Source organism: Syngnathus acus, chromosome 1, assembly GCF_901709675.1.
Source record: "Syngnathus acus chromosome 1, fSynAcu1.2, whole genome shotgun sequence".
NCBI lineage: Eukaryota > Metazoa > Chordata > Actinopteri > Syngnathiformes > Syngnathidae > Syngnathus > Syngnathus acus.
In genome coordinates this window covers 6,762,187-7,008,660 of record NC_051087.1, presented here as the reverse complement: position 1 = coordinate 7,008,660, position 246,474 = coordinate 6,762,187, and the positions used below count along the sequence as shown (strand labels likewise).

General features: G+C 40.8%; 12 protein-coding genes and 2 non-coding genes across 23 annotated transcripts; 9 read left to right on the top strand and 5 right to left on the bottom strand.

Moving 5' to 3' along the window:
* Positions 1–37,224: 37,224 nt before the first annotated feature.
* On the bottom strand, positions 37,225–49,776 carry ugt8 (UDP glycosyltransferase 8). Its single transcript, XM_037252049.1, has 6 exons — positions 49,533–49,776; positions 46,566–47,398; positions 44,876–45,018; positions 42,315–42,391; positions 41,705–41,924; positions 37,225–40,793 (listed from the first exon to the last, which is right to left on the bottom strand). The coding sequence occupies exons 2-6, from the start codon at positions 47,394–47,396 to the stop codon at positions 40,418–40,420; spliced, it is 1,647 nt and encodes a 548-aa protein (XP_037107944.1). The 5' UTR covers positions 47,397–47,398; positions 49,533–49,776; the 3' UTR covers positions 37,225–40,417.
* Positions 49,777–58,202: 8,426 nt separating this feature from the next.
* On the top strand, positions 58,203–71,263 carry spock3 (SPARC (osteonectin), cwcv and kazal like domains proteoglycan 3). Of its 2 annotated transcripts, XM_037252056.1 has the most exons (12): positions 58,203–58,336; positions 58,457–58,579; positions 63,188–63,196; positions 63,304–63,343; positions 65,189–65,297; positions 65,857–65,965; positions 66,845–66,953; positions 67,154–67,255; positions 67,342–67,563; positions 67,823–67,885; positions 67,970–68,107; positions 68,702–71,263. In XM_037252056.1, the coding sequence occupies exons 2-12, from the start codon at positions 58,457–58,459 to the stop codon at positions 68,845–68,847; spliced, it is 1,170 nt and encodes a 389-aa protein (XP_037107951.1). In that variant the 5' UTR covers positions 58,203–58,336; the 3' UTR covers positions 68,848–71,263. The 2 variants fall into 2 exon arrangements, with proteins under 2 accessions (XP_037107951.1, XP_037107961.1); XM_037252066.1 differs by lacking the exon at positions 63,188–63,196.
* Positions 71,264–74,783: 3,520 nt separating this feature from the next.
* On the bottom strand, positions 74,784–80,963 carry LOC119126073 (choline transporter-like protein 1). Of its 2 annotated transcripts, XM_037257112.1 has the most exons (17): positions 80,700–80,963; positions 80,369–80,455; positions 79,782–79,924; positions 78,843–78,979; positions 78,589–78,682; positions 78,341–78,510; positions 78,095–78,184; positions 77,861–78,003; positions 77,543–77,729; positions 76,946–77,114; positions 76,429–76,585; positions 76,267–76,350; positions 76,056–76,193; positions 75,457–75,693; positions 75,297–75,371; positions 75,176–75,220; positions 74,784–75,053 (listed from the first exon to the last, which is right to left on the bottom strand). In XM_037257112.1, the coding sequence occupies exons 1-16, from the start codon at positions 80,721–80,723 to the stop codon at positions 75,215–75,217; spliced, it is 1,941 nt and encodes a 646-aa protein (XP_037113007.1). In that variant the 5' UTR covers positions 80,724–80,963; the 3' UTR covers positions 74,784–75,053; positions 75,176–75,214. The 2 variants fall into 2 exon arrangements, with proteins under 2 accessions (XP_037113007.1, XP_037112999.1); XM_037257104.1 differs by having other exon boundaries at positions 74,784–75,220; positions 80,700–80,962.
* Positions 80,964–87,016: 6,053 nt separating this feature from the next.
* On the top strand, positions 87,017–147,895 carry dlc1 (DLC1 Rho GTPase activating protein). 3 transcript variants are annotated; one of them, XM_037247741.1, is made up of 18 exons: positions 87,017–87,539; positions 87,901–89,678; positions 93,726–93,860; positions 93,940–94,029; positions 103,770–103,800; positions 132,292–132,363; positions 133,660–133,741; positions 134,759–134,822; positions 136,415–138,039; positions 138,656–138,835; positions 140,409–140,568; positions 141,269–141,476; positions 142,103–142,319; positions 142,649–142,763; positions 144,161–144,370; positions 145,317–145,534; positions 145,608–145,781; positions 146,645–147,895. In XM_037247741.1, exons 2-18 carry the CDS (start codon positions 87,939–87,941, stop codon positions 146,742–146,744), a joined length of 5,421 nt encoding a protein of 1,806 aa, XP_037103636.1. In that variant the 5' UTR covers positions 87,017–87,539; positions 87,901–87,938; the 3' UTR covers positions 146,745–147,895. The 3 variants fall into 3 exon arrangements, with proteins under 3 accessions (XP_037103636.1, XP_037103644.1, XP_037103654.1); XM_037247749.1 differs by lacking the exons at positions 87,017–87,539; positions 87,901–89,678; positions 93,726–93,860; positions 93,940–94,029; positions 103,770–103,800 and adding an exon at positions 108,892–109,272; XM_037247759.1 differs by lacking the exons at positions 87,017–87,539; positions 87,901–89,678; positions 93,726–93,860; positions 93,940–94,029; positions 103,770–103,800 and adding an exon at positions 126,425–126,808.
* Positions 147,896–151,597: 3,702 nt separating this feature from the next.
* trnad-guc lies at positions 151,598–151,669 on the top strand. Its single transcript has one exon. It is a non-coding gene; the product is annotated as a tRNA-Asp (tRNA).
* A 662-nt stretch (positions 151,670–152,331) lies between these two features.
* trnad-guc lies at positions 152,332–152,403 on the top strand. Its single transcript has one exon. It is a non-coding gene; the product is annotated as a tRNA-Asp (tRNA).
* A 277-nt stretch (positions 152,404–152,680) lies between these two features.
* On the top strand, positions 152,681–163,247 carry lonrf1l (LON peptidase N-terminal domain and ring finger 1, like). Of its 2 annotated transcripts, none has more exons than XR_005098153.1 (12): positions 152,681–153,420; positions 154,636–154,754; positions 155,181–155,303; positions 157,399–157,596; positions 158,181–158,394; positions 158,518–158,608; positions 158,964–159,078; positions 159,156–159,277; positions 159,358–159,516; positions 159,689–159,851; positions 159,966–160,388; positions 160,766–161,825. XR_005098153.1 is itself a non-coding variant. In XM_037253411.1 (12 exons), exons 1-12 carry the CDS (start codon positions 152,808–152,810, stop codon positions 162,059–162,061), a joined length of 2,229 nt encoding a protein of 742 aa, XP_037109306.1. In that variant the 5' UTR covers positions 152,685–152,807; the 3' UTR covers positions 162,062–163,247. The 2 variants fall into 2 exon arrangements, 1 of the variants encoding a protein (XP_037109306.1); XM_037253411.1 differs by lacking the exon at positions 160,766–161,825 and adding an exon at positions 161,903–163,247 and having other exon boundaries at positions 152,685–153,420; positions 159,966–160,118.
* Positions 163,248–163,951: 704 nt separating this feature from the next.
* cabp4 (calcium binding protein 4) lies at positions 163,952–176,267 on the bottom strand. The gene is made up of 8 exons (XM_037260054.1): positions 176,212–176,267; positions 175,940–176,041; positions 175,466–175,604; positions 171,486–171,516; positions 170,779–170,922; positions 168,388–168,497; positions 166,619–166,766; positions 163,952–164,406 (listed from the first exon to the last, which is right to left on the bottom strand). Exons 1-8 carry the CDS (start codon positions 176,265–176,267, stop codon positions 164,378–164,380), a joined length of 759 nt encoding a protein of 252 aa, XP_037115949.1. The 3' UTR covers positions 163,952–164,377.
* Positions 176,268–187,227: 10,960 nt separating this feature from the next.
* On the top strand, positions 187,228–209,522 carry doc2d (double C2-like domains, delta). Of its 3 annotated transcripts, none has more exons than XM_037257565.1 (11): positions 187,228–187,508; positions 190,563–190,950; positions 191,305–191,384; positions 191,725–191,799; positions 195,047–195,156; positions 198,904–199,030; positions 199,108–199,164; positions 199,614–199,738; positions 203,532–203,613; positions 203,978–204,074; positions 205,312–206,860. In XM_037257565.1, the coding sequence occupies exons 2-11, from the start codon at positions 190,581–190,583 to the stop codon at positions 205,317–205,319; spliced, it is 1,131 nt and encodes a 376-aa protein (XP_037113460.1). In that variant the 5' UTR covers positions 187,228–187,508; positions 190,563–190,580; the 3' UTR covers positions 205,320–206,860. The 3 variants fall into 3 exon arrangements, with proteins under 3 accessions (XP_037113460.1, XP_037113451.1, XP_037113444.1); XM_037257556.1 differs by having other exon boundaries at positions 205,306–206,860; XM_037257549.1 differs by lacking the exon at positions 205,312–206,860 and adding an exon at positions 206,888–209,522 and having other exon boundaries at positions 187,229–187,508.
* A 605-nt stretch (positions 209,523–210,127) lies between these two features.
* On the top strand, positions 210,128–212,372 carry tmem134 (transmembrane protein 134). The gene is made up of 8 exons (XM_037259826.1): positions 210,128–210,335; positions 210,639–210,892; positions 210,955–211,022; positions 211,302–211,388; positions 211,472–211,548; positions 211,634–211,678; positions 211,927–211,980; positions 212,083–212,372. Exons 2-8 carry the CDS (start codon positions 210,683–210,685, stop codon positions 212,163–212,165), a joined length of 624 nt encoding a protein of 207 aa, XP_037115721.1. The 5' UTR covers positions 210,128–210,335; positions 210,639–210,682; the 3' UTR covers positions 212,166–212,372.
* A 3,456-nt stretch (positions 212,373–215,828) lies between these two features.
* Positions 215,829–218,790, top strand: LOC119124167 (aryl hydrocarbon receptor interacting protein). The gene is made up of 7 exons (XM_037253856.1): positions 215,829–215,983; positions 216,678–216,860; positions 216,943–217,131; positions 217,271–217,447; positions 217,527–217,668; positions 217,905–218,134; positions 218,211–218,790. The coding sequence occupies exons 1-7, from the start codon at positions 215,885–215,887 to the stop codon at positions 218,214–218,216; spliced, it is 1,026 nt and encodes a 341-aa protein (XP_037109751.1). The 5' UTR covers positions 215,829–215,884; the 3' UTR covers positions 218,217–218,790.
* Positions 218,791–218,881: 91 nt separating this feature from the next.
* On the bottom strand, positions 218,882–221,959 carry cdk2ap2 (cyclin-dependent kinase 2 associated protein 2). 3 transcript variants are annotated; one of them, XM_037253869.1, is made up of 6 exons: positions 221,884–221,959; positions 221,479–221,549; positions 220,641–220,784; positions 220,370–220,461; positions 219,774–219,894; positions 218,882–219,423 (listed from the first exon to the last, which is right to left on the bottom strand). In XM_037253869.1, the coding sequence occupies exons 2-6, from the start codon at positions 221,501–221,503 to the stop codon at positions 219,356–219,358; spliced, it is 450 nt and encodes a 149-aa protein (XP_037109764.1). In that variant the 5' UTR covers positions 221,504–221,549; positions 221,884–221,959; the 3' UTR covers positions 218,882–219,355. The 3 variants fall into 3 exon arrangements, with proteins under 3 accessions (XP_037109764.1, XP_037109772.1, XP_037109779.1); XM_037253877.1 differs by having other exon boundaries at positions 221,479–221,529; XM_037253884.1 differs by lacking the exon at positions 221,479–221,549.
* A 6,222-nt stretch (positions 221,960–228,181) lies between these two features.
* On the bottom strand, positions 228,182–234,915 carry gpr83 (G protein-coupled receptor 83). Its single transcript, XM_037253266.1, has 5 exons — positions 234,676–234,915; positions 233,339–233,464; positions 230,281–230,414; positions 228,661–229,248; positions 228,182–228,591 (listed from the first exon to the last, which is right to left on the bottom strand). The coding sequence occupies exons 1-5, from the start codon at positions 234,913–234,915 to the stop codon at positions 228,531–228,533; spliced, it is 1,149 nt and encodes a 382-aa protein (XP_037109161.1). The 3' UTR covers positions 228,182–228,530.
* Positions 234,916–241,300: 6,385 nt separating this feature from the next.
* Positions 241,301–244,155, top strand: ankrd49 (ankyrin repeat domain 49). The gene is made up of 3 exons (XM_037259641.1): positions 241,301–241,492; positions 242,181–242,408; positions 243,095–244,155. Exons 2-3 carry the CDS (start codon positions 242,193–242,195, stop codon positions 243,569–243,571), a joined length of 693 nt encoding a protein of 230 aa, XP_037115536.1. The 5' UTR covers positions 241,301–241,492; positions 242,181–242,192; the 3' UTR covers positions 243,572–244,155.
* The last annotated feature ends 2,319 nt before the right edge of the window (positions 244,156–246,474 follow it).

Below are 246,474 nucleotides of genomic sequence, written 5' to 3'. Positions count from 1 at the left end.
ACAAAAGACTTCAAAATCTGCATGGCCAATCGGGGCTGAATTCTTTTTTTTTTTTTTTGCGGAGATCAGGAAAAGAGAAAAAGTGAGTTTTTAAGCAACATTATACGCCAAATGGTATGTTTGGAAATGTGCTTTTGTTGTATTTGTGGAATATAAAATAGGTTGAAGACTAGGGAGAGTTTTTCCTCTCCTGACATTTGGACTAAGGAAAAGCTTCCTGTACCACCAGTAGGGTGATAAATTGCATGGCTAAAAAGAAGCGACACCTGTCAGCTACCCCCTACCTGGTGCAAACCGGACCGGATAAAAAAAATGCACTCACTCAAAACATCATCCAAACACCACAAAGCACAAAACTGGATAGATTGGAGCCAGGTGTCACCTTGAACTGTCATTTCTCTCATCAGGAAATGCACCAAGCTGTCAGTGTACAAATGAAGTGTGCGTTTAACACACGACACCACTCAACAATGTACTGTGTGCACTTGCGTGGCACATTGTGTTTATTGGCGTGTGTACCCAAACCACTTTCCACTCAGCTAGTGTGAAGCCACCACAAGCAGGGAAGTGCAGAAACGGATGCCAGGTGACAGCAAGTTAATCATGTGATTCACTTTGAAGAGCAGATATGGTGTGCAAACGCACACAAATTATATTATGGGATATTTAGTGTGTTCAAATTGTCATTTGCAGAGGTGGGCATTTTAGTACAAATAGGTGGAAATTAAGATTTAGTCTCTTGTTAATAACTAAAAATGATTCTGATTGTTTTTGTATTGTTAATTTAAGTGCACATATTAGGGAAGTGTTGAAATAGCTTTTTGTGGCCTCTACAGAAAGCTTGTTCTTCCACAATTTAAGGACACGGGCAGATTGTAAAGCCATATGGTGATAAGGTCACCAGTAATTCACTTTAAGTCTTCTTTAGCTCTCCTCCATGTGTTGTTTTATTTTCCCCAAGCTTGCAGCTGGCTAACGTACACTCACATCATCTCACTTAATTTAAGCTTGTTGTTTTGTGACTGTTTGGCCTGCTTAGAGATTTCACCAGTTATTATCTGGCAAAGTGTAACACACATGAAGCAAATGTGTTACTTTGGACTGACTTGAGCAGGTGGACTTTCTTGAAGGATTTACATCTGATTTATATTGCATTCAAACCATCGTGTCATGCTAAAAAAATCACATCCAAATTTAGTTATTCTGAATTAAAGACAGAGAACTATACATTTTTATTCACTTCATAAAATTCATCGTAACATTCTGTATTATTTATGATCTTGGCCTAATGATGTAAAATACCTTCCAGGAATCAACATCACAGCTTATGGTGCATGACAGATGAGTTCCTCTCATTTGCATACTGTGCAGGAATCCCCCCAGATTTCTTATTAAACATTTCCGCATGGTGCATTCTGCTTTATTCCACAAATCCAAGCTTTAGCATTAAAAAGGGTGAAGGGCTAAAAAATATGCATTTGAAATTATAACTTGGAAAACACCAAGTAGCAAAAGCCACATAAACATGACAAAATGAATTAGATCAATGTAGATTCAGAGCCTGCGAATATACGGCTCAAAAAGTGGTCAAGTTATACATATTTATGTTGTTCTGCTTTTACTTGAAATTAATCAGGATCATATTTCTGCATTTCCTATTGCTTTGCTTACATTAACTGTCTTATTTTGTCTTATTTAACTTGCCACGATACACAAATTTTTATCAAAGCTTTTCAGCTCCATACCCAAATTAGATGAGTCCCCAGGACCCAAACTAACAAACCACTATACACCACCTTGAAACATCCACAAGCTTAGTAATGCCAACTACTAGCATTGCTCAGGAACATTAGTTTACAATATTGACAGGTGCATCTTTTCAATTAATATTAAAGTTCTCTTCAATAACTCTATCACTGTATGTTTTTAAAGTGTAGTATTATAAAGTTTTCTTCCTAAAAACACATTATAAATATCTTTGTTGATGATTTGGTGAAGGCTGGAATGACTTACCGTATTTTGCGGACTATAAGGCGCACCAAACTATAAGGCGCACTGCCGGCTTTTGAGAAAATTTTTGGTTTTTAGGTGCGCCTTATAGTGCGGAAAATACGGTAATAGCAATCCCATTCATTTAATGAGAAAATATGTTTTGAGATAAGAGTGATACGAGTTATGAGCATGTCCACAAACCAAATTAAATTTCCTCTGTTTTTCCACAATATTTTCTTCTCACTGAATTGCTGCGCAGCAGGAAGTGGCTGACAAATTGAGAGCCAAGTGACTGACACACTGACTTTGTGGCCATTACATCATCATTGTTGTTTCTGGAAGAGAGGGTATGGAGGACCTGTGCAAGCTGCAAATTAATCATGCGTCATTATGTTCACATTTCGTGTTCAAGTGTTTCATAATGTGAGAAAATGGAACAGATTTCATCGTGCTAATTGTTGGCCAGGTGCTGAAGTTCAATGAGAACATTTGGTTTCAAAAGTCTTGTTGCTCTGTGAACCTGTTGTAAGGTCATTAGGCTGCCTCGTTTACAGTCAGTTTGCGTCATAGTTTAAGCATTTGAATTCAAGTGGGAATAAAGGTGACGTCAAAGTAAAATATAGCCTTGTCACATTGTCTGATACGAACACCGATTAAAAGACCCTTATGATGTTGATAGTGCCAGAATTTGAAAATTAAAATCTATATAAATCTTAATTTAATATCAGATCTCACAAAAAATAAAACATTGTGTATTGGGCTGCCTATGAGGAGAGAATATCACATGATTGAAAAACACTCCTGCAAGATTTGGCCAACTAACAAAAGGAAAATTGACACAGTGTGACGGTTCAAAATGGACAAAAATTACACCCTGCTCACAAAAGACTCAAAGACCATTTATCAGTCAAAATAAACAAAAGTGTCAGCATGTTCATTTTATGGTCCCTACAAAAACAGGACTGTACCATTTTCCTGGATTATTTTATTTATTTATTTTTTTTGCTTCAATTATTTCTGTCAGTCTGTTAGTGTTTGGCTTATCAGTACCGGCACTAAAATACTGATGCCGCTATACTAGATACCCACAACAGCCAAGCCAAAATATCAGCATTCCATTTTTAACACTAATTTGGAGTGACAAACAAACACTGTGAGCATCTACCACACTAGAGTGACAATAAAAATGATAAAAGTTGACAAGCTACCGGTATTCCTCTGTGAGTAAAAGTAACTTCTCATATTGGGAAGATGTCAGTGTGTTTTAGCTGTACAAACAATAACCTTTTTTGACACTGCTGAAATATTAAAGCAAATCATTATTATTTTGTTAGTAGAGTTCTGCAGTTCTGCACCAATGTAGCTATTTACCCCCGCTCTATTTTTACTTTAAATAAAGTCTGTGTTAATTATTAATAAACTAGTCCAAAATGGTATATAGGTTATATCAAACATTATTTCCTAAATAACTATAGCTCAGTGAAATGTTATCTATCGATTTATTCATTCATTTCAGGTTGGCTTGGCTTCCATTTCCTTCCATCCATTTTCTATGGCTCTTCTCCTCATTGGGGTTCCTCCCAGCTGATTATCCCCTGGTTTGATAGATGCTCAAATATAGGTAGGGCGCAGGGTTAAAACACACAGCATTAAAACTATTTGATTGAAATGTATTTTCTGGAAGCAGCAAAAAAAAAAGAGTCAATGTGATTTTTTTCAATTTTGTTAATCCATCCATCTTCAATACTGCTTACTCTCACAAGCGCTAGGGTTGAGCTGGAACCTATCCAAGCTGACCTCCAGAGGTGAGGGTACACCCTGGACTGGTTACCAGCCAATCACTGGGAACAGATAAACACTGGTTCACTCTTTTATTCCCATTTATGGTCGATATAGATGTGCACGTTTCGTAATGCATCCCATTGCTGGTGTCATGCTGTGCTACACAAGTTGTGACTTAAATGTTTTATTTCACAGCCAATGGCAGCAGAAGCAACATTGAACAATGAAAAAAAAACGAGGAAAGTGTTCTAAGGTCTATTTCTATGACACTGTGATAACCGTTAATAGCTCTGTCAGGCTATAAACTGAAAGCTTTGATTGGGTAATTGCCCTAATTAAGAAATAATAGACAGATGAAATAACATTAGCACAACTTCCCTCGATTCTACTCTCATATTCCTGAGCGACACCACACATTACGATAATCCAATGCAGCAGACCCTGTAATGTCAAAGAACGTACGTCGTACATTATCTGCACCTCAGAATTCATCCAAAATTGCAACATGAGGTAACTCAAAAGAAACAAAACTTCAATATGGTGTGACTCAAAAGATTAACTTTAGAGGTATGTTTTGCATTTTCTTTGGCTTATCTAACCTCAATTGATTCATTTATGTTGTTGTTGTTGTTATTACCGCATATTCCGCACTATAAGGCGCACCGGATTATAAGGTGCACCTTCAATGAATGGCCCATTTTAAAACTTTGTCCATATATAAGATATAGTATATATTTGGCCCGCGGGCCGGACTTTGGACACGCCTGCTGTAGTGGCTCAATATTGGTCCATATATAAGGCTCAGCGGATTATAAGGCGCACTGTCGGCTTTTGAGAAAATTGGAGGGTTTTAGGTGCGCCTTGTAGTGCGGAAATTACGGTACTCTATTTTTGGATAAGTGACTTTTGCCTCTTCCCTATTGAGGGTCGCCCCAGCGAGTCACTTGTATAGGTTTGATAGCCTTTCTGAAGAAGCCTGTCTGTCAAACCCCAGACATAGAGTTGGCCATTGACCACACGCCGACATCTTTTGTAGTCATATGTGGACTTACATTTTAAAATTTTAATTAGAGGAATACGAGCATTCAAGTTGTTGCTCTTGTCAGTTTTTTTTTTTTGTGATAGTCTCTCAGTATCCTTGCTCATCCGTGGTCTCCCTCGTCCAGTGTTTATTCTTGTGCCTCTAGCTGGCTTCCTCCCTATGCCTCCCCTGCAAGGCTGTTTACGTTACTGAATCATTAGCCACACAACAATATCACACTCCTCGCAGACCTTTTGACTTTGGAGAAAAAGTAGCTGAGGGCAAAACTGTCAGCCGGGCAGAACATCCGCTTTATGACCGTTGTCTTGGCAACAAAGAGAACGAAAACTCTGTGCAAGTAGTAATATACAATTGTTTGAAAAGTTTCTTTTCACTAAGTTATGCAGGATGTGTATTTGTTTGCATGTACATTGCAGCCACACACTTGGTAACGTGCAACATAAAAAACGTGTTTGTCACTTGACATATAAAGTTCCTTTGCAGTTAGGTGAAGAATTTTTCTTCAGGAAATCTCATCAGAAATGCAGAACCACAATAACTTCCCTTTCTTTCCCCATGTATCCAGCTCTCTCCTTGTCTATCTCTCACACAATGAGGAGCCCCTTGATTTCCTTTCTGGCCTGACCCATTTTAAAGAGCTAACAGTTGAGGAGGAGCTGATGTCATTTGAAACCAGAGCACTATCAGTCTGAACAACCACATGACAGCAAACATACAGAACCTAATGAGATCAAGAGTTGCATCCAAAATAATAATTTTGGAAAGATTATAAAGGTCTCAATGGTTATTATTGTAGTCGTTAGCAATGGTATACAACTGAGGCGCATCATACTTGGAAATTCCCAATAAATGAATGAATGAATGAATGAATGAATGAATGAATGAATGAATGAATGAATGAACCAACAAACGAACAAATGACAATCAATACCCACACGTACTATATCTCTATGTCTTTCAGTGTATTCATGATACCATGCAAGCTTGCCGTGGCTTATTACCTTGCTTGTAGGTCACAATTAAGTATTCAGTGCGTGTGGGGGGGGGGGGGGGGGGGGTTCTGGCTGTTTGTGTGTGTGTGTGTGTGTGTGTGTGTGTGTGTGTGTGTGTGCGTGTGTGTGTGTGTTTGCTTTGTATCTGTACTAGACAGGCACAATGTTGCATTAACAGTGCAGCACAATGAGGAATTAGATGTTATTGTTGTTGGAATTTAATTTAATTCCATTAATAATTCAGATGAAAATATGCCAAGTTTACCTCTTCTTCTGTGCAGCATATTCCATTTTCTTTATTCTCATATTAGTTCTGTCATGCTCTCATTAAAAGTCTATATCGCATTGTGGCATAGGCAAAAAGATTGATGTGAATGAGATGGGAAATGCAAAGATACAGTGGAAAATAGCAGCCGCATTCTGCAGCCACGTCGCAGCTTTGTCTGCAGTTTCACTCTTCTCGCTGTTTTTCTAACGCCTTATTGGCCAAAGACATTGCACGAACATTATGCGCCAACGGGGGTGTTCAGGTCAAACAAAATCTGACTTTTGCTAAATATGTGAGGAATTTTCTGTTAAAAGATTCAACGACTGAAAAATGATTTCAACTCAAAAGCTTTACAACGATATATCCGTTGATTATCGCTACCTTAATAAAAAACTATCTTGACAAGTAGATTTTCATGAGGTTCAACCATTCAAGGTTCATTTCAAATTGCGGTGAGTAAAGGTCATGAACATGGCCTGATTTGGAATAATTTGACCTTTTTCCTCTTTTGGGAGACGTCTACAATTAATAGTTGTCTTGCCCTGGCACTGAAAAATAATGTTTGGTGTAGCTTGTCAACAGCTCATGAAATTAGACAGAAAATGCTGTATCATCTTATTATATTTATGAATACCACCCACACACGTGACACAAAGTGCATTTCCTACAATCTTCCTCTGCTAAGATCAAGATGATCAACTCAACTTCAACACACAACTTCAACAAAAGCAAGCTTGAGTTGTCGAATCGCTCAGTCCTGTCTCCCTCTCAAGGCGAACCCCCCCACATTCCCCACGAGTCACGTCGTCATGCCAACCAGACACGATAAGATTGCACCTCAACTTCACTGAGGCACAGGCGCATTTAGAGTCACCGTCGTTGCTTGCAGCGATTCCACCAAATCTTACGGCTATCCTCAGTAGGAGGAGGGCTTGTTTGGTTTCTGCAATGTTGAAAGCTTTCTAAGGAAGTAGCAGGTCGACCTTTGGACTAGCTGCTGCACTTTCCAAAGTTTGATAGAAAAAAAGAAAAAAAAGAGTTTGGGGTTATTTGAACACTCAGCCGCAATACAATCCACAATAAAATGTGTATCTTATAAAGTTAAATCTCATGAGTCAGCGGATTTTTCAAAAACAAAACGTAAACACCCTAAGAGAAATGCCATTTAGTGCCATTCCCAGATCAAGTCATGGGCCCGGGCGTGAAAAACATGCCATTATTCCAAGGCCAGCCTGCCCATTCATGATTCATATCCGCTAGGTCCTTGCTGTGTGTGCGTGTTTATGACGTTGAGGCCTGATTGATTTGATCAAAATGAAAGCCATTGATTCTGTCATGAATTAACAGCAGCAAATTAACATAAATTCAAATGGCCGAGTTGCAGTTTAGCTGAGACTTTAATGGAGTGCACACACACACAAACACACACACATGAACCCACGCACAAACACACACACACACGTGTGATCCCACGCACAAACACACAAAACCAACTGTCAGCGTGCTTTCTGTCATAAGTGCTTACCAAACAGTGAGATGCAAGTATGCAAATTGCACGTGAGACCTTGCAAACACACTTGTGTTTGATACTCTCAGCACAAACGCAAAACAATGCAGATCAGTAAAAGTGCTACTTTCAAATTCTTTTTACGGAACATCAGCAACGTTTTCAACAAATGACTATCGGTAAGTAACTGTCGACGAGTTTATCCCTGATGGACGACAATTGTTCTTGGTGAAGATAATTGACCTTTTGCTCTGTTTACAGTTATTAAAAATCAATAGGACTCATTTCAACCAGGGGCACGTCGCTATCTTTATTAGTTTAGGAACACGCGTACATATTTGAAAAACCTGAAAAAACTTTAAATGAGAAACCCTGCACATGATAAGCGGGAAAAAAAAGTCAAGCCTGTGCTTATCGTACATGGCCACATTTTCCAGTCATTTTTAAGTAGCTGTACTTGACCTTTTTTCATTATATATATATATATTTGTCTCTATATGGATTAGCATTTAAACAAATGATCAAATACATAATTCACCATATGATAATTGCAGTTGATGTAATTAGTAGGAGACTGTAGTACACTTTACACGCTTGTCTTTTAATGCTAGCCGGCACCATGTTTGAAGCAAAGTCGCTCCCCGCAGTTATCGAGTCAAGTCAAATTTATTTATCCAGCCCTTAATCACAAAAGAGTGCCAAAGGTCTTTCACGAGTACACCAACTCACAGCTGTCGATGAGCATCGGAAAAGAGACACGATTGCCAATACTCTTTGCCAATAAATATCATGGCAAAAGACAACCCACAGCACCTCTTGGGATCAATGCAACACCATTCCTTCAGTCTCTCTGTGCAGCCTTGGTGGTTGGGGACCACTGATCTAGATTATTTAAACAAATTAACTTAGTATGATATGCAGATCATTGGTCTGGCCAGAAAGCTGATCCTTCCAGTCAATGTACAAAAGTAGACAGGTGTATGACGATGTTGACATACTCGAGAAAAAAAATAAATAAATATAAATACAGATTAGGCACTATTAGTAGTTGTGTGTAAAAGAAATAACAAAAAAATAATTGATAGCTCCCTTTGGCTTGAAGCTATTTCAAACCTCTCTTCTATGCTGTCATTTGCAGTTCTGAGTTTTTATTGCTTTGTTTTTCTTGTGGACAATAAAACTGAATTTATAACATTTTGGATATACGCTCCTTTAACTTGTTATAGACGATGCTCATTATTTCTCTGAACTATTTTTAAACATCTTTTTGAGATGTTTATGATATAGATTGTTCCATGCTGCAAGCAGCTTTGAGAAAAAGATGGGAAATCTTTCACTTTGTCAGTTGGAACACAAGTGTGTTCATCTTGCCAAAATACTGAGTCACACTTACATCTGTTTCTTCGGTCTTATTCATGTAGCAATGTATTACTGAGTTTGTCCAGTCGAAATACTTTTCGAACCTGATTTGTTTTTTCTTCATGCCACATCACATCACAGCCTGAGGTCATTTTGTGCTACAGTGGAACTTCTACAGCTGAATGAACCTGTGGCTCGAACCCTCTGGAATTCAATCAAAATGTTGACGGAAAATAAGATACTCTCAGAGTCTTAACACCCAATCGTATCTTGGGAAACTCACATTTATGTGTCACTTTGGCAAGATCCAGTTCCTGAGGTATAAGGTGGTAAAATTTAACTGTTCACTTGCATGGTGATTATGAAATGTTAGGATATTATTTGAAAATTTCATGAAAAGGTTTTCTCGAGTCTTTTCTATTTGCAGGAACCAGTTGACATTTTAGGTAATATGATATTCTTCTGTTTCATAGTATCACAACCGCCATTTTTTTTACAATGCCAAAAGAAACCACGAGCACGTTAGCATCATCACTAATGTCGATAATCCTTTTCGACAACCAGTAGTACAACATAAACGGCACAGTTAATTCCCTTTAACAGCTTTAAACCCGTTGTCATGCTATTTATGGATTCCTAGGTGCCACACTTATGTTTAAACGGTTTTGCTGGATTTGTAAGCAATCTTAGACTGCAATTATGGCACTCGATGCATTCAGCTAATCATTGACATCCGAACAGGGGGTTTGACGCACACCATTGCAAGCTGATGATTGGTAGGGCAAAGAAAAGATGCAGAATGGGAGATTAAATGGAAAAGGGAGAGAGATGAAACAAGGTGCTCACCCACCCAGATGCCATCCACTCATTTGCAAGCGTGAGAGTGAGAGGCAGATAAGAAGGAAGAGGATGAGTGGCAGATGAATGAATGATGCCACGGAGCACTTACGGCTGCCTTAATTGGATTTGAATAGGTTGTCATTGTGTGCAAAAGCACTGCGGAGGGAAGAGACAATTGAAGATGCACGCCACGTGCATCCAGAAAAACAGGCAAAGAGGCTGTAGGTAAAAAAGTTAAAAATAGGATGCCTTGGATCCATTTTACTTCAATCATTTGTTTTGCAGTTAGAGGAAAACAAGCCTCTGATGGAAAGTCCTTTAGTAATATACTTGAGTTTGATGGAATAACAACATTTGTCCTCATAAAACACAACTAATTAGTGGCTCTATAACAATGATGACCAGTATTATAGCCTCGGTGTTTAGGGGATTGAAGGATTAGGCTGATGAATGCTTCCTTCTTTGTGGCTGTTGGACTCCAACAATTAAACAACAATATAAAGCTCATTTACATTCACTCAATCTCTTTCGGGGTGTTTGTCGACCTCATCTAAATTGTCTTGGCAAATATAATATAGCAAAAATAAATTCGATACAATAAAATATAACTCAAATGCCCAAGTGATGCATGTGTGTAGAATGAGAGACACAGAGTCGTTTTTTTCTGAATTAAAATTAAATTTGCAAGTGGTCGTGCCTCATTCGTGTGTGTTTTTCTACACACACACACACACTTAATTCCTGGACTTGTAGTGTAATTTTTACCCCTCATTGGAAGATAACATGCAAGATGGTTGCCTCAGTCTATTATTTTTGTCATCAGAATGTGAAAGAGTTCAGTATGTGTGCAAACAGTGTGTTCTTTATGAACAGCTGTTGTCTGTGTCCCTCAACACAAATCAATGTACGATACTGCTTTGCATGAAAATGGCTGAACAAAGTCATGTAGCTCGGGGCCTTGTTGATGCTTCACACTCAACCGCATCACATAGAATGTTTCGCTGCGCATGAAAATGCGGGTGAGACGGGAGCGAAACAGACAACGAATGTTTGTCATGTTAGCATCATATCAAAGCATGAGTCAGACTGTAGGATCATCCCTCATCGAGCAGACATGTTGTCTTAACATCTGCGATAAAAAGACGCTATACGAGGATGTGTATGAGAGGAGGTGAGGGAGAACGAAAATGAGTCAGTAAAGGAGATGAAGCAACAGAAAAGCAGACAGGGATAGCGATAAAACTGAAAATTGCCAATGGAGTTGATTAGAGCACACGGAGACAGGTTCAAAGGAGAGGAGACGATCTAAAGGAAATACAGTAAAGGAATGAGGTAGTGCGGTCATTCCGAGAATGAAGTCATTTTCTCCAGACGCGGAGAACGTTACGGGGCTCTGGCGAGCATCTTGGGAGAGAGCTGACAGAGTAATGGATCACCACCAAGTGCACGTGTACGCACACATGTGCACACATGTACACACACAGACACGCACACACAAAAGGTATTATTAGAGTGGGCAAGAGCATTTAATCGTAGGTGCCCCGAAGCCCCGCCTTCCACTCATTGGGTTTTGTGCATAGGAGACTCTCACTTCTTCCATGGGATTGGAGAGATAAAACACAGGATTAAAAGCCCATCAGCAAGTAGTCATTGACTGTGTGAGAATCTAAACTTCACAGCAACTCTGTGACAACCCCCCGAAGCGCACCCTGAGGGGGAGCAGCCAGCCAGTCCACGTCAACTACGGCCTCGATTGCCTCCTGCCACAGGCCACCTCCTCCTATTAGGTGCCCTTAACCCCGTCACGTAAAAAAAAGTCTGTCAAAAAAATTGATGGAGCAATTGGGCTATACTTCCAGCACATTAAAAAGTCATTAATAAAAAATCCATCCAACCATCAATTTTCATGAGGACTTGCCCTTAGTAGGGTCACAGCATGCAGCTGAGAGTCAAACCCCAAATTTCAGATCCATGAGGGGGTCCACAGTGCTGCCTATTTTCATAAAAAAAATACAAATGTATTTTACGATTCTAAAACAAAAAGCAATAGCTTTGAAATGGATATATTTTTTCTGTATAAAAATCATTTGAAATCTTGTAAAAACAGCCAACAGCAGGATATAAATGTTAACTTGCAGATTAACTCACTCAGTAAACCAAACTACTGTATATACGAATTTACACCACTGCATAGTACAATTATAGTCATAAACACTCAGTGGGGTTATTGTGATTCGTCAAAACAGCTCATAAAGGCAAACTTTCTTTAATGTGTATTCTTGTATTGTTAGAGTGTGGAATTGTTGTAAAATCTGCACCACGTTAAAACCCCACATGATAAATATTGGGGGAAATAACTCGTTTCTCTGTTGCTGTAAACTGTAAACAGTCAAAGTAATCAATGCACATTTCTCCTCAGCACCTTTCCAGTGCCAGTCAGATATTTTCTTCAAAATGTTATGGCAACTTTTTTTCAGGATGACTGAATCGCTCATCACTTGCTGTTCAAACACAAACTGTCACACTGCATCAAGTCTTTTAAGTGTCTTTTGATTGTAGTCAATAAAAAACGCATTGACGTGTAGATGTTTTTACTTCTTTTTTTTCCCATTTTATTTATATTTTTTCAAATCACATTAATGATCGCTGGCCAACACAAAGGAAAATGAGTGACAGACAGCGTTGAAATGTGCCAAGTGTTTTAAGACAACCAATTGAGGAATCCTTGAATAGAAACCAGCGTAGCCAACATGTCAGAAGATCTGACGACTTTGACAACTTTGCTTTGCATAACAGCCAAGTGATACCACCCAAGTTTGCGTTGCTTTAGAGCCCAATAAATGTCTTTCTTTTTCTTCTGCTGTGCGCAAGTCAGTGGGAGAACAGCAGCGTGAGTGCACATTAAAAAAATAAAAAAAAGTGTGGGGGAGTGATAATTGTATCACCACTCCTTCTGGCCATGACGAGATGTGTGCCTCGGATTTTAACTTTCACTCATTAGGCACAACTCTGTTTACATGCAGTCAATGACCCTTTTAAAATCTGAATATTGCTAGTGGTCGGGTTTTTAAAGGCCGTGTAAACAAATATCGGAATAAGAAAAAACGCAACGTGGTTTTACAAGTTCAGACAGAAATAACAGAGTATATTTGGTATTTATTCGGTATGTAAGCATAGATTGTACCTCATGTCAGGTCACGAGTGTTTTTCCTCTTCTTACTGCAAGTAAATAATAAAAATCAGTCACTTTGAAATTCATCTCATGTCTGGCCACATGTGTAACCACTGCCTTGCTCCATTTGATTAGATTTGAATGTTGCTAGTGGTTATGGGGATTGGCCAAACAGAGACGTGACAATGCTCAAGGCAGAAGTCATTCAAACCAAAACAAAGGATTGGATAAGCCACAATAGATGCACAAAAGAAAGAAAGAAAGGTTGTGTTTCTTCTTAGCAAAAATACTCAAGTCAAATTTATGCTGCACTAAAACTACTGAAGAGCACAATTTATCCAAGACGTTTAGTAGATATAATATCATAAATCTACAGTAGTGCATTAATTCCCAACTCTGATTCGGCCTGCACTGTTGCAATATCCTAAAAACAGCGCTGGGCTATTTACATCCATCACACAAAAATGCTGATAAACATCTGGACAGACATCCATATTGACAGATGGCTCTTGTATTAGGACAAGCATGCTTTTTGTGAGTGAGACAAATTACCAGACTGACTAAATCTACTGGGATACACTGGAAAAGGACACATGAGGAAGGAAGGAAGCAAAGGTGGGACTCAGTGACAAGCATACGCACATCTTTTAAGTGTGTATGCAGATGTGTGAGTGTGTTAATGTGTGTAGCCTCGGTTTGTATGTGTGTGTGCATGGACGGACGTCTGTGTGTCATACCACTCCGGCCATTAGAGAGGCACTCAATGAAAGCAGTAACATGGTGCCAAAACAAGGTGCTAAAAGTCTAAATGTACTGATGGAGGAGGGCTAACATGCACTGACACACACACACACACATTCGCACACGTAAGGAGAAGAGGGACAAGAGCTGTACAGTCAACTTATACTGTAGCTAAGTATTCCACATGCGCACAGTAATATATGACGAGTGGTGCATGTCCCCTTAATTCAAATCTGTAGAAAATGCCAGCCATTCCCCTAAGCCTAGTCTAAATGACAAATTTAATTCATTGAGTTAATGAATGCAGCAAAGGAGTAGAGTACAATATGAAATAGTTACGGTGAAGCAATAAGAGAGTTCTTTCTTTTCGACCTTGATGTGCAATTTTGCGGCCTGTTCACCTTAAGGAAAGCATAAACATCCATTTGAAAGCTTAATAGGAAGTCATGAAACTGCTGCTTGTGTGCTGTATGTGTGTACCAAAGCCCCCCCACAGGCCCTTAAGTGGTGTGTATTTATAGAGTGTGTGTCTCTCAGGCCCACCGGCTGGTTATATGAGCCTCTTCTAATGGCCGGGAGGATAGGAAACATCTATAGTCATGTTTCCTAAAAACACACACTCGATTAGAGACATGCACAGGCTTTTAATGTGGCTGGCTTAAACTGACCTTTTATACATGACTCGAAAGCAAGCACATAGAACGGCTTTGGAGTTCGGCAGCATGCTGATAAGAGGTCGAACCGAAACTCAATTTTAGAGTTAAAAGAAAAAGGGATGCATGCTTCTTAAGGCCAATTGACGGTCCCATTTTTATTTATTTCATCCTGCCTTTGTGGAATGTCCCTCTAGCTTAGGTATCATCCTTTCCCTTGTCCTTCATCTGAACCAGCCATACACAATGTTCACATCTGTACACACCCTCTGTGTGTGTGTGAGTGTGTGAGGCCAGGTGGCACTGCAACAGCAGCAATTTAACTGATGCTCCCACCATATGGTTGGAGTGATAGCATTAGAAAACCTGCGCTGAACCTGAAAACGAGATGAAGGAGACAGATCGGAGGGGCGGGCCACAACGCCCTACACAGTGCATTGTGCTGAAGTGAATATAGAAATTACACAAACATATGTTGTGCGCTCAGGCCAGAACGCATACAAATCTCCTCTAGAAAACATCTCCAGGTGGGCGTGCAAGCACGTAGAAGCAAGATGTTTGCAGGCAATGCTCAGAAGTGTGCACGAGCGCAAGCATATGCACACACGGACAAGTGTAGACATAAGCTTGGATGGTTTTGGTGTTTTCGCAATCCGGGTGATTTATGCCTTAAAACTGATTGAATTTGTCTAGGTGGAATCTCAACCATATGCCCTCATTAACATCCCTCTGTCCTACTCTAAGCTTTGTGTAGATACTATTTTAATCTTAAGTGGGAACTTAAATGTGCTGCTGATGAAACTGTAAACAAAAAGGGACCCAACAATTGCGGTGTTTTCTTTTATGTCTTACACAATATTGGAAAGGCCTTTGATAACCTTATCTTTAAAACAAGTTATTTTTATTATTCATCAGTTCAGTAGGACAACTGTGACATTGTGGTTAGCACATCTGCCTCACAGTTCTTGGGGTAATTTCTTATTTCAAAATATAATACACCAAACAAATGAGAAAAAGTATTACAATTAATAAAAAAATTACAGGTAATGTAAAATAGTAATGTCAAAATGTTTCAATATTTTTTCTAAAATCAATTCAACTATGGATATAATCATCTGTTACTATAAGGCTTTGTAAATACTTTGTGGAAATTGTAAATGTTGTGAGATGGTTCCAAAACAAAATGACAGGTGTTTTATTTTCATATTGCATGTACAATTCCGTTTCCCCTTTAAATTTAACTAGATGAGTTGGGTAAATGCTTTTTGGAAACTGTGATGAAACTCAATTAAAAGCTTGAAATACATACTTGATGACTTCAGCTGCCTCTCAGCTCATTAGTGGGTTTTTTTTCAGATTTTAATAAAGCTGCTACGCTGGCTTCTCAAATGTAAATAAAACATGAAAACTGTCTGAAAACAAACACAAATATGTGCATAATGGTGCATGAAAATCTTTTCAGGAAGTCACCTTGACTCGCATTGCACAATCCAAACAACATTTGCACTTCTGAAAGTGAGGAGCAACCCTCGCAGGAATGTTGACTCACAACATGTTCATGTAAACGTGTGACCCACGCAGAGGCTACATAGAGTCATCTCCAGCTGTCCGAGAAGGATGAGCCTCCACTTTAACCCATCCTGGAGAAAAAAAAACCAAACTGACAGCGACGATCCCTCGGAGAGTCACAGAGGAAGGGACGCGAGGACTAATTGTGTACTGTATTTGAAATGTTAACCCATCTAAATTGTATCCACTTTCTGAGAGATGTCAAGTTGGATTTTCTTCTGTTATACACGCCGCTCCCGTGTGTCTCTCTGAGGAGAGCTGACATGCTTGGATGGCGTGGACATAAGATCATTTTGTGAGAAAGTGAAGGAGTGGCTGTGATGAAAATGAAAATTTAAGGAGAGACAAAGCAGAGAGGAAGAAAGGGGACGTAAAAAATGATGCAGCACCTTAGAAAGAGCATAAAGCAGCAAACTACTGTACTATCTTTTACTGTCCCATGTGCCGTTTTATGTTCAATTTCTCCCCCAATGAACTCCAATGAACTGAACTGCACATACACCAAATAGTCGGTGTTATTTATTGTACAACGGTGCCCTACCAGCCATCACAACAAGCAGATGGTGCCATTTTTATTTCTAATGGGTTTTTTATATTCAATACAAAGGAGTGGTTAAAAGCACGAGGGGTGCTGGGGTTGCAATTCCCAAAATCTATTTTATATTTAATACAGAACGGTGATTCCATATGCAAATCTAATGTCTTTAAATAAACCCGTGTCTTGCAGTTGGTTGCCCACAGTGCACTTTTGTGTCTAAGGTCCAATGAACGTGTGTATCGAATGTAAATGTCTAATCATTGGCCACAGTTGATTTTTTACGCACGAGTCTTGCTCGGGCTCCTCCCAGCCTCGCATGGTCCATTTCTTCTTTTTTAATCTCGGAGGGGACTCGCTCGCAAGGCCTGATTTATTTAACACCTCCACCCCAGCTGGTTCACTTGTCATTAATTTAGTGGGTGTCGCATTTGCATGAGCAGTCAGACGCCCCTACACGCAACATACATGGACTTCTTCTCATCCATAAACATGCAATCTCTTATTAGTACTCCCCACAGAGCTGAGGCATTTGGTGTGAACCACTAATGAGCCCACAATTTGACCTAAATATTCCAGTCAAAGATGCGCCGCCTATCACCCTGAGTTTGTTATCTGGAATCTGTCTTGTCTGTTGTTGTTCATCACTTCACGAGATAAATGTGTGTTTTTCTGTTTGTTTCACTAATAGGAGGGACCACACCATGAACATGAAACGTGTTAATGTCCTCACGCGAGCAAGGTGATGGGTATGAATAAATGATCACAAGACAAAGGCAGCCGCCGTCTACGATAACAAATACTGCGTGTGTACGTGTGAAAGAAATTGTACGTATATTTGGCACGTTTGAGCCTGTTCTGTCATTCACGGCTCACTTACCCACTTAATATTGAGACAAAGCATAACATTGATTTCCGCATGACTCCATTAACATTGCCGCCATATTGCACACACACATTTACAAAGGAAGATGATATTCAATTCTTGATAGACATTTTCATTAAATGCCACGATGAAGCCAGGATGTTACAGTCGTCCTGATACGTGTCGAAAGAAGTTAATTAATGGATCCATAATCATCCAAAGTTATACACCCTGAAAAAAAACAATTGGTCTGTTTTTTTGGAGTTGCGGTGGAAGCATGTTAAGCCTAATGGAGAGGAGGGAAAGGCAGAGAGGACCAAATGAGGCCGTAAAAATGTCATCAACAGGCGTTAAGGAGATGAAAGTGGAGCCGCGTGTTAGTTGTACGCTGCATGTTTGGGAACTTCCCTGTGGACATTTGACTGTAATCTGACATTCAGGGCAATGAAGTTCTTGATGCCACACTTTTATGCCATCCTGCTGTACGATAGAACTACTTTTATATTGACCACACATTGTGACAGAAAGGGAATAAAACAAAACAAACAACTACGAAAAAAAATAAGTAGGGTCACGCAATGAATAATGATTTTCACAAAAATCTTCTACCCTATGTGTAGATGATTAACGAATAATCCTTTACAATACAATACAGATCAATTTTTCATTGGCCGTTCACGATTATGGGTAATTTCTTCAATTAACACAAAAAAAAAAAAAAAAAAAAGATTTATGGGTGTGTGAGGAAACTAGTGGGAAAAAAAAACCTCATTCCAAAAATATGCACGTAAGACTCATTCAAGACTCCAAAATCCAAGTTAAGATTACATTGACCTCTCACTGTTACACAGCAGCACTTTAATCAATGAAAATTATTATAATTATGACGCTATTGTAACTCCTTTGACCACATAATTCTCTGGAGGTACTCATTGGCAAGATTTTCCAGTGCACGTGTCGGTTCCCAGAACAAATTGGATGCATGTGAAAGAGGAGGTCAATGGTCGGCAGTTAATACCCGTCACATGTAGACGTTTTTATCACATACTATATGCTAACGAAGGACACCCTGTGGACTCAAACCAGCGACCTCGACACCCTGAAGCCTACGATCGCCACATTTAAATACAAGCAGTACAACAATGAGTGGTTGCCCTGCAATAAACGTACAACAGTAATATAATCATATACCGTATTTTCTGCACTATAAGGCGCACCTTCAATGAATGGCCCATTTTAAAACTTTGTCCATATATAAGATATATACATTTGGCCCGTGGGACTTTGGACACGCCTGCTGTAGTGGCTCAATATTGGTCCATATATAAGGCGCACCTTATTATAAGAAGCACTGTCAGCTTTTGAGAAAATTTGAGGTTTATAGGTGCGCCTTATAGTGCGGAAAATACGGTACATGAGGAAAATGTATGAGTGTGCAGAGCCAATTTTTGGCCAATACACTTTCTGCTGTATGCATTCTTCCTTTTACAGTAATATTTCTGATTCCTTATGACTAGTCTGAAAGTAGCACTGAGACGATCCTCCGGGCTGCCGTGTAACATTTACTGCAAGTTTTTATGTTCAGGGACATGCATTTGACTGATGGCTAATCATTACATTTTGGACTTGGACGATACTGAATTTTGCTTTAATATTCCAATTGTGTCCTCATGAATGCTTTAATGCTTTCTAGTGCCGTTTTTTTCCATTTTTAATATCGCTCTTCAAAAAAAGCCTCTAATAACATAACAGTTGTATTGAGTTGATGGATTCATGGTATCACTGTAACCATTATGAGTTGCCAAACACTATTATTGAAATTCGGCCCACTCAGTTGCCTCGGGCTTTTTAAGTAAGACACTCGATACTTTTGAGTGAGTGTTTGCAGGTCAAAGAGGTGAAAATCTACATTTATAGCGGAGAGGAGTTCTTTACTGATGGTGGAGAGGTGCCAAATGCACTTGTTATACATGCACACCATAATATGCACACACACTGATGTACACACTTTTTTTTACCGTGGAGAAACGCTTCACATATACAACATGCAGTCTTGTACAAGTTGGCTGCATTTGAGTAATATTGTCTGCTGCCATTAAAGGTCTAAAGATGGATACAAATGGGACTTTTCCAGCATTGCCGTGTGTGCATCTGTGTAACTTTTCAACGTGACTGGGGAATAATTTGGGTATATTAGTGGAGGGCATTTAAAGAAAGTGTCCCACTGTTGCTCCCAGTAGTTTTCCGAGTCGTCGTAAAAGCATCACCATCTTGTTAGGAAATGTGTGAACTATGACATGTTTCTTCTCACTACTTCTTTTCCTTGAGCCTTGATTGCAGAGAGAGAGAAAAAATAACTGCATATTGTTCAGGCTTTTGCAAGGGCTTTATTGTTCTCTTCGGATTTGATTATAACTGGTCATCTCATTGAAAGAGGAGGAATTGTAATTACATCAAGATTTAGAATTAAGCAGGCAAGAAAATGACTTCCAACGAGGAGATCCTTATTTTTCTTTTGGCTGTGAAGGTCAGGCCACTTAAATCCTAACTTTTAATTATGTAGAATAGGTTTAGGGTTGTCAGTTAAAGTAGGTGAGTTTCACATTTATTTATGTATATGTGAAATGTAATAAATAATAAAATATTTACTTATTATATTACTTATATATTATTTATTTATTGTATATTTATTTATTTATTTATTTATTTAAGCTTAAAAGATGTACACGTGCGCACATGCTGTGCAGAGAAGCCGTGTTGATGTCACGGCAGCCGGCGGGCACGAAAGTCTTGATTAATGATTTGGCATTTTGACAGTTATAAAGGACATTTGAGGCCCTTGGTAGAATGAACGCACAATAGCAGCTGATGTATTACAGTCCAAAATATGTCACCTACATAATGAAAATACACTCACGCTCACTCACAAAATTAGGAACACCAGCGACATCCAATTATTGCAGATCCAACAGAGCTCCCAATTCACCCCTTATAAGGATTAACATCCTTGCCGATGATGACAAAACATTATAATTCGACATGCATGTCATCATGTCTGCCTCATAGTTACGGGGAGTTACATTTCAGCTCTGGTATTCCTTTGCAAAGTTTTCATGGAATTCCACATTCCTAAAATATAGAGCTTTTTCTCTTGTGACAAGTCTGGGGTGTAACTGGCTGTTCTCCCAAAGCCTGCTTGGATGGATTCCATCTTACTCATAACCTGAGGGGGATGTCTTCCCCTCAGATAATGCTCAGTTTTGATGGAAACTATACACCAATACTCTTTATTAAAGCTGATTTTTGATGCAACCTTCATAGTCAATAACATATATGCCAAGTGTATCTAACAAAAGTGGACAGTAAATGTTCAGTTTGAAACAAACCAACTTTTTACAACAAAGTACAGCTCTTTGGATTTTTGACAGGAGGAAGAAATGGATAAAGAAGCGCATTACATTCACATTCTCTTATCCTCAAATGCACACGCACGTAAACACACAGGCAAAATCTGGCTTTCACGCAGTACATCGGTACAGTTCCGATTCTGTGACGGTGTGAATGTGAGTGTGAATGTCTGTCTGTCTCTTTATGTGCCCTGAGATTGACGGGCAACCAGTCCAGAGTGCAGTCCTGAACAGGTTAATGGGTTTACTAATGGATGGATGAATATTATAGCATGAATAATAATTTCTTCCTATAGGCAAAACAAAACAACAAAAGTGAGTTCCTTGAATGTCTAAAGATGGATACAAATGGAGCTTTTTCAGCATTGGCATGTGTGTGCGTGCGTCTGTGTGCGTATCGAGGAGTCGCTGTGAGCAAAAGACGGAATTAAAGTCACCGTGGATCTTCAAAGCTTTTGACAGAGTGTAGAGTAGCACGCCAGGATGAAAGTGACACTGATGACAAGTGCACCACAAGGCACACAAACACATTCGCTCCCCCTCGGGCGCACGCTGATATTATCCATGCAACCTGCTGCATACAATGGGAACATACTGACAGATGTTTACGCGAAGGGAGGAAATGTTCATAAAAAATAAACTCGGTGGGGAAATGTGAGTGAGCGTAGAAAAGCGAGTTGTGTTGTTCAAGGGCGCATGCAGCTTAAGGGATTGAAGAAAGTGGGAAGGTCCTCGTACATCATCCTCAGAATAATTGGCATTCTCATGTTTTCTTCATCTCATAATGACTTGGGATAAGTTGCCCACTTGTCACGGTGTTTTAAGTAGCGGTCGACGGACCTCATGACAGCCATGCACTTTTTTATTAAGCCTTTTTGTGAAGGTTTTGTCATCCAACTTTCATTTGAAGGCTTTGCGACTGTGCTCACAACCCATGTTGATTGTGCTCCCACACCAACTCTTATCTGATTGGATCCTCCGAGCGCCCAAAGGGATGGTCCGCAAATAGGTCTATGATCTGATTGGATTGCAGGCCCCCTGGAGGAAGGTTACGAGGGAGGTCAAAAGGAAAACCGATGCTAGCTTTGGGATAGCGCAGACGAGCTTGCTGGGGCAAGCGACACACACCAAACAGGCCAAGGTCTCTCAGGAGGTTTGAGTGAAGTATTTTGCGACAGTGGAGAGAGCGTGGCAAAGACTAGATGTGCGGTCATGACTCAAATACAGACACACACAAAAAGGCCATTTCGGATTTGAATTTAAAGGTGACATGGAGTAGCTGAATCCAATCCCCATATTCAGAGAATTGTAAACTGAGAATGTTCTTGAGGAGCTTTAATGTGATAAATTTACAGATCAGACCGTAAAATGTTTGTTTCTTAAATTCTATTGTTTTGACTCTCCACAGAAACCGTGCTACTATTCAAATTGACTTGTCTCTGCACACGAGATTTTTATTTCTAAATTCAATAAACGTCATTGCATGGCCCTTTCCATGTAGAGCAGATCTCAAACCATGTAAGAAAAAACACCCTCTGAAGAATATACTCCCTTTTGTTGGAACATGAAACTCAAAATCACCTCGCAAGTTGTTGTCACATGCACTTCGTCTAAAAGAGTTACCAGAGAAGTTTACTCTCAGCAAAGCACTCATTTGCGAGCCACCATAAATATGTAAACTCACTTACCGGCAGAGTTAAAAGGCACGATCAATAAGTGCATTACAGTACGTGTGGCACCACAGACCTAACTGGTAAAAGGGAACAACATTGAAACTAATTAAGAAGTTTTAAGATATTTATAAACATGTAATAATGTGTGCCCATTTCAGGGTGTAGTCTGCCTCTTTAGCAAAGCCAGCTGGGATCGGCTCCAGCTCACCCTGAACGGCACACTCGGTATGATTTTTATACATTTGGAAATATTGACGAAAGAGAATATTGTTTGTGACCTAACTTGCAGAGTTCATTGCAATGAATACCTTGTATAACAAAGCCATTTGTTTTGTTGAGCCACTGTTTTTAAACAATTCCCTGACATCAGCTCATCCATATTAATGTTGTTATCTGCTTGTTAATAGGCATCCCATCAGGTGCTATGAGGGAGGAGGCCGTTAATGATGCACAGGATTGTTTTATAGCATGTTCTTATCCTACATTTAATCTGATGGATATGTTGGCACAATTGAAGAAGGTAGATTAAAGTCGATGAGCAAAAACTGAACTGAACTTGAAAACTGAAGCGAGCAGGAATCTTCTGATTCATGTCACATTCTTGGGAAGTATAGTTGCAATGTTTTAAACATATCGAAGCATCTTGAATTTAGTTTCCCTTCAAGAGTGTCTACATGAGTCATTTTGATCAATGAGAGTAAACAAAAAATATGTTTTACTTTTAAATACCATGGCTTCAGATGGGTAAATATTGCCCGTACCGAAACAGCCGTGCTTCGAGTCCTATTTTCAAAAGCTTGTTGATGATGTAGAGGAAAGGGCCGAGATTCTTTTTGACACAACAAATGGTGGTGGCCCACCTACATATGTTTTTATACATGTCTTGTTACCATAGGCCAATCAGTTCCTTATTTCCTTCAACTATCTTGGTCAGATGACTCGGATTTTGTAATTAGTCTGTCTATTTAGCTCCCTTGTCGCTGTTCAGTTCTTGTCGCGTCATTGATTTTCTTTGCTGATACAACAACATTCAGGTTTTATGGGAAATGTTGTGGCTGGTGCTTCTTTGGTTTTTACCCTCTGCTCAGGTTTTGGGTTTTTCTCCAGTGTTGTTTCGTTGTTTCTTTCTTTGTTTTACCCTTTCCGCAAAATGTCTGATCCAATTACGTTTCACAGACATGTCACACACTGCATTGAACAATTTGCCATGAATCTGTTTTATGCAAAAGAATAAACAGAGGAGATTTCAAATCACAATTTTCCAATCCAATTATGGTCGCTGCATTTGTATTCAAACCCAGCAGTTAAAAAAAAAAAAAGATATGTTTGCCAATAAGTTAATATTGAAATTGAATAAATAAAATATACATGTATTTGACTAATTACAGTGAATGGCTTAAGTTTTTAATTCCCAGAAGAGAAGCTTGTGATTTGGTTGATGGCGGGCAAAGAAGTGCACATTCACTACCAACTTGTGCATGCCCTCTCAATTTCACAAGTCCACAAGCACACATGTGACACCCATCTGAGAAGAGATAGAAATAGATCACGCCCAGGCCTGTCATTGCAGGAGATAGTCATAATTAGAGAGGCAATGGAGACAGGAGATATGGAAGACAAGAGAATGAAAGCAGGGGAGGGAGTAGAGAGTAAAAAAAAATACCCAAGGATGAGGAGGGAGAAGGTGATGGAGCGTGTGGGAGGAGAGTAGAGAGAAATGGAATCAAAATGGGGGAGAGAACAGGTTGCATGACGTCTTCTTGGTTGGCTTTCTAAGTAAGAAATCGAAAAGAACAGCTTGTACAAGGAAGGGGAGAAGATGTTTGAAACGGTTGCAGTCCTACATGTTTCATTATGTGTAAACGAAAGCCTCAATTGTCTGAGATCTCTTCAATGGATTATATTAAGATTTCATACCCAGCTTGACAAGGGAATTTGCTGTCTGAAATTGCATGAAAATTTGATGCCAAAACGTGATGATCTTAATTTGATATACCGAGTATCAGGATTTTGAAATTTTCAATGCTGTCTGAACTGTAGTCATTTTCATTTAAAGTGATAATCCTGAATTATCAACACTGCTTCACCACAATTTCTGATACTCTTGTCAATTTTTCTTCCAAACTATTATTTCATTAGAAAGTTCCATACTACGGCACTTTAAAGAGCAACAGACATGTGAATATTCAAACCGACTCAAAACAGCCAAGTTATCAGAAGACTAAAGCCTGAATTCAATATTGGATGAATCAAGTGTCACTACTTAGTACTTAGGGGAAAAAAAACGGTGCAGCCAAGTAAGCTTCTTTTTTTTTCCCCGATTTGTTTGGTTGGGCTCAATGTTCTCCGCCAAATGTCGGCAGAGGATGTGCCAAGCTGTCCCTAGGCTGGCTGCCAGCGTACCTCTGCAAACTGTCGTTGTTCCAATAGAAATAAAAATAAATGGCCTCTGCGTCTGTGGATATCTATGGCGTTCTGCTAACGTGTCTATCTCCTTTGCGCTACTCTGTCGACATTTCTACTTGACCTTCTCCTCCAACACGGACACACACACATACTTTGGAGGTGCACTCAACATGCACAACGCAAAGCCACTTTAAACGGACGTGTTTTGACGACTTGTATTTGATTCCACATTCTATGGCACACGGGGCACTGAAAGAAACGAAAACAAATGGCATCTCAGTGTATTGTTAAACAGAGTCACACCTTTGGTGAAGGAGAGAGATGAATGATTCAGAATGCAAAGCATTTAAAGTCCACTGAACTAAGCAGGCTACTAGAAATGAGAGGGATGAACACACAGACACACACAAACACACACACACAAACACACGTACATACTTTCTGTCTTGACTAACTCGGCTGAACCAAAGTCCACTTTTCAGCCTGCAGACAGCTAATCAATGAGGAGAACAGCAGAAAATATGATAACATGAGCGAGCACAAACAGAGAGCACATGCTACTTGTGGACACCACACACAAACCCACAAATACACACCCTGATGCACAAACACTGAATGTAAAGGTCATCAGCAAGTCTGACTGGCTGCCAATCAATAGAAGAAAGAAGCGAAACACTGTAGCGACTATTTGGGAATTTGGAGTATTTTGTTCCGCGAAACCCTGAATGTTGTTGTCGGTGTTGGCTGACCTACAAATGTCATCAACAACCCAAATAGCATCAGCACATTTAATTTTGTTTTTCCACAGCAGACACCATTTGTCAAAAATCAATTAAGTGTACGTCTCCCCGGTTTTGTCTGGTAGGAATGTCATTTTTTATAATTTTGCACCAGATATTGTTGACATGCATGTTTAAAACTGCATTTTATTTTTCACTAGTAACAATTTTTCACATGCTCACGTGCCAAAACAAATGTTGATAATGTCCCCACAAGACATTATTTATCTAACATTGAGGATAATTGGCTAACAATAGCTGACGGTTTTTAAGTATGTAGTAGTGAGAAATATTTATGGCTAATAATTTATTGGCCATCACCCAGGGATTGGACTGTGTATGTGGATTGAGTCTGCACAGGTACAGTTAAAGATTTGCTTGGGGAATTAGTTTTATATTTACTTGTACACACACACACACACACAGACGCAATATCCATGCATTGACGGACTCCATTTTCAAGGAAAAATGTAGAATGCTTTACCTCTGCAGAAACATCCCCCTGCCAATTTTATTGGGGGCATGTGTCACCAACATTGGCGGCACAAAGTCGCACTGTATTTACTACATCACCGTCATACACACGCACACGGTTGCACACAAAAATGAGGTAGTCCCTAGGGAAAGTCATGTCTTTCTGCTTCATAATCTATCTCCATTAGGCACTAGTGATAGGTTCTGATTAATGTGCACACTGGCAATAAACATGCACAGAAAAATAATAAGAATACTGACTGGAACTCTTATTAGCCCATAAGAAAACATTGCAGTCATGATGATGCATAATTGTTGTGATAGTCACAAATGAAAATTTAGCTTCAAACATTTCAGTTTGAACACATTTGGCTGTTTTTCACATTCACTACATACACATTTAGATGATTCATGGATTGTGAATTAATTTACTGATGGCATGGAATTTAATTTATTCTCTTTTTTTAATCAACTAAGAATAACATATTGTTGTCCAGAAAATCCCATTTATGTATTTTACGTGTGACTATATTTCTAATACACTGAATGACTTAAAATTAATCATAATTTATAATTAATTTGAGCAAGTGTCATGATAAGTCTGAAATCTGTCATTCACAGCTTCAGTATGAGTTATCATTACGTGGAGATTTCTGACACCTATTAATCAACACCAGTAGACATAATCACTGACAGCCACATGCTGTAAAATCCCATGACGAAAACACTTTTTTTTTGCCCGGGAAAAAAAAAAAAACTCTTAAATCGAGGAGGTGTATCATGGAGATTATTCAGTCGTCAGATTTTTAGCGAAGAGTACTTTGGCAGTATCTAAAAGAAAAATATTGCAAATGACTTGTATTGCCTTGAAACAGTACCGTCAGACGATTTCCAGAAAACTCCTCAGACAAAAAGCACTTTAGTTTTCCTGAGATGTGACCAAACAAAGTGCCCAAACATAAGTATACAGTTCTAGCCAAAATTATATTATAAAATACATTACAACTTTATTTATATGGCTCATTTCACAACAGCTGAAGTTGTAACAAAGTAATTTGTTACAATTAATTGATTTAAGACAAATCTGGAGGCAGCCTTTCTTCCTAAACAATGGAGGGGGGCTTTCTCATAGCTTAGTTTGATCTTTTTATTTGCTTCAATCAGTCATGCCAACGTAATATTCTGATTGGCATATTCAACCTTGTTTGGGAAAATATAGCATAGCATATGCCATCGATAAAATAAAAGAGTGCCAATAGTTGTGGCTAGAACTGAATGAAAAGGCGACGGAGCCTCTCGAAAACACATCAACGTAACACACAAATACCATTTCTGTATTTCTACAGACTGTCAGACAGCTACATTCCCACAATTTCCAACTCTCCAGCTGTACCTTTAACCTGTGCTATCTCCCTTCAAATTCTTCCAAGGTCTATGCAATCTGTCTACTGCCACCTTCCAACCCCAACTCAAGCAACAGATCCAGATAAGTCCCTCACGGTCCTCCTTTCATTATATAACCAAAAGATAGATTTGAGTCAAGAGCATGTTTGCATCAGGAGCCCAGCAGACAAGCTTCTCCACTCTCTGTGACACAACCCCTAGATGCAGCCATTTAATTTCCACTCATGTCCAGCTTTGTTCGATCCATAAGCGCTCTCCCTGGGTGACATGCATGCCCAATATGTGACCGGTGGACCCATGCGCACGACAACACAGATGGACAACTGTGTACTATTTCCCCTGTGAATTTGACTGGCACAGTTGAGTGGGAACATTGAAGCAGATGCTCTTTAATCCTGTAATGAGAAAACCAGGCAAACACGTGCATACGCACGCACACAATAATCTGGTAGACAAAATGCTGTTCTTTTAATCTGGGTCCTTGGCCCTTATTATGATGAGACGAAGATTCCTTCCCCTATGTTGCAACTAATCATGTATCGTTTAGCTCATCACACACGCAAACACGCAGAGACACAAATGGTTTTTTTTGTTTTGCCGTCTGTTTCGTACTAACAAGAGGAGGACAGCCAAGATGGTGAGCAGAAAGACAGGCAGATGTGTCTGCAACAGTCACACCAACTCAATCTGGATTGGTTTGGCTATAAGGAAACGGGTCGTGTTTTATGCCACCATGCACCAGATTTGTGGATGGAACAAATATTTGTGTGATCATGTAATGCAAGTTATTATTAATATGGATTGACAGTGTTTGTTCCTGTAATTATAAAATGTGAACCTGGCACTTTTATCAAAAAAAAAATTGCCTTTTCTGATTCAGATGATTGTTTCCCGTTTAGAAAGTGTTCCACAAACTGAAATTAGCTGCACAATTTCTCAACTGCAAAAACTTGGTTTAGGCTTTCCTTGAACCTAACAAGAGATTAAAGCAAATCACAGGTTTTGTTTGGGCCAAACAATTGTGATGCCAGTGTCGTGGGACTGAGACATGCATGCTAAGTGAACGTGACAGTGAGATGGCTGTGAGGTTGAAGAAGGGGAGTAATTACAGATGCGCCCAAACACATCATTCCCCGGCATCGCCGGGCAAAAAACAATCGATAACACTTCTCCTCACTTGCGCTGTCACCTGATCTTAAACGCAAAAATGTTCACACTTGACAGAGCAGGCAAAATGCACATAATCGATGCAACGCTCTCACATGGAGGACCGCATGCTTTTGATTGCCACAAGATATGAAGGGTTGATCAATTCATAAATATCTGTGTTTAGAGAAGCACCATTGTCTCTTCTATTTGCACATTTCCTAATATATATAATATATTCCCTATATATATATATTCCCAACAAAATGTGTCCCTGCACATCCTAGACGCCTTTCAGGTACACCCGCTGTTTCTTGTGACGTGTGTCGGTTGGTTGAGTGGGTGACATATTGCTTCAGTCCCGTGAGTCTAAAACAATGTTGCGTCTGGTGGTGCCAATAAATCTATGGAAACTATTAGCTGCTGTCCTGGGATTCCACCTCATCATTTAGAGACAGATATTGGCGCACAAGCACATGAACACGTACGTACACACACATTCCATCCTGCACAATCGTCCAATTCTGTATGTGTATTCCATTGTGCTTGGAGTTTCTGAAAGCCTCGTGCTTCCAGTGATTTGAGCTAATCTCTTGATACCCTTACCACTTTTTTATCTATTCCATCCATCTAAACCGAAGGATTTGTCTGGTGCTGTGCAATCCAGCCAAATACCTGAAGCTAGAAGCTTTGTGTCTGTGTGTATGATGTCCATCAATTAGAAGTGAAAACGGGAACAAATATGTGAACAAATGCAAATCACATCTTTGCCTTTTTTTTTTTACTTGTCAACTACTTACTGTACTCTTTCGGAAGAATAATCACATTATTTGTACCTTTTCCTCAAGCCAGCCAAACCACACACATACGCACGATGGCCTTACTCCCACCGCTAACCCCTGTCTCCATCCCCTCATCTTTTCATTTCGCCAATGTGCTTACCTCTTTATCCCCTCTCTGCCTCCCTCCATCCCTTGAGGAGAGAGATGCTATCTGATCCCCTCCTGTCACCTCCGCATTTCCCCTCCCATCCCTCTGTCCTCTTGACCTATGTCAAGGACAAAGCAGCTCAAAACAGCAACTTTATCCATCATTCTATCCGTCTATCCATCAATCCGTCTATCCATCAATCCGTTTTCCCATCTCTCCATAAATCAATCTCTCAATCAATCCAGCTATCTATCTATCTATCTATCTATCTATCTATCTATCTATCTATCTATCTATCTATCTATCTATCGTTCGTCCGTCGGTCTGTCCATCTGTCTCAATAAAAATTTGATTCCCTGTGGAATTTGTTTGCTCACCAACTCTCCAACTGTTACTGTTGTTTATTGATAACGGGATTGCATAACAATCATGACCACTATTGTGCTTTTATTGAGAGAAAGAACTTTTCAAACCCTTTCAACTGAATTGCTGGTAACCACGTGGCACAGATTTGTGCTCAACCGTTGACTTGCTCTCGACTCGTGTGAGTAAAGCATACCTGTTCTAGAAAACTAGTTCTTACCCTCCAATCTTTACACCACTATACCTTAATCCCAATCTTTTAAAGAGCTGTTAAGAGATGTCAGGGATGACACTGATTCTACAATTTGCATTCTGGGTAGGAGTAATGCTCCAGTCAGCACCCGATTATGATGTTACTAATCCACTGGAATGTTAAAGAATAAAAAATGAGAGGAATGGAAAAACAATCCCCTGCTAACTTGTGAGGTAAACCCAAGACGCTGAAAGCCAAAGTGAAGCTTTGCTAGCTACACAAAAATGAGGGGACAGAAGACGGCTGTAAATATTAAAAAATGATCTGAAGGCTTTTGACTCTTTAAGTGAACGAAGTAACAATGTGATCGCATGAGGCAGCGTATAAAGAATGCATGGGTAAACAAAATAAATCAATCAGTACCTCCATTATACACGCACGATGCAGGACTAATGCGCAGCGTGCTGCCCACACCAAGATATCAGCAGGTGCTCAAACCACCCCCATTCCGTAGGCCCAAATTATATTTATTTCAAAGACACTTAAAAGCATGCAGTGTAGCAATCTGCTACTTCAGTCTAATCTGAAATTGTTGGACTGAAGTAGTAGTCTAATTTCAGATACGGTATGGCTGTTTAAAAAATAATAGCAGCAACGTCATGGCTGTCTCATTCATATATGCAAACCTCGAGGAAAAGAGCAGCAGTCTGCACACTGAGGCGCAGAACTCGCATCGTTTGAGCAAAGGGAAGAGAAAAAAAGACTGTCCTCTCACCTCTCACTTCAGTAGGTCAACAGCATCTTTACTCCAGAAATCGGCTTTGTCAATAATTTACACGGCTTCATCAATATTTCAATCACAACAAGCCTTATTTCTGTCCTGCCTGTAACACTGAATCTTTAATGGTCAACGGAATTCTTAAGAACAACGGTAGAGAGTTGAAGTGCGCATGCGTGTCCATCTATTGGCACATGAACCGCTGACCGCCATTCACGCCAAGTGTGTTGGTGGTCTTTGTATTTTGTGTGAGCTACGGCCTCTAAATAACTTTAGCAGCGTTATATCACTCAAGGCTATGCTGTTGATTAAACAGAAATAAGTTTTTTTTTTTAACTGCCTCATCAATGGAGAGAGTCTTATCTCTTCTCAGTGGCAAGTGTTGTGAATTCATGCTGCAATGTCTGTCTAGTGTATGAAGAAAGTTTGTGAAGTGATTTAAAAAAAAAAAAAAAAGTGGGAAAGCTTTGACATTGTTGACATTGCTGAGAGCTATAACAAGTCAAAGCTCGAGTGCTGTTGCAACAACCGTTTCAGAACTTTTTTGTTTGAGTACGCGCACAGAAAGATTACAGTTAATAGGGAAAATATATAACATTTGAATCTTGACTTAGTTCCGACAAGGGGAATTTAAACAATGAAAGGGAGGCACCATTTTTTGTCACTGTTTCGTCACCCACAAAGGATCGCCTGCTACCTGACCACGTGACAAAAATGGAAGAACATGCAAAGTCCACATTTGAACCTCAGAACTCTGAGACAAATAGGCTAATTCTATACGGGGGCCACAAGGGCTGCTGCCTTCATTCACTGATTCTTTGAGTTCTTTGCTGTTGAAACCAAAGGTGATAATAAACAAGAAACCTTTGATTAAAAACAACAAACTTTTGAATAGAATATGCTACACATTCCCATTATCCCAGCCTCTCTCAGATAAAAGCATAAATGCATTGACCAGACCGTCTGAATGTAATCATTGGCAAAATGGCCCGACTGTCGCCAGGTAAATATATTTCGGCACCATTGAGCTGACATGAATTTGAGATGCAAAAAAAAGCACTTATCCTTGCATCATTGACATGTAAATACTAATGGAGGGAGATGGCAGATGGAGAGGGAAGCGGGGAAAAACAGAGAGGGGGAGTCAAAGTGACAGAAAAGCTTTTGAGGTCTGAAGTACTGTAATAGTCCTCGTTGAAATGAATCTGATGGTATTCAGATTGACACAATCTTGGATGAGGCTCAAGCTCACAGAGAATCGTCTCCTTGCAGTGTCAGTCGTACGCAATTTAGTCGCAGGGTATGCTGAAAATGGCGTCGTCAGCGTGTCACGCGCCACGCTCCAATGGCGGCCTGTGCTGCGTGTCGGGCCCGTGCCGTATGAGTGATGACAGCCGGCAACTGGCTTCCGTTGGGATCTAATCAAATGTGGAGGGCCCACGTGGCTGCAGACCGATAGAGAGGCGCGCTAACAGAGCTGCTCAAGGGAGACTCATCCATCAAGCACAGAGCGCCAGGCTGCCGCTCGCAAAGATGGAGAGCTCGCTGACGGGCTCCTCAGAGTGTGTGTGTTTGCTTGAACACGCGCACGCTGATAGGTGCGCAGATATCTGCTGTTTAAGATAACCACGTTTGATATCTGACATGAGTGTTTACACAGCGTTTTGAAGGTGGATGATGACTTCATTGAGGCAGCAACCGCTCCTGCACTACTATGCTGTTTGCAAATGTCAATTTCAACTGTTATGTTATGGATCACACATTCAACACAATTTGTCCACATTTGATACTGCACAAATCAAATTGAAATTTGAGTGAAACCAGTGAAACAGAATTGCTCTGTCAACATTGACAGCCACTTGTTGGGCGGCGGAATATCTAGAGCACAATCATCTGTGGCCCATTAGCTAACAAACACATTGACATATGCCAGTCATATTGCTCCAGGCTGTTTGAAAGGTAAACGGGATGTCATATACCTGTAAAAAACTAGTGATGTTACAATGAAGCTTCAAATTTGCTTCATGAACCAATTGTCATAAAGGAGTCAAAAAGGTTCATGAGGCAAATTTGAAGCTTCATTTTTCCATCTCTTTTTTTAATCAAGACAGCCCTGGACTATGAAACAAAATTTTAAATTGAATCACACAATTACAAATACAGACAATAAATATAACTAATGCAGTTCCAATACACTCAGGTCAAGGTTTTGTGACATCAACGATTTGATTCCGGAATGGATGAAGTCAATTTCCATTATTTCCTGCAAGAAAACATGTTTTAGGGGTCACATTAGATTAAATTCAGCAAGTTGTAGACAGTAAAATGCCTTCATTCATTCATGTTATTAATGTCAAGCCAGTGTAGCCTGCCTGTTTCAAGGCCCAAAAATGCAATACAAGGCAAGTTAAACAATTGTTTTAGAGCGCAAATCATAGCTAGGATACTTTTGTCCTTACAAATCTGAAAACACAGACGTGATCAAAGAAAATGAAATATGTGATTGAGATCAAATTGTACACTGAGCTCAAAGGGAGCGTGTGTGTGCGAGTGTGTGTGCATGTGCGTGTGTGTGTGTTAATGTGCGTTTGCGTAAACAGCACACCTCTGAGGTCAGTACCTAATCCCAGCAGAGGTGACATTTTTATCGTTCTATCTTCTGAGCCCACACGTCTCCACTGACCTCTTTGTTATTGCTGCTGTCTGAGATGTGTCAGGGCCGCACCATTCAAATCATACCTTCTCGATGTTTGCCAGCGTCGATTATACGGATCGCAAATCCTAGATGCTCATTGTTGAATTTAATAAGGACAGCTTCAAAAAATACTTTTAAACAATTTAAAAGATCATCTCACATCTTGACACAAAGATAATATTGCTAAATATTGATTGTTACCTGTAACGAGCCTGAGAGCAGTGGCTTATACTTTCACAAGCTTGTATATTGGGGGGGAAAAGCAGAGCATTTGATACTTTCAGCATGACTTAATGTTTATTTAGTATTTTCTGAAGAGTTTTCAATCACACACATAATTAAACATCTGGCTTGGAAAGTCTCTCCAATCCAATTCGCAATTTATCACAGATATGGAGAATGAGCCTGCACGCTTTGCTTTCGGGGACGTTTGGAACAAAAGTGAAAATATAGGGAGCGACGGCTGGAAAACTGTGGGAAGGAATTAAAGGAAGAGTGGAAAATAAAAGAGGTTGAGTCGAAAGCGGGGAAATTAATTCAGAGTGGAGAGGAGCACAGAGTAAATTACAGAGAGGCTCAATGATTTTTTTGTGCCAGGAGAACATTTGGCCAACTCTCTTCTTGTGGGTGACACACACAAGGCATCTGTCCATTTCAAAGTCACTGTGTGTGTGTGCATGCGTGGGTGCATGCGTGGGTGCACGTGTGTGTGTGCGTGCAAATGTAAGACTTGACATGTGGTCACTGGAGTTTAGAGATTACAGTCAGAGGTGAGCCAAACTGACAAGTGTTGACATCCAAACGACATGATTTATTTCTGATTCCAGCCTAATACCCTTTCCCAACCCTTTAACAAACACAAACACACACACAAACACACACACACACAGAACTGATTGATATAAAAACTGTCAGTCTCTCCTTCTTGCAGCCAGGCTTCTTCCAGCTACATGTTGACACATTGACAGGATTTGATCCATCCATAAACACTGACAAGAACATACACACAAATCAATGGGCCAATGAAGAAAAAAGAAATCACAGGTACCTTCAGAACTCTTTTCAAATGCTTCTTTTTTTTGGTATTGTTTTTTTTTTTTTCTTTGTTTGCCGGTATGGGTCCCGGAGCATTTTTTTTTAATAGAAATTTTATATTGAAAGGCTATAAGTGTTTTTAGTAGAATATTTTGGATTATATAATCTACTCTTTTCCCACCCATGAATTTCATATCAGATGTCCGTACCACTGGTGCCCTCACACTCTCGATTGTGACCACAACAAAATTTAATTGGACCGCTCCGCCATAAAGGCTGGCTATAACCCACACAGAAAACACGCAACCTTGATCCCAGAAACAAGAACAATACGAATAACATTTCTGCTTAACAGTATTTTGTACATTTTCACTGTCATGCTGGCTGCCTGAATGGAGAGACAACAGTTTGGTCAGAACCAGAATTTTAATCAGCACCCATTGTAACAATCTCCTCTGAAGTGTGCCCTTCCGGCCACTTAAATTCTGGCTTGAAAAGTCACAGACTGTAGTTTATTAACTTTAACAGGCCATGTTTCACATGTTAGTATGCACCCCAAGATTTTGATGTTGGCACATTTTTAATTGGAGTATAAAAAGTGGGACTGTCACAATAGACTAGAATTACGTCAGCACCACCCTTTCTCCTCGTGCATGTGTTGCGAGAGCTTTGCATCAGATCTTCACAGATTTCAGATTTCGTCCATACAACAGGTTCTTCAGCTGTTGGTGGGGATAGAAAACTGAAGTGGAAAGAGCTAAGCCATTTTTGGTCATGGAATAACACTGCCTTCTACTGGATTTGAAGGAAACTACTCGAAGGGTGCAAGTAGACTACCTTTACACAATAATATTCAACTAAGCCAGAGTTTTTATTTTTGAGGAAAACAGGGGAGAACTCACATACACTTGTGGACAACACAAACACAAAGATTTGAACCCAGATCTCATGATTTGGAGGCAAACGTTCTAACTACTGTAATGCCCAAACAGCATTTTATTGTTATGTTCAGATAAAAGAAAAGAGTGAAGAATGGAAAAGGGCTTAAATTAATTAAGCTTGCTCTAAGCTCACGCAAAAGGGTTCTCACCAATGCTCTCCTAATATTATCATTCCTCCTATCTGTTCATATTCAAATTCACATCCAAGGGGAATTTAGTTTTCAATGAACATGCATGTTTTTTTAAATGTGGGCAGAAGTTGACAGTTGGAAACTCCACACACCAAGACCTGATTCCAGATTTGAACCCAGTGACCTCTTGATGAAGGCAGCCATACTATGACATTTGGGAATCAAGTGCATGTTGGACAAAGATTAATGCAGAAATGCAGCCAGAGGGTCATGATGACACGATAACATCTTCCTACTGAACACAGGCCACCATTAAATCGACCACTAGGAAGATGTCTTGAATCCTCATCTCAGGCCTGTCTGGTGTCTCAGCAAACACAAAGGGTGCCAGATTGCGCCAGTGGTGGCCACAAAAGAAAACAGCTTGAAAGGTGTAAATTAAACATAGCTGCAGACGTTTGCAAGCATGATGAGCGAAAGAGGTCTGCAAGCCTCCACAGGCAATGTGAATAATTAACAGGGCCAGTGAGCGAAGCCGGGTACCAGGCTGGGTGTTTTGTTACCCCACCTTCACTCAGCATGGGTATTCAGCATTAGATAACCGTATCTGTCTTCATGGCTTGTGTGGAGGTGGCTACTTTAGATGATTACACTATCTGATTTCTGTAGAAGCCTCTTGCAGTGAGGTAACGTTTCCTGACAGAAAGTCTATACCAGCGTCCCCTACCTTTTGTTTTTTGGGCCACAGACCGGGTTACATGTCAGACAATATTTTCACGGACCGACTTTTATATAAATAATAAATTTATAATAAATATATAAATACGATGAAATAAAATGATACGACTGGCATAAAAACAAATACAAAGTGCATAAAAATAAAAAAAATAAAACTCACCACGATCCACCATGTATCTGCTCCGTAGCTTTGTTTTGGTCGCGGTGACCGCAGAAAATCGGGATGGAAAGGGAAGCAGGATTTTCAGTACGTTTGTGGCGATCTCGGGATATTCTACCTTGATTTTAATTCAGCTTTCTTTTTCTTGGAAATTGTAATCTCTTCTTTTGTATCCACATTGTGGGCATTTTCCTCTTTCCAAACATCTCTTTTTCTTATATATTTTGCAAGTTTCGACACGGGACCGGGACGAGCGTCTTGACCTGAATTTACCTGTGTCAAGAGGCACAGGTGCACCGACGGATGCAATATGGAGAGAATCCCCAATTTTTTTATATTTTTCAAAATAAATTCTTACTCATTTTTGCTAACGTTGCGGGCTCGACTGGGGAAACATGTCATGTGACCGGGACATGCGCCTTGACCTGAATTAATTGATCGTCGATAATATATATTTTTTTTCTGTGCTGCCTGGTACCAAATGACCCACGGACCGGTACCGGTCCGCGGCCCGGTGGTTGGGGATCGCTGGTCTATACGACCTCTTATCAAGCTGAGACCCAAAACATCATCAACTTAGATATCTGTATTAATCTTTTTCTTCTTTTTTTTTTTAAATCTTGCTTTTAGCAAAGTGACCAACAAACGTAAGCATGACTTCTGCAAAGCTTTTTATTGAGCATTAGTATTTTGTTTACATTGCAATATTTACAACACATAATGGGAACATTTTAAAATCAAGGTAAAGTAGTTTAAAATCCAAACAAAAGAACGAAATGTAAGGAAACACGGTTGAATTCCCATGTTCATAAAAAAAAAAAAAAAGTTAAGCTACAGATCAAAACAGGAGCTACAGTAGAACGTCTTTTACAACATTAATACTGAAATAAGCAAATAATGTAAATTCATCATTTTGCTTCTGTGTCTTTCCAGACCCTGTTCATAGCTTGTGAAGCACTTGATGGCCAACAAACCTGAGAGCTGAATGTATTACTAATGATGAAAATGATCATTCAGGTATGTTTTCAGCAGGCATAGGTCAGTGTCATTGCAGCTCACAGGAGAAAGAATGACAAGAAAGCTTTCATCAACTTACAATAGGTTGCTGATCAGTTGAATAATTCATTAATGCACTGTAATGTATTACAGGCTCTTTTCAAGAGAATTCATGAGGATTTTGTGTAAAAAATGCATTGATAGAAAATGGCATTATTATGCTTGCTCGGAGAACCCACGTTATTTTGAAATAAAAATGATGAAAGTTGGTCCTCACACTTACAAAAAATAAAATGTCCATTACAGCAGCTTGCGCAGGCATGTTGTCAATCATATTGCTAGGAAATAATATTATGTGCATCATACACTCTTGTAAAATTCCTGAACAAATCAGAACTCATTTCCAGTAATTATTTAAATTGTGTCTTTTTAAAAGGTAGTTAAATAGTGTATTTTTAAAAAGTAGTTTTAACAGGAGATTTTCTCTAAATGTTCACAACTAATGTATTGAGGACTATGTCTGGAAGACTTGTCCCAAATGAAGGTCTGCGAGGCTGTATAGGTACAATATTTTCCTATAACGCAAAGTCATCATTTTTTTCCAGACAGTGCCTCTGCTCTTTGCCTCAATTCTGGACACAACAAATGTAACTTACAGAATTGAAAACAATCAACTCATTAATTATGCCCGGCTCCAATCAGTATAGGTCACCCTTATGTCTCACCATACAATATACCTGCCCTGCATCTGCATATAGACTATACAGCAGCCTACTGGATACATATCAAAACGCCATGGTGCAGATTTACACAAAATGAAGAAAATGTTTTGAAATGATGAACTCCTTTATAGACAGATAGACAAACAGACAGACAGACGGACACAGTTTTCCCCTTTGGGAACTGGTGATGTGCCAACAGCTGTCTACATGATATTCACTAATTCCAGCTTGGAATTTACCAGTTGCCCTTAATAATATATATTCTCTTGTTATTCGTACCTGCAAAGTGATCAAAGCATCCAGACGTGATTTTATGAGCTATTTGCAGTTTCACAGTGAAAGCAGGTCCGTGTGTACTTGCACCTACAATTCCGTTTCTACGGCCCCACAAAAACCTGCAAGAATCATGACAAGCAAGTCTTTTTTTTGCCACATAGACAATTTTACAATGCTTGGTCGCCTTGGTCGTGTATATGACGTCAAGCAAAACCCATGAATAGGAGATGCGCCAGCATGCTGTAAAAGCCAGCTAACAATGTTGGAAAGATTGACATTCCCATCAAAGGCATTGAACAGACATGGAAATTAAGTTGTAACTTGCTCCTTTCTCAATTGAATTTCACGAGGTTTACTTTTTTTGCCAAGACCAACTTGTGTCCTATCAGAACATTTGAAAAAAACTTGGTATTCTTATCACACATGAAATGTGTTTATGACTTTACTTATTCATATCTGTCGTCTTAATACAAGTGCCAACAGCCGTAATCTATCAAATTACTATGCAGATAATACTTCAATTTTTAAGTATGGATACCCAATTCTGGGAGCACATAATATTTGAGTACAAAGGAAATTTGGGGTATATTTGAGTGTGTATTGTTGTTGGGAAAATATGGTAATTCATCCTTGGGTAGCTTGAAAGATAATATAGAAATTAGATTATTATTATTATTATCATCTCTTATTACGTATGCTCTTATTATTATTTTATTATACACTACATTTGCTTATACGTTAAACCTGTATGCATAAAAGTAAATCAAACCATTTCACTGTCAGGTAATCACATCCAGGGTTTACATTGACTTCTGCACTCACCAACCGAACAACATGGAAAGAATGGGATTACAGTTTTATATTTATCAATCTTAATAGTTAATCCAAGTATTCGCAATCTTAGTCATATTAACCCAAATTAGTTTGTCGGCTCCCAATGACAACCACACGCTCACAAATGAGCAACCCAACCTGGATTCAACCTGGTCAAAAATCAATAGATACTGTACCTATCTGACCGATAAATACATTAAATAGATATGGATTCAGAACTACATTGACAGGGGAAATCAGACAGGCGCAGGCAGCTGACCAAACTGATACTACCGGTTTCATTAGTCATTCATCATTAATTTTTGAATTACTTTTATTTGTAAACATACACCCTAAAAGCAGTCTAGCAGAAATTAACTCGCATCATGTGATAATCACCTAATTAAACGTGACATTCGGGGGAATTATCTAACAGATTTATATTTAAGATAGAGGACGATTTCACAGGTGAGGAGTAATTCAGAGAGTAACCATACATAAGTAAAACTTGACATAACATTGGGGATATTAGAGCGACTGCATATCCATCATCATGCTATCACACCACAAAATAAGTCCATTAAATAAATTAAAATAAGATAAAACATCCATTGTTAAAACTCGTTTATACGGTAATAAATAGATGTGCCCTCGGGCTGATGCAGACACTCGGTGAACTTTTCATTAAATATTCCAAAAATGTTAAAAGTTCATGTGTGGTTAGTGATGTCACCATCATGGTCATTCCACTCTTAGAAGGCCAGAAAGATGTGCTGGAGAAAAGTGTTTCATCCTCAGTGTTCCAATTTGGTGATATGCTGCAGCAGTTGCTATTAGACTTTAAATTCTCCTCAGCGGGCGCACTTTTACACGTACACACAGACACAAGCGCTCCATACAGATATTGCATATCCTTCTTCACTTGCCTCTTGATGCAGACCTAACAAGGGCTTTCCTCCGAAGAATTTATAAAAAACAAAAACCGAGGGCTCACAGCCTTGAGCAACTGCCTCCTCATCCCTCTTGGCCATTTGAGAAAATTAATTCACCTTCTTCTCCGTCTTTAAGGAGCCGTTGCCTTTGTGTTTACCGTTGGACAAGCAGTGGCAGTATCCATTAACCATGTTTCCCTCCTCCCTGGAAACGCCGCCTTCTTGGCTCTTGTCACCATATTTTGCCCTCAGTAACCGTCCCAAATGTCGCAAGGCAAAGACAGAGATAACCAAGGCTGACCCTATGGTGAAAATCACATCCAGCAAGAAGTACTGGTAGAGGGAAATGTCATATACAGCAGAGCGCAAGTGGCCCGTGCCATTGTGCCGCAGGGTGTAGTTGATCCAGTAGGCGGCTCTTGTCACTGGGTGGTCTGGCTGGTCTTTGTGGATAGTAGAGAGAATGGTTGCCCGCTGTCGGTACCTGCAGAGTGGTAACCTTTTTTAGGTCAGGTAAATTAATTGCGAAAAACAAGCCCTAATGACAATACACTGAAGCCACTGGCATTTTTTCTTAGGGGAAAATGTATCTTAAATGTAGACAAATTGGTCATATTGTATGACAATGATATCAGTCTGCATCATGAGATTGTTTTTTTTATATATATTATGTGGTGTTTTAAATCTTGAAATCTTCTAAACACCTGTTTTTTTATTATCTCTTTTGTTTGTTCTTTTTAATTCTCTTGAATTATGACTGCTGTATACTGGAATTTCCTCATTCGGCACAAATGAAGAAATCTCTTTTGTATATTCTCCATATTCATTTAAAACATCAATGAAAACATGTTTTGCCATTTTATCATATATCGAGTGATGGGAATATGAAGCTTCAAATTTGCCTCATGAACCAGTTGTATTTGACTCCTCTAGATGGCACTATTGGGGGTCAAGACATGGCAAGTCTGTACTTTCAGTGCAATGTTGAACAGAACCAAAGCTCATATAGCAGGCTAAATTTGGATTTTGAGGAAAATACATTTGAAATGTCTCAGTGTGTCTGGCATGTGAACAGAGGTGATCCTAAAATGCGCAGAAATGACATCACTCAAAATCTTGCGTTTGCTGAAATACATGTGGTCTAGCGTGTAGCTCATCTTTTTATTATCTCATCTAAAGAAGATATCTAAAGAAGAGCAATTCAGGAGGAGATAGAAATAGAGTACTTTGGGTAAATGAGGCGCTGCTTTTCGCTCTAATTTCATGGAGACGTCAATGAGACGTCTATTTTATGCTTCATGTTTCAAGTGGGATTAAATAAAAGTCAAATTTAAAGTTTAAATGTGAACAAAAACAACTCAAATTAAATGAAATACAGTAGAAAGGCCATCTCACCTTGGGTCATTTATGACAGTGAAGAGGGCATTGTAGAGGTCATCTGCGCTCATGCTTTTCCAGTGCAACATAATGCCCATACCTTTGGCAGTCACACGGGTCATTGTGTCGTAGTGGTCTCCAAACAGGGGCACACCCACCACTGGCACCCCGTGGTACATGGCTTCAAAGATACTGTTCAGCCCACCGTGACTCAAGAAGGCTCTAATATTGGAATGACCTTATCAATAAAAGACATGAGTTGTTGTGTGATTATTTTTTGGAATATGTGCAAATAACGCTGGCAAAGGTTTAGTAAGATTGACACCAGTGACTCATGCAGATTAGAAGGCGGCACTATGAGTGTCGCTTTGTATTTGCAATACTAAAAATGTTTGCCAATTTTTGCATTTTTATAATCAGCGTTAAAAGCTAAAACAAAACAGAACTATTCATACCAAATAAAGTCAAACAGACAGTCATTCAGTACTGCACATTCCTATTTCCTGAGACATCCACATAATAAAGTAGGCAGGAGAGGAAGGATTTGTGAAGGTGAACCATTGTGGGTACACTAAAATGCATTCTAAACACTGAGCAGAGCTGTCCTGAAATGCTCTTGTGAACTCACCCAATAAATCATTCTGAGGCATCCAATCAACAAGCTTGGTGTTGCTGCCGATGTTACTAGGCGGAACACCAGAAAATCTGTTTTGAAAAAAAAAAGGGGTGTCAGCAAGAGCATAATTCGCATTTTACATCATGATTATGAATAAATGCAATCACTGACCTACTTTTGCCACAAATCTGTGACAAAGGTCACTGCCAGACATTCAAGTCTAAAAATGAACACCTGATATACTTGGTCTATTATTTAATGGCATCCTTTATATTAACTCTATGGTGAATAATTTTGATTACGTCACCCCCCTCACGCACATGATTCAATAGTCTTAAATTGATGTCTGTATATTATTTTCAGGAAGAGGGGAAATTTGCATCAGTTTAACGCATTTGAATGATGTACAAGCCATGTACAGTACATGATCAAAATAAGTCAACCTTTTTCAAAGATGTGAAGCACAATTCAACGTGTCAGAGATGTATATTTCAGAACACAAACATGGATTGCTGATACAAGATGGAAGAAATTGGTCAACATTTCCCATTGTGGAAAAAAGTTACAACTGGTCTTGAATGGGATTTCATTTCCCATTCTAACACAAGCAGCAGCCAATGCAGACACATCCGTTCGTCAAAATCTTTTATCTCACTATCTGCAACAAAACACTAAGTCACTGTGCTGCCAATCAAGGCCTACATTCATGCAGGCCAATGATCAATGACACGATTCATTGGGCTTGATCCCACCTCATTTCCTCAGCCCCCCTTTTCTCTTGTAGTTCTCTCAATTTGGAATATCACGTCCTGATAGTGGAGCGTCATATGATTACAGGCCAACAAAACAACAACATTTTACACAAATGAGTTTGTTACCTGCCTTACTTTTCTGAATTGCCATGTGCTCAAATCCAGAAATCAACTCATTTGGTAGTTTTGAAAAGTGACTGGATTCTGTTGTCATCTATAGCTAACTATTGGCGCATCTTAAAATATCTCAATTGCAGATATTAAATCCACAAGCTAGCAAAATTAATCAAATAAAGAGACATATTTTGGTCTTTTTTTTTTGCAAAGGGGGAAAAGGCCCAGTAAGGATTCAACGCAAGTAAAATAAAGACACATTTTCCAAACAGCAGCAGAAACCGTACTTACGGCGACAGGTGATTCGCACGTGTCAACAAAGCCCGCTCTGTACAATTAAACACGCTGCGAGCGACTCTCCAATGAGTCAACGGATCCTTCAAAGCCGATTTTTCTACAAATGTAATCGCCTTGAGTGTCATACTTGGTGGCTATAACAACATTGTTAAGAATATCAAAGTCATTCAATATTGGTAGGGGAAAAATATGTCATTCTGACACTCTTAGTCAATGAATGGTTTAAAAAAATGAAAAAATAGAATAGTATCTCATATTTGCTAGTCTCTCTTTCGTGTCATTGTCTATGGGTCAGTGTGATGAATAGGTAAATGATTACATAAAATTGAATTCTCTGCTCAAGGACCAAGCACAAACATTTACCCAAAGTTCATGTTGAACCCTTTGTTACTGATTCATTTGCGGAGCACATACTCATACCTGACTTATCATTCATTTTTTTTGTGGATAAAGCAAAGAACTAAAACCATTCCCAGAAAGATACCCCAGCTATGCAGCAAACACCCTGTACCGTACGTGAGAGAGTTTACGTTCGACAACGATTAACTAAGTGAATTTTCCAGCCCTTTTGTACTGCCACTTAGTGTGATAAATTGGTTCATTCCATCTGTGAAATCCTAGATTACAATAATACATGAGTCATCAAGAGAAATGAGTCTTAAGTGCTCCATTTTCGATACCAATTGTCCTCATTCAGGTTCACAGGTGAGTTCAGGGTCAGACTCAGCGTCTTTGAGTATGAGCCACGGTGGCCATGTCAGTCGGTACTGGCCCTGTATTGCTAAGAGCTACAAAAAAATACCCAGAAATTAATTCATTCTCATTTCTCATGAGAATATAATTTTCAAAAAGCCCCACCAAATAGTTTCAGGGGAAAAAATATTGTCGCTTTATTTTTTTTATGTTCCTGTTTTGATAGCTATTTTACTATTCCAATATACTGTGCAATATCTAATGGCAGTATTATTTACTGAATGACGCATGAATTAAAATTTTTGTGATATTTTAAGCAAATTACTCAAGTACTCAAAACACGATGTTCCAATGAAGATAGTTTCTTGCATAAATTTCATGTGCATAACAAATCTAGTCGTGTACCCTATTAGTCCAATACATGTTTTTAGAATGTAGGAAATAACTAAAGAACCCAGAGAAAACCTGAGGAGAGCAATCAACCACTAAACGGGAGAGCAGGAGACCAGATAAAAACCGACTGCGCAGTTTTAATTCAAAGCAAGCCAGGAAAATATATAGTAGCAAAGTCAGAATGTATTACAGAAATATTCAAATTTTAAAACAGATGTGCTTGAGAAACAAAGTGGGAAAATATCAGGACAATTAAGTGGAACATTTCCACTTCATTCACTCTGATAGCTGTGATGAATAAACAAGGAAAAGGTGGTACGTTACCTCCAGATGACTTGCTGGGGTAGCCTGGCGAGAGCTCCTGCCAGTTTATGTGCAATGTCATGGGAAAGGTACTTCACCCCAGCGCCGAAGGACACAACAACAAAGCCGTGCTCTGCTGTATCATTAACCAATTCTTCAAAGTCCTGTGATAATATGTAAAAAAATAAAAGGAAAGGATGACAAATTTGTATTATAACACACAATGTTCACTGCTTCACTTCAAGTTATGCAAGTTATTTTATTACTTAGCTTACACTTGTAGAGTTTCATGTGCAGTTTGAATTTGGAAAAATTAACAACGAACGAAACAATCCATTGGCTTTAAACAAGATTGTAGTTGACTTGTTATTTTATAGAGTGATAGTGTCAACAGCAATAAAGATTACAGTGTTGATATACATGAGGCTTTATCTAGCGTTTATGATTTAACGGGGTCTGAGGTCATAAAACGGATTCAAAATGTTGTTAGAGGGTTGTCTTGCTGATAAAGGAAATAAGTCAGTCAAATAAAACCTCGTTCCAGGTCCAAATTGTTGTCAATGTCAGTCTGATTTGTAGGCTTCTATTTGATGTCCCATTTTCATCTTTACAAATTGAATACATCACAACAAGATATTTTAGCAAACAACAACACTGCTGCTGCAGCGAAATGGATACAGAGTATCATACTGCAGCATCAAAAGCCAGCACGCAGCAATCGTTTTGCATCAATTTGTTTATTTTTGTCATTTATCACTCGGGTATGTTAACAGGATGGCGTGACACTGGTCAAGGAAGGATCAGAGAGGAGCCATGTCTGAGTCTTCCACATCCAACAGACGGCGGTAAATGGTCCAGCTGTGGCAGCTAAAACCGGCCCTGGCACCGAGTAACTGCAATGGCACACTGTGCTCTGTGTCCAAGCGGAGCAGCCTGCTTGTCCCTACAAGGAAGCCACAGTGACCCCATAAAAAGTCTCAGTGTCCCCTGGCTTCTGCCAAGAACAATGGCCTCGTTCTCCCTGCGCTTACATTCTAACTCCCTCACACATTAGGGCACAATGCTCCCTCTTGGCCAAAGAGGCATTCCAAAACCTCCACGCAGAAGATACCAACGACCCGCGCTGTCTTTGTCCAAACCGTGGACTAAGTCCCTCCTACCATCACCCTCAGCTGTCCGTCAGTCTCTTCCCTCTAGTATCTACTACATCGATTTAAACCAATGACATGAGTTCAACCAGAGTCAAATTCCTTATTTGGCATGCACAAACATGGCCAATAAAGCGGATTCTGATTCCTCAGGCTGCTTTGTGTACAATTTAGCGGGGACATGCAAGTAATAATAAAAAGACACAAAGAAAGCGTGACAAATAATGTAAATATTTCATAACATTTTTACAGCAACGACAGTTTGTGTAGAAAATATGTAAATTAGCTACGACTTCTGTTCCGGACGTTCATTTGAATAAAGTGTCTAAGGTTAATTGATGGTCAAACTGTTAATTTTGACCCTTGGGGCGGAAGCCAGAGGCCAGCCATCAGTTCATTGTCGATTCTGACAACATGATGTCGACGAATTTTTGAGAAGTGTTCAAAGTTATACTATAGAAGAGAAAATGATTAAATGTAAAGGTAGCACATCGTCTCTGTCTAACAAAAGCAAGTTAATGTGATGTTTTTAGTATGTCGGCACATGGCAGCTTGCAACTCACCTGTGGCAGTGGATTTGCTGGTCTGGTGAGGATGCCTCCGACGTATACCACGTGCGGGAGGGTGGGCCGGGGGAACTCCAGCGCCAAGTCGGTGCACAGCATCCACATCTGGCTGCCTCGCACCAACTCGGTCATAGGTACTTGCGGCTTTATTCCATGCTTCATCATGATGCGGTCGTACTTGGGGATCACGATAAAATGGACTCCAAAGTTCTCTAAGAGGTAGACGATTGTGTTGGAGATCCGTTGGAACAGTGACATGCGGTCGGTCAGCAACGAGTTGAAGACGGGCACGTACGAGAGCGGGGCCGGGGCTCCCACCTCCGTGGGGTACCACAAACCTGTGCTGACCACGGCATATTTCAAGCCGAGAATATGCCCGAGAACAAACCCGCACATTTCATTGGGGTCCACCAGCAACAAGTCAAACTTGACCTGCTTGAGGCGGGCCATGACCTCTTTATTGCCTACTACTGTATCGCAATTCTGACTGTAGTGTTCAAGAATCTCAAAAAGCTCCAGAAATGTAAGGCGGCCTGAAAAGATGTTGTCAACTTTCGACTGCAGGAAACTCTCGGCTGTGCTGCTGTTGAACACGCCAGGGTAGCGCTGTAGTTTATAATGAGGAGAAGGGAGTACCTCGCGACCCTCCGAGACAAGGAAATGGATCTCATGGCCCTCTTGATGCAGAGAGTTGGCCAACGTCTTGAAGATGTACATATGCGATTCAAACAGGGTTGGTGGGACCACAATGATTTTGGCAGCCCACGATGTGCCGAGATGCCACGTCAGGAGGCCGAGGAGGACAAGTAGAGATGAGGGCAGGAGCATGGCTAAAATGAGAGAAAGATAATCATATTAAAACACATTTAATAACGGAACTTATTCACTTATTCAACTGTGCACGCTCCATCACGCTGTGGGTAGCACTATCGTCACCCCCCCCCCAAAAAAAAAGATACAGAAGAAGAAACAGTTGCTCTGTTCACAAACACCAACACAAAGAGCAATTCTTGAGTTTTATCACCTCATCTATGGCATAAAATTCATATATTCCTTCTTCTACATACAGAGGAAATGTTCATCATAGAAAACTATTCACATTTTGTGGATGTTTCATGAATAAAAAAAAGGCACATGGACACTGTAGCTTTGCAAAAAGATGGAGTCTCACTGGGCTGGCCTGAATGCAACACTCGAGAACATGCAACCAGTAAGCATCAAAGTGTGAGACAAAAGGTGAAATTCTGATCAGGGTCTGTTTTCATGGGACTTTGTAAAGTGGTGTCGTATGGGCCACAAAAGCACCCATAACATTGTGGTGCAAATAGTGATTTTATTTTGATTTATTTTTTAAATACCACCTCAGTAGAAACAACTCAAATCAAGTGTATTCTTCGGGGCAAACTATTTTTTTTTTATAGTCAATAGAAAGTACGTATATAATATAGAATAAAAAGGGTTTCTAGTTATTATCTATTAGCCTCACATCATGATATTTTACTGGTGCATATTTTAAGCCACACACGCCCATGCATGAGTAATGTTTCAAATTCTGCAACTGTAAAAAAAAAAAGGAGAAGAGCTTGCGGGCATATGACACTGTTGTTCAAGTTCAACCAGTTTCTTTTCTTCCCTTGGGATCTATCCTAGAAAGTGGGGGCAGTAATATGCATGTATTGCCAAAACTATTGCAGCTGTTGTCATGATGCTATCTGTAACGTTCCGTTTCAAATACATTATCATGCTAAAATGTTAAGGTGGAGCTTGAAAGGGGAAAACAACACTTGCCGTTTTTTTTGCTGAGTCACAAACCAGTTTATAGAAACAGCCTACACACCATCTCGTCAAGCTTTCATCATCCCCAACATTGTCTCATCTAATGCAATGACAGTATACGTGAAAAGTTAATAATATCAGCCGTAAGTATCAAATTCATTTTCTTTCACTTTACACATTCATTCATGATGACTTGCTCTCATGCTATCACTCTAAGGCTCACCACACATATGAACTGGTCCGACAAGCTCCATTAGTAGATGCCGACCACAGCAACAAAACACAAGTCAGCTGTCAAAGTGCAGATAGCAGGCAAGAACAAGGCCAGAATAAAGCTCATCCATGCAAGAGTGCATTACTATTTGCAGAACGGGAGAGACGTTGTTAATCCAGGCGCAAATATGGATGACTGTTGCAAATATTTGACGATACATTTAGCATGTAAAATATGATTAAGAGTCATGTAACAATTCAAATGCAATATAAACCTAAAATAGGGTTGTCTTGTAGATGTCAAGCAGCTTCATGTTTCATTTGTTCCAACTCTTGTTTCATAATATCAAAGTGGGTTTTACAATTAGGGGTTTCTGCCTCAGGATAATGGTAAATTTAAAATATTTAAACATTTAAATGTATTTAACTATGTCAACAGTTTATTGTGGACATTGACATGAAAGGATCATAAAAGCACAAAGTTGAATATGTATTGCACAAAGTTGAATATGTATCGACACCAACAAGTGGAAAAACAGGACTCTAACTCAACATGCAAGCCCAAATGCAACTTTGTGGAATAATTAGATAGGGAACGACTGATGTGAAGTGAAGTGAAGTGAAATTTATTTTTTGAACATAAGATCGACGAAACACAAAATCATTTTTTTCACATTTCACATGTAAGCAATAAAGAACAAAAAAATGTAACGAGCTGCAGTAATAGGAAAAGCGCCGCGCTGGAGGCATTTCACGCGTCATTTGTACCCTTGTGCAGGAGTGTCGGTGAACGCAACACGGTCACCTGGTTACACCTGTACCTCGAGAGGGCGTTGACTGAGCAACAATTCGGGGCACTATAAATAACTTTTAATTTGTTAAATTTCACTGTCGTTTTGCTGTTCGATCGGGGGGAAATCAAGTTAGATGAACCTGATAGTGCGTGACACCTGTCAGCGGTGTTTCGGGCCCTACCTTGTGACTTGAATGTTGTTCCGGATCAGAGGAAAACGCCTCTTTTGGTTCTGTTCCCTTGAGGTGAAGGTCAACTTGGGAGCCCAGGAGTGATAGAAAAGTGATATCAAGAGTACAGCGCATGTATGTTGCCAAATGGTTGCCCAGGTTTGGAGGACGGCAACCAGAGGGAGTATTCAACCAACTGCAGCTGGGTCCGGTGGCGGAGGGAGGAAGGCGGGACTAGCAGCGACCCAGGGAGGGATGGAAAGACGGGGAGTGGCTGAAAATGGCCCGCGGTGCTCGGTTGAGGAAAGAGAACAATGAAGTGGGTGAGACTCTTGGTTTGTGTTACAGGTTGGTGTTGATGGTGTCAGCATTTGGGATGAGCCCTATAGGGGACGGGACTTCACCTGACTTGTGTTTGACAGCAACAGCCTATAAAAAAAAAAAATTCTCACTGGCCTTAACATTAAGTGTCAGTGGTGGTCGTGGTCCAGGAAAGCTTCCACATCCGGCCCAAGGCCTGGTCAGAACCCTAGCCAATTTATATAATCCAAATTTACAAAATTAATTGACCTTGCTTGTCTAGCATATTTAATTGTTCATGTTAATTTCAATTTACTCTTCTTACCATTTGATTTGAAATTGGGAAATTGGTAATTCGTCTGAATATAAGGTGAATTTTTCCCCGATTTTTGGCGCCTCCTAGAGGCCACGGAGCCCTCAACGTCTGCCGTCCTTGGGCCTGGAACATGCATAAGGATCTTTGAAATCTTAAAAGATTGTTTTATCAGTGACAGACCACACTCAAAGATTAAAAAATCAGGCAATGAACAGTTTTATTTGTCTTGTTTTATTCTGCTATGGTTATCTCAACACAGAGCACCACACACATAAATATTCTGATGTCTACCTTATTCTAAGGCTCCGGGAGCCTTTGTGTAAATCATGGGTGCGACTTCCGGTATGAACCAGAACCAGAAGTGTTTTGTTGACATGGTAACTGGTTGTGCAAGTCCACAGTTACAAAACATTTAACCATGTGGGAACACTAGTTGTCGCCATTTAAAACATTTCAATCCCATTTCCAATATTTGCAGGATGCGAGGGGGGCATTTAAAAAGTGGCCAGCAACAACAGTCGCTGTTTAGCTACTTTCTAAACTTCTCTGACACTTCAGAAGTTGAGGCAGTGAGCAATCTCAAAAGCTTTTAGGTCTATCATTACTTGCAGAATAATTCCATTTCCTGATAAATAAAACATGTTGAGTTTTTGGGTGGAAAAAATGGGCCATACTGGCCTCATTTAAGAATAAATGGCTTAGATGATTTGAAAAATATAATGGTGGGAGGAATCTGGCACTTCACAACACTCACTTTCATGTAGAACTTCTAATGGATTGGTTTTTAGTGAGGTTCCATATTAAATATTGTGAGTTGGCGAGTTTCCAATTGGTGAATTATCAATCGGGAGTAGTTTAATGTAAAAGGACATTGTATTATTTTTGAAATTTTCCACCACTGAAAAAAACAAACCACAGGACTAAACATTTTTATTTTAATTCCTCTTTCTTCTAATTACAGCTCTGTGCAATTTATGAACAATTAGGTCTCGGGCGGAGCTCAACACCTCCAAACATTCTTATCAGGCAGAAAAGAGTGGGAAACCTTAAGCGCTTCAGGCTGTAGTTTGTTGTTTTACGCTGATACTGGGATTTTGAGAGTCACAACACAAAGAAGCTCATCTGTTTACATAGTAAACACACACACACACACACACGTGAGGGGATTGCAAATGCCTTGTAATTTGGGGGATGGGACCCTTATTGTGTGTGTATTTAAACACAAATAATTGTTTCTTTAATAACACTCATCTGTTAGTGTGTGCACTCACACCACCTCCCAACAGCTCCCTATCTTCTTCCATACATCCACAGCTCCAACCTTGGTAGTCTTTTACCATGAGACCAAACAAAATCACTACATTAGAGAATATCCAACCTCTTTTCCCTTTAAATAGAAGCCGGCAAAGCAGAATAATATGTGTCTATGAACTCTTACGAGATTGGTACTGGTTTCAAATGATCGCTAGATTCAGGTCTCATAAATCGCTTTTTCTTGGGGATACAAAACTAAACAAGAAGTGCAGTAAGAATTTGTAGACCAGATTTGTTGATCTGTATGCAAAACATGTAAATGTCCCATTTCAGCGAGTTCTCTCAGACTCTTTCGATGCACCAAAACGAGAAACGAGAATGCACCAAGACAGTACAAAAATGTCTTTCCATCCACTCACACTCACGATTTCTCCTTTTGTACTCTTTATCTATGCTTCACTCTCTCTTTACACCTCCTTCTTAACACTGCTCTCTTTCACCTCCTTCCTTCCCATCTCCTGTCCCTTCACATATCAGGTGTGTTACCTGAGCTCTGCATGAATTCTTAATCACCCTAAGACACCCAATCTACGCAATGACGAGGACAGATCTCTCCTGTGAGGACTTATAGTGTTTGTCCGTGTCTATACATGTGCATATGGGGGAGTGTGCACGTTGAAATAAATACACACGTATTGGTCAAAAGCTTCTGAAAGGACAACATACACGGGGTGGGGTGGAGAATGCAAATACTGTTTCCATTGTGCAGGTCAAGGGTGAAACTGACACTCAGCGACGAGTAGCTGAAAGAATAAACACGTTTGTGTTCGTGTATCAGTATAGAAGAAAGACACCTTTGGTATGTTGAATTTTAACACTTTGCCCGTGATTAAGCACAATAGAAGTTGGTTAAAATTAGCGTTGCACCAAGTATCGGTATCAGTACCGTATAATGGATTATAAAGAGCAAAAATTACCTGATACCATAATTTCCAAGTACTTGTGTAATCAGTTGTATCACGTTCTGAATTTGGAGAGTCTTCAACACGTATGAGTGAGGAGGTACCGTACTCATGTTACCCTTTTAGGTAATAAAACAAAGATGAAATGGTTATGGATCAACAACCTTTTATGAGGAAAAAAAAAAAATCCTTCACATCCTCACAGATGCCCAGAACTTAGAAAAATGATTTCATCAATTTACAAACACAATTGCTGTTTCACTACATTTAAAAATTTGAAAGATCTTGAGGTGTGGACCAAGCCTTAGTCAAATACTTTACTTTGCATTTAAAGGCTCTCGTGTACATAAATCGTCTCCCATTCTACATTTGAGTTCCATTAAGATGTCTGCTTATCTTCAGTAAATGACAAAAATGGTCATTATTCCTGATAAGAGCCTCTTTGTGTACTTATCTTATCTTGGCCAAGTGCTTTTTACTGCTTACCGGTAGCTCATTTAATCCCGAGAGGGTACTCTGAACACTATATAACGGCTTCATGACTTTCAAGGTTTAAACCTCGATGTTCATAAAGTTGACTGACACTTCTGAACAGTGATGTCACAGACTTCATAACCACATCATCATCATGTTCTATTTGCAGAACCAATGCAAAAGCAATATAAACATTCTGCCAGATCTAGTGCAGTTTTATATAATAAATATAATTTTAATTATGAACATAACAGATTGTTCCATTTAAATGAAATCCATCCGAAAAGTTTCAGAAGTTCTGCGCAATTCAGCATATATTATTTTAGGAATTCATGGATGACTGGATCAGATTCTGAGGAAAAATATGCATCCACTACAACTATTAGTCAAAAATTCAAATCCCAACAATTATGTTTTCCCTGACGTACTGTAAACAAAATGCAATATTGTATCCAGATCCTTTTGGGTAGATAAATGTAATGAGCAGTTATGGCCACTAGAGAGAGCACAAATACCTTGGCAAAAAGCTCAGCAGCAGTCCTTATGATTAGACAAGACATTTTCAATGACAACACGGTAACATTGTTTATATCCCTGCCAGATGTTACATGTTTGGCTCCCGTGTTCATCACTGTACATACAATAACTTGTGACATAGTGTGACATAAAACTGCAGCTGGCGCCTGACATTTTTACATATTCAATTCAATGGAAAGAAAATATCTCCCTTTTTAGAAAATAATATGTCATTGTCACGTCAAAGTAAAAAAAAGGTGACACATGCATCGTTGTTGTAGTTGTTGTTTTTTTTGCTTCATTGAAATGTTGCCAGTAAAGGTCTTACATAAAGTTAAAAAAAGTTAAAGTCCCAATGATCGTCACACACACACACCTGGGTGTGGTGAAATTTGTCCTCTGCATTTAACCCATCCCCGTGTGATTTTAGAGGGGAGCAGTGAGCAGCAGCGGTGCCGCGCTCGGGAATCAGTTGGTGATCTAACCCCCCAATTCCAACCCTTAATGCTGAGTGCCAAGCAGGGAGGCAATGGGTCCCATTTTTATAGTCTTTGGTATGACCCGGCCGGGGTTTGAACCCACAACCTTCCAGTCTCATGGCGGACACTCTACCACTAGGCCACTGAGCTGAGAATGAGAATGAGAATGGAGGTCAAAACACTCGGCCATCAATTCCCTAGATCAATTCTGTTGTCTTCCCACTCACACCCTCCACAACTGACTCTTTGGCGACTTTTCCTTCCCAAAGCTCACTCACTTGCTATGTAATCAGTCGTCTCAGCACTGGTCATTTTCTTTCTGCCTGCCTTATCGCTTCTCTGCAGTTTCCTTCCATGTCATTACTCTGCTATTAGCGTTGCATCCTGAGGCTGAAACGCTGACCTTATAGCCACAGCTATGCTCAAAACATCTGCCTGTGCAAGATAACACAATCACCTTGCTTACTTCTAGCTGCATAAAACAATGCCCAAGAACAAATGCACCTATAGATATTCTTTTTGCACTAAAGAAGTCAATTCACGTATAGGAAGCAAACACCACCTTTGGCAAACTGCTTGCTTATTCCTCAAAAATATTTTTATTTTATTGCTCCCCCCCCAAGAGATTTTTGAGTATTTCCTATGAATTCAAATGTTTGAAAATGATCAATCTATGACTTTTTTTAGTAGTTAATATTTACAGCGTTCATTAAGGTTTGCAATATTTTTGTTTACACCACCAATTGTCATGTTTCAATCAGGCCCCCATTGACAAGGCGTAACCAATCATTCTGTTTAACGTGCGGCCACAAAGGACGATGTGAGAAGCACAGACTGCATTCATTACCATCCAACCTTTTATAGTCAAGTCAAGTTTATCTGTATAGCCATGAATCAAAAAAGAGTCTCAAGAGGCTTCAGGGGCTCACAGTTCACAAAAATCAATGACATCTACTGGTCTAGACCCTCTCTAATCAGGCCAGAAAAAAACTAAAAGAAAACCCATTTAAGGGAGGAAATAAAGAAAGAAACCATGATAAGCGATCATAGATGCAAGGACCCCTTCAAGGGTGAAGAGGCTGTAATGGATGCCAAGTGGGCAGCATTTATTGCATGATACGATGCTGTATGATGTAGGTTAAAACAGCATGACAGTCCATTTAATAAAATGAAGCACTACACTTAGACGCCTCTGGAGAAGTGGCTCCCTTTAGGAACTGTCCCAGTCGATCTATGCAAGAATAGTCCGCAGCATCACCTCTGGAGAAGTGGTCCTCCTCAAATCTTGTCCGGGCTAGTTGATGCAGAATTCTTACAGGAGAGGATAAGCGGAAGTATAATAGGCCAAAATCTATGCAAATATAGCTCAAATGACAGTCAAATGTAGTAACTTGAGAGAAAACTCACGAAACATTTTCATGATCAAAGACCAGAATAAAAACCAATATAACTTTTTGCGCTGTCCTTCAAACATCTTGATTCAAATATGCCTAAAAAAAACTCACTTATCTGAATATCAGTCAAAATGGAACGTTTCACCTTGCAGCTGACTCAAGTTCAGTCTGTTTGGTATCGCATGACAGAACTTGCTTGTACAGTTTTGAATTCTAGCGAGTGTTCCGCTACAGTCAGCTACCCCTTACTCTCTTCTGATAGATTTTCAACTGGTTTTTTTTTAAACCGAAATCCTCTCACTTCACCTCCCTGGTTGCTCTCATTTCCTCAACACCCCCCAGCCCCCCGCCTTCTTAGTGAGCAGGTGCACCGGGACAGAGCTACTGAGCTGTGAAATCTCCACTCCTTGAGACACATTTCATGCCTCTCCTATCAAAATGCATACACACGGGATGTCGACCTACTTTCCTCCACGATTCTTATCTTTTTTCCTGTGTGTGTGTGTGTGTGTGTGTGTGTGTGTGTGTGTGTGTGTGTGTGTGTGTGTGTGTGTGTGTGTGTTTAAATGCAAGTATACCCTTATAGGTAAGTGTGAAGCATTTTGGGGGGGGGGGGGGGGGGGGCGTAGGGTATTTTGATATTAGCATAATTAAGATGTTTGTAAACTTTTGGGTAAAATTGTTGCAGGCTCACAGGCATATGTGTGTGAGCTTGGCTCTGTCTGTTGCTGACCACATCTACATCTTTAATTTCTGAGATTTGAATAATGTATGAGGTCCATGGCTTCAAACACACACGCTTACACACACACGCACTTTACTGTTTCCATTTAGACAAATATCACCCACACACTCTTATCACAAACGTTTTGTTGATGTGAAAGAGCAGAGCAATACGTTAGCTTCTTGAGTTTCCTGAGAACAGATTTCCTGTCGGATTGAACTACGACCCCACCTCAAAGCTTTTTTTTTTTTATAACCTGTGTGAAGAAATCTTTCAGCAGTTTAGTGGTCCACCCGACCGGAGGAGCTCTCATGATTTCGTGATGCATGCTTCATAATACTAATTTGACCTTCATCTCTTGTTCCCATATGCCCACACGCACGCTCATCTTTTTCCACTGCCTTTTGTGAATATGACTTTTTGAAGCTGCAGCCTTGGATGGTCTCTATACAGCAACTGTGCGTACTGACATTTTGACCCCTCTGACCACCTACATAATAGCAATTCCTCCCTTAACTCATACCGTTTCTGTTGTTTTTTCTTCACGCCGATAGCTGTCTTGCTGGACTGAATTCCTTTCAAATACACAAAACTAAATCAACTGAGCACTTCAATGAGTGCTTTGATAAGTACCCTTAAAATGTCAGGCATTAACTGTGTCCACAAGCGAGTCATCACCAGTGAGAGTGCTTCCTGCTGGCATCCCCACCACAAGGCACACAGGACAAACCATATGTTGAATAAAAAATATTGGTAAGTATTAGGTAGCTGCTCATTATTCCTATATGAATAAAAAAAAAATTGAAAAATACTGTATTCCCACCTTTGTGTCAACAGTGTAAGAAAGGTATGGGAACCATTTTTCAGAGAAGATACAAGGCAATAATTAAACTAATGTTCTTTAGTATGCTTATGAACATTTGTAGAAAATATTTGTTATCTTTTGATACAATTTTCCCTGTGTGCGAGTAGCTTGGGATTGATTCCCACTCAGTCATGGTGTGTCTACTGTACACTAGAGCTTTGGTATCCTGCAAGTACTTTTATAAAAATGTTTTTGTCAGCCCTCCTAACTCTGCTAAAGCAACTATAATAAATATCAAGGTAACAAATCTGCTGTCTACTACCTGTTTCACTTCCAAGCATAAACACAGAAACATAGCATTGCGCCACTCTCCTCCACAAATCACTCTGAGTGGGTCACCAAGGTGCGTTTTTTTTTCAATCGGACAATATCATCTCCGAGCATCAGTTTACAGTACTGAGCCATCCCTTGCCAGGAATGTGCCTAAAACCCTCATGAGTCACTACTACCAAGCTAGAGTGTTAATGGCTCTGAGCAGAAACAGGGGATAAATAAAGGACACCAACACAGACTTACATTTTTGTGTATAAAGACCTGATTATGATTAACAATAATGAATACAATAAAATATTAAATACTCAACCAAGTGTTTTGTCTAATGATATGTGAACGATAATAAGTCTAGCAGTCTTGTTTTTCTTTTGTTTTTAAAAGCAGAAAATGAAATAAAAAGTCATAATATCAGAAAAGTCATTAAAATTGACAGTACAGTAAAGACTTGGAGTAAAGTCATATTAGCATTTCTCTCCCAGGGTGGAATCAAAAATCTTGATGGCATAGGTCAGTGGAGCAGAACAGCAAAAACACTGAATCGGATCCTCTGTGCAGTGGATGCATATAAACAACAGCATCATTTGTTTATAAAATGTGCTCCTCTGAATAACATTGTATCCTTAACATGATACAAAACAGACAATATTTAATTCTATTTAGTAACTAACGTTGTTAATACTCCCTGTGCAGTGTGACAAGAAGAGCACCACTGCCACCTACTCTAGTGGATGTGCAATTACACTTTTGCAGCAATAAGAGCACGTACAAGTCTTTGGTTGTTTGCACGGCGCACAATTCAAGGTATGATGACCATTACTGCTCAAAACATACGTTACGATTGGTTAATTGAAGATTTCTGCCTTAGATCCGAATGTGACTTTGACTGGTTGTTTGTCCGCTCAATAATTGCCTTGTGATTAACTGGCGGTCATTCCAGGGTGACCCCTCCTCTCGCACAAATTCAGCCACCCTAGCCTATATATGAGCTACAGAAAATGGATGTTTATTTTAGTTGCGCTATATTTCGAGACAAACGCTTTATTTTCTAAGCGATCAGGCCAACGTAATTCCACGACAGCCTCCTCTAGAGGAGGAGAAAGGAGAATGTCAGCGCGCGCGCACGCACTGTGTCCTGCGCGTGCACGACACGCTGCGCACACTGCATGTGTAGAGAGAGAGAGGGGGAGAGCGAGCTGATATCAAGTGGTGACGGCGAGCAGCAGAGAGCACATATAGTTTAGACGAGCGGATGCGACAAGGTAGGCACGGAGGCAAAAGCAACACATGACTACACTGCATCGACGTTATTTCCCCTTGTGTTCGTTTTTGCCTTGCAAGACGGACCTGACGTCGTTGTGTTGGTTTGTTTGTGTCCGCAGATGCTGAGCGTCGCCTTGCTGTGCGTGTGCGCCGTCACCCTCGGACGCGTCTCGTCTCGTTCTGACAGTGGCAATTTTTTGGACGATAAGTGGCTCACTGGAAGATGGGATAAATTCAGAGATGTAAGTCACGGTTCGCCACCAGCTAGCCCTATCCCCCCCCCATCGTGTTTGTGTGGATACGCGTTTCTCTTTGCGCCTGACGGGCCCGTCTTTGGTGCGTGTACGTGAGCGTGTCTCAGTCACGCGCTCCCGGTTGGCTATACTATGCATACAATGCAAATGAACCCCCGCTTGGCAAAGATTTGCTTTGACACAACACATACTTGCATTTCCTTCTTAAATGCGTGCAGGTATTAGGCTTGATTGTTACCTGATCTTTGCGCGCTTGTGTCGTTTATGTCACAAAATGGCCAAATGACACACTGCGACTAAAGTTCCGGAAGTCTATTTAAAACAATATTATCTAGCCTCTAGTGGTTTCCCTCTTCACCCTCTCTCAAGTAGTGAGTGTGTTTTGTCCATGGTGTTCTTGGTTCAAATAACAGGCTTAAAGTAAGGTGCTGTCAGCCACCATTACCCAGACATGCCTAAGGCCACTTAGTGCTGCTGCTCATTGTCGTAGCGAAAGCATCCAGCCTCTCATCATCATGAGCTCGGCTGCAGAGTGGCCTCCGAGCAGATTCTGTGCTGGCTTCATCATCTTTTTCAAGGCGAGCATGTACATTAAGCGATGAAAAAAAAAATCCCTTACATGACTCATTTAAACACCAGCATCTTTTTATGTGCAGAAACACAGGTATGCCTACAAGAGCATCATTTAAAGCTGTATTCTTACAAAATGTTGCTTTTACAAACAATGCTATCCATTGCTTGACATTCATTTAACAATACGTTGCTTGTTATTGTGGTTGCCGTATGGTAGATTGAAGCAGTAGGCTCCAAGAAATAACTAAGATTTCTTTCAGCCATGGCAAATATTCCTACTCGGCGGAACCTCAATTTAAAGGATTTAACCCAAATAAAATAGTGTCTAGTCCACCCAAAACGCTCCTTTGTTATCAGTCTGTCAGTTCCAGAATTGGCTGCTGTTATTTAATGGCGCTGTGGCGCAATTAACTAAGACTAGTACACATATTTCCGTATAGTACACGTATCTATTAACAACAATTTTATACTGTACTGGGTATAATTATGCCATGGAAAAAGTGCAAAACTAAAATTTGGTAGTCTGTTGGGTAGGTTTAGGCTATTAAAGGTGTACAGATTTACGTGTTATCTAAACTTGACTAAACCAAGTACATAATGTGTTCTAAATTATAAATAACAAACATTCACAGCACACCAGGAAACAAAAATAAGTTGATACACAGTGTAACTACCTTCTGCTATCTTGTGGAGAAACATTTTATTTATTTATGTTTCACCACAAGTTGCTGGCTTAGATAAGAAACAAAGATTCAGTATGTGTATTTGAGACTGCAGTGTACCCAATTTTATATAATGCATCCAGTGAAAATAGAATGTTATGCATTTTAGTTGGAATGCATGTTTCTGGCTTCAACAAGCAGCAATGATTCGGACTTGCTCGTACTTGCTGAAAATATTGTGTACATGCATGTGGTTAAAAACAATGCAATGAAAATAGCACACTTTTCACTCCCATCACATTTAATGGGCGGGTCTTGGCCTTTCATGCTGCACAAATGAAGTTGCATTTTTCTCAGAATCTCCCCTCGTGAGATATTTCGTATCAAGGAGAGAAATTAAAGCAGAGGCTTAGATTCCTTTAAGACCGCATCACTAATTTTACAAGACAGTTCTTGTTTTCTTAAAATTGTTTTCTACTTTGTGTATCACACATAAAACAATTCAAGTGGAAATGTGCGTTGAAAGCCAAAAAACAAAGAGGAATTGTGATTGTGTATGACATCAGTCACATGGTCTCGTATTTGAAGACCGCAGGAAGATTCCATCTGCTTGCACTTAAAGATTTCTTTGAATTGTATTTTCAGTAGTCACGTGACGGCTTGCAACGCTCCGGGAACTTCCTGTTCACATAAATCAATGGACAGAATCACAGATGTTTCCTAGCAACAGACACAAAAGTCAAATGTTACCATGCTAATAAGTCATATTTAATGCAATTTTTCTCATTTTGCTATTTGGATTCATTTCAAACAGGACAAAACAACACTTGCAGTCAATCGAAAAGAGTTTCTCAAGCACATTTTATTCTTACTGTATTTGCACATATTCTATAATAGGCTTTACTTGATTTAAATGTTATTTCAAGCATATACCGTCTGACCTTTATCTTTACAACCATAAGTGGGCCTCCTGCTAAGTGCACAAGATAGGATCTTGGCCACTGATTTAATGGAACTCCTGTTGGGAGAGCGCCTGGGGCTCTCTGAGCCGCATCTCAATTTTTAGACTTTGTAGAATCGAGTTCAGTGATTAGCTGCTGTGGAAGGTTGGGAAAGCCCCAAAAATGAGGTCTGATATAGAGCGTGACACGTCTTGTCGGACACATTATTGCTTGTTTGCTCATAGAGCACATCTTTAAAAGCGGTCTCTTCATTTCTGGTAGTAGATTTCTAGTACAGAAAGCAAACCACTACTTACAACAAGACATGTTCCTTGAGCAGAAATTTCTGCTGGTTTAGAAGGTGCAAATATTTGATCATTGCACAGTGCTGGCAACCCGCCCTCAATCACCGTATTGATTTATTACTTTTCAGCAAACTGAGAAAGTTAAAGAGTAATAAAAGCTTAATTTGCATTGGAGCACAAAATCTCCTTTAGTTTGTGGATTGGGAACGATGCAACGAAGGTAGCGACCTCGAGGCCTTTTTCCACTTGAGAGCACCTCATTGTTGATCTGTGCGTGCGTCAGTGAGTGCGTGCTTGAACCAGACGGGCCGAGTACAGGGAAAACCTGAGCATTTCTCTTGTTGAACATTAAAATGGAAAATAGAGAGGAGGAAGCCATTAGGGCATAATTAGCAATGGATGGAAGGAGTGGGGGGGGATCTATTCTGAATACAGTAGATGGAAACAAAGGTGATAGAAGCGGTTAGTAAATGTAACATTTTTCTCGAGCTGTCGTTTTTATCACAAGTGCAAAATAGATGAGAAGCGCTAATAGGTCTTGAGAGTCACAGTATTTGGTTTGTGTGCGTATGTGCAAATGATGAGAGAAGACTGTTGAGTACGAGAGAGAGAGAGAGAGAGAGAGAGGTGGAGAGAGAGGGTGACAGAGGTTGAAAGGAGATGGAGCAATAAAGTGAATATGTTCTATATTTAGACACTCAGGAAGCAATTAGATCAGCCATAGCTGACTTTGGCTTTTCTCTGTTTTGGCAAAAGTAAACAGGTGATTGCATGAGTACTGTGAGGCACATTTATCCACTCATCTGTCTGTCTGCACAACAACTGTTTTGATGATGATTCTGTATGTTGTTTGTTTCTTGAACAAAGAATGAATCAGACCAAGAAAGAGCATTTTTTGGTTGTTTTGCTGTTCTGACGAAGGTCCTGGCCTCCATTATGCAATGTTTTCCTCATCTATGCATATTACAGTACCTCCTGACTTGAATTCATCTCTTTGTAATGTAATATGATGACCTTGTAGAGGGAGGGAAAAGATGAAAAGTGTGGCACAATTGCATCAGCAATAAAGTACAAGGAGGCAGTAATAAGAACAAAAAAAAAAAGAAAGACTTGCCCCCTCTTGACATCACAGAAGGGGGGCATGAGGGAAAGAGGAGGAATACTTGACATTAAAATGTCATCCTTTGGAAAGAAAGAAAACAACACACCAGCACACATACGTATTCATTTATGTATAGACAGACCACTTGCAAAGTATTTTTATGCTAATATGCAATATTTTTTTTTGAGTTAGTGGTTGGGTAAGTAGTTTTGAATAAAACAATTCTTTCTTAATCCAGTGAAGAGATAAACATACTGAATGATACATTATAATGCCCCGAAATGAAAATTCATGGCCGAAACTCAAAATGAGGAACCTGAGGCGAGGCCAAAACCGAAATACCGAAAAAAATTCTAATTAATACAAACACCTGAAAATAATTTCCTTACCTGGGTTGTTTTTCCTTTAAGAGCTTTGCATCTTCAGAAGAGGGGGAATGCTGTTTAACCTTTCCTTTTCACTTTGATTTGCATGGCCTGAAATAAAGTCACAGAAAAGTAGTTTGCGCATTTGCAATCCGTGCTATCTAATAATATACATTTAATGTGACCAAAACATTTGTTTTCAGGAAACGTTTCATCAGGCAGCTCCTGCTGATTAATCACATTACGTTTAGGTCACACAGTTAGTCACGTTGTGGGAACACGCTGATCTTTGTTAGTCAGTGCTTATGTGGCCTACGATTTAAAAACATGTTCTTGTATTTGACACGCTGCAAAAGGTTTGAAATGGTCTCACAAAAAACATACACAACTAACCCTATCGTTTATAGTGTTTTCTATAAGCTATTGTTAGTCATGTTATCCAATGTTTGCTTTTTTTTTTTTTTAGCTGTTCAGTTTGATGAGATTCTCCGCGCTACGCTCACGTCAGAGCATTATCTTTGCTGAACACACGCGTGCCCTGAGCGTTGGTGATTGATGCTCACCGACACTCTCATCCATTTCTCTGATAAAGAAACCACTAACAAAATGATTTCCTTTTGCTCTTTTTCTATCATGCCTTCCCTAAAGGAAGTAGAGGTTCGTATAGATCCTTTCATCTGCATTGAATTGCTCATGTTTATATACGTGTGTCTAAGAAGTCTATTTTAAGCGGTGTCCTTATTGTTCATGTTACCTTGTTTCAGGAGCCGGGAACATGGACGCCCTCCAAGCCCTTTGATCAAGGTCAGTATCAATGGAATACCCACAATGATTTTTTTTTCACAGTTCCATGTATACACACACACATTTGTAGGGTATAATTGTTACTAGGGTTGGGCAAAATTACCCTAAAATTAAATCCTAGCTTTTTTCCCACCTCCAAATTTTCAATAGAATTTCCCTCTCTTCAATAAAAAGAATTGCCAGTACATGCCAGTTTGGTTGCCTAGTTTTAATAAACATTTTATGGCAAGGAAAATAAGGCTGTCGACAACATGAGGCTTTAGCACGTCACCCCCGCACAGAAAACTTTCTCTGATGGACCACTTAGGGATAGTAAGGCATTTCTATCTGTATTTTATTCAGCCTGGAGGTTCATTTCTTGTGACTGTACTGTTGAGTCACTCTTGTGACATCACACTACCTGAAAGTAGTTGGTTAAAAAATGAGCAATAAAAAGACTGAAATTCAGGGGCAAACATGATATCTTAGTGAATATTCATTAACGATGAACCCTGCGACATTATACTCCACATTTTCTTTTTTTTTTTGCGGGCCACCACTCAAGTAAAAAAAAGGAGAGTGAACATTTGCAAGGTGCGACTGAAGGCCAAAACTCATTCCCAGAGCCTGCCAAGTTTCTGTTGTCACTCACTAGGCCCCGCCCCTTCAATGAAACAACGCTTGTCAGGACTTTCGCTTTGTCCCACCATACAGTAATTTCAGTTTAAATAACCCTTTTTTAATTCTCTGTTATTGTTTAATTGTGTATTATTTATACAATACAGTGTTATTTTTCATTATTCTGAACATGTAGCAAAACCTATTGTGGTATTTTGTGTCTGCTGGCAGGATTAAAGGAAGCCGAAAAAAGGAATGAAAGTCTAATTTCTCCTCCTCAGTTGTGTTGGCTTGCTTATCTAATGAAGCCAGCCAACATGCCTGGATAGAAAGACTTAATGGCAATGAAGAGATGCTGCTTGCTCAGTCACATGCACTTCATTTGCTCTCAAATTGAAATGTACCGTTCGTCGTCGTGGCCGTTTGTCATCTGACACACGATGGGCTATCTCCCCTTTTATCCTCAGCCGACTAATCATCGAATAAAAGTAAATGACAGCGGCAACATCATTTTTATCCCTCCATTCACCTTGATTCGCCATTGTAGTAAAGAGGGTGATAAATGCATACTTGCATCCCAAGCCCACTAGGACACCAGCGCGTAAAAGTCACAAGTGTAACCTCGAACACATCATGTCCACACTGGACATGACAGGGAAACAATAGTATTAGAGAGTGCGTTGGAGGATGGAGGCTGTGTAATCTAGCAAAGCTGCTCAGGGATTACCCTAAGGTTCTTTAGCGGAGAGGTCGCTCACAAACTGTTCTCAGATCAGTTCGGGGCCTCAGATCCTCTCTCTACATGTGGAGTACGTACCAAATGCAGATCTGCGATCTTAAAAGCTCGACGTCACCGTCGGCTGCTACCAGATCAGTTGAACGAGTCTCCGCACTGATGTGAGGTCAGGCGTGGCATCTATAACGAGTTCCGTCTGTTTTTAGCGTTAAGGATACTTACGGTATTACGGATTTAGGTTTGGCGTGGGAGAGACATTAGTGGCTCGAATTACCGTGCGCAAACAGATGTCTCACACATATCCATGCGGCTCGGAAGGATCAAAATGAAAGTACATGCTTTGTCTAAAGAATTGCTGACGCATCTGGGAAAGAACAAAACGAACATTTAATCCTAGGAGATTATTCTCTCCTTGCTTCCGTGTGTTTATTGTTTCTAGAAGCCTCTCTTGGAAAGAGGACCGAGCAAATTCAAAATATACACACTTAAAAGAGTTCTTTTTGTGTTTGTAGGCCTTGATCCCGCCAAAGACCCGTGTCTGAAGATCAAATGTGGCCGCCACAAGGTGTGTGTGGCTGAGGACTACAAAACAGCCACTTGTGTCAGCCAGAGGAGGGCTAGGTAATCAACAACACACACACACACACACACACACACACACACACACACACACACACACACACACACACACACACACACTCACTGGTCATGTTAATTGCAGTCAGATGTTTCCATATGACAAAGCTGCAAATGAAAGATGAATGTTGGCGCATCAGCAGCAAATCAACTTTTTATTACTTGCCATGGCTCCATAGCAGCCTGCTGTGTTGTCTCTTCACTTATTTAAGTGGCAGGAAAGCGCTTAGACCAGAGCGCTTTTCCGATGTTTGCGACTCCTCTACTGGTTGCTCGGCTCCCTCGTGACGGCGGCTGTTGAGTCCAATTACCACAGTACTGATGCAAAAGTCTGCCAAGTTATGTGAATGGGCCTTGAATATGATGAGTTTGTTGTGTGTGTTTGGTGGGGACACTGCAGACAAGACTGAGGACAGCAACGCCATGCTGACCTCATTTCTCATTCTCATTCATCGCAATACATAGATACCAAATGAGAATATAACCACACACACACACAAATCTTCAATTTGACCTTCCTTATCACCGTGTTGATCTTCTCCAGCTTTAAAGATGCCAGTGTGTACCAGAGTCCTGGTTCCAAGTGCAAACCTTGCCCCGTGATCCACCCTTCCCCTGTTTGTGGAACCGATGGTCACACCTACTCCACCAAGGTACCATCGAGTGCACTCAGCGGTGTAACAAAATCTCTATATTGTAACTTTGGATGACTTCATTTTGCCTACGGGGACTAATGACTAATTAATCGATTCGGCATTCTGTTTCTAATATTCGTATTGCTGGGACTGTATGTTCTCAACTCCTGTTTCATTGCCGGTGTTCAATTGAGCAGAATGATGCTGCCAGAAGGGTTTTGTGCGAAAGTGTTTGTACGTTGTTTGACTGCAGGTCAAATCATTTTTCCCTTTTAGACTCCAACCAACAGAATTAGGTTGTTGTTTTTTTACGCCTTAGTGCTGCGCGACTTGCCACTCAGTTTTATTTGTCCTCGTTTTATTTGTCACAACACCCACAAAAGTGGAGTTGATCATTGTTTTGTTCCTTCAACAACCAAGTGCAGATGTTATGACAGTAGTTGTGCAAAATTAGTAAATAAATTACTCATTCATTACTAGGAATGGTGCTGTTGAGGATTTGAATGAAGGGGTAGAGAAATTTCTTTTCACCTTTTGTGGCAAAGCTAACAAACAAACTTGTGACCTTCCACAAATGTTTCTTCCCTGGCTCAAAGTTCAACCAGCTCAATGAATTATAGAAGTCAAGTTTATTACAGCAAGACAGTGGTGCCCAAGACTTTGAGACAGTAGGCTACTGTTCCTTCTTCAATTACATAGATATCGTGATTGCATTGCAGAATTTCTGCACCATCAGTATGTTGTCATAATTGGCAAAATATTGCAATAATATTGTATCGGGACTTTTCGGCGATCCCCACCCCTTGTACATATAAACTAAGAAGAAACAGGGGATTCACATTACTTTCCTCATAATGTGACTCACAGTTTTCTCCTTCTACTGTTTCATTGCATTAGTGCAAGTTAGACTACCAGGCATGCATCACTGGCAAGAAGATGACTATCAAGTGCCCTGGCATGTGTCCTTGCCCCACTCAGCCTGAAGAGAGCTCCACAGAGCGGAAAGGTGAGACCCACCCACACACGTACAGGCTCTAAAAAGATGGATACTGTGGTGCATGATCAGGATGAACAGGCAAATGATATCCTGGCCCCTTTTTCAAGCTCATTGATCACCTGAAGTGATTCCGTCGCCTCTTAGCCACCAAAAGGAAGGAGCGAGGCAATAAAGCAGCATCATTAATCATTACTGTTGTTCTCTCTCAGTGTGCAGCGAGTCTGAACTCAAAGAGGCGGTGGGTCGACTGAGAGACTGGTTTAGAGTGCTACATGACAATGGCAACCAGAACAGAAAGATCCAGAAGAACAGTGAGTGGCAACATTTACGTGTATCCTCTTAATTAATTGTTTGAATTAAATACTGTACATAATATCAGATTATTTGTCACTCCCAGAATTTGAGGTTGGGGCATTACCTGTATGCAAAGATCCTCTCGGATGGATGTTCTCTCGCCTCGACACAAACTTTGACCTCCAACTGGACCAATCAGAGATCAAGAGCCTCTACGTGGACAGGAATGAGCCTTGCTCCGACGTCTTCTTCAAGTCTTGCGATACACGCTCTGATAAAGTTATTTCCAGCTCTGAGTGGTGTACCTGTTTCCAGAGGTACACAGGTAATAAATATCACTTGTTAGAATGTAATTCCGTTTGATTATTAGGTTAACTTTTTTTTTTTTGGTGTAATAAAACACTCGCATGTCACATAGACTCACTTCCAAATTTGAAGCACAACACTGGAAAACTTTGCTGACTTCGACTGCTGTAGAAAATAAAGGAACACAAACAGTATCACAAAGTTCACACCAACGGAGCCTTTTTAGTAAGGCAGACGTGTGCAGTTTGTAACCACAGTCCCTCCTCGTCGCCTTTCAGACTCCCCTTGTAAAGCTGAGCTGTCATCCATCGGCAAGAAGCAAGTGGGAAAAAAGCTACTCGGTAAGCACAAACTAACGCACACACCCATGCTGACAATCACGCTGCTTCCTCCAATCATTGTGTGTTTTGGCTCTCGTCTCACAGGCCAGTATCTGCCCTCCTGCGACGAGGACGGATACTACCGCTCGCACCAGTGCCACAGCAGCAGCGGTCAGTGTTGGTGTGTGGATCGCTATGGCAACGAGCTGGCCGGCTCGCGCACCCATGGCCCGGCTGACTGCGGTAGGTAAAGTCATGTGAGGGAACTGAGAACGGGAGTGCATTCAAACACCTCCAAGGATAAAAAAGTTTGGAAATTGAAAAACTTACTTCTGCTTAGTTAAGAAAGAATAAGAAATAAGTAGCACGGGATTTAATTTTAGTGGCTTTGAGAATATAAAAAAAAATAAAAATCGAGCATTGTATCAAAAGTTAGGAGGTATATAGGTGCGTCTAAGGTCACTCATGGAACTTGGAAATTAACTCAAAAGTCAAGCTACCACTGTTTAGGAAATGATCAACATTTTTTAGAGAGCACCAATGTGTCGGACAGCCGATTAATCGGTTAGTTAATAGTGTCACGACTATTGTGAATGTTTGGATGAAGTTTGTCTGTATGCAGGCAGAAGCTAGTTTGCTTCGCTAACTAGAAAACAAAGCTTAAATAAATGATGGAGCAACTTCTGCTCCAGCTCGTTTCTTGGCTGGTTTGCTGAGCTTCGGGGAGTCACGCTAGCTGTGTTTTGTATTCATTTCAAATCAAACTTTCGGAAGATTGCTTTCACGCACAGAAACGTTTAGTCACTTGTGACATTTTGGATTGTTCTCTGTTTTTAGGTGTGATTTTAGAGTCTTCTGGAGATCTCGGTAGCGGGGACTCAATGATCACCGAAGACGATGAAGATTCCTTTGTCCTCAACGAGCAGGCTGGAATGGATGATGAGGACGACGACGATGACGACGACGATGAATATTTGTCGTAATTTTATTGTATTCTTTTTTTTTAAGAAAAGAAAAAAGAGAAACTGTTTGTTTGGTCAAACTGCACGTTTCTAGGCAACCCCCCCAGGCAGATATTTCATTGTACTAACAGCCTAAGGACTAATCTGTGTATTCTTTGTTTTTACCTATATAGCAAAAAAAAGATGTTTCATTTTTCTTTTCATTTTACGCCCTACTGTTAGCTAATGGCATTTGTCGCCTCGGGTGCCGTTGGCAACAAAAATAGCCAATCCTGTGCTTTGGATGTGGTCACATGTGCAAAAAGCTCCCCTTTCATTGGACACGCGTGTCCTCTAGTGTGTCCTGTCCTTGTACACCACTCAAGAGTGTTGATGCCTGAGGCGCGCTATTTAAGAGATTTCCCTCTTCATCTTCTTTATCCCTCGCTCTCCTGCTCCTTATCTAATGTTCCTGTGTATAGGTGGGATGTCGATGATGTAGATAAGAGAATATTGCGCTCTTGAGGTTTCTTTTCATCTCCATTCGTAACTGTGACTGTGGAAAAACGAGCAGGGTTAAACACGCTGTAAGCGTTGAGACAAAAAATGGAGTTGGAAACCTATATTTAAAAAAACAGAAAAAAACAAATCATCTCAAAAGGCTCAGCTCCCGATTAGTGCTTAGAGGGAGGGAAAAAAGCCAGAGGCGTCGAGGGTGAAAATGATGATGTATTTTTCTAATCCATTGTTGGATGATTACAGAGGATTTGTTGTAGCATGTTCAAACGCTGCGTGACGTTGCAGCGGCCAACTTCAAAATAGCGTGTACAGATTGAAGCACGGCTAACAACAAATCACATAAAAGATGTTTACTGAGTTTAGGAGGGAAAAAAAAAAAAACTGCTGTACAGTAAATGTTATGCGTTTTTCTTTTTGGGGGTCTTATTCAATTCGAAAAGAAGAAATGTGTTGCACAGGAAAAGAGCCACACAGCCATGCGGGGTGATGAAAAGGTGAAGGTGTGCCTTTTTCTAGCATGGACAGGTGATAGACTGAACGTGGCTTAAGATGATCTGATCGGGAAATTACGTGAGAGGGACTTTACTGTCTGGCATTTCTCATACTGTAGCTCCTGTTCTCCTTTCTTTCGTAGGATCGCTACAATGTAGAGAAGCACACAAGCTATTTAGGGGCTAAAGATGTTTAATTCCGCTGGATTTAAACATTTTATACATTAGTACACTGACGAGGGAAGATGGAAAAAAAAAAAAAGAGATTGGAGATTAATTTATAAGATATAAGAATCTTTGCTCACATGTGCAGCCAAACCTCGTGGAGTCACTGACAAAGAGATGGACAAACTATGTTTTTATTTTTTTCCAGTTTAACTTGCTTGACACTTGTAGGAGAAATTGACAGTAATAAGCACATTTTAAAAAGTCAAACTCAAATGCCATATTAGTTGTGTGTCTTTGCAGTATCATCTCAGAGCAAAATACCCGGTCAAGTTACCGCCACAGGGCCTCACAAATCAATTCTGCTGGAAAGTGGTGCTCATGGGCAGAACTAAATGTGTAAGCAAGAAGTTTTGAGAATTGTGTCTATAAGAAGAAAATGCCTGTAAATCTGAGTCTGTTTTGTTCAACAGTTGTATTTTACAGAAGAATTGTATTCAAGCATCAGAGAACGCAATTAGAACAGTCTTTGAATAGAAATATACTGTCTTTCTATTGGATGATTTTATTGAACTCCAAGGTTTTATTGAAGTGAATATCTGTTACAAGCTTCATAGAAAATAGTAGACATAGCAAAATGTGATAAATCGCAGTTCTAGACAATTGTGCGATTATATATATATATATATATATTGTATATATATATATATATACTATATATATATATATATATATCATATGATGACGCCACTGTTCTCAATTATTATGTTTTTATTCTATGTAAACATTCATCGTCTCCCACATCCCACGTTTAAATGTGCGCTCAAGATGACGACATGAGCTAAAAATTGTATCTCTAGAAGTATGACATTCTTTTTCTTCTCATAGAACCTATTATTGATTTTTATTTGAAATTTATGGTATAATATCATAAACAAGTGTAGGGTGCCCAGTGGGACACATTGTGGTCTAGATCATTAAACTGTTTATTTTTCAAGTAGGTCTTGATATTTCTAAACGTGTGCCATCTGTGACCCTAATAGTTTTTGGTTTGGCTCTCTTAACATGGAATTCCACTTCAAATCAAGAAATTCTGATAAATAATTCTACTTGCAAACTTGACTGGCTTAGAGTAGACACTGTAGCTATTCTTAACACTGTCTTGGTTAGCGTCTAAAGCTTCTGGCCATACAGATGCATTTATTTTTTTGTTTTTCTTTTCTTTCATTTTTTTTTTACAGTGTACCTATGATTTGCTGAAATAAAAAGCTATATTGACCATTGCTTGCATCCTGCATTCTTTGCAAACACAATCCAATCCCCTCATTGTTTCACTTCCTCCCTAACTTTCATCTTGAATGTACTGTAGTAGTGAGGAAACAAGGAAAGTTTTGTTATAAGTGAAAAAAGCATGAGCTGCAAAGTTGATGAAATACACTGCTGATCTTGTCCTGGGATCAGAGTGATTAAAATAAGGCGTGGATTAAGCACACTTATGCATAACTTAAAGCCATTTTAGAGGTGGGAGTGACAAAGCGCTTATTTGTCCGCGGTGACGTGTATGAGCGAGTGTGCGTGTTTAGCGACATCACTGCATTATGTAGGAGGAGAACAGCTTAATATTTCATGACTTATTTCATGACTTACAAACACTATAGGCTACAGTGCATACACACACACACACAGCAGGTATGAGCTTCAGTGAATTCAATACAGTGGGGAGCAAACTCAACATTGCAGTGTTAAGACAGGTACACTGACCTGGAAAGAGTGTTTCCCAACATAACATTTGTTTGTGAGGGAAAATCCTATGATAGAAATATTATTATGAGAGGTACAGATTTTCAAGCATTAGTTTATTATTGTTAATACTGTATTGGTAGTGGTACCTAAGCTTTATGGGAAAAAATCTCATTACTGGGGCATTGCAGTCTTTATTGCGGAACAGTTGTGCATAATAGCGATTATATAGCTACACAATGAATTTAAAAAGTCTACACACCCCTGTATATATGGCATTGTTTTGTGTTTATGATTTAAATATTGAGACCAAAAAAATGTCAAATGTTTTTTTAGTTTTAGTATTTTTTAGAGTTTAATTGCAAAAAAAAAGCAAAATCCTATGAGAGAAAGTAAGTAAAAAAATAACATGCACATCCGAATCAGGATGCGGATGTGTTCAGAATCAACCATCACATTCTTTACATGTTAATGTAAAGGTTGGTACAATGCTGCTCACTTTTAAAGTCTCTATTTGAACCTGAGAAAACAAAGAAAGTCTCGCTGGCTTTTACTGACATTTAAAGTTGCATCTTAAGGCAAAGGTTCACAGAGAGTGTCCATAGCAACAGTTAGATGTCACTATTCAAAGGTATCAGTCGAAGTGTACAACATTTAAAAAGAAATAAATGTCATAGGTCCCAATGAAAAAAAGTCAAGTGTAGAAAATATGACATTACCATGAATGATGATGGTGAGGATGAAAATTCGTAGGGAGGCTGGCAAGAGGTACTGAAAGAGTAGCAGGAATTTCTGGCAAGTACTGACAATTTAATTTAATACTGTGTGTGTTGTAGTCATGTGATCAATCAGGCACTATTCGGAAGCTCGTCTATATGTGACGTTTTTCATTGTTTGAATTTTGTACGTACGCCAGTGTGCATGCCAGCGCGTTGGCAAGCACTTCTGAGTAAATGTCAAATGGTCATTTTAACACGCACTTGTGCGCTCCCTGTGTGCTCAGCCTGTGGATATGCATAGATGCAATCTCAGAGGCTCACTTCTACCCAGTTGTTGGACAAGGGCCAACAATACAAAAATGATCTGTGGCGAGAGAATGCTGAAGCTGTAATGGGAAGTGCCTCAATTTGCAGGAAGCACTTTTGATGTTCGGAAATCAGGTTTCTTGGATAAGCAAGGGTCTATGACGCACGTTCTCTTTTACCGGGATTTTTTATTTTTTTAAATTGACTGTTATGGTGGTATGGTGCTATTTTTCATAGAAGTGCATGCAATGTATATGTACAAACATTTCATTAGGTAGACACCTTGCAAACCAAAGTCGGCATTTTTAAATTTGATATGCTTTCAAAATAGAGATGAATTCCTTTTTTGGGCTTTCCGTGATTTATTATTCCCTGCCTGTTCCCATGACTGTGAGAGGGAAAAAACAAAAGGACCTATCCTAAAAGACACCAATGGAAAAATACGGTGCTTTGTTTTTAATTGCCATTATGCCACCCAAATTTCATTATGTAATTTTATCATTTGTTTCATACTCAGTCTCACTAATTGATGTTTGCACAGCTCTTTTGATTGTGCAATTCCAATTGTTAAAAGGAAGGACTGAGCTTTGAGCCGAGGTGCTGAGGAGGCAGGATGGCTCACTTTAATGGTGCCTATGTTAGTCAATACACACTGACACACGCGCACACACACAGGAAGCTCATGTTTCTGTGGCTGAATCAGCACGCACATTAGTGAGTGGGACGGGATAGGTTTAATGGCTTTAAACTATTTACCATTTGATGTGGGCCTTTTTTCCCCACCCACAGGTCAAATCCTTATTTCATCATATATTATGTTGTGAACACAACACAACGCAACACAAAACATGATGAACACTGCTTGTTAAGAGAAATACCACAAGGCAACTACAAAATCCATCTCCTATTCTATAATGGGCTCTGTTATGAAATACAGTATTGTACATCTGCTAGGTGCCAAATAAGTTCTAATAGTGTCATAATAACAATAGTTATCATTCTGTTAAACTTCACTATCAGGGATGTGGTGGCAATTGGGAAATTCAGGACAAGACCCGAATAGCCAGTCCATTCTAGGCTGATATGGCACAGCAATTTTTTTCTATCCCTATATAATTTCCAATACACACAAAATTATTACAAACTGGTGGCACAGTGGAGTGTTTACTTTGAATACATTCTTACTGTTAGTGCCTGCCATCAGAGCCAGTATTCATTTAACAGATAAACCAATTAGCAAGTAAAAATCTGTATTTTTCTTACAAGGAGTTACAGCGTCACTTTTCTACTTTTTGTACGACTCAATACTCACTTATGAAAATGTTGTCAAAGTAATTCAATGTACTGAGAAAAAGAAAAAAAAAAGTGTAATCATACATCCTGTGGCTGTGGCACAGGTCTGAAAGAAGGAGGTGTTTTCCTGTCTTTTTCAGCCTCTCAACAAAGGGCTTCCAGGAACGACTGGCGCTCCGCGAGTACTAAAGGGATCACTTAGCTGTGACTGGCCATCAAGTGCTGCTCCTCTGTACTCCTGCTTTTTATGGGAGGAGACAGGCAAAACACACAAAGAGAGCTTTCCCATCAATAACCTAATGGCTTCGTGGCTTGATTCCGCAATGGAAGTCAAATGGGCACCAGGCAGTAATGTATGCATCAGTGAGATTGCGTGTCATCGTGGGGATGCAATTTGGTGGCAATTTTCTCAAAAGGCGTTAGAGATATACATACATACATACATATATATATATATATATACACACATATATATATACATACATACACACACACACACACACACACAAATTCTTAAATCATATAGTAAGTTTGACTTTTTAAATTGAAAACTAGGTTTAATTTTTTTCAATTGAAATACTAACAAACTTTCCATAATACTGTAATTCATTCGGTTTCGTATCTTTTTATTCCTTCCTTATAAACTACAGTATGCCTTGCTCATTTAAATTCGATGCATTTCTGCTCCCTGCTGTTTAGGGATGGTGGTGCACACTTTAAGGAAGAAGGTTGTAGATTACAGAGCTCAACACAAGATACCTTTTTTTTTTATATTTGAAATACAAAAACAAGTAACAAACAATCAAACAGTTATTACAAAGCTGAAAAAAGTACACCGACTGTTTTTAGTTTCCAAACATGTTAAACCATGTTAAAACGGTTGTCAGCGAGTTTTAAAACGGAATCAAAACTGCATTTGGGGTTTAAGAAAGGCATTTTGAAAAACTTAGAACACCGCTCCAAAATGTAGTGTCATAAGAACAAAATAGAACAAAACAAAGACTCTTCTGTCAGCCTTATTACTACATTTCTTGCTTCTATGTAGCACCCATCCTCATTTTGAAAAACTTAGAACACAGCTCCAAAATTTAGTCATAAGAACAAAACAAAACAAAACAAAAACACTCTTCTGTCAGCCTTATTAATACATTTCTTACTTCTATGTAGCACCCATTCTCATGTCTGCAAAGTAAAAAAAAAAAGTCCATTCATTAGAATAAACTCACACAACCATTTCACAGCTAACACTTGAACTCACCATGGGCTTCATCTCACGTCCACTTCCGTCCTCAGGCTTGTAACGGCCACTTTTCTTACTGTTCTCAATATATTCCTGCCCAAAAAAGCAGATTTCTATGATATAGTGGGGATTTGCACAAAAAAAGTATGCCATCAACACAGTATGTAAGCACTGGTACCATTAAAGTCTTGTCCATGAAGTACTCCCGACCGGCGCTGCCATCGTTGTACTTGCTGTCGACGGCAAAGCAGAGGAAGAGGACGTCCACCACGTTCTCGAACACCGAGAGGAAACAGTGGGCCACCATGTAGGCGAACACGCAAACGATGATGAGGGGAAGGACCCACACGGTGTACTCGCGCTGGTAGTTCAACGCCAGCACGCCGGCAAATGCCGTGCAGGCCACGATGAGCACCTATCATGCAAAAATTTGTCAGGGTGGAACAACATCAATCCTAAGGGATGCAGAGAACTCACAAAAGTGAGTACATGCCTCACATTTTTATATATATTCCTTATAACTGAGATATTTTATTACTTACGAGTCACATGACTGTGGGAAGAAAAATGGCTAAATAAGCCCATTTTCACTTCGGGGTGGCGGCACTGTTGTTGCCGCATATGGTTGCGTGTAGTTATTTTAGGGGATCGTAAATATACACTCTCATACAATCTTACTACATTGCAGCAAGTTGTTGTTACTTTTGTGAAAGATTTACAAAAACATGAGGGGTGTTCATATTTTTGGTGAGATAATGTATTTGAGGGCTTAAGTACCTTTCCCAAAAAGAGCACAAAGTCGCCCACGGTGTTGATGGTCGCTACTCGCACGGCATTCTCCACCAGGATGACAAAGGCATCACGAGCTGATGTGCAGAAACTGGTGCTGTTGATGGCTGTGGCTGTGTAAGCATTCTATACAACCACACAAGTCATGAAATCTGAGAATGATCTCACCCGGCCCAAATCCTAACTGGATCTCACTTACTTGATTCAAGTATGCCAGACACTTCTCCAAACACCATAAGCAGCACACGCATGCTTTTAGCATGCAGCGAGCACACGCATTTTCCTGGAAAGAATATAGTCATCGTCACCAAAGTAACTACACGAGTTTATAATGTGTTAAACCTTTCCCAGGGAGGCTCACTTTTCCCTTGAGTTGACTGTGGATGTACGTCAGAATAAGACGAGGGATCTTGACTAGAGTGATGATGAAGGAGCCTTTGGCCAGAGTACCGAGATGGTAACGGAAGGTACGAACCGTTGCTGACAGGATGGGAGTGGCCGGCATGTTAGATTTATTCCTGCAGAAGAGCAACTTTGAAAATATGGATGGCATCCAGTAAAAAAATATTACAGTGGAATCTTATTCATCCATTAACCAAAACATTTCATAAAAGTAAAACTGGAAAAAAAAAATGAAATCTACAATATTGATGGGGCACCTCAATCAATGACAAATTAATAAATGACCTCAATTAATACCCAATTAAAATTTAATTCATTGAATACGCATGGTTAAAAAAGTCCACGATTTCACGTTATTATTTTTTATGAATAATATCTATAATTCAAAATTACATTTGATGAGCAATCTCACAATGTCCCCAAAGAACTTTGTATGATACTGTGTACACTACAATAAGACTCTGACTAGTCTTTACCGCGTGAAGTAGTAGGTGACCACAGCACCGGCGATGGTCATCTGCTGAAAGGCGAGGATGAACTCGCTGATCCAAATGAGACCTACCGCGTGATACCAGACTAAGTACTGAGCGGGTCCATTCATGGGATACTCCACCATATTTGTAGAGTTGTTCTTCACTGGGTTTCCTGCGGAGGCAAGAAATGATGCACACGTTGGATTACAACATTCATCCTTATCATTCTCACTGTGGTTTAACCATGAAAGTACTGTAAGCACATGAATGATGTCGTACAGAGTTGACTCGCACAGCTTAGCAGCTAAACTTTGCTGAGAATAATTAGGAGTCAACTGCACCGCCGAAAAGAGAAGTGGGAGACGAGGAGAGAAACGGCTCTTTGACTCTGTCCTCCCACACCACGAGACTGGCACAAGTTTCCGGATGTGGGAGTAAAGTTGAGCCATGAGATCAGGACAAAATGTCACAAAACAAACTTCCTGGAAGTTGGAAATGACCTTACCATCAACTTATTTAGCAACGAAAAAAAATGGACCGTAACACATGCAAAATAAATGCACTTTTATGCTCTGAAACCAAAAGGTCATTGCATTCAACCTGCAAGTCCAAGGAGGAGAAACACGGCCAGCCAATAGACCCAGAAGAGCATAAGGCAGAGGAAGGTCCAGAAAGGCTGCAGGACCAGCAGGGGAATGTGTATGAACACTTTTCCAGCCACGTGGAACAGAGAAATGGTGAGGGCCACGCGCTTCCTCAAGAAGACCATGATCAGCAGGAGAACCACCTGGAGGACAGAAAGTAGATTCCAAAAGCCTTAGATGTTATCTCATGACAACTTTGCATCTTGTGTTCTGAGGCGTTCAGTCTTTGAAACCTCGTGCGTTTGAAAAAGTCAACAAATGTGTTCCGACATACCGTGAAAACAGTTGCGCAGATGGCATACACGAGGAGCGCCTTGACATTATCGGCCGCCACTTCTTTGCCAAAGACAGAGGCGGTGTTGTTCTTAAGGGCGTTCCTGTGGTCCACATACAGCCACCAGAGGACGCCTGTCGCTCCTGGAAAATAGTTGCACTTTTCTATTACACTGTATTTGAGCCACCTTTTTTTATTTTTAATAATACAACACGACAGCATGTGATGAGTTACCAATAGTTCCAATGACCACCAGAATAGTGAGAATCCACATCAGCACTTTGGAGATGTAACGGATGACGATCATCATGATCAAGGAAAGAACTGCATCAAACAAAACAAAAGGTCTCTGCATAATTCAAATAATGGAAAGCTTGGTCACTGTGAACCGGCATGGCTGAACTTGCAAACAGTTGTTTTGAAGAACGGATTATGTTTGTACTCAGTCAGGTGTGCATTGTGAGACAAATGAGACTTCACCTAAGGACAGCACACAAAGTCCCACAATGATGTCCTTGCTGGCCATTACTCCAGCGACGACTCGGCGGAAAACATTGTTGTCACTGATGAATGTGAAAAAGGAGAGGGCCAATTCCGCATAGCAGCCGATGTCCGCTGGTATGCATCGACGGAACAGTGGCACTGATTTACTGAGGCAAAGAAAGGGCGCAATTGAAAAATTGGTGGAAGCAGGCTGATTGAGAGGAAAACTTTGAAACATTCTTTACCTTGCTGGAACTGGGAGCTTGGGACATTTGGTAAATCGATCAGTGTGGCCCGTGTATCTTGCTGGACTGATATCATAGGTGCAGAGCGCAGATCCTTTGAAGAGAAAGATTAATTACGCAATCAAAATGAAATATGGAAATATTTTTCAAGCCTGAAGACAGCAGAAATGTAGTTCAGCAGTATTACGGTCGTTTTTGGCTGCACTTGAATTAGAAATTCAAGCACCATCAATTTTTTGTGATCCTTTTCTCACCATTAGCGAGCGCAAACTGCTTTAAATCATTATAGGTGTTCAGTTCAGCGGCAGGACATTTGGAGACGCACAAAGCCACACTCTTCAGCTTCCTGTTTATGATGTCGATGTTGCATGGGTCCAGAAAGAATACATACCTGACAGACACAAACACAAATGTCAATGAGATGCTACCTCATCTAGTTTTTGTTTAGTTTTGTAGAATACATCAAATAAACACACAGTTGCCCATGAGGCCATTAGAATGCAAGACTGGACTTTTAGTGAAGGAAGCAAATAAAAAAACGGTGACATTAGCCGCCCCGTTGCACAGTTGTCTCTTTGTACCAGAAAAGGCTGGCTGGAAAATCAAGCATCAATAAAGCATGCGCCATTGTTTGAGTAATACTGGCCATGTAGGCTGAATGCTGCTAGAACTTTTACAGAAATTAAGTGTAAGGCCACAACCTAATTTCTCAGAAGGCACAAAAAAAACATTCAATATATGCTCTTTCATTCAGATATGTGAGGAATGTAGTAAGCAAGAACACACAAGTAAGCACGATGTCCCGAGGGCTGATTTAATATCAGGAATGATTCAATATTTTGCCAGACCATTGTTGGAATTCATGCTTTTCTAAGCACACAGTGTTGCTTTGAAGTTTTAATATCCACCAGCTAACTTCTTTTTACACGAGCATGACAATTAAGAATGTTGAAGAGCGTCATTGTCTTAAAAAACATTCCATTCCATTACTTCCTATAATGGGAGGGGTGGCTATATTTGAACTTCCCAGTGGAAGTTGAGCACCAGCATGAATAATGTTCAACCTGTTTCGACTGTAGGTGTTATTCGAAGCACTTTCAAGGCTACCTTTGGAGCCCAGAAAAATGATGTTGTGCAGAATGGGCTTGAAAAATATAGTACAGCGATAGATGTGTGTGCTGCAAGCGACTCACTTGTTTTCCAGCATGTTCCGGCCGCTAAGCTCAATGCCCTGGATCTTGGTGTTGTTGTGACCACAAACATTGCCGTAGCTGTCATATCCCGATATAAGTCGCGAGGCAGCTCCCGTGGCGATTGTGAAGCCACATATACAAAGCTGCATGACACAAATAATGGAAAGTTAATAAAAGGGGATTTTTTTCCAACGTCCTAAGTGTGCTTGCAGGGGAACGTGGATGATTGCAAAGCTATTGTTGTTCATTTATTTGAGTAAATTGTTTTGTGGCTGCTACTTTTTTGCCACAAACGCTATGGTTTGGTCATGTGCAACAATGCTGACCTTTGACCTTTGCTCTTAAACAACTGCATGTCTTATAAAGACGTCAAAGGCAATGGCAACAGCAAAAGTGTATGACACTCACCTGTTGCACTGCAAAACTGTTTTGGATTACTACATGATTAAGCTGTCTTGAGTTTCCTCTTGTCTGTTTAAGAATATTAATGACGATCGCAATGACATGTTTTGTGAGGTCACAGCAATATAAACATTGCAAAGCTCCAACAAAATGTCTACCAAGCAACTTTTCAATGGTACACTTACCATTCCAAGGCAGAAGAGCAGGAAGATGATGAGCCATGGGATATCCGTACAACTGCGATCCTTCAACGGGCTCCAGTCACGTTTACTCTGCCAAGACATGAACAGATAGAAACTTGCGTTCGATTATTTTAGTTTTGGGTGAGCGGGGCAGTGTCAAGCCCAATGGTGGTTTGCGCGATCCCGTTGTTGTGGCTGTGCTGGCTAAACAAGCCGCCTTTGTCTGAAAAGTGACGTGAATTGTTCCACACGCACAACATCAGGCGTGCGCTACTGTTCGGATGTTGCGCCTATCGATCGATTGTCGAGTTCTTTCCATTTTGGCTCAACCTACCTCCGTGCTGCTGCAACATCCCATTGTAGATGAGAAAAAGACAGCTGTGCGTGGCGAGTGGAAAAATAAAACTTTCGGCGCGCTTTATTTAACTAAAGTTGAGTTGTCCTGGCTCCACAGCTTATTTCTTTCGTTCTTTGCACCAGTTTAAACTGCAGCCATCATTTAGATCACAGTAAAGTTATGATATTAAGCAACGGACGCCATTTTTCGCTAACTTCCCCCAGGTAAACACGGAAGACAACAAACTTATTTTTGGTGCCTTAAGAAGCTATCGGAAATATCAACGCCCCAACGCGAGAGAGCCCAGACACACCCATATTGTTGAGTTTTTTCCCCCCTTCAATTTATAATCTTTAAATTACATGTAAATTACAGCAATACTATTCATCGCATATTTAGGTCTTTTATTTGAGAACCATTTTACCCGCAGTGTGAATGAAAGCTCGTCTTTATTGAAGTTTTGAATTTCCCAGTGTTCGGGAACGCACCAAAGACTGATGCTTAATTCAAACCGTGCGTGTGTCTTTGGGAGGCGTTTGCATGTAACGAAACTTAAATTGATATTTATATGCCTTTGCAGCAATTGTCTCTCGTAAAACAGCTTTCAAACGCTAATCAAAATGTTCTTCCAGTTGCTGCCAGTAGGCTACACCGCCGAAAACCGAATGTGGGGGGCCTCAGGTCTGCATGTACTCGCTTTTGCCGTCAATTGAATTAAAAGTAGGAGTGCTGAAGTGGAAGGAAAAAACGTGGTCTTCTAAATAATTAGGGGTAAGTATACTCTATGGAAAAAATACTCTCCAATACTAATTCCTGAAAAACTTGATTTGTATTATTTTTTTCAATCAGAACATTGACTTCAACCAGACAGACATATAAAATAGCAATATGCATATTCCCCTATCATTTTAACTCAAACAATAATTAATTAACTCTTTGGAGAGAACATAATGGAATTAAAATAATTTTCTTTGTTTAAACTCATGCAACAACACAAGAGGGAGAGATCATATTAAAAAATCTACAATGTGTTGGGATTGTTGATCGATTTGACTTAATTGACTAAATTGAGTCGACTAGAGTTTGTAGACTGAAATGCAGATATTTTAAAGCAGACAGTAGACCTTTTTTCTGGTCTCTAACATAAACAGACTGAATGTGAGGGCAGGGGGTTCTGCCTCTTGACCGCAGGTCGCATGAATTGTTTCTGCCTTGCTTCACATAAATTACAGTCACTTTAAAAACTTTGCTTCTGTGTGGGGGCTGTGGAAAATTCTGTGCATGGTCATGAGAATGCCTGGTTCATTGCTAGTGGACACGCTCAATTGGTGAAAAAGAGTCAAGTGACAGCGATTCAGGCAGAAGTCTCTCTGACAAACCAAAACAAATGGATCACAAGCAAGAATAAATACCAGTAATGTATATGCGAAATAATAAAACTGCCATAGCTCAATGTAAGAGTGTAAAATAAGTGTTTTCTAAAAAAAAAAAATGTCAAATTGGAAAAAAATATATTGGATTTAAACTGCACTGACATTTACAATGTATCCAGAAAGTTACTTAAGTAAATGTAACACAACAAAAATCCCAAATGAAAGATGAATGAATAAATGAATAACAATTCCCATTCAAAACCTGTTTTATGGGCATTGCTTTACTGTTAAAATGTATGTAACCATATCTTCCAAATAGTTAGTGGATCTTATATTGTGTTTCGGGTGTTGTCCACTCTTCCTCTAAACACAACAGGCCCACTTAGTTTTTCATTGAATGAATGAATGAAAAGTCTTGAGGATCGCAGTCCATTTATAGGAATTCGAATTTGGCGTCCCCTGCTGCCTCTGCATTGTTATTGCAACTTACCTATTTCCTGATTTGATTAGAGTCAGACAGTGGTTCAATTTAAACTTGCTGATGGAGAACATCGTCCTCATTCTTTGCTGTTGGGTTCCCAGATCCACACCATTTAGTAAGTCAAGGCAAAAGGCTGTCTTTGTTTCCCCTTGCTTTGGAATTCTGTTTTCAGTTCTCTTGACATCTTAATCGACACACAACTCCCTTTTCATAACATGCCATTTCTAGTTGGGTTGAGTACTTTCCCCCACTTCAAGCAAATGTCTCATCACATGAATGTGGCTTGAATGAATTCATCGCTTCCTAGAAATTAAGGACATTTGATTTTCTCGGAAAGGTCAAGAGTTAACTTTCAGATTGTTTAGTAGCAAATTCAGATTTTAGGGGTGCAATGTCTTTGTGCGAGAGCAGTCTCCACCGTTGCAAGGTTGCAAAGATATTCGCCAGACTTTTGCAAAAACGTTTTTGTCAGTTCTTAACAAGAAAAACTGTTTGCAACCGTTAAAACCGGCTAACATCTCTGTAACCTTTTGCAACCTTGAACGAACCCTGACAAAAAAACATTGGAACCATGCGCAAACACTTACTTTGCCACTCAGTGAGATACGGTCTCATTGTTTAAGCATGGAAGCAATAACGTGTAAATAAATCTTGTAAGACTCAATCAGCTGAAGAGCATGACGCAAAAGAATGAGAGCAGGTGTTGGGAGGATGCAGTTGGCAACAAAATGCAAACATCACATGATGACGCCACTCATCTCCAGGCTTTTTGAAACTCAAAAGTGACAGCACACAAATGCTTTGGCAACAGTATTGAAGGACAACACATTTTCCTGGATCTCTTCTGGAAGAGTCCAAGCCAATGCTGCACATGTTTGGCCGAATCCTGGCTGGGTGCGAGAGGGGAAATAGTGAATATACCACATCACTATTCTGGCCCACTGAGCACAAGGATGGATTGCCCCTCAAGGGAATCCATTTGTCACTGAGTCCAAAGAAACAACTCACAGAAAGCCATCTTTGTGATTACAACCAAGATGTAATTGTCTTGAAGCCTTTTGGATGAATGATTTTGTTGTGTTGGAACATTACGCGTGTTTTCAGTTTCGCGATGTGAAGCAGTTGACCTCTTTTTGTGAAAGCAAACATCATCTGTGCACATTCCAAGTTGATTCTCAATTGCTATGATTCACATGTCAGGAAGACAATCGGTATACAAGGCTAAATGTGCATGAGACTTTAAGAGAAGTATAGAAAATACAGACCAGATTCTAAACAGGGAACATCTTGCCGTCAAACAATTTGCCCTAGATGACACAAATACATCTAACCAAGGAACACACACACACAGAAAAACACACGCCCCCATTAAACAAAAAAAACGATTAGATAGATTTTTTTAGCCTGGAGACTGTTCTGGTCACTACCCTCCATAACTTGTACTTCCTGTTCCCACGGCAAGTTGCACCATAAACTGTGGTCACAGGCCAAAGCCCCCTAGGGTTCCGCCGGCAATGGTTTTTCGTCGGCTCATTTGATACCGCATATACTTTTAAATTTCCTATACTGAGCTGCAAACACCTCGTGACAGCTTGTCATTTTCTTCTCTCTTGTCCATTAGTCGAGAATTAAGATAGAAGTTCTAACCTTTTTCGCCAGTTGTTTATTATATTAGGAGGTTTAAAAAATTGCTATCCAATTCCCGGCAAGAATAAATTTAAAATGACTGCGTCTTGGAGAATGCTTGGGACTCCAGTAGATTGGTTAGGAGGAGACCTCTAGTGTCACCTACTTTTCCCTTGATGGGCAGACCCGCTCCGAAACGATTTTCAATGCCAGTGATTTAGAGTGACGTATTTTTCCAATAATAAACTAAAGTGGTTAGGAATGTGTGGCTGTTTCCTTTGGGGCGTCACTGCTCCACTTAAGATGCTAAAGTGAGGGATTATGGAGTGAATCACAAACGGGTCATTTTTAAACATTTTTGTGAATAATGTTCCCATGTGCTAATTTAAAAGACGTGTCCAAAAAAATCGCATCAAAATTTGTCATTTTGTAGCTCAGTAAAACACTTCAATATTTCAGCCGCAAATTAGAGTCTTGAAAGTAAAAAATGCAAAAACAAACTGATACTTTTTCCTAAACCGAATTAGTACAAGAAAAATAACATGAGGTCATCTGAGCGCAGTTCATCATGGCTGTCTTCGTGCGGCTTGTTGCTCCTGACTCACCATTAGCAAACCTCTGGAAGCTGGCATGATAGTTCACTGTCATGTTAAGTACAGAAACCAAAATAGATGGTTGCCTCCTAAACTTGGTGTCATTTTTTAATGATAGTCAAGTCTCCATTCTTTTAAATACATACTGCTTATCCTGTTGGTGGCCGTCGGGACTGCATCCCAACTGCACACTATCTACTGGATTCCACTTCATTTTTCGTGGTCGGTTTTCCATACCCAAATAGTACCACAGGAAACTGTGAAATCCATGTCCCATCAAGCAGGAACGAGGATATTTACTTCTCAGCACGTGTGCGTGGAGACTGAGAGCTGCAGTAAAATGGGCCACTGCAGAAAACTGGAGACCGTAGATTTTATAATACTCCAATGTCAAGAGCTAACTGCGGTGCTGGTGTTTCTTTTCGTCATCTTTAACCGTGTAAATAAGGATGCGGTGATGACTAAGCTACTTCACTAATTAGCCACCCAAAATGGTTATGTCACCGTATAGTATTGGGTACAAGAAATAGTGCCTTATTTTTCCAGTGGGAAAATGATCACCAGTATTTTGAGCAAAGTAGGAAAACAGGGCATTATGGCGAAAGGTGAATCACAGCCACCACTAGTTACCAGTCAGTGGAAATCATCCCATTCAAATTATCTGGATGTCACTAATGTGAATTACTACACAACCAATGGGCCTCTATCAAAGTAATCCAAAGTAGGGCAGAGACCGATTGATGCTCCACCACACTGTTGCAGTTCACTTCCAACCACGAGACATTTGTTGTCTCACATGTTGTTGGTTGAACACTTGTTTGCAAAATGTCATTGATAGATCACAGTATGACGTGCATGGCTTACCATGCGGCCGCGCAAGGGGGTCTGAATGCTGCAGGGAGGCTTTAGTTTTTTAAATTATAGAGCTAGAGATAGATGTCTACAGGCGGTAATGAGTGGATTGCCTGAGTCACGGTCACTTCAATCGGCAGCCGCATCCACGGCGAAGCCACTGTGGCCAACCAGATCTGTATTTCGTTACACTGCGCTCGGTATAACCGCAGAGTACATCACGTGATATACTACAGAGAATTTTTTGTTGAACTTGAATCTTTTCATGTAAGTACGACCATCTGTGTCCCTTAAGAGTCCAGAGTGACTGTTTCCCAGCAAGACACCCTGAAAAAAAGCTCATCCGTCGCACATCTGGATGACCCGCAGGTTAAAAGGCCGAGATCGGAGGCATAGTCGCATCGCAGGGTGTTCCATTCCGGTTTTCCAGATTTTTGTGTTGCATGATTTTGATAAATGCGGTCACAATTTGGGATGAGTGTAATTCAGCAACAAAGCAAATTTTGGAGTGACACAAGTTTGTAGGCAATGGAGTTCAGCTGATTCAGGCTGGGAATGTTGTGCTGCTGTTGCGCCTCGTTGCACAGAGACGGAAAGGCGTCACACAATGATTAGCCGGCTTTGTCGGCGGTAAAAATACTATAAGCCACGTTCACACGTCTCTGTCACTAAATACTGGATTGCGATACATAACACAATGATACAACCCCTTTGTGGTGTTTTTCTTTGCACATATTTATCTACGTCTATAGTTTTTGCAACCCCATTCTGGGAATTTTGAATTCAAATAATCTGAAAACCAGAACAGAAAAAAGTAGGTTCCATTTGTTTGCACTGATTATTTAATGTTGATCTACGGTGCACTACAGTTATGTGTTGGTGTGTTTTATCAGACATTCTTGTGCAGTTGCAGGACTGCACATTTAGGGTAAAAGTATGCCTTAGATAGAATTGCTGGAGTGAAAAGAGCTTTTTTTTTTTTCCGAGGCCAGTGTTCAGATTCTTATAGGGCAGTCTGTGTATTATTAAACCCATTGGTAGAAGTCTTTTTGCTACGCTGTAAAAAAATGGACAGGTTCACTGAGGCGACTAAATCACAGTTTTGTGAGAAAAGGACACATGTGAAGACGTTTCCAAAATAACGAGGAACATTGTAAAAGTGGCAAAACATGTGTGAGTGGAGGTTGAGTTAATATATGCTGTCAGTATGTTGTGCAAGTTATAAACTGGGAGTTGGGGCTGGTAGGATGTGACTCAGACTCCCTGTCAAAATCAGCGGGGAGGAGACCTGATGAGAGAGGGATCGAATGGAGAAGACGAGGGGAGGAGTGGGGGAAGGCAAAGCCGGCCCCTCTTACACCACCCAGCTCTCGGCATTCGGCGTCAGCAAAAACACTAATGTGATCAAGATGGAAGATGTCTTTGGACTTTCCACTGCTTCTGGGCTTTCTGTCCGTCTTTGGGGTGCTCTTCAGCTCGCCGACCGCTGTACGGGGAAGCTACCGACTCCAGTCAGAAACCTCAAGTGAAGACGGCCAACAACTTCTCAGACGGATATGGAATCATATTCCCTGAAGATTGCACTGATTTCACTCAGTGGATGAATGAAAGCGTGAGAGACTTCCACATATTTCTGGCAGACAGCACTCGGAGCAGATCAGAAGCCAATTTGTTGGTTATCACCAGATGTTTTACTGTTGACTTTATGTCTTGATAATCTTTTCCTAAAACGCTGTCATCACTTACCACAAGAAGAAGAAAAAGGAGAAGCACACAGGTGACTCTTGGTTGCTGGGCTGAGTGAGAGATTGGAGGAGTTTTTCAACTTTCATCATTCATAAGATCTGCAGGTTCATGCACAGGACGCAGATGACAGTTGGCATCAGCCTATGTGACTTCTAGGAAACAAAAGGTAAAAATAGAAACGAAAAAGTGAAATAACTGAACTGTTTTGAAGTTGCGCACTATTTTGACATCATGGGCTTAATCAAAATGCACAATTTTATAGCCATTATTTTCTCAAAATGTTAATTCTGTCAAGCGTGCTAATGGTATTTTGAAATCATCAGTTTCTTCTGATTGGGTGGGGAAATTGCGAATACATACAAATAAACTGCTTGACTGTCTTCAAGTGTTAAAGGGAAGAAAAAAAACAATTTAAAAGCTGTTGAAATGTTAAATTTGAGTTGTCATGGCTTTCAATGCATAACATTGGTAACAAAACCATATTGGTCTTCTCACGTCCATGTCTTGTTTGTCCTTTTCCTCCTCAGTCAAAAGCATCCCTATGGAATAGCGCTGGCCACCAATAATGCCAGTTGCTATTCGCAAGAGAAGTTGGGAGGATCATGTGACTCATCCCTCAGGATTACAGTATAGCTATGATGATCTGGATCTGATCTGTTGCCATGGTGTTGACAGCGAGGGGCTTTGGAGGGGTTCAGGGGCTTCCAAGCAAGGTCGATGGACAAGGTGTACCTCCATGCCAGAGGGCTGCCACCAACTGTTCACAGATGAGCTGACACCGAGTCCAGATGTGACCACCTCTGGAGTACATGAGATCCAATCGGAGGATGTGAAGCTGACAGATAATGTTAAAGCTCCGCTTGAGATGAAGTTCATTTGCAGCCTCCACAAATGTTTGGATGGGGCTGTTCAATTTAACTGCGTTTCCCAGAGTGACAAAAACGGCGCTATGATTTTCTGTGCAACCGACAAGAGTGCTCAGGAAGCTGTCGATGGTAAAGACAAAGTTGGCACAGAGAACGACGATGATGTCTTTAAAAACTCACATATCTGTCGTAATGAGCAACAATGCATCTCTCTTTCTTCAAACAATGGGCCTCCACTGTTGCAATCTGCTGCTGGACAGCCTGGCAAGCCTCCAAATTGTTCGCAAACAAAGGAGGGACATACAGATAGTGACAGCAGACCTCCTGAAATCTCAGAGGCCACACCAAAGTCGCGCTCTGCTACTCAACACGAACCTCGGAATGACCTCCCAGATGTTGAGGAAGTGATTTCCATCCCTGGCCATGCTGGCGCAAAGATAACCTCGGATGTCGGTGTGCACAGTTCACTCAATAAAATGGATAGTCTGCTTGTGATGTCATTGGCTGACAAAGCTGTGGAGCCGCTTGTGACCTCAACGGGAGAAGGAAAATGTGACAAAGGAGCAATTGAACCCTGGACCACAGATTCATCTGACAAACTGCTTGGATTAAATAACCCAGAGACTCTAAATGAAAAATCAGGACATGAGCTCCTTTCCAGAGACATTCAAGAAGGAAAGCAAGATCCTGCCGGAGCATGGGATACGGCCCCTGGTTGTGAAATGCCCGCTCAGACACTGTCGGAGCAGCGTGATTCCGAAACGGGAGCAATGAAAATGTCTCCGGGGGAGGAAAGAAGTGATCCAGAACGCTGTGAAAAAATTGATGTCAGTTTAGGACCTATCACATCAGCTGATATTTGTGCCAAAGTTCACTGTTGCTTGGCCAACAGTAAAGTGGCGTGTGAGCAAGAAGAATCGCGCAAGTCGGAGGAAGACCAGACACAGAAAATCATTATTCAAGAAGCCGAGCCCATTTTGACGATGACCACTGCAAGTCAGCCAAACAAAGACTTTGATGAAAGTTCTTTATCGTTGGAAACGATCCCAGAGGTGAACCAGGTTGAAGCAGCGGGTAGCCGTGCACCTGCTCCAAGGAATCTCACCGCAACTATTCACTGCCAGAAAGATGATGAAAATGCAGCAAGAGAAAAACACCCCCAAAAGCTGCTTCCACTCTTAGCAGAGGTCAACAATGTGATCCCGCCGGAGGGACTCCATGGCAACGAAGCCTCTGGTCGCCTCAATGAGTCACCTGGCTCTGAGATGGCAGATGGTGAACGCCACACGCAATCGGCCGACTCTAGGACGGAGCAAACGGACAACGGCGTCCAGGAGGATATTCCCTGTGACATATCTCCCGTCAATCCGGCTTTTGATGGAATGCGTCAGTCCGGAATTCAGAAGGAGGAGGAGGGAGTGAAAGTGCGCATTAAGAAGGTAAGGATGAAGATATTGATTGAAGTATTTTAACTTTGTGAGACGGTTATTGGGTGTTAGTGGTTTACTGATTAATGCGCCACACTTTTCATGTTTTTTTTTTTTTCTAAACTAACATACACAGCCTATGAATCATTTTTGTCCCACACTTGGCCAACTTCTCGGAAAACAATGACTTCACTCTCACATGTGTAAAATATTTGTGTGTGTCTGTGTGTGTGTTTTGTGGCGCTGATATGTGAACTGTTTGTCTTTCTTAACAACTCATTTCAAAATAAAGTCCTATAATTGTGTGGAGACTATGAACACAGAGATTTGAATGCACAACTTCTTGCCAGGATGAAAGGTTTGAGATTCTAGCATAATTGCACACTGGGCTATTTACACTTTCTGGTCTGCTTAGTGAGCACAGGAAAGTGCTCCAAATGGATTTAGGCTCGCTGTTACGAAGAAAAAGACTAAAGACTGTTTATTAATTTGGTAATTGTAATTGAAACAATTCAAAAGCAGTTAAAAGTTGGCAGCAAGCCCAAAATAATTAATGACAGCTCAAGAAGCACATTTCAGCATGACTGATTTGTAATTTTTTTAAGGTAGTTATGAAAATCCCTTCATTATCTATTACAATTTGTTTTTCTTTAACAGGGTAAGCATATTTATTACCTATAAATCCAAGAGGTTATCTTTTAATCTGGATGAGTTTGTCCCTTTGTTTGCATGTAATTTCCTGTCTAGAGAAGGTATTTCTCCAAAAATGCCCCACTGAGTTTTGGTGAGACTTTTCAGATTGTAAGCATGATGATTATTATTATTATTATTATTAAACTTTAAAAAGCAAATCAAAGTTTTTAATTCAACCTACTTTGTGTATATGTGAAGCTGTAATGTGAAACCAACTTCAGTCAGATCTGAACGAGAATTATTTATATCGTACTTCTTTTCAATACAGACAAACTATGTTTTATGTTCTAGTATTATGCAAAAGAAAGATGCAAAATCGAGAATTTCCAAACAAAATGTCAAGTAGATTAAAATTATAAAAAGAACGAAAATAGTCATTCATCACAAAGACAGTCTCAGCATCTTTTGCCACCTCTTTTGTCACCACCCTGCCAAAAGATATATATTTAGCACATACAGACTAAAAAAATGTCGCCATTGTAAGAATCTACAACTGGACAAAATCGTGAAGCGACTGCCTTTACTGAAGGAGTTTGACAATATGATTTTGGTGGCCTGCCAATGTCACGTTGGTTTTATGGCCATTGTTTATATAATTTGTTACATTGTGTCACTGTGCTTTTATTATATGTTTTTAGTGAAGTACTTATTATACTCCGCACTGGAAATGCTTTAATGCCATACTGGCAACCGCAGTTTTGTTTGCCTTGAGTCACAAACCTGGAATAGGCTATGATGCTCACTCGGTGAGTGACCCATGTGAACGGTGAGAGTCGCCTACTTGACATTATGGTTGTGTGGATTCTTAAAAGAATGTGTACGCTGTGCAGACATTACTTCAGACATTTGAGTGAATCAACAATTGGGCTCTTCGTAGAACATCCGGCTTTACTCTTACATACCAGCAGGGATGACGTCAAACCTCCAGGAAGTCGACATCACAGGTTTCGGGGGGGCCTTGCTAAATTAGGTCTGCATCGGTATCATAAGCATCCTTAAAATATTGCATTTGAAGAGCAAAGATTCTGGCTTGTGGAACTCTTTAGGAGGTGTGTAACCACAAAAATGTAAGACAATTCATTCATGAGCAGAGGCAATTGTTTTACCATATGGTAATTTTAGCCACAAGGTTTTTCACCATTTTATATGAAAATAGATATTAGTATTACTGTCAAAAAGAGGAAGTATTTGGTCTAAAACATGCAAAAGATGCAAAAAGATTTTGAAATACTATATGGATTAAACAGCTGGATCTTATGATAGATGATGATGTATAATTCTGGACAAGACGTTCAATTCATGATGACGTCCCACGAGGCGCATGTTGTTGTGGATCGAATTAGTAAAACCAAACCCATCTGGTGTGCGTAATGACTTTAGATTAACTTGATATTGGGCTTTGTTACTGTGTTTATTTGTTTTAGCAACAAGGATTTATCCTGACCTCAGGGCCAATCTGGCCAAGTCGTCTATCTGGCAACAGACGACTTGGCTGTAAAAGAGCTTTCTCTCTCTCTCTCTACATCTGTCTGTCTCAATTTCTGTTCTCATTTCACAAGAAAGCACTCACCTTTGTGTGAGTGCACCGCTGTAGCCCGTTGTAAATTTGGCAAACTCTCTTTTGCAAACAATTTCATTTTAAGAAAGGAACAGCAACGGCGGGGTGTAAGGAATTAAAATAAATAAATAAAATCAAAGCAAAGAAAGGGGAGGGAAGTCTCCAGCAGTTTAGTGTGGGAACTGTCTTGCATTAAAAAAAACAGGAAGTGGAGAGGAATGTAATGGGATGAGAGAAAAAGAGCACCCAAACCACCAGAACACCCCATAAAAAGACACAGACTTGCTCTACACTTGTTTTTCCACTTTGCTGTTTTGCGGTTGCTGTTGTTGCTGTCCCTCACCAGATGCGTTTGTTCATTCAGCGAGGCCTCGTGAAGATGTCATTGTTTTACCATGACAGTGTGTCATTGTGATACTCTGCTAAAGAGGCAGAACATGGCAATGTGCGCCGCTACCAGCCTGGAATGTCAGTGAATGCACAAATGTGAGAGATTTTGTCAAGACACACGAGCCGCAATCTAATGGGAGCACAATTTGGTAGGCCACTTGGGCATTCGCTCAAACAGAAGTCATTATGACGATAATGTCAAATATCGGTCAAGCTCAATCCACCGTAGGATGGCATCAACTTCAGATTTGCTGAAATGAAAATGAAAAGTTCCTTGGCATCAAAACAATATTTTTAAATCACACAAGGCATTAATTGTCCTGAGTACAAAACCAGCAAATACTAGGTGTATTTTTTGGCAAACTAACAGAGAATGGGTCCAGCCCCAAACCCCCCAAAAAGTGAATTTGTGGCAAGCGAATTGTGAATAATAGAGTTCTGAGAAAAGATAGGGATGTTTCCTTGACAACTTATTGTGTTGCATTCCATCTACAAGTCACAAAATCTGAATGTGATTACTTTCCTCCGTCCACACCCATCGAACCGCATTCGAACATGTTTTCGATTGGTATTTCTTTGCCTCCATAATTCAATGTGATTTCCTAGGAGCAGAGGGAGCCTAGTCTTACGTTCACATGTTGCCATGCCTCCGTACCTTTGCAGGAACATAGAGTGCCTCACTATCCTATGACCTCATTACGCTTTTTTAACGAGTTGTGTTTACGGCGATTGTAACAAGGTTTGTATGGTTCCCGCCTTGTGATGTCATTTGTTGGTTTTTGTGTGGAAGGAGGCTCAGGCTGTTAGTCCCAGTTATTGCTGGAGACAATCAAAAGGAAATGAAAGCACGTCTGCCTTGTAAAGTGGGGCTTGCCTTACTAGAAGAACACCACCTGGGGTCACTGTGAGGCTTTTAGTCACTGTTGAAGAAGTGAGCAGTGCAGGTTTATTAGGTACAACACAGCTGCGGTTGTTGTCTCTTGGCCCACCATGCAATGACACAGTTTGCTATCCATCCATTTTCTGAACCGCTTCAACTCATTAGGGTCAAGTAATCACGAGGACAAACACTCCAGGCCACAAGTTACATTATGTTAACTTCTGAGTAATCACAGAGTATATTCATCAAATGAAAAATGCTTTCAATTGGAAAGTTTATGTTTATCCTGCCATATTGTAGCCCTTCACTGCTGCTTTTGTTTATTTGTCTGAAATGTGTTTTAGACAATATGTCAATGCTTATTTTTCCCCCCATATATATTCAAAGATATTCCAAATAATTCAGTTCAAGTTATTATTATTTTTACACTATTATAGGACTCATGCAGTATACAAGATGAAAATACAGTATGGTTATCTACATAGATGGACTTTTTGTTTTGTTTACTTATATTCCCTTTGGAAAAATATCCTTTCAGCGAGACCATGCTCGTCTGGACTCGATGGTGCTGCTAATGATGAAGCTGGACCAGTTGGATCAGGAAATTGAAAATGCCTTGAGCGCCAACTCTTCCATAGGCAGCACCCCCACCCTCCCTCGGAGACGACAACTGGTACGAATTCTAATGCAATCTACGTATATTTGAATAAATGCAAGGGAAAACACAGACATTGTATACTTTCTTGATGCAGGACTTTGATTTGGAGTCTCCATATTCTTATGGTTATGCTACACCAGCTAAAGGCACCCCAACAACCCTTGGAGCAAAGCCTAAGAGTGGGGTAAGTTGTCTTTCTTATCATTATATACGTAAGTCTGTCATTGAAAGTCTGCATGTAATATTGATTTCACAGTGCAGGATGTTTTCATGTTTCATCATTTGTACTGTTCTGCACAGCACTTTAAGTAGTGAAACAGATTGATTGTGTAATGGTTTGGATAAAAAGAGCAAACAGACTCTTTGTGTTCATACACTTACTTGGAGTGAACCTTCCAATTGTAAGAATCTGCCGGCAACACTTAAAGCTCAGCCAAGCAGACGTTAAAACTCTATAATTAGCCGCTTCCAGAGATCTAGACCCATTCGCCCCAACAAAAAGGGTCAAGGGGTGCCCGAGAGTTGAGACACCAGGAAAGGGGAGTCACGAGGGGTGCGCTTTGTGTGAGACACCCCTCCTCAAACCCTTTTGCTTGCTCACTTAATGACATTGTCAGCTTTACAAAGCAAAGTGGACACAAAGCTAATTATTCTAGAATATATTTGGAAGGAATGATGCTTGTTTCTATTCTCATGTCCAAGGTGTTTCTGTTAGGGAAAACAATGGCTTTATCAAATTCCACCATTATCTGTTGTGATTCCATGCTCACGTAGTCACGTCAAGTTTGCGAAGAGTGTAGGCTAATTTTAGACAAGGTATGCAACATACACATGTGGGCAACACTTCCCATAACCTCCTTTCTTAAAGTCATCCCAATATGCTTGGATAAAAATTGCTTTTACAATAAGATGTTTTTTTTATATCATAATCTTACAGGAATAAAGATATGAGGACTGTAAGGAATTTTACCTCCCAAAAAATAAAATAAATAAAGGTGAGAAAATAACTTAGAAACACCAGGTGGCTGCTCACACGTTTCAGGTCCAGTAGGCCTTTCACAAAACAACCTTTATTCTGCGAACAGAATTCAGACAAACAGCACGTGAACTTCAGTTCATGTTGGCACCTAAGGCATTTTTTCCAAAGTCTTATGCCAGATTTAGTAGAATCTACTGGGGAAAAATATGTGTGTATGATTTATAGTTTGGCTATTGGAACCAGGGTGAATTTGCATTAGCATTCCTTCCATCTCGTGCAGGGATAACTGGTGTTTGTGCTATTACTGTCCCCCTCGCACCCACTGGCACATTCTGTAACACTCGGGTGTGATTGTACCTAGTACATACTTGCGCCATTCTGTCTTTTATGTAACCATGATAAGTGAGGAGTTGGTATGTGGCTGTGGATGTTTTTGATGAGTGAGCATTCACTGAGCAAGCTCTATATCACTTAGTGTATTTACCGCTGTGGGTTGAAGGGGACAGATTATCAGCCTCTTGCCAGCATGCCTATTGTTAGCCTTCAGCAGGTGGCTGTTTTCCTTGTATCAAATTTGTGTCGAATCTCAAGCGGATGTTGTGTCACAGCAGGTGTTATACTCTGTGTGCAACTGCTATTCTTTGACCTGAGTGTTTTTGTTGGCAAGTTTCTTTTATTTACTTAGTGCAGCAGGTGTCTCTTAGTGTTGTTTGGCTCGTATCATTGTCTTGCAACAGGTGTTTTTTCCATAAACCACATTTCTGTTAATGGTCTTGAAATATCGACGTGTGAGAGATCATTTTGAATTATCCTTATACATCAGGGGTGTCAAACTCATTTTTTTCGCGGGCCACATTGTAGTCATATCTTCTTTCGGACTGTCAACCCAAATAAATGTATGACGAGTAAAAACTGGTAAAATATTTAAAAAAAAAAAAAAGAAAGATATTATTAAAAGTGAAAACAATTTGCAATCCTAGTTATGACACGTGAATTTGATGCACAATTTGTCTTCGCGGGCCACATAAAATAATGTGGCGGGCCGTATCTGGCCCCCGGGCCTTGAGTTTGACACCTGTGTTATACATGTTAACCCAGTCACACTCTAGATTTGTCGCACCATCTCATGTTGTCAAGCTTAATTCATAACACAGCTAAAGACCTCCCACTTAAACATCTAACCATGTACACATGATCACCAATCCAACCAAAGATTGATAATCTTGCACAATTTCAAATGATCACTTGTTTTGTGTATGGATTCTGAAACTGTATCATAACCGGTTGTCATATTGATACCAGCAAAATTACCGTACATGGCTTCAATTATGTAATCTGCAATGACAAATGCAATTTATATGTGGCGTAAGAGCCATTTGTTTTGAGCCTCTATTTTTAGGGGTCAGTGGCTGTAGAGGATATGCCAAGCCACAGAGGCGGGTGGAGGCTGCTGACCCCTGACCACCTTCCTCTCAAAGTTACAGTCGGAAACAACAGATCAGTCACCTTGAGTGCTGAGCTTTCTCACCAGTACAACATATGCGGTACGCCTTCAAGAGATGTACCACTAAACTGGCTGTCAAATTCAGCAGAGAGGTGTTTAAACCAGCATTCTTACAGATACTATGGTGACAGTTACTAATCTATATCAAGCCTCATCCAAACATTCCATTACAGGGAAACTTTTGACCTCTCGCAGGGATTTGTTTTCTAAAACCCGCCAAACAGAGATGCAGCCAAAACCGACTGAAATGTTGCATACAAGTTTTCATGGGTGGCCCACCAAAGGTTGAAAACAAGCAAAAATACGAAATAGGTTATTGCGATATATGTTTGACAACAAACATGTTTGAAAACAATTTCATTGAGGGCCGCTGCCTTTATCAAAAAATAATGAAACAAAGTGTGTGCGTGCTTTGTTTGAACGTCACTGCTGAGTAAATATTTTCTCATAATCTTATTTTTTGAATCATGAATATTTATGCCATTAATTTAGCAGCTTTTCTGTCTCATCGCATCGATGAATGTGAAACCTTTACTTGATCATTTTTTGATTCACAGTGGTGTGTGGCAGGCATTAGACAGTGCTATTTGAAATGTGACTTTTGTCATCTGTCGGTAGGGTTGTCAGAATTTCACGGTGAAATCCGAATCCCCCAAGTATCCGTTCTAGACTTTTATGTCTTTTGGTGGAACCATTTGTTGGAGATATTTTTATTTTAGTTTGATGAGTACCTTCCTTCTTGTCAGTAGGTTATGTATGTGCATGGCTCTTTATCTGTCTGTAGTTAGTGGACAATAGAAGAGTTGTGGTTTGCGTGCTAAGGTCGCAAGCAGATCTCTGCTCTGTCCTTCCTCTGTGTTCCGGTTTGGTTGCCTCTCAGTCCCCAAACATCCTTTATCCCCGACAGCCCCTCCTCAAGGTCCTGTGAAATGCTTAACTTTGCTGCCTTTCCTTTAACTCTTCATGGCCACTATGCCTCATGCCTGTTGTCAGTCAACAACCAATGCAAAGCTCTGTGATGGATACTTTGCTTGGGATGAATCCAACCACTGCTTGGCCAGGAACTGAATTCCAATGGTTACTCTGGCCACGGCAGACACTTTGTATGGTGTCACTGTCCCCAAAGTCACTCGCACTCGACTTAGCGGAGCTGTAATAAGGAGACGGATACAGACCTTAAAAAAAGTCACAAAAAGCATAAAAAAGTTGGGATACAGGATATGGAAATTGAACTTCTCAACTCCCTAAAGGAAATCATGTTTTTTCGTTTATTTCAAGACGAGCACTTCAGGAACGAAAAGAAAGCAGACTGTAAACTAATAGTAGATTAAAAGTTAGGTTTAATCAAATCGATCTTTGCCTTTAATGCTCACGTTGATAAATTGGGCATTCCTCTTGTGTTCTGATAATACAGCCACAGAAACATCTTTTTAAATGGATCCCTCTAACAGTGTCAAAATTAGTTTTTATTTTTTAAGACAGAATTTTGAACATAGCTGTCGCTTCACCCATAGTGAGTGCACTTGCACTTACTTCGCAGTGCACTTTCAATTTTCCCAAATACACAAAATTATACTGCCAAAATAGTGTGCCAAAAAAATTCAAATGTGAACTCTCACTTTCAGCATCTTTGAGGCGGGCAACTATCCAAATGGGCTTACTGGCCACTTAGCACGTATTTTATGGAATGGTGATTAAATCACATGCCAAATATGCTATATTGACTTAGTGTTTTTGCAATAAATCATGTGTCAGCCTATGTAAAGACATCACTCAGCTGTTTTGTCACTAACAACCACAAATTGATAGTGTTGGCTCGCAGTGAGTCATTGAATCGAACCCCACATTTGTTTCGTAACTGAGACTGTCAAAAAGTAAATGGAATGGTTACACAGTGATGTACATGTTGACAGTAAATGTTATGGATGACTCTAAAAAGCAGGCATCTGGAAACCCCCCTGCAGCCTGCAGAAAATAAACCGCAATAAATCCAAGAAGTGACAAACAAGATCGCACGCACAAACACACACTTTCTGGTTTCTGTGTTTCGTGGAGACCTTTGTGCTTCGGTACTCTGTTTCAACGCTGCTTTGATATGATCAATGACATCACAAAATACGTCAAAGTGTTTTGAGTGTGGTCATGGAATAATGTAAATCTTTTCAAGGCACTACTGTAGTTGCTTGAAAAATTTGAGTGCACATGCACACACAAATACACACACACACTTACACACATTACTGTATGCTATAAATGCTGAAACACGCACTAAGGAATGTATTAAATAATTTTAAAATTAAGACAAAGTTTGAACAATCGCTGCAGTTAATTATCTGCTGGCCTATATGCCTTAAATGCATTGCTGGAGTCAATGAATAGTCTTCATTTTTAGGGTACACCAGCAACAACAACTTAAGTAAATGCAATAAAGTTTGGACTCAGCTATGTCTAGTCTTCCTCCAAAGTCATTAAGCTGCTGTGGTGCCACCGTCGTCTCCCTAAATGGAATCTCTCTTTGTGTTGTTAACCATCTCTGTTTTCTCCTAATAAAGCCTGTGGCTAATCGACAATCAGGCATTTTTACTGCATTTGGGATTATGAGGATTATCTCTATTGACCCAGGTCACTCGGACAGAAATTCCACCTAGTAAATGAGAAAAGGTGACGGCGTTGATTTATTAATATGCCGTCATTTAACTAAAAGCTTCGTTGCCTTTTAATTCGATACATTTGATAAAGCTTTCGGATTTTTAAACAATTTAAATTCCTGCCCTTTTCTGAGGTTGTGTTTGTGATGCTTCATAAAACCATCAATAAAATTATAAAGCACTAAATTAGATATTCGTATGATACATACTGCTGGGTCATATGCCTGAGTGATGGATATATTGGGTAGTACATGTACTTTTTTTTACCTGAGTCAAGCCTGTTGCATGTGATTACTCTTGCAGACAAAATTGTGTACATACAGTATGTCTTGACTCTGGACCAAAGCTTTGTAACTGTGTATAATGGTTACAGGAAATATAACAGGGAATGCAACACAATTTACAATGTGAAACGTGTACTCCCAAGAAAGCTATTGAAAGCTTTTAATAGGGGAAGAAAGTGAAATACAGTCAGATCACATTTTGTTTTCACATAGTACAATCTAAGTGTGTGTCCATAAGGCTAATAATTTGGTCAAGGGTACACATTTTTGCAGAACAACAAGGCAATTTATTCTCTGAATTCCCATTGTGCATGCATATACTGAATTATATCATCCAAACACACATGCCACGAGGGAACGAGTTGGACATATACAGAAGTAACAAGTAAGCAGCTGTGGGTTCAGTGCATTGCTCAAGGTCACGGTGGTTCTCAGGAAGCAACTCAGCCACATTCCTCCGTATATAAAGTGCATTGGGGTTTTATGGTATCGATGTTGACCCCAACCTCCCCGTTCTCAAGCCAAGTCCTCATAATTGAGTCACTACTGTTATTATTTTTTTTTATAACAAATAATGACCAATTTGAACCAATATCTGGACACACGCTTCAGATAGGAATGGTCATTCCATTACAAAGTTCTCGCATCACGTCCAACTGACATATGGAAGCTATCAAAATGTGTTAATGTAACATAGAGGGTGAAAGTATGAGTGGAGGAGAGCAGGTGGGGGCAAGATTTTAGAGAAGTGTAACATGAAATTGTTTCCCACGTCCCCCGGCACACGTGTACGTGGGCCTTGGCCCAGCATGGAGAATAAATTCCTCTATAAATGCAGGGAAGCAAGAGCATATCAGGCTAATAAAAAAATTAAAAGTAATGGGCTCCAAAGGATGAGTGTGCTCATGTGCACCCACAAAAAAACCTCTAGGTCGCACTTTTACCTTATTTGTAGTACTGGAGCCAAGAGCTTACTTGAGCCATTTGCATCAATTTGGCCGTTTGTGCTAAGCAGTGGAGAAAAAAAAGTTTGGGTTAGCTTGAGCTCCCCCTAATCCTTGACCAGCACAGACCATGGGTGGTCACACGTACACATGCACACCACAGCTGTAGAGCAAGCAAGAGGGGGGGCTTGAGCGGGTGTGAGTCTGTGGTGGCCTTTAGTCATGGTGTTTTACTAGAGCGGCGCGATGACGTGATTTATTTGGGTCATTATTTGACACAGAAACAAGAATTGAAAGTTGATATTGAAAAAAAAACATATTTACAATGGGATGACACCTTCGACGCAAGAGCCTTTATTGCATAAAAGCAAATTAAACCTAAAGACAATCATAAAAAACTCAAATATTGAACCCACAAACGCTCATAAAACATGAATATGGACCCAGCATTGGTTTATCACTCAAGCACACATACTTCTCAGTCATTTTATACTCACACATGTGCAAAGCAAACATACCAAACCTCATGTACCCCCAACAGAACCTATTTCCAGAAAATAAGTGGCAGTAAATGAGGCAGCTGACGACTATTGCATTGCAGCTTACAGCTCCCCGGTGGACACCTGACACGGGCCGGAACAACTTCGCCCCTGGGACCAACCTGCTCTGTGGCATGTCAGAGGGAAATTCAGGGTGAAAATCAAGACAATATGCGCCCACCGTGCTATGAAAACAGTGGTACTCACTGGTACCCATTCATCCGCATTCCTGCACGGCTCTGCAGTCTCTCACATTTATTTCATTGTAATTGCTATTATGAGGGAAACATAGTTGTGTGGAGGGGAAAATTTAGACTGTGTAAATGACTTCATGGGTCAATGACAGGAACTCGTGGTGTGGTGTTTACACAATAGCGAGGGCGCACACTGCTGAACTGAAATGTCTTGTTAGCGCCGGACACAGACCTCCCATATGGAGACCTTTATTCATGACCATTCCATCTTCAAGTGGTAAACTTGAAATGTTGCAACCTTCCAACGCTAGTATCTCAAATTAGTTTGTTCTCAAGTCAAAGTAAAAAATCTTTGATTTTTGTACCACTACAGGATATACTTTATTTGACTATTCTCTGATATTTTGGAAACAGTACCATAATCATACCACACCATAATGTTGTAATCCATAAATTTAGACTATTGGATATGCTTGTGGTCACCAATCGTGTCGTGGTTTACCTATTAGAAAGTTTCCGTTCAGTGAATATGAGTGTAAATGAGTTGTTTGTGCCCTTTTTTACCCAGAGTCAGTCAGGATAGATTCCAGCACACATTTCTTGCATAATATCATACAGTCTTTTCCTATAACCTTGTGTTCTTTCCAGCTAAAATATATCATTTCAACAACCAAAAGCCTCACTGACTCCAAATTATGGCAGGAGATAAATCAGTTGAGGCCAGACAGCCGTAGGGGGAAAGAGACCTTTTGTACGTAATACATAAAAAGCCCGAACGATTAATATTATTGTCTTTAGCCTGCCTACGTGCACACACATACACACAAAGGAATGTAGAAAAGTCGTTTTGGCAAACATTACTTGAGTCAAACAGCGGCTGTAATAGCAGTGAACATAAATTTGTCTCAGAAGTTACCTCAGTCTTGTTCTGCTTATCCTGCTGATTTAATAACCGTTAAGTCTAAGGTCTGTGGCCTTCCCCTTGGGTCTACTTTGGGGTCTTTAGTTTGCAATTAACTGTAAATGCAATTGTCCAAAAAGTCATGTTTTACTCAATACTTAGCCCAACCACAGGAATACCACATGTACCAACCTGGCAAGATTTATCACAAGTGATAGACTTGCTTTGACTTTGACCTATCTTAGAAAAGAAAATGATCAAACCGATGAGTGCAAAGACAACACTTCATCGAGTGCTCCATGCCATGAATGAATGAAAGCATTTTAAACAGAGTGTGTCACGCTTGTCACGTTGCGGTGGTTCATAAAATATAAAAGCTCTCATGAGGATGGTGAAACAAAAGGCACATGGTTATAGTTAAGCTTTCTATTGTCTTCTAATTCATTTTTGGTAGTAATCCACACAGTACTTATTCAATGTACATGATGAAGATGTCACAAATTATAGCAATAGGCTATAACTGTGCGCTGTCATTGGGGTTTGGATGCATTTTTTATGAACGTCTGCACTCAGGGCTGTCACGCGTGGTCTTCTTCGTTATTCTGCCCATCACGGCATTCTTGACCTAGTTTTCAGAAACAGGAGATAAAGTCGAAACTTTTCAAATTCTCTTACCTTTAATTTGTGGAAAATAACCATCCGTTTGACAAGTCATTTTTTACATCAACAATGCTGGTGATGATTCCGTTACGTATTTAATAAGAAAGTAAAAAATAAAAGTTGCCACTTCACTGACAGAACAATTCCAGATCTTGTTTTGCACTGATGCTGAGGCTTGATCTATTTAGAAAAAAAAAAATTCTTTTTCCCAGCTGGGGCTACCTTCACTCTTGTCTAGTGGAGTTAGGTTACTTTCAGTCTTTATTCACATTCCAAATATAAACTGACTCAAAGAACTTTCAAAGGATGTCTTTTCCTGAGAGTAGCCCTTGGTGAGCACGTGCAATGTTTTTTTTTTTTGTTTTTTTTTTTAAATACCATCAGCAGCTACTGGCATGGCATGCAAAGCACAGCGGGTTTTTTCTCAAGGCAGTGTGAAGAGGGATCATGTGGACATCAGCTGTTTCTATCAAAAGTCATCAGAACATGAGACAAAAATCATCCCAGTTTAGGTATGTCATTGTTGTGTTAGCACAATCCTAATTAGGCCTCCAAGCAAAACGGAACGGGAGCTTATTCTATTATTACAAATACCAGGAGGACACATTCATTTTGTACGGGGGTAAATTAGAAAACATGGACGACTGCCACAGAGAATGTACCTTGTCTTCCTTCCCTTGTCTGAGCTCTTCCAGCGGAGTGTGGATTAAAACAGGTCAGGGTGTGGGGGTCAGCCAAGGAACCCAGGGTCAAAAGTCAGAGGCAAGAAAGACCTCTGCATTCCAATCGACTGCTGCCCACCATGCACACACTTGCACACGTCTCACACACACATAAACCCACACACACACATAAACACTAAAGCCAACCGCAATACACATAGAGTACCTGCATAATCGTTTTCCTTGTGCCAACATTATGTTGATGCAGATTTTGTTTGTGGCCAAGCCCAAGCATGAACCATTACATTCCCAGAATGAAGATGTTATTGCACAAACCTCTCAAGGGCACGTATGTCATGCTTATGTCAACAATGGATCAAAGCACATCTTGCTGTACTTGGGAAATACTAATGATGCAATATTTATAAAGGAGGGTTTGTAATCTTTGCCATAACAGACACAGCTGGACATTTCTTTATTGTCCACTCTGAAGGTGTGTCACAATTTAAAACTGTTTAGCTCAAAGTGTTTGAAGTTACACAAAGTTTTTGTTTATCAATGTTAATGGGATTTGGTTGCAGTCCATAATTTCTTTCTTCTTGTTTTCAGAGTTCTGCAGTTCCAGAGAGGACAAAAGCAGGTCAGTGATTTTAGTGTGTTGATACACAGCTTGCATTTGTATAGCCACATACCTTTGGTGTGGTTTCTCATCTGTTAGAACACGTTAGTGTTGCCTTTATTGTTGACGAAACGCAATTGTCTGCATTTTTCCTGATGTGCCTCAGTCTGTACTCATATGAGGAGCATTTGTAGTACAGTTGCTGATATCATTGTCCTGTAATCGTCATGGTGCAAGAGAGGGAAGGAGGGAGTGAAGGAGAACAGGATCTGGTCTGATGACTCGCTTGATGTCCGTCTTGATAAGAACCCAGACTCATCTAGCGGACCATCTAGCCTGTCGCCTTTCCAAGATAAGAGCCAGACTGGTTGTCGAGCCTGATGCCCAGAACATTTGACCTGCATCTGTTTACCCATTCCAGTCAAATCTCACTCAACTATTTGTGCGTTGGTGTCAGCAATAGAAAAGGTTCATGACAATTCTGCCTGTTGGTCCAGAGAAGTGTCTAACTGCGTGTGGTCCATCACAAACAATACCTGGACCCACATCAGAACATTACAAAGGAGAATGAAATCCATATACAAGTGAATATCTTGCATGCCGTCATGCATTAAGACGGATGAAACTTTCTTAGTCTTCCTTCTAAATGTTGGTTGAATTACAATTACACAACATTTAGGCGATGTCCTACTTAATGCAGCTACAAATCATCAGCTAAAGGAATTTTTCTATAATCTGTTCCGTAGTTATCAGCCCATATGACTTCTTGCAGCTGAATAGCCTTCAGTGTCTTCACATTATGTCAAAACATCATGATTTCTTGATGAATCCAATTTAAGAACATTCCCTCTCTGGCTCCACTCTGTCAGCAAAACCAGTCATACATGGATGGACGGCAAGCGGCTGGTGGTGGTCAGCGTTCATTAAATATCCCCGCGTGTCCTCAGTCCTTTGGTAAACATAGCAGGCGTGGTGGTGTGACCTGGGGACGAGGCTTTCATAATGCTCCCTGCTGTTGCAAAGCCTGCTGGGAGTCCTCAGTCACTATTGCTCTGTCTCGCCTTGTAATTACTGCCACTTGCTGTGAAAACCTTTCACAGAAAATGTGCAGAAGCTGTCAGTTCATACCCCACTATCACCCTTTCTAGACAAAAGTCAAAACCTTTTTTAAGATAACTGAAGTTTGCAGACTTAATGCCAGCTTCCAAAAGTTTTTTCTATCATTTTACTTCATTTAAATCAGTCTGCAAGCAAGTTATGTAAGCATCGTGCCGCTTTCGTGGGGAGTATAGAAGGGGGTGGGTTATGTTGGAAGTCAGTGGAGTTTTTTGGGGGCCTTGATTAAGCACAAAACCCAGTGTTCATTGTGGTACTTCAAAGAGCCCTCTGTATCACCATTAAAGTCCCTGGGAATGACACGTTTGTGACAGTGTTACGTCTCACGCAATGCCCTAAAGGCTCCCGTTGCTCTGCCATGAGAGAATTGGCCATTCATGGTTCATTTATATCTCTATGACAACTGAAGCACTTTAATGATCAGCGAGAAGCTCCAAAAGCCGTTCTGCTCTGACACTTCATGTCCTCTTTGCTGTTGTGGGTGAACCCAAGCGTGCAGTCACGTCTGTCCTGACGCCTCCTTTCGGGGAAAAACCTGTCTCTACCATAGTCATACTACATTGCATTTTTTTTTTTTGTGTGGCCTGTATCCAGTTGTGGAAATCTCCAATTAACAAGAAAAATATTTTAAAGTGGTTTCCTTATGTGGCAGATTTTTACCTATAGCTTTTCATATATCGTATCTCATGATGAATGAGGGTTTACTGTAGTAAACATCAATCAATCAAAATCAGCTTCATCTTTCCAAGTCATACAGATGTTTTACACAAGGAATGATGGCCATATAAGAATGTATTTTTAATGTCATAATTCTGTCAGCACCTTGAAGCACATTATTTCATAACCGAATGTGGGTTCTTGCCTTTAATTGCCTCTGAGCTTGTCAGCACCCATTTGAAAGATTCTTGGGATATCTTCATCTTCATCTTGGCTGTAACTGAGGTTTATATCACCACCCTGCTGTCCTGATGTAAATATGAGTCAGTGGAAATGTATAAACAGAACACAATGACGGGCAAGTAAGCAGGTGTGGTCTGACCCTTCACCTTTCACTTTAGATACTCGGTTGACATGACTACCTCGTTTTTAGATGGAAGAAAGGAGTGCTGAAGGGAAAGAAAAAGCGAAAGCATCCTCAATTGTTTTATGGCACGAAGAACTGCTATTTTGAGCTGGCTCTCACGTTTTGTTTTGGTTTCCTTCATGTCATTAGTCTCACTACAACCACTGGAAATTATTTTATACTTATAATAATTATTTATTCATTGTTTGTGCCTTCTTGTTTTTATTTTCTTGTGTTGTTTACTTGTATGTATATTGTGTACTATGTCTTGTCACCGTGGGATAGTGGGTACGTAATTTCGATTTCTTTGTGTGTCTTGGCATGTGAAGAAATTGACAATAAAGCAGACTTTGACTTTGATCATAATACAGAAAAGAACCATCCATTATTTTGTACTTTGTATCTCAGTTATAAATGTGAAATAAAATAAGAAGCAGGATTTTTAATTATTTTGGCTTGTTATGAGTTGGCTGAGATGAGTCATCAGAAATATTCTAAATTCTATAAGGAATGCCGGAAAAAACATATTTCCTGTATCTAATGTCAAGTCTGGAATTAGTGCCGATAGCTTGTCTGGCTCTGTCCTTATCCTCGATTTACTTCCCCTTCAAGCTTGAATTATGACACAATAACGTGCCCTATCTTGCTTGTCTCATCCAGGCACAAACAACATTCATCTATTTATTAAATTAGGATGGCTATATGGATACATATTGCATATTTCCATTGAGCATATATTCAAGGATGTAAATGTGTCTCCGTCAATTGGAATTGACAATCTGAATCAATTACAGAATCTGAGTTGTCCAAATTTAAACAATGTTCAACCCCATTTAGGATACAGAGATGTGATAATTCTGTTCATCAAAATGAGTCACTGATCTTGTGACCGCAGCCCCGTCACCATCCTTTGGAATCCACCAAAAATGGATTGCTAAACCCAAATACCCTTTGAGGACCTTGGAGGGTTGAAAGATGAAATAAAACACCCCTAGCCTGAAGCCAAAATCCAAATTAGCTCGTGACTGATGTTTGTTTTTCTCTTACTGTTCTTGCTTTTTTAGACTGTCCTATCCTACTTTTTGCCGCATATCCAGAAATAGCACAAGAGTCACTGTCTTTGTGCAAGGTCACATTCCTTGCTTTCCGCATCAGTCTAACAGCCCTCCGCCAAAACACTAGCCCCTCCCCTCTCGCTCGCCTCCGCTTCCTGTGTGGAGACTGGTACTGGACGCAACCATTATGTTTCACACTTCACATTTCAACCCGTGGTAAATACATTTGCAGATGCAGGCTTTGGTGGAGTTTAGACCCCAAGGAACCCTTTGTTCCTCCTCTTCTTTCCCATGCATTACATCTGAGCCCCCTTTACGGGTTTTTGACAGATGTCTGTGCTTCACCGGCACTCTGGGAAGGAAACCAAGCCACATGAGGGGGAAGTTACAACAGGAAGCCCTCTTGCTTGACTGCCAGAGTTTTAACAAAACCATCTCTAAAAGAGTTTTTCCAATCTGGAATGTCATTGATCGTATGGTTTATCAAGATTTTTGCTGAACTGGACAAAAACATATTTCAAACATAACCAGGCTACTGGACAAATTTATTGTGAAAACTGATAGGGTTGTGTTTGATTTTGAACTTTTTTTTAATCAAATTTTACCATTGAAAATAAGTGATAGTGAAAGTAAAAAAATATGGGAATCCATCCTTATCAGTCTCTGCAAACCACAAGGGGCCATAAAGTCAACTGGCCGTGATGAGTATAATGCTATCAGCAGACTACAATAAACCTGTGCTGGGGACATTACCTTCTCTAGTCAGAGTAATCAGCATGAGTGCTTCATTTTCTTGCTTGAATGTGTTTGTCCTCAACTGCATTCTCCACTAAGCACTAACACATAACTGCATTGTCTCCTAAGCACTGTGAACAGTGCATATGACTCACAGTTTGACATGCACACTAATCCCATACATCCAGCCTATGGGTAATTTATTAGGCAACCAACCAATAATGATTATTTCTAAAATAGCATTCTTGCAGCACATTGAGTTGTACTGAGTTATCATCAGTTAATTGAAACCTTTTAAGATGATAATTTCCCAATAACCAGTAGAATCTATTAAGCAAATTGAAATCTCAGATTACTGTGTTCTTGGTATTGATATTACTATGTATGAGCATGTTATGTACGGAGCACCGCATGGTTTTGTAAAAATGCTTTAACTACCCTGTTACCATTTAGCTGTTCAATCACTGTTACTTGAAGAACACATTTTTAATCATGTCTAGATCGTTTTTTGTTATCGTTATTACTGTATTTAACTAGCAGTGCTGTTCGTGTCTAAACAGAGTAAGACGGATGTGTAAAGCGATTACCTTGAATGTATTAATACAACCAGAGGTTCTATGGTGATACACCAATTTTGATGACTACCGGTGATGTCTTAACTGCCATTAGCGGATATCAAATTCTCACAGTACTGCGTATAGTCTTATCCCTGGTGCCCCACAACTCCATAGGTAGAATGCCGTTTAGTTAAATCCTCCATTCAAAAACAGTCACTTTCCAAAAATGAGCTTTCTCTTTCCTTTAAGAATTTATGCGGAATATGAGTTAACCTGTCTCTTGCCGCAGTGTCCCCTAATGGACAATTTGCTGTACTGTACAGGTATATGCCTAAACCTGTTTATTCTGGTACGTAAATGGATACAATGACGATGGGAAATGTTAGTTGTGCCTTTAAAGCACTCAGATATGCGCTGTGACCACTGAAGCTTGAGTCAGAAAGCACTTACTCACACTTACAGTATATTCACACGCACACACGCACACACACACACACACACACTCACACATCCACTAGAGAGAATAGAATATGAGAGTATTGCGGCACTGGCTGGATGTGTCCCAGCCGTTACCGCATTGAAGCTTGCTGCAGTAGATGGGAGTGTACAGTCCAGACTGGAAGTGAGCAGAGGGAGAGCCAGGAGGAGGCAGATATCTATGGAAAAAAACAAAACAGGCTGAATTCTGGTAGACGATTTATACTATATTTTAAATATTCATCCAAACAGAAGAAGGTGTGACGTAGTATAGATGCAAGATTTAGGAAGGTGCGTAAACAGACCTGATCAGCAGCGGACATAGGTGAGGAAAAAGAGATTAGAGGCTGATCAGCTGGAGGTGTCTGCAGCATGTCTCGCTCCATCAGGCTGCTCCTTCTGCAGAAGTCCTTCAGTGGCCAAAACACACCCTCTAGCTCCAGAACCTTAGATATGATCAACAAAAATGTTTGGGAAAGCCGATTGACAGGTAAGTGGGCTGACCACAATGTAATCTTACAGAGATAATATTCACTATGCTGGAATTTGTACAGTATGTTTGTTTCTATTAGGTTGTTGAGATGTCTTGGTCGTTGACAATATAGTGGTTCACTTGGCTGTTTTTCCTGCAACCGTAGTGGGATCATTTCCCACAAGTGTGACTGTCAGTGATTGTCTTGTGGTCTATGAGTGGATGCTGACTAATCAAGTGATGATCTATATCTGTTTACATGGCTGGGTATTAGATGGACTGGTATAAACTGTCATCTTAAAATGAATCAGTGTGATTTCATTTGTGGTACTTTGGCTAGTAGTGTTTTTTTGTGTAGATGGAAAGGCACATCTTCTCTGGAAATGACAGTTACATTCCATTTACAATACATTTCTATGAAACACATCATGACTCATGCTTATCTCAGAGACATATACAAATTTAGCATCCAGCCGTGCTCATATGGGTCAATTCGACATTCTTCTGCATGTTGAACCATGCACAGGAGATAATGTTCCATCTTATAGGAGATCGAATGTAAGTTGCAATCATAACAAATTACCTGAAAGATCAATAAATGGCTAAAGACGGAAATGTTGGAGGCTGCTATGTAATTTTGTTCATATATACAGTAGTCTGTCATTAGCTTTGTGTAATGCTTAAAAGTACTTTTGTGCAGCTTTATCTGTGCCACTGGAAGAGCGCGTGTGTGGTTCCTCATGCATTTCCTTTCAAACTAATGAGCCAGTAGTGCATAGTAAGGATGCGGCCCATTAGTCTGCTTTTAACTCCCTGTAAAGCAGTTTGCCTCTCAGTCTTACGTTTGGTACTCTAACTTAGTATACTGTAAATGCATCAGCAGACTTGATGGCTCAACAGTTTCTTTCATGCTGGGCCACACATACTTGATCATCCATACAGTTCTTAGGCACGCTTAACACACGCAGTCCGGATTGTTTGACCTGTGTGAGTAATCCATACTCGTTCGTTTATATATGAATCCATCCATTTTCTGAACCGTTAATTCCTCACTAGGGTCTCGGGTGTGCTGGAGCCTATTTCTGCAGTCTTTGGGCCGAAGGTGGGGGACACTTTTCGGCAGTGAATCGTAGTTTGTTTATATATGATGCGTGAATGACTTTGGTAGGCAATAATTCACCTTATATTATAAAAATTATATTATTGATGGAAAAAAAATAACTGTTTCTTTCACGTGCAAAAGATATTATCTCCAAGTTTCGGCCACTTCAAAATTCCTAATAGATGGATGTGATTATCTTCAAGAGGCAATTATGTAATGTGATGTTTGGTTGCATCGTCTGAGAGGCTTCAACACCCTCAGAATCGATATAGGTGAAAGAATTTGTCTTTCCTGGCCCACGGTTTGACCTCTGTATTGAAGTAAACTACACAAGGTCATAAATATCCATTTGAAAACTTTATTTCCAGGATTTTGCAACCTATAAGCATCTCTCACAGTCTGTAGCCCTAAGGAAGCCCATCAACCTACAGTCACTGTTAAATGACCGCAAAAAACAATTCACTGATTGATTCTGACAATGCTAAAGAGCTGCTGTCCTGTTACCTGTCATGGTTAAACCTGCACTTTTTTCCTGTTAAGTCATCATGCTGTATGCATACTATATGTGTAAAACCTGACGTCCTTTCACTTGATGTATGTTTCCGGGCCATAAAGTGCAGGAACACTTTGTTTTCTCCCAAGAGGAACGTGCTTAATCAGCGCATTTGTGACCACTACGGCTTGACACGCTTTAAGGCTCTAAAGTAATTTTATTGCTCAAGGCACTGAGGGGAAATTGCATTGTGTTGCACAGCATACTAATACTATTGTAAATGCAGTTTCTGCAGTTATGATATGTTTAAAACTAATAATGAGATTTAGCACAGAAGCTGTAGGCTATCAAAAATTGACTTCATTTTGGTAATGTTCCGTTTTAAATGATACTGTCAGAGAGGTTTTCATTCAACAATATATTATTGTAGTACTTTGCAATGGTGAGTTGCACATCATTTCGCCTCTAAAGTGTATAGAAATAAGCTATTCGCAATATTGAATATGAGCCTGAAGCAGTGAAATTCTACACCACTGGGTGCAGTTAAATTAGTGATTTACAGTGTCAATCCCAATGTAACTGTAGGTTGGATGATTGATTGATCGATCGATTGATTGAATGACAGTTTAGTCATTTAGATAAAGAACATCTTTAATGTTTATACACCATAGCATGTGATGCAGGCATGTGATCCTTAATGACGCATTTACATAGCTTGTACACTTGCGGCATGGCCCAAGCGCATCCAGAGTCACACGTCTCGACATCTAATAGTTGTTCAATCTCCTTTTGATGCCCATGTGATCAACTCACATATTTCAGCTTGTTTACAGCTCCAGGGGAAAAAACATGGATCAAAGAACACTGAGGTTATTCATTGACAAAAACCCAGCTGCCTCGCAAGTCTTTGTGCGCTCTGTCCACTGGATATTTCCAGCACTGCTTCATCACATCGTCCCCTAATTAAATCATTCCCTTTGTTGTTTTCCAGACAGATTAGTGATAAACTACGGGTCGAACTTGTTTTTCTGTTTTTCGTTGCCTTAACATCATCTCAATTAGGCAATAAGTAGTGTATCCCAGTTGTTGGAAAACAAGGGATGTGAATGCTGATATTTTTAACAAATATTACAAAAAGTGACTTTTTGGAATAGCGCCAAATCTTCTATAAGTTCTGAAATCAACTGTTTAGTGTTATAATATTGTGAAATGATTATCTTTCACTCAGGTTTGCATGTTCGGGCCTTCCTGTTCGAAATGGTAATTGCAGCTTCCAGAGAGGTCAAAGGGTATCTGCTAGCTGACTGATAGTAACTAAAAAGCAAATGGTGATCTGTCATCATCCATGCCTGGAGAAAATATCCTCTAGTCCAGTAGTCCTGTGACCTTTTGTGCACCTGTCAAACACTACAACAGCGTGGCTTTCTAGTTAAAGAGTTTGAGTACTAGTCTGGCAGTCCAGACCTGTTTCCTTTTCAAAATGAGACCCGGGGTTGTTGAGCCACAGAATTGTATAAGACGAATTTAACACACAAAACTTCAGCAATTAGTAAAGCAAAAATCACAAGACACATTTGTGTCATGCCTACTAACAAGGCCACCAGGCTAGCAGCTCTGTTACACAACATAACACATAATCAATCTTGTATCTTGGCCCTGTGAGCCTGGTTGAGTTCACCCTCGCTTTCAAATATGAGGTGATGCAGCAGCAATATTTTTGAAAATTAAAATGTAAACCAAAAGCTAACATTCAGGTAAAATGGATTAGCTCATTAAATCACACAGGACATCCTCTAATTATCAGAGGCCACTTTTCTTTGAATGTTCAGGCAGCGTCTGCGTCACTAAGGTCTTTTTCTATCCACATTGCTAAATCCAGAGAGCTTACCCACTTGTGGACATTTGTGTGGCCCAGTGATGTTAACCAACATGCCAAGTAAATGCATCTTCTGTTCAAAACAAGCCCTCATGTGTTCCAAAGGGCTAAAACAAAAATAATTGCAGGTCGACTGCCACTGGTTGAGAAATGTCAACGAAAGTCAAATAAGTCAGCTTTCATTATGGGTTTGGTTGTGACTCTGTACTCTGTGTAAGGCCATGTGTGCTACTTACTACCAATTTCACCCATCCCTGTATTGAGTGCATACCAAATTGCGTTAAATAAGCATTACCAAACATAAGACAAATTGTGTGAGTGTATGCTACTCAATAGCCCTTTTCACGCTGCTTATTTTCCACCTTGAACATCACCGACACCATTTTCTGCCAGCTTGTGTGGTAGTATTAGGGACATAACAGAAGCTGTGTTAGTATGTGGAGTAGCAGGATCTAATCTGACAAGTCATCATGGAAAATGTCATGCGGGACCGACATCCCATAGACTTTATGTACCATAATTTCTGGACTATAAATCGCACCTGAATATAAGCCGCATCAGCTAAAATTCGGGGAAAAATTCTGTTTTATTCATATATAAGCCACATTTAACTATAAGACGCAGATGTTTAATTTCCATATGTAAGACATTATGCGCAAATTATACAATATCATCAAAATCATGAAAAATCCACAGATAAGCCGTACTGGACTATAAACCGCATGGTTTTACAGCTTGTGCAAAAATTAGTTTATAGTCCGGAAAATATGCTACCTTTTTATAATACTTATTCAAAAAGAAGGTGCTTTACTATATGAAAAACACCAGAAGAAACACAGCAGATGATACACCGCATATTATTTGAGGTATCTTTGTGTGTTTTTAAATTCTTTTCCACTTGTGTGGCATTTGAAAAGATTTGAAAATTTAATGCTTGAGGCACGTCTGCCAACCGACTCGTGTTCACATTCCTCATAAAATTTTGTGGTTAACTTTTTATGCCTGCATAACCATAAGAATGTTAGAATTGTAGTCAGGACTTCACCTACGGTTAAAAAGTTTTCTGATGGTGACCGATAACCAGAGAATAATTCCTGTAAATCCTTTTTCTTGGAAGGCGTGTTAGGAAATAATTGTTCTAAAGGTTATCAGTTAATTTAGAAGCTACACTGTCATAAGCAGTTTATCCAACGGACTTTTCAGAGTAATGTGTCTTGCTGCATGTGCACACCTCCTTGTGTATGAATTGTAATTGTGAAGTGGCAACCGGGCTTTTGTGTGTGACTCAAGAGTACGACAGTGGGGGTCCAATGACGTGTTCCGGTCTACTCGGGCCTCGCATAACGTTAAATGACACAAATGTCCTGTGTCCATTGTGGGCCTACGGGGACTCAGCAGGATCATTTCACGCCTCAAGGATGTCCAAAGAGGAAGTCAGAAGGGGCGCACTGCCGTGACATCAACGGAGATCTTAGTGAATAAAAGCGCAGCAGGCAGCCATGTAGCAAATTAGCCTCAACAAGATATTCTTACCCCAAGACCTTTTCAGAGCTTTATCTGCTCCTGAAAAACAAACGTCAACAGCGTTCATCCTCTGGTTCTCCTTGACAATTTAAAATCTGAACTCAATTTTCAAGTGAGCATTTTTAAATTATTGTTGTATTGAACACTTTTTTTTTTCTAGGCTCCTCCAGCTAACATGATAGAAAATCGAGATGCTTTCACATTTAGGCCAGGCCCCTGAGTTTGTGTCTATAAAAAGAAACAGATTATTATTTTATTACGGATGGGTAAAAGCGCCACTGTCTCCCCAGTGTAATGCCAGCATCCATCTAGTCATGGTGAAAAAGTAGGCCAGCTTCCTCTCAGTTCTGTTTGCTCTTAGTAGACCTTTCTTGAAGCCGGCATGTGTCTCGTAAGCATATGGAGCCACACTTAAATGTGTTCGCTGGCTACTGTATGTCTTCACAAAGAAAAATATTCATCCCATGTTTTAGACTGTTTCGAATTTTCGCTCCAATGAGCTGATGTCAGTTTTAGTCTCCCTCTCCTCGTAATGTCTGTTCATGTGATATGGACTGATTGTTGCATGATGATACGTGAAAGGTAGGCACTGAACGTGTCATTTATATGTGGGACGGTGAGCACTCTTAAAATATTTATGATTGAGTTAGAGTCCTTCAACACGGTTCCTGTTCAGTGATTTAAAGCCCCCTTGTTTCTGCCCCTGTGCATTCACAAGGCCGCTTGTTTCAAACTCTCTGGAATGTTTTGCTAAACCCAGTGACTCGAGCAAACTCACGCCAAACTTGTTTACTTTGCGTCCTTCGCCGCCCCCCCTCCCTCCTTCAAGTCTTTTCTCACTTTCTCTTTTTAGCAGGTATAGTGCTTTAAATACACCTTCAGGCCGTCATGAACAGACCTGTTTTATTGATTACTAGTTTCTGATTTATTCTGTCCAATGAGAGAGCCTTACCATTTGATCCTCTGAGTAGCTTGTAGCACAGATGCTTCAAGAAATGATGTCTACTTTCTTTTAAATGATTGTGTGTGGTCTCGCACTGCATACAGAATCACAATATTACATTGATATTTGTATTATGCAGTTAAATCCCCAAGGTTGAATACATTATTAACCACCGGGAAATGGGGTGGATGGGGAAAAAAAACAAATACAATTCTATCTTAGGACTGCTCCACTGTACAAAAGGTTGATAATTTGCAGTCCCTTGTAAATGAAAATTATTGGCAATAGTAGTTACATACTAAGAATTTCATATTGAGGAAAAAAAAATTGAAATTTTGGTGCAGATTTACTGCTGAAATGAAATGAACAAATCCATTAAGCAAGACACTATTTTTTGTAGTGGACAGCAAAATATTATTTGGCAAGATTTAGTGGTATACCTTCCTCTCAATTTCTTCCTTTAAATTTAAAAATGAACAACAATTAAAAATAAATTGTATTTCTGTGGTGCCTTTTAAGTATGCAAAATTCTATTGAGCCACTTCATTTATTTCTTTTTCTGTTAATCCAAATAGTCACTCAAGTGAGACGTTAAGGACTTTTCAGCCATACCACAAGAATCCCACTTGATGCCTGCTCTTGACTTCCCATTGTCATGTTGGCTGCCCATGCCTTCACTCCAGCTGGAAGGCCATGTGATTGTTAGGCATAGAAAAAAAATCTCCACTCCCTCAAACACTCAGACATCCAGAGAGAAGCTGGAAAAACAAACCCGCTTAAGTAACCACTGACGATTCACTGCAATGGAGCGCAGATCCTTGCAGTGCTGATACTCATTGAAGCCTCGATTCAGCACAGCTTAGAGTCTAAAGTGGTGTGCGCAAATATTTGCACACATTGTGGAATTTGCGCCTGCCCGATGCTTGAGAACGTCTGATTTCACACCGCAGATTTTTTACCGTGTCTAGCCAACACCTTTGCTCCTGTCAGCAGAAATGCTGCAAGTGCTATTGTGAAAAAGGCTGCTTCTTTGCTTCTGATATCAGTTGTAAAAGTAAATGATCATCTTCCCAAAATCTATGGAAAAAGGTCTGACAAGATTTTTGATTTATGGCAATTTGATGGCGTGAGAGCTCATCACCGGTCATTAAATTTGAAACAGTCACATTCCGTTTGAATCTTTTCCAGATGGGTACTAACAAGATCTTTTAGTACACCATTAAAGCAGCTTCATCTCTGGTGACTTAACTGCCTTTCGGGGTGCCTGATCTCATGGTATGTTGCTTGTTTACTCTTCAGTAGGCCTTCATTTCCTGTGTCTGTTGCCTTTTCAGGGTCTCACGGGCCTTGTTTTTTGTTTTTTTTGGGCTCAGTTATGTCGTGTATTTTTTTTTAGTTAATCCTTTTGCTCTTGTTGCTATTTCTGATTGGGTGCGTTAATGTAACTCTTAGGGTTGAGTCATTTGTACATTAAATACAAAAAAAAAAAAATGCCTATCCATTCATGCAAATTAAACAATGACAAAACGTTTTGTGTCAAAATATATAGTGGTGCAAGAGCACAGGGACATCTATAATTACATTTATAATAAAACTGAGCTAATATGGGTTATAAAAATGCATCCATTTTTACAACTGGCAAATTATTAAACAATATATAGTATGATATTTGAAATGCAACTGTCCCTTTTGCCTCAAATGCCGGGAGCTCTTTGGAGTTTTTACAAATGATTTATGTTCTTTGTGCAACAACTCTCTTTGTTGCTTATAATACATATAAAATTACGTACAAACCATGACCATAATATATACAGTATACTGATCATCTCTCATATGAGCATGCAAAGCTAGATGAGCACCTCTTTGTCTACTTTTTACTACAAATAAAGTGGACCTGGAAAACGTGATTCCATGTATTCATGCACTTGCCTTCCTCTATATTATATAGCAGAATTTTCCATTTCTAGTACTTTATGTAAGGATATGGTGATGCAATTTCTGTACATCAGTGATGGACTTGACATTTTGGGAAATTGTACTCTTCAAACTTTGTGGGAATAGTTTGCGTAAGGCACTTTTCTATTTCAGCATGACCACACAAAGCAACATCCATAAGGGCATGCTTGGATTTGGTGTTTCTGAGAAACACAGCACGGATGCGTTCCGGCTTGCAGGGCCATTTCTAAGAATTACAAAGGTTTTGCCAGGGGGAAATATCCATGTATTACTGTATCCGTCAGTCGGTCGGTCTGTCTGTCTGTCTGTCTGTCTATATCGAATCCCATCATCTATCGGATGTGTATTTCAAGTCAAGACTGACTGACAAAGCTGCCAGTTCATTCCAATGGAGACATTTATCGTGCTTCAGCATAATCACTCTGTAGACAGAGCAGCCACTTAATGTGTCTTTTCCGCCTTGCCTTTAAGATGTGTTGCCACTGACCTTTCACCTTTTGGTCACACAGGGAGTGTAACCCCCATTGTCCCCAGAATGGATGAACACAAGGCCACTGGCTGAGTGTCACCCTCCGTGTTCAGGCCGACCTCTCCCTTTTACCTCCTTATTGCTGGTCGAGCATAATATGAGCAGTGGAGCGCTTAGCATTAGCACGGTGGTGAAGTGACACTTTGACAGCCCAATGCCTTTGTGCGTGTGTGTGTGTGCGTGTGTGAGGTCAGGGTCGGTTAACACAAAGTGTGGCTAGCTTTTCCTGAAAAAAAACACCTTCAAATGTCACACTCATTGCTTTCCAAACACGATCCGAAACGAAACCAAGCAGCAGCCCCTTTATTGGAAGCACTTATGGAAATGTTTTTTTGCATTATAGAATTTTATCTGATTTTTATCCCCTTATGTGTGAGTATTTGTGTGTGTTATCCGGTTTCTTAAATAACTTTCATTTGAAACTTAATGAGTACGAAACTGCTTGGGCTTTTCTTCTCTTTGACAGACTTTGTTGGATTAGTATAGGTGTCATGTGAACCGCTCAAGAGGCCTCTTCTAAAATGCATACAATGAAACGTGAGCTAGAGAGGCTAGTTATGTCTGATGCATCATGAGCATGCACAGTGTATGCCCAACTATAGGTGGTGCTGAGAAAAACTCCTGGACTGTTTCCCAGTATTATCCTTCACCCATTGCTGGTAAAAGGTTTGACATGTTGTTATTATTAATAACTGTGACGCCATGACGTTGACCTACTTTTACACTGAAATATTATGCTGAAACATCAAGCCAGTATTTTTCATGTATGACCTTCCCTGTTTTATGTTTCCTGTCCACTCTAATTTCTTCATTCATGAGAGAAAGGGAGTCAGTGGATAAACGGAGAAAAGGTCAGCAACGAAAACCAGAGAAAAAATCTGCTGGGCATATGGTGGATCAGTCACTATTGCCACTATCCAGCTGGACGGGATTAGTTTTCCTACATGCACAGAAGTTGAGCGATCTTCCCCACGGGACTGATGAGGAGCAGGAGGATGAGGGCGGCTTCTGTTCATCTGTGAAAAAACTCACCCCAAAACACATCAGCACTGTCCATTAGCTCTTCATGTGAATAAACCAACAAGTAGCAGAAGCTGAGGTATGGACCGTTACGATGAAGGTCTACTATCCATAAAATGGGTCCGTGTCAGATAGCAGACTGTTCATAATACTGGCAGGAGAAGTTCAAACTAAATCTTATTAAATGTCTCACTGCTGTGACTTTATTACAGTATCTTTTAATATGCCAGAATCTAGAGGAAGAATAAATCGCTAAACGATTTCTTGTAAATCATGGTTCTTTCCACACCGTACTAGGAGATAGCTGAATACCTGCTTTATTTCTGGTGTTTATTTGTATTATACAGAATTCCTTAGATTCCTGTCCACAGCATTTGAGTCAGCCATTCATGAAGGCAAACATTTGAAATATCCAAGTCGAGCTGTAATCATCAAGAGCCATCTCTGTCGGTCAATGTTTCTTGAAATCCACCTGAAAAGTACGACAAGCATGCAAATACGGTATGCCCTTGTATTTGTCAGTACGCTCGGAACAAGGGGAAAGAAATGTCTGGAACGGTTTCATTCCCACATATGCTAGGCATCTATCCTATTAGTGTCATGCCCATCTCTGGTATAGTAGGTCAAGGTTGTCGCCTGGGTAATGAGTTAACGTCAGGACAATGTCTGCCTTCCTGCTGGGATTTGTCAGATGAGCTAAAGGGCAGATAAATGCTTGCACACTGAGCACATTTCAGGTAAAAGCACTTTACCATGAATGATTAATAATATGTGTAATTATTTTATTATAATTATTGTTATTTTGGTCAGTTTTTAAAAAAGATCATAAAATCAAATTTGAAAACGCGTGCTTAGGTTGTTAAAACTCGATTGTCATAAAAATCCGCTCTCCATTCCATTCAGGGGATTAATTGCACCCTCAGGGGACACATTGGATTGATAGTTGTTCGCAGCTGCACAACAGAAGCAAATTTTTTTTTTGTCATGTTGAAATTTCTTGTATGTGTGTGTATATGTGTGTGTGTGTGTTTAACCGTATTAAAGATGTCAACATCGGCCAGAAATGTTGTCTCCTGTTAAGTTACCTTTCCCCACCCCTCTGCATCATCTTACGAAGTTTAGCACCTCACTTTCTCTCGCTTTAAGATTACAAACCTTCTTACCTTTAGGACCGCTCAGAATCTCCCATCACACTGCTGGTTTGCTGCCAATCTAGCTATCTTTCAGCTGGTGACCAACTCTCTAGCTATTATGCACGTTAATCTACTTGTTTGCTGTCATTGAGACTTTTACTTTCTTTCAGTCTTTCATTTATTGGTCGATTCCACCAGGCTGTGTCTTTGTACCGCTTGGCCCTTAATGGGCCGGGCCAGTGGTTGAAGACTACCGATATAGAGAATGGTTGGATGAATGGAAAGATTCTAAGCGTAGTTATTTTAGTCCTGGACGTATGGATTTGCCATAGGGCATCCCTCCTCTTTCCTAGCTTTCTTTGATCTGCAGTAGCGTTCTATCGTCTTATCTTCAGAAGAGTGACAACAAGGGAGCCGTTAGAAGCTGAAAGTCAGCCGAAATCTCTCCAAAAATTCAAAGCATTGCTGTCGGGGCTGGCGGTCGCATTTTTGCATTGAAGGCTCTGTATCAGTGAGAGGCTCCTGGATGAACCTGGTTTGTGTTTCTCCTGACAGTCTCGATGTCTGCGTGCTTTGTCACGTGCCCCGTGAGAGGTCGGAGCGGGTCGCAGGTCAGGGCAGGCGAGACTAAAGCATCAACTTCCTGTGTTACCCGTACGTGATACTGCACAGTTTTGCTCCTCTTATTTATTGTGTTGTTTATTTATTATTTATTCATCACTCTTATTTATTCATTGTTTGTGCCTTCTTGTTTTTATTTTTTGTGTTGTTTACTTGTATGTATATTGTGTACTATGTCTTGTCACCGTGGGATAGTGGGAACGTAATTTCGATCTCTTTGTGTGTCTTGGCATGTGAAGAAATTGACAATAAAGCAGACTTTGACTTTGAGAAAGAATGAACTTACGTATTTGCAATTGACTTCATTTGTGTCGGAAGCGATCACACAAGTTAAAAGCTGTAATGAATATGAGGAAAGATAATTCTCGCTTTTTTTTCTCTTTCACAAGGAAAATTGTGCATGGGAATATATGATTGCCGTTTGATTTGAAGTTAGCAGGGCACACAATTTACAAAACAAAAACATTGAATTATTGGGCATATCAGGATAAAGGTGAGTGCCTTTCAGACAAATAAACACAAATAGAGCAAAATTCTTTCAGGTATGTTTGAGGAATTAATTTTCCTTTTTTTCTGTATGACTCACAATGGAAGAATTCCCCCAGCCTCAGAACAAATAGTCTGTTAAATGTGTGAAGTCTATTACCGCACTACTTCAAGCTGTAAATTTTTAGTCAAAACAACAGTTTTTTTCTTCCATGTATCACACAACATGTTCATCCAAGTTTCTATTCACGCATGAATTGAACCACCAACATAAAGTCATCTTTTGCCAACTTGCCAGCTCCACCCGCACCCAGGGCAACTCAACATGACATCACCTCACTAAAATCTTCACCGCAGTTTTACTACACTAAGGCGTTAACAACTTTGTGATGACCAATTCGTTTGTTGTGTTGATTATGAGGATGATTCATTTTGGGTTCCTGTGTGAAGTTTTCACATTCTTTCTGTGTCTATATGGGTTTTCTCCGAATACCCATTCAAGTGAGTGTGTGGCTCTGTTTGTGTACCCTTTGGCTCTTGCCTGAAGTCACCTGGGATCGGCTCCAGCTCAGCAAAGACCCTAGTGACGACGAGCACTTAACAAAATGGATGAATGGAAATCTATGCTCATTTTTGAAATATTGGTTGGGTGTGTTCGGGTTGGAAAACCTGACTCGATGCCTTCTAACTTGTTCCGAAAGGAACAGGGATTTTTAAAATTTCCAGCCAGAGCGTCATTCCTATAATATTTAGCTGGTTTCCACAAGACTTTGAAAATGTAGTCAGCCACACAACCTCCTTCTGTGTTCCATCTATCACACTTTGTTGTGGCTTGTTTCATCCACTTCCTGTCTATAAAAAACACGGTGCTATTAAACACTTGAGTTAATGTCCATAATTATCCAACATTTACAATAGTTTTGGAAGCAATGAAGAGTGGCATACACTTCCTTCTTTCCTTTATTTTTTACAGCCCAGATATACCTGTTCAAATCACGATCATCTTTTTCCTCAAAATGCCTTTCTGTGATCTCCCAAATTCCTCACAATTACCCTAAGGCTCTTCTTTTCCACCTCTTTCCTTCTGTTGGCCTAAAGCAACAAATTCATAATCTTCATTTCCCTACCCTTGACTAATGCGCTAAATAGGAGCAACAATCCGCTCTATGTGTGAGTTCTATGTTTTTATTAAACTTACAAGTACTGTTGTAAAAATTGGGAACACATTCTTGAAGTATTCCAGCGATCTGAGCTAGATAACAAATATTATCATGTCTTGCTGATTTCCAACATGCATGTCTTTAGACACGTTTTAGTGCCTTTGTGCGTGTGATAACCTACACACCTTTCACATTGTTGACTTTAGCTTTTACACCTAAGTGTTGGCCAATCGTTCTCTCTGCCATTGTTAGAATGCCAACGATAAACCGCAGCCACATATGGTTGTGCTTTATCAGAGATTTTTGGAATTCATAGCTTAAAGATTACAGTCATGCTGAAGGAATGGTATTTGTCCAGTAAATGAAAATCTGACATTGTCAGAGTTTCGAAAGAAAAAAAAAATACAATGTCTGATATATATCACTCGCCAGTCATTAGCTCTTACGTGATCTTACATCTGTTTTGAGCAAGAACTTAAATGTTATGAAAAAATTATTATCCAGTCAATCATTTTGTCACTGGTCCACCTTCTTTGCATTTAATGGGAAAAAAAGTTATTTAACTGATAAATAAGAACGTAGTACCTCAAATATCGGATCGCCAAAGATCACAGTTATTTGACTGAAATTACCATGGAGAATAAAGTGTTTGAATTCATGCCAAAAAAAACTCCAAGTTGAACCTCCAGTATCAGCTGCATCTCGCCAGCTGTCAACAGACTGTCCAAGTCAGTATTCTGCCTATTGCAGTAGAGTTCACGTCAGCAAGTAGCAAGGCATCAATCAAAAGCAGTTAAAACATTGCCTATGCAGTATTTATGAAAGATGGCAGCAGTTTGGAACCGATTCCATCAATTGAATTGATTTGACCTCACATGCATTTGACATTAGTTTCTTTATTTTGAAATCCAATGTGACACATCAGGACCAAACAAATAACATGAATGTTTGAAATGTCTGCCTTAAAACCCATGTTTATGTTTCGTGAACGTGCAGACAAGCACATTCTCAAGACACCATCACCCTAAAAGCCCATTATCCTCAGTGCACAAAGCAATTGTTCAGAAAGCCTTCCTGCCTAGCTAGTCTTAGTTGTCTTGCTCCTTCTTGTGCAATATTATCTCCTCTTTCTGCAGCAGTCATCCAGTAGGTCACTTAATAAAAGGGTGATTCAACAAAAATAGCTTGTTTTATTAATAAAATTCAAAATATATGCCAGGAAAACGTATGTCCATTGTTTTTGTACGTGTGTGTGTAAGTGTGTGTACGTGTTAGCCCCCATTGTGATGGTGGTCAGTCCATCAAAGCCCGGAGAGGGTGTCGGCAAGGCATTTGGGCCGCTGTCTGCCTCACACTTCCTTTGTTTGTGTGTGTCTGTGTGTGCGGGTTTGAGTTGGTCTCTCTTGACTTCCTCATCACTGTTGTATGCTTGGAAGCATCTCATGCTCTCTCCAATCACTACCCTCACTGGCACACGTAAACACACACTGTTGTTATCTATAATTATGTCAGTGAAATTCATTCCTTCAAATTACAATTTACCCCAAAATTTATTTGATATAAAACCACACAAGAGAATTACAGATATGCTGCTATACTTGCATGAACGTATAGAAACTGTGTCTTCTAGGGGGCTCAATCTTAACGGAGTCCTAATTCTTTTATACCTTTAGTGAGTCTTTGTTGACACGGCCTTGGGTATGTGTGTGTGTGTGCGTGCGTGCGTGTGAGATGGACTTGCATGTCGCTCCCCTGACCCTCACCTGGCCTCCTTGTTTGAGGTTTGAGAAAGAGCTTACACCCCCTGAAGGTGAGCCAGAAGGAGGGGTGAAGCATTGGAAGGAGAATGCAGGGTAGTTTAGGATTTTTATTATTCTACTTTTCTGCCTTCCCCGTTACAGATGTGTTTTCCACATTAAGTCTAGAAGGTTTGAAAGTCAGTCTTTATGCTCATTTTCATCCTCCAGACGCAACTTCCGTGTTAGGGGTCAGAGGTGGCACTGTAGAGGTTACAACCTACAGCTGCCGCTGCAGTCAGCAGCGGCGAGATGCAATTAAAAATAGCTGTAGTTAGTTTTGATTTAAGACCTGGGATCGCAACACCAGTGGTGGAATTGCCATTTTTTTGCAGAGGTTTGGGGGGGCATGGGGTGGCCAAAGAGATCTCAGGGGATCTGCAATAAAATAGTTTTTGTGGATCCCCTGAAAGAAAAAAACGTTGCTTGATCAAAGGACTAAAATGTGAGACTGAGTTTCCCTTGTTTGGAAATGTGGGGGGAAAAAAACTCTTAAAAAGATTTCCTGAAAAAAATAAAATGGCAAACTCCCCCAAACATTTGAACATTCTTAACTGTCACGCAAGTGTAAAAAAAAAAAGAGTTGTTGTGTACGCACAGTAAACTTTGATGACTAAATGATGGACGTGGTGACAGACTGAGATAACTGCTTGCGCTCAGGAGGCGAGTCATTTCAGATAAAGACATCAATAACACGACTCACGTTCCGGTACATTCCGTTCCTCTTCTGTTCTTTTACATTTGCTTACTACTCCCACTACAGTAAAGACCGAGACATGAACCTCCCCCTTTTTTTTTTTTTTTTTTTCTTTTTTTTTTTAAATGACTGTCATCACGGGCACCCTTACTGTGTTGAAATTACAAAAACACAAAAAAAGCCTTTCGTTGCTTATTAAAATGAAGTCCCCCATGATAGGCAGAAGTGAAAGTTTCTAAGTTGATACAGCTTCCTCTTCATGCTGTTTTTGTGTATTTCTCACAGCAAAACAATGTGAGCTTTACAGCTCCTGCCACCATCGTTTCTAAGCAGGCTTGCTTGACCCATGGCTAGCTTAGGGTAGATCTAAAGTCGAGTTTGTGGTGCAAGCCTCTGGGTGGTCGTGTTTTGTAGCTCGGGGATTTGGCCTTGTTTGGTAATCTCTTCGTCATCTCTCATTCCTCTCTTTGCTTATTCTCTGTGTCCTTCTCCTGCATCAGCCTGAGCTTCCAGACACAACTATATCTCTCCCTAACTTTTTTTTTAAGTTGAAACAATCACATTCCCGCTATGAACCTTTCATATTTTTTTTTAGAAAATGTCATCGTTACTATTACGTTGAGTTTGCCCTTTTCTTACTGGATAGAAAAAAAATCTAAAAATCACAAACTGCCACACAGGAATTGCATGTCCTTGAGGATGGGGGGGTGGAATCCTCGGGAACTGGAAAAGGCTGTTTTGAATTAGATGAGTTAAAACGAATCCTATGCACAAATTTCAAACACGTGCATAGTATCATCTGCCAAAATTTGAAACATATGAGGAGCCAATGTATTTCCCATCCAATGTGATTATGTCCCAAATCATGGTTTGTTCTGCACCATGCTTTTTTTTAATGTCATTGTTCAGGTCACATGTCAAACTACTTTTTTATTTTTTTGCAGTGACAGAATGAAGGACATTTGTAATGAAAAAACAATTAAAATCTTTCCATTTTAGGAAAGTGCAATATGTTTTTCATGTTTGCAGAAAAGTAACACTTTGAACATTGGGAATTATTATGATACAAAAAATATCAACAGTGGCATTTGTTGGAAGTTGTATTTATGTCATGCTAGTTTAGAAAACAAAAACATTGATTGTCATGACGTCCGCTTGCCAGAACTTGAGCTGCGCTGTTTCTTTATGAACCAGGTGTTATTGTGCAAGCGAATGTCATGACATTTGATTTATATCATTTTTATAATGAAGACCTACTTTTGAACAACAGTCAAGTAAATACTGTGACAAGTTATTAAGGGCCACATGAAAATGTGGTGGATTATGTGTGCGCCTCGAGTTTGACACCCGTGATTTAGAGTCTTCAATGAAGTTAACATACATGTTTTGGGATATGGGAGGAAGCTGGTGTTCCAATAGAAACCCACACGTGCACAGGGAGAACATATCCAGAGCTTCATGTGGGGCAGATGTTCTTACCACAAGGGATATCTGCTGACCCCACCTACCACCAATTTTTTGTGTAAACATAGGTGATCCCATTCCTGCGTTTGTTCTTTCGAGTAGCGCCAGCGCTCGTGTTGTACGTGCGTCAAGCGCCCAGAGGCTGACATCCGCGCACAAAGGAGCGCCTCTCCGGCTCTAATGATATGCAAAGCGCCTCCCGGGAGAGCTGCATGACGTTCATACTGAGCTGCAAGAGCACTTTCGATTTTATAGCAACTCTTAAAAGTATTTGGGAAAACTCAATTTGGAGTCCAAGAAGAGGAGCCAGTGCGTCTGTTGGTGAACCAGCCCGGATCGTTGGGAGCCGCTCCAAAAGCCGCTTGGTTGTCCGTCCTCATCAGGTGGAGAGCAGAAGCAGCAGCGGGGTGGGTGTATGGGTGGAGCAACCGCACAGTTGGCCATTCCAAAAGCTTGAATCACTCCTCCTCTCCCCATTCAAGTTCCTGCTGTGGACCGCTCCACGCAAGCAGCCCTCGGCGTCGGAAGAAGTGTAAATTTTTGGGACTGTTTTGCTGCCAAATTGAATGATAAACATGGATTTACAGCGTCCCGCACGGCTCACAGGACATTCTCTGCCGAATTTATAGAGGAACTTCTGTCTGGATTTATTATGAGGGCTTTGATGTAACTGAGGACCAAAGTCGTCGCAAGTCGAGAATTTCTTTTTTTTTTTTTTTTTAATGCTAAGGACACGCTGATATGATATTAACACGTAAGTTTTTTTCCCCAATTACTATATATATATATATATATATATAGTTTTTTTAAATTATTTATAATTAATTAATATATATATATATATATAACTTACAAAGGTAATATTTTATTTGGTGATATTTGTATTCTGAATTCAAGCAAAACGTTGGTCTTACAACGGTCTTATTCTCAGATCTGCGTTACTTGTGTCCCATTTGGAACTCAGTATGGTTTTACCTGTTAATATATTGGATCAAGCTATACAGTAGCTATTAGTTTTCTCTTTTGGTACAAATAGAATAAACTGCATTAGTATGGAATGGCTATTCCTGCACACCTGGCTAAGAGGAGAATGACTGATCACTAAGATGTGAACTGTGGTTGAGACAACCAAGTACGATAGTTTTCCTATCTTGTTCAAATAATGACTGCATCAGGACCCTCTTTGTCACTTCATTTAATTTCTTGTAAAGGCTCACAAGTGCCCTTGCCTTTTGCCCCAACCTTTTGCTAATGAGGGGAGACGAGATGAAGCTGTATAAAATCCTCTTTTCAGCTGTGCTGTCTGGCTTAACTTGATTTGTGTGCTTTTGCTCTTGAGTTAAGACTCTCTTTTTTTTCTTTCTTTTTTTATAAGGCACAGGCTTCCTTATCAGATACTGTATCTCGGTCATTGGACTAGATATAAGACGGAAAGCTTTGGTCCAAACGACTACTTCGGAGCAAGCTCCAACACACTTGTAGACATCATGGCATCACAGCACAAAGCCTTGGCATTGTTTACGATACTAACAATGAGTGATCTAGCTGTTGAATGTTTCACAAACCCCAGTTAGATTTTGGGCTCCACGTCTATGTGATTTATTGACAGGGAATGATTGCTCCAAAGAGAGAAAAAAAACTGAAGGAAACCGACTTCAGCTTCTCCGCTTTGTGAAACAGGAAGTGAGCTGAGGCCTTATCTGCAGGATTTCACATCCAGCTGGCGCAAGGCTCACATCCCGTGAGAAAACACACATGTGCATTAATGCTGTCACCTCTTGGGTGAATGAAGCACCGTTTTGGCCTCTGAAGGCAAATGTATCAAGTGGGTCCCGGCTAGGTAGGCTCCCATCTGTCTGTAGAAAGCTTATCATGAGTTTGAATACGCATGGTCACCTGATCCCCGGCTTTAGCCTCTCTGTGTGAGCATTAATCTATCATCGGCAAGCACAGTGTCCATTGGCGTTAACCAACATCGATCCATGCTGCTGTGCTTATGTGTCTCAAAGTGAAAAGAATAATGCTAGTAGTCTCTTTTTTTTTTTTTTTGCATGTGTGATTGTGGGGACATTGCTTGAGGCAAGCCAGATGGTGATAGTGCTGCCACTGTCTCACGAAGCAAGAAGCAAGCATGTTTTTCCATGGTGCACCAGCTGTCTCAATAATGGAATAACTCGACACCCGCTCACCGCAGAAATACATATGCCATCGACCATTTTTGCATTCCAGAACAGCGCTGTAGTCCGCTTTTGTACCCTGTCAGTCATCCCCCCTATTCTATGTGCTATTGACAAGTGGCATCATTTTTCCTCTCCGTTAACTTTCTTGCCATTTCAATCATATTATTGGAGTGATTCATGGTGGACAACAGTTTGTCCAAGTTCAATGGTACCATACAATTTGGATTAGTAGGCCAACCAAAGCTTTCAGAAGAGTCCATAGAGAACATAGAACTACTATTAGTCACAAAGAGCCTCAGTGGCAAGACAGTCTTGTTTTTCCATGTGACAATCATGAATCATGACTTCTTGTCTTGGTAGTTCTCGGTGTTGATAACTTTTGAGCCACAGTCTCATTTATCACCTCCCCTGTCTTGACCCACTTTGCAACCCCTTCAGAAAGAGCCTCTCAGTCCTGCAGTTGATAAGAACCTCACCTGACTGCAGTTTTGGGGTTGCGTTGCAGTTGGCGCTGCGAGGCCTACCAGCGATTAGGTTATTCCAGATAAGCCTCATGACAGTTGTTAGTCAAGCATTCTTTTCAATCTGCCAACTTCAAAGCCTCAGCCATGGTGATAACTGTATTCAGGCTCTTGACCTCCAGTCTGCCGTGTCTGCAGTAGATCCTTTGAGGTGGGAGGCAGCATCCTTTGTTTGCGAGCCGCTGAACAAAGTCCCACTGGATCTGAGCATTCCAAATTGGCCAAGCAAGACCCCGCGGCCTCCTGCGATGGAGGGAAACTCTGGCCAGCAATTGTGAGAATTTCCTGCCACAGGAAAAGAAGAAGAAGAGAAGGGTGAGCGGAGTTGAAATGAACCCAGCGAGAAGAGGCGTTGAGAGTACAAAAAGGAAAAGCAGAGAAAATACCGCAGTGGTTAATTTTAGAAGGAGCTGGAGAGCAGCTGTGATTGTTGCACTGGTTATTCTAAATAAATGTAGTGGGAAAATGCACTGGAGATTGTAATGTAATCCAATACCTATTAGGACCAGCAAGGCTCTCATTAGTTATGCACTGATAGTCATTCTCATCACTCTTCCCTGCTTCTTTTACCCACCATAGTCATAGTGTTCTGAGTTCTGTTGATGAACGTCATAACCAGAGGTGGGATTAAGGCAAAAAAAAAATAAAGCTGGAGAAAATGTGTCAGTAATAATAGCAGAATATTTTCAGTCAGGAAACGGCTTGCTGTTGGGTCTTTCTGTTCCTCCTTGAGCTCCAAGGCTGAAGTCAACTGGGTCAAACTGACACAGAGCTGACAAAGTACTTGTCAACTCACAAATGTTTCCGACTCCCTTCATCCTCCACACTTTCTTTCATTCCTCATACATCCTGAAAAACATTTGTCACTACATGAGCTAAATTTGAAGAGGAATTTGTCCTGAACGTGCACCTAAGGAATTCTGTGGTCAGTTTTTACCATAACTTTCCCATGATACCTTGTAATTTCCCTGCTGCTTTAAGGCCTTGAGTTTGTAGTTCTGGTCTGTGCGCTTTCAAGTGATGTACTTCTCCTTGGCACATGTAATCAAACGCCAACCTTGTTATCAAAGTGCGGATCGTTTCTATTTCTAACAGTATAAAAGTGCTGTAAAACATTTATGGATTTACAGCCGCCGCAAGCGTGAGGACGTTTGGTGCATACATATAATCCCAGAAGCCATTGTTTGCCTTGGCTGCCTCCCCACCTATTATCTAGCCAGGAACAAACGAAGGCAGGGCCTTCCAGACAGACTGGTGGTCAGCGGCGACTGCAACGCCACTCGGCTCTCTTCCTGTGAGGAAAGCAGGAAGGGGAAGTGAGGCCGTACCCGGGCGAGGGCTAAGGAATTGGGACGGACACTGCGGAAGATCCAAAAGATATAAACAGATTAAATTTGGAAGCAAGGGTGGCTCTGGATTGGATTTCTGTGACCAGGGTCTGCCAATATTATGATTATTTCGTGACTTCTATTGATGGAATGTTTGTGCCAGGTTCATCATGCCCTGTCCATTAGCTGTTACAAACCAAACATGGAGAAATGTCCACATTGTGGTTGCTGTTGTAGTTTTTTGTCTTTGAGGCCCACCAAAATCTAGTCACATGGGGTGTGTCATCCGATAGCCTCTCTCCTAAGCCACTTATTGGATCTCATATTCTTTTCAGGGGGATTTGGGGGATGAAACCTAACCATGTGTTTGCATGTCTAATTTGCATTTTAAAAGCTTTACCGTGTTTACAGTGGTTTGTCTTTCAACATGAGAATGGTCCTTGTAAACACACACACAGAACTGTTTGCGCACACAGAGATACGGAGGAAAACTCAAGAATTCCAGCTTTTTCAGATGTTTGGATATTTTCCCTTTCTTTTAGTACCCCAAAGTACGGCTGTAAACACAGACACGTGTTCACACAACCACCGACAAATAACGGTGACAAATATAACTCATTTGTCAAATAAAATAGGTGTAAAACACTTGTTAATAAGTTATTTATATGCTGGTGTCAGACTTGTTGCTTCAAGAGCTGCCGGGCCCCTGCTGAGACAAAGTGTAGACCCTGCGTTGATCGTGTCACACCTTGTTGTTAGTGGGTTAGTCTGCCGTCTAGGCTTGTTGTTGGTATGTAAAGGAATATATATATGGTTCAGACAAGACGCTTTGGAGCAGCAGCAAGAGCAGGTTTATGACCCCATGTCTGTCAAACATATTTTTCCCGAGAGCATGAAGTCAGTTTTTAGCCTCACTTTCATCTGTTTTGTCCTTATTACTCATCTTGGATACTGAATTTGTGTTCTTCTGACTTTTATGTGAAAATGTTAATTGAGGCTTTAAAGGTTGCCTCGAGGTGCAAATTCACATTTTACATGTTTGATTAATATCTTCCTGCAAGTTCATGTGAATAGTTTTCCGTCCATACAGTCCACTTTCATCTGAAATTCTTACCACCATCCCTTCCTGCCTTTGTAACGCTTGTTTTGTTGACAAGTGTTTCTCATGGTCGTGCTACATTCGCTGTCACAACACTTAAGACGGGCATCGTAAAGTCAGCTCCTGTCGGCTCAGAGACAGGACCCTGTCTGTCTTCTATCAACAAAGAAACTATTACTGTGGGGGGGACGTAGGCAATTGACGAGACAGGGGTGTGGGCAACCATTTGGCATGTGTCATCTAAATGACGTTCGCAGGTAATTGAGATGCTTGCTACTGTAGTCCGAAGTGGATTTAATTCACTCATTTGTACTATTTAGTTTAAATGTGAGCCACAAGGCCCGCAATTCTTCACTGCTGAGAAATAAATAAAAATATTACTATCATATATTTGTGAGAAGACCCCGAGATATTTTTATTTGTGTCTATGAAAACTTGTATTATGAAAATATGATATTAATTAATGGCCAATGGGAACATGTTTAAAACAAGGCCGTTTCAGAGTTTGAGTTGGGGGGGAAAAAAACGGTCAGCGTGTCAACTAAAGAGCTTAAGTGGCACACACTTGGTGTGTTAGGGTGTTAACACCATTTGCACGAAAGATGCTTTTGAGTTCCAGCTTTTAAACCATGTGAGAGGAGAGTGACCAAGTGTGAGATAGCTAATGAGGTCAGCAGGTTCAACTTTGATAAGCTGCGAATGTATGAAAGCAGTGTGCAAAATCGCACATCCACCCATTGCTATAAAATTAGCTGGACCTCAGCTGACTTGGGGCTAGAGCTAGGCAATCTGATTGGTAGTGTAGTGGTTTACGCAACTGGTCCAGGCTCAATTCCCGGTTGAAAGCCCCCAGTGATGAGTTCAATGGAAAACTACACAATCGCAGGGATATTGTCAACGGGCTTCAAGTGAGCATTGTATGCATTTGCATGCATGCAAACAACTGAATTGGACATTGATAAAGATTTGGTCATGAAATTGTTTTCACATTCTTTGCGCCTGTCATTTATTATTTACATCCTGTATGTATGTTATGAATCATAATTTGTATTTGTTGTGTCATTCAATCTGACAAGCCTCTGGGTTCTTTTGTGTTTTTTCTTTTGCAGAGATTGAAGCCAAAGAGGCCTGTACCTGGCTGCGAGCAGCAGGCTTCCCACAGTATGCCCAACTTTATGAAGGTCAGCATCCCCCTACTGATATTAGTGAGAGTAAATTTGTAATTCTGAGAATTCCAGAATAAGCAACTACTTCTTGCTTCAGTATTCCTGGCGAGTTCATAAACTGACCTAATTGTATTACACTTAATTGGGATTTAAAGGAGTGCACAGTTGATTTTAGTTTACACTCTTGACAGTGGACCAAACTGTGAGTGCACAGTTTTCTATTCTTTAAGTAGATGTAATTATGCCTTTTTTTTTTTTTAACCGTGCATAGTTGTCATGCATGTTTAGTGCACGTGTCCCACAGGAAGAACATTCCTGAGTTGTGTAGGCGGAGAGGTTATAGCAACAGCGTTAAATGTAGATCAGCACCGCCAGCAACGTTTGTGTTCCAAACATTAACTTAAATTGGACTATATATCAAACTATAACTCTAAGCACCAAAGGTCTTTCTCACTTGTCATCCAAAAAATGTCTGTCCTATTCGCTTCCAACTGTGGTATAGCATCACTTTAACCTTCCCTTATGTAACTGCAGGCCAAAGTTATATTTTTCAGCAGCTCGTACTTCATTCCCACTCTACCGTAAAAGGTTTTCTATCAGAGAGAACGACTTTGTGTTTGTGAAAAGATGATGGATGAGTCTCAATTCATACACTCGTATGGCACGGAACTGAGAAAAACTGAAAACTACCAACCCTTCACTTTGCTGGCTTCACAGCTTGGCAGGCGACATAAAATTGGGAATTTTCCTTCTCTTGTATCCATCGGACAATCTCTATTGTCGGCACCGTCAAGACTATTGCCCCACTAAAGATAAGCAAACTGATAGGCCTGTGTCGGCACCGAAAGATCAGTGCTGGTATTCCCTCAATAGTATTTACTTATCATCACTCCCCGAAGGGTTTGAATGCAAGATTCCCATTTGGGGTTGGGCCAGGAAATTCCAACAAGTAGCCCATGGTGTGTTCTAATAACACTGCTTGTGTACGTGTTGGACCTGTGTGCACTTACTTGCGCAGTGATTTGTTGTTAATGAGGTTGACTGGAGAGCAGAAAGAATTAGGAGGAAGTTGGCGCTCCAAGTTGCAGTGGAGTGAGTACCTATTGTCATTCTTCAATCAATCGCTCAGTGCTCCACATCCCCCCTGCCTGCTGCCTCTGAAAGCTGCAGCTGGGTTTGTTTGGTCGGATAAGATGCCACTTCCTCTTGTAGCTTTTCATGCTGGCTGTATGGGGGAGAAGGTGGGCCGGAAGACCTCGGTGGGTGTTTGGGTGCGTGTTGTTAGGACTGATCTGACCTCTCTCCCTGCAGATGCCCAGTTTCCCATTGACATCTCTTCAGTCACCAGGGACCACGACTTCCTTGATCGAGATGCCATTGAGGCTCTCTGCAGGTGAGACGCATCCTTTTTCTGACCTCTGATGTTCCACTGCCTGTTTTCTGTACTTATCTTTTGGCGCTACCCACGGTATGACGTCAAAAGAAAATTACTGTTACTGTTGGGATGAAAGAATGACATGATAAGCACATTACTCTCGTCTACCGTTCCCTTGTGACTCTTTTTTCAATTCTTTGTTTAAGAAAGCCTGTTTAGTGTGCATTAAAGTAACAATGGTCACATATAGTTATACTGTATTTTCCGCACTTTAAGGCGCACCGGATTATAAGGCGCACCTTCAATGAATGGCCCATTTTAAAACTTTGTCCATATATAAGATGTATACATTTGGCCCACGGGCCGGACTTTGGACACGCCTGCTGTAGTGGCTCAATATTGGTCCATATATAAGGCGCACCTGATTATAAGGTGCATTGTCGGCTTTTGAGAAAATCGGCGGTTTTTAGGTACGCCTTATAGTGCGAAAAATACGGTATTACGTTATTGCGGTAATAAATAGCATAGAAGGAGAGAGTGAAAGAGGTTAATGGCCTTTTAATGAAGCTTTGTTCATCAAATTCCAGTTTTGAGTAATAAAGCACAGCAGGTGTCCCTTCATACATCTGGAAGCTATCATATCAATGTCTCCTCCCTCAATTGCTGCCACCCACCTCCTCCTGCTAAACTATTCCTCAGTTTCCATCCCTTCATCTCACCATTGTTACGTGATCTCCTCTAAAAGCTCTCCAGAGGGTCCCCGCCACTCTCGCTCCCCTTCACCAGGTGGCTGGGGGATAAGCTTTCTGTCCCCTCCCCAAGATTTCGTAGCCACTTCAGCAGATTACATTCTCCCCCTTTTGCTGTCTCCCTCTCTTTGGCTTCCCACTCATGTGGGGATTATCCTTCAGCAGTTCATTAGGCAGCCTGGGAGCAGATCAATGTCTTTTTCTTATATTCCCGCTTTTCGTCTATCCTGAAGGTTGCGGAATCAATATGAAATATAATCGATTGCACGTTTGTCTTTCGTTGCAGGAGGCTTAAAACTCTCAACAAGTGTGCTCTAATGAGACTGGAGATATCACCGCAAAGAAAAAGGGTGGGTTTAAAGTACATCACTCATTCTCTGAAACCACATTTGCATTTCATCACCTCGACAACCAAACTTTCATATATATCATGATGTGGCTGGCTTTGCTTTCAAAGGAAAAACTGTTCACTTCAAGGAATATAACCAGTTTCTCTGTGTGTGTTTCAAGTCATGTAGAACCTGATGGCCACTTTGAAACAAGAATTGCTGTCTTTCAAGCAAATTAACCTTAATTCCCTAATGGTCTTAAGTGCTACACAGTAACACCCTTGTCCCGTGTTTGGTGCTATTCATTGGGATGACCCTCTGTGTGTCACCTTTCATTTCGGAGTTGGCCAGTCAAAGAGGTCATTTGGCTTCCAAGTGGGATGACAAGCAACCCCTTAGACAACATAGGAATGCATTGACTCCCTGATGGTGCTCTTAAATTCTTGTCTAACCGGCTGTGTTGTGGTAATAGAATACAATAGAACCATCTTCATATCTCATGAGCACACACATGTGGTCCATCACAGTAGTAGATGCATATTAAGCACCCACGGACTAGTTTGAATTATCAGTATCTTGCTCAAGGACACTGTGACTGTCAGTCCAGAGGGGGATGGTCCTCAACCAGGGCCCCCACGGTGGCAGGTGATGATTTTAGCCACTTGACCACGGCTTCCCCCTTCAGTTCTTGTCCAATCTGTCAGTAATAATAGTTTTCATTCCGCACAGTGATGTTTGCAATATCCAGCGTTGCGGAGAATGATTTGATGGACTGATGATAAGATATCTGCAGAATGTTGACAAATGTTTGAAGGCGTATTTGGCCTATCAGCTGCTGTCTATTGTTATCTCACATTCCAACCAGCATAATAACATCAGAAACAAGCCACTGTGGAATGTGTTAAAACATCCCCTAACACCCTCCCCTCCATTATCTTCATAAATCATCAATAAAAGTCTGATTAAAATGTCTTTTACACTGAGCAAAGTCCTTTTAGCAATTAATTAAATTGAGCTACAGAATGTTTTTTGAAGAGTGGATCTTTGCATTTGGGTTATTAACTGCTAATTTCCAAGCATAAAAGAGGTTGTGGTTATCATAGGTTAAAGGTCTACTGAGTTATTGTCTTATTTAGTGTCCACAGGGTGGTGAAGTGAGGTCAACAGTGGAATCTGGGAGAACAGACTCTAAATGTAGAATGACAAACACGGTATTGATGAGTAAGTCTGGCGCAGCTAAAATACCGATTTGATAAAGACTAGAGGGCGTGACCTGTCTGTCTGGTTGTATTGTGATATATAGAGGCCATAACGGAATTTGCTGAAATCCCTTAAGGGACCGAGATAGATTAACCAAGCTGGGGGAGGTGTGCATTTAAGGAAGATGCATGTGTGGTAAATGTGGCTCCTTTATTCTCTGGTGCGCAAATATCTTCTGTGAAGTCAGGAAGCTGTAAAACATGTTTTCTGGTCGACATGAATGAAACTGCTTTAAGTTATGCATGAGATAGATGTATGACTTCATGTAATGACTTCAAACACATACGGCTTGAAAGTATGGTTGAGCGTCTGGAAGAGGGAGCTAATTTACTCTCTTGCTGTCTCTGATCCAGAGTGAAGACTCCGATGAGGATGAGCCTTGTGCCATCAGTGGCCGCTGGACCTTTCAGAGAGACAGCAAGCGATGGTCCAGGATGGAGGAACTGGATGTTTTCTCCTCATTGTGCACAGATGGCGCGCAACCACCTTCAGTAAAGGACCAAGTATCCAAAAAGACCAAGATGGCCCTGTGCGAGGGAAACAGTTCCGAGAGTGTGCTGACTGATCTCAGTGAACAGCCTGAAGTGGGCTCCATCCATAGCAGTGGTAGCGGCGGAAGAACAGAGGAGAAGAGTTTGCCAAATGAAGCCATTCCCGTTGGAGCCACGCGCACGAGCTCTGTTGCGAGCATGTGTTCGTCATCAGGCACGGGCGGGTCAGTGTGTGCTAATGAGGACTCTCTGTCTGATGGGCTACCACCATCACCCTTGGAGCTCGGACAGTTCACCTTTGATCTGAAAATGGGAGAACTTGGAGGAAGTCTGGACCGTGGCGGCAGCAGTGGTAAAAGCACACGGTCACGAGCCAAAAGCTTCCTCAAGAGGATGGAGAGTCTTCGTCTCCGCAGCGGCACCACCTCCAAGAGAAAGAAGAAAGGGAGCATCAGTGGTGGGAAGATAGAAATCAGCGGTCCTGTCATCAAAGAGGGTCTTGATGATGACAAGTTGCGGAAACTGAACTGTGTGGACATCCCGAGTCTCAACCTGAACCAGAACCTTAATCACCATCCAACTCAGACTATGACACTCAACAGGAATCGTTCTGTATCTTACTCGACTCAAACTAGCAACGGTAGCACTGGAAGTACTGGGAGCAGCCAATCAGAAGCCAGCAGCGGCAGTGCAGTGAGCACACCAAGCCCGGTGACCCGCGCTCGTAGCCACAGCATTGCAGCAGGCTCCGGTAAGAGAGGGGGGATGTACTTGGAGGGATTTGATCCCTTCAGCATTCCCCAGAAAGCATCCGATCGGCAGCCTACACCAACGCCCAAATCGGCCCCGCCTATCCCGTGCCAAGCAAATGTTGATATGAGCATTGACGAGCAGAACCGAAGAAACAACCACAGAGCTCAGGAGAATGGCAGCCAAGCAGAAGAAGGAGATGAAGGCAGGATCTTTTTCTATTTACCAGAAGGTCACAAGCCAGGCACTTTCCCCAAAGCTTTGCAAGATGGGAGTTCACCCAATAACAACGGTAATGATAATGGAAACGCTGTGATCCTGAGGGGACGGCAAAGTAGACGCCTGCGTCGAGTCTCGTCCGGCTCAGTGGATAGCCGCCTCAGTTTTTACGACAACGTCCCATACTCAGAGCGAGAGGAGGCTCCGGAAGGGGACGTACAAAAACTGGAGGAAGTTCTCCAACATGTGAGCGGCCTGCAGCGCTTTGTGAACGCCTGGTCCGAGGCTGTGGTGGCCGGTGAGGAGGACGATGAGGATGAAGAAGAGGAGGAAGGAGACTCGGATTCAGCGTTGGACTCTGCCTCGCCATGCCCGTCCTCCCCTCTGCAAAACCATCTTGAAGAGGCTGAGAATGGAAGTGACCAAGACAGCACAGGAAACCCGCTAGGGGAGGGCGAGGAAGGGATGAGGGAGAGGAGGGACTCTGGGGTTGGGGCATCACTAACAAGAACCAGCAGGTTAGTCAACAACCCGGACAACCTGTATCTTTCCATTCATGTTTAATATACAGTTTGTACAAACTACTCATGTTTTAGTAAAAAAATTTAGAAGAGGAAAAATGTGTAGCTTTTGATTCTTTACAGACCTTTGATTCTGTAAATCCGCTGACAAGCATTGTTTAATTATACGGAGAAGAAAAAAGTCAGGGTCCAATAGAAAGACCAAGTCTATACCAACACAAAGAGTACTCTATGGCAGGAGACAGCAAAGGATGAACAGGGGACACGCTTCCGACTGCTCTCCTTATGTAATTCTCTGGAATGCTGCTTGGTCTCCATAGGGACTGTTGCTGCTTTTCTAGGAATCCGCCGACCGACAGCCTTGCATTTGGAGACTGGGGTTTCTCGACAATCTCTTGATTGATGTGTACACAAATCCCTGTAATCCTTAAGACTGTCACTTGCCTGATAATACTGCAAGAGGTGTTTGTACAAAGTATTTATGTGTGACTGTGAATTATGCTCTTAGTTTGTATGCAAACAAGACAGAAAAAAAGCAGAACAGTTTTTTTTCCGCAGCCAACTTTCTTCTTAACATCTGCCATTTCCCTCTTTTTCCCCCCCTGTGCTCCAGGCCACAAAAACTCCGCTGGGTGAGCTTCCATAACTCCCATCGGCCCAGTTTGGCCTCCGCCCAGCTCCAGATTAGCTGCCAGTCTGTACTGCAGATGAATCTTCTTCAGAAGCTCTCGCTGCTACAGCTCACCGCCCTGCTTGAGAGGCACACCCCAACAAACAAACATGGCTTCAGCTGGTGAGTCGATTGGATGACAACACACAGAGTGAAGATTACAGTTTATTGAAGTGTGAAGACAGGCACGTAATGAAAATTGCAGCCTGGGTCTCAATCAATGCTTACGTCTCCCAAGCCCGTCTCAGTTTCCGCCAACTGCAGGTCATTGTATAGTGTGGCGACGGCTTTCGTCAGAGCTTGGGTTTCACATTCTTTTCCCAGACCTGTAATTGCTGGGAAGGGGCTTACATTGTCTTTTACTCGAAGGGGCAATCATTGTTGTTCACACGCATGGTGTTACAAGAGCTGGAGGCTGGAAATTTCTGGCCTGAACAATTATCGTCCACCTTTCCATCTCAATCACCTTCATTCCACTCACAGTTGTCCAATTCCTTTAACTATATCCTCCATTTCCCTTAGCCATCTGCATGTAGTTTCTTTTTTTTTTTATAAATATACTCATGTGACTTACACCAAAATTACAGGGGGAAATCCACAGGCTTGAGATATTTATAAGACCAAAAAATTAAAGTTAAGACAAATGGACAAAAATCATCTATTTTGACTCGATTTGTAAATTAAAGTACGATACATTGTTGTCTGAATAAGAAGGGTATACATAAAAGTTCTGTGAAGAAAATGGAGTCATAATTTATGTGTTTTTCTGAGTCCATTTTTTCCATCTTGAGGTCATTTTTGAGGACAGGAATAGAATTTCTGGGCTTTGCTCAAAGACAGAGGCCACTTGTTGGCAGCTGGAGCCCTCTACATATTCAGAATTCCAAGTCAGGGTCATAATTTGCTCCTTTTGCGATGTACTCCTAAAATGTGCTTCTCAGAATAAGTCCGAGGCTTCATAACGTCGCCACTGTCAAAGATGCGCTTGTTTACAATCAAGTTTCAAAAATTGCTATCTTAAACACTGATAACATTGCTAAAAACATGCACAGTCATCAATGTGGTGATACATTTCAGAGCTAGTGCTAAACCAGAGGCTAGCGCTAAAACCAAAGTCCATGGACACACAACAAACACACAAACGGGTACGATTTGTGTGAAGAGAGAATCCTCCCCTTTTGTCACAGTATAGTACATCCCACCACGACTCCAAAATCGACACCTCCCAGTCTTTCCCGCCTCCCCTCTCGTAAATCCGGAGACAGGATTTGTCATGCCTCCGCACTTGCACATAAAATATTCTCGCACGCTCTTTAGATGCCAGAGGTGTGGTCAAGTGTCTCCACTCAGTAGTAAATGTAAACATGCAACCAGAAAAATGTGACTAAAAACCAATTTTATCGATTGCAGAGCAGATTCATTGTAATCTCAGAATTAATTTGAAAAATGTATTGATTGGATAAGACATTACATGGATAATTAATGACAAGAATGTTAACTTTGGAGTAATACTCAAGTTTCCTTCTCATGTTGTCTCGACACCACTTGAGGGCCCTTGTTTTATAAAAATAAATTGCGTTTCATGGTCATTTTGTGCACTTCAAGGGTTGAATTTTTAAGTGTACCTCAATGGCTTCTGACTTCCATGGTAAATATTGATGAGCTGTTTTTTGGGGTGTCTATCTCTTTATTGCAGGGCTGTTCCAAAGTTTATGAAGCGAATGAAGGTGCGAGACTACAAAGGAAGGAATGTGTTCGGTGTTCCGCTGCTAGTCATCGTCCAGCGCACTGGTCAGCCCCTCCCTCAAGGCATCCAACAAGCAATGCGCTATTTGAGAAACCAGTGCTTAGACCAGGTAACGTGTCACACACACCGAGCACACAACAGACTCTTTTAATAATGTACTCTGGTAGCTTAAACACTCTTATTTGACAGATTTTTCAAACAATTTATTTTTGAAGAGTTGCATAACCCAAAGACGATTTTATCTTTTTATTTTTTCTCAATATGAAAGCTACTTTATGTGTGTTTCCAAGTGCGTCTATGTTTTTCCATTCTGTCACACATGCTGAGGCAAAGGGGCCCAGAGAGAGTCAGCCCGTAGATGTTACATCACCATTCACTGTTTAACTCAAAACAATAAAACAGATTAGGACTGTGCGTCCCTTCAAAAATATGGGATGAGTGTTTAACGGCAAAACAAAAGGTGATCAGGTGCGTTTTTGAAGACTCCTTGTGCTTTTTTGTTGTTGTGTGTGTACATTTTGCACCAAGTCTTGCTGATGTCCTTTCCAGCTAGCTGTTTAATCGTACCTTTTATTAATAGGCAACACAACTTGGTGTGACGTAACCATGTTAGCAGTAAACTAGAGATTTGTTGGATTTGTAAGAATTTGTATTATCCAACAGAGGAACAGCATCTCAAAAGACTTTTTGTATTTTTTTGGGAGGGTTGCCCGATTAGAGTTGATCCACACTATTGTGACTCATTCAGAGATTAGGCTTCAAAACCTTCCACATGGATGAATGACATAACTGTTGCTATTTCTGTCCAGGTTGGTCTTTTCAGAAAATCAGGAGTGAAGTCACGTATTCAGGCTCTTCGTCAGATGAATGAAGCCGGCGGGGCTGACGGGGCCGGCGTTACCTACGAGGGCCAGTCTGCCTATGATGTCGCCGACATGCTCAAACAGTACTTCCGAGATTTACCCGAGCCGCTGCTCACCAGCAAACTCTCCGAGACCTTTCTTCAGATCTATCAGTGTAAGAATACACGCGTCTGTTTTGAATGGAGTTATTTTGATTTATTATACTCACTGTAATCCCCTGAGGGGGAATTTTGCTGTTATTTGTGTTGCATCCTTCACTCACCAGCAACCACATCACACACACATGCAAGGAGTATGAGTGAAAGGAGTGCACACACAATGCTGAACCTTCACCTAGGGCGTGGGATTGATGCCTTGCTCAAGACAACCTCAACAGTAGTCTAGAAGCCAAAAACCAAGTCCCTTCAGATAAGTTATAGCGGCCCCATTTTTTTCTCCTGCTTTCTTTTCGTCTTTTTTTCCAGACCTACAGGGCACAATTTTCATCATTTAATAACCAAACAAACAAGGCGAGTGTAGGAAATACCTTTGGGATGAGGTTTCACAGAATTGGTCCTTGTTACGTTGTGAAATGTTTGCTTAAGGTGCGAGAAAACATAAAGCCATACATAACTCACGCACGCACGTACACACACACGCACACGTAGTCTCTTACATAACCCACTTACTCACTCATGTCATATCCCACTTAAACATGTTCCGTCCTCCCAAAGTGTTTCCAGATGCACAAAGCAGATAATGAAAACTGACAGATGTTACTGGCGACATCTTTCCATGCAGACATGCCCAAAGAGCTTCGACTCCAGGCCGCCCGGGCCGCCGTGCTGCTGCTGCCCGACGAGAATCGCGAGGCGCTGCGGACCCTGCTGTGCCTGCTGAGCGACGTGACGGCCAGCGTCGGGGAGAACCAGATGACCCCCACTAACTTGGCTGTTTGCCTGGCGCCGTCTGTATTCCATCTCAACACACTGAGGCGCAAGGAGAGCTCCTCACCAAGGTATGTTTGTATGTGTTTGCGTATGTGTTCATCGGTTATTTTATTTAAATCAATGGTCGGCGTTGACAGTTAGTGGCAGCTTACATAAGATGTTTGCCATACCTTGCACAAACAGGAAATGGGTCATACTAAAGAAACAAAAGAGCAGGATACTGTACAGTAGATGGAGGGAGTGCAGTTTGAGAGAGACAGATTATTCCATCAAGAAAGATTGTTCAGCAAGTGTAAGCAGCCTTTTTTCCACCATAGGTCTCTGTCCTAATGATGAATGCTGTTTTCTAATCTCACTGTGTTCCTCTTCTTGACTGTCTTTTTCCACTCCCTTGCAGGGTGATGAACAGGAAACAGTCTCTGGGAAAGCCGGACCAAAGAGACCTGAATGAGAACTTGGCCGCGACCCACGGCCTGGCGCACATGATCATGGAGTGCAGAAAACTCTTCAGGGTAAGTTTTAATCTACAATTTATAGTACTTGAGAAACGGACCCATCAAAAAGTAGTGTTTGATTTCCAAGTAATTGTCACCCATCCTAACAAATGATTCATAATTTTCTTTAAATTCCTCAGAATGGTGGCACAGCACTACTTTGGTCTATAATTAGCTTCTCACTTCACCTCAAGCGAATAGGTGTAACTGAATCACGAATGTACGGGGAAACACCGCATAGGGGTTCTAGCCTAAAATGGCGCCTCGGGTGTATCTGTTGACAGCATGTTGCCTCTTGCGAAAGCAGCAATATTATTAGCAAGTCGCTGGTATGCTGGTGTTTGTCCCGACAACAGACATTTGGTTACATAACTATTTGATCCGGTCCATGCTGTCTTCCCCTTCAACACTGCTATGGTAACGCGAGATAAATATTTGCCACTACAGTGCAGTCCAGCAAAAAAGCTGAAATATCTTTGTAAGAGTGTCCACAAGGAGAGCGCTGGAGCGGATCAACGAGAAATAATCAGCCTACTACACAATTACTAATCCAATTTCAATCCCAAAGTCTGGCGCAGTCACTGCCCGCTGACATGCAACAGCGCTCGCCAAAGGGACGACACGCTGTGGGTCATTAGGGTTGAGCGCTTAATCAGATTATGGGAGAGCTTCCTGTCATGGTCGCATCCCTCAGTCACTAACAGAGTTACCTAGCCAATAATTGGCCTTTAATTAAATTTCTCTCTCCGGTCAAGGCCAATAAAAGGAGTCTTTAATCGACAATAATTTGTTTGTATTTCTGCAAACCCTTTGTTATGAAATTGATGCTTTTTTAAGCATCAGTTATAACTCTGAAAAATGGCAGACAGCAAAAATAAAGTGATAAATTACCAGAAAGAGGACATGATGTTGTTTCATATGCTTATCCTCCCCCGTGCTTGATCCCTTTTCCCATGACATAAGTAAAGTGCTGTTGTCTGGAAAGGCCTGGCCTCTCATCTGTAATTTGTAATCTACCAGACTTTGTGAGTGCAAAAGAACATCAACCTACTCCTTGTAAAATTGGCCTTAAAAGTATCGAGCTCTATTAGCAAAGGCCTAAAAAATGTGTCGCCCTTCGGCAAGATTCGTAGATAACCATCGCACGTGATATGTTTAGTTATGTAACCTCATAACACCTCCATCTTCCAGGTCATAATTGTACTGACTGCTCCCTAGTGATGAGTGTTGCTTTACACTCGTAAGTCAGTGAGTGTGCACCAAATCTGGTTTAAATCCTGCTCTCGGGAATGAAAACAAAACATCTGTGCTGATTTTCAATGGAAGCCGTTAAAACCAACTGAATAAAAATACCAAAGTATCATAACCTTGCTCACTTAACAACTCCGAGTAAAGCTCCCCCTGTCCTCCTGCAGATCCCCGAGGAGATGAGTCGTTGTAGGAACTCTTATGTCGAGCAGGCTCTTCTACCACGACGCTTGGAGGAGCTATCGGGTAGCGACTCAGGTGGATACCGGTCCTACCTGCGCGACGCTCTCGACGCTCTCCTCAAGGAGGCCAAAGACAAATTTAAAGGTTACGACAGCTTCTCCACTCCGGAACAAGCTGAGCTGGCCTATCGCAAGGTAATTCATCACCTCAAACACTTTGCTCACGTATCCTAAGTATGTGCCTCGTGGAGATGGGTCCAACCTTCGCAAACTATTGATGAACGAGCGTTTAAAAAGGAATGGGCAGTCAGTCAGCATGTCTCCTGAGCGTAAACAGGCTGTCAAAGTGTCTTCTCCGCTGTCTCTGTTTCCTGTCCTGCCTTCCTCGCTGTCCTTTTTCTCTAAATATCTTGTGGAAAAGCAGCAGTTAGCGTTTCCTGTATTGAGAAACGCGTCCGTGTGAAACTAGCCTGGCCCTTGGCTTCTCATTCCCCTCCCCAGCACTGGACCCTGTCCCAATATGACATCAGCTCACCACACACACACACACCAATCTCCCCAAAGGCAACATTTCCCATGTTTAGTGTGTAAGGCCTCTCAAAGCGGGGTTATCTTAAAGTCACAAGGCTTCAGGATTCAACGTGCCGTCTTTATCATCTGATGGAAGGAAAAAGCAGCTGACTTGGCTGGAGGGCAGTCAGAGCACAAGCAGATTGTTGTGCCTGAACGCATCGCTTCATAAATCAATAAATCAATGACACACATCACTAGGAAGACCCTAAAGCAGAGAACAACAAAACTATAGCAATACACCGATTAATCAATGACTTCATCAAGGGGCAACAGTCAGGCACTTTGCATGGCTAGTGAATTTTGACCTCATCAAACACGTTTGGATGGGCTAGAGCCAAGATTGGGAACCAGCAGGCCCCCTCTCAGGTCCAACATCAACAAAATGTTTTACTGGATGAGTGGACCAAAAAAAAAAAAAATCCCACAGATGCACTCCAACATCTTGCGGAAAGTTGAGTCTTGATTAGAATCATCTGTTTATTTATATTTAGAGACCAAATCATTTCGCTTTTTCATTTCATTTCACAAACACACTTTGGTAGTGAGCGCTTGGTGTTTCTTTGTCCAGGTACACGACGGCTTCCCACTGAGGCTGTGGAAGGCAACCGTGGAGGTGCCTGCATCTCCGGAGGAGGTTCTGACCCGGATTGTGAGGGAGCAGGCACGCTGGGATGAAGACCTGTACGAGAGTCGCGTGGTAGAAAGCTTGGACGAGAAGACCGAGGTCTACCAGTATGTGCGGAATACCATGGCCCCACACCCCATGAGGGACCATCTGGTGCTCAGGTAAATATCTCTTAATCTTGACCTTCTCTCAGCTGTCATGCTTGTGGTCTAATATTTTTCTTTTACACACTAGAACATGGATAACAGACTTGCCAAAGGGGGCGTGTGCACTGGTGTCTACATCGGTGGATCACAGCGCAGCGCCCGTGGTGGGCGTGCGCGCTAACGTTTTCCTCTCACGCTATTTTATCGAGCCCTGCGGAGCCAACAAGTCTCGGCTCACGCACATTTCCAGAATTGACTGCAGGTCAGTGTTTTTTTTATTATTATTATTTTACTTGGACGTTGAAATTAGTCTCAGGCTTTACTCACACTGACATCCCTAAATCCTTTTTTATTATAGCCAGCTTGGTTTTATGAAGTCTGAACAGCAGAAATCCCATGAAATACAATTTTTATAAGACTTATTCAAACCTTGTGGAGGCAGTATGTGGACACCCTGGTCTCTCAGAGCAGTTGTCAGAGACATAAGTCAACTTGTTTAAACAGCAAGTGAGAGACCCCACACATGTCGAGGGGGGGATAAAAAATATCACAACAGTCCCCAACCAACAGCACCCAAACATACCTCAGAGAGAGAGGCACCATTGTGCCACAGGGCATCCAGATTGATGGAAAATACCAACTAGTAGTAGTGATGGAAGAGGAATAAATATTTTGATTGTCATGGCAAACTCTCCTTGTTATTTTTATTTACACAAAGACACATCGTTGCGATCGCAAATACGTATTGTCAATCCCAATTATTTTCCAAGCACCTTACACCACAGGAAAATCACTCGGTAAAATCTTATATATCTCAACTTTCCTTACCCAATCTTGTTGCTCCAGCTAACAATTGTACTCCATTTTGCGTCAAATTATTTAAGACTTGAACAATGAACAGAATTCTTAGACATCGCCACTTACTTATCGATCAAAATGTCGTGACCACTGCAACCCGTGCAGATTCACAGTGCCTGGCATGACTAGTCTTCCGTGAGCAAATCAAAGTAGAGCTTCGGAATGGGATTTGGCTAACGAACTGGATGAAGCTCCGGTGTGAACAAGGGCTTTTTGAATGACGCTTGAGTGCCACAAGTTGACACGCTCTGCTGTCTGCTTACACAGGGGTCGCTTCCCAGAGTGGTACAACAAACTGCACGGACACTTGTGTGCTGCCGAGGCGGCACGGATTCGTGACTCCTTCGTGTTGCCCACAGACAAATGAGACTCCCGGAGAGAGGAAGGCCATCCTCCATCTCATTACAAACACAGGACAAACCTTGGCTCCTGGATTTGAAGGACTTTGTTGTTGATGTTTTTTTAAACCGTATTATTGATGTTACCATTTAATATGCCCTCTGGTCCTGCCATTTAAGTATTTATGTGGGTGAAAGAACATTGATGAGATGGGATGTGTGGCTTTATCCAAAGAGTGATATTGCTTCTGAGAAGCAAAGGTGACTGACTGCATGTGTAACGAGAGCAAACAATACTTAAGGTCAACATACTCCAGTGTACATACACTAACTACTCTTTTCACACTTAATATTAATGCTGTCTCTCTTGTCTTACATTCATCTTTGTTTTTTCTGTTACGTGGGAGGAAGCGCATACAATATTTATGATGTCGTGAGGATTGATGAGTGCATGGGTGAGAAAAGACGTGAATGTGCTGGCTCGGTTTGAGATGATTTGTGGATCGGAGAGGATAGGATAACAAAGTGGTGGCTGGCTCACCAAAAGCAGCAGGAAAGCACCATGACACCTCCCTGAACGTAACATTACGAGGAGTGAAGAGTGTTGAAGACCAATTGACACAAGTGGACCAAATAAAAAAAAAAAAAAGCACCCTTTATCTTTCTAGACATTTCCACAGAGTAAATTTAACAGTATGACGTATTTCCACTAACGTATTTTGAGTCCTAAGAATATTGACTGTCACAGTGCATGAAAACACAACACGTCCAACACAAAAATGAAAACCGTAAGAGAAAAGGTCCTTTTATAAAGGAGGAGATTTTACAGGTTTTACTGTAAAGATGCATGTTAATGCGCTTTTACAAAAAAATATGGAAGACAAGTTTCTCACTGTGTAGTTGTTCACTTGTTTTAACACAGCTTCCTGCATACTTCACCTAAGCCATCATCCATATCGTTCATGTAACCGTCTCTATCAAACAACACATGACTATGATCGTTAATTTAAAACAAATATATTTATACCTCAGATATATGTTTGTTTTGTATCCTTTCGTTGTATTCTATTGTAAATGTTAAACTCTGTTACGGAAATGAGGAAAAAATGCTTTATCTTTTTTATTAATATTATTTCTGTACAGTTTAATCAAAGTGCACTATTAAATGTATTAAAATAAACACTGGTGATTTTCTGATTTAATATCGGGCGTATCGCGAGGCCACGCCACAAATAATTCCTCATAATGTCGTTGGTAATTTGTTTGCTTGTTCTGATCCAGGAGTGGATTACTGTTATCGCCACATTCAACTATGCCAGTTAAGCACCGATAGTGCCAACAAGGAGCTGAGGGGAGGTCAGTACCGGCCGCTGCATTTCTACATGCCGTTCTCTCAATTGCATCTTACATAACATGTTGTACAGTACTTTCATATTGCCCAAAACAAAGGGGCTCATTGTAGCACAGCTGCTCCAAAGCCAGCGGCCTGGAAGGGGGCACATGTAATGAGACCTGGTAGAACGCAGACCGCCGTCACGGTTGAACTTGTTCACATTCATAAATGTGCACCTCCTGTATGTCCTCGAATTCTTGAATGATCTCTTCAACAGTCGTAGGACATCACAATATTGCAATCTATCGGCCCACGGGCTTTTTACATGTAGTTCTTGGCCACCATGTTGGTGACTGCTGGTGTAATACAATGAAAATGAAAACACACTGCAGAGTGATTATAGTTTAGGAAGACGCTTTTCCACGTCCAAGTTCCATTTCTGGGTCTATCGGCATAACTTAAAAACAAAGCAGACGATGTTTTTAAGGTTGAGGTTTGTTTGACTTTTAAACCCTGTCTTTCTAGAACTATAAGGTAGAAGTTAATTGTATCTCTTGACGATTTCTTTTTTTTACTTCGAATTTTCCACTGCAGTGGAGGTAAGTTACGATCACAACAACTTGGTTGTGCAATATTCTTTTTTGGGTACATCAAAAGGAGAAAATTGTGTATCCTGTGGACGCAGTGAACTTAGGTGTCAGGTGCTGCCTGTTGTTGTTCTTTTGACAGTGTATTAACTTTGGACCATGCGTTGAAGCTCATTCCAAGTGTGACAGCTGTAGCAAGTGGTGACTTGACTGGGACAACTATGCATTTGGTTTACGTGCCGGTGCTCTCGCTCCCTCGATCACTCTTCACTTGGCCACGAGGAGCTGGCAAGGAGCCACAGCCTCCAGAAGGCCTCCAGTTTTGGAGATTTCCTTGTATGTATCTCATTAGCAACAAGCGCTGCCAGCCTCACGTCATCCTGAAACACATGCGCTGGGATGTTTGGAGATGTGCATTTTGTGCCGAGAACCCAAACACGGCAGGGAGATTATGGAGGGCCAGATAAGGCTGACCCTGAGTCAGCATGCATTCCTCCACACTTGTCTGAGATTCAACCACAGAAGTGTTCCCACATTGATAAATGAGTACAAAACATATAAGTGCACGCTTGATTGTGATTGTACGTTTCTGGGTGCATGTCATTAGAAACTCTGGTCCTCGTCTGCATCTTAGGCTTAGCCACATTATTTACACTATTTTCAACAATGCAAGCACTTCTAGCCAAGTAGAGGAGAGGAGGGTCCGTCAGGAGGTCGAATCTCTGATTCAGGAGGAGCAGTGTGGTTTTTGTCCTAGCCGTGGAACAATGGACCAGCTCTATACCCTCGGCAGAATACTCGAGAGAGGGAGTTGGCTCGACCAGTCCATGTGTTTTGTGGACCTGGAAAGGGGTTCTATCGTGTCCCTCGGGGAGTTCTGTTGCTGGGGGCTTTGGGAGTACGGGGTACCGAACCCACTGATAAGGGCGGTTCGGTCCCTGTACCACCGATGTCAGAGTTTGGTTCGCAGTTCCGGCAGAAAGTCAAAAGGGTTCAAAAATGTAACTGGTTCATGAAGCTTCATTTTCCTGTTATGTACATTTCCCGACTAGATAAGTTCAACATTTACTCAGTTAACACAAAAATAGGTTGAAAGTCAAGGTTGACACAATGAAATAAAAGATGAGGGCATCAATTACCATTCAGTGACATCTTGAAAGAGAGAGGAATTTGACTTTATTTTAACGTCTCGTGAGTCTATATTACATTCAATAACAGATGTTCAATACAGCCAGAGATCACTCTTAAGTCTACATATTTTCTACATGTGCTCATGCAGATGATCATACCGTCTACATATTTTCTACATGTGCTCATGCAGATGATCATACCGTACATAGCATTCCGTCACGTCATGTAAGGAGAGCAACATTTGCCCGCTGGCCTCTTTACCACTCTGAACATTTGAGTAGCTATGTCTGCGTAGAAGGAATCCCACATAGCTGCCAAATATGACACACGTTATGGGTCACAGTCGATTGGTACTGTGCTTGTACGTGTATTGTGACAACACTAGTGATATTGCGTTAGATTTGTGCTACAGATAACACATTCAGTGGATTTTTCTAGTTGGAATTCCCTGTGAGGAGACATTTGATGTTTGACAGTTTTGTTATTATTTTGTTTATTTGCGAAAACACTGTTGCCGTCGCAACGCTGAGTTCCACAACGCTAAATATGAGGGTCTAAACATGCACAAAAACTCTTAAAAGTTTGCAAACACATTTTGCTTAGCAATAGAATCAATATTTCATGAGTTAATTGTGTGATTAAAAAAATATTCAATAGTATGATGGTTTTCAGCGGCACCCCCTACAAAATTTCAAAACAGAAGCCCCGGTTGTATGTTTCACCTAGCGCTACAAAACTAAGGTGGTACATGTAACAGCCATTTAACATATCCACATAAATTAATCCAGCAGGTTGGTTTTGCTGAGCATATCTTGAAAGATCAACCCTGCCCTCTGGTGGCCCTTTGGAAAGTATATACTCACCCCAAAACAAATCACACCTTCATCCATCTATCTTCTACCGCTTCGTGGGGGCAACACCTTTAGGAGGGACACCCAGACTTCCCTCACCCACTTCATCCAGCATGGTCGAACGCCTTCTGCAGGTCCACAAAACAGATGTGGATTGGTTGAACGAACCTTCATGCACCCTCAAGGATCCTGACGAGGGTATAGAGCTGGTCCACTGTTCCAGGACCAGGACGAAAACCACAATTCTCCTCCTGAACCTGAGATTTGACCTCCCAACGGACCCTCCTCTCCAGCACCCCTGAATAGACCTTATCAGGGAGGCTCAGTGGTGTAATTGTGACACACCCTCCGGTCCCCCTTCTTAAAAAGGGGGACCACCACCCCAGTTCGCCAATCCAGAGGCACTGTCCTGATGTCCACGCGATATTGTAGAGGCCTGTCAGCCAGGACAGCCCCACAACACCCAGAGCCTTTAAGAATCCCGGGAAGATCTCATCCACCCTCGGGCCTTGCCACCAAGGGGCTTTTTAACTACCTCTGTGACTTCGACCCACCCCAGAGATGGGAGAGCCCACCTCAGAGTCCCCAGGCCCTGCTTCCACAATGGAAACCAAGGTCTTTGGCTGCTACCCAGCTCACTTTGCATCCAACCCCTTTGGCCCATCCCACAGGTGAGCCTATGGGAAGGGGGACCCACATTGCCTTTTTGGGTCGTGCCCGGCTGAGCCCCATGGGTGAAGGACCGGCCACCACACGCTCGCCTTCGAGCCCCGACTCCAGGCCTGTCTCCAGAGGGGGGGCCCGGTGACCCGTACCCGGGATAACAGGATCCATTTGTATGCATCACTATAAGGGATCTATAAACTGTGCTTTGTCTGGCCCCTCACCGAGGACCCTTTTACTATGGGTGACCCTTCCAGGGTGCCTGGCATTACCCGTATGTATACAAGAAGAATATTGGATGTGCGACTTTCACCACTTCCTCGTTAGTATAGTGGACAGTATCTCCGCCTGTCACGCGGAAGACCGGGGTTCGATTCCCCGACGGGGAGTTCTGCTTTTTCTTGTTTTCCAAATTTTCTCTTTTCACTTCCAAGAGTTATCAATTTACATATTGCTGAAGCTCCTGATCGACAAGTACCACTGCCAGATATTTGATTGACACCAGCCTTATTTCAAGGCAATGAAAACTCAAATCAACACAAACTCTACATCTTTAAACGGATCAGCTCATTCAAACTGAAATTTTCTGGCTTTATTATTTCAAAATAAAAGCTGAGATTTAAATTTTGGTGGGTTTCCATCTCATTTCCACAATTCTAGACCAATTCAAACCGTTCCAACGCCTAACAAATTGTCTTTTCTGACCATGTATTTGTTCAACACTGCACTCTTGTGGCCATTTAGAAAAATACACACCCAAAACCAAACCACACCTCTTCAAACTAAATAATTCAACAAAATCACAAATCTTGCACATTATTTAAGAAACCAAGAAGATAACAGTAAGATCTATTTTCATTCTATAATACGGCCACAAATAATGATAATATTGAAATGAATGGAGAATAACAAAGAATTTATACCTCAGATCCGTTTTGAATATGACAAGTGGTTCATGAAGCATCCTTTTTGGGCCATTATATCCAATTTGAGGAATTAGCCAATCCTTGAACATTTATATAATTAAATCTTGCCTGGGAGCTGTCAGACTTCCTCGTTAGTATAGTGGACAGTATCTCCGCCTGTCACGCGGAAGACCGGGGTTCGATTCCCCGACGGGGAGAATGACCTTTTACTTCCATTTGTTTTTCCCTTCTGGCTGTCTGCAATTTCTGAATTGCTGAAACTATGAATAGATAAGTACTAATTCTAGGTATCGTACAGATACTAGCCTTATTTCTCTCTTTTTTTAATTCACTTTCTTAAATTGTTATTTTAGTGTCAAGGAACGTCTTGTAAAAGGAATAATTCCTTCACGTCTTCTTTGCGGTTATGAAACTTGACTCGGGCATGGTTTTGTAACCCAGTCGCACCGGCCAATCACGGGCGATTGTGTGCTCACGTGACGTGAGTTTTTATGTAACCAACGAGTGTCCACAGGGAAAGTCTGTAGAGTACCTACTCGAGGAGATGAATAGTCGCGTTAACCGAGGAGACGGCTATTTCTCGTAACATTGTTCTTTCATCATGTCGCTCCAGGAGCCAGATGAGGAAGCGACGGGGGGGAGGAGCGCTTTTTTGATAGGCACCGAAAAGGACGACGTCCCCGAGCAGGAGGACGTGGACCACCATCAGCTCATCCTGCTAAAAGCCAATGCTTTAACCTCGGAGAACTCCCTTAAAGAGGCCATTTACTGGTTCTCGATGGCCTCGCGCTACGGGCCCGTGAAACCCGAACAGCTAAGCACGTTTGTGGACTGTATAGTGCGAAATCTAAAAGAAAAGACTGCCTACGGGTCGGTCTCGCCGCCCAAGGTGGACTCGAAAGAGCAGGATAGCTGCTGGGATCAAGTGTTTGACTGCCCCAGTTGCAACAGTTTTTTAGGGGAACCCGTGACATTAGCGTGTGGACACTCATTCTGCAAGAGATGTTTGCAACGAGGGCTGCTCTCCAGTTGCAAGTTGTGCCACGAACCGGTCAGACGCGAAGGCAAGCCCAACGTGATTTTGTGCGGACTCTTAGCCAAATGGTTCCCCAGCGAGGTGAAACGGTTCAAAAGACTAAGCGAAGTGGATGAACTGTGTCTGCGGAATCGCTGCGTGGACGCCGTGAGGCAAGCGAGCGATATGATCCAAGCAGGTGAGTTGTAAACTTTATTCAACGGGATTTATTTTGACAGTGGATGTTTGCTTCCTGCAATTGAGCATGAACATTAGATTACGTAGACACGCCTTGAACGGGTTGGCCCCTCGCCGGGATACGAATGCGTCCGCCATATTGAATGTGGCAAATGTCAACTTTCGCTAGAATTTGCAAAGTACACAAAGTCAATCCCTCACTCATACAGTAATATGTTTCGCTGAAAATATAAGCGAATGTCGTAAAAGCTAAGGAAGATTTATTTTAAAAAACTAAACGTGATATATTACGTCCATTTGTTGTTCAACTGGGTTTATTGTCAAGCAGTTACCATAGCGACGTCGCACACGGCGCATGCGCGTCGGGGTCAGCTTGCGTAAGTTAGGTCGTGACACTTATTGCAGGTTTTGTAACTTGCGGGGGGGCTGGTCTTATTGGTTATATATGCTGCAGTGCAACCAATGGCTTTTAGACAACGAAAATGGTCATGTGCATCACTTGTGATTCATGATTAGGCCTCTTACATTAAATAATCCAATACCATTGTTCTTGCAAAATGCAAATTGTTCTTGAATTGCTCTTGTCATTGCAGTAAGAATCTTGATCATCCTGTTAATGTAAAATGCCAACGTCGCCCAAACAAATGACTACATGAATGCATTTGTTTCTAAACACAGTTTTAGGTTGTATCTTAGTTTTGTGTAAAAATCCAGACAGCTGACTAATTGTCTAATGCTCGTGTTCGACCTCTGCTTAAAATGCAATACAATACAATAATATCTTTATTTATATAGCGCTATCACCACCTTTTTGCCGTAACAAAGCTCTTTACAAAGACCTAAAATTATATAATATACAATACAAAAATACAACAGAAAGTATCACATTAAACATTGGAAATAATACAAACATATGACTTGTTGTTTGAAGCGGTTATAGATGATCCAGCAGTGGATCGAAGGCGTCTGCTCCAGCTAAATTGGGAAAAGAAACACTACCTCAAGCATCCATTGACGAAAAGAGAGACTTGAGAGAATGGTTCAGTTCTCCTGCCCCAAATAGACCCGTCCGATTCAATTTCAATTGCCGATAGACAGTTGTTGCTTTTTTAATCGTGACACAAACAGTTCCACAATGTTTTTTGAGATGCTTGAAAATAGGAAAATTCAAAATAATTTCTCTTGCCTCTCTTTTTGCTCCCCATGCTCTTTGAAGAACCCAAAACAACAGCGGATGTACGACTCTTAAGAGCAGAAGCATATACATCTCTAAAACAATTTGATCTAGCTCTGGAGGACACTGAGTTTTGTCTTGCATCTGGCTGTTCCGCTGAGGTAGGTCAGTCTCAGTCAAAAATCAATCAGAATGTAAATATTCTTCATTCTTACTTTTTTTTTTTGTTTTTAATCTGTGTGCTCCAAGTCGACCAATCTTTATGATGTTTTGTAGCATATACTATATATAGGTATTATTTAAAAAAAAAAAAAAAAGCACACAAGCAGCATTACACCAATATTTTTATCATCAGCTCAAAACAATGCAAATATGTCAGTGTTTGTTTTACTAAAGCAGTGATCACTAATTCTTTTTGTTTGTTTTTTGCTCTTTGTCAAAATATGTTAGTTAGATGTACACCATTGACTTTCACTTCAAATTACAAGCGAAGACAACAGCATGGTTCCTTTGTTTTTGTTTGTGCCTTGAAGCTGCAAATTCGGTGATTGTAACAACCTACTAAATTTTATGTTACGTCCTGGTAGGCTTTGTTTAGAAAAGCCATGGTGCTTCACGAGATGGGCGAAGTAGATCAATCCCTCCAAGTCTTCCTCAATTGCCTTGCTGTGGACGAAGATTTCCCCTGCGCAAAACGACAAGTAGAAAAGGTGAGCTAACACATCTCATTATGTGATGTTGTCTAACTGAATTGTGGCCACAATCTAATTTTCTGCCTTTTATTACTGTTTGTTGTGAACGCTATAATCCTTGTTGAGAGACTTATAGTAGCCAATGTGAGAAATCCCCTCCTAGATCTTATGGAATCCCCAGGGGTCAATCTGGGCTCCCATATTGAATTGTCATAAAGATCTTAAGCGGCGTATGGTATTCTATGCAATCAATTGCCCCTGCCCCCTCTCGTTGCCGAGCGAAGAAATAGAAACTAACAAGGTTAGTTTGTGACTGATACTTCTTGCTTTGTGCCTGTTTCCATATTTGCGTTGCCTTTTTGAGTGTTCCTGTCTTTCTGACTTGACTTGAATTTTGGGACTTGAGCAAGGAACCACTGTTAGTTGGCAGTATCCAAAGTTTAATTTTATCATTGTATGACAATACGTATGGGGAAATTTGTGAACAATTTCTCAATGCAGTTTTGCTTATAAATTCAATGTGGCACGGTTTTAAAAGTTTGCAAAGTACTATCCAAAAGTAGAAAACTCAGGAAAACAAAAAGTAGGACAACTGACTCATTTACGCCATTTTTCGTGACACCATGATTTTGCGTGATCATGTCGCGTAGGTTACACACAAGAGCTTTTCGCCACAGCATGGCTGAAGGTAGAACTTTGGCATTATGCATTCAGAACAGGGTGATCTAACTTTGATTTATTATTATTATTATTATTATTATTATTATTATTATTATTATTATTATTATTATTATACATGACAGGTGATAGTTTGTCAACTGCATATGTAAACATGAATTGTAAGAGAAGCATGACAAGTCTTTTAGGAGAAGTTAGGGTGTGGCCGACAAGGTAGCTTAGATCTAGCAGCCAAGTCACCAATTAAAACACAAAAGGGGTGATATTTTTGCCTCATCATGATCCTGTTGACAGATGTGCCATCTTAAGTAGGTCAAAAAGTTAAGCCCTTTGGTCGACACCCCTGATTGGAACGCAGAAACGAACGCATTAAATACTCCACATAAAAGAGGTGTAGCAGGAAGTAATTATCGTATTATACATTGACTTAACTTGAGAACTAAACCGATAAATAGTTTCACTTGCCAGCGCTGTATCATCTTGGTTATGTTCGCTAAAGGGCAGGTCTTGTGACTTGACATTAGCTTCAATCAACAAAACCAGCTCTGTCGCTGTTATGCAAGAGGAACACAGTTGACTCATTGTATAAAGTTGAACCTGATTTTTAACGGCACATTTATCTGCTCAACATGTTTTGATATGAAATCCTCACTGTCGCGTAATCTTTGTGTAACTATCGGGCTGCCTCGTTTAGTATCAAAATGTATGTGCAGTTTTTAAGAATGATAACGAATACATCTTATGTTGTCTTTGTAACAAACATTGCAAGTGCCGTACGTCATACACATTCATGTGAAAGTGTTTTTTTTTTTCCTGTCTCTTGGGGGCATGTCAGAAAAAAAGTTAGAGAACCTTTGCTGTACAACAAGATTGCATAAGCAAGTCTGGTACCTCATCTTGTTGTTTTTTTTCCTCTCGCGAAGTTGTTGAATTTGAATTAAACATGTCTGCAAAGCAGATATATCTGTTTTCAAACCATTGATTGTGATCATTTAAAAGGGCCAATTATGATCATTTGAAATTGCAATGAAGTGGTTTGATGGCATAGTGAATGCTGTAGAAAGTTTTTACCTTACAAGCTGACAGGAACCTTGGGGGGGTGACTTAGAGCTCATAATGACGCATAAGAAGCTATTATTAGAATAGGTAGACATACTTTCTTGGCTCTGCACATTTATTCATTTGTCAGTTTAATATGAGAATGAAACTTCTGAAATTGACTAACAGCCATTTGTGCTGTGTTTTTATGAGATGCTTGGTTTTGAAACATGTTTTTATGGTTTCCAGGAGACTTACCAGCTTTTTATTGGACAGTGACAATATTTTTGTTTACACCAATTCCAATTGTTATCTTGTCAGATGATTTTCAGGGTTTCTGCAGTTGTTGAGGCCTACATAACTGACAGACAGATCACATGCTGTTTGTTTTCGACAGATTTTGTGTGACCTGCTCTCTTCGGCTAACGACAACATCAAGGTCGGCCTGAGGGAAACGGCGCAGAATACGTCACCCCACTTACGCAGTAAAAGCCTTGTGGCCGGTGCCCAAGTTGGGTCACAAATTCCAGTCCAAAGACAAAGCCAACACCATGTCCGCGCTGTGTCGGCACACCAGCAAACAGACAAGCAGGAGGTCAGATAAGTCAAGACAACCATCGTAATTATTTGAATCATATTGCATTGCTTTCCTTGATAGCACATGTAGCACTGTAAATAAAATAATAAATAATCAAATCTATTATTAAATTAATTGACTATTTTAATAATTGAGTAATCATTTAGAGATATTTAGCTTAACATTTTCCAAATCCTCGGATTTCAATCTCTCAACAGTAGTTATTCTCTGATTTTTGTAGTTCTTCATGAAAGTAGACTGTATTGTTTCATCAAAAAGATATTTGCAAACATCTGCTTTTACTTGAAAGACAATGACCAAAACCGGTAACCAAATCTGTTTTAAAAAATTGAAAAGAGGTCATCAAACCCTCTTGTGTGAGATTACTTGGTTTTTTTTCCCCCCCTTAACAATAAACAAATGGGTAATACACTAAGAATTGGCTAATAAGCAGTAATTGGGAAAATAAAATGTTTTTGTAATACACTTTGATGAGAAAAAATTATCTGATTATTTGATTAATTGATCAAGTAATCAATTTGAAAATGATTTGATCGTGACTGTCCCATGTGTTAATTTGAATTGTTACCTTTGTGCCACAGAAACGCTGGGAGAGTCTTGAGCGTACCGGTCTGAGTCGAGCTCATTCCCTGCGACGTAACGGCCCCAGTTCTGGCGAGCTGGGACTGAAGAGGGTGTGCTCCGCCCCTCAGCTTGGGGACCAGGAGAAGGCAAGTCTGCTGAAGAGGAAGTTGTCCATTTCTGACATTGAGCCTTACATTGTGGACAGCGGAAGTAGCAAGTATAAAAAGCAAGGTATTGTGCGGCTCTTTTCTCTCTCTCCTGGTTTTCCTTTGTAATTGCAAACTGATTATTATTGCAAACAAGTGCATGAGTCATAAAGATTGAGTTAACGTCATGTTCTCTGTCTCCCTCAAGGTGTGAAAACTTCTCCCAAAACTAAAGCTTACAAAAGTGTTCTTGAGGATCTCATTGATGCCAATGACCTTGAGTGCTCTCTCTGCATGAGGTGAGCCCACATGTACACGCTTTAGAATCTGAATGATGATATAATTACAGCATTAGTCTCTTTGATTGACCATGAGACAAAGCGCTTTGGGGGGGCCATGAAGAACTGAAAGAAACGAGCAATAAAATGAAATGAAATGAAACACACTTAATCTGTAGGTATATAAAATAGACAGTTAACTACCCATTCAATATGAACTACGCATAAGTAATTCCAAGTCAAAGTACAGCTTAGGTAGGAATCATTTGGGGCATGAACAATGTAGTTTCTACACAAAATACATCCTGCACTGATGAAACTTGAAAATGAACCTTGAAAGGCGTGTCTAATCAGGCCAATGCTATGTCCAAACCAGGTTATTTTACGAGCCTGTGACAACGCCGTGCGGCCACACCTTTTGTAAAAGCTGCTTGGAACGCTGTTTGGACCACACGCCACATTGCCCCCTGTGCAAAGAGAGCCTAAAAGAGGTAAGGGCATGCCCGCATGGTGACTGATCTTTTCTCTATCATGTATGATTAATCATAAACCTCTCCCCCCTCGGCAGTATCTAGCGTGTAGAAAGTACACTGTGACAAGCATACTGGATGTGCTGATCAAACAGTATTTTAGTCAGGAGCATGAGGTGAGGTCCAAGATTCACCTGGAGGAGACCAGAGAGCTTTCTGAGTAAGTTAGCTATTGCTTCCCTTTCCTTATCTCCATTCAGAGTCAGCTTGTAATTCTCTCCTGTTCTGTTCCGACTGCAGCTTGACAAAGAACGTGCCTATCTTTGTTTGTACCATGGCGTACCCTACGGTGCCTTGCCCGCTGCATGTATTCGAGCCACGTTATCGCCTCATGATCCGCCGCTGCATGGACACGGGCACGCGGCAGTTCGGGATGTGTATCAACGACCCCCAGAAAGGGTAAGCGAAAGGGTTTTGTGTATGTCGCAGTTTCATGAGCTCTTGATACTGGAAGAACTTGCACACAAAGATCATGTTCATGTGACTGATGACATAAAAGTCATTAGTCACATAAGAGGGAATGCTGCCAAACATCTTGACAAAATTAACTCTGTGGCATCCACCGTGGCAGGTTTGTCGACTACGGCTGTATGCTCATCATCCGGAGTGTTCACTTCCTGCCTGATGGTAGATCCGTGGTGGACACTATCGGAGGGAAGCGCTTCAGAGTCCTGTCCCGAGGAATGAAGGACGGTTATAGTATTGCTGACATTGAGAATTTGGAAGACACGAGGGTACGAACTGTTCCCTGAAATGTGCTTTGTCCTACAGTACTTGAGTAATTTACTCTTTCACTTGGCACGACACAGAATCCAACCGTCACCGGTGTGTTCATTATTGGCTCTTAGGTGGAAGCCAGAGAAGAGCTCGAGAGCCTACAAGAGCTCCACGATGCTGTATACAATCAAGCCCGTGTCTGGTTCCAGAATCTCAAGATCCGCTTTCACAACCAGATCCTTCAGCACTTTGGACCAATGCCCGAGAGGGAAGCTGATATCCAGGTACAACTCTTGACCTCCTCGGTATAAAACAGATTATGGCCAGTGCCTCTGAATCACTACACAAATGCAGTCCTTCCCAGCTCTGGTTCAAGCTTCAATTTTCTCGTTTATTGATCACCCGTTTATCACGGGGAATATGTTTCAGATCGACTTGCAATAAGTGAAAATCAAAACAATCCTCACGGGACAATACACAGGAACATCACATCTAAAATTTAAACCTGGGGACAAGTTTAATTATAAATGGGAAACGTCTTCACCATCCAAGAACAGTCCCGTTGCCGAGATTACCACGACCGGGACGATTGAGAATCCACACAGACATGTCGTCCAGATAAATTCATTTCGACATCCTTTTGTCTCACTGCGTGATCAAATGTCTCATGATGGACCTTCTCTCCATGACTCAAACAAATCTCATGTCTGGGATTTACTGCCGATTTTATCTTTCTATGTCTTGTCCAGCTTAGTAGACAGACATTGTATATATTAGTGACAGTGAAACAACCAGGATAACCGATCAAATGTACTTCATGACCATGTTCTTATCTTATCATAATTACCTACATTTACCTTTCTTGACTTGGTTATGAGCTCTTTGCACATAAGCTCTCACACGAACAAAAAGTGAGCCACTTTTTATAGCTCAGTCTTGTGTCCATAAATATCATTGTATTACGTCAACGTTGTGGAAGCGAAGGGCACCGGAGGCTTTTGCAGGACATAGGTGCCATATTATTTGTCATGATTAATCTTGACACCCTCAGATGAGCAAGTACGTGCCACCCCTCAGCTAACCATATCGCCAATAGGATAAACCGCCACTAGTCGGTCATATAACTTCTGATCAAGGGGAAGGTCACTCATGTCATGAATACTTTCTTTTGCGTCATGGAATTTGCCTCGTTTTATATCTGTAAATACCACATTCTGTATTTGAGAAAAATGCAAATTTGACAGTCAATTGCTTGTTTACTTTTGTTTGGGAAGGCCTACTTTACTGTGGGCTTAAGAGCCTTAGAGGTGCATAATAGCACGTTGTGGTTGGGGGGGTGCTCGCCTCTTTACGCCAAAGAGGATTACATCTCGACTCCCTCAACAACCTGCGGGGAGGAGCCTTTTGACAGTATTGGCTCAAGAGCTTTATGGGTGCTTCATAGCTAATCCTACCTCCACTGTTGCATCACAAGTGTCATGGAGAAAATCCCCTTGTCGGTATGGGAGGCGGTCGAAGCTACAATGAAGTACAGCTATGATCACATTCATGATGGCTTCCGGTTGCCTCGTGGATGCACTTAGCAGATATCCTTTTGTGGGTACACAGAATTGAGAAGAATAAACACACACGCCAACATTAGCCTACCCTTAAGTCATGTGCTTGTTTGCTCTCGTATTACAGGTGCAAAAGCATGTGAGAATATTGTAAAACAATTCCCAAAATTGTGCTGTTCAATTCAAATGAGGAAACTCGTATTCTAGATTTATTAAACACATGGTAGAATAAATCTCCAAGGGCCAATTACCCCTTTTTATAAGCAATATTGTTATAAAACATTTTTGACATGGTGAATTTTGGGGTTTGTTTGCTGTAACTTTCACAATATATTTAAAATTACGAAAAAAATGAAACTATTTGTGTACTGGATCTTTACACGAGTTTCAGTTTTTGAAAATTAAATGAATGAAAATAAATGATCCCCAATCTTATAATTTGTTGAGATGTGCCTGTATACGGCAGTTCCTTTGAGATTTTTCTTCCTCACCCCCTTTTTTCTTTTAACAAGGCGACTCCTAACGGACCTGCGTGCTGCTGGTGGCTACTGGCTGTGCTGCCCATCGACCCGCGCTACCAACTGTCTGTCCTCTCCATGACCAGCCTCAAAGAGCGTCTGGTGAAGATCCAACACATTCTCACCTATCTGCAGAGCATCCCCAACAGTTAGGAGCTTCCTCGTCTCGCCTCCACCACACCGCCAATTGGAAACTGTAATGAACCCCTACATCTGATCCTTCCGCACACAGCTATGCTGTGAAAACATTCTTGAACTTGCGGAAATGTGGCCAAACCGCCTCAGGGATTCTTCCAGTGACGCACAATATTTTGTTTTCTCAAACATGAATCACGACAGATCAAGTGTCTGTCACCTTTCTGGAATATGGTGAGGAACTTCCTGATGCACGGTAGTGTTGTCAAGGCTTGTGTACACCATTGAAGTGGACATCATTGAGATGGACTGAGGATGTTGGTTTGGGTCACGTCCCACCTGTTGAAAGTGGGGTGGAAGGGGAGCGGGCAAGATTCTGTCGGGAAAATCCAGAATGCTGCACAAACAACTACAAGAGGATAAAAGGTCTACATTATACCCAAGTGCAACCAAACTGACATTGATGGTTTACGCTGGCCCTGTTATCGAACAATAATCAGATTGCCCACATGGTTGTCTTGTTTCCACTGTCTTGTTCACTCTACTTCCATCATGTCCCAAACTTCCTGTTGACATCAGATATGTTGTTGCCATGTGGCCATGCTCAAATACTCATGACCACAAATTGTCATCCTGAATGCACGCTTGTCAAAATCTTCCTCCCTGGCCTATTTACTGCAAAAATCTTCCAAGGCTTGTCACTTAGAACGGGAGTTATTTATGAATCCAACTACTTCTCAATATCACAATATTCAGTTACTCCTGCTGAATTAAGTGGAAGGATAACAAATGTTTGTATATTGTGACCTTATTTTTTGTGTCGACGTTTTGAATAGGGGATATTGCAATATGAAGCCACCAAACCAGTGTATATGCATCTAGAAGGCAAAACTTTAATATTATTAATATTCCATAGACGCCCCTCTCTCTCTGCTTCCATGAGAGAACCTGTTGCCTTACACTCTATGAATTTGTGGTTTGAAGTTACACTATACTTGGTTTATCATTCTTTTACATCTTGATGTAAAGTATCATCAAATTGGGATTTATTTTTCCAGCAGTCCAAAGCACCATTTCTTCACTATGTTGGAAAGATACAAGTTCATGGCTGCTTTGCATAAATCAGTTGTAAAGACATTTTTTTTATCTTGCTATTTGCTCCGTGTGTTAAGTTAATAAAAATACTTTTTTTTAGTAGGGTCTAGTTGGGCCTCTGTGTTTTCCTTTAACGTTGCCTTTCTGTATATTCACTCCCCAAAAAGATTGAGAAGGTGCATGGAACGTTTTGGGGAAGGGGTGAGTAGCTTTTTATAGTCTTCTGAAGGGCTTACAGGATTTACTCTATTTATTTATTTTGTTAAGTATACATTGCGTCCCCTAATTTGTCAATGAGCCAGAACCCAGCGAACTCTGTTGCTACTTCGGATGCACTGGGCAAGGTTATGGTTGTTTAAAGATGCAGTGGAAATTTATTATGTTTCCATTGCACTAGTGTTTACTTTTAAAACAAGAGCACCATCCAGAAGAATGACAAAACATCACAAGTGCTTTGTGAAGCTTCATTTCCCCTAATTAGCAAAATTGTAATTATAGGAAATATTTGGAAAATACTTCAATGGCCTTAAATTCAAACTACCATATTTTCTGGACTATAGGTCGCACCTGAATATAAGCCACACCAGCTAAAATTAGGGGGAAATCCAGTTTTGTTCATATATGACACACCAGACTATAAGATGCAGGTGCTTTAATGTTTGATTTTCATATGTAAGAGAATATGCACAAATTATACAATATCATAAAAATCCATTGATAAACCGCACTGGACTACAAGCTGCAGTGTTCAAAGCGTGTGCAAAAAGTAGCGGAAAATACGGTAAGTAAAAAAAAAAAAAAAAAAAACAAGTTCAACAGTAACTAAGCGTGCCTATCTAGGCCTTCGCATCCTCACGCTGGTTCTCCCCTGGGGCTCATAGTCCCGTCAGAAATCCATATGCATAGCCCCAGTTAAGCCATTCCAGCATCTTATTTGAGATAAATATTTATAAAACACTTGTATCAGTCAAGTTTACCCCTTCAGCCCTGGGAGGGAGAAAAAAAAATCCTTATTTGTCATGGACTGAAATGACTTATCCCCTCTTTATTGCATGAACGTGTACCCTTTGCTGCCACAAGGGGACGACAAAGCAGCACCAATGTTTTACTATTACTGTGCTTTATAACTCACATTGCACTAACTGCCTCTTTATTTTGAAAGCAAAACGTCACGGGACAGAAAGAAGTAACTCAGAGGAGCAGAGTGATTGTGGTGCCGGCCTCACCCTCCATCAGAGATCACCGAGCAGAGAGCATCATCATGAACTCTGCGGAAGGAGACAGAAGGTGATGATCACAAAATGATGCTGGTGTACATTATTATCATCTCACACTGAGTTTATTCATACACCTAAAAGTTTCACACATGGTGATGTGATGACATCAACAGCAAGTTAATGAACCACAGAAGTGGCGATCTGCTAGAAAGAACAAAAATAAATGGGTGAGGCCATTTCAGTTTAATATCACTTTTCTTAAATAATGGCCGATACCTTTTTTCAGAATGCAAGAAAAACTGAACCAAATACTTACTGCGCCCGTCCGACAAAACCCCGTGCCCCCTGCGTGACCCCCCTAGTGAAATTAGTCTAGAACCGCCCCTGAATTAGAGCCAGGAGAAACCCTGCTCATTGTATTAAAACCAAAGTCTTCAAACTCACACAGAGTTAAAATGAGTTGAAGCCAGCAACTAATTAGATTACCTCCGCCTTTATTGGTTGTATCAGAGATTCTAGTCCCTTCCCATCGAGCCAGCCAATCGTCTCTATGAAATCCATTCCAAATCAACTCACCCAACCTAATCACACCTATTGTCTCACAGGAAGCCTTCTCATTGTCTACATGCACATGGAGCTTTAGACTGGATGGGCACTTAAGTTTAATGCCAGATTAACCCACTATCTTTAGCTTTCATGAGACTCTTTTATGATTCTCTGGAAACCATTTACTAAAAGAACATTGCCACTAATTAAAGAGATATTGTTGAAGATTTTTTTTCATTTGAATTTATTCTTAACAAAGTTGATGAATATAGTTGCCAGAAGAAGCAGCCTTTGAATGCTTCTACTGCGCACGCAATATAACATACGATTATTTGTGAATTATGAATAATTCAATATAGTAGTAATCTTTCATACAACTTTATACCACATGCATATATTGTATTATGCATAATGTTAATATATTCTTTTCATATTTTCTAACTGATTGGCTACATAAAGTAGGATGCCCGATTATTAAGATCTACAGAACTTGAAACTGAGCCAAAGGGAGGACGGAAGGGGGCAAAAGTAAAAAGAAAAAATATATATATTAAACCATTGTGACGCTGCAAGCACTTTTCCCCATATACTGTAAATCAGTTTGATGTTCTTTATACAAGGCTTGTGATGGCTTTTCAAAATGATGATGTGATTTTGATGACACCTATTGAGGTGAGGGGCAGCAGGAGGCACAAATCTATAATCCCACTCAGGGCCTATTGGAAGGTCTACATGCGGGGCATTCATTTATTGTTACACCTTGTTAGACATTCTGACCATGTGACACCTTCAAACTGCGCCCTAGGGGCTCGTTGATGATGCCGAGAAGGAGTACTTGCTTATGGATCCCTTTTCACTGTGACACGCCTTTTTATATGTCCTCGATAATTGCAATAGATTGGATTGCTGTGACGAGACAAAACGAGTCACACTTTTGTGTGCTAAATCATGCATTCCCCTGCAATCGTGTGTGTGTGTGTGTGTACGTGTGTGTATATATACGACGTGTATTTCCTCAGCAGGTAATGCAATTTCTTCTAAGTCCTTGAGCTGTCCAGCCCAGTGTGTTCTCAATGTGTCGCATGTGACATGTGTATTGATTGAGGAAAAAGTACAATTAGATTGCAAACCTCCAAGGCAAGGCTCCTTCATGTAATCGAGCCTTTTTGCCCTCTTCCTCTCTCTTGTTTATCGTTTGCTCTTGTGTTGTCTTCTAGTAGCTTTGTTTGTTTGGTGCTTCCTACCTCGTGTTGAAGTGTTTGTTCAATATATTTTTTGACTCACAGCCAGACAATTAATCATACTTACACTACTAGAAGAAAAATTAGGCATAATTGCCAAATTCTTCATTTTTTCTCACATTGTGATAATGGATGGATGCATTCATATTTTGCTCGTATTTTGTCATATATTTTGAAAGGCATTTCGTCATACGTCTTGGTAGGAACTGCATGGTCCTACGTGGCCCCCCAGTATCACAGATGAAAAACTGTGCCCCCCTCCAGCATTCAATGCTCATTCCCGAGCTTATCCCAGCTGCCCTAGGGCATGAGTATTACCAGGTCCAAACAAACTTAAATCATTGCTGCATGCTCATAGATTTTTCTGGTGACGAATGTTTCAGCCTTGGTGACTTGCGGTCATTCAACTAGCTCTACATCTCGTTCTGTCCTTGACGTTCTTTCCTCCTGCCGCGACCCCCACTTCAGCTGCTCACCATCAAAGTCGATGTTGCCATCTTTGTTTAGGTCAATGTCACCGAGAATTTCCTCTAGCTCGCCTTTCTTCAGCTTCTCACCAAGCAGGGTCTTCATCCCATCCTTCAGCTCTTCAAGCGTGATCTTTCCATCCCCATTACAGTCAAACTGCAAATGAAAGTCAAACCAAAGGATGTGGAGGATTAGAAGATGAGAGGAAGAAAAGGAAACTTTTTGGATAAACAGAACACAAACAACAGCGAGGGTTTTAGGGGTTATTAAAAGCCGCATTAAACAGCCAATTAAAGTGTTCTTCAGATAGAGAAGAAAGCGATTGGATGTTGTGGAGCTTCTTCGCAGCCCCTTGAAAGCTGCAAACAGCTTAAATCTACAGATGGGGCAATGCTGACTCATGACATGTTAGTCCTCAAGTGAGAACATCTTTGGAAGTGAGGAAGGGGCTGGAAGCAAATTTTCATTTGCACCCACCATGGTGCCTGGAGTAACTCATGTGTCTTTCCTTTGACTGATTATTTACGGTGCAATGACGCAAGAAACACTTCACTGAAAACATATGACCTATGTGTTGAAAAATAAAAGTGCTAACAAGCTAGACTGAGAGCATCATAGCCAATTAAGTTATATTTTTGGTGTTGGCAAAAAGGCTGCAGTCACATGAAAATGTGTTTAGTCTTTAGGCCAGGCATCTCTTAGGAGCAGCTCCTTCAATTAATAACGATTTTTTGGAAGAAGTGAATTAAATATTAATCATGAAATAATAAAGTAACTTTTTATTACTTTTAAAGTAATCAACTCCAGCCATACAGTAAGGTACTGCTATGAGAGCACATTTAATTCCAGACAAGCTCTTAATTGTATCTTTAACTGAAGTGACAAAGCAGTCAAACAAAATCATAAACCAGTTAGTGGATGTAATAAAAGGCTCCTAAAATGTGATCCTATTTGATGCATGAGACTATATTCCAAATAAGACTCTACGCATATAAATAAAAACCGAGTGCACCGTAGCATTTCAAGCATTCTTTAATATTTATTAGCATAGACGCCCTTTATGTCAGTGTCATGCATTCGGCAGTCATGATTAATAACCCCCCCCCCCTCACACATACACACAGGGCTCGGGTGAGAGGCTTGCTTACAAATTCCAGGAAATAACCTAATTTGTCTTGGCCACATCATGATTTTGCTCGGAGGAGGAGGTGGGACTTAGAAATCTTGTTTTTCTGACTTTGTGGCAGCATTTGGTACCTAGCTGGGCCTGCAGTGGGGATTTACACAACGTAATCCACCTCTTTATAATTCGACTATTATGATGCAATTACAAAATCATAATAATTCAATACGATACTAAAACACAATATGTACAGTATGTACAATTGTTCTACCTACTTAAGCAGGTCGGGAATCAATATGTGGACTTTACTTTGGGGTGGGTTAGATTTTAATTTGTCACTGTATTTTTCGGACATTAAGTTCAATACCATGTGCGCTGTTCAGGTAAACTAATATTGTGTGTGGCACTGTTGGTTTAAATGAGGGGTTTAACAGAATGGCAACTCAGTGTACTTTCAGCCATATGTTCAACCGAGTGTCACTTAGAGGAGTCAAAAAAATGCAACAACTGGTTCATGAAGCAAATTTGAAGCTTCATTTTCCCTTCACTACTTTTTGTACAACCTCCTCACATAAGATCCACACACTTTCGATGGCATTGAATTTGTTTATTTATTTATTTATTTATTTATTTATTTATTGCTGTAATTCTTACCTGTTTGAAGGCGCAGCGGAGCTCCTTGAGCCCAACCATGTGAGCTGTCTCAGCCAGCATCCTCGGGCCCATTAACTGACAGAAGTCATCAAAGTCCACGTGGCCACCCCCTGCAGAAGGAGAGCAACGCTTGTATGTGCAGGTGGGCAATATTAACATTGTTTATGCTGAGCAAAACAAAGTAATGACATTTTTACTGCACATTAATCTGTTTTAATGTAATGTGTTTTGGCCACCTGAGGGCAGTAAAACAAAGTGATGGCACAGCAACAAGTCAAACTCTCCTAATGAGTGTCTGCAAAAGCTTATTTAAACATTAGCCAGGTGCTTAGTTATCTCTCAGGTATGGTGGATCCATCCACCTGGTTATTTACTTTTGGCTCTGTCTGGATTCATTAGAGAAAATATAGAAACTATCTACCTCGTCTACTGTTCAATACTTAAAAGTGCTATGATTTAATCACTTCTAAATACTTGAATGTGCTGTGATTTAATCACATATTACTGAAAGATGAAGTGTAATTACAACAAAATGGAACTGCAGAATATTACAGCACAAGAGTCAAACTCATGGCCCGGGGCACCATATCTTGCCCATGCACATCATGAAAGGGATCACACAAGAAGACATGCATGATGTGCCTTTAAATGTAACATACAGAGTTCTTGATGTACGTCAAAAGGTTATATGTACGCCTGACTATCTTGAAAGATTAATTGATGCAAATGAAACACCCATTTTGCATTCTGCTCATACTATTCAGGGTAAACCTGGAGAAGCCATGCTAATTGCCAACCTAACCTAACATTATCATAAAACACAGGGAAGTGCTTGCACAATCGATTACATTCGGTGAAGATGTGGCCTTTTTCCACTAGCTTCTCAAGATAGACATTAGCTCACCAGCCACTGGTTGACTGGTTAGCTGCCATATGCTTGTCACGTGATTTTTTCTTAATGGTGACAGTTGGAACAAATGATTCCAAATATAATGAGTTTCAAAGGGAAAGAGGTTGAACAGAGCAGACTGACTTTGGTTCCACTAGAAAAGCTTTGTGGGCATTTAATGAATAAAATGTTGTGTTTCCCCCCATTATCATTGACTTGCAGCAGCAAATCAAAATGGTAATTTAAAAAACAGCAGCTGAAAAACTCAGAAATGTGAGACAGCTAATTATGTGATTTTCTCCCAGCAAATGATTTTCTTAGTTGCCCTTAAGGTAACGTACATTTTTCTTGTGGAGCAGCAGTCTGGTTTTTTTTTTTTCTGCTTTAAGTGGGTCAGCCTATAATCACAGTACGGGGAAAAAGAAAAAAAAAAAGGCAACTAAACGTCATAGGAGAAACTTTTTTTTTTTCAACTGAGTGTGCTTGACTGGTTATGGAAAAAATATATAATTTCATGGTATTGTTGGCTCCATAGAGATTTAACAAGAAAAGAACTAAAGCCTCCCTGTAGGGTCAATTTAAATGAGGAGCATGCATGAATAATTCAAATCACTGTATACAGTACAAATGTGAGAAAACACAATTTGCTCATAGCTATGTAGCCTGTAGATGCCTTTATCATCTATGTCTAGATAGATAGGTAAATATCTTTCAATTTTGACATTAATGTTACCTGCTCTTGTCATTAGGACAACTCAAGCGTTAAATGTATTGAAAACATGCCAAGTGGCATAGTTACAACGATAGAAATAACATCTGGACTCAGGCCCTCTGAGATTACGGCGAGGATTCTCTGCCATCTTGATGACCACTTTATGTTTTGTTTGTGAGCAGCATTATTTAGGGAATAAATGCTTTTGTGTCTTGTGTGACATTGACTAAGTATAGTATCGCTTCAGTTCTGATGAAGTCATGATATATTTTTTCTGTTACATTTAAGGTTTATGGTCATTTAAGGAGCTGGTCATATTAATGGTGCCATAGAACACATCAATTAATGATCTCCTGTATGTTAGTGTCTTCTGGAATATCAAAGACACCCATGTTAGATTTGGCTCTCCCTTCATGTCCCATTTTCTCAGAATTCATAATGTAAAAGCTGAACAATTCAGTGTCAGCCCTGTTTTTGTTTGATGAAAAAGAATCAAGAGCAGCCCCATTTGTGACCACTGAGAAGGAATATCTCAACACACGCTTCAACATACAGGGTGAGGGCAATTAATCAGTCTGCAAAAATGCATCCAATGTCCCTGGCTTCAAAGACAAACATCATTTCTGCACGTGGCAGTAAAAAAGTGCTGCACACATGTCACGATGTTACATATTACACACACTTGCTCACCTGAGATAGACTCATCAATCATTGAATGACTGACATTGAATTCTGAGGGAGGAATGGCATGCACGCAGTCGCATACAAAGCCGAAAAAATTAATACAAACATCTCATCTTGATCTGCTGGATGATCTCGATCAGTTCCATCTCCGTAGGCATGTAGCCCATAGTCCTCATGCAGTCAGCAATGTCTTTGTAATGTATGAATCCATCCGCATCATAGTCAAACTCCTTGAAGGCCTCTCGCAACTCTAACACACACAAAGACGCACATAAATCTTTAAAATGGTGTTATAAGAAGAGACCAAGAGATATAAACTCAAAAATATAATATAACAAGATATGTCAGAATACATCTTAAATTTGATTCAGCAAACCAACAGACCAATGACAGATGGCAACATCATAATAACTCGGTTCTGCTAATACTATCTTTCCTACTGTTTCACTCTATAAAAATGACTGCTGTGAAAATGGTCGTTAAAACAATGAAGCTGCGCTGGGCTGAGACATTAATACATAAACAGTTCAGTCAACACGTCTCCAGGCAGATAAACTTCCCTCCCTCCTTACAAAAACTCCTGTATCTAATGAGAACCGTTTGAAAGCTTTTTATTAAAGGCAAAATATTGAAATGAGAATGAGAGCAGACTGTGCCTTCAGAACACAATAAACGACAGATGTGATTTTAAGATAGAACTGTAGACTCAAAGCAGAATGGCGTATCTTCACAGACGTAAATCTAAGCATGCTTGTCAAAGTTCAGTGATGCAATTGACACGTGGCTGCCCCCGTCACCCAAAAGGCATCTTACCATCTAACTCCAGGGGCATTAACTCTCGCTCCTATGCAGCACAAGGAGGAAAAACAATGGATTTAGTTACATGACAGGATTGGAATAGAAGATAGAAAAATCACCTTGATTTTTAAAAAGGTCAAATTCCCTTGAGAAACACTCCAGAGATAATCATTTTGTTAGAATATCACGTAAATCATGTCGGCATAGCCGCATGGTGACAATAAACTAATGGGATTTCACCCTGCAACATTTCGTTCACATTTGCAAAATGACGCAAGATGATACACTCCTTACACACGCGCGCACACACACACACACGCTGGTCTACAGCTGCAGCTTCCAGAGGGACCCGGCATATGCTTAAGCTATGTGCATACAAACACACACCCACACGTAAACAAATGTAATGGTGAGGCGGACTGATTTTGCTCTGTTCAGATAGCGAAAGATGGCTGCATATCCTTGCCAGTACAGGAACACAAAACACATCATTTGCATATCTTTTTGTGCGTTCTGTATTCTCTGCTGTATTCATTTGACATTTGCTCAGGCTCACTCTCCCTCTCCTTCTGTTTCACCCGAGCCATCCACCATAACGCTTTTCATGCAAAACTGTAAGTCAGGAAAACAAACTGTAAAGTGTAGCAAAGGTTGAGTTTCAGTTCTTAAAGACGTACAGCATATCTAACAGGGCAGGAATGCATTCTGATCAAACCCTAACCCCCCCCCTAAAAAAACAGGCTTGTTTTTGAAAAGTGACAAGTACCTTCTTTGTTGCCCACGAGCGTTAATGGCACCTAATTTGCCTCAGTCCTCATAACAATTGTCTCATTTGCATATTTGTAAAGACACACTGGATTTAATTTGCATATGTAATGTTTACTTGCGCTGATTCAAAAAAATTAACCAAAAATTAAACAAGTATGGTTATTAAGATAAGTGCACCTTAAATAATAATAATAATAATAATAATAATAGTGTTCAAATGGTACAGGGCTGCGCACAATTTGTCTCCAAAAGCATCATCACATTCACATAGCAAAGCGAGGAACATGAAAGCTCGCATGTTCTTAGATAAGACTTCTGGAGATGCTGCTTGGCACAAAGCCCCGGGATATCTATAAGCTCAAAGAAACTTGACTGGCACCCCAGTTTAGGAAGCATATAAAAACCTCTGATCATTTTTTTTCTTTCTTGAAACCGCACAACATTTTAACATGGAAATGAAGGCCGTATAATCAAGTCAGAAGTAACAACTACAACACAACGTTTATAGCATTTGCGGTTTGCAGTTTTATTGCCATTCTTGTTAAATTGACACTTGCAGTCCCTTCTTGGTAATTGGAAATTTTTAACAGTGATGATTTGCTTGCCACCAAGGCCTATTGCATGTGCCTGAATATTTTGCTGAGGAACCAAATCTGGGATACGTATAGTCACCAACCCTCCAAACAGTTTTGTGGAAATAGTTTTTTTTTTTTTTTTAAATAATCCCAAAAGAACAAAATTCTCTGTACTAATTGTACTCCTCAACTATAGTCGCAGCTTTGCAGGAGTTAATCACATTTGATTTTTGGACCAGAGGTACCCTGAACTGATCAGGCAAAATGAGAAAAACAACTCTTCACACCTCATCTTGAGTATCATGCATGTTTTTGGAATGAGGAAAACCATGCAGGCATGGTGACAACTACACTGGAAGAGCAGAGCCCAGAATTGATCCTACAACCTCTGTAATGTGAGACAGATGAGCTAACCAATAAGCCACAACAAAAACAAATGATAAACAAAGTTGGCAGAGATAACGAAATGGCTTAGCTCAATACAAGTTTCATCCATTAATCACAGAAGGTCATTTTGTAAAGTGCTGCACCGCCTCAGGAAAAGTAGCAACCCCTGTGGTGTCTTAGAAGCTGGGCCACATGGCTGCCATGCAAACAATTATTCTCTGCGTAACATTGCCAACTGAGTTAAAATACAAATCCAATGCCAACACGCACTTGTGCCAGCAGTGATTCCACTTTACCGTATGTAGAACTCTGCCTCAAACGCTAAAACCGCTCATGATTTATACAAACGTCTTCATATTTAATATTGTTTTCGACACGGCAACATTAAAGAGCTGTTACAACCTGGGGAACCTTGGTTATGTTTATCTTATCAAAGATCCTGTAGTCCACAAGGGCATATTTAGATGGCAAGGTCAACACATTAATTGGATTTTTCTTCCATCCAGAAAGGATTTGATGGCCATGCAGGCTCCCATTGCATTAAACCCATTAACAGTTAATTTCATTCTGTCTGCCTTCAGTTGAGCAGCTACTGCTTTTCAAGCATGAATACAAATATATGAGCAGTACGTTGACGTTAACACACAATTGGATGAGATTTTTAAACACCTGTGCATCTGCAACGCATGTTCTTTACAGTTCTCCCAAATGCAATATCTGTCTTCGGTATCTTCTGCTTTGGCAGTGTCAGGCATGCAAGGCATCAACTCTCTTTCATTATCTATTTGTCTTGTCCAGCCTCCTCTAATGAGGGCTGACAGTAAACTTAGCTAAGGGGCTAATTAATACTGAGGCAGGGATTAGGATCACTGCAGGGTGAATGCTCTGCTCGCTTCAGCCTCTTTGCCACAAAGTACATTGTGCACGGGGACCCAATGCAGGCCATTCTATTTTTCTGGAGGTGACAGCATGGCAATGACCTAAGTTGAAGGTTATCTTGGAGCTGTTTTCACCTCTAGTAAAAGCAATCAAATGTGTCCTGTTGGTTATTGAGAAGCCCAGTTAAAAACATCATTCAAATATTCAGGCAGGGGGCTCCCTTTGGTGAAGATGGTGCTCTTTAGTAAATCCCTCCCCTGTGATGAGAAAGAATGAAAACTGTTGGTTTTGTAATGAGGTCTCATCAGGGGCTCATAATGTTCCTTGATGAAAACGATATCACCATGGTGGTAATAACAGGAAACACAACAAAGCTGAATCCAATTCGTAATGCTCCTCAACAGAGGTCTGTTTATCTGACGAAACGATTCCTTACCTCCATGATACTCAATTCATTTAATTGAAAAAATACAATCGATTCTTTAAATTTGAAAGCTCCACACATTATCTGTGAAAACCAAGTCACACAAAACCTCATTATTATTATTATTATTATTATTATTATTATTACTACATTTCTGTGTCTATTATTAGAAGAAAAGTCTTAAACAGCAATTCATTCATTTTGTCCTTGGCAATGCAACGTGCCATTAACATCCCAGACTTATTGTTCCCCCTGCAATTAAACACGCCTCCCACTTTAAAGTGGAATTGCAGGGCAGAGGGCCAGCCAATTCAGGTTAGCAGAATTATTTCTAGAGGGTTTACCCTACAGTCTTTATTATTCTGCTCATTGTTTGAATTATTAGAGTCTGGTATGATATTGAATTTTCATGGTCCTTTGACCTGCTCTATAGAGGCAATTACTGACTTGCAAATCAAGCATCCATTTTGGTATTGTCATGGTTCGCTGCAGATATCACCCAGTGGTTAAATTCTCAATCAATAGTCATTGTTTCTGCACAACAAATGCTTCTACTCTGTAAAACAAAGTAACTATCATGTTAATTCCATATTTTATCTTTTGGGAAATGTATACCTCTTTTTGTACTCCACTTTGCCTTGCATTCTAGTTAACTTTAAGGGCTCTATTTTTGTGCCCAGTGCAAGGTGGGGTCTAATTATGCGCATGGGTGGAGTTTTCCATTGACGTTTTTGTAGAATTGCACAGTTACAAATGGGTGTTTGCGTTGTTGTGGGCGTGAACACAGCTGTCTATCTTCCGGGCCAATTGAACTGGCTCCTGTCATTACCTTTCAAATCAGCGCACGAGAGGTGCACAATCTTCGACATTTCGGAAGCAGAAATAGACTCACTTGTTTTTACGCTTGGATGCATGTGTGCTGTCTATGGAAATGAAACATGAGGGTAATTTGTTAAACTGACCTGTCCAAAAAGTTTATTGAGGTAGGCGACGTAGGCAGCAGCCACCGCCGAGCTGTTGCTGAGACTCCGTTTGCTGCGTCGACGACTTTCCCCTTCACCATTGGCGTTGCTCTTTTTTTGAGTCGCGGGAGACTTTGAACTGTGAATTTGTGCATTTCGCAACCAACTATCAGCATCATACCACAGGCTTTTTTAACTTCCCAATGCAATTCAATTAAACACACATTTTCAGGGACAAAATTCTTAGAAAGCTACAGCTGCATCAAACCCACTTTGAAGTTGGAGAAATAATTGAAAAACATGAGCAGTCCAATCACTTGATGTGGCTCATTACATCAGTCATTGGAGAAACAGATGAAGTGCCCTTTAATTTAGCTCTTTAAGGGCTTGTTTTGCAGCCGATGCACCAATCAGTGACTCTAATGCTCTCCTTCTTTTAATCAGTGTTGACGAGAAACAAAGATTGATAATGACCAGAATTTCTTGGAGAGGCTGAGCTGAAGAGCCTTGTTTTTAAATCTGCCAGTGGTTGGAGATCTGCCGGCTGCTGGACCCCGCCCCCCTCGAGGGGACATGCTTGGAGGGGAAAAAGAAAACATGGTTAAGCCTTCAAAAGTAACATTTACAATAACCCGATTATTTCAAATCATAAATACAATCAAGTCGATGACTGCCTTTTGGCAAATATACAAATTTGTTATCAAATCATTCCTAATTTTTGACCCATAGTGTTTAAATCTACGAACCTGGCTGCAGCTGATGGTCGACTTTCTGGTCCTCCCTTTACACTTTTTGAAGACATTCTGCTAGAATGAAAACAATTTTAAAAAGTGAAAAAATCCATCTTTTTCTTCTACTCTGATGTTGGTTGACTGAGGAAAAGACGGGAAATGGTTGCCAATTAATCATGTTGCACATATGATCAATCAACCAATATTTGAAATGAAAATAATGCCTAGGAAGTCACACAAAACCAGAATTCGAATTGTCATCACGCGTAACATCATGCAAGAGCTCATATATTCAGCACTAAGTTCCATAATTGTCTCACAAGGGGAAATTCTATTTCATTATTTTTTTCATGCATATAAACACAAAGCTTGATCTGCATGAATGCAGCCATCAAGGGAGGGATTGATGTTGGCGGCAGCCACTGCCGAGCACTAACAGTGTGGCATCCAAAGTTGTGTTCAAGGGTGCATTGGTAGTGCTCAAAGGTAAACCGGCATCTACCCACCAACCATTTCTAACTTCCCTATTTTTGTACACTATTCCCTTAGTTTAAGCATTGTACTATAGCTTAGCCCCTACAGAGCGAAAGCATTGCACTTTCTGAGGCAACCACTGAGCAAAGCTTAAATTATATTCACAATTAAGTGGAACTGACAACTTTGAAGTAGTTTTACTTGTCTCCTTAAAGTGACCCCTTTCGTTTTTGTTCCTGTGGAGTACAAGACTTGAGTTACAGAATACTAAAATTTCACACTAAAGTAGCAAGAGAACCAGACACAGATGAAATTCAAACACCTTGAGGTAACAGGCTACATAATGAAATGTTGTGCAATGCAATACAATCACATATAAGCAATGAAAAAAAGAATAGGGGCAAGTTGAATGATTCAAGAACTGGGATGGGGCTTACAGATGGGTTGCGATGGAAAATGCAATTGGGAAAACAGGGAAGCAAGAGAGGGATGAAGATTGAAAAAGTGTGGGCCGACTTGTAGAAGCGTAGAGTAGACACTCATGCTTGACTGTTAGTGGGGCAGATTAATGTTGTGTCATGGACCTCTGTGATTCCACGGCCTGATGATGAAGGACCGTATGTAGATGCACTATTTGCATAAACGCTTCAATCCACCAGCGCATGTGCCACAGAACCGACGCAAAGACAAGATAGCCATGATCAGCTCCAGCGGCTACCACTCGGCCCGCTGCCTACGCGGGAGCCCTAATAGGAAGAGACACGAAGATCAGCCAGTCTTCTGAATTACACTCGACCGCTTCATGTGCCAAACGAACGGCATTGCCAACTCCCAGTGGGTTACAACGTGCCATGACTGAGTAGTGATTGCCTGTCTGTCACGCTTCCATGCAATCAGCATGCATGCAACACGCTGCAAGCATGTTAAACTGTAAAGGGGGAGGGGGGGGGGATGTTCCTGTCCTTGCGATTAAAGTCGGGAGATCCTCTCTTGTAATGTTACTTGTGACCTTCAACATTCATTGGCGACAACAATCGGTACACCGAAACAATGTAAATGGATTTTTATTTAAAGCTAGAGTTGAATATGAAATATCAAGAACACGTAAAAAAGAAATCATACACTGCTTAGTATCCTTAGAATAAGTTTTTTGTCCAGGGTTTATGTTTCTTACAGTTGCAACTTTGCAATAAACTAAACCAAACTTTACATGCATTTTTCTGAACACATATGGGTAAAACAATATTTGGAGTTTTTGTTGTGGTGATCTCTTGTTGTTTTTCCAAATAATTGCTCTCATTGTCATCGCTTGAGTGCAAATCCCATCAGGGTAAACAAACACACTCCGACTCAACAAACACAACACAAAGCGTTGAGTGACACTGTGTGCCTGCAACTTTCTTCTCTAAGTGGTCAACTGCTGTCAATCATGGAGCGGTCACACACAATTTTACATCCCAATCACGCTAATTGAAACATTGAAATCGGGAGTCACGTGGATTGGCCTCGGGAATTAAAAAAAATAGAGGCTGCTTGAAGGGCCTGAGTGGAGTGTTGGAGGTTAGAATCTAATTGGAGATGGTCTAAATATATTTCACAAGAGCCACTGGAGAGAATGAATGATCTCATTGTTGATCTAACATAATTAACTGTATTTCTATGACATTTGGCGATAATGCACAGATACATACACACAACTTCAACCTCGGATAGTTTCATTTTCCCCTAATTAATCTAATTGTCTATAATCACAACACCTTCTTATCTAGGCAGAAAGCCCAAAATCAGTCGAGTTCATTGGGAATGTTTATTGACTAAATTGGGTTCAGTTGAGGTAAGGCCTGACATCTCTTTTTATCCTCCTGTCTGGAAACAATCTATCCCAAAGGACGCACCCAGCCAATGCCTAATACAGAAGCAGCCGATAGTAATGCAATTGGTTCTGGTACTCTATTTTACCTTCACCGATTCGAACATCTCTCTACTGCTTCCTCTTAGCAACCCCAGCTTACTCACCACCACTGATTTTGTGTCAAGGGTCTAAAATGAGATTGTCTTCATCAGCATTGACACTGATAAGGGGGTTGGGGGTAATTCGACCTTTTCCTCACCATCACACATCCATTCTTGACTTTGTAATTTAAAGTCCAAGCAGAACATTTTCCTCAGATCGGTTTTAAAATGGAGAGGTGGAGTCGGATTTGAATTAAGTGATGTTGTCGAGAGCAACAGGGAAGAAACACCAGACCAAAACAAAACCCTTTCGAGGTGTGGCAATGTTGAATTGAGGAACGAAAAAAAACCATTTAATTAAGCAGAGAGATATCTGTCAATGTCATTAGTGTGTTGGGAAAAAAACCATGCTCTGGAACACACTCACAAATGAACCATAGCCAATTCCTGCTGCGTTAAATTATTGAGCATCCCAAAGCAAAACAAGATGACACTTAACTATCATTCATGAATACAGCAACTTTGCAGTCTTACCTTCTTAAACAGGAGCAAAGAGAATATATTTATTTCCTCCTTGTTTGACTGGGATGATAAACAAGATGTGTATGCGAAGCCTTAGCTAACCTGTGGATTATATATTAAAGGTGATTATCCTGATAAATATGCTTGGATTAGAGATGCTGCTGGCCTGTTCTACATAAAGGGCAGTGATAATTTAAGTGGACCCAGGGGGGGCAGTGTGTCTTGAGAGGTATTTACAGTATATTCTATTTCAATTTGGTTTGAATGTCCTAATGATTTAGTCGATTGGTACATTTGTGTAGTCTTTGTAGAAACAGACTGTCCCTATTTGTGACCCTGTAACATCTTTGAAATGATGTCCAGCCATTTAGTTGCAAACATTGACGTCAATGCAGCGTGTCTACCATCTTTCCAAATGCAATGTTCTTGCATTTAACTTCCTCGTGCTGTGCTTGGTACGAGAACTCAAGTAGTTGTATTTACCGCCGGAGCTATTTGAATCAACAGGGTGGAAAAGGTAGACATTAAAAAAACAATCTTTCTGGCCTTTGCAATGCAAGGTCATGGTGGACTTGAACAACAGTGCATGAAACAGGCACTGGGCTTGCTATTGCAGCCGCCAAATCTTGGCCCTATGAGATGGTAATCGTAACTGACTTGGTGTCAACAAGCAGATTGAGGTAATGTATTGGTGACCATAAGGGTGAGTTAAGCCACTGCAGCAAAACAGTGTGGAGAAATTTCCAAGGTTCAGAAGGTTAATGAACTAACAGCTTCAAAACGTAGATGCCATTAAAGCCTGAAGTCCATGTAACAATGCTTGATGTTGATACATACCAAGCCCAGCTAAGGCCAGAGAAGGGCTTAGGGGCTTTTTTCCCCCCATTGGCAATTACCTACTGATTTCTCCACTCTTTATTGAATGCCAACTTGTCAAACAAACACTCTGATGTCACTGTGAAGACAGTGTCCATTATTAGAACACGGTCCAAATTGTTAGGCTTCACTCAATAATATCGGCTGTACTTCATCAATGCCGAATTTAGAAGCAAGGGTAATTATGTGTAGATACCTCGAACAAAAGTGATCCAAATGGTTGAGTGTTCTTTTGTCACTCAGTGTGGCAATGTCTCTACTTGACACTGCAGCACAAATCTTTGTTGGAATGGTAAAAAAAAAAAAAAGTATACGCGAGCGCAGTGTAAATACAGTTAACCAATTGAATTTGTTGTGATTTTTTTTATTTTTCCCTCATTATACAATCTCCTTCTGTTAAGCGACTTTTCCAAGCTACTGCTCTGTGCAATCAAAATGCAGTCATGCCCAAATCTGCTGGGTTCATACAAACCAAGTTCTTATTTAGCACTTTTTTCAAGAGTGGAAATGGTTCAATCTTCCCCATACAAACTAGCTCAAATGTGTCGCATTTCATGCAGCAGTCAGCTCCCATTGGAGTATCTACTTTGAAATTATTGACTTGGAGGGAAAATCAGCTTTGATATTTGGAAAGGATTGGCTGGAGGCAGTGTGGCACAGTATGAACATTTATAGTATTTTTTTTTTTTTTTTTAAACAGAGACCAGCAAAGAGAAAGCAAGATGGGCCAATTCATATTCAAGTTAAGAAGGCTGAGGCGATTATCAGGAAAGCGACTGGCAGACAGAGTTGGAAATTATAAATCTATCCACAGAAGCATACTGGAGAGTCCTGCATAAGAGCAGAAGAATAAAGCGGGAGTCATTAGGAGGAGCCTAAATATTACCGGCTGATTGATGATTTGAAACTCTTGTGCGCCGAGGTAAGCAGTGTAAATACTGAAGTGGGCGTGGCTGAGCATGGAGGAGTGCAGAGGTGAATGGAAAAGCACAAAGAGCACACAGGTAAAACTCTCTAGCCAGATTATGAAAACATTCACCAAATTGTATTCATTCCTCCGGGCACGGGAAAACTAAACTGCGCAACAATTAAACGTGTTTGACAGACACACTCCGAGCATGAGGCATCACACTTAATTTATACAGCATAACCTTTAGGGTGTCTGGCCCATTGTATGTTGTTTACATGGAAGATGAGGCAAGATAAATTAAAAAAAAAAGGCTTTTGGAAGGATTTTGTAGTTAATGATGTGTTCACTTATTGGTGAGTGATAATGTCATATCAGGAACTAATTGCCTGGCCTGTTACCTCATTAAGCACAGCATGACATGGTGCCACGGGGCGCTGACTGCACACTTCCCTGCGATCACTGCTGACTCGATGCCTCCTTACATCCTCCACTCATAACTCATTTGACGCTTTTGTTGCTATTTGATTGCTGGGATGGTAATATGAAAAGATGATGGCATTTAACGACCGGTTCAAAGATTTGATTTTTTGCTATTCTGATAGTTCTGACATTCAAGTCTATTCTCACTCCTGTCGATTTCTCAGGCATTGTTAATTTATCTCTGTACCTCTTTATCTCGCTTTCACACATATCTCTCCATCTCGTTCTCAAGCATTTCATTTTTTGCGCATATGCTTCTCTGTTTGATCTCGGTTTTCCCCCTTGCAAGTCACCTTTACTCTCCTGATCTGCAATGGTCGGCTCATCTCTGCCCTTCTCTCTCTCGCTCTCTCCCTCTCTCTCGCTCCATCTTTCCGGCCTCTCCACTGACTTGCCTCTGGGCCACACTGGGAATATGCTGATGGGGCAAACCGAGTTAAAGATAGATTATTTATCATTGCAGGGTGAGGAACAAAAAGGGAAATGGAAAAAGAGGTAGGAAAAAAAGGTGTGTGTAATTAATTATAGCCAGCCTAAAGCAAATCAATGTGTAGGTGTTATTTTCAACCCCTTAAGAGAGTTGCCTATTTTCAAATGTTTTACGATGCATCAGCACTATGGCTTTTGTTGAAATTGGATTTGAAACTCTAACAGATACCCTGCAGCCTGAGCATCAAATAAAAAAATATTTATGTAGTGTATGAATGGTAAATATTGAATATTGTTATTTATAAGCTGCTTTACATTTAAAACATACTCACTTTTCCAAATGATTAAAAACACGTGTCACATTTGAAAGTAGACAGAGCAGATGATGTTTGCCTGCTAGCTTGCACGCAAAGCCTTCCCCAATCCATTAAGCCTACTAACACTTCACTTTCTTTTCCAAAATCTATGACATGGTTCTTTAATCGCAACACTGAATTGCAACAAGAGCGTCTGGTTTCAAGAAAATGCCCAAAAAGAACAAGAGCGAGAAAAATAAAAATATATCCGCTATGTGCCCTTGGAGAATATCACTGTCAGTCAGTCATTTTATTTGACAAGGGTAATTTACTTCATTCGTGAATTGTTACCGGGGCCTGTCACAAAGCAGGAGAAAATGGGAAAAATTGTTCGGTGACATTGAATTTGAATTTGGATTAGGCCCAAAAAAAAAAAAAAAAAAACATTTTGCACATTGCCCCTGCTTGTCAGAGTTAAGGACAAATCACAGGTAGGGTTAATGGGATCTGTCTGTGTCAGGGCAGCATTAGAGCGTGAGAATAAGAGACGACGAAAGACTGATAAAATGTGGGAAAAGGGAGAGTGGAAGGTGAGGTGCTTGCTAGTAGAGGAGAGCAATGACGGAAGGATGCACGAGTTGAGGCAGTGTGAGAGCGGAGTTGTTTCCTTTTTTTTTTGCATGCAAGTCCAGGGGGCATGCTGGGCTAAATTTGGGGGATGTGACACATGGTGAAAAGAGTAATGCACCTTGACAGACTGGCACTCCACCGCCAGCTTGGCCAATGATGCTCTCTAAAGCTGAGTGATGTGTAGCGCAAGCAGCACCTGTGACACCAACTGCCACCCTGCAGAAGCCTCAACAACTCACCACCTGTTAAAAATGCACTTGCTCGCGTCCCACTGCTGTTTTATCCATTCATTCATAAAATTCAGTTCATCCACTGTCATTGATATGGATGAGGTTAATTTAAAGGTTTTTTTAAGATGACACCATTGCTAGAATAAAATAAGAACTTGCCTCCTCCTTTTAGCGGAAACACATTATTGCAAGCATTTTTTGTTACCAGACCGACTTTCAAAATTAATTGAAAAATAATACAATTGGACAAACATTTATTTACTAGCTTCAAAGCTACTTTGTAGTTATACATCCATTTGTTGTGTATGTGTGATAGTATGAGGCAATTGTACTGCATGTGGGTTCACGGTCATAGTCCTCAGAGGGAAACCATAAGTATGATGTGGCCTGATTTGAGAAATCGAATTTGACACCCCTGCTATAAGGCCTTTACCATAACTTGACCACTGGCACATCTAGAATTTTTCTCTTTGGGGGGGGTAGCGGTTGAGAGCATGAGGTGGCCAAGGATATCTCAGGGTTGTTCACAAAATAAAACAAAAATAAAATACCCAAACCCCTAAAAATCTTAATGAAACACTGATAAACGTATCATGTAGAAAAAAATTGATTGTAAAATACGACTTCGGCAATTATCTGGCCTGGGACCTGGGAGTCCAAACCTATTTCAGGGGGCATGTGGATTAGTGCCCCTGCGGTCCCCCCCCTTCTAGCTACACCAGTGACCTTGACCATACATGACCAAATTGCCATTGTAAAATATGAAACTGACAATGACAATCCTAGGGTCTATTTGTGCTACAAATATAATCATTAAACAATCTATTTTCAAGCCATGTTCTTCCTCCTGCAAAATTTCTTTCCCGGTCTGGCTGATGCAAAGTCGACACTTTGTCTAGAGGGGGGGGAGCAAAATATGTGTCACGCATCACAGTGTTACAGATTCATCTGTTAAAGAATTGGTCTGGCTCCTTCCTTGAATGTCGCTGGGGAAATCCTTTACACTCTATACGACATCAGTTTCCCCACTGTTATAAATAACGGCAACGACCTACATTGTTGACCGTGTAGATTGTGCATAATCATCGTGAAGATTGAATCCGGACAAATCATGAGTAACGAAAAAACATCATTCACCTTGTTATTTCCTCTTCTCTCAATGTCATAAAGAAATTACCCTACTCGACTGGAGCTAAAAACCCTTAAAAATAAACAAAATAAAGTGAGCATTTTTTCAGCTGTACAAAAATGACTTATTTAGTAATATAGACCCAAAGTCAGAAGAGCTTTTTTCATACTCATAATATCCAATTCTAATATAGCTTCTGGCTGTTCATCTCTCACTCTACTCACAAGTTAATTCACCTCTTGTGCTGTTTCTGTGACTTTGAACCTTTAATACTGTATTTGCTAGAGGCCGCTAGAAAATAACCTGGTGAATACAACTTGGAGTGTGTATAAAAATTTGCACTCATTTCCAAGGCAATCCAATTTATTTACCTCTGACAAAAAAACATGACGTTGTTTACAGACAATTTTACGGCCCAGCATGCCATTAAACAGAAACGCCAATTACATTACTGGCCTCGGTCGGGAGCACGAATGACACTCACTGAAGAGCGGATAAGATATAAGATCTTCACAGTTGTAATCTAATAAGTACATGTACCACAGAAAATTGGAGCCACTCTTCCAGAAGATACTTTCATTTTGTAAAAGCTGCAGAGGAATGTGTTTCCAGCATGAGTAAATAAGCAGGATTTCGATCTTTATCACAAAATGTATGCAAATTCCCAACCAGTGCAAACCCAAATGCTAAAACTTCCAGTTGCATAAGTGAGGCAGTCTGCAAACGGGGGGTTACTTAATCTCTGAGTTAATGGCTTGCAAAGAGGCTGGGGAGGCTGCGGTCGGAGTCTTAATGGAAAAACCTTCGCTGCATTGTGCCTTGGTAATGGGAGGAGTTTATCTTGCCATGCAGAGGGATGCTATGAATGCTTCTCCACAAATTGATTGTATCCTCGCTTTCCCTCTATTTCATTCCGGAATCCGGATGTTTACGCTATTATCATAATATATTATTATACTCGTGAGATGTGTGAGAGCTTTAATTTTGCAAACCATTCTCAGTTTGGTCATGTTTTCAGTTTCACTATCATCAAGGCGGTTTTACTGTTATTTCTTAATAGAGTAGACTCACTATATCATTTTTATACAGTCACACTGAATGACCCTACAGTTCGTCGTCAAACGCTTCTGATTTAATTACCGGATCATCTTAAAGATAATGTCACTGTGGAAAATTTGCAGACGGGGTCAACATAGCTCAGGGTGATTGTTCAGCCTTTATTATGTGGGTGTGATTGATTGATTTCTTCCTCCAGGCGGGTCTGACCACACTGATCCAGACAGGTCCACGTCAATCGACTTGTCTGGTGTTCCATCCCAAACACATAATTATTAAAAATACTGTCATCACAAAGTAGTTTTATGTCTGAGTAAGGTGTTCTCAACAGAAATGAAAGGAAACCTGTAGGATTAAGTCATATGTATATTAAATTTAAACAAGAATCAGAATAAGGAAAGAGGTTTTTTTTTGTTTTTGCATAATCCTGTTGACATTTTCTTTTTAAACTCATTCCATATAATCAAATTGGGCGGAGGTGTAAATGATAAATCTTGGAATCATTACAACTCTATCAAGAATTGCTTTACTTTTCCTTAATGCCAAAATAATTAGGGATGAAGACATTTTGTGTGCATAACTGCAGTAGTATGCACAAACAGGGGAACTGGTTAGAAAACGTCTGAATCTAATTAAATGTTTGGATTTCCCTTCTAAATTTATTAAGAACATCGGTCGTTCAGGAAATTGCATATGCTTTTTGCAGCATGATGAAAAACTGAATTTCCCCCAATGTAAAGAAAAGAGTTTTCACTGGTCAGCAGGTCACTTGAGAGCATTTTGCCAGTGCAGTGAGCTCAGGAAGTGCTCACCTTTTCATTTTTAGCTCGGCAGCAGAGGGTAAAAACCCTGAGAGGATTGTGTTATCTATACATTCTTTCCAAAGTGGGAAATCATAGAAGTCCTGCAAGGTCAATGTGAGAAATGCTTCTTCATTCTTTCCGAGTAAAAATGAAGAATTCACTTACTCCAATGGTCACAACATTTGCACAATAAGTGAGATTCAGAACTGGGCTGTATGAAAATTGTCTGTTCTGGAAGGCGTTAATTGGGTCGGGTAAATCAAAACAGTCCCAACTGTGATATTTGTGGAAAACTGGGTACTCTTTGGTCTGATTTTGGTGAGCACCAGGGGCGGAGCTACGTAGTTGGTGCTGGCCATTGTCATTCTCTGGCTACCCCCCTTGTCAACCCAACACCTTGGGGAACTTTAATTGCAGTGATTGGCTGTTAGCTACCCAATTGGTGCATGAAATAGAAGAGGATTATGAGACAGTGGAATAAAGCAAAGTAATGGCAAAGAACATGACATTATCTAGTAAAGTAAGCTCAGCAAAACATTTTTCTTGCACTTGTTCCTGCTAGATTGTGAGTATGGTGGGCATTGTTCTAAATATGTGTGGATTTTATTCCATGAAACCATGACTGTTGATGGTATGATTTAAAAAAAAAAAAAAAAAAAAATGACGCATACGAACACTTGCGACACGCACTCACTAAAAAAAAAAAATTCTGGCTACGCCCCTGGTCTACACAGCCAACCAAAAGGAGACATGGAAAAGGACAGATGCTCTGCATCAGCCTCAGTGTTATGGGCGTTATGTGCTTTGAAAAAATCTCCAACAATCAATCTAAAATCCCATGTTTTTAAAAAGTCTCGGCATCTCTCTCTTAAACCTTAATTTCACCGCGTTTCATCCTGCCCTGTCTGTATAGTGCATGGTTGGGTTTGGTTCACTTTATTACCAAGGCTGACGCTTACTGCTACACACGCGCACGCACACACGATTTATTGTGTTCAAGTCAGTCAACGCGTTGAATTTAATTTCCGTTCCTTCAGCGAGTGAATTCTCATTTCATCCTTTGCCTTTATGTGTGTTGTGGACCTGTCCATCCACAATCAATATATTCGTCTGTATTTTTATTACCACCGTGCGCGCACAATCCATACCTTTGGTTGTTGGTCTATTTGTCACCACGCCCCCCCCCCCCCCCCTCTGTCTCTCTCCCCCTTTCTCTCTCTTTCTCTCCCTCTCTCCCTTTCTCTCCCTCTCTCACCTGCTGCGCTGCGAAAGTGAGTGTCCAATGTATGACATGCACAGTCTGCATTCGACTGATGAGGATTTTAAGTGGATACGTCACAAACAAGGAATAGAGGAGAGGGAGGGACGGAGCAGAAGAGGAGAGTAAGCCATGTACGGAGAGCCAGTGAGAGAGGGGGCTATATTGACTCAAAGCTGGTCTTCATGCTCCTTAGTGTGTGTGAGAGAGAGGCAGACGTGAGAGCAATTAAGATGGAGTGCTGGCATAGATGAAGACTGCCCTGGGTATGTATTTGGTGGCTGTCTGTGTCCGTGCATGTGCCTCTGCGTATGTCTGATGCTCCGAGCGGATGAGTTTGTGGGCACACCAAGCTTCCAAGTGCTTATTGATGTCATTGCAAGCAGTGATGTGGGGCTGCCGTTACATAAACGCAAGATGAAATCACTGGGGTAATGATATTGGATCATGGGCTCTTCATATTGCTGGAGGATTTAAAATTGTGGGATTTCAATTTGGTGACTTCCATGTGTGTTTGAATTAGTTTGGGTAGTCTGCTGTTTAAAATGCCACTTTACAACTAAGTTGTGGCTTTTGTGGAGCGCTATGACAAAGAGGCTTTGCAACAATCCGTTGAAAATGTTTGGATTAACAACAGTGATTGTTTGCCCACACTGGGGAAAAACAGTCCTTTGAATTTGATGAATTTGAACATTGGTCACGCATGGGTGAAATGTATTGTTTTGATTTTGAGCCAAAAAGAGGGGCAATTGTGTCAGTGAACCAAATTTTAACCAAGTGAACCTTAAGCATCACCCCCACCAAATTTTCCTCTTAAAAAAAGATGGCTTAGAGAGAGGATGGAAGCACAATTTTAATGAGTCGGAGAAAAATTCCTTCCATTTTAAAGACTAAGGCAAGCAATACAGAAAGCCAAACTGACTCATTCGACAAAGTTGGTTGATGAATATTATTGCTGCAAATCATTTGCAAGTGAAATCAGTCAATGGTTTTCATAAACGTCGAACAAAACGGAATAATTGTACCCACTGGGATGTGTTGCGTTATTTTTCTGGCCTATGGACTGTCACAGAGATTTCTGAATATTGGAGCCTCGGTGACAATTTACGGGCTAAGCTAAACACAATACTTGAGATCTCAACATGGGCAAAAAATAGTGTCTCTTTCAGTGTTGATGAATTTATGAAATGGTTTTTTTAGCACTGATGATAAATTCTACACTAGATTCAATTTATTACCATCCTCCATCCATTCAAGTGCACGCAGTGAGTTGTTGCTCTATTTAGGACAGAAATTTAATCTTGTAAAGCTTGACAAGTATGCAAAATTGGTAAATGACAGAGGCATGCAATTTATAGATGCAGGAAAGTGTGCTGATTTAAAAAAATATGGCTTCCACTTTGGGCATTTTGGGATGATTAATATAGAAACCTCTTCTTCCACATAGCAGATGTCATTCAGGAAAGTTACTCGGTCTTTTTACATCCCTGCATAGTGAAGAGATCATGAGCTGCTTACAGAGATAGCAGAACTCTGTGAAACAGTGGAGGGCAATTCATTTTGCAAAGCGGCCACATGAGAAACTGGAATGTCTACGCTTTAAGAAAATTTAGAAAAAATATTGTATTGATTCCAGAAGGATGCTATAGCCCAGTCAAAATCCCCAGTTTAGCCACTCCAGAATTCATTTGATATTCTAGAATATATTTATATATTATTTTCTCAACCCCCCCCTATAAATCATTCAAACCGTCCTTTAGCCCCAGGAAAGAAAAAATCCTGGAGCCGTGCTTGCTTGGCTCAATGAATTTCTACTTTTGATATTGTCTGTCGTTAAAAGTATGAAATACACATTTAGGACAAAATTATCGGTGGTCATTAAAATTCTATCTTTACACTTTGAAAATTATAACGTGAATTTCATGGTCAAGACTCTAATCAGGACTCCCAAATATCCAGATAAACATGAAGTATAATTTTATTGACAGTGAAGTATAATGATACAGTGATGACTTTCTATACACTCAATACAGACAGTACTATGAAACCATTGATTTGTGGACAGTATTATCAGGTCAAATTTTCTTGGTCCCTTTCCATCTGTGTAAAATAAAATCATTGCTAATATTAGCTTTTATTGTTGATAGAGGGGTAAGAAAAGTTGCTCAATATATTGAAAACATTGCTAAACTGGTAATACTGCAGACACAAATGACAGCTTTTATTCTCCACTTGGCTAGCGTCCTCAGGTGTACCTAGAATAAAAGCATAACTTTCAAAATAAAAGTAACATGTTTGACTTTGGCTTCATGGTCATTGTGAGGGCCCATCCGAGACTTTAAAGAGTCAGAATGTGGCTGTGCCGGCTACAGGCACACCTCCTTGAAAGAATGCCAGGAAATGTCTCATTATCTATTGACCTATTCATTGAGACTCATAGATCACTTTTCGATCATTATCAGGACTGTGACCCTCATTTGCTTTTATTGACTCATTACCCTGTTGAATCAGGTACTGTGCTCATGACCAGAAACGTGCATACTTGCCATATCAGTGATTTCATGTTACAAAAAAGATATTAAATGGAATAAAACTTTTCACAATCGGCAAACGGTTTGTATCATCATCATGGGAGTATTAACCACCCATGTCGTGTTTACACGTCGGAGTTCATCACTTAAGTAGGAGCAGAACCGAAACAGTAATCTCAAAATGTTTAGTAAAGGGATGAAAGCATGAAGGAAAAAGATGCTCAAATTGCTCAGAGGGAACTAGGAAAATGATGACCTGATAGTAAATGGAGTTTGTTCTCAGTTATTATGCTTCATTTAGAGGTAAATCATGTTAATGACTCAGTTAGACTCTGAGCGGTATTATGTAAATATTGCTGGGGAGAGGCGCAGGAGTGCAGGGGAGAAAAATCTCGGGGGGTGATGTGACATCACATGTTCAGACTTTACAGTGTTACATTGGAATATTCATCCAAAGCACAGACTCGGTGCACCGACATAAAGTGTGAGTCACACTTTATGAAGTGGCAAACGTTGTGGCAACTTGGCAAGTTCTATTTTGGCATTTGAGAGCTCGGATTCGCATGGACAGATGAAAAGTGAAACATATTTCTCTCTTTTTCTCCCCGTTGTCAGTGTGGAAGATGTGATGTGAATTCAAATGCAACGGGTGCTGTCCTACAAAGTCAGTTCCTATGAAAAGTTGGACACTCAGGAGGAAGACTTGTGTGTTGTTTTGTTTGTCTCCTCGAGGGCCGAGCCGCCGGTTGCTGTCTCCTCAACTTGTCTTCTTTTCCTTCTTTATCCCAGTCCCGTTCAGCAGCCCACATGAGCGTCTCCAAACCACCGCCGCCCCCTTCCGCCTCCCACCTGACCATCCCACCTTCCTCTACTTCCACGACCTCTTCATCGGCCTCCTCCCCGTCGGCCCTGCCCCCTCCCTCGCCCGTCAAGATTTCTATGCAGGAGCACTTTGCCATCAACGTGTGCCCGGGTCCCATCCTCCCTATCCCACAGATCTCAGACTTCTTCCCGCGTTTCCACGACTATCCCTGCACGCCGCCACCCCCGCGGGAGAAGAAGATCCTTAAGGAGGAGACTTTCAACGGTGAGATGGGCGGAGGCTTCAAAGATGGCGAGAGGCGGGGGGACAACGATGGAGACAGGGAGGAAGTCGCTGACTCCGATGATGACGACAGTAAGTTCCTTTAGAGTTTATGTCTGTGTTTGTTCATTTATATGGAAATCAAAAAGCATTGTAGCAGAAAAAGAACAGAGCCAGCGCTAAAACTTGAAAATGGAGAGTCATCTTTTTCCATTCAAGGCCAGTTTTTCCTCCGGAGAAAACAACATGCGCTCACAGTGTAATTTGGAGAAAGGTGCGCGCCCATGTCACTATAGATCCCTGCAGTGCAAAGTCGCTCCAGTCGCTGGAATTTCAAGCTGCAAGACGGTTCAATTCTTATTTAGCAACTTCATATTTTTGTGACTCACAGCTTTTGAGTGCGACTGAGTCCCGTCAGTAATTGGTGTCATCTGTGTTGTTTTCTAGCCTATTTGGGGACGTTGGAGTTCACCCTTCTCTTTGATCAGGAGAATAACTGTCTCCATTGCACCATTCACAAGGCAAAGGTAAGCGCAACTTTGATATCTTCTAGACATCCTCCCTGAAATGTATCACGCTCCATAGACACATTTATTTGGACCAAGGACACCAGCCTTACATACTGTAAACTGTCGCATGAGTAAGAATTATGTAAATCCTTTTGAAAGAGTCCCTGGAGGACACCACAATTGAGTCGAGGGGAGTCAGAAACAGTGGCACGGAATAGAAAGGCCCGGTAGCACTATTGTGATGTTTGCTGTCTTTTTCTGACCCTGTTGTTCGTGCGAAATGTTCAAGGGCGTGACGTCACATCCGACACTTCAGTACAGTTGTGTGTGTGTGTTTTGTGTGTGTGTGTGTTCACAGGGACTGAAAGCCATGGATTCCAATGGGCTGGCTGATCCCTATGTCAAGCTTCATCTTCTTCCTGGGGCTAGCAAGGTCTCTACTCCAACACCACCTCAGTGGCTATCAATACAATATACCACATAACATGCGGTTACACCTTACGCAAACAAAAACCAAAAATACACTCGTACGTTGACTTTTACAAATCTGGGCCATCTTTTTTGAGAAAAGGCTTTTCCCAAAGTGTCACAGAGCAGCGGGCTTATTTAGTGCGTCGTGTCGAGCCGCCGAGCAGGGAGCTTCGCGGTGGGCTCTTTCTTATTGCGCCTTGTTCAATACGCCGCTTTATCGAGCCCAAACACGTTCTGCTCGGCTGCGCTGCTCTTGTTTTGTCTCCGGCTCAAGCTGGTGGGAAGATAAGGCATGCCACAACTTGCAGCCCCATGCTTTTGGCAACCTGTTGTTGGCCATTTTAGCGCAAGGTGGTTATGAAGTGAGGCTGTGATAAGAGAGAGAGGGCATGCTGAGCCACGATAGGTCCAATGAGGCAGCTTTGGTGAGATCAAGATGCCAACCATCGCGCGGTCTGGGGCGTCTTTTTGTCCCGCAGCCCTCTCCTGTGTCTGCTCCCGCATTGTTCTTAGTCTCGCCGCTCGCTTTCCACCGTTATCGTCGTCTCTGTCTCACCATATCGCTGTGACCTTCTTTGACCTTGAAATATCAACTCAGAGAGGCGGGAAGGGAGAGGGAGGAAAGGAGGGGGGGTAAGAGAAGAGATGCGGAGTGAGGGGGGGGACATAAAGGGAGGGCAGCAGCAGGTGGTTGTCATGGAAACAGAGAGGATTGTTACACGGCTCACGTCAACAGGCGAGTGTTGATGGGAGTAAAGCGGCGGGTAGGCGGGACGCAGGGAATGCGTCAATGAGGAGGTAAGTACCCGTGGCCCGTCATTAGTTTAATATCCACCAGACGGGGGCCACGTCACTTGACAAGTGGGAGCGCACACACGCTGAAGTGAGTATGACGGACGCGCTCGCCTACTCATGCCTGCGTTCAGTCGATGCATGTGAAGGAGGGACTTTAGCGGGAACGAAGGCGCACATGTTCCACCTCACAGTTTACTTCGCTCTCGTCATTCCGCATATGTTGTTTAAAGTTAACGCAGCATCTGCTCAAGAATGACTCGTGTCGGCTGTGGAGGATTTAGTCAAAGTCAGAGATTTCATTTTAAATGGACAACCCATGTTTGAAAATAGTTGATGAACATGTGGAAAAAGTTCTGAACTAAAGTATGTAGTACTGAATTCTGGAGATACAGCGGGGTTTTTTTGGTGTTCCAGATTTTTTGGATGATCAGTGGGAGTTCCCCCTCCGCCGCTATACAAAACAAATTATGATGGTTGTGACAAAAGTTTTTAATGGCTTGTGTTAGGTTATGCTCATTAGAATAATAAATATTGATACATTATCAATGGTTATCAGAGTAAAACAAAGAAAATACAGTTCCGCTACAGACTGAGAAGAACAAGGTTGACAATACCTTTTTTCAACTCCAACCCACTCGTTTGCATTTGGAAATCGTATTGACAATGTGTCAAAACCAAGTCAACCCTTGTTTAATCACATCTCTAGGAAAGAGTAACTGAAGGAGAAAAGTGCAACAAGTAGACAATGGATGCATGCGGACAGATGGAGGGAACTGACTGAAAATAAATGCGAACGGGCAGATGGAGGATGAAGATAAAACATTTAGATACAAAGTTTTAAAAGACGGCTGATGACGAAGGCACAGACACAAGGGAAACTGAAATCGTGGTGGTGTGGACTGAAACAATCAATCATAGTCAGTAAAACAAAACGTGACTCATATAATAAACATGTTTTTGTTTTCAACAAACTAAGGTGAATAATGATGGGGTCCCTATTTTGTGGATGTGGGGACAAAAAGAGACAAAGAAGGGGAGAGGAAGGAGCTGTGGGTCTCGAGGCTCTCGCAACAGACTCACTGAGAAGACGATATAGCATGAAAGATGGGGTGTTTATCTTCGGAGCTGCAGACATGAGCAGGAGTAAGTGATGGAAGAGCATTCTGGCTTTTTGTAGCAGCTGCAGAAAGTGGTCATAGGGCAAGCAATTCTGGGACATGAGTATTACCCTGCACAACACCTCTAATGAAATATGAGACACCATTGTCCAGACTCAAATACTTACCATTTACCAAGTGTTGTTTCAACAACACAGGGCAGCAACTTGGGCTTCAGCCTTGATAGGTTATCGGCACAATTTTCCTTTTTCGGAGAATATTACCAGGTTTAGAACTAGTGTCGACACGATACCACAGTTTGGACTTCCCTACATACAATACCTGTATTAAAGGTATTAAAGTACCTTAATACCAAGACTGAAACAATAAAAAAACATTAGTAAAACCATTGGAATAATCTTTCTTAATCCATCCATCCAATCTATCCATCGTCTTCCACTTATCTGGGGTCCGATTGCTGGGTACAGCAGCAAGTCCTCACTTCCGTCTCCCCAGCCCCTCCTAAAAAAACGATTGTATTTTATTTTATTTTTCCTTTTTTTTTAATTTTATTATGGCAAGGCACTAGTACAAAGTACTAGTACAGACCTAGTACACTTTAAATGTCATAATATTTTGCGTACTGCCAACATTTCCATGCACACATAAATTTGGCGTATTGAACTGTTATGTCACGTCACATGTCATGCAAAATGACAGCAAGAATATCTTGTCCAAGATGCTTGGGTCAAAGGATTTACACTTATTTTTGGAATTGAAATCTGTCAACTATAAAGTGAAGACAGGCATAGTTGATTAGGGTCAAACATAAACTGAAGGTGAAGGAAAAAGTTTTTTCTGTGATATTGACATGAACTCTCCAGTCAAATCCTCAGCAGGATGAAAACATCCCTAAGGCAACTGTAGGAAATGAGGCAGCAAGCGAGGAGATGGGCGCAACATTAGGAGGCTGCATGCAATTCACTTCCCGGAAAGCTTTAAATTTTCATTCTGATTGTGTTGCGCACTTTAAACGTCTCCTGCATTTGGAACTGCCGTTGAGGCTCTGCCTCATTACATTGCGAGGAAGACAGATGGACAGGTGAAGAGAGGGAGGCCTCGTGGCCTCTCACGCTCGCTCAACAGATGTCCGAAATCTCCTCAGGGGCCGAGATAAATGATTCCCTCGCGGTCATTTTTTTTTTCAATCCTTTGTCCTTTTTTTTCTCTGATCTGATGAATTTGCCATCCCAGCCCTTTGCACATTTCTCTCATCCCCTTCACACGAATGCTGCTCAGATGTTTTTCCCTCTACAGGCCAACAAACTTCGCACAAAAACTCTGAAGAACACACTAAACCCAGTTTGGAATGAGACACTGGTGTATCACGGAATCACAGCGGCTGACATGACCACCAAAACGCTCAGGTAGGATCTCAGCTTCATATGTCACTATCTTGCAATTCGTGGTGTTCCCCAGGCGGACAACTGACCATTTTCATGCAAAGGTGGGGGGAGGGGGGGGGGGGGGAGATTCCCTGCAAACTGCATGCAGCTCAGTGCGCGTTCTTCTGGGCTTTTCCAAGTAATTTATTATTCCAGCCAATTGCCACACTTGCTGCTTCTCCTCAGGTGTCAGCTGTGCTGAGATTGTCTCCAAATGGAGCGTCTGAGGTCAAACGTTGCCAACTTGACCCAAAAACTCAAATACACTTTTGCTGTCCCGTAAGATGATTCAGAGACTGGCAGGGAGCGTATACGCTGCGTGCAATGAGTGTCACAGTGGATTCGTAATCGTGTTGGGTGACTTTGTTTATCCTGAGGAAACACTAGCATGCACACACACGCACGCGCGCTCAGTGCGTTCATCTCCCTTGAACACAAATGCAGCCAGGCAAGTGCGTCCGTGTGTGTGTGTGTGTGTGTCCTCCTTTGTGTATGTCAAGGGCAACTGGTGGAAGGAGTGCACGTTCATACATATGTCTCCTCCTCTGGATATAGACAAAACACACCCTGCCAAACAAAGCTCATCTCCCACAGACAAAACCACAATTTATACGTCTTCCTCAATTGCACCACCACACATATACACACACGCACACACACACACGCACCAGCAGAGATCCCTCAAACTAGAGAAAACCCATCTGACCTCTATCCAAGGACACAGACACAAACAGCATGGCGAGCCAAAGAGAGGAGGAGGCGGAGCATGTCCGAGAGTCAGGGGTGGTTCCAGAGAAGAACAAAGTGAGCAGGGTGGGGTGGGATACAGTGTGACTGATGGTAAGTGGCAGATACGGGCTGGAAGAAGAAACTTAGGATGCTTAGACGAAGGAAGATGACAGGGTCGGTGGAGAGAATCTGACTCAGAGATCATTGTGGGATTGATGTATTGGAAGTCTTAGTGAACAAACAAAAGAATGGGGACAGTAGGAAGCTGAGCGCAAATGAAAAGCTCACATCCAAAATGAGATGAGAACTTGAACGAATCAAAATCTCTGGTTGTGTTTGTATGCCAGCGCCACACCTCAGCCAATAAATGGAGTTTGTTCTCATTATTTCACGCAGAGCAAAGCAGTGTTAGGGAACGGCAAAAACAGAGGGGCATCCCCAGAGAGATGTTGACTCACTGGCTCGTGCCCTGCCGCATTCTACTTGGCTGCTCTCTGCTGCGTGTGCGACAAGGGGGACGCTGTGCTGTTTGATCCGCACGCTACATGAGCCAAACACTCTCTAGGGATGGTGCTGCCGGTGTAGACCCTCCAGGTATTAATTAGTCGAGCTGGGTAAAATTGCAAAAAGACCAAACTCAATTCAGTGATGGATTTTATTAGTAACTTAATCACATCAGGACCCTCAAAAGCAAAGTTGTCTATCATGTGTTCTGTCAACCATGTTGACCTTTTTTCCCTTCATAGAGACGATCTATGAAAAATGGCCTTTTTATAGTCTTGGATACAAATAGTTGGGTCTCTGGAGTACCTGCCCACCTAGGTGTGAAATTAAACTAGCATCCATCTACTCATCCATCCGTCCATCTGTCCATCCGTCCATCTATCCAAACCCAATATTTGGATGCTATGGCAAAATGCATTCAACTGTCCATTAAATAGAAGATGAGTTTCCACATCCATCTGCTTTAAATAGTCCACTACAGTAGTACATTTGGTACAAAATTGAAAGTTGGCAGAGCAGTCCTGCCAGTTTTTAAGGATGATCCAGCAGAATAACCTAATTAATGTCCTCAGTGAAGACTTCACGGTTGGACTCTTAAAAGCTTTAATCCTTGAATTGATGCACGAAGGCTGCCCGAAGTGCTCCGATCTTGATTGAAAAAACAGACATGGTGACAAAGATGGACTAAATCTGCCCCTGATTAGCAGCCGTCTGTCTAAAACTTTGACATGTTTGTTTATTTCTCATAAAAGTTCGGTCAATTCAGATGTCGGTTTTTTTTTTCTTCATACTAGTGAATGTATTGTTCTGCTTTGACATCTATATATGAAGTACAGTAGCTTTTTTTAAAAATAATATTTTTTGAAGACTTGATTCAATATCATGTCCAAATACTATTCAATCTGTATCAGTCACTGCGGTCTGCCTCTCCACTGAGGCATCTCTAAAATGGTTAAGACAGCCGTGACAGTGATAATGTGCCGTTGAAAAAATTCCCCTCACAGCAATTTTTGTGCAGCTCATTGGGCAAAAAAAAAATGGTTGTGAACTGCATACCGCAGGTGAAGGAATTACGGGTGTCCTTTTTGGATTTGATTGCTAAAATGGCCATCAGGCTGGCAGTTAACAGGGGAGAGATGTAACGGTGCTTTCATGCCTGTGTGTGTGCCTGTGTCTCTTTCCTCGGTTTCTTCTATCTTTCGATCTCCCCGTCAAACTTTCTAATAGACTCGCACTGTCCTCTGCCATGGAAAGATAAAGGCAAATGTAATACTTAATTTTGTATTGGATGCAGTCCAAGGTTGAATTTGGCTGCTGGATGCTTCAGGTGAGACATTCAGTCAGGCGCAAATTGGGTCTTGAAGGAAAATATTCTAATCAGAAGTTAAAGAAAGAACTCTGTTTTGTTGTTATTGTTGTTTTAAGATCCAGACTTGACCTTTATTGGCAGGATTGGGAGCTTTTGATTCCTCTGCTTTTTGAGGATGTCGCGATGGGACTTTTATGATAGGCTGTTTCCAAAACAAAATAGCAAAAGGGGAAGGAATTCCCATCTCGAGTTTAAAAGTAAACTATCAGCCTTTATATATTTCTGATTTATGAGGAAACTACAATTTTTTTTCTTGTTCTTTTCACAGAAGCAGATACAATAGGATTCCACTAATGTTTCCTTGTAGGTCTAATTCTTCTTCACCGTTTGTACGCTTTTCAAGAGCAGATCGGCAAAGAAATCATTTAAATTTAAATTTTACAAAAATGAATTACAACTTTGCATTCATTGCTGGTTGTCTATATTGATGGCATAAAATCATATCCCTTCACGAGCATCTGTTGAGCTTTTAGAGGAAATGTGGGGGAGAAGGTGCAAGGATTTTCATGTCGGCGCTTTTCCGGGAACTGGTGTGACATTTCACCACAACCTTTATCTGATCTCCAACCCATACGACACATCCAGTATGCGATGGAGCTTATGCATATAAATCACTAGACAGCCGTGGTCATGAGTTAGGGAGCTACACTGCTGAACATCCAAGGGGACTGGAAGAGTTGAAGAGAAAGGTGTTTATATGTGTGTTTTTTCTTGAGTACAAGAGAGCGCATATCTGAAAGAATATAAAAGAGTCGCTTCCATTAGCATGAAAAGGAGTTCTTGGTGAATAAAATCCTAGACGAAGAAGCTAGACGGAATTTACAGCTCATAACAAATGACATCGCACATTAGCTTGATATTCGCCTGAGTTTGCTACAGTATCTCATCTTTTTTTTTTGTCACACCATTGTAAAAAGTTGGTAAGGGTACCAAAATCTCTTGAATAAATCAGAGCCCGGTCATACTTAATCATCACACAACATTGACTGGCTAACGGAACAGAAAGGATAACAAATGTGCCTTTTCGTGCCAATTGTGTGTCATTGTGCCTTGACTCATCGTGCTAATCGAATCCCCAATTTTGTCTTTTGCACTAACGCATCTTGTCTCGTGTTGGTGTCATGCAGGCTGTGCGTATGCGACATGGACAGACTGGGACGAAATGAATTCATCGGCGAGGTGAGAGTGGCTCTGAAGAAGCTCAGAGAGGGTGACAACAAACGTTACAATATGGGCTTGGAGAGAATTGCACAGGTACGGTTGCGATGACTTGTCCTGTACATTTTATGATCTCTCTGACATCACCGCATATCCACGTTCTTTGGTTCTAGAACAAAGAATCCAACAATCAAGCAGTGGAGCAGGGAGCGCTGGTGGCAGAGGAGGAGGTACCAGCTTTATCTTTTGATCAACAATAATTTTCTCTCTCATTTTGCATCTACAAGACTTTCTTATCTTTCACGCCGCAATATCGAACAGAAAAAAAAGCATTCCAAGGAGACATCGGGCACGTTGCAGGGAGTACTGAATTGCTGACATTTGTCAGTTCGGTGTGGTTCTCCACTGGTTGTTATCGAAACCCTTCTTGTGATTTTAGAGACGCGTGTTAATAGCGTTTGGCCTCAAGGGGTAATGGAGTAGTGTCATGTTCCTAAGCCCAGACAAAGCTTTTAACTACAGTGTAGACTTTCACACAGCAAATGCTTCAGGCTTAAAAAGGAAACTGTAATTCTAATCTTCTCTGGGTTCATTCCGGAGTACGACTACTTTTTCCTAGCAGTGTTGACCTCGGTGCGTGTGTATGTTTTTGTAAAAAGTGTTTGTTCTCTGTGGGCAGCGGGGGCGCATCCTGGTGTCGTTGTGCTATAACACGGAGAAGGGCTGCCTGCTGGTTGGGATCATACGCTGTGCCCATCTGGCCGCCATGGACTCCAATGGCTACTCTGACCCCTTTGTCAAAATGTGAGTCACATCTTTTATGAATCAACCTTACTTCCTCTCTTTGTTTGTAGACGCTATGCAAACTGATTTTGGAGGAAATGTTCCTGTTGCAGCATTTGCAGAACATTGCACCGTGTCCACATTTGAGTTCGCCATTGATCGGTTCTCATCACACCGTATCAAGAGTAACAAAAGTGTTGCATGCATAAAAATAATCCACACTTAAAAATGTCTCTAGTTAGCAAAAACCTTTTAAGAATTTACTCTAACTACAGCTGAGTTTATTTTTGTCTATTCATTCTATTTATGATTTGTTACAAACTCAAATTTAGACTTTTGCTTTTGTCATAAATCTACTTTAACATAAAGAAAAATATGTAATTTATAATAATCAGAGCCTTTTTTGATACTTGTTTTGTTCAATTCTTATTTTTAATTCCTAATTTCTGCCTATTTCCTTTTTTTCCCTAAATTCTGACTTAAATTCAAGTCCTATTTTTTCCTTTTCTTCCACTTTGTCAGACTTGTACTTTTGTTTTCATTCTTGAGGTGACTTTTTCCCCCTAGTCAACTTTTTTTTTTGTATACGACACTTTGACTCTGACAGGCAATGACATCCTGTTTTGTCCACTTTGATAGAAGCGAATAGTTATTTTCTGCAAAATCGGACATCAAATGGACAAAGGAGACGCTTTTGCAGACGTTCTCAGGGCAGACATTGTGGATATGATTTCACACTGTGTGCATAGAAGGGAAAAAAAACTTCAGCTTTCTCTCACTGAACTTGAAGTGTTGACCATTGCCGCAGCACATAAGGCTGTAAATATCCTGGATTGCGCCTGAGTCACTGAAGGAGCACACAATGAAGGGTTTTCAAGAAGCATTACTTGGTCAAAGGCAGTTAATGGAAGAGAGCTGAAGTGTTTTTATTTTCTTTTTTTCATCTGCAAAATGCTGGATGACGTCATTGGCTAAAAGCTCCACAAGTGGGAAAGATGTGCTTCACAACCACGCACTTTCTCTGATACGCACATCTTTTCATTTGGCCCTGAGGCATTGATTTGTTACACTACTTCACATTCTAGTACGTCATCCTGCCCATTTGCACTACATGCAGAATTGTGCACAGAAATTGTATCTCATGCTTCTCTTTCCTTTTCATTTCAAACTTTTTATCATTCTCTTTATTCACTCTTGTACCCACGATCGTCAACCTTCTTTACCTCACTTGCTCTTTTAAATCATGTTTTTGTGTTTCGTGTGTGTGTGTGTGTGTGACACATTTCACCCTAAACACCAGAGACCAAGCCCATGACCCTGCTGCTTGAAACATCTGCAAATCTCATGCTACTTGGAGTGCATGTGTGTTTGTCATTTTCGTGGGGTTTGAAATGGAGTAATTTAATAGGGAAATAGCAACTATTGGATACCTGCTGCTGCTGCAGTTTATTAAACTGGCTTGTAATCAAAATCATTTAATGGTCTGCGCTAAAAGAATTTTTATCAGGATATAAAATATTATCAAACAGATTAGTTTTGTCAGTGTATATCCGTACATTTATTGAATTAACTTTTTTATTTTACATTAGAGACCTAAAATTAAATTAAATTGCAGTTTACAACTGTATGAGGACTCGAGCACAGTGCAGCGCCATCTATCCAAAATCTTATTTTTTAATGGTTTAACATGTCACTTCACCTTTTTCCTCACGTTGCTGTGTTTGCCTTTCCCTGAAGATCCGTATTAGAAAACATCGCATGGTACTAGACAAGTATGAATAATAGCTGTGAGTCACAGTTAAGCTTTTCTTTCGGTGGAGTGTATTCAGTGTAAAGACCATTGAACATGTTTTTAAAAAGTGAGAGACTAATCCGTCCTATCTCTGTGGACCAGTGTCCTGTGTTCTGAAATATTTTGAATGCAAGCGTAGTTGTATTGGGGCCGTGTAGAATGGTTTTGGCTGAGGCATCGCTATTGTCAATATTGCATTTGTTTGTTTTGGAAAACTGGAAATTGGAATTCCCCCATCTGCGCTGCATTGGAGACCATGCAAAATGAGATTTGGCACAGGTTGGAGTAAGACCTCCCCGGAGCCTCATCCCCAAGCTTCTGTTTACCGGCTCAATTGCTACTGCTCTTTGGCTGCCTTCCTCAAATTACTTTTCAAATGATCTTTATTGTACACAAACTTTGTCGTTTGAGAGGATTGTTTAGTTGTGTTGAAGAAACTTATGGCATACTGTGCTCCCTTCCAATTGCTTATTTGATGACTCTGCCTCTTGCTCATCAAACAGAAAGATTGAAAAGGAAATTGTTTCTGATACCTGCTTTCCTTTTCATTGCTGACACAAGCGTATGGTGAATCACATTTTTCCATCACCTTGTTGTCTCTCCATTTTCGCATCTTTTGCTCTGGTTCCGGTGCCGCTGCGACAGTCCATGCCTTGCCGTTAGCTGTCTGTCACCTGTGGGGTGGATGGGAGAGGTTGCGCAAGGAGTGAGATCTTGCACCACCTGAAAGTCTTAACTCAGAATTCACACAGATGACTCCCACCGCCCTCTGGCAACCTGTCTGGTACCGCTTTACTGGAGCGTATCTCCTCCTCCAACCTTGGCATGATTAGGATCTTGCTGTGGTCTTCTGTCACTTGTGTTTCTTTGTCCAAAGGACTTCTAGGTCACAATTATCTTTGGAAGAATTATGATAAACGTGATGTCTCCATTTAGTTCCATTCAGCAAGGTTTATTGTCAAATAAAGGCAAGAGATAAAAAGTGGACGGGATTAACGACGTCCATTCCAGAAAAGTGCGGCTACAATATATTTGGAGAGCTCTGATATTCAAATGGACCATTTCGTTCCACAGAAATTGTTTGATTCCGTCGTGAAAGTTCACCTGATTGAAGTTTGAGATGTAAGGGTGAAGGTCAGTCATCTTGCTCCTTTCTGCATACTAGAAATATGAAAAGAAAGTACATGCCTGGCCTTTTCCAAAATTGACAGGAGCGATCCACCAACACCAGCTAATTAAAATCACCCTCTGTGGACAGGTGATAAAAAAAAGTGCCCTGTAACTAAAAGGGTAATTATTTCAATTGCCTTGGTTTGTATTTGGATTAGGGCGGCACGGTGCGGCACTGGTTAGCACGTCCGCCTTACAGTTAGGATTCCATCTCCTGATTCTGGCTCTGGCCCTCCCTGTGTGGAGTTTGCATGTTCTCCCCGTGCCTGCGTGGGTTTTCTCTCTTTTTTCTTCCCACATTCCAAAGACATATTTGTGTATTTGGATTATATTTCTTCATAGTGGCATACTTAGCTATCTATCAGATCATTTTGCCTAATACGTTTTAGGTCAGCAATGAAATATTGCAAAATGTCTTGGCTCCAGAATCTTTTTTTTTTTTTTTTTTTTAACGTTTTCTAATTTTAAGTCTGTTCTATTCGGTTCAGGCTTGAGTGTGCTGTCGTAATGATGTTTATAATGGCACATGGTGGTATTGTCAAGGTCACAGCAGCTACCAATTGTTGTTTTTTTTCCCCAGGTAGATAACATAGATGATTCACGCATAGATAAATTGTGGAGCAGCATCTATTGAGGCAGAAGCAAATATGCAGAATGTAGCCCCCATTCATCTGTGGTTGAGGTGCCCTTAATCAAGGTGTCTTAGTAGACCACTGTGTTTTTATCTTCACTAATTGATGAAGGCTAATAAATGATAACATTTGACGTCTGCATGCAGTGCCACAAATTTGTGTTACTTTAATACTGATGAGTGATGTAAAGGTTTGACAGTCTTTCTTCTTGTCCTCTAAGCATCTTACAGCCAGACATGGGGAAGAAATCCAAGTACAAGACGTCGGTGAAGAAAAAGACTCTCAACCCTGAATTCAATGAGGTACACGCTCAATGCATGAATTGGAACAGTGAGGCCATTCGCCTTATTTTGCTGTAAATCAAAAACATTTGGGTCCAAATGATGAATATATAGAGATCAACATTCCGACTTATGTTTGCTGGTAAATGGATCTAGATTGAGTACACATCTTAGACTAAAAACATCATTTGTTGCAAAATACACACACACACACACACACACATACTTTTAGATGAGACGTATTATTGGAACTGATACACTTAGAATACATTGAAGTGAAAAACACTTAACATTTAGTTGACTTGAGTCTTTTCTTTAGCAGGTAAAAGTCACGCTGTCAACTGATGTAATTGATGTAGTGTGTTTGTGTCTTCATTGTGCACAGGAATTTTCCTATGAGGTGACTCTGGACTTGCTGGCTAAGAAAACCCTTGAGATCTCAGTGTGGGACTACGACTTGGGAATGAGCAATGACTTCATAGGTAAACTGGAATGATATTGCGATGAATGAAAGAAAGCTAGCTTGAACTGGACTAGTTAGAACCAAAATGTTGGTATCTCTTACTGATCTTGAGTTATACCATTCTGTTGCAGATATCCATAATTAAAACAGAAGCGTTGAAGTTTGTTTAGCTTCATTTTAATGCCAATGGATTAAGAATGGCATTTGATTTAAATGGATATGCCAGTTAAGGCATATGAGCAAATGCTTTTGGCAATGTAGTCTATGTTGATGATAAGGAGACAAGAGATGAGAGAATGTAGCAAATTTCAAAAAATATCAAAACCAGGCCGAGCGTGGGTGGGGGGAGCGAGCAAGCATTAAAGTAAGATGCATAAAAAGTGCTGCGAGATGAGACTTAATTATGATGCATGGGGAGTCTGATCGAGCTTGCAAAATAGAGATTGAACATATCAAGGAAATGAGAGGCTTAAGAAATAGTTTTTTATTTTGCCAGCTCTGCAGTGTTCATGCTTTCATGCTTGTGGAATCACTCCCACTAAACAGCTTTGCAGCAGCCTGGTGTGCACATGCAAAAGATAAAACACATGGGGGGGATTCAGGAGTGATTGGAAGGATGAAGAGTGGTACAAAGAAAAAGATTAGTGAGTTCGAGGTGTTCAGATCAGAGCTTTTTGACATGTTCGGTGTGTGCACTGGTTGGTGGGAAGGACTCACTGTTGAGATAACCCAGTGAGTTATTAGCCCCGCTGGGACAAATGATCGTCAGACTAACTCAATTGTTTTTAAAATTGAGATACTAGTGTGTGTTTTGTTTTGTTTTGCTTTGCTTTGCTTTGCTTTGCTTTGCTTTGCTTTGCTTTGCTTTGCTTTGCTTTGCTTTGCTTTGCTTTGCTTTGATCTGTTGCTATTGACAGTGATGATTTTTTTTGTTTACGCTTGTTTGATAATTAAGGTATTTTTGCATTGTGCCTTCATTAAAATTAAGGATTTTTTGCTTCAACATTTCACTTTTTAAAGTGGTTAATCATGGTTTTTACTCTAAGGAGTGTTTAACATGTTAGTTAGTACATTGACCATACAGTTTAGTAAGGCACTATCATTGCAAGAGCTCGATCTACATACAAAAATGTTTGATGCTCTACCAAATGAGCTACCCAGACTCATGTGGAGTTTTTGCTCATGCAACAAATTTTACTTAGAAAAACCTGCAGATGTGTCTAGAAACATGACTGAATGTGTCATGTCAGACACAGGTGTTTGAGATGTTTGAAGCTGCTGCAGAAAACCATCATCACCACCACCATCATCGTCATCATCATCATGGTCCCCATCATCATCATCATCATCATCATGAATCTCATCAAGAATGGTGAGCTCTAAAGATGACAGTTTCACCTCCCAAAATAGTTACATCTTCAACAATGTGTTAATAATTAACTTGTCTAAGAGTGGCAAGTGCTGCAGTAAGCGTACCTGACATGTTTCCATCTTTGAAAAGTTACAGGCACCAAAAAACATGGACTCGATCTTGCCTTTACAGTTAGTACAGCTTTTCTTCTGGGAACACTTTCTTCAAGATATTGGGAGTGTGTCCATCCATTAAAAGAACAGTTGTGAGGTTAGAGGACCTGCCCTAAATCTCTGGTCTTCTTCATCCCAAAACTGTTTGATGTGTTGAACTTAAAACTCACTCCAAAGTTCATTCATATCAAATTCATCCAATTGTCTCCTTTGCGACCTTGCTTTGTGTCCGGGGACAAGAGAGATTCCATATACTCTGTTCGTACCAGCATAGAATAGTCCAAAATGTCAAAGGGGTCTATCCAATCGTGCCTCCATTTTTGTACCACTCGCCTAGTTCAAGGGTGAGGCGCAGTCTATCACTGTTTCGCAATAGTATCTCGACTTTCAAGACAATAGAATTGAGTTACAATCTCCAAACCTCAGAACTGTGAGGCCAATGTGCTAACCACTAGAATACCGTGCTGCCTGTAATCCAATCAATGAGTGATTAACGACTCAATTAAGAGAGCTCTGTTTTGCAGACACCAGTAAAGTGTCATATAAATCCGATGCGTTATTACTTGGCGCCCTTGAAGCTTTTGCAGTCGGAGCCGAGGGAGTAAACATTTTTAGCACGGGAGGTTTTCGTGAGGGGCAAAGTCATGTGAGCGGGCTGCACAGCTGCTCCTTTCCTACCTGGGTGTCAAACTGAACTTCATCATCGCTCAGTTCCTCCTCCTCAGCAGTTCCTCTCCCTCACCATCGAGCGACGGCCGGGTTGTCCCGAGCGACCCTCGGGCTCAGGGAACATCTGTCGACCTCCATTTGGAGTTGGTGGGAGTGTTTGGGTGCCATGATTCTATAAAACCTCCCTTAACAGGTTCAGACGTTGCCGCGCCGATGTGAGCGGAAAGGAACATAGAAAGTGAATGCCGAAAATGAAGATCATTTCCAATACTCCCAGCAGCGTCGTTTCAGGCAGAGTTCATTTCCGAGCCGCACATCAACAAACCGTGGTGGCTTGCGGCTGTCATTTTGTACACCGTTAAAAGGCAGCGCCGCCATAATACTATTTTATGACATTTCATGCTCCTTTAACTGTGCAATGGCAACCAGGGGAAAGGCCGTATCATAACACCCTGTGTCGAAAATGACCGTGCTTCTCTTGCAGTCTGTTGCTCCATCACCTGGCTCATTTCCTGCATATTTGTCACCTCCCACCCATCATGCTCAGTAGCGTCACCTACTCTCCTAATTCCCGAGCCAACCATTTTTCATCCAACTCGCGTTCTTACTTTGTGGTGTGTTTTCGCCCTGTGATTCCAGGTGGCGTGGAGCTAGGCATCAACGCAAGCGGACAGAGACTCAGACACTGGTTCGAGTGTCTCAAAAACAAAGGAAAAAAAGTGGAGTACTGGCATACGCTCACACAGCAAGGAGCCCCGAGCAGCGACAAAACGGACTAAATCACACCAGACACACAGTAAACACACATGCACCCCCCCCTGAAAGATCAAAGAAAAGAACAAAAACTGCAATAATAATAATAATAATAATGTCATCGTGATGAAGATGAAATCCGTCATTTAATGCCGACAGCTCCGATTCTTTGTAAATGATCTTCATTATGACATCAGTGATGTTAAAAAAAGTGTGTTTATTTTTTTATGGTGAACCAAATTGCCCTCATAAATGTAACAAAAGGGATACACACAACGTTGTCATTTAGACCTTGTGCAAGTCGCTCTAATGTCCTTGTTCAAATGTACAACTAATGAAGAGATGATTAGAATTCACTCCATGAACGAGGCCAGCAACTGTGCGAGGCGATGTGACTCTTTGGGCCGGATTTACTAAGATCCCAAATAAGAGGCGCTAAATTGTCTGTGTGCGCACTTGTGCACTCTCTCTAACAGATAGCGGCATGTTTTTAGCAACAGGTGTTTTTTTTTATGGAAGGTTTTGAGCATTTGAGGTACTGCAGATAGTTTTCACCTTTGCGTGTTTGCTTGCTCCTGCCTTCAGAGGTACTTATTCAAAATCAGCCATCGCAATTCGTCTCAGGTTTATTAAATCACATTGAGCTTGCCTAAGACATCGATTGCATATACTTTTACCAAAATGAAATGTATTTTGTGCATTTGGTGAACGCAGTCCGAGGTGCTCCCTGTTAGCTTCCACATCTGTTTGCGTGACTAGTCAAGTTTGTGCCTTTTTCGCACAAGAAACTCTTTAGTAAATCAGGCCCACAGTGTCAATACACCATCGCTATGCTGGCTTGTATAGTAACGCAGTCTCATTACTTTAAAAGCACAAAAAGATCCATTCGGTGGATTTGTTCCTTTAACATGTCAAGTGTTTTGAACTTTCATTGTCTTTGTGACTGTAATCTATGTGTATGTGTGAAGCAGGCAGTGAGAATTTGAGTGCCTGGATTTTCTGTCTTTGCAGCATCTCTTTTAACATGGTGCCCTGTTCCAAATATCACAACTGAACTTCAAGAAGCACAGTCTGTGGCTCAATGTGAGTGTGTGTGTGTATGAGACAACAGAATAAGGGGGACACAAGGATAGGAATGAAGCAGCGCAGCAGACAGCAACCCTCTGCTGCCTCTAGTGATTGTTTTCATTCCTGCATGGAAAGCACAACTGACAAGCTGTCAATCACGTGTCATCTCATCGGTTCACAATCATAGAAGTATTTTTGAGACGGCTGCACAATCCAATGAGATCCAATACAAGAACTGCATTAAAAGATGTCCCTCACAAAGCTTTTGAGGGAAAGGTGGTTGTAATATTTTGCGACATTTTGATTCAGCTCATGTCTTGGTTCTCTTTTGATTGCGTGCCTAATGAAGTGTCCAGTGAGTGTTTATGCCTCAATGCATTCACTTTGCTGCATACTCATCGACGTGCAAAAAGATTGATGTTTGAGAGGTGAGCTTCTCATTGTTACTCCAAGTGTATAATATCAATCAATAAATGATGCAAGTTTTATTTCCTGCAGGCCAATATCATGCAGTAATTCATCCATTCGCGGTGCTGTCACTTGATTTATGGGAATGACATTGCTTTCAACTCCTCTAATACATCCTAATAGAGTGTGTCACTTGGAGACTCACGACATAAGGACTTAATGACCATTTCTGTGATCAGTTCTTTTTATAATACGAATGAATATCAGGTTTATTTTCATACACTAAGTGGCAAAGATGACCCGAAATCGGTCTGTGGAAAACGTGAAAGCTGGTTGTAAACAAAAGTATCCCCTGCTGAGTCTTGGCTTGTTGACAACATGTGTGTGTCATTTATCAACAGCCCTTAACCGGGCTCTGGTCAACTAACGCACGCCCAGAGACCTGAGGGATGTTCAGTCCAATCGATTCATCGAGTCCTTCTACAACCTTGTGAAAGAGTATTCTGAATGGGGAAAAAGGACACAGGTTTAAAAAAAAAAAAAGCTATGAACATGACTATGAAAACAGCTAAGTCTTTGGATGGCTTTGACAAAAAAAGCTTGAGCTAACATGTTGGCTCCTCCTTTTCTTTCTCTATGCATCAAAAGCTCCCAGTGTGATGAGATAATCAAACCAAAATGAAATGATTGTGATAGATTCTTTGTCAGCGGCTCTGCCCCTCTTGCATGCTTTGCTCACATTTGATCTGCAATGTAGCTGCATGCTTAGCAATAATCATCAGCTTGTATTCGTGGAGCGTGCTGATATGTTGACAGTTTGTGGCATCAGCGTGCTTTTTTTCTGTGCAGGATGTCATTCAGGATGTTTGTATGTGCTACTTTGTGTTTGACACTTGCCTTCCGAAACGCTCTGAGTGGTAAAAATGCAAAGAAAGGAAGAGGGCTGTGAGAAGTCTTGTTTATTCAGTTACGATCGCAGTGTGACTGGCACCATGTGGTCATGTTGTGTCACTACTTCTCAAAATAAACAAAAGTCGTTTCACCACGTTTGTTCTTCTTCACCTGTTATCGTACCTGCAGTTTCGTTCGGAGGGATTATTCACTAACGACATTGGAATCACATGAGTTGGTTCTAATAGTCAACTGGGAACAATTCTAGAGTTCTAAAATGGATAGATGGAGCAATTGCTGTATCAGATTTCCAGGTGAAGTCTGTTCTTCTTTTTTGAACAATTTGCAGGACAAATATAGTGCAATATTAGCATATTTCAGTAAGTCGCACTTTGTGCGAAAAAATGCACCAAACAGCTTAATTGATATGTAAAAAAAAATATATATAGTGTTACTTGATATGTTGCAAATATAGTGCAATATTAGCATATTTCAGTGACACGCACTTGTGGGGGAAAAAATGCACCAAACAGGTTAATTGATATGTTTTGATATATATTCTGCCACATATAGGCTTTTTATATTTTTCAAAACAATTTATGTAGTTTTGTTGTAGCTCTAAAAATAACTTTACGGTAGTCATAAATTCTCTGGTTGAACTTAAAAGAAGTAAAACTGTGGTCAACAACATGGGTAGTTCCATCGATAAATCGATCATCGATTGAGTGCGCTCCCGGACATCCACTGGGCGTAATCAGGCATGTGCAATCGATAGCCGGCTGCTGAGGGGGGAAAACAACTAAAAAGAGCGAGAGACTGGGAAGTTTTGGGAACGCGTTTGACGCTCTCAAAAAGCTAGCATCTCGCTACCGCTGATGTTACTAGAAATTGAGGAGATATGTAAGTCTTGTGTCAAACGTGTTGGAGTCCAGCTGAACTTCTGAGAAGGAAAAAGTGTTTGAAGATAGTAAGTTTTCCTCTTGGTCATCTGATCGTCTAGCGGAAACAAAGACTGAGATCAGAGCAGCTTAGCCTTCCTGTTTGCCCTAACACGCAAATTACTTGTTTTTTCCGCTCACAAGTAAAGATTTAACTGGTGTTAACTAGCTCACGCAGGAAATCAGGGTTAACTTATAATTACTTATCCTTGTATTAACATTTTAGTACAAAAATCCCATTTTAAAATTGCCTTTAAAAAATGCTGTCTCTATTTTTATACTCATGATTATGAGTTGCGATGACATCTGTTCTTATTTTCCCCCAACCACAGTGAACCTCAAACCACAAGCCATCAACGCGTAAGAGGCAATCACCATGGCAACACAGTTCACTATCGACGATGCCTTCGTGTTGGAGGTGGATGAAGAAGGAGACATGTCTGGCGTGGACGCTGACGGATGGGATGCTCGGGACAAGGACAGGGAAGCAGAGCTCACGTTCGGGCCTCTGACTTTCTCTAAATCTCAACCTCATCCCTCGCCCGTTTTGCTTGCCTCGGCCGAGCACAGTAACCTGAAGTATCAAGTAAGACTCACCTATTGCACAAATGTGTTTTTGTTGCTTTACCGTTTTCTGTTCTATTGTAGAATTTGGAAAATGAAGACCCGCTTACCAACAATGGCAATTCCTCTTTTAACAACTTCTTCAAAATCAGGTTGGCCCAAATCAGTTTCATGTCTATAATGAACCATTACAAACAAAACAAAAACTGCTAACTGATGTGAAATATTTAAAGACACATGGAGTGCCTGCCCACAAATTACGTGTAAATTTAAACAATCAATTCAGTCGTTTCTCTGGCCATTTCCAAAAATGCATGAGTATTGTGGAAATGTAAGGTTGCACTGTGTTTTTGTGGAAAAGTGAAGTTGAACTGCATTTTTTTTGTGAGTTTGTGTTTTGTACTGATACAGTTGAATGTTTTTTTGTACAGTGACCCCGCCACTTTGTCTTACTGCAGCTCTCAGTGGTCCTTCAGCACCTTGAGTTCTGTCACACAACTTTCAGCACATTGTTGCGGGTGAGATTGCATCACACACACACACACAAATATACACAGACAACTCAAGCTGGTCCCTCACTGTACATGAATTTGTTGAGCAGGTGGGTTTCTCATCCGCTGGTGAAGAAAAACAGAAGAGTTGTCCTTGCTTCCTTCCTTCTCCTGTTCACTGGAGTTGGTAAGTTTGATGCCCACATGGGCCCAAACAGTCCATTTCAATTTGAACTGGACCCTGGTAATTTGCATGTCCTCTTTTTTTGTAGCTCTTATTTTCACTGGCGTTGTCATACAGCTGAATCCAAATGCAGGTAAGAAACATAAACATCTGCTTAGAAGCAATAGTGTTTTTTATGTGAGAACATTTATAATATCAATATCAACAGGCAATAGAATATAGAAACTCTATTGTCTGTTCTAAAGGAGGGAGAAATTCCTCTTTGGCAAAACAGACACACACCAACACATTTTGTCCTTTACCTTTACAAAATCTAGGGCTGGAATCAAATGTAATTTATTCTGAATACAGGCCATAATACAGTATTCTGTTTTCTCACAGGTGTTTCAAGTGCCATCTTTTTTGTGCCTGGATTCATGCTCTTCATTCCTGGAGGTAATGAAATGTCAAGTCTCACTCAGAAGTTTTTTTGTTTTTTTTTTACATTCCGGACAGCTATATGAATTATAACGTTCCTATTCTATGAACTCTCTCCAGTGTATCATGTGATATACATCAGCTGTGCTGTCCGAGGAAGAAGAGGCTTCAAGTTGTTCTACCTGCCTTATTTTGAAAAATGAGGTTTCACCAAATATCACATGAACCACTTTTACTTTTGTTCTTTTGTCAATATATTGGCAAAGCACTGATGTATTGGGTAGTTATTCTTGTTGTGATAACCACTGACAGTTCTTGTCCTTGTTGGCTTTTTCCACTACACTACCTGTGTACTTTCTGTGCTATGTGACTACAGACTGTGAAAATAAAATAAAAACTTTTGTAAATTTTCATCTCTAACTATACTTTACTTAAAATGCAGGGTAGCACGGTGAGGCAGTGGTTAACGTTTGGTTTACAGAGGTTTGCTTTCACATAGTGTGCCCTGCTGTATGGATATTACATATTCTCTCTGTGCTTGTGAAGATTTTATCAGGGTACTGTGGCTTCCTCCCTCGTTCCAACATGTGGGCCTGTTTTGAACATTTCAACAAGACAAACTGATATGCAACTCAGCTCATCGCACGAAAAGCTTTCATAGTGAGTCACAATCGACTGCAAGCCCGCCGACCAGTGTTGGCTCATGAGTGATAGTGTTGGCTCGTGAGTGAACGATTCGTTCAAAAGAACGAATCTTTTCAGTGAACGATTGACTTCCTAAAGTGATTCCTTCTTTTTTCAGTTCATATGACTTCAACCAGTAGGTGTCGGTAATGCGCATTGAAGCTGGTGCCACCTCGCCGTAAAACAAAACAAAGAAGAAAATGAAGGGCTGCGCCGTTATGCGAGATTAGGGTTGGGGCTAGGGTTGGGGGTCCATGGATCATGAGCCAGGGTTCCATAGTGTAGTGGTTAGTGCTTTAGACTCTGACCGCAGTGACGTGAGTTCAAATCTCTGGAAAAATCAAACATTTTACTCTGGAGATATTTGCAACATTGTTACTTGATGCTCCCCCATAAAACCATTTTGGCAGTATATTCGCTTGTTAGATATTTCATGAAACCATGTATCTACCATCCCTCACAAGGCAGGGTTCCATAGTGTCGTGGTTAGTGCTCTGGACTCTGAATCCAACGATTCGAGTTCGAATCTCAGTGGGAAATGTGAATTCGTGTGTTGCGTTCTTTTTTCAGTTCATATGACTTCAACCAATAGGTGTCGGTAATGCGCATTGAAGCTGGTCACAGATCAACCAGCCAATGATTTTTCCCTAATGAAGTGGCCTCTTATTCGGTACACCTGAAAATGGCGGCGTACCTGAAGGAGTGTCCGTGTGACATCACAGATCAAACAGCCAATCAGAAAGTGGGGGTGAGGGCAGGTGTGACACTTTTCACTTTCAGTTAAGCTTTGGCCAAGATTTTTCCCTAATGAACTGGCCTGTTATTAGGTACACTTGAAAATGGCGGTGTACCTAATGGAGTGTCCAAGTGACGTCACAGATCAAACAGCCAATCAGAAAGTGGGGGTGAGGGCGGGTGTGGCACTTTTCACTTAAACCAGGGGTGTCGACCTCCAGTCCTCAAGGGGCTGCGTTCCAATATGTTTTCCAAGTGACCCTCGTTAAGCGCACCTGCGTGAAAAGTTTTAGCTCATTTCATGTTCTGCAGGAGCTAAAACTTTTCACGCAGGTGCACTTAACGAGGGAATCACAGGGACACTCCATTAGGTACACCACCATTTTCAAGTGGCCCTAATAACAGGCCACTTTATTAGGGAAATATCATGGTCAAAGGTCACAGGTGTCAAGGTCTAGTCCCCGGGGCCGCGTTCCAATATGTTTTCCACGTTACCCTCGTTAAATGCACCTGCGTGAAAAGTTTTAGCTCATTTCATGTTCTGCAGGAGCTAAAACTTTTCACGCAGGTGCACTTAACGAGGGAATCACAGGGACACTCCATTAGGTACACCACCATTTTCAAGTGGCCCTAATAACAGGCCACTTTATTAGGGAAATATCATGGTCAAAGGTCACAGGTGTCAAGGTCTAGTCCTCGGGGCCGCGTTCCAATATGTTTTCCAAGTTACCCTCGTTAAACACACCTGCGTGAAAAGATTTTGGTCATTTTCATGTTCTGCAGGAGCTAAAACTTTTCACGCAGGTGCACTTAACGAGGGATTCATACAGACACTCCATTAGGTACACCGCCATTTTCAAGTGTACCTAATAACAGGCCACTTTATTAGGGAAATATCATGGTCAAAGGTCACAGGTGTCAAGGTCTAGTCCTCGGGGCCGCGTTCCAATATGTTTTCCAAGTTACCCTCGTTAAACGCACCTGCGTGAAAAGTTTTAGCTCATTTCATGTTCTGCAGGAGCTAAAACTTTTCACGCAGGTGCACTTAACGAGGGAATCACAGGGACACTCCATTAGGTACACCACCATTTTCAAGTGGCCCTAATAACAGGCCACTTTATTAGGGAAATATCATGGTCAAAGGTCACAGGTGTCAAGGTCTAGTCCTCGGGGCCGCGTTCCAATATGTTTTCCAAGTTACCCTCGTTAAACACACCTGCGTGAAAAGATTTTGGTCATTTTCACGTTCTGCAGGAGCTAAAACTTTTGACGCAGGTGCACTTAACGAGGGATTCATACGGACACTCCATTAGGTACACCGCCATTTTCAAGTGTACCTAATAACTGGCCAGTTCATTATCATTTGAACAAAAATTTTGAGTGAACCGATTCTAAAGATTCAATTCACTCGAGAACTGGAATGCACATCACTAGTACAAAACTATGCAGACGACCATGGGATGCCAGGTTGAAATAGCCAACCGGTTAGTGACGTGGGCTCTTGCTCAGTAAAAATTTGGTTCGATCCTAGGTGTACTTTTATTGTGCAATTAACCCTTTATTTATTTATTCTTTTTTTTTTTTTTTACCTCGTGAAGTGTCCATGAGGTGTACCTACACATTGTCATATAAAGCAGTTAACCAAATGTCTGATTTTTATCTTTTAATTGGCGAATATAAAAACAAGGAATACAATACCAGACAAGTTTTAACATAAATGTTTATTTAAAAAAAATATATATATATTAAAAGTACATTTCAAACCAGCAATCCAATGTGAAATTGCAGTAGATATATTGGATAACAATATTTCGGCGTATATATGCATACACGTTATTTAAAAGCTACTATAAGTGTTATAAAATCAAGATTACCCAAAGAGAAGCATAATCTCCCCTTTGCTGCATAACGGCGCATCCCTTCATGCAATAAAGTTAGCCGTTAGCTTGGAGAAAACGCGCATAAAAGAAGTGGTGTTTCAGTGAGTGGTTCTTTCTTTCCTTGGCAAATCGTAAATCTACATTCTGGCTTACATAGTTCACGTCAGGAGGGAGACGCAACACGTTCACTGACTGATCCGTTGATGCATGGGAAGGCAGTTCCCCCATGAACTCGTTCGCGAACGGGGAAGTCAGGATTCGTTCCCTCACTGATCCGTTCTCGCGATGAACGTGGCACTTTTCACTTTCAGTTTACTTTTGACCATGTTTTTTCTCTAATGAAGTAGCCTGTGTTTAGGTACACCTCATGGCCACTTCAATAGGTACACTACACGAGGTAAAAAAAAAAAAGAATAAAGTTTAGCGAACGTTTCGGAGAACGATTCTTTTGAACGAATTTTTCGAGTGGACCGATTCTAAAGATTCAGTTCACTTAAAAGAACTGGAATGCACATCACTACCGCCGACCATTAGGGGGCGCTGATCAGCCGAAACGTGTTATATTAGAATCGGCTGTCTTCGGTAAACATCGTGTTTTGTCGTCATTTACGACTCTGCCAAGGATGGAGGAAGAGGCAAGAAGGCTATTGAACGAAGGGATCAGTAAAAAATTGATTAGCCCGGGTAAAGGACAGCTTTCAACCTTCCCCGATGGAACAAAGGTAAAGTTAGTTTCATTTGTGGGTCACTGCGTTTAATTTAGGTCTTGGGAATACTTAGCAAATGTGACGGAGCCCGTTCGCTAATGCTAACTTGTATCTGTTGTCATATCTCGGCTAACATTTGATTTCTTTTACGCTACCTCAGCATTTTACTCATTCCAAGACATAGCGTCGACGCACATCGAAGAAATTGGTTGTTAATCGTTTCGTGGTTTAAAAGTATTCTTTTTTTCCCTCCCCCTTTCCATGTTTTCCCCTCATCTGATGGACGGATATGGGCGGGACAAAATGGCTTGTGTTTATCACTGCTGATTGGTTGGGTTACTGTAGCAATCAACTTTCCATAGATGTGATTGGCCAGGATAGACCAGACTGTCAGCCTTCTGTAGATATTTTCAGTTTTTAATATAAGTACGTAATTTAGAATGTAGGCAACTGAATACGTCTAGTTCAATTGAAAAAGTGAGGCTTTATATATAACTATTATATAGACATTGTATAATCCATCCATTATCTGTACCGCTTGCCCCCACGGGGCGTGCTGAAGCCCATCCTAGCAGTCACAAGGCATCAGATGGGGGACACCCTGATCTGGTTGCCACCCAATCGCAATCATTAGCATTGCACCTAGGGGGAACCGTTTATTTGTCAAATAATCACCCAAATTCATTTGTCGAATAATCTGTTCTTCCAGGTGGTCTTCCACTACCGCACCAGCCTGTGTGATGGCACCATGCTGGATGACTCCAGGAACATGGGTGGATGCAGCAAACCAATGGAGCTCATCTTGGGCAAGAAGTTTAAGCTAGCTGTGTGGGAACAAGTGATCATCAGTATGAGAGAAGGAGAAATTGCAGATTTCACATGTGACACCAAAGTGAGCGAGCTCCTTGGTTAGGATGTCAGAGGTGTTTTTGTACACATCTGGCCTACTGAGATGGTCTGTTTTTTTATCGCAGCACACCGCACTCTACCCGCTGGTGTCCCAGTCACTGAGGAACATCAGCATTGGGAAAGACCCCCTGGAAGGCCAGCGGCATTGCTGTGGCATTGCTCAGATCCATTCCCACCACTCGCTGGGCCACAAAGACCTGGATCACCTTCAGGCTAACCCACAGCCTCTTGTCTTCACCATTGAGCTGATGCAGGTATGAGCTGGGGTCCTGGTAGACACTTGAGTTTTAAATTATAATTTTTGTATTTCCTCTGCAAGAGATGATTGTATTATCCAGTTGTGTTGTATGCGGCGACTGCAAAAGCTGCCATTGAGCTCCAGTATGCTTGCAGGTTCTTCCTCCGGGCTCATTCCAACTCGATGTGTGGGCAATGACAGATGAGGAGAAGCTGGACTCCGTGCCTCACATGCACGAGGAGGGCAACATGCTCTTCAAGCAAGGCCAAATACAGGAGGCCACGGACAAATACTACAACGGCATCGCCTGCCTGAAAAATCTACAGATGAAGGTGAGTGAGATCTGCCTCAGCCTGTCCCCTATCAATGCTTTTCCACTATGTCTGACCTCTGCTCAATGTTTCATTTCAGGAACACCCAGGAGATGAAGTGTGGATCAAGCTGGACCACATGATCACACCTCTTCTCCTCAATTACTGTCAGTGCAAGCTACTTCAAGGCCACTACTACGAAGTTATCAAGCACTGCTCATCCCTCACATTCAAATACGAGGGTAAGGCTCAGCTTATTATTCTGTAACAGCTTGGGCTTCAAGGCAGATGTGATAAGATATGATAAGAGTAGAATTTGATGCATGATGCTCAACTATAAACAGGAGTTGTTGTTCAATGTGAAAATATTTATTTTATTAATTGTCAAGATCGTTAAATGCCATAGGTTATTATTTGTGCAACATAATGTTGGTGGTTCGACCATCATGGGTTTGACATGCTGGTCGTTGTGTGCCAGACAACGTAAAGGCCTTTTACAAGCGAGCGAAGGCCCACGCAGCGGTGTGGAATGAGACGGAGGCCCGAGCGGACTTTGCCAAGGTGTTGGAGCTGGACCCGTCTCTCGGACCATCGGTCAACAAGGAGCTGCGAGCCTTGGAGGACCGCATACGAACCAAGGAGAAGGAGGAGAAGGGGCGCTACAAAGGCCTGTTCAACGACAACTCACCACCGCCAACTGCTACCACAGTCAGTTCAACATTGACTACTTGTCCATTCTTCTCAGTTGTATTGTCTACAATTATTCTTTTGTTACTCTCATCAGGGTTGAAGGAGTGGAATGAGAAGACGCCTGTGAATTTCAAGACAAAAGCATAGCAAACACCGCATGCTGGTGTTTGAGTTTGAGTCACACTCACAAGACAAACTCTGCCCTCCATTAGACACTCAATGTTTGTATCTCCCTTGGAGTGTTTCATTGCCGATAGCAACTCAAGGCCTCAAGCATCTCGGTTGCATGTACTTTTCTGTTCCCTCATGTAAAACGCTGTTAGGTGCCACACAAGCCATTTTGATGCACTCTCTTACTTTTTTCTAATTACTGCTAAATTGGGAATATTAGACAGCTTTTTGTCTCTTTGGAGTTCAATCTCGGGGTCAGCAATCGGGAGTGCTTTCTTCTCGTCAATTTACCTGGCAGATGGAGACGTTGACAATCATAACACATTTGGACGTTGTTTTCTTCTTTATTCTTAGTTCACGTGAACAACCTATTTGGTTTGTTTCTTTACTTTGTGTCACTCTGTGGAAACAATTGTTGAATGTGAAACTGGATGTGTCTTACCCTCATCAAATGTCACACAAGCACCAATTGTGTAATCCTAATAAACGTGTTTATTCATGCATTTAATTCCCTATTCCCCAGGTGGTCTAAATGTTATTTCAAAACAACTAAATTGATCCGTCATATGTGGAAGAAAGACAGAGGTGCTGAACTTTTTTTATCATTTAATTAAGATATACATACTGAACTGCAAAAGTTTGGTTTACAAAATTCCCACAATAACAAATTGACTTGAGATGTACAGTACATAGTTCTTGTTGAACATTGACTAGAAAATAGGACCGATGCAGGTGAGCAGGAAAGCAAATGGGCTCTATTCAGGATACTCAAAAGAGAAAAAGGAAAACATTTCCCAACTTGAGGACAAGTTTTGGTTTTAACTTAAAGGAAACATCATTTGGTATTTCTGGCTGTGTTGACCACTAGGAAATGGTTTACTATGCTTCTTATTCACAGCTCGACTCAAAATCTCCACATCACGCCTGAAAATTTTGGGAAATATTAAAGAGAAGGGCCTGGTGGCATGACAAGGACAATGCAACTGTAAAAAGCAACCAGAAAGGATTTTTAAAAAAAAAGGAAAACCAGATGATGGGAAAGGGAGAGGGGCCAGGGGGGGGTAAAGGTTATGTACGGGCGCTCCTTTCTGTCTCTGCCAGACACTCCCTGACCAGTGCACGCGCATGAATGATACCTAGAAAAGATCAAACTTTTGAGCATGGGATAATATGGTCATTTTCTAAAAAAGAAAAATATATATATTCAGCCCGAGTCTACTCCACCCTTCATTAGAAAGTCAAACTTTTCCAAGAAACCTTTTACCAGACATGCAGATGGCTGAAGCAATTACAGTGAATTAGGCTTGGTGTTTAATTATCAAAATATGTGACTTTGTTTTCACTGCATCAATTAAGTCTTAATTTTTGTGTTCTCTTGTAGCACTCCTCGCCAGTCTTAAATCTACATAAATTGAATTGTGAATAATGGACTCTTGCTACTTTAACAAAGTGTCGGGCATGCAGATGATCAAATGGTGTCTAATACCTCTTTTTAGTCTCTCCATAGCACTTTTGCTTCCAGCATATGTGGGTCGGATCTCGCGACTCATTTCCTCTATGACTGACAGAAGTTCGCTGTAAGTCGACCCTTGACTGACCTTGACGGGCTGATCAGGATTTTTCAGAAAGAGAACGAGAGATGCATCAAATCACCAATAACAACTTGACTTGGGCGTTATATGTGACCAGAGCACATTACTGATGAACCTATTACTCGTATATTCCATTGAGATGAATTAAAAGTGCAATGCCAACTGTGGCTCTTCTTGACACTCATGTAATTTCTCCATTTCCTTTTTCGCTCTAAGCAAGCAGCAGCATATCCGAAGCTGCTTGAACCTTAAAAGTTTGGCTCAAAGAAAATTTGACCAATTGACATGCGCAACTCAAACCCTCCCAAAGATGGCACAGGTTGTTTGCCGAAATTGTCAGCCAGCGTGTGGCAATTCACAAATATCAAATAAAGTGTTGCTGTTCACGGTAGGGGGAAAAACGTTTGAGTATCTCCAAAAACAAAGCTCAGCAGTCTCCCATTCAACCGTTGTGACTCATCACGGATATGCTGGAGTGCGGCTAGCATACCTGAACAAAGCCCATGGAAGGTGGGCCAAAGTCGCTGAAAGCTGGCCTGAAGTTCGACGACGACGGGAGGGAAGGAGAGGGCACGGAGGAGCCTGAATACACACAACAAAGTCAGCAACAAAACCCAAACTTAGCCGTACCTTTCAAACTCACACGTGAAGCATGTGTCAAATTCAACAACAAAGTGGATGTTTTGTTAGCTGCGTATTTCTGAAAACAGGTCCGAGTGACTGAAGAATGACAAGCTTATTTGGTTAGTGTAAAAACAAACCAGGCGGTGTGTGGTTGGAGCCAGACGGCGCAGGAGCAATGGGCTTGTAACTCATGACGACGTCCACTGGCAGCTCCCCGTACGACGCACCGCTTCCTTCGTTTCGCTTATACAGCTTTACTCCTGGAGATGAGCTCCTAAGAGCTGAGCATGAGAAAGCATTAGCAAGTTCTTCACCTCAGGTCCCGTAAATCAGACCAGCAGTAGCAATTAGCAATAATCATCACCATGATAAGAACATCATAACCACACTTTCTGCCGGACTCCTTCTGACAGGAACACCCTGCGATTGGCTGGAGACCAGCTCGGGGTGTACCCCGCTTTCCGCCCAAAGACTACTGGGATAGGCTCCAGCCAACCCGCGACCCTCATGAGGATAAAGTGGTTCAGATGGACATTCCCAACAGACCCTCAGATAACAATACGTTACAGTAGTTGGACACAGAGCATGCTGGTATATAGACCTTAAACTGTGCATCAGGAATATTTAATACGTTCCACTTCTCTGTAAGAGAAAATAAAAAAGACGCTGTTGTCCATGCATATCTGTCTTGTGTGCCCACAGGCAAAAACATTTGGTATCCATGACAGTTTAACACAAGTTGCAACAAACACGTTTCAATGCCGTGAGAATTTTCGAAACGTTTGTCACGATTCATGCGTTTATCTTTTTTTTTGTTGAATAAAAGGCAGAGTATAGTATACAGTACACACTACAATTGTATGCACAAATATAGATATATATATATATGAGAATGTCACAAGTAACGTCACTAAACACACCAACTTCAAAAAGGGAAAAACATTCTGTAGTGGTTATTAGATGATGCCGGTGTACCTAATGAGTTGGCCGCTCCGTGCATGTTGGCGTCTCAAGCCGAATACGTCTCTTTTCATACAGAAGAGATTCTTGTGACAGCCATCATATTAATCACATAAACGTACAGTTAAAGCGACTGAGTTGGTCATTTTGAGTAGTCCTTATGTATGGAGGTAAGCGTTCAAGTTAAAAATGGACTTGACTCGAGAGGGGCATGAATGAAACAAAAGCTGGCGTTAGCTTAACAGGAAGGTACAATGCTAAATGTAGCTAGCTCTCGCCGGTTAGCACAACAATGTGAGAAAAGCAGTGCTGACGCAGAACTACGAATAAATACACGTCAGGTGCAAAGTCTAGTTGGAAGTTACATGTAGGTTTACTGTAAAGAGGGCAGAATATCACAACGGAATGTTCTTTGAGTACCTTTTTAAGTAGATTTAATGTCCTCGGGGGGACGCGACGGTTCTTCCTGTGTGTAACGGAGTGCGCATGCGCCAAAGGTAGATGAAGCGTATCGCCGTTTTTATTTATTACATTTTAGGTCACACCATTGGTCAATTATTTGACCAATGGTGGAGCTGCACAGATAATACTAGTATGAATGAAGTGACAAACGGCAGTCTCCCAACCCAGGTTTAATATCCCCAAAATGACCATTCTTTTTTTTTTTTCGACCTCAAGGAATGATGCACATTGATGGAGAAAAACATTTATGGATTTATGATGATTCAAAGTATCCTCAAGAAATTTTCAATTTTTTTATTTTTAATATTTTTTAGCTAAACAGTTTTCAAAATCCGGGACCCTCAAAATCAAAACCGTTAGTTACCATACATTTTACTTATGGAAATAACACACTTTTGAGTTTATTATGACACACATTATATCTTTTTTCAAGACGGAAATGATAATGAAAGAATCTCTCTCCATGTAGCCATCTGTGGAGTCACCAAGCTGCGTTCTTTCTCTCTGCCTCTCTCTTTTGCCAAATGCTATGGTGCTTTGGTTGCTTCTTTCATAATATGATGGAAAACACCCACATTTCAGTCGCTTCCTCTGAAAATGTCTATTTACAGCGTTTCATTTTGCTCGACATATGGTATAAGCCTGTCAGAGGTCATCATGGACAATTGAGGTGCATCATAGGAGGTGGTCAGGTGTGATGGTATTCTGCAATTTTAAAAATACCTCTTTTTATGTCCTTATGTCTTTTTGTGTTTTTAGGCATCAACCTGATGACATCAATGCTGGGGCAACGCAAGCCGAATGCTATTGTTTACTTCTTTGCTTTGTGACCATTTTTTCATCATGAAACCCCCAAAAATTAAGAAAATCAAAACAAATAGGCTAAACCAACCAGAGATTTGCAGCACACATTTCAATGATTCTTGTAAGATGACGTGTTTTGTTCAGTTTAAAAGGCTCCTCAAGCTCGAGTCAGCATCTCAATATTAGGGCTCTCAACCTAATCCCCATCAGTCACCGTGGTAGCCCGGTGGAAGTGAACTTTGCATTGCAGAATGAGGAAAAGGTTCAAAGAATCCCAAAGAGTAATAAAAGAAAGAGGTCAAACCTAAGTCAGTACCTGACCCACTGCAGACGCTATGCTTCTTGCTGTGAATTTCTGGCCAAGAAAAGTCAGCAGACACACAATAACGTAGAGTGACAGTTGACAACATAATGATGAAAGCCATTGGGTGTCAAGCAAAGCACATATGTCTACTCGTGGTTATATGTCAAGTTTATTTGTATAGCCCTAAATCACAAGCAGTCTCAAAGGGCTTCACGTAGAGAAAAATTGACAATTATTCTCAAAGCATCCCCTGATCTTAAGCTCCCAAAAGGGCAAGGAAAAACTCACAAAAACCCTGCCAGGGGAAAATGAGAAACCTTGAGAAGGGACCACAGGTTATGTGTTGTGAAATTGCTTCAAGGTCAGTAATCGCTGCATCTGTGGCAGTAATAAAACTCTACTTTTCACAATCTTTCTCATGAAAGGATGACATGGAGTAATCAACGCAGAAGCCATGCTTCGTTCGTTCCTTCGTTCATTCATTCTCTGACCCATTTATCTTCACAATCCTTATGCTTATTGCCACATTGGGAATGTTTCTAGGAAAGAAAATACAGTTTGCTGCTATTCACAATGTGAATGTACCGAGTCTGACCCAAAAGGTCAACATGCGGTGCACAGCAAATTAGTTCTCTTCATCTCATCAGAAGCGTGACAAAGGAAATACCTTGACCCTTCTGAACCTCTATCTGCAAGTAATGAGGCAGCAGGAAGCCAGCAAGAAGGAAAAAACAAAATCATGCTTTTGAATGTTTTGTTTGTGGCATTACGCAACTGACTTCAACTGACATTTTCTTAATCACACACACGCACACGTACCCGCACACACACACACACCTATGGCCTATAAATGATGGTCTGGCCCCATCTCCACACATTGGAGTGGCTCTCCAGGAAAAAGTCCGGCTCTCCCGATTACCCAGCATGCCACTGAACCATTGAACCTGACTAACAAGCGGCAACAAGTCGAGCTAAAACTTTCCGGCCAGTCAAAAAGCTCGTGAGTTGTGCCTATTTACTGAAGGAGCCAATCAATGCCAGAATTGATCGCCGTTTAGCAGGCTGGTGTTAGAGGCCATGTGCACAATGCAAACGTGTGCGATTCAGTTTCACCCCAGTCAAATACTGAATAATCATTCTAATTGGTATGTAACTACCTCTCTCTGGTTGTCCTTCGTGTGTTCCCTTGATGGCAAGAGCGGAAAGATGAGAGCAAGTCAAATACCCCTTAGCATTTATTGATTTCTCTGAGTTCAGATTACCTAACCATAACCGGCAGACGCACACAGGGGAACGCAACCTTTCACCAATGTTACATTTGGGCATCTTTTGGTCATCTTATCAGATTGTTTGTCCCTGTAATCGTATGTGTCCTGAAATAAAATAAATCATAGCTGGTCCTGTCATGTGAATCTGAAATTTGATTGGTTAAAGAAATACAGATTATTCATTATAATAATAATCATTGCTTTGCTACAATGACCAGCGGACTCTGGAGGCTGTTACGGTATATTCTCAATGGTATTCTCCTCTCACATGAGCATGCAATTCATAAATACGGGTTTGTTAAGAGACATGACTGAAAAGCAAGTTATGGATTTCACACAAACACCAGCTGGTTTACTAGTTTGATAGACTTACATATACTGTAAACATACAGAAATTTAACTCAAGGAACATATTGAAGGACAGAAGTACATTTCATATCAACAAAGCCATGTCGATGAATAAGGTGAAAACACGCGATACATGATGTTGTTCCTATTTACAGCTAGCATTAGGGGCGGTAAATTTCCGGAGAGTTTCCAAGAAATTTCAGTGTGAGGTTAAAGACAGGAATTTTGGATAGGTATCATATAACCAGCATGAATATAAACATCTGTGTTTATCATAAAATTACATAGCAGACATGTGAAAATATTACAATTAAAAAGCATGCCATTGAAAAAAGATCATTTGAAAATAGGACTGTATTAAGTTTTATTTATTCTGGTGGACAATTTTGGCCGTTGAAGGACAAAAAAGATAATGTTGAGTACTTCATTCATCTTCCACCCAGACCCTTTAAAATTGAACAAAGATCATCCACTGATGTCTCCAGAAATACCTACAATGGCCTTGAACAAAGAAAATGACCTCCAATGGGTCATTCAAAACATAAAATAAAAAGTGCTCCAGAAGACTTTGAGTGACCATGAGAGATGTTTTGAAACTGGCAAAAGCATGTTTTTAGGATTGACTTTGTTGCTATGAAACTATTTTCCGAGAGACAGTAATAGTTTCCTTGTATCAAAAAAAAGTGTTTACACTCAATCACGACTACGTCCGAGAAAATTACTGTCGCATCAGACTTTTTGCATGCAAAGCACGGTCTCAGAGTATACTGTGCATGCGCACAGATATTTCCACAGGAGTCAGAGAGCATGCATTTTGATTAATTTATGACATTAACCAGAGGTGTATTTGAAGCATAGAATATCTTGTTTTAGTCTTACAGCTCTTGGATGAGTTGGAATCTATTTCAGGCAACCATTGGTACACATAGTCACAACAACGAACAATTTACAGCCTCCAGTGAACCTAACATTCATGTTTGGAACGTGTGAAAAGATGGGAGAATCCATAGCAACCAGGCAAGCAAAGGTGATTGTGGATAAATTGTATCAGCATCCATAATGTATGAATCTTTTAACATTTGGTGTTATTGCCAGCAAGATTCCCATCCAACAAATCAAAGTTTATTTTACTGATTACTTAATCAATAAAAGTTGAAAAATTGCAATTGTCCATTGTGGTCATCTTCAACTGTGCAGATCTTAATAACCGTAATTTTTAGACTATAAGCCGCAAGTGTTTAAAATGGAATTTCCTCATTTTTATTACCCGTGTTACCAAAACGAATCCTCTTACAATATCAGGCTTTTTTGGCTCATAATTTTATGTGGCCCTCGAAGACAAATTTTGCATCGACTTTGTGTCATTACTAAAATTATAAACTGTCTTCACTTTTTAAAAATAGAGATATTGCTAGCAAGTTTTATTACCATTCATCTTTTTAAACTATTTGAACAGTTTTTACTCGTCTCTGATTTCAAAACTAGTTATCCATCAGTTTGTTGTGTAGCCTATACTGTATGTAGTACATAGAAGACGTTGACAGTCATAATGGCCCTCCAAGGGAAGCTACGACAACAGTGCATCCCTGACAAAAAAAATGTGTTTGACACCCCTGATCTAGAAGAAAACAGCTAGCAAGGTGAAAAGGTCCAAGAATTGTCAACAACGAGGAGCAATTTGATCAACTCAAAGGCGAGAGAAGTGCAAAGAAACGAACGAAAACATCATCTGAAATGAAGCAAGCTAAAAATTCATCTGGGAAAGGTTGATCTACAAAGCACAGCATGTTCAAGGATATTCATTTTGAATATTGGATATGACTGTTGTGAGAAAAGGGTAGGAATACTTTTGAAAATGGTTGTTTTTGGGACAATTAAGAATGTAGAAAATAGCATTCCATTTCCCCCACAAATGAATCTTGATAAATGTCTTAGAATCATTTGACATTTTGTGTTATTTCTAGCAAAAAACATCTTCATCCAACAAATGAAATCTTTTGCACATTATCTTCTTACTCAGTGACCATGGTATGGAAAAATTAGGTCTCAACTGTGTTTTTAAAATTGAAAGGATGGGTGAAGGATAAAACCAACCCATGAAAGAAGAATTAATAATAAAGATAACATAATCAGGATTAAATAGACATAACAATGAGTCTAAAAGGTAGGTCTGTAATTTTGCTTTTAAAAACATTCACATCCTAAGTTGTATGTCTTCGGTTAGGCTATTAAACCAATGTACACCGAAATCATAAAACGATCCCTGAGTGTTGTATTTGTGACTACAAAACAACAACAAAAACGAAACGGGTTTTTTTTATACACAGAAAGCATTTTGATTGACGTTTTTTTTTATGGTCATAGACCAACACAATTATACCACGTGGTGCCTGTACTCAGTCACCGTGCTCACTTCTCACTCAGTGATGATTGAAGTACGAAATGTTGTCCACTTAAGCACACACCCAACTCAACGTGACACTGAACAGCATACAGTACGTCTATTAAAACAAGTAAATACATATTGTGGACTCCTGACCTTTTCATGCTTAAACAATGTCAATTAGATAGATTTGAGATATCTTAACTATGAAATAAAAGTAAAAGGATCCAAATGCTTTTGATTGCACTGAGTTGCGCAACTGATTACACTCTGAGACTGCTTAAAAAAAAAAATCTTTTGACGTGTTGGCAGAAATAAAAAGCGATTCATATCATAATGCTGCATGTCGAGGTAGATTATAAGCAAAAGTCTTTTTGTAGCCAAAGGATGGCTGTCATTATCCATGCTTTCCTTTGTGCTGCAAGATACAGCAATGAGCCAAAGCATTTTGAGACAATGTGATCTGAAATAGCTTCTGGGTGATAGGCAGGGTGCTGAATGGATCTCCTCCCAATTCCCAGGCAGCTCTAACATCAGAGCTCTATACAACTTTCCCCGCCTTTCAAACGATAATACTGCTGGGTTTTGTTTGTCACTGACGGATGCGAGTTTATTTAGCAAAGTTACGCACAATGGTGAAACTGAGGCTTTTCGATGTGGAGCTTGCGTTTCAGTTTTATGCATGGCTTCCCTGCACATTCCAAAAACCCGTATGTTTGGTTCACTCACTCATTTGTTTCTAAGTGTGAATGAGTGTGAATTGATGTTTGTCTCTATCCATTGATTGCCAATTGTTGTCCAGTGGCACATTAGCAGGCTGCGAAAGACCATCAGGTGTAATTATGCGATTTTAGCTAATTATTTATATAAACATAATGTATTCTGGCGTATCTACCTATGGCAGCAACATATTGTGACAGGCACAACTATTAAATGCACTTTTGCTTGAGGCAGATGGCACAGCCACTTTTTGTGACATTTTTTAGCCATCTTGAGCTTTGTTTGGAAAAAAACAAAAAAGGCTGCAAACAAAGGTCTGTAGTACTTAATTGGCCAGAGTAAACCCTTTTGCATATCTCAATATGAGGAATAACTTTTATTATAAAAAACTAACAGCGCATTACTTATTGGGTGAAGTCCTATCTCACAGTGTCAAACTTTTGTCAGGGCCGATTATTTGATTCATCCCGAAACAGATCGGGGAAGTGGTCATAATATCGTTGATTATTGTAAATTGCTACGTGCCAATATCTTAGCAAGAGGTTTGCGTCTTGTGCCCGGTTCCAGCGTTTCATGAGGGGAAACTGTTTCTTCACAAGCAAATGGTAAATGAATTTTCAGTGGGTTGCTTTGTCCGCACTGCAGGAGTTTCATGAAGAAAAAAAAAAAACATGAACTGAGATGATGCCGCTTTTCCCAAAGAATCAAATGGAAATGTAATAGAGGTCGTGAAGAAGTAATCAAAGACATCCTGATTGCACTGCGTTACAGGGTTTAGTCAGCTCATAGCCACAATGGGCTCGACGGACAGTATGTCAGTTCTCCCCGTGAGGGCCCGTCTGGCAGTGAAAAGAGAGTGCGTGTCCTTGAGATAGGGCGACTGCTCGGCTAAAGCGTGGTTCTTCTGCACGGATGGGTGGCTGGGCTGCGGCAAAGCCTGCCCCTCTCCCAACGACTCATCGTTGTCAGGCCAGGCGGTCCTGCGGCACGGAGGGCGCGCGGCGGCGGGTTGCCGCTCAAGCTCCAGTTCCACCGTCACTCTGCGACTCCTTCTGCATACGCTCAGGAGAAGGCGTAGCTCCTGGCGGAAGGTGGGGTTGAGACAACAGTAGATGAACGGGTTGTAGCAGGTGGAACTCATCGCCAGCCAGTGAAAGCAGAAGTAAAGAACGTTGGACGAGTTGATGGCGTGGCTGGACAGCAGCACCACGTAGCAGTTGAGCGGGAACCAGCAGACGGCGAACACCGCCACCACTATGAGCAACATGGCCAACGTGCGGCGACGCTTCTTCCTCTGGGTGGCGTGCTGAGCCCTAGTGGCGTCGCCGATGGCATTGCGGTGCCACAGCCGGTGGGCCAACGTAGTGTAAGATGCCGTGATGATGACGAGGGGCAGCATATAAAGGAGTATGAAGGTGAGGAGGTCAATATACTTCCAGTAGACGTCCGATGGCTCGGGGAAGTCTGGCAGGCACAGGCTGCGCTCCTTTTTTTGACTGCAAAGGAGATCAAGCTTGAAATTAGTCAACGATTTTTATTTAAGGCAGAGTAATGACACAGTTGAAAAAAATGAACATGTTGAATTAAACAGGCTTTTAAAGTAGATTTTCTGGAGACATTTATATGAAAATAAGCAGACAAATACATTAGACCTTAACAACGTGACAAGGAGCCATTTACTTGAAATGTTCTGAATAAAATATTAAATTTGCACTTCAAACGTATCTAAGAAAAACAGATACATTCACAAAAAAAACCCAATCCCTGACTAAATTGCATGACCTACATTACTTGCTGCCTACACCGCTTTTCTCATAATAATGTTCAATTTGCGCTATTTAGCTTGAGTGTTTTAAGGGCAAATGACAAGATTTTAAATATCACAATCATTGTAAGTAGACCACTTAGCATCACACCTCAGAATTTCAGTCCATATGTGCTTTATTTTGTGGATGTTTTTTTTGGCTTAGACTTGTCCATCAAAGAAAGTGTTCTCTGGGAAAAGTTGAGATTGATTCCAGCTATAAGTAAAAAGTTCATTAAAAGGCCCCAAAAAAGTGACAGAAAATGTATCCGGACATGTCTTTCACACGCTCAATGTAATTTACGATGTATGTCCTCGGGGCGATTGAACATGCGGGCTTTCTTTAATTATTGGAGTTATCACTGCCTATGTAATTTATAACAATTTCATCACAGCGACAACTTCACCATATAGTATAACGTAGAATCGATTTTATAGTGCTCGCCTGAAAAAATGCGCAAGTATCAGTACATTAAAACACCTCGAAATCTCCTCAACCATCTAATGCATCACTCCATCATTATTAAAATATGATAACAGTCAGCAACCACCTTATTGCCATGGTGACCAAAATGTCATGCTCCTATTCTTGTATCAATGTAATAAATATGATTCATGCTAGGTTTGTGTGTTTAAGTGTGCGCAGGTGAGTGCGTGTATGAGTCTGTGTGTGTACGTGTGTGTGTACATGTGTGCGCGCGCGTATGTGTGTGTGTGTCTTTACCTGAACCTGAAAGTGAAGAGTTTCTGATAGATGGCATGTGGCAGGGAGAAACAGCTGGCCATGATCCAGATCACAGCCACCCAAACACTGCCCTGAGTGGGTGACATGCGGGGTCTGAGAGGATGTAAAATTACCTGTAGGAGGTCGCACACAGAGAACAGGTCACTAAATTTGTCTCACACAGATGAAAATGTTCTCAGAATTCTCTGCTATGCCCTCTCCTGCCTTTCTGTTTGAATCACATTTTTGAAGTCACTTATCAAATGCCATGTGATTAAATTTTTCCCCGCAGGGCTCAGATCTCACTTAAAATAAACCAAAACCTTTGGAAAGGGTAAACTAAAGGCCCACACTGTTTCAATAAAAAAAACAGTGCACCAGAGGTGGCGGACTCAGACCCAAGTGACCAAATTATAGGATTTCCTTGGCTATCTTTCTTAAGCCTTGAATTTTATTTAGTAGTCATGAGACTCAAATTCAACTACAAGACAAGAATAGAAAAACTTTGCCAGTTTGCGTTTGGAACTCAGCTGAGGCCACCGAATGAAGAAAAAGTATTTTATTATAATTATATAATAAATTATATAATAAATTATTAATTATTAGAATATTTTATTGCTTGAGTGAGTCCATGTCTTTACATGTTTTTGTGGTAATTATTCACAAATATACTGTGTGTGCGTATATATATCCTATCGAACAAACGTATAGTGGACAACATTTCTAGAAATGATATGAAATGTCACTGTCAACATTTCAATCTGCAGCAGTGTCTCTCTCAAGTCTCCAAAGATACAGCAGGTTATTCACAGTGAGCCATTTCCAATGCGTACTTGTCATCACACGACACTTGCCTGAACAGCTCTCCTCCCATTTTCTTTTGTAGCGGCTACACTCTAGAGTTAAAATAGCCCAGGTCTAGCAATGTCATCATCAGCATTCACTTTCCACTGCTCCCTATATCAAATATATCAGGTGAGTACAATGTTGTGTTGTGGTTGAATGAGTGTTATAGTGTTCCTGTAGGTCCAACAGGATCACTATAACGCTCACTAATTTATTCCAACTCCTTCCATGTGAGAGTCGCGAAGGAGAGCTGCTCGATTGTATATTAGTAAAACCTCACTTTTGAGCTTTCAGATGATGCTGGCTTTTGCGTTTAGCTCAGCAGTCGGCGTACAAGCTGGCAGCGAGGCGGTAGGGTGGTTTCGGATCTCGATAACATCACCAGCCGTGTTTATTTTTTTTTACTGTGATCACTTGCCTCTACAAAATTACCGCACGCCCTTGACATCACATTATTGATATTACATTTTACTTTCAGCTTTTTTCAGCTGAATTCAAATGAAAGTCAAATATGATAAACACCTTTCCTCTTCTCAAATCTGATCATGAGTGAGTTTGCTTCTCCACCTCGCCTACACCTCATACTCTCATCACGTTACAGGTAACTGTTAAATATGTATAGCATCAATACATGTATTATGCACAATGCAAGAACATTGTACATCAATTGAAACTTTTAGATTTTTTTTTATATGGCCATGGTATTTGGTATTTGACATATTGAGATCCAAACTATTACATATTTTTAGTGCAAAGTAATTACTATGGGAATGAGAGAATTATAGCACTATATATACTCATCAAAATGTGTTTAAACTAAAACCTCAGATGTTCAGAGAAAGTATTGAACTACAATAGCATGCTTCCCATAGGAGTGACAAATTGCACTCAGCCAGGATTTAAATGCTGCACCTGCTTTTATACCAAGTTGTAATCGCTGGCTGGCTGTATGAGTGGTTATTTGAACCCTGCGGTCTGCCTGGGAAAAAAAAGCACACAGCTGAGAGAAGATATTGAACAAAAATGCTCTAAAAAAAAAACAGCACACGGCTGAGAGAAGATATTAAACAAAAATGCTCTACAATAAACAGAAATGCTCACCGAGTTGAATCCCTAAAAACAAAAACTTCTGTTCTTGTCCACCTCGAATGTGTCCCAATTTGTTTGTTTTAAAAGGTTACCATACAAGAATGACAACAAGTGGAATAATCAATGTCTTGGTCAAAATGTTGCTATCATAAAAGTATCATCAACCGCACAGGGGATGCTTGATGGAACTGGCAGGCAAGTCTAGACAATAAAAATAGCCTTAGAAACTTCAGTATATTTGAGAGAAGAAACAAAAATTGAATAGGTTGAATGAAAAAAATAACATTCTGGGGATGGAAACCGGAGTGCCCAGCGAAAACCCATGCAGGCACAGCGAGAACATGCAGTCCACACAGGGAGGGCTGGAGGTAGAATCAAATCCACACACGCCGAACTGTGAGGCGGACGTGCTAACCAGTGCTCCACCGAGCCGCCCATGCAACGATATTTAAAATCTAATTGAATAACATCGATTTAGTCAATTTGTTGGCAGAGCCAGGAACATTTACAGCGACATACAGACACAGTCTGGCATGTAAAACAGGTTTCAAGGCTTGCTAGGATTTAAAGGCGCTGTAGCACGTTGCAATCAAAAATTCAATTTTATCCACAATTAAACACTTTAATTTATAGGTGCTATCTTGGACGTTATTTGATGAATAACGGAAATTGCAAAGCTGTGAGTGTGTTCTGTGTGCAAGTGTGTTCTGAGGGTGTAAAAGATGCTCACAATAACACAAACTCACAACAAGAGAAAAACAATATGGGAATGTGAGATAAACACAATGTATAAAGTTATCTGTTAAGAGAAATATTTTTTATATAACACCCTTAAAGGACTCCTCTTATCTCAATCCTCAAGTTTAAAATCATGATTCCCGAGATAAAATCCAACATTGTACGTGGGGAGAGCTGCACAAAATTCCAACAGTGATTAACCTGCCCGCGTCTGTTCTCACGAGAAATTAGTACTTCAACAACAACTGCAAAAATGGCAGTAAACCGGTGTAATATTATGTATTACTATTACGTTTTGTGAAAAAAAAAAACATTTATACTGAGCACATGAAATGTCATAGCACTGGTTTAAGGAGAGTCGTTAAGGTCATGCACACACACTCACCTGTCGTCGGTCCAGGGCGATAGCAGTCAGTGTGAGAGTTGACACATGCAGGGAGCAATATTGCACAAAGCGACTAATGTGACACATGGTTCTTCCAAAAACCCAGGTGCTGTGTACAAAGCGGACCTGTGAGACAGACAGACAGACAGACAGACAGACAGACAGACAGACAGACGCAAACACACACACAGATCTCTTGAGGGAAGATGCATAAAAAAGCACTACATTTACACTCATTTCCAGGTGGCAATGACAACTCTGTCTGCCCCAAAAAAATGGTGTGCCGTGAGAATATGACCATTATTCTCACAATTCTAAATTTTCTCACAGTATCTGAGATTTTGTGATGGAGAAGGGTGCAGGACTGAAAAGTCCCCAGGGTCCAAACGTGCACGAGGGTTCAGTAGGGGTTGAACCGACAAGTTGATGTATTCATTAAACCACGGAAGCTATTGTTAGGGCTTAAGGTCGCCAATCACGTTTTTTGGGAACAATTTGGATTGCCCACTAAAATCAGTAATGGGGGTGTCACTATACATGTTTGGTATTATGTTCAAAAATAACTAAGCAGAAAAAAATCTCACCGGTCATCCCCAGTAATTTTGGCCTGTTATGTTTGCCCATACTATGTTTTTATTGTTAGCTAGCGAGCTATGTGTCATGCTACTTGGCCTGTTGTCTTTACACTACACTGCAATTGTGGCCTCTCACCCAAAGTCAGCTGGAATCGCCTGCAGAACGTCAGTGACTAGTATGTAAAATGTATAGATTTTATTCACCATAGATTATGCAAATATGTGTACTGCTGCCTTTAAAGTTGGAATATTCTATTCAGACTCACTATCGCTTAAGGGAAGTACAGTTTTTGAGCATTCAAGAAACTTTATAGCCCTTACATGTAGTCAAGGACATACCCATTACCGAATGTAATTTACGTAAAACAAACAAACAAAAGGAACACTCAAAAGAACCAACCCACTCCAGCTCCTGACATCATCATCACTCATTGCTCTTAAATGCTCCATCCAACACACCAATACTAAAGTATGTGCAATAATTGCACTTTAGAAAAACATCTTATTTTCTAAAAGTTGTGTTTATTGTGTATTATCATGTCTTTATAAAATGCAATATTATTTTTCTTTATTAAAATCATGCAACAAAAACATAATTTGAGGGGTGCTGATTAATTAATTAATGCAATTAATCAGCACCCCTCAAATTATGTTTTTTTTTTCAATTAGGAAATCTGATAATAATGTAATTTATATTAATTAAGAGTTTAAGTCAATTTTGTCTTCTTTTTTTCTTTTTAACTAATGAGAGTGTGCACTTACCAGCGTGAAAGGCGTGTTGAGCAAAGTGATGAACACATCGGCCACAGCCAGGTTCATGATGAACACGCTCGTGGCCGACTGGGTGCGCTTGTTTTTCACAATCACATGACACACCAGCGAATTTCCGAACAGGGAGATGATGATGATGACCGAGTAGGCGGCTACCAGCAGCGCCTTGACGCCCGACTCCCTGCCGCGCCGCCCATCGCCACTGGCCAAGGAACGCCAGTCCTCCAACATGCCTTCGTCAAAATCCAGCAACAAATAAGGCGAAGTTCTGTTGCCCAACTTCCCTGATGTGTTGGCAACAAGTTCCCCGTAAGAAAGCAAGCCGCTCGCCTCAGGTGAGCTGTCGTTGACTTTGTTGAGTCCCATTGCTGCTGTTGGGCTCGTGACCATACAGAACACCATTGCGATCAAGCAAACAAACCCCCTCCTAATCATATTGGCCAAGCAATTTTACTCCTCGTTTTGGACTCTTCTCTAAGTGGATAAAGGTGTCCGCTGTCCGCCTTGCAAGTGATGTGATGCAGCAGACGACGGAGGAGGAACGCGCAACAAGTTGCGAGGCGCACTGCTTTTCTTCTTCAGCTTCAGTACTGCAGCGTGCGCGCACGCGCGCCCGCCCGCCTCGCGTGTTGTTGCTCGCTTGGGCCACAACATTAGGCACACCCGGCTATGCTGAACTTTTGAGTTGATTAAATACAGCCACAACTACACCGTCGTTCTTTGTTTCTCTTTTAGGTTTTAGGATGAACTGCCATTATTAAATGACAGCATTTCTTAGCACTGTTGCAAGTTATTTATATTCAGACCGAGTTACATTACATTTAAATTTAACAAGTGAAAATTGAATATTTAATGCCCCCCCCAATGTGATTTCTTATTGCAGCCAGGTCTCCCTGTTGCATCAACTGATGGAGCTTCCTGAAGGGAGAGGCAAATTGTCTTCGAAGAAAAAGACAGAGCAGTCCAGTTGCATTGCCCTGAAAACTTTCAAACTCTGAGGCCAGTGTATATATTTGACAAAGTTTACATCACCTGACAGCCCCAGGCATTTGAGTCTAATGGGATGACTTTGTTCTGATGAGCGCACTCCGTTAGAATTAACTTTTGATAGTAAGTACTTCAAATGTTCCTCCTTGCATCTTTTTACAAAGTAGGATCAATATATTGGCAATTGGCTATGTGTATTTGTTTATTAAGAAAACATTTTTAGTGTTCACCGCATTGTTATTCATGTCATATACTGCCTCAAGCAAACACATCTATATTTTGTGCTACCAAATGTAAAAACCTTCTGGTTGGGTGAACTGTGTGTTTTCTCTGAGTCTTCCTCATTGTCACAATTCTTCACAGCCTGAGTCGTGTTTTTGAATTATCATTGGAGTCCTTATTGTCATTGCTGTTGGATTTGGGTGATTGTCATTCAAAATGTGTGGGGAAACTCTTGAACTCAATTTTTACTTTCAATTATTCTACAGAGATGATTAGACTACGCATAATGAAAATATGTAGAGCATTTTCTGTTAAATGGAATTATTGTTTTCTCTGATTGAAAGGGACTAGAATGCAGACATGAGATGTAATGATAAGAAATGAAACAAACAACCTTTCTTGAGTTTCAAATCACCAACAGCCACAATTGGTGAATAGAAGATGTAAATTAACATTCCTGCGCTAGGCAACCAGCAGAGTAAGTCAGTGTTGCACACATAAAAGTGGCATTTAAATCCCCTTGTACTTTTTTTTCCCCCTGCCTAAGCAGTTGCCATTGTCTTCACATTTTTAAATACAACACAATGCACCGTAAAGAAAAATAACTCCTTTTCTTTTTTTATTCTTTTAAGTATAATTAATTATGTATTTGGTGAATTTACATATGCAAGACATCTTCCTTATTAAGCCAAACGTGCTTCTGCATCCATCCATCAATTTTCTGTACCACTTGTCCCCACGAGGGTGTCACGGGCACTCACACCTAGGGGCAATTTGATGTGCTCAATCAGCCTACCATGCATGTTTTTGGGCTGTGGGAGGAAACTGGAGTGCCTGGAGAAAACCCACGCAGGCACAGGGAGAACATGCAAACTCCACACAGGGAGGGCCCGAGGTGGAATCGAACCCACTGTGAGGTGGACATGCTAACCAGTGCCTCACCGAGCCCGCCCCTTCTCCATTCTAATATTTAAAATAGACACTGGCCCTCATTCCATGCATGCTCACATTTGTGCATGTGCATGGAAGCGTTTTGTTCACATTAGAAGTGGCATTAGTTTTGTAATGTGAACGAGGAGAGATCAGGTTTAACAACCAAAAAAAAATAAAAAATCATGCCCTGCAGGGTGAACAAAGCCTTAGTTATTTACTAATTTCTCCAAAACAACTTGTTATAAGTGAAAACGCAAGGAAGCTTCATTTTCCTTTTCAAAAGCTACGTAAGAGTTTTTTTGTATGTGAAAAATGGTCCCTTTATCATATGCACGGTGATACAACAAGAATTAGCAGGTACACTTGTTTCATGAAACCAATGGCGATTTTTGCAGACAAGTTTTTTTTTTTTTTTGTGAATCAGGAACACCGAGATGTACCGCATATAAAACATTTTTGCATTTAGACTGACAATTTATTCATTGTTTGTGCCTTCTTGTTTTTATTTTTTTGTGTTGTTTACTTGTATGTATATTGTGTACTATGTCTTGTCACCGTGGGATAGTGGGAACGTAATTTCGATTTCTTTGTGTGTCTTGGCATGTGAAGAAATTGACAATAAAGCAGACTTTGACTTTGACTTTGATTTGTGACGCCTGCTGTGGACATGAGAGTGATCCCTGCTTTAGTTGTTACCAGCTTTGATCGTGGTAAGTGACTCACTGCATTATTTAACCTCTTACTTTAATGTACTACATGCTGTCTGATTTGGAACCAAGTGAATCTTCCAGCCCTTTCACACGTCTAACAATATGGTTTCTAAGGTCTTAGGGAAAATGCAGTAATGGATTCTCATTGTCTGCTTCTCTCATGAACCCGAATCAAATCACGCTGAATAATGCTCAGCAGCGTTCAAAGTGTACCGCCACCTCTCATCTAAAGTCAGTTGGGAGAGGCTCGGTACAGAGGGACGTGGATATGACACGCCACTTTGAGCTACGTGCCTACGGCAACCCTGCATCATTGGGGACAAAGTGTCAGCACATTTCACGTTTGTGGACGGCACAAAAAACAAAATAACAAGGATGCCGGCACATTGTGCCGCATACACAAATACTTTAGCTTACCTGCCCAACTCAACTCAAACCAACTTCATCGATATGTAAGTGCTTTAAAACAAACACTGCTGCATTGAGCAGGACTACTTTGGTAGCATTTTGTAGATGAGGCCCAACATCTCTCCAAATTGGATAGACACAAGGAAACATAACGTCCTTGGGTCTCACTTTATTATGCATTGGATGAGGCCTAATTCTCTATTGTTTGAGCTGTGGAATCACTAGGAACTATTCACTGCCAATTACATTCTTTATTTTGAATCACTTGGAGTATGATGAGTAGCTTTTGAAAGCGGTAATCATCGGATGCTCCATTTTTTTACAAGTATGTAAGGACGAGAAACCGTTCCCACAGCATGTTGATTTTGTCAGATATTTTTAATTTGGTATGGGCTTGATTGGGTTAGTATTATCGGAACCGGTGCCAATCCCAGCAGTCTTTGGGTAGGCACTCTAAACTGGTTGTCAGCCAATCGCAGGGCACACGGACAAGCCTTTACAATCACACCTACAGACAATTTGGAGTGTTCAACTGGCCTAACACGACTGTTTTTGGAACATGGGAGAAAAACCGAGTACCCGGAGAAAACCCACGCAGGCAAAGTCTACACAGAAAGGCAAGATCTGGGATCAAATCCCTCACCTCTGAATACTTCAAGATATTGCTAGAGGCCACATCTATTATTCACGCATAATTAAAGCTAATAAATCCATGAAATTTCCACTTCCATTGAGGATAGTGAGTCACAAAATAAAATGAGCACCACGCAACTGCATCGATCTCATGCTTCTATAGCAAGAAAGCCACAAAGTATGTGCACCCCTGAACATAAACCGCAACAATTGAAATAATATTAATACAATAATAGATGATTAAATAGTATATTCTTTAAAAAAAAAATGAACATAAGAGCCCCCTTTACATTGACTTTGGGCATACGGAAGGTACAGCCTTTTATTCCTATCTTGTTGCATGGTCCACATGATGTATGAAGCTGTCAGTAGAAGAGACAGGAGCAAGATTGAGGTCTCCAACAACCAGACTGAGGACACCAGAATCATAGATGTTGAAATTATATCTTCATAATCACAGCATCTGTAAAAGCCGTCACATTAGCTCCAATTTGAGTTTGAATGTAAACAAACAAGTGTTGACTAACAGTCAAATAGTTCATCAACTGATGAGTAACATGCAAGCAGTATTTTCAATATGTGGTATTTAAGTGGCAGTGCTCAATGTGTACGTAGTTGTCATTGTCACAATTCTTACTTGCAGTACAGAAATTTATCGATATTTATCTTTCCCTCTGGATTCACACACTACTGTAAATCAGAATGTTTGTCAGGACCACAAAATAGAAAAGTCCCCCAAGGACGTTTATTCTTATTCTTAGTTCACCTATATGGCTAAAAAACATACTGCTTTCAAAATCCCATATAAACACTGAGGTGCCAAGATTTTTTCACTTTCTCATCACAATATACAGCCAAGAGCAAATCACCTTTTTGGCATTCCATCCACCATTTAATAGCTGTGAATACTGTTTTAGTCTTCAAAGTTCTAAAATCAGGGTCAGCCATGAAAGCATCTTTACAAATAAGAATGAGGAGAATGATAAAAAAAAGTTCTTCCTCCAAATGAGCTAAAATCAATGTTGTGAATTCATCAAATTCTTTGCAGATGCCTAGGGCTGAGACTAGATGAGCTATCAATAACAACCGCGGTACGCCACAACAAAGCATACACAAAGCAATATATGTGATGCCAAGTAGCACGATGTGGTCTCAACTGCTCAACATGCAGCAAATCATCAACAAACTCCAGCAGTGACTGTTTTTGAGAAACCTGAGGGAGGATGCAAATTGAACACATGACACATGTGAACACAGGACCTCTTGCTGTGAGGCTAGCATACAAAATCAATGCAATAAAATGCTCAATTTACAAAAAATATGTGATCGCTATTCTGAGGTGCGGATCGGAAACTCTCAAAGAATCCCTTTGTTTGCTTTAGTACAAGCACGGTCTTTTTTGCTGTGCGCTGTAGAACACAATAGAACAAATGGAATCTTGAATACTGATCCGTGCCTAATCAGTAACGTTAATTGAAAAGGAAACAAAATGGAATGGAAGATTGTCATTAGCATACGTGATGGAAGCTGGACCAGTCTGATTTGCGTTGTAAGATTTGATGATGTAATCCATTCCAAATTGATAATAGTTTTTGGGGAAACAGCCATACATGTTTGTTTGTTTGTTTTTAATTGGCCCTATGACTGGACGATGATCTGTCTGGGTGTCTACCTGAAGGATAGGCTCCATTTGTGGATGGATGGGTATTTTAATTGGCGCAACATCTTTTACAAGTTAGACAAGATGAGAACATTTATTATAGCTGTGTGGTGCAACATGGAGTCGTGTTTTCCCCATGAGGATGAACATTAGACACAAATTGACAGTGATGTATGATCATTTCTGATGGGAAAAGCTAGAAGAAAAGAGCATCAAGCCAGGGCAAGATAAACAGGAAAAGCTGCACACAGGCAAGCATTCGGCTAAAAAATATATTACAAAGTTATATTACTTTTGAGGTGGTCGGACACACCAGGGTATTCAATGTTTGAGATACTCTACTTTTACTTTGGTTTACATTTGATGAAAGGAGGAGAAAATTAATTGCATTTGATGCTCAGAGGACGACAGAGAAAATCAGATTAGCAATGGTGCCAGCAGCCACAATTACATCATAATATTTTAACATCTCACCAGATTTTAGAGTCTGTTAAGGAACAACTCAAAGAGCATGCTTTATCTTTGACCCTTTTTTTTTTTTTACATTTTGCTATGTTAACCATTACAATTTGAGAAATATTTTGATGACCATACAACCAGAAAATGAACTTTATTGAAACAAAGCAATTCGCATGTCTCCGTTCTGTACTTCCCTGGAGAACCGTGTGTCAACAGAATGTGGAACAATGATCAATGTTGAATAATGTACTGTTTTGAATTGAACGATACAAACATTGATTTCTGTCAAATGTGTTGTTTTTGTTCTAGCCCTCCGCCCCCACAAAAAGGGAGAAAATGATTATGCAATTATTATTATTTCAGCAATTATAGATATTTGTTTTCGTGTGTGTATCTTGGATGAATGGAGTGGCAAACTCTGAATGTCGCAGTTTACTGAATAACCGCTAGATGTCGCAACATTCAAAATGTAAGGTCAAAAACCAACAGAAGTCGACGAAGAGGAAAACGCATCACATTTAATTGTGGGTAATGTAGTGTTTGAAACGCCATTCTCATTAAATTTTGATTCTTAAAAACTACATTTCCCTAAGACAGCAACAAAACAGCTTTCTTTTGAATCCAAAAAGCCGAGGGGTGACAATTCTAAATGTTGTGCACTCGTTCTTTAAATAAGAATTAATTTTATGACCATGATACTTGCGTGCGCTGCATTTTAAAATACGTTGTCTCGATGTCCGTGTTTTAATCGAACGCCATCAAACAGCAGCAGACGTAAAGCCGCAAATCTTGACAGGTAACGACACAGAACTACGTTTATTTAAAATGAAACACGCACAAAAACATTGCTCTTGCATATGGGACAGCTTTACGACCATGCTTTTTTTCTTTCTTCCGTGAGCTGTAAATGGAAACCCGAAGATACCTGGAGCAGAACAGACTCCTACATTTCACTGTGGGAAGATTGAAAAAAAACATTTAAAGCATGTATAGGGTTTTATTTACAGCAGCTTTTATTGATACATACGGTGAAGACCCTTGAAAGCAAAAACATGTTTTGTTAAATTGGCTCACCAGGAAGAAGCATGCCAAATTTGTGATCACCATGGTGAAAAATCTTGCTCGCTTCCCCTGTCAGATAGCATGGGCGTGATAGGTGAATGCACTGACAGCACGCCTCGCTCAACTGTTAACCATCCATTCATCCATCCATCCATTTTCTGTACCGCTTTGTTCCAATATTACTATAGTGGAAAACGACGATAGCATGATGTGGAATTGTTAGAAGGTACGTACACCTTCAAAGGTGAAAAGCTGTGCTCTAATCATAAAATAAGTACACAATCCAACCAAACAACTATTCAATTCAACTTGGTTAGCATCGAGGAGGCGCCTTAAGACCTTTTCCCACCGCACTCAGCAGGAAAGATGAACAAGTACTGTATGCCACTATTCATTGCTTTTTTTGGTGTTCTTGGACACAGAGACGCGTCAACATGGAGTTTCCAGATGATTTTAACCAGTTAGAGCTTATAAATACACACAGCCACCTGATTCCACGAGGGGCTCATAGCCACTGGACTGGGAGTAAAGACGAGGAGGGAGAAACAGAGGATGAAGAAGTCCATAGTGAGGAGTGGTATCTACAAAAAGAAGAAAGTCTCAAAGACAAACCAGCAGAACTCATTCTCTGGGCTGCAGAAAACAATCGCGTAAGTGTGCAGAATTTGACTGGTGTATGTAGACTCATGTTTAAAATAAACTATATGTATCTGGCTTGCGTTCTGCCATTTATGTACATCATGCAGACTGCAGAGATAGGTCACACATACAGTAAGTCGTAGCCTTCAAGTCCCAAGTTTGTCTTGGACATGTCAATTATCCCTTTACCCATATTTACAATTTCATATGCCGGTTTCTTTCCCTTGAATTACAGCGAGCACTCATTCACTCGTCCGTCTGTACGAATTGCCGTCACGTGCAGCGGTTCATTGTCATCACTCTCCGGTGACTGCCACCAAGTAAGGCGACTGCCGAGTCTCCGGGATACCAGAGGGTGACGACAATGAGCCGCAGTGACGGCGCGGCCTTGCTCGGTTTTAGATCCACCTCAGAGGAGGTTCTCAAAAGCTGTTCCAATCTAGCCGTACAGATCCAAAAGGTGTCATGGAAAAGTGATCACTCGAGGCTGAGCAAAACAAAAGCCAAACAATGTGAGTGGGCCTGAAGGCCAAACAATGTGAGTGGGCCTTGGACACCCCTGGCGTACTTCATTTTTTGAATCCTGTGGAGTCAATCATTTTGCGAGCTCTTTTTTTTACTGCTACCTGAGAGCAATTACTATGCAGCCAGCGAGTAAACCATTCATGATTGATTGCCACTGTGATTTACCTCACAGGTGTCCACAGTCCACAGATTGTTATCGGCAGAGGTCTCGTTGGTGCACAGCAGCGATGATGATGCTTACACTCCCCTGCACCGGGCGGCCTATAGCAACCACACGGCCGTGGCCGCTTCCTTGCTGGCTGCGGGCTCTAAGGTGAACTCTCGCACCATTGACGGTTGGACGCCTCTCCACAGCGCGTGCCGCTGGGGCCATGTCGCCATGGCGACCTTGCTCCTGCATCACGGCGCCGACGTCAACGCGCAGACCAACGGAGGTCTCACACCTCTGCACTTAGCGGCCTCGCACAGCAGTTCGGCCAAAAGCGACTGGCGCCACACTTTGGAGCTCCTCCTCTCTCAGCGCCACCTGAAGGCAGGGCTTCGCAGTTACAGCGGGGAGAGCGCCAGTGAGCTGGCTCGACGTAGCGGCCCCTATCACTTCCTCTTTGAGATGGTAGAAGACTGCGCTAGTATACTTCCCAGCCTGTGAATGTTTTCTTCAAGACCTCGGCGGTAGCCCTTGGACAAATTCTTGTTAACTGTTTTTAAAATGTCTTTAATAATGTCAAACTGCATAATCTGCTGTGGTCAATGTGCTGAAGATTCAACTTTCACATTGAATGTTTGTTGAAGTAAAACTGGCAAATTCAGTTTGCGTTTTGTGTAACATTGGAAATGAACTGTGCTTTGAATTAATTGTTATTATGATATCTCTCCTGACATTTTCCGAGGCATGTTTTAAACTCATAAGTAAGGATACTGTGAAAAGCATTGCTCTGTCTCCTAGCAACCTGAGCACATCCGACGTGCAGGGCAATTGTGTTAACAATGAAGTTAAACTGCAAGTCAATGTACCTAATTAAAGTCGATATCTACATATTCTGAACCCTTGAGCCAGCCCATTGACTAAAAATAAAAACAGTAAAACTACAAGTGTTAAAAATACAATAAACGTTACCTACTCTGTTTTTCGAACTGTAAGACCTCGGACTGGTCTTTTGTGTGCTCCTGATAATCAAACATCTGTCTGTGTAATTACAATTCGCTCTATAATAAATATGCACAGAAGCAACCAAAGAACGGGGAAGAGTAACTCGTTGTTTTTGCCCCCCGGCTTTTACGTCAGAAATTCAGATGAATGAGTCAGTCTGCAGGTAGTTGACCTCGTTTATGTCGTGTTTCATGGGTTCTTAATGTTCAGACACATAATTGAATGCTTTTGATTAACATGTCATGGAAAATGATCAGAACAGACTACTGCATGTGTTGAGGATAACGTTTGAATTTAATGTCGTAATGTCACCGCAATGCTGCTCTTACAAAAGTAGTACATCCGATGGTCACGAGTCTTCCTATCTCCCTACTGATCACAAAACCTTGGGCATTGCACTCCTTGAGCTGCTTTATGCAGCATCCTCCATCTGTGGAATAAAATAAGACTAAAAAAATTAGAGTACTCTGTGTTTCCCATTCTTTATGTTAATGAAGAAAATGGGGACCGTGTAGAGTCTGTCCATTTTTGAGAGTGAGTTTAATGAATTTACAATCTCTAATCTCTTTTGAAGGGTTTTACCCTGGCACGACCACCTGACAGTCCCAAAGATGAGACGTACAAATATTCCCATAGCGCTTCAGGCAGTTTGGCCTTTTCGCCCTGCTGCCAGAGAGAGAGAGCAATTGTCTGTGTTGATTGGCAGCAAAGCCCATTTGATCTCAAATATGAGTTTTTTTTGTACAGATGCAGATTCACTTGGTTCATTTGGAAGTTCGGTTGTTGTGGCAACCTGCGCATATCTACCGGAGTCCATTAGAAGTGCGAATGTGAAAGCAATTTGATATTTATAGCCGCAGGGAAAAGTATTATTTGTTCCCAAGGAGGAAAACCCTTTAACATACAGAAAGGTCACTTGGTCCTGCCTTCTAATGAGCTCGCCTTTGGTGCATTTACAGTGCGTCAGATTTTGATCTTAAATCAAAAATCAATGCTGTGAAAAACAGCAGTGCAGGAATTGATCTCTGAAGTTTGAAGCTATGACAGTGTAAATAAGACTTGCCACATAAAAGGTTAAATGAGTCATAACATTGGTGGTTTTAAGACTGTGAGTCATAGTTAGAAAAGTACCTGATGTTTGAAATAGTAAATTAATTCAGCGTGGTACTTGCTGGGTTAGGTTGAACATTTTGAAAAGAGGCTTTTCATGACAACGTTCTTCCGTGACGTATAAGGATGAAGGCTACTGAAAATGGTACGTTCTTTCTGTGGTCATCTTGCGTGAGTTATAATAGTAAACCCTATCCACCTATTGTGAACCGACTGAATCTGCATTTACTCAAAGATTAAAAAAAAAAAAAAAAAAAAAGATGCCACAAGAAAATCAGCCCACTGGCTGCGATGAAATCCAATGTCTGAATTATGCCAAATGCCTCAAAGACAAAAATGTTGGTTCTCAATTATATGATGACATTTGGTATGTAACAGTCTTCCTAGAAATGTCTCCTTGTAAGTCTTTATCACTTAGCAGTCATATGAAAAAAGTCGCTGATAGGCGGTAGGTAATTTCCATTCAGCACCGCCTCTATTGATGAGGGAGGCTGGCAGGGAAGAGTGAAATAAATTGTAGTGAATGGCTAATCAACACAGTCTATTGACAACACTAGTTTTTCGTGTGTTTTCCATTCAATTCATCATAATTAATATTCCTAATATACTCTCTGGAGTCTTTCAGTGCACATTCCCTGAACTGCTATTGTCTGTGCTGTCACATTAAAAAAAAAAAAGAAATAAGCATTCCTCAGCTAACTGTTTTAATAAAATGATTGTTCTTTCACATGACATCAAAATGACAGTAATGTAACAATGTATGACCGAGCGGTAGCATGCAGTCGAGGGTTTTCAATGCCGTCTTTGCGGGGTCAAACTAACAAAAGCACTGTCTGAATTTTTCAACGGATGAATGAATTGATTTTACCTATTTCCAGCTGTTCTCTTCACTTTATAGCATGAGTCATCTACCATTTAATTCATTTATGTGTTCATTTTCATTTGATTTAATCTGATTTCAGGTTCCATGCAGTGCACACACGCGCACACACACACACACAAAGCCAACTAATCGCCAACGCACCCCATTACCGTGAACATATTTGATCCACCTCACTATATCTGTATGGTCACCTTTGGCCATAAATGACCACTTTCTATATTTTGTCCTTTTTCTAAAGACATCCTGCGACAATAACTGCGGTGGGAGGGATAAGTGAGAGGATAAACGGTGGTGGGAGATGTGACAGACAAAATATGAGATTGCAGCACTAGAATAGATGACAGCTATGTCTGACTCAATACAATACACAAAGCCACTGCCATTGAAGTCTAAAAATGCTTATGAAAGG

What these genes read in the sequence shown, in the direction of transcription:
- ugt8 (XM_037252049.1), bottom strand. Translation starts at nt 47,396, where the DNA reads ATGCTCCTGCCCTCATCTCTACTTGTCCTCCTCGGCCTCCTGACGTGG. An exon ending in GCCTCAGAATGATTTATTGG is followed by an intron (nt 41,925 to 42,314) that starts GTGAGTTCACAA and finishes TTTATTGATAAG; the next exon opens with GTCATTCCAATATTAGAGCC. An exon ending in ACTGTCATAAATGACCCAAG is followed by an intron (nt 40,794 to 41,704) that starts GTGAGATGGCCT and finishes ACCACTCTGCAG; the next exon opens with GTACCGACAGCGGGCAACCA.
- spock3 (XM_037252056.1), top strand. Translation starts at nt 58,457, where the DNA reads ATGCTGAGCGTCGCCTTGCTGTGCGTGTGCGCCGTCACCCTCGGACGC. An exon ending in GAGCTCCACAGAGCGGAAAG is followed by an intron (nt 66,954 to 67,153) that starts GTGAGACCCACC and finishes GTTCTCTCTCAG; the next exon opens with TGTGCAGCGAGTCTGAACTC. An exon ending in CCATGGCCCGGCTGACTGCG is followed by an intron (nt 68,108 to 68,701) that starts GTAGGTAAAGTC and finishes CTCTGTTTTTAG; the next exon opens with GTGTGATTTTAGAGTCTTCT.
- LOC119126073 (XM_037257112.1), bottom strand. Translation starts at nt 80,723, where the DNA reads ATGGGATGTTGCAGCAGCACGGAG. An exon ending in GTCACCTACTACTTCACGCG is followed by an intron (nt 76,586 to 76,945) that starts GTAAAGACTAGT and finishes GCTCTTCTGCAG; the next exon opens with GAATAAATCTAACATGCCGG. An exon ending in TTGTGCTCTTTTTGGGAAAG is followed by an intron (nt 75,694 to 76,055) that starts GTACTTAAGCCC and finishes TTTGCATGATAG; the next exon opens with GTGCTCATCGTGGCCTGCAC.
- dlc1 (XM_037247741.1), top strand. Translation starts at nt 87,939, where the DNA reads ATGCCAGTTGCTATTCGCAAGAGAAGTTGGGAGGATCATGTGACTCAT. An exon ending in GAGCAAAGCCTAAGAGTGGG is followed by an intron (nt 94,030 to 103,769) that starts GTAAGTTGTCTT and finishes TCTTGTTTTCAG; the next exon opens with AGTTCTGCAGTTCCAGAGAG. An exon ending in CTTTCTTCAGATCTATCAGT is followed by an intron (nt 141,477 to 142,102) that starts GTAAGAATACAC and finishes CTTTCCATGCAG; the next exon opens with ACATGCCCAAAGAGCTTCGA.
- lonrf1l (XM_037253411.1), top strand. Translation starts at nt 152,808, where the DNA reads ATGTCGCTCCAGGAGCCAGATGAGGAAGCGACGGGGGGGAGGAGCGCT. An exon ending in GAGCGATATGATCCAAGCAG is followed by an intron (nt 153,421 to 154,635) that starts GTGAGTTGTAAA and finishes TGCTCTTTGAAG; the next exon opens with AACCCAAAACAACAGCGGAT. An exon ending in TAGCAAGTATAAAAAGCAAG is followed by an intron (nt 158,395 to 158,517) that starts GTATTGTGCGGC and finishes GTCTCCCTCAAG; the next exon opens with GTGTGAAAACTTCTCCCAAA.
- cabp4 (XM_037260054.1), bottom strand. Translation starts at nt 176,267, where the DNA reads ATGTCTTCAAAAAGTGTAAAGGGAGGACCAGAAAGTCGACCATCAGCT. An exon ending in TCAATAAACTTTTTGGACAG is followed by an intron (nt 171,517 to 175,465) that starts GTCAGTTTAACA and finishes TGTGCTGCATAG; the next exon opens with GAGCGAGAGTTAATGCCCCT. An exon ending in TCCGCTGCGCCTTCAAACAG is followed by an intron (nt 166,767 to 168,387) that starts GTAAGAATTACA and finishes TTTCATTTGCAG; the next exon opens with TTTGACTGTAATGGGGATGG.
- doc2d (XM_037257549.1), top strand. Translation starts at nt 190,581, where the DNA reads ATGAGCGTCTCCAAACCACCGCCGCCCCCTTCCGCCTCCCACCTGACC. An exon ending in ATGACCACCAAAACGCTCAG is followed by an intron (nt 195,157 to 198,903) that starts GTAGGATCTCAG and finishes GGTGTCATGCAG; the next exon opens with GCTGTGCGTATGCGACATGG. An exon ending in GCTTGGAGAGAATTGCACAG is followed by an intron (nt 199,031 to 199,107) that starts GTACGGTTGCGA and finishes CTTTGGTTCTAG; the next exon opens with AACAAAGAATCCAACAATCA.
- tmem134 (XM_037259826.1), top strand. Translation starts at nt 210,683, where the DNA reads ATGGCAACACAGTTCACTATCGACGATGCCTTCGTGTTGGAGGTGGAT. An exon ending in AACAACTTCTTCAAAATCAG is followed by an intron (nt 211,023 to 211,301) that starts GTTGGCCCAAAT and finishes TTTTTTGTACAG; the next exon opens with TGACCCCGCCACTTTGTCTT. An exon ending in CATGCTCTTCATTCCTGGAG is followed by an intron (nt 211,981 to 212,082) that starts GTAATGAAATGT and finishes AACTCTCTCCAG; the next exon opens with TGTATCATGTGATATACATC.
- LOC119124167 (XM_037253856.1), top strand. Translation starts at nt 215,885, where the DNA reads ATGGAGGAAGAGGCAAGAAGGCTATTGAACGAAGGGATCAGTAAAAAA. An exon ending in CCTTCCCCGATGGAACAAAG is followed by an intron (nt 215,984 to 216,677) that starts GTAAAGTTAGTT and finishes CTGTTCTTCCAG; the next exon opens with GTGGTCTTCCACTACCGCAC. An exon ending in TCACCATTGAGCTGATGCAG is followed by an intron (nt 217,132 to 217,270) that starts GTATGAGCTGGG and finishes GTATGCTTGCAG; the next exon opens with GTTCTTCCTCCGGGCTCATT.
- cdk2ap2 (XM_037253869.1), bottom strand. Translation starts at nt 221,503, where the DNA reads ATGCACGGAGCGGCCAACTCATTAG. An exon ending in CTCCAACCACACACCGCCTG is followed by an intron (nt 220,462 to 220,640) that starts GTTTGTTTTTAC and finishes GTGTGTATTCAG; the next exon opens with GCTCCTCCGTGCCCTCTCCT. An exon ending in CTTCCATGGGCTTTGTTCAG is followed by an intron (nt 219,895 to 220,369) that starts GTATGCTAGCCG and finishes AATCCTGATCAG; the next exon opens with CCCGTCAAGGTCAGTCAAGG.
- gpr83 (XM_037253266.1), bottom strand. Translation starts at nt 234,915, where the DNA reads ATGTTGGAGGACTGGCGTTCCTTGGCCAGTGGCGATGGGCGGCGCGGC. An exon ending in CTCTTCACTTTCAGGTTCAG is followed by an intron (nt 229,249 to 230,280) that starts GTAAAGACACAC and finishes TCTCCTTTGCAG; the next exon opens with TCAAAAAAAGGAGCGCAGCC. An exon ending in CAGCCCAGCCACCCATCCGT is followed by an intron (nt 228,592 to 228,660) that starts GCAGAAGAACCA and finishes TTTCACTGCCAG; the next exon opens with ACGGGCCCTCACGGGGAGAA.
- ankrd49 (XM_037259641.1), top strand. Translation starts at nt 242,193, where the DNA reads ATGGAGTTTCCAGATGATTTTAACCAGTTAGAGCTTATAAATACACAC. An exon ending in GGGCTGCAGAAAACAATCGC is followed by an intron (nt 242,409 to 243,094) that starts GTAAGTGTGCAG and finishes TTTACCTCACAG; the next exon opens with GTGTCCACAGTCCACAGATT.